This window comes from Camponotus vicinus, unplaced genomic scaffold (genome assembly GCF_025532165.1).
Source record: "Camponotus vicinus isolate PSW18456_S1 unplaced genomic scaffold, iyCamVici1.0 SCAF_6, whole genome shotgun sequence".
Classification (NCBI taxonomy): Eukaryota; Metazoa; Arthropoda; class Insecta; order Hymenoptera; family Formicidae; genus Camponotus; species Camponotus vicinus.
The window spans coordinates 13,260,038-13,502,185 of record NW_028141978.1 but is presented as its reverse complement, the minus strand read 5'-3'; the positions used below and the strand labels follow the sequence as shown (position 1 = coordinate 13,502,185).

Genomic DNA, 242,148 nt, shown 5'->3' with positions numbered 1-242,148 from the left:
ACCTAAATATGATGCAAGACTTAGCCAAATCAACTATAAAAACTTATGAATACATTTTAGAAGAATACACCGGCAAATAATTACGTCAATATATACACTTTAATTAGGCATAGATACAAAAAAACTAACACAAGAAATACGTAGGTGAATAATGCAGATACACTAATTTCACTCCTGCATGTGCAACCGGCACGATCGTTCTACAACAATTAGCTGAAAAGGAAGAGAATCGGGGCGTACGCGTTTGACTACATAGTACAAATTATTCAACATATTGTGTAGTTTATTACGAGGCTTGTTACTTTCATGACGTTGTTACGTTTGTCCCCGGTCTTCCCTAATAATGCGTCACTATCCACGGCAGTCCCATATATACATTGTTAGCCTCGCAGCGACATTGACCGAGTGATTTCTTTGATGTCACAATGATTGATAAGTATCATATCGATCGCTATCTTTCGTCCCTTTTCTCCAGCTATCAACATATAATAGAAGAGCATCAAGGTCGAAGTGATAGAGAATTGATACCAATTGCCACCCCACAGAAACGTATCATTATAATTATTTTTAAGAAAAAATATGTAATTGTTAATTGCAAATTACATATTTTTTCTTCAAAACAATTATGTGTTTTCTTTACACCAATTGATTCCTCTCATTATTTTGTACATAAAAGTATTAAGGTAAGATAATCGAAAAATGAATATTTTACAAGATATTTTACGGTTTATGTAAAATTAAGAAATAATTTCAAGTCTTATAACCCAAAAAGTACTTGAGGGAAAAATATTTTACTATAGTGTTTTGGAAAGCCCTCGAGATGAGCTCCAAGAATATGCAATAAAAAATAGAGTTCCATTTAGAAATTGACGATGACCTTCACGTGACCTTCAAATGGTTCTCCAAGGTCAAATCGTTACCATCATCTGATGGCCCCCTTCAAGCCATATAACTTTTGTCTGAAACATTTTTTTCTACAATCAAAATTAAAAAAGTTATTCGAGGTGATCGATTAAAATGGGACACCCTGTATACAGGGTAGACCATTTTAATCAATACACGCGAATATCTCAGAAACACTGCATTAAATCGAAAAATGTTTCAGATATAAGTTGTATGGCTTGAAGGGGGACATAAGAAAGTACCATTGGTTTGACCTTGAGTGGCGTTGTCAAGGTCAGGGCAAGGTCACTTTGGATTTTTTAAATGGAACTCCCTATTTTTTATTACATATTCTTGTAGCTTATCTTGAGAGCTTTCCAAAACACTATAATTAAGTTAGTTTTCATTAAGTACTTTCCGAATTATGAGACTTGAAATCATTTCTTAATTTTACATAAACCGTAAAATATCTTGTAAAATATTCTTTTTTCGATTATCTTATCCTAATACTTTTATGTACAAAATAATGAAAGGAATCAATTGGTGTAAAGAAAACACATAGTTATTTTTAAGAAAAAAAATGTAATTGTTAATTGCAAATTACATTTCTTTTTCGAAACAATTATGTGTTTTCTTTACACCAATTGATTCCTCTATGTATATATATATATATGTCATTAATCAAAGTGGAATTATTTTCAACCGTCTGTATCTCAAGACACAAAATTCTGATTATTAGTACGCTCTTGAGCTGCTGAACGGCTATATGTATAGGTCCCAGATTTACATTATCAGTTCGTGAAGATTTGTTTTACTGACATGTGTATCTGCTTGGAGAGATTTACAATTGCATTGTAAACATTCGTGTTTCAGTTGATCGTTGTATTAGAAAAGCTCTATCAGGTAATATATAAAATAAAATTTTATAATATTATTGCAAAATCCCAACAATGATTAATAATACTATAATTATTTTAAGGGCATTATTTTAACATAAATTTCTTCAAATATCACAAGCTGGTAGTTTTATATGATTTTATATGATTTTTTAAATTATAATTTTATTAAATATATATTATAACAGAAGTATTGTTATAGAAATATTAACAATTAGATACACAACAAAACAAAAGAACAAACACTTATAAGAAATCACGATAATTATACAATTTGTATATTATATGAAAATACAATATAATAGAATAATAATTTTGATAAAAATCAAATAAAAATTAATAAAATAATTCTTTGTTTATGATACAATTTGCGAATGCTTAATTAAATAGTTTTGGTTTATAACAAAAAACTCTGTTTATAAAACAATAAAAGTATATTTATAGATCTTAGATACTTTCGAACAAAAATTTGCATACAAGTGAATTTTAAGTGGATGTTGTGATGTAATCGCTCAAGATTTTTATACATTATACAGCTATAGATTAAATAAAATTATAATTAAAATACTAATGTTAGAAACAATTTATATGTTAAATGTTTGCGACAAGAATTAATATAAGAATTGATATAAGGAATAATACTCGCTCTAATTAATGACTTTGCAATAAGTTCTCGAAATTTTATCTTTTACAATAAAAAGCAATTGCAAGTAATGGTCGAAAAATTAAGAATATTTTTATTGGAGATTCATATATTTTTTTTATTACATAAATAATATTTTTTTCCTTTAAAATAAACAAATTTATCATATTTTTCCATGAATTTTTAAAGTTAACTATAAAAAAATATATGTTTGACGCATTTCAGTGATCTTTCTATTATTCTCTCTCATTATGTCTCTTTCTATTTAGGATAACATTTAAAATTAGACAAGATAATTATCAATTTTGTCGGAGAATTAATACTATTTATCTTGTGACACGTGTGATTCAGGAATCAAAGAAATAGAAGAAGATCAATAAATAGAAGAAGTTTAATTTGACAGTTAAGAATATCAACGTTAGATTCGTTAGAAAGGAACGATGTTTATAAATATATTGTTATTATTCATGTTTATTTTATTGATATATTATTATTACGTACATTATGGAAGAAAAGGACGACTTCTTCATCTTTTACCGGGACCCCCGAGCGTTCCGATTTTTGGTCATATATTCCTAGTCCAAGTTTCAGCAGGCAAGTACAAAAGTTTCTACTAAAATTATAAAAATATCTGTCTTTGACGCGTAAATTAGTAGAACGCACAGACATTAGATTGTATCTCGCAGATATCTGGCAAGCACACTGTTTCAAATAATTTTTCAAATTATTGTATTGTAATGTGCCAATGTGTTGAATCCCAATAAATATAACCAGTCAAATAAAAATATGAATACAAAGAAATATTAAACGTACATTAATTTTTTATGTTTCAATTACTAGTCAGAAACATGACTCACCAGATTCTGCGCTTTTTGCAAATTAATAACGGTATGCTGTTATGTATCTCTCATGTTGGTTTGAAATTCAAATGTATAAATATGTCTTCGGTTGTCAGGACATAAACATAGACTCAACCGAGAACAAACTCGGTTCACTTGATAATAACAAATATAAATATGTGAACAAACATCTCATCTATTTTCGATAAATTATCGATTATTGTCACAAATGCAAGTCCTCCGTATCACTATATTTATAATATATTTTTTAGTGGAACAATGGAAATTATTGTGTACACTATGTGATAAATATTATCCTATTTTAAAAGTATGGGGATTATTCGAATTTACTGTGTCTATCCGTCATCCAGATGATCTGGAGGTAATAAAGAAATTTCTTTTAAAAGATTTAATTCTCTATAGACTCCATAGACATTACTTTAGCTAGAGATTTAGGAATCTTGTATTTCACAAGAAGATTTTTGATGAAAATATTTCTTAAAAAAATAAAAAGAATCGATGCAAAATTCTATATAGATTAGATTAAAATATGAGATACAATTAGTAAATTATTTGTGCATTTGAGATTGAATGCTATAATAACTAGATGTTTCCGGTGATTTTAGAAGATACTAAGCAGCACTAAACACATCGAGAAAAGTCGTACATATAATATATTACATCCCTGGCTCGGCACAGGTCTCCTCACCAGTATAGGTAACATAATAATGTTAGCATATGAAAACATACAAACTTTTTTATTACAGTTTGTTATCGTGTATTAAGGGAGTATTCTAGTCTAGCGGAAAAATTGACTTTTTTTTTGCATATTTTGCAAATATTTAGTATGGAAAATATGCCTGCAAGAAAATTTAGCCCGATTCATAAAATTGACAATGTTATAGTACCTGGGAACGATCTCTGGCATGCGCTCGGCACTCAGGCCGCGCAGTATTCAATAGAGCATTGTATCGGCATTTATATTTCAATTAGGTTTGGCTAGTGAATTGCTGGAACATTGTTTAGGAGCAGAAACACAAGATAACAATGAAAATTCGTTTAATGTATTGATTTGGACTTTGCTCCACAACACCTTCATTCTGGTAAAGATTGTTGAAATGGCAACTTTTCTGGTAGTTAAGCAAAATAGCCGGAGTCATGAAAGTGATGGACTAACTTTTCTTCATAACCTTATTAAATTTTGTATACCGCGCTTATTTATAATTATTTTTTAGTAAAAAAATTTTGAAACATACTTGAAGTATGTACATATAAATATGTGAGAGAAAACTATATCCCAATAAAACTTATTCTTTTCTTTAAACAAATTCGCAAAAATAGCATACAAATTCGACTTTTAGACTAGATTACTCCCTTAAATTTTTCATTTTAAATCAAACATCATTACGTAACTTTCTAATAAATTTTAGTATGTTTTTTATTTACCAATCTAAGATTTAAGTACAAAATAATAATTAAATTCAAGTTAATACTTTCAACATTTACCTTAGAAATTTCACGAGAAGATATATTTAAACGATTATAAAAGAATTTTACGATATATCAAGCGACGCGGTAGCGTCGTGACGCCAAGTACATAAAAAACAGGATCCGAGCATTGAGAGTCACTGCTCTCGACGCGGCGCTACCAAGTAGCTTATCCGGAATTTCACATCATATAAACTTTCGATTAAGATATTTCAGAAACTAAGACCTTAAGAAAAAATCTAACGGCACTTTTATTACATAATGTGAATATAAGCTTTCGATTGCGACCAGTTTGAATAAAATCGGTGCAGTCAATCCCGAGAAATGATGATCGTATATCAAAATTGTTACATTATCCCGGATTTTCTTCAGTCTCACGTACGTATGCTCGCACGCACACAAGCAAAGCGAGTTTGTCCCTCAAGCGGCGTTCACATCGTGCGTATACGGTTATACGGTATGTAAAAGACTTTAACAAGTTATATGTTGTGTGAAATTATTAATGTATAGTGCGGAATAGTGTATAACAAGGAAGAGAAGTGACAAGTTAAGCAGTCAGGTTATTAAACACAGATTAATAATGAATAAATAAAAATGATAAAAATAAAAATAATAATAATAAATAAATAAGTAAATAAATAAAACTATAGTGCGGAACAAGGAAGAGAAGTGACATATTAAAGGTTATTATCAAGCGACGCGGTAGTGTAGCGCGACGCCAAGTACATTTATTATATAATAAAAACACAGACTTGTGTGTGTGACACTTAACAACAATCAAGTGGATTGAAAAAATTCATCAAAAAGTAAAAATATTGTAAAATTTTTTTCATTATCTGTTTAGACATAATATATTTTGACATATTATATATTAATCTTAATAAAGAGAATAGACAGTTATCATTTTGTGGAATATAATTATGTAATTTATAATTATATATATATATATGTGTGTGTGTGTGTGTGTGTGTGTGTGTGTGTGTGTGTGTGTGTGTGTGTGTGTGTGTGTGTGTGTCTGTGTGTGTGTGTGCGTACACATTCTCTACTGTATAAAATTGATATTTCACGGCAAATATTATATCAAATTTACAAAGTAAAGTACTCTTAAGTACTTGGCTAATAATAATTATTGATTTCATATTTAGTTTTGATATTTTATTTTTTAATATCTTTTCATGAAAATTATTTGTTGAGATTTCGTTTTTTAGGAAAATGATTTTTTGAGGGAAAATTACTATAAAAAATTATTTTTAAGGAATTTTTTTATTAAAGATGCATACAAGGTAGAATATTTTTTATGTACTTGGCGTATTTTTTTTACCTTTGTAAGGTTTTTTTTAGAGGGATATTGTTATTTAAGATTGGGCAGTAAACATTAAATTAAAGAGGCACTATAATATTTATAAATCTTATATTGTATTATTTGTATTTTATCGCATAATTTTATCTTGTTTTTGTTTCAGGCGTTAAATGGCAAACACGGCGAAAGATACTAACTCCTGCGTTCCATTTTAATATATTAAATCAGTTCATTGATATCTTGATCAAGGAAAGTGATTGCATGACAAAATCTTGAAGGATGTCGGAGGGACAGTTGTAAAGGATTTATTACCATTTATTAGTGAATATACGCTAAACGCGATATGCGGTAATATTCTAAATGACTATGACTTAAGAAAAGAATTTGTTTCTACACGAAGTATCACACACTCACACACACACACACACACACACACTTCACGTAGTCACACGCACGCACATAATAGTACAGTGAAAATAAATAATATTCGATTTTTTATACTCAAAGCTATCAATGAAATATTCACCCATAATAATCTTGGATTGTTCGATCTCGACAGAGTGTCCCAGAATTAGCGGACACGAAATGCACAGCTTGACTGTCCGTGCCAGAAGAAACAACTTTTTCCTTGGGCAAAAATTTGTCTAAATACTACTTTTTAAATAAAAACAACTTTAAGCTAACCAATCAGTGCTCTAAGCTTGAAGCTCAGATACGACAGATGCGTATACATGAGTGTTAGCAGAGTCGGATTTTTCGCGCGTAGTAATGACGATTAACCAGTGATGTATCAGTTTATAGGCGAAGTTAATTTGGTAGGCTTAAGCAAACTCATCTGACTGCTTCAATTGAGTGATTAATAGTGATTATTATTTTGAATTTGTGATTTTAAGTTCAGTAAAATTGAGAAGTTAAAAGTATATATCTTCTCATATTTTCTATAAGAAATATTTTTTATTTATTTATATTTTCAAGAAATGTGTTTTGTTTAACGAATCTTTTTCTGTTCCAGTTTAATTAAATTTCTTATAATTATATACATATAAATATATATTTACATAAGCAAAAAGGTGTATCGCTACCGTTCGTAAAAAATTTTCACGGGTAAGCGGTACATCTTTTTATCTACATTAGATACTTTATTGAGACCGTGCGTCCATATGAAAAATCTGACCTATTTGCCAACATTGTACGGCGTACATGGCACTTGAGGCTGTACGTTATTTTATGTATATCTTTTAATATTTAAAAACGTTGGAATCGAAATTATTCACATGTTATCTAATCTATTTATTTTATTTTCAATCGTTGTTTCAGTGATATCAATTAGAAAATGTTCTCTTATTAAATAAGTTGTATTCAAAATAGCGATATTGAATAATATCATGAGTAGTTCTTATAAAATCTTTAATAATGTAGTGACACGCGCGCTGTGCGCGTACTACTCCTGGTTCAAGCATAATTTAATTAATTGTTCTCGTTTAAATAGTAGTATTTAAACGCACTTTTACCACAGGCAAAAGTTATTTCTTCTGGCACAGACAATCATGTTGTGCATTTTATGTCCACGAATTCTGTAACACTCTGTATAATAAATACATTTTAGAAACTGCCATGGGTGTCTCTTTGCAAAAACTCGGCGAGTTCCAACAACAGTATCGAAATGCAATTCACGAAATAATCGAACTGATAATTTATAGGTAATTTAATATATGAGAGTATAACAAATAATTGTATGTGTGACATATCTATGATCTTTTAAATTATTATAATAATATAACTATACATTTTGAAAAATAGATTGATTATTAAAGTCATGCGAAGGTGAACAACTATTTGTATCAATGTTAATATAAATATCGATTTGTTTAAGCCCGTAATTAGCAATTAAAATGTATTGTGCGTGTTCTATTAAATGTTTTATTTAAAATTGCTTTCAATCTCGAAACTATTGAAAAATTAAGAAAAATGAATTATGTGGGCAATAAAAAAAAATATTTAGCTTTGATAAAAAAATGTTTAGCTAAAACGAAAATACAATGTTTTTAGAAGGATCTACATAACTTTTTCGTCACATATATGTAGTTTTAAATTTTTCATATATTGTCTATAATCTATGATTATTTAGAGTTAAGATTACTCTATTACTTCATGATAGTTTTAAATAAGGCTTTACAAAGTAAAATTATTATTGAAATTATATAACTTAATGAATTGCGATTTAGAGCAATAAGGCCTTGGTTGCTTAATGATTTATTATTCTCACTATCGTCACAAGGAAGTAGACAAAAAGAGGTCTTGAATATATTGCACGGATTTACAGAAAAAGTACGTTATAAATTATGTTATCTCAAGTCCTTCAAACACTTTTAAAAATTACAATAAATCTTGTAATATTAATAGCATATTACATTATTAATATTTATAATGTAATACAATATGCTAATACTTTGCTATTTAATACAAAAATTAAATAAATCGTACTCGTGTATAGGTTATCGCGGAAAGGAAACTTTATCATGAACACACAGGTAATCGATACTTAAAGAATCTTGAAGACGATAAAGAGACGGAGGCAGAAGATGTCGAAGTATTTGGAAGTATGTAAGAAATCAGATCTTCTAACTTAAATTCGACTTCGCAATCTAAAATTATAAATTATACTTGCACTATTTACACTAAATATCTGTATAATTACACGAAATGATGCACTATACGTCCGCTATCAAAATAAATTATTACTATTTGTAAGAATGTCTAAATTTTAACGAGACCAATGTTATATAATTAAAGCGCGAAATGCAAAAATGAGATAATCGCTAATATGCCTTGCTTATTTCTAGTTAAAAACAAACGGCTAGCCATGTTGGACCTTTTAATAGCGGCATCGCGAGAAAATTCTTTAACTGATTTGGATATAAGAGAGGAAGTCGATACTTTCATGTTCGAAGTACGTATATGTAATATTTCTTTAATTTTTTTGTACATATTATCTAAGCACATATAACAATATGATCTGATACAATCTGATTACAGGGTCATGATACTACAGCAATAGGTATAATGTTTGCTTTATTATTATTAGCTGAACACAAAGATGTTCAGGTATAACTCAATATCTTGCGATATATTATTTAAATTGCGATTTTTATTCAAAATAGTACAAATATCAAATTTTTGTTTACAGTGTATTTTTCTATATATATATCAATATATAAATTGCAAAAAAATTAAAACATCTCAAAACAAATATGTACAATATGTTTTGATTTATTATAAATTTATTTTTATTTATGCGTATAAAATCCTGAATTGAAAAATATATTTTGATTATTACCGATGACATAGGAACGTGTGAGGGCTGAAATTAATACCGTGATGCAAGAGAACGGAGGGAAATTTACCATGAAATCATTGCAAAATTTATCATATTTAGACAGATGTTTAAAAGAAGCGTTACGTTTGTATCCCAGCGTGTTTTTAATATTACGAAATACTGCAGAAGATGTAAAACTACGTAATTAATCACTTTATTTGACATGTTTTTGAATATGTCACATAACACGAAGCATAAATTATAGAACGTAAAATTTAATATACATATTATATTACATTTTAAAAATACAATATTATGTACATATTATTTTTCTCAAAAAAATCTTATTTTTATAAATTTTGAAATTTTATAATACTTTTCAGGTTCATATGTCGTACCTGCTGGAACGAACTTACATCTTAATATTTACGGAGTTCACAGAGATCCTAATTTTTGGCCAAATCCAGAAGTATTTGATCCAGATAGATTCTTGCCCGAAAAGATACGAAATCGTCATCCTTATTCCTATTTACCATTCAGCGCAGGACCAAGAAATTGCATAGGTGAATTGGTTGTGATTTTCGTTTCTCTTCATGCTGATAGTTTTTGACAGACTTTGAATTTTATGTATTATTAGGTCAACGATTCGGCATGTTGGAATTGAAGGCTATGATAGCTCCTTTGGTGCACAATTTTTATTTGGAGCCCGTTGAATATTTGAAGAATATTCAGTTGAGGACCAATATAATACTTCGTCCTTCTCATTTGGTTCATGTGAGATTTATCCCCATCAAATGCAAATAGCCGTTTAAAACTAACTCAAATATACATGAATGAAAGATGTGCAAATTGCGAGAAAATCTTTATATATATTATATATGCAATTATAAACAAAATACACACTGTATATGAACATAATATTTAATTATAAAAATATGGAGATAGATACTGTTTGCTAACAAAAATATAGAAAATTTTTAACATTTTTAACATTTAAAAATCAATACGATTCTCATTTAAAAAATAATTATTTGACTAGAAAGTAATCTCTGCAAGAAGTGGGAGTTACATGCGTCGATTTAACTTCGTTTGCCTTAACGTGTTACATCTTTGTTCAAGATTAAAATAGTCAAAGCCTTTTTGTAGATTCCTTGAAGCTACAGTTGAATTTTTGTGGACTGTCCATAGGGCTGTCTCATCTGCGTATGTTGCGGTCATTACACGGACGTTTATAATTACTAAGTCCGCAGTATATAGTAAGTACAGCACTGGGCCAAGCACGCTGCTCTGAGGAATTACACCGTAAAGTTGAGAGACCGCGTCTTGTTTCATAAAATATCAAGCTTAAAGGTAAGATTGTAGAATATTAAAATAATGGATTGACAGATTTTGTTTTATCTTGTAGAATAGTAGGATAATATGATAGTAAAATAACAGATTTAAAGATTTTGTTTTATCTTATATTGCAATTCGCCAGACTCTATCAAACGTCTGAGAAATATCAAGAAAGACTTCAGAGCATTAACTTTTTGCGGCGATTCCTTTATGGATTCTCCTGGCCAATTTATGTACTAAGCAGTGTATATAATGAGATTATTATATATTATATAATTATATAGAATGAGAGAAAATGAAAAAGATTGGAAAAGAATAAAAAGAAATATGAGAATATGAGAAAAAAAGAGAGAACATTGTATAGAATAAGAGAAAATAAAAAGGATCGTGCGAAGAGATGTGCGAAAATCAGAATGATTGAAAGAAAATGAAGGAAAATAAATTAAATTAAATTACAGGAAGATTAGTCACTTTTAAAATATTAATTAATTAATTTTAATATTAAGGTATTAATTTTAATAGCTTAGAAAAATAATAATAATAAGAAGAAGAAGAAGAATAATTAAGAATATTTAAATATAATAAATTTAAATATAATAATAAATATAAATAAATATAATAATATATTCTATCATTATAAACAAAAGACAATTGATCATAACCATTGATGCATCGATAAAATAGTTATTTGATCTCTGATTGACTAAACAACCGCTCATGTTTTGTGAATGTTGCTAATGGATTTTTACAGTCGATCAGTTCATTTATTGTTATGTATTTGGCATCACGATACTATCGCGTCGGTTGATTAGTTTCTATGATTTTTACATATATCTTTATTATATAACATTTTTAATATTTCGAAACATGATAAATCAAGAACATAACTTTGTAATTCTTGTATTTCTAATAAACGTAATTTTCAAAAGTTATATAATTATTTTTATAGAAAAAAAAGCAGACTTAAACAATATATACATCTTATATACATATATATGCACTATAAACACTTCAGCAACAATTTTTTTGGCGTGGAAGTGACATCTCGTTTTATTATCATGTTGTTTTCAATATCAATCTTCTTAATGACACGAACTAATCGAGTCATTAGATTAATGATGTATAAATGATATTTATTAATGATATATATATATATATATATATATATATATAATTTATATATAATTTATATATATATAATTTATAATTTCGAAACTTTCGACATAATATACCTTTTTTAGAAGGGATTAAAGAAATAGTTGTAATTACTATAAATATAGTTATTTTCAGTGTCAACTATAAAGTTAAAGTTATTTTTACTAGGCACAAGGTTATTATTCTATTCCGAATCACAATTATGGCATACATAATAAGAATCGTCTTTGGTACAGTTATTAAGGAACCAGCCCTTACAACATGTTACTTTCGTCCACAGAGTGTTGTGTTACTTTTATCCTCAGACACTTTTTTTAGAATAAAAGTATTATAACCTAAATATGATTCAAGACTTATCCAAATCAACTATAAAAATTTATGAACACATTGTAAAAGAATGCACCGGTAAATAATTACGTCAATATATACACTTTAATTAAGCATAAATACAAAGAAACTAAAACAAGAAATACTTACGTGAATAATGTAAATACACTAATTTTACTCCTGCATGTGCAACCGATGTGCGATCGTTCTACAATAATTAGCTGAAAAGGAAAGGAATCAGAGCGTATGCGTTTGACTATATAGTAAAAATTATTTAACATATTATGCAGGTTAGTAGGAGGCTTGTTACTTTCATGACGCTGTTACTTTTGCTCCCGGTCTGTCCTATATACGTATGTATATATACAGGGTGGACCATTTTAACCTTTAATGGAGAATAACTCGAAAACCAAGCCCGGGAGAGAAAAATGTTTCAGACAAAAGTTGATTGGTTTCGAGGAGGCCATAAGATGGTATCATTGGTTTGACCTTGAAGAGTTATTTGAAGGTCACATGAAGGTCACCTTCAATTTCTTAAATGGAACCTACTATTTGTCATTGCATATTCTTATAGCTTATCTCGAGAGCTTTCCAAAACACTATAATTAAGTACCTTTTCGTTAAGTACTTTTTGAGTTATGAGGCTTGAAATAATTTCTTAATTTTACATAAACCGTAAAATATCTTGTAAAATATTCATTCTTCGATTATCTTACCTTAATACTTTTACGTACAAAATAATGAGAGGAATCAACTGGTGCAAAGAAAACACATAGTTGTTTTGAAGAAAAGATATGTAATTTGCAATTAACAATTCCATATTTTTTCTTAAAAAAACTATGTGTTTTCTTTACACCAATTGATTCCTCTCATTATTTTGCACATAAAAGTATTAAGGTAAGATAATCGAAAAATGAATATTTTTCAAGATATTTTATGATTTACGTAAAATTAAGAAATTATTTCAAGCCTCATAACTAGGAAAGTACTTAATGGAAACTAACTTAATTATAGTGTTTTGGAAAGCTCTCGAGATGAGCTACAAGAATGTGCAAAAATATATAGGGTATTCCATTTAAAAAAATTGAAGTGACCTTCACGTGACCTTCAAATGACTCTTCAAGGTCAAACCAATGGTACCATCTTATGGCCCCCTCGAAACTAAACAACTTTTGTCTGAAACATTTTTCTCTAAAATGCTTAGTTTTTGAAAGAAAAGGGGTGTACGGGTGGTCTAGGACACCCTGTATATATATATATATATATATATATATATATATATATATATATATAAATTAATGATACACACGTGCGTGTGTGTGTGTATGTGTGTGTGTGCGTTTGTGTCATTAAGCAAAGTGGAATTATTCAACCGTCGGTATATCAAAACATAAAATTCTGATTATTAATATGCTCTTGAGCTGATGAACGGCTATAAGTATAAGTCTGAGATTTACATTATCAGTTCAAGAAGATTCGTTTTGCTGACATGTATATCTGCTTGGCGAGATTTACAATTGCATTTTAAACATTTGAGTGTTTTAATTGATCGTGTTATTAGAAAATTTATCAGGTAATATATAAAATAAAATTTTATCATACTATTGCAAAATCCCAACAATGGTTAATAATACTATAATTATTTTAAGAGTATAATTTTAATATAAATATTTAATATAAATTTTTCAAATATCACAAGCTGTCAGTTTTATACGATATTTTTTGTTATAATTTTATTAAATATATATTATAACAGAAGTATTTTTACACAAATATGTTTAAGAATTAGATACACAACAAAACGATAGAACAAACACTTATAAGAAATCACAATAATTATAAAATTTGTATATTATATGAAAACACAATATAATATAATAGAATAATAATTTTGTTAAAAAGTCAAATAAATATTAATAAAATAAATCTTTGTTTATGACACAATTTGCGAATGCTTAATCAAATAGTTTTGGTTTATTACAAAATGCTCTGTTTACAAAACAATATAAGTATATTTATAGATCTAATTGTAAGATACTTTCGAACAAAGATTTGCATAGAAGTGAATTTTAAGTGGACATTGTGATGTAATCGCTTAAGAATTTTATATATTTATACAGTTATAGACTAAATAAAATAATAATTAAAATATTAATGCTAAAAACAGTTTATATGTTAAATGTTTGCGACAAGAATTGATACAAGAATTGATATAAGAATTGATATAAGAATAATACTAGTCCTATTTATGATACTATAATAGTTTTACAATAAATTCTCACGAAATTTTATCTCTTAAAGCAATTGCAAGCAATGGTCGAAAAATTAAAAATATTTTTATTGGATTTATATATTTTTCATTACATAAATAATATTTTTTTTCCATTTACAATGAGCAACTTTAACATATTTTTTCATAAAAGTTGATTATAAAAAATATACAATTAACGCATTTCAGTGATCTTTCTATTATTCTCTCTCTCTTTATGTCTCTTTCTATTTAGGATTAACATTTAGAATAACAAGATAATTATCAATTTTGTCGGAGAATTACTACCATTTATTGTGTAATACATATGAAGAATCAAAGAAACAATAAACAGAATAATCTTAATTTAACAATTAAGAATATCAACATTAAGGGACGATGGTTATAAATATATTGTTATTATTCATATTTATTTTATCGATATATTATTATTACGTACATTATGGAAAAAAAGGTCGACTCCTTCATCTTTTACCGGGACCCCCGAGCGTTCCGATTTTCGGCAATATATTCCAGCTCCCACTTTCAGCAGGCAAGTACAAACTGTCTACTCTATTTAATTGACAAATAACTCATCATTTATGCATACATACACAAGCAAAAATATTAAAACCATAAATCCGTTGCTCTGAAACGTATACTTATCAAGATTATTATTAAACATGCAGATTACATATCGGAGCACTTCTCTTTGGAATAATCATTTGTAATTAACTTTTTTAATTATTTTTCTATTTTCAATATAAAGATGCGCTAATATTGAAAATAACAATAAAATTAGTTGTACTAAAATTTTTCGATAATTAAAAATTAAATCAAAATTGGCAAATTAGAGACACAGCACGGTAGTTGGTGTGCAAGAGAGAAACAATACTTCCTTCCTTCTGATTATTCGTGTACTTCAAATTAAATATAATTATATTAACAAAAATGAACGTTTAGAATGATCTTTTGATCCTTCTTCAGTGCGACGTTAACAATATGCGAGACAAAGTGTTGCACATGACTCATCAAATTATAAAAATATCTGTTCTTGATGCATTGATTAGTAGAACGCATACGTGTTAGATTGTATCCCGCAGATATCTGGTAAGCACATGTTTCAAATAATTCTTCAAATTATTGTAATATGCCAATGTGTTAAATCTAACAAATCAAGTGAAAATATGAATACAAGGAAATATTACGTAATATGCGTAATATACGAAATATACGTAAATTAACTCTTTATACTTTAATTACTAGTCAGAGAAACATGACTCATCAGATTCGGCGCTTTTTACAAATTGATAATGATATGTCGTTGTGTATCTCTCATGTTGACTTAAGATTCAATGATGGAATTAGACATATTTCTTTCAATTTGCTATTTTATTGTAGGTATGTGGATAACTTTGGCGATTCCTTCTTCTATGTTCAATGAGGTCTTGGATATCTTCAACTCTTTTCATCCGAGATTTTAGTTTACAATGGAAGAAGGAATAATAAACTTAATTTCTTTGATGTTACGATAGTCGTGAACAATAATTTAATTGAATTTGAGATCATAAACCCACTTTTTCTGGGAGATATCTAAATTAAAAATGGAATCATTCACTATGCTATAAGAGAGGAATAATTGTAGGATTGGTGGATTCTTATTGTCACATCCCAGTGCCTTATTATTGTCACATCTCAGATTTCACTAAAAATACTTTGAGCTGATAATCAGTATTTCCTTGGATAATGGTGATCCTCTGGCTTACATTTTCAATGTAATACGAGAACATTTGAGGTTACTATTAGCCAAGAATCAAACAAATTTAGAGTTTAATGAGAACCTTTAAAGAACCCTCTTGATATTTCACAATACCTTACATATCAACAATAATATTCGGAACAATTTAAATGAATTCTTAGCGATCATGACACAGGATTATCTTATTTTGACCTACATAAATTTCAGTTAGTTTTGTCATAAAAACATAATGCTAAAAGATTCATGCAGCAATATATAAAGTCTCATGCAATGATTGCGAAGCGTCATATGTCGGTTAGATTAGTAGACAAATAAAAAAACGAATTTCGGGATACCGAAAGTATATCCAGAGTAATACTTCGCAATTTTTAGTCATAACCAATCATAGACTCAAATTTGGTCATGATTTTAATTGGGGAGAATCTGAAATTTTGGACAGAGAGTCCTGATTTGACAAAAGATTTGTCTCTGAAATACTGTTTATCAAACGACAAAAAATAGCTTGAATTTGCAGAGTAATATAGAGGACTTGCATCACGCATTTGCAACGATAATCGACAATTTATCGAAAATATGAGATGTTTGTTCACATATTTATATGTTTGTTAATATAAGTCAACCGAGTTTGTCCTCGGTTGAGTCTATGTTTACTTCCTACCAACCGAAGACATATTTATACATTATATCATCGAATCTTTAGCCAACTTGAAAGATACATAATGGTATAGTTAAACAGTTAATTAACACTACAATTGCCAACAATATATTGTAACACGTGTCTTCAAGCGTATTTGATCTATCGTATTTTGAGCCACCATATTGATTTTTTCAGAAGATAGTTCATATTATCATCTGAAAGCAGACTTCTAGATGGCGTTACTAACGCTGGTACAAATTTTAACAAAGGAGTTTACAGACACTGGATTTAACACATTGGCACATGACAGTACAATAATTTGAAGAATTATTTGAAATAATGTAAAATGTGCTGCCGGATATCTGCAAGATATAATTTAACGCTATCTACACTACGTTATTCTAACGTTATCTAACGAAGACAGATATTTTTATAATTTAATGTGTCATTGTATAACACTTTGTAACGCATATTATTAAAGTTGCACTGAAGGGGGATCAAAAGATCATCCAAAACGTTCGCTTTTGTTAGTGTAATTATATTTAATTTAAAGTATACGAATAATCAGAAGGAAAGAAATGTTGTTTCTTTCTTGCACTCGAACTACTGCGCTGCGTTTCTAATTTGCCAATTTTGATTTAATTTTTAATTATTATTATTCGAAATAATTTTCAAATTTATTCAATTTTATTTAATTTTATTTAATTTCTGTATCGATATTTATAATATATTTTTTAGTGGAACAATGGAAATTATTGTGTACACTATGTGATAAGTATTATCCTATAATGAAAGTATGGGGATTATTCGAATTTTTTGTGTCTATCCGTCATCCAGATGATCTGGAGGTAATATGGAAATTTCTGGAAATATTTAATTCTTTTTAGACATTACTTTAGCTAGAGATTTAGGAACCTTGTATTTCACAAGAAGATATTTGCTGAAAATATTTCTTAAAAACATAAAAAGGATTGATACAGAACTCTATACAGATTAGATTAAAATATGAGATACAATTAATAAATTATTTGTGCATCTGAGATTGAATGCTATAATAAATAAATGTTTCCGGTGATTTTAGAAGATATTAAGCAGCACTAAGCACATCGAGAAAAGTCGTTTATATAATATATTACATCCCTGGTTCGGCACAGGTCTCCTCACCAGTACAGGTAACATAACACTGTTAACATACAAACTTTTTTATTACAGTTTATTGTCGTATATTATAAGGGAGTATTCTAGTCTAGCGAGTCGGATTTTTTTGGATATTTTGCAAGTATTTGATATGAAAAATATGCCTACAAAAAGATTTCCAATTTACAAAATTGACACAGTTATAGCACAGTTATAGCTCCCCGGTAGAGAGCGATCTCCGGCGCGCACTCGGCATTCGGGCCGCACGGTGCACAATAGAGCATTGTGTCGGCATTTATATTTCGGCTAGATTCGGCTAGTGAATTGCTGGAACGTTATTTAAGAGAAACACAAAATAACAACTAAAATTTTTTGAATTTATTGACTTTTGGACTTTTGCTCCAAAACATCTTCATTCTGGAGCAAAGATTGAAGTATAGCAACTTTTCTTATTATCTTCAATAAAGGATTTATACCGATTTTGAAAGTTACGAACTTAATGAGTCACTATTGGTCACAGCAAGCGAAGATGCAAATTCTCGGAACGAAGCTCGTATTACCCGCTCGAAACGGCGTTAAACTGATTTCGTTAGAGACGAAAAACTAAATCGCAGGGAAGAGAGAACAGCTCAGTAGGACTTTTATGAGCAGGAGAAAGGTCCCTTGTATGGCCTTGCACTAGCTTGATTGTAAGTAAAATTATCTCTATGTAATCAAAGTGAAAATCTGTAAATACTTTTTTTGCTTCTCATGATATCTTATGATATCTTATGATGTCTCAAAAACCGGTTGATCAATTTGATATGAGTTGATCAATCAAATATGTACACATCTTCAGCATAAATATAGTTAAAGCCCCTCCCAAAATCAAGTCAAAATATTATTTTTTTAATTTTTACAGCTTTTTAATGGTGAAAAAGAATGGCAAAAATCGAAATTTAATTTTCTAAATGACATTTTTTTAAATTTTCAATATTTTCTTCATTTCGATATCTATAGCCAAACTCATACTAATTAAAAATCTCTCTGGTTTTTTTGTTTTAGATTTTAGAAGCAGAACAGCCAGAATCATAAGAGCCATGGACTTTGGAGCCAAATTTTTTTTTATTATCTTATTCAATTTTGTGTACCGCACTTATTTATAATTATTATTTAGTAAAAAAATTTTGAAATATACTTCAAGTATGTACATATAAATTTTTGGGATGCGGTGAGAAAAACCGCATCTAAAAAAAACACACTTTTTTTTAAAAAAATTTGCAAAAATAGCATACAAAAATTCGGCTTCTAGACTAGAATACCCCTTTAATATCCCCTTGTATGAACATAACAACGCAAAGTTGAAAACAAATAATGAAGTAAATAAATAAAAAAATAATAGGAATTGCTATACTGGTCGAAACGTTAAAGTTGTAAAAAATAAAATTAAATAAATCCGGTCGGAGATGACGCAAACTTGATTTTATAAAGTAACGGAATTTTCGTGTGACAAATAAATTACTCATTGTACAAACACGCACTCAATTTCAATAAGACTCACATCCTGTTGAAATAATTTTTCTCACTTTCACTCGAAATACTTAATACTTAATTATTTCGGTTGCACTGAAGTTTGTTATCAATTTATCTCTATCACAAAAAATCAAATAACTACAATGAAATATTACAATTAGATTTAAATATTATCTTTCTTAAATGGTGAACTTATATAATATAACTTATATAACTTCTCGTTTTATAAATTAATAAATTTAAAAGAAACCTGCAAATGAAATCATATCGAGAGATAATTTTGCCGATAATACATATATTCTCAACTAACTAAAAGTAATAGAGATAATCTCTCTATAAGATATTTCGGTTAAAAATTTTCAAATGTAAATCAAACATCATTATGTGACAGACATTTTTAATAAATTTTAGTATATGTTTTATTTATCAATCTATATAGATTTAAATTTTTATTTATGTTTTTATATTTTTTTATGATACTTACGCTCATATTTTATAATATTTTTGTATTGACATTGATGAAACAAGGACCTGAATTAGGCCGATACGTTTGTATCTCGATCTTTTATTTGATTTATTATAATTTAATATGAATTATTGATAATAATTGCATATTTTTTTGTTACGCTCGTACATCAGCGCTTGGTTTTTAACCTTCTGCAATTTGTTTTTGATATAAAGATTTAATTACAAAATAATAATTAAATTGAAGTTAATACTTTCAATACTTACCTTTTGTAATAATTTTATGAGAAGATATATTTAAAGGATTATAAAAGAATTTTGCGATATAAAAAGAAAAACGTAGAATAATATTGTTATTTAATAATGGGCAGTAAACATTAAACTAATGTGTAAGAGAGACACTATAATATGTATAAATCTTATATTCCAGTATTTGTATTTTATCGCATAATTTTATCTTGTTTTTGTTTCAGGCGTTAAATGGCAAGCACGGCGAAAGATATTAACTCCTGCATTCCATTTTAATATATTAAATCAGTTTGTTGATATCTTGATCAAGGAAAGTGATTGCATGACAAAATCTTTAAAGGACGTCGGAGGGACAGTTGTGAAGGATTTATTACCATTTATTAGTGAATATACCCTAAACGCGATATGTGGTAATATTCTAAATGACTATAGCTTAAGAAAAGAATTTGTTTCTACACAAAGTATCACATGCACACGCACACACACATACCGTAACGTAGACACATGCATGCATACAATGGTACAGTGAAAATAAATAATATTCGATTTTTTATTGTCAAAGCTATCAATAAAATATTCACCCGTAATAATCTTCGATTGTTCGATCTCGACACAGAGTGTGCCAGAATTCGCAGACACGAAATGCACAGCTTGACTGTCCGTGCCAAAAGAAATGACTTTTTCATTTAGCAAAAATTAGTCCGAACACTACTTTTGAAATAAAAATAATGACAGATTTATTGGTTAATAATACAATAGATGTAGATACACGTTATACACTGAGAGAGAAGCACGCCATATTGTTACTCAAGATTTCTTTTTCACAGATATCTGCACTCTCTTGTGCACGTCGCTCGCGTCTGCGTAATGCACAGGAAACTAACGATGCATGGATTAATTGCGCGCATAGATTAAATAGATTTCTAACACTCCTCCTATCGATGCGCTCAATTCATGCTATATATACTAACTTAAATTTAATAAATCCATACAATGTACATGCTTATCCTTAGACAATGCTTTGGTTAATATATCAGCCTTCATTTGCTCACTTTTCAAATAAGTGATTTTTATTTCTCCATTATCGCTCGCTTCGCGTGAAAAATGGTATCTAATTGCAATGTGCTTACTTTTTCCGTGAAAAACGCAATTTTTGCTTAATTGAATCGCGCTCTGATTATCACAATGCACTGTTGTCGCATCATCAACTAAATCAGAATAGCCCATATGTTTTATTAATCGTCTCATATAGATTGTTTCTTTCGCCACCTCAGATAACGCCATATACTCCGCTTCCATCGTTGAAAGCGCGACAGATCTTTGCTTTTTGGCTTCCCACGCAATGGGTCCATTAGCTAACATAAGAACGTAACCTGAGCATGATCGCCGATCATCCATATCTCCAGCCCAATCTGAGTCTACGTACGCTTTTAATTTTTCATTATTAGATTCGGTGTATATAATCCCGCAATTTAATGTTCCTTGTAAATATCGTAACACTCGCTTTGCTAATTTCCAATGAGTGGGGCCAGGATTTGTACAAAAACGACTAAGCGCACTAGCTACAAATGCTAAATCTGGTCGCGTCGCATTTGACAAGTAAATTAACGCGCCTACTAGCTCCCTATACGGTACATTTTGCATTTGAATTCTTTCTTCATTCGTTTGCGGACTTGATTGTTTCGTCAATACGGTACTAATTTCTATTGGGGTAGCTACAGGTTTACATTCTGTCATATTAAATTTATTAAGCAAAGATTGTATATACTTAGTTTGTGTTAGCTTAATATTACCGGTTGGACCTTTTCTAGTAACATTAATTCCGAGTATATTCGATACCGGTCCTAAATCTTCCATTTTAAAATTTTTCATTAATTTATCTTTAATACTTTGTAAACTTTTCAATCTAGAAGCAACTATCAACAAATCATCAACATACTGTTACTATTACGCGATCTTGTGGACTTTCTCCTAACACGTATACGCAAGGATCTATATTTGACCTTTTTAGATCTACTTTTGATAAATACTTATCTAATTTTGTGTACCAGGCTCGTCCAGCCTGTTTCAGTCCATATAACGGTTTCTTTAACCGACACACTTTGTCCTGCTTGTTTTCCATTTCGAACATCTCGGGTTGCTCCATGTAGACTTCTTCCTGTAGATCCCCTTGCACGTAGGCCGCAATGACGTCCATTTGATGCACGTGTAGCTTCTTTTGCACAGCTACAGCTAGGAGGGTACGTATGGTTTCACGGGCCACCGGAGCAAAAACTTCTTCATAGTCAATTCCTGCTCTTTGCTCGTGTCCTCGAGCGACCAACCTAGCCTTATATTTGTCCACAGATCCGTCCTGATTTTTTTTTAGCTTAAAAACCCATTTGTTGGTTAAAATTTTCTTATTTGCCGGTCTGTCCGTTAGCTCCCACGTATTGTTTTCGACTAACGTATCGTATTCCGTCCGCATCGCAGCTAGTCATGCTTCTCTGTCTTCTCGCTGTTGAACTTCACTCACATTTGATGGCTCTTCGGTATCATCTTTATGTTGTTATGATACTTCGTGGAATAGTTTTCTTGGTCTTCCAGGTTTTCCTGTTAATATCCTTTTCGGCCGACCCGGCCCTCTTTTCGTTTGTTTTTGTCCAGGCGTCTCATCTCACACGTATGGTCTTCTGTTTCTGAATCTTCTTGATGTTCTTCATCGTCGCTGTCCGCAATTGCATTTTGCTCTGGAGTATGAAGATCTTCTTGTCTCATTTCGTCTCTCGGTATTTTCTTTTCTTTGTTTAATTCCAAATTAATAGGAATTTCTAACATTTCGTTTGTGTTTTCGTTTGTGCTTCCTTCTTCTGAAATTACATTCTCAAGAAAACGTACATCGCGACTTTTTATTATGGTTTTTGTTCTCGGACACCAGAGTCTGTATGCCTTCGATTCGCTTGAGTATCCTACCATTATCAGGGACTTTCCTTTTGCTTCAAATTTATTACTTTTTACGCCTTTTTGTAATGCGATTGCCTTTGTTCCGAAAATACGCATGAAGCCTAAGTACGGTTTCCGTTGATTCCACATTTCGAACGGGGTTTTATTATCTAGAGCTTTCGTGGGGCATCTATTCCTTATGAAGCTTGCGGTATTTATAGCTTCTGCCCACAGGCTGAGCGGCAACTTCGCCTGAAGCAGCATGCAGCGGGCCATCTCTACGTGCGGTTCGCACGTTCTGCCACGCCATTCTGCTGCGGAGTATGTTCCACTGTCAGCTGTCTTCTTATTCCTTCGGATTCCAGTAGATCTGTAAATTCTCGTGATAGGTATTCTTTGGCATTATCCGTTCGCAATACTTTTATATTTTGCCCTGTTTCGGATTTCATTCGTCGCATATAATTTTTAAATGCATTTATTATCTCCGAACGTTTCTTTAAAATAACGACTTCTGTATACCTTGTCTTGTCATCAATGAAAGTTGCGAAATATCTTGCACCTCCGAGCGATGTTGTGCGCATTGGTCCGCATATATCCGAATGCACAACTCCAAGTACGTCCTTCGCCCTGTTCTCTGAAAGTTTGAATGGTAATTGATGTATCTTACCCAAATGACATACTTCGCAGTCAAAATTTTCTTCTCTTGTGTTTACGTTAAGACCAATCGCCATTTCGTTAGTTGTTATTTTCTTCAAGTCGTTGAGATTTAAATGGCCAAGCCTCTCGTGCCATAACTTGAGTTTACTCGTTGAATTTTTCATTAAAGATGACGCATGCGCTTTGGATGATGATTCAATCTCATCTATAACATATATTTCACCGTTACGTTTTGCTATCATGGCTACAGAGTTATCCGGACGCTTCACTTTCGCGCAATTTTTATAAAAAGTCACTGTATAATTTTTGTCAGTCATTTGTGATACGGATAGCAAATTATTTCGAAACTCGGGAACGAACATCGTATCACACAGTTTAATTTTGTTCGTAGCACTTCCTTGTAGCTTCACGTTCAGTTTTATCTCACCCGAACCGGTAGACTTTACGCATTGTTCTGTTGCAGTGTACACTTTTCGCGTTTTGTTATCTGTAAATGTATGGAATTTTTCCGGATTGTAACACATGTGCTTTGTAGCACCACTATCGAGACACCACTTTGCCGACTTGAACGAATCAGCGTTCATCATAACTGCTGGCATGGCATCTTCTACATTTTTGACTGAATTCTCCTTTTTCTTAGCTCTGCAATTAATTGCTTTGTGTCCAGTTTTGCCACAATTATAACAACTTCCGTCGAATTTTTGCGTGAGCTGCTTCGAATGATTTTTCCTTGCATTTCGAGGATCGTGGTTGACTCTTCTTTTCTCCTTCACAGACAGCGCGTTATTGTCATTTTCGTTCTTACCGACCTGCTCAAGATGTCTCGCTTCTTGCTCGATCAACTTCGATTTCAATGATTCCACTGTCGGTAAATCGTCACGTGACTCGATGGCTATGCAGAAGCTCTCGTATTCGGATGGTAACGAAGTTAACAACATCACGGACTGTAAATCTTGAGGAATTTTCATTCCAGCCTCTTCAAGCTGCTCAATTTTTCGTTGAAAAGAATGCACATATTCTGTCATTGTTTGACTCGAATCCTTTTTCAGCCGATATATTTGCTTACAAGATGGCTTTCCTCATCGGTCCTTTTGACTCGTGCATATTTTCTAGACTCTTCCATGCCGCAGCAGAGGATTCCGTCTTCTTTATGTGATTCAACTGATTTGTTGATACACACAACAAAATCATTGCCAACGCTTTGCCGTCTTTAGTTTCCCACGTGGCCTGATTCTCCGCCGTCTTCTCAATTCTCTCACACATGTAGTCCCATAGATCGTTGCAGATCAGTACACTGAGAAAAAAATTTTGTAAAAACATTGAAAATTTTGTTGAATTAACTAAATCCGGCGGTCACGGGCTGCCAACAGCATATTCATATATACAGGCCGAATAATAAGATTACATAATTGTTTGAAATAATGAAAAGTAGTTAATTGAACTAAATATTATTTTAGATCAACTGAAATAGATGTAGTGAGAACTAGAAATCTGTTTGGGCGAAGTAAATGAGTTGTTCTTCTGTGTATATGTTTCAATGTTTTGAGCGAATATATAATCCTTATGACAATATATCCATTAAAAACAGAATAATTTTTCGTCAAGTTAGCTAACTACTAAATTTTTATTTTAATGTCATTTCTCAAAAACTTGATCGATTTAATGTTCTCTGTATATAGATACATATATGATGGAATTAAAAAAAAATTAACCGTTTGCTTAATTACATGGAGCTCTGGAGCTCCTTGCAAAAGCTATAGGAGATGCGGCTATAATATCGCTCTTTAATCGGTAAGCCGTGATTCGTGGGACCTGTGTCGCGGCCTTATATTACTGTCTTAGATGAATGTCACTTTCGGGTTAGGCGTTTTCCTTTTCGCCATCTAGAGACGAGGCGTGAAGCTCGTGGAAGTATATGAATATTATCGTATTTAATTCAATTAATTTTGGTCTTGAAATGATACAACAATGTCGAGAAAATTCAATACAATAATTGATTCAATTAACTAAATGTATAAATTGTATTTAATTGTTTTATGATTTCTCTCAAATCATTATTTCGTTACATCAAGTTCAGACTATTAGTTGTAATATATCTTGTATCTAACTGAAGATTTAGTTCATCGTAACATGCGAACAAGATTAATAAAATGGAATATTTGATTATTTCAAACCATCAAAATTGTTTTTCCAAATTTTTTAGTTTAACAATATGTGCAGTTACTCAGATTTTGATTCAGTTCATTCAACATATCTTTTTAGTTCCAGTAACACATAATGGTGTTCATGCAACTATACCCATTCAACTAATTGATTCAAGTGTCTCAATCACTTATTTTGTTAATTAAAACACATTTTTTGTTATTTAGACAATTTTAGCATTGAATTAACAAAATAGAAGTCAACTAAAGTTATTTATTTAATTCAACAATTCCTTTTTCTCAGTGTACGCTACGCATTTGCACTTTCCACGATCCATAGTTTGTTTCGGTTAATTTTTCGATGCTGTTCATATTTCCGATTGAAGCCATCTTTACTTTCACTTAATTTTTTTTTTTTTTTTTTAACCGAACGCGCAGTAGAATCACTCTGGGCCCATAATCTGACAGATTTATTGGTTAATAATACAATAGATGTAGATACACGTTATACACTGAGAGAGAAACACGCCATATTGTTACTCAAGATTTCTTTTTCACAGATATCTGCACTCTCTTGTGCACGTCGCTCGCGTCTGCGTAATGCACAGGAAACTAACGATGCATGGATTAATTGCGCGCATAGATCAAATAGATTTCTAACAAATAACTTTAAGCTAACGAATGAATGCTCTAGGCCAGATAGGCAGTTGAATCAGGTATGGTGTACTGCATGATATTAGGAAAGTCGGATTTTTCGCGCGTAGTAATGACGATTAACCAGCGATGTATTAATTTATAGACGGAAGAAATTTGGCAGACTCAAGCAAACTCATCTAACTGTTTCAATTGAGTGATTAATAGCGATTATTATTTTGAATTTGTGATTTTAAGTTCAATGAAGTTGAGAGATTGAAAGTATATAATTCCCATACCTTCTATAAAAAATATTTTTTATTTATTTATATTTTCAACAAATGTGTTTTGTTTAACAAATCCTTTAATTAATAGTTCCAGTTTAAAAAGTAATATTTAAACGCACTTTTGCCAGAGGAAAAAGTTGTTTCTGCTGGCATGGACAATCATACTGTACATTTTATGTCCACGATTTCTGGAAACTCTGTATAATAAATACATTTTAGAAACTGCCATGGGCGTCTCTCTGCAAAAATTCGGCGAATTCCAACAACAGTATCGAAATGCAATTCACGAAATAATTGAATTGTTAGTTTATAGGTAATTTAATACATGAAAGTATAATAAATAATTGTGTGACATATCTATGATCCTTCATTATAATGATATAGCTATACATTTTGAAAATTAGATTGATTATTAAAGTCATGCGAAGGTGAACAACTATTTATATCAATGTTAATATAAATATCGATTTGTTTAAGCCCGTAATTAGCAATTAAAATGTATTGTGCGTGCTCCATTAAATGTTTTATTTCGAATTGCTTTCAATCTTGAAACTATTGAAAAATTAAGAAAAATGAATTGTGTGGGCAAAATTTGTAGATTAAAAAATATTTAGCTTTGATAAAAAAATATTTAGCTAAAACGAAAATACAATGCTTTTAGAAGGATCTACATAACTTTTTCACACATAGTTTTAAATTTTTCATATATTGTCTATAATTTATGATTATTTAGAGTTAAGATTACTCTATTACTTCATGATGGCTTTAAATAAGGCTTTACAAAATAATAACATTATTATTGATATTATATAACTTAATGAATTTCGGTTTAGAGGATTAAGGCCTTGGTTGTATAATGATTTAGCATTCTTACTATCGCCACAAGGAAGAAAACAAAAAAAAATCTTGAAGATATTGCATGGATTTACAGAAAAAGTACGTTATAAGTCATGTTATCTCAAGTCCTTCAAACGCTTTTAAACATTATAATAAATCTCATAATATTAATAACATATTACATTATTAATATTTATAATGTAATACGATATGCCTTTGCTATTTAATACAAAAATTAAATATTTCGTGTATAGATTATCGCGGAAAGAAAACTTTATCATGATCGCACGAGTAATCGATTCTTAAAAAATCTTGGAGATGATAAAGAGATGGAGGCAGAAGATATCGAAGTATTTGGAAGTATGTAAGAAATCAGAGCTTCTAACTTAAATTCAATTTCGCAATCTAAAATTATAAATTATACTTGCACTAAATTGAACTATTTACACTAAATATATATATAATGACACGAAATGATGCGTTATATGTCCGCTATAAAAATAAATTTTGCTATTTTTAAGAATTACTATTTGTGAGGAAGTTTAAATTTTAAACGAGAACAATGTTTTATAGTTAAAGCGGGATATATAAAAATGTGATAATCGTTAATATCCCTTGCTTATTTCTAGTTAAAAAGAAACGGCTAGCCATGTTGGACCTTTTAATAGCGGCTTCACGAGAAAGTTCTTTAACTGATTTGGACATAAGAGAGGAAGTCGATACTTTCATGTTTGAAGTACGTATATGTAATATTTTTTTTTATTTTTTGTACATATTATCTAAGCACATAAAACAATATGATGATCTGATTACAGGGTCATGATACTACAGCAGCGGGCATAATGTTTGCTTTGTTATTATTAGCTGAACACAAAGATGTTCAGGTACATCTCAATATTTTATGATATATTATATAAATTGCAATTTTTATTTAAAGTAATACAAATATCAAGTTTTTCTTTACAGTGTATTTTTCTATACGTAAATCAATATATAAAAATTCCGAAAAAATTAAAACATCTCAAAACAAATATGAACAATATGTTTTGATTTATTACAAATTTATTTATATTTATGCATATAAAAAAAATTGAAAAATATATTTTAATTATTATTATTGATGTCATAGGAACGTGTGAGGGTTGAAGTTAATACTATAATGCAAGAGAATGGAGGGAAACTTACCATGAAATCATTGCAAAATTTATCATATTTAGACAGATGTTTAAAAGAAGCGCTACGTTTGTATCCCAGCGTGTTTTTAATATTACGAAATACTGCGGAAGATGTAAAACTACGTAATTAATCACTTTATGTCACATAACACAAAGCATATATTATCAAACGTAAAATTTAGTATATTATATTACATTTTAAAAATACAATATTATGTACATTTTATTTTTCTCAAAAAATTCTTATTTTTGAAATTTTAATTTTTTATTTTAAATTTTGAAATTTTGTAATACTTTTCAGATTCATATGTTGTACCTGCTGGAACGAACTTACATCTTAATATTTACGGGGTTCACAGAGATCCTAATTTTTGGCCAAATCCAGAAGTATTTGATCCAGATAGATTCTTGCCCGAAAAGATACGGAATCGTCATCCTTATTCCTATTTACCATTCAGCGCAGGACCAAGAAATTGCATAGGTAAATTGGTTGGGATTTTCATTTCTCTTCATGCTGATAGTTTTTGAGAGACTTCGAATTTTATGTATTATTAGGTCAACGATTCGGTATGTTGGAATTGAAGGCTATGATAGCTCCTTTGGTGCACAATTTTTATTTGGAGCCCGTTGAGTATTTAAAGGATATTCAACTGAAGGCCGATATAATACTTCGTCCTTCTCATCCGGTTCATATGAGATTTATCTCCATCAAATGCAAATAGTCGTTTAAAACTAACTCAAATACTATATGAATGTAAGATGTGCAAATTGCGAGAAAATCTTTATATTATATATGCAATTATAAACAAAATATATACTGTATATGTACATTATATTTAATTATAAAAATATGGAGATAGATATTGTTTGCTAACAAATATATAGAAAATTTTTAACATTTTTAAAATTTAAAAATCATTATGGTTCTTATTTAAAAAGTAATTATTTGACTAGAAAGTGATCTCTGCAAGAAGTAGGAGTTATATACGTCGATTTAACTTCGTTTACCTTGATGCGCCAATCTTTGTTCAGGATTAAAATAGTCAAAGCCTTTTTGTAGGATCTTTGAAGCTACAGTTAGATTTTTGTGGACTGTCAATAGGGCTGTCTCATCTGCGTATGTTGCGGTCATTACACGGACGTTTATAATTACTAAATCCGCAGTATATTGTAAGTACACTGGGCCAAGCACGCTGCTCTGAGGAATTACACCGTAAAGTTGAGAGACCGCGTCTTGTTTCATAAAATATCGAGCTTAAAGGTAAGATTGTAGATTATTAAAATAATGGATTGACAGATTTTGTTTCATCTTGTAGGATAGTAGGATAATATGATAGTAAAATAACGGATTGATAGATTTTGTTTTATCTTATATTGCAATTCGCCAGACTCTATCAAACTCTATCAATCTGAAAAATATCAAGAAAGACTTTAGAGCATTAACTTTTTGCGGCGATTCCGGCGATAATGAGATTATTATATATTATATAATTATATAGAATGAGAGAAAATGAAAAAGATTGGAAAAGAATAAAAAGAAATATGAGAATATGAGTAAGAAAGAGAGAACATTGTATAGAATAAGAGAAAATAAAAAAGAGCAAAGAGATGTGTAAAAATCAGAATGATTGAAAGAAAATGAAGGAAAATAAATTAAATTAAATTACAGGAAGATTAGTCAATTTTAAAATATTAATTAATTAATTTTAATATTATGTTATTAATTTTAATAACTCATAAATAATAACAATAATAATAATAATAATAATAATAATAATAATAATAATAATAATAATAATAATAGTAATAATAAATCTAAATAAATATAAATATAAATAAATTTAAATATAATAAATTTAAATATAATAATAAATATAAATAAATATTATAATATATTCTATCATTATAAACAAAAGACAATTGATCATAATATATTGACATTGATGCATCGATAAAATATTTATTTGATCTCTGATTGACTAAACAACCGCTCATGTTTTGTGAACGTTGCTAATGGATTTTTACAATCGTAAATCATAATGTTGTGATTGTCATTAGAGACAAAATCGCTTTGCATGTGTGCGTGCAAAAGTATGTGTGTAGATATTGAAAAATGTCACAACTGGTACAAGATTATCATAATTCAGAATTAGTTGCACTAATTTTATTCAAACTCAAAAGTCGCAACCGTAAATTTGCATCAATATTGTATTAGGAAAATGCTGTTAAATTTTTGATTATGACTTTAGTTTCTAAGATATTTTAATCGGAAGTTTATTTATAAAAAAATTTCGGATAAACTATTTGATAATGCTTCGATATATTGAAAATAGTGACTCTCAACGGTCTGATCCGGTTTATTTATTGTTATGTACTTGGCATCACGATACTATCGCGGCGCTTGATTAGTTTCTATGATCTTTACATATATCTTTATTATATAACATTTAAAAAGAAATTAATGGACGTTTTTCGTAGACATGTTTTCTTATCCTGTTTAAACATCTTTTTATAATTTCAAAGTTTATTTATTAAATGTAAAGCGTTCTGCACTTGTAGCAAAATGCGTTTTAATATTATACATTGCACCATAATATTAATATAATAGTATTTATATTACAATGTTTCAAAGTTAAATCTATGTAACGTTTTTGCAACCTCTCGGTGTTGTATGGGATTATACTTAAGATAAGATTATTTTTGATAATTTTATTTTATTTTACACAAACTATCAAAATTGATAGCTGATTTGACAACCACAAACATAAGTGAAGCAAGTCGCAACGCACATATCAGTATCAAAAAAAGAAGCAACGATACGCTTCGAGACTTTTGACATAATATACCTTTTTTTAGAAAGGATTAAAGAAATAGTTGTAATTACTATAAATACAGTTATTTTCAGTGTCAACTATAAATTAAAGTTATTATTACTAGGTATAAGGTTATTATTCTATTCTGAATCACAATTATGGCATACATAATAAGAATCGCCTTTGGTACAGTTATTATGGGACCAGCCCCCTTACAACATGTTACTTTCGTCCACAGTGTTACTTTTGTCTTCAGACACTTTTTTTTAGAATAAATATTATAATCTAAATATGATTCAAGACTTATCCAAATCAAACATAAAACATAAAAATTTATGAACACATTGTAAAAGAATGCACCGGCAAATAATTACGTCAATATGTACACTTTAATTAAGCTTAGATACAAAAAACTAAAACAAGAAATACTTACGTGAATAATGTAAATACACTAATTTCACTCCTGCATATGCAACCGACGCGATCGTTCTACAGCAATTAGCTGAAAAGGAAGGGGTCAGGGCGTACGCGTTTGACTATACAGGGTGTCCCAAAAGTCCCGATACGGTCGAATATTTCATAAACTATGCACTTTAGAAAGAAATGTTTCAGACAAAAGTTGTGTAGCTTGAAGGGGACCATAAGATGGTGGCAATGATTTGACCTTGGAGAGTCATTTGAAGGTCACGTGATGGTCACCGTCAATTTCTTAAATGGAACCCTGTATTTTTTATTACATATTCTTGTAGCTTATCTCGAGGACTTTCCAAAACACTATAATAAAATATTTTTCCCTTAAGTACTTTTTGAGTTATAAGGCTTGAAATCATTTCTTAATTTTACATAAACCGTAAAATATCTTGTAAAATATTCATTTTTCGATTATCTTACCTTAATACTTTTATGTACAAAATAATGAGAGGAATCAATTGGTGTAAAGAAAACACATAGTTGTTTCGAAGAAAAAATATGTAATTGTTAATTGCAAATTACATATTTTTTCTTCAAAACAACTATGTGTTTTCTTTACATCAATCGATTCCTCTCATTATTTTGTACATAAAAGTATTAAGATAAGATAAACGAAAAAAAAATGTCTTGCTAGATATTTTATGATTTATGTAAAATTAAGAAATGATTTCAAGCCTCATAACTCGAAAAGTACTCAATAAAAAAATACTTTATTATAGTGTTTTGGAAAGCTCTTGAGATAAGCTACAAGAATATGTAATAAAAAGTAGGGAGTCCCGTTTAAGAAATTGAAAGTGACCTTTACGTGACCTTCAAACGACTTTCCAAGGTCAAACTAATGACACCATATTATAGCCCCTTTCAAACCATACAACTTTTGTCTGAGGCATTTTCCGCTATCCCCTGTATAGTAAAAATTATATTCAACATATTATGTAGGTTAGTAAGAGGCTTGTTATTTTCATGACGCTGTTACTTTTGCCCCCGGTCTGCCCTATAAATATATATATATATATATAGAGATTAATGATATACATGTGTGTGTGTGTGTGTGTGTGTGTGTGTGTGTGTGTGTGTGTGTTTGTTTGTTTGTATCATTAAGCAAGGAGGAATTATTCAATCGTCTGTATCTCAAGACATAAAATTCTGATTATTAATATCTCTTGAGCTGATGAACGGCTATCAGTATAAGTCTGCGATTTACATTATCAGTTCAAGAAAAATGGTTTTACTGGCATGTGTATTTGCTTGGTGAGATTTACAATTGCATTTTAAACATTGGAGTGTTTCAATTGATCGTCGTATTAGAAAATTTATCAGGTAATATATAAAGTAAAATTTTATAATACTATTGCAAAATCCAAACAATCGTTAATAATACTATAATTATTTTAAGAGCATGATTTTAATATAAATATTTAATATAAATTTTTCAAACATCACAAGCTGTCAGTTTTATACGATTTTTTTTTGTTATAATTTTATTAAATATATATTATAGCAGAAGTATTTTTACAGAAATATGTATAACAATTAGATACACAACAAAACGATAGAACAAACACTTATAAGAAATCACGAGAATTATACAATTTGTATATTATATGAAAACACAATATAATAGAATAATGATTGTGATAAAAATCAAATAAAAATTAATAAAATAATTTTTTGTTTTATTGATACAATTTGCGAATGCTTAATTAAATAGTTTTGGGGTTTATTACAAAAAACAGTAATTATGCATAAAAAGAGCCCAGCTTCGCACAAATGTGTCATTGACATATGTTGTCAAAGTCATATCTCTAATTAATATTCTGAAGGTTTTAGTCGGCGGTCGTTGTTTATTCAAAAGTTATTAACAAAAGAATTTCACAATTTTAATGCTTTTTATCTCCAAAAATATTGATTTGAGAAAAAAAATTTTAAGCAAAAAATAAAGCCGCTGAAAAACTCTACAAAAAAGGTTATATGCATTTTTTTCATAAACCTACTATTTTAGCTGTTATATGAAAAAATAATAATTTTAAATACATTGAATACAATTTAAATTTATATAGAATTTAATACAATTTAATACAATTAAAAAATATCACAAATGTATGTGTACACACACACACACACACACACACACACACACACACACACACACACACACACGCAGGGGGTGCAAGGGGAGCCTTTGGGCGTCCCTCCCGCAACCACCCCGCCATTAGGCAAGGTGGACCTCGCTTTACAACTTACAGCATATATCCATTGTAATTGAACTCTTCGCAATGCGTCCCTTACTGGCGGGGTGTGTTACCCCGCGTGTGTGTGTGTTCACATACATTTGTGATATTTTTTAATTGTATTAAATTGTATTAAATTCTATATAAATTTAAATTGTTTACCTTTTTTTTATTTATCTTTAATTTATATTTTTTTGCGTTTTTCTTCGACTTGCGAGTTCGACCGCTATTTTTAAGTTTCATATTCGTGTTCAGGAGGTAAAAATACGTAGAAATTGGGTATACTTACCCATTATTTATACCCATATAAGTAGGTTTTCCGAAGGTTTAGCTTATTTTTGTATTTATTATTTTTATCCTTCTTCAACCTGTATCTCCAAAACTATTTGAGTCCGACTCTTATATACGAAATTACTCGGGAAGATCTCCCCTATAAGATATTTAAAAATAAAGCAAATCGGTGAATAAATAAAGTAGAATCTTTGTGTCAATATCTCTCACATTTATTTGTTAATAACTTTTGAATAAAGAACGACCGCCGGCTAAAACCTTCAGAATGTTAATCAGGGATAACATCTTCACAACATACGTCAATAACACATTTGTGCGAAGCTGGGCCCTTTTTATGTATAATTACCATAATTAAAATGTTAATACTAAAAACAATTTATATGTTTGCGACAAGAATTGATATAAGAATTGATATAAGAATAATACTAGTCCTATTTATGATACTATTAATGATTTTACAATAAATTCTCACGAAATTTTATCTTTTACAATAAAAAGCAATTGCAAGTAATGGTCGAAAAATTAAAAATATTTTTATTGAATTCATATATTTTTTATTACATAAATAATATTTTTTTTTTCCATTTACAATGAGCAAGTTTATCAAATTTTTTCATGAATCTTTAAAGTTAATCATAAATAAAAGTTGACTATAAAAAATATACGATTAACGCATTTCAGTGATCTTTCTATTATTCTCTCTCTCTTTATGCCTCTTTCTATTTAGGATTAACATTTAGAATAACAAGATAATTATCAATTTTGTCGGAGAACTACTACCATTTATTTTGTGATACATGTGAAGAATCAAAGAAACAATAAACAGTATAAGCTTAATTTGACAGTTAAGAATATCAACGTTAAGGAACGATGTTTATAAATATATTGTTATTGTTCATATTTATTTTATCGATATATTATTATTACGTACATTATGGAAAAAAAAGACGACTTCTTCATCTTATACCGGGACCCCCAAGCGTTCCGATTTTCAGCAATATATGTATTTCTACTCCCAGTTTCAGCAGGCAAGTACAAACTATCTATTCTATTTAATTGATAAATAACTCGTCATTCATGCATACATACACAAGCAAAAATATTAAATTCATAAATCTTTTGTTCTGAAACGTATACTTATCAAGATTATTATTATACACGCAGATTACATATCTGAGCACTTCTCTTTGGAATAATCATTTGTAATTAATATTTTTAATTATTTGTCTATTTTCAAGATAAAGATGCGCTAATATTGAAAATAACAATAAAATTTGTTGTACTAAAATTTTTCGATAATTAAAGATTAAATCAAAATTGGCAAATTAGAGATACAACACGATAATTGGGGCGCAAAAAAGAAACAATACTTCCTTCCTACTGATTACTCGTGTACTTCAAATTAAATATAATTATATTAAAAAAGATGAACGTTTCGAATGATCTTTTGATCCTTCTTCAATGCGATGTTAACAATATGCGTTACAAAGTGTTGCACATGACTCATCAAATTATAAATAGATCTGTCCTTGATGCGTTGATTAGTAGAACGCATAAATGTTAGATTGTATCTCGCAGATATGTGGTAGCACATGTTTCAAATAATTCTTCAAATTATTGTAATATGCCAATGTGTTAAATCTAACAAATCAAGTGAAAATATGAATACAAGGAAATATTACGTAATATGCGTAATATACGAAATATACGTAAATTAACTCTATATACTTTAATTACTAGTCAGAAACATGACTCATCAGATTCTGCGCTTTTTACAAATTGATAATGATATGTCGTTGTGTATCTCTCATGTTGACTTAAGATTCAATGATAAAATTAGACATATTTCTTTCAATTTGCTATTTTATTATAGGTATGTGGATAGCTTTGGCGATTCCCTTTTCCATGTTCAATGAGGTCTTGGAATATCTTCAACTCTTTTCATCCGAGATTTCAGTTCGCAATGGAGAAGGGAATAATAAACTTAATTTCTTTGATGTTGCGATAGTCGCGAACAATAATTTAATTGAATTTGAGATCATAAACCCACTTTTTCTGGGAGATATCTAAATTACAAATGGAATCATCCACTATGCTATAAGAGAATAATTGTAGAATTGATGGATCGTGCCTTTTCATTGTCACATCCCAGATTTCACCAAAAAAACTTTGAGCTGATAATCAGTATTTTCTTGGACAATGGTTATCCTCTGGCTTATATTTTCAATGTAATACGAGAACATCTGAGGTTGCTATTAGCCAAGAATCAAACAAATTTAGAGTTTAATGAGAACATTTAAAGAACCCTCTTCATATTTCACAATACTTTACATATCAACAATAATATTCGGAACAATTGAAATGAATTCTTAGCGATCATGACACGGGATTATCTTATTTTGACCTACATAAATTTCAGTTAGTTTTGTCATAAAACATAATGCTAAAAGATTCATGCAGCAATATATAAAGTCTCATGCAATGATTGCGAAGCGTCATATGTCGGTTAGATTAGTAGACAAATAAAAAAACGAATTTCGGGATACCGAAACTATATCCAGAGTAATACTTCGCAATTTTTAGTCATAACTAATCATAGACTCAAATTTGGTCATGATTTTAATTGGGGAGAACCTGAAATTTTAAACAGAGAGTCCTGATTTGACAAAAGAAATCGTCTCTGAAATATTGTTTATCAAACGACAAAAAATAGCTTGAATTTGCAGAGTAATAGAGGACTTGCATCACGCATTTGCGACGATAATCGATAATTTATCGAAAATATGAGATGTTTGTTCACATATTTATATGTTTGTTATTATCAAGTCAACCGAGTTTGTCCTCGGTTGAGTCTATGTTTACTTCCTACCAACCGAAGATATATATTTATACATTAACATATTTATACATTACATCATCGAATCTTAAGCCAACTTGAAAGATACATAATGGTATAGTTAAACAGTTAATTAACACTACAATTGCCAACAATATATTGTAACACGTGTCTTTAAGCGTATTTGATCTATCGTATTTTGAGCCATCATATTGATTTTTTCTGAAGATAGTTCATATTATCATCTGAAAGCAGACTTCTAGATGGCGTTACTAACGCTGGTACAAATTTTAACAAAGGAGTTTACAGACCCTGGATTTAACACATTGGCACATGACAGTACAATAATTTGAAGAATTATTTAAAGTAATGTAAAATGTGCTGCTAGATATCTGCGAGATATAATTTAACGTTATCTACTCTACGTTATTCTAACGTTATCTAACGAAGACAGATATTTTTATAATTTAATGTGTCATCGTATAACACTTTGTAACGCATATTATTAAAGTTGAACTGAAGGGGGATCAAAAGATCATCCAAAACGTTCGCTTTTGTTAGTGTAATTATATTTAATTTGAAATATACGAATAATCAAAAGGAAAGAAGTGTTGTTTCTTTTTTTGCGCTCCTACTACTGCGTTGCGTTTCTAATTTGCCAATTTTGATTTAATTTGTAATTATTATTATTGGAAATAATTTTCAAATTTATTCAATTTTATTTAATTTTATTTAATTTTTTTATCGATATTTATAATGTATTTTTTAGTGGAACAATGGAAATTATTTTGTACACTATGTGATAAGTATTATCCTATTTTCAAAATATGGGGATTATTCGAATTTGGTGTGTCTATCTGTCATCCAGATGACCTGGAGGTAATAAAGAAATTTTTGGAAAGATTTATTTCTCTACAGACATTACAATTTAGCTAGATTTAGAAATCTTGTATTTCACAAAAAGATTTTTGCTGATAAAAATATTTCTTAAAATATTAAAAAGAATCGATACAGAACTTCATACAGATTGGATTAAAATATGAGATACAATTATTAAATTATTTGTGCATCTGATTGTGAGATTGAATGCTATAATAAATAAATGTTTCTGGTGATTATAGAAGATATTAAGCAGCACTAAGCACATCGAGAAAAGTCGTTTATATAATATGACACATCCCTGGTTCGGCACAGGTCTCCTCACCAGTACAGGTAACATAATAATGTTAGCATATAAAAACGTACAAACATTATTACAGTTTGTTATCGTGTATTGTGGGAGTATTCTAGTCTAGCGGAAAAAATGATTTTTTTTTGCATATTTTGCAAATATTTGATATGGAAAATATGTCTGTAAGAAGATTTAGCTCGATTCACAAAATTGACACAGTTATAGCACCCGGTAGGGAGACCTGTATGAAGTTATCCCCGCATTTTTTGAATTTTATATTTTTATTAATTGTGCTGCATTGTGCTACGTTTGTGCTGATTTGTGCCGCAAACCGTAGCTTAATAATTTAAACCATTTTTTAGAAAATTAAAAAAAACGAAATTTGCGGCAGCCCCGCACTTTTCGAATTTTAAATTTTTATTAATTGTGCTGTATTTGTGCTAATGTGCCGCAAACCGCAACTCAATAACTTGAATCATATTCGAGAAAATTAAAAAAAAAAAATTACTAGTCCCGCACTTTGTCCCATTCGAGTTCAATTTTTTTTAATAAATTGGCATTAGTTTGTGTCGTATTGTGCTGTTAAGCAAACTTTGTTCTCTTATTCCATTTAGCTAAAAAAAATTCGTAAAGTTAAAAACAATAATAATACATAAATCATTTTTTATAGCATTAATTGAATTTCTATCAATTGTGTTATATTGTCCTCATAATTAGAAAGGATAAACAGATAAAAAAATAAGGTAATTATAAAGTTTGATTAAATATTTAATAAAAAGAAGTGGGGGTGAAAAAAAACTTAACATTATTTATTTTTTTTCTCTTGTGCTAGATTGTGCTAAACGAGTACAACAACTTTCCCTAATGACAAAATGCCGTCAGATCAGTTTTTGTTGTGGAATAGAAATTAGAAACGAATTTTTAGGAATACAAAATTTTACATGCATGTATTTTTCAAACTATAACAGATAATCTGATTCTGCAAGTTGTGCTATATTGTGCTACCAAAGACGAAGAAATAACAAGTAAAAGATGCATCAACAATCCCAGGGATTGATTAAATATCGATTAAAAGGGGGTGGGGATGAAAAAAAATTTAATTTTTTTCTCTTTTGCCAGATTGTGCTAGACGAGTACAACAACTTTTCCTATTGATAAAATGTCGTCAGATCATTAGTTTTTGTTGTGGAACAGAAATTAGAAACAAATTTTTAGGAATACAAAATTTTACATGTATGTATTTTTCAAACTATAAATATCTTTTACTTGTTATTTCTTCGTCTTTGGTAGTACAATATAGCACAACTTGCAGAATCAGATTATCTGTTATTGTTTAAAAAATACATGCATGTATAATTTTGTATTCCTAAAAATTCGTTTCTAATTTCTATTCCACAACAAAAACTAATGATCTGACGGCATTTTGTCATGAGAAAAAGTTGTTGTACTCGATTAGCACAATCTAGCACAAAAGAAAAAAAAATAAAAAATGTTAAATTTTTTTAACTCCCACTCTTTTTTATTAAATATTTAATCAAACTTTATAATTACCTATATTTTTTTATCTGTTTATCCTTCCTAATTATGAGGACAATATAACACAATTGATAGAAATTCAATTAATGCTATAAAAAATGATTTATGTATTATTATTGTTTTTAACTTTACGAATTTTTTTTAGCTAAATGGAATAAGATAACAAAGTTTGCTTAACGGCACAATACGGCACAAACTAATGCCAATTTATTTAAAAAAATTGAACTCGATTGGGACAAAGTGCGGGGCTAGTAATTTTTTTTTTTTTTTTAATTTTCTCGAATATGGTTCAAGTTATTGAGTTGCGGTTTGCGGCACTCATTAGCACAAACGTAGCACAATACAGCACAATCAATAAAAATTCAAAATTCGAAAAGTGCGGGGCTGCCGCAAATTTCGATTTTTTTAATTTTCTAAAAAATGGTTTAAATTATTAAGCTACGGTTTGCGGCACAAATCAACACAAACGTAGCACAATGCAGCACAATTAATAAAAATATAAAATTCAAAAAGTGCGAGGCTTACTTCACACAGATGGTAGGAAGCGATCTCCGGCGCGCACTCGGGCCGCGCGACGCACAATAGAGCATTGTGTAGGCATTTATATTTCGGTTAGATTCGGCTAGTGAACTGCTGGAACGTTGTTTAGGAGTAACACAAAAAAAAAATTACCCTTTTAAAAAAAAGGTAAAAAAAGGTGCTAAGTCCGCGTAAAAAACAGTATATGTATTTGCAAAATAGTGTATTATTAACTGTAAAATACTATTGTAAAAAACCTGTCTCCAAAATAGTGTTATTTTAAAACTGTAAAAAACTACTGTAAAAAACCTATCTTCAAAATAGGATTATTTTAATCTACAAAATAGTTATTTTAATCTGCACAAAATAGTGTTATTTTAAACCGTAAAAAATTGTTCTACAAATTATTTTAATTTTGTGTAAAATTGTATATCCTACAAAAATAATGATATCAAAAAAATTGCGCTAAGTGAAAATAAAAACTTATAAAAATATTTTAACCAAAAAAAGTTATACAAAATAGTTTTAATTTTCTACATTATATCCTAGAAAAATGATGATATCCAAAAATTACGCTAATTGAAAATAAAAACTTAAAATATTTTAACTAAAAAAAATTGTACAAAATAATTGTTTTAATTTCCTACAAATAATATTAAAAAGTTGCGCCAACTGAATAAAAATTTTCACTATAAAATATACATTTCTTTTTTATTTCCAATATTAAAAGAAAAATGATATTAAATGAATTGTAATATATCTATTATAAAAAATCGTTGAAAATATGAACAATCATATACATTGCAATAATCATATGCATATATCGTGAAAAGTTTAATTAAAAAAAAAAAAGGAAATGATAATACAAAATACAAAATTAAAAATTATTAAAAAAATTAAAAATTAGAAATTAATAAAAAAAAAATAAAAATTTATTTAAAAATTAAAAATTAATACATATAAAAAAATTTTAGTTAAAAAACTTAGCGCTGCTACGTTGAATAATGTGCTAATGAAATTAGCAGCGCTAAGTTTTTTAACTAAAATTTTTTTATATGTATTAATTTTTAATTTTTAAATAAATTTTTATTTTTTTTTATTAATTTCTAATTTTTAATTTTTTTAATAATTTTTAATTTTGTATTTTGTATTATCATTTCCTTTTTTTTTTTTTTAATTAAACTTTTCAGGATATATGCATATGATTATTGCAATGTATATGATTGTTCATATTTTCAACGATTTTTTATAATAGATATATTACAATTCATTTAATATCATTTTTCTTTTAATATTGGAAATAAAAAAGAAATGTATATTTTATAGTGAAAATTTTTATTCAGTTGGCGCAACTTTTTAATATTATTTGTAGGAAATTAAAACAATTATTTTGTACAATTTTTTTTAGTTAAAATATTTTAAGTTTTTATTTTCAATTAGCGTAATTTTTGGATATCATCATTTTTCTAGGATATAATGTAGAAAATTAAAACTATTTTGTATAACTTTTTTTGGTTAAAATATTTTTATAAGTTTTTATTTTCACTTAGCGCAATTTTTTTGATATCATTATTTTTGTAGGATATACAATTTTACACAAAATTAAAATAATTTGTAGAACAATTTTTTACGGTTTAAAATAACACTATTTTGTGCAGATTAAAATAACTATTTTGTAGATTAAAATAATCCTATTTTGAAGATAGGTTTTTTACAGTAGTTTTTTACAGTTTTAAAATAACACTATTTTGGAGACAGGTTTTTTACAATAGTATTTTACAGTTAATAATACACTATTTTGCAAATACATATACTGTTTTTTACGCGGACTTAGCACCTTTTTTTACCTTTTTTTTAAAAGGGTAATTTTTTTAGGGATATCACTCTTTTTTGTACTATATGTTAAACATCTTTAAATAAATGAGTAAAGAACCCGCCACCACCCCCGTCATATTTCATTAAAATTCGACGGTCCTCTTTGCTTACTATATAGATATTCAGATCCTTCAAACTTCTTTGCTATTCTTATTGCAAAAATAACGGATAATTATAAATCAATATGTCATTAGAAATCTACATTTATTATTCACAATTAATACTTATAAATCCATTAATGAATAATCGTTGCTTTGCTTATCTAATTCATCATTGAATATATAAATGGAACGGAGAAAAAGTGAGTTATTTAATTCTATTTTTAATAGTAAGGAAAATAAAGACAAATTATCAAGAGACACGGTAGTGTTGGCAACTTACCTAAATATTTTTTCACAGTTCATAAATAATGCAGAATATGAAGCAGTCTTCACGAAATTATTGTTGATACATTACAACATTCTTTTATATGGGACTGATCGAAAGGGTTTTCTATCATTTTTATACAAATATTTTATAACTTATATTATACATTTACAGTTCCAGAAACGAAAAAGAACCAGCAACAATTAATGATAATGAAACTCACAAAAGGTAAGCAATGATTATTAATAATATCTATAAAGATATTTTATAATATAATTTATTATTTTATATATTTTATTTCAATCTTTTATTATAATCTTCTATTTATATATGTTTCACGCATGATACTGTTTAACTTTTATTTAAATGTCTTATTATAATTCATATATGTATTATACATACAAATACATATAATTACTCATCGCAATAACTAATGATTGTTATAATACATATATATTACTATATGTTGCATGCGCAATACAAATGCATTATAATAAAAAATTAAAATAGATCATTAAAATTAAAACTAACCATTAGTTGTTGCGATACGTAACTATATGTACTTCTGCGTATAACACATATATATGTATTACAATAAAAGATTAAAATAAAGGTTAACCAAGTATTGTGTGTGCAACTCATATGCATTACAATAAGGATTAAAATAATAAAATATATAAAATAATAAAATATTATAAAATTTTTTATAGAAATGATAGATAACAATCTATTATTTCATTATAAAAATTTTATAATCTATTTTAATATTTTATTATCTTAATCTTTTATTATAATGCATATGTATTGCACACACAATACTTGGTTAACTTTTATTTTAACACTTTATTGTAATACATATTGTAATACATATATATAATAAAAATATAGAAATATATAATAAAAATAGATGACAAAGAATTAATTTTTATTTTAATCTTTTATTGTAATACATAATATAAAAATATTTTATATTGTACAATATATTTTATACATTTCTATTTTCAGATCTAACGAAAAGGAAAATGAAGAAAATCCTAAAAAGTAAGTGTAACACATTATATTATTAATACATATGCGTAAGGAATGATAGATAACAAGGGAATAAAAATTTATTTTACTATTTTTATTGTAATTCACTTATTGTAATTACTTATTTTTTATTGTAATTCATATTTGTGTTGCACACACAATACATATATGCATTACAATAAAAGATTAAAATGAAGATTAATCATTTATTATCTATCATTTCTACTATCATTTCTAAACATATTTTATAATATGTATTTTATATGTTTCCATTCTTTCAGAACCTACAATATGGAAGAAATGGAGCCAGAAATTGAATTGTCGTCCTTTTTACGTGTTGAGGCTGAAGCGGCTTTAAAAGAAAATATAATACTTAAAAAAAAAAATACAAAAATTAATGGAAACACAAAAATTAATGGAAACACAAAAAGAATCGCCTCCACCAACGATGGCATCACTACCACCGCCACTGCCGCCGTCAACGTCGTCACCGCTGCCATCGCCGTCAGCGTCGTCACCGCTGTCACCGATAACGACAGCGGGGCAAGTAAGAGGTAAATAATTTTGAATTATATAATTGGCACGTTAATTATAAAGGAATCAGCTAAATGAATCAGCTATGTTAAAAGTTAATAAATCTATTACATTTTCAGATTTATGAATTTAACATTGCCCAAAGTATTTTTAGCCTTCTATAGAATTAAAATTTGTATTTTCATGAATTTTTGTGTCGTATAAATTATATTTTACAAAAGAAATTTTTAATTCACAAATAATTATTTTTATATTTTAAAAGGCTAAAAGTATTTTGCGTAATGTTAAATTCATGAATCTGAATGTACATATATTAAAATTAGATTTATTAACTTTCAATATAGTTAATCCGTGCAGTTCTTCTTTAAATATTATATTCAAATAAAATAACATTAAAATATTTCTTTTATTGTAGAACAACCGCGTGCACGATGGGCTAGAGCGGGACGGTCGAGAGGACGAGGCCGAGGCCGAAGTTCCAATCCAAGAACCTCAGCCCGTTATAGAAATAATATTTTTAATTTTTATTAATATTTAAATGTGTATGCGTGTGCGTGTGTGTGTGTGTGTGTGTGCGCGCGCGTGTGTGTGTGTATCATCATACATAGAATATTTTTTATAAATGTGTCTTTTTGTTTTTTCTTTCTATGCTTTGCACAAACTACTTTTTATTTTTCATTTCCTTTTGCAAAGCATAAGCTATTTTTAATTTTGAAAATTTAAATATTCTACGTTATGATGATATAAAAATATGTTTGTATATGTGTACATGCGTGTGCGTGTGTGTATGTAATATCATCAGAGCATAGAGTATTTATTTTTTCTTTCTATGCTTTTGCATAAACTACTTTTCATTTTTTTCATTTTTAATTTTCTTTCGCAAAGCATAAGTTATTTTTAATTTTGAAATTTTGAATTTCAATACTCTATGTTATGATGATATAAAAATATGTGTGTGTGTGTGTGTGTGTACATCATCATACATAGAATATTTTTTTTTATGTGTTTTTTCGTTTTTTCTTTCTATGCTTTGCATAAACTACTTTTTATTTTTAATTTTCTTTTGCAAAGCATAAGCTACTTTTAATTTTGAAATTTTGAATTTCAATATTCTATGTTATAATGATTATATCAACTGCAATAAAATGAGCATTATATTTTTTCAATGCCATTGCTAGAGCTGTGATGACTATACCAGAACCACTACCTATTTCTAAACAAATCACAGGTTTCATCGCATGCAGAATGTCTAAATCTTCTTCCAAAGTATCTATTAAAAGATACGAATCCTCAGAAGGATCATAAACTGTCTTGAGTTCTTCATCTGATAAATTAACTACTGGAGTTTCCATAATTTATGGTGAAAATTGTAAGAAATTTCTTTTATAAAACTTGCAAAGTAATCAATGTTAAGTAATAACAATCCGCTGCTTCAGCTCTATTTGACATATCCTATAACAAAGAGAATAGTTATGCATAAAAAATAATACTCTTCGCAACTTTTGTACGCAACTTGTAGTACATGATAGAAGCACAATTTTTTATAACATTCCAATAATTATATATGAAAATTGAAAATGATTTTCAAAATGCTCAAGAATTCTTGTAAAATAGGTAACAATAAGATATATATGTTGCTTGTGTAAGTAAATCGCAATTTTTTATCGTTACAATTCGATGAATAAACATATATTTTGCAATAAATAGTACGTACTGTGAAAGAAATATAAGAATAATAAATATACGTAAATTTGCAAGAAGAAACGCGAAAAATAAATGTTACTATTATTGCATGCGCGCTGAACAGAAAACTTGACGTCACCTTGTGGCGCGAATTCTCTCGTCCAGTTGATCCACCGTAGGTTTCAAGAGACTCATAAGACCTTCCGTTAATGCATCCCGCGTCGGATTTTCGCAAAAGTCATCTATCTTGTCGTCGATAGATGTATTGTCACTCGCTGTGTCCACGTCCATGTTATAGCTGTAGTGAAGTAGACACTACCGTGTCTCTTGATATATATATATATATATATATATATATATATATATATATATATATAATCTGAAATAATAATATAGATACAATCTAATCTAAATATATAAATGTTATATGTATATTATTATTTTATATAATTACCTGAAGTGACACACTTAACCTTTTACAACATATTTATAAGCACCGTTAACGCCACAGAGCGCTACTAACGCTGCGTCGCGTGAATCACTGCTAGCGCATTCTTGTGGCAGACGTTGGAAACGTATTTCTGTATATTCTTTGTTACATTAAGAGGAGTTGACGATGACTATGACGACGTTTCTTAATCGAAATTTTCACATTTCAGACTTTGCATCATGATATCTCCGTTTACAGAGCACGTAGCGCAAAAATAAAAACACTTTTATTATTTAATTTAAACCCAAGCTATCGATTAATTCTACTAAGAACTCGATCCGTTGAGTGGTTATATGAGAAATAAAAATATCGAGTTATACTCTCAATCCGACCCGCGTAATAATACACGGAGTGCATTTTTTTGCTTACGCTGGGACTTAGCAAAGACACTACCGTGTCTCTTGATAACAACTAAAATTTTTTGAATTTATTGATTTGAACTTTTGCTCAAAACATCTTCATTCTGGGGCAAAGATTAAAGTATAGCAACTTTTCTTATTATCATCAATGAAGGATTTATACCAATTTTGAAAGTTATGAACTTAATGAGTGACTATTGGTCATAGCAAGCGAAGATGCAAATTCTCGGAACGAAACTTGAATTACCCGTTCGAAACGGCGTTCAACTGATTTCGTTAGAGACGAGTGATTAAATCGCAGGGATTAAATCGAAGAGAGAACAGTTCAGTAGGACTTTTATGAGCAGGAGGAAGGTTCTCTGTATGGCCCTGCACTAGCTGATTGATCGTAAGTAAAATTATCTCTATGTAATCAATATGAAAAACTTTAAATACGTTTTCTTCTTTTTGCCTCTCATAATATCTTATGATATCTTATGATATCTCTAAAACCAGTTGATCAATTGAGTCGAATATGCACCCATCTTCAGCATAAGTATAGTTAAAGCAAAATCAAGTCAAAATATTTTTTTTAATTTTTACAGCCTTTTAATGGTGAAAAAAATGGCAAAAATCGAAATTTAATTTTCTGAATGACGTCATTTTTTCAATATTTTTTTTTCATTTTGTTACTTGCTATAGCCAAACTCATAGTAATTAAGAATCGCTTTGGTTTTTTGTTTCAGATAAGAAGTACAGCCGGAATCATGAGAACTATGGATTAACTTTTTTTTTCATAACATTCAATTTTATGTTGCACTTATTTATATAATTATTTTTTAGTAAAAAAATTTTAAAACATACTTCAAGTATGTAGAAATATGTGAGAAAAAACCATATCCCAAAGAAACTTACACATTTCTTTAAAAAAATTTGCAAAAAAAGCATACGAAAATTCGGCTTCTAGACTAGAATACCCCTTTAATACCCCCTTGTATGAACGTAACAACGCAAAGTTGAAAACAAATAATGAACTAAATAAATAAAAAAATAATAGGAATTGCTATACCAAAAAAATTTTGAAATATACTTCAAGTATGTACATATAAATTTTTGGGATGCGGTGAGAAAAACCGCATCCAAAAAAAACACACTTTTTTTTTTTTAAATTTGCGAAAATAGTATACAAAATTTCGGCTTTTAGACTAGAATACTCCCTTAATACCCCCTTGTGTGAACATAATAACGCAAAGTTGAAAACAAATAATGAACCAAATAAATAAAAAAATAATAAGAATTGCTATACCGGTCGAAACGTTAAAGTTGTAAAAAATAAAAATAAATAAATCCGGTCGAAGGTGACGCAAATATGATTTTTTGAAGTAACAGAATTTTCGTGTGACAAATAAATTACGCATTGTACAAACACATTCAATTTTAATAAGACTCACATCCTTTTGAAATAATTTTTCTCACTTTCATTCGAAATATTTAATACTTAATTATTTCGGTTGCACTGAAGATTGTTATCAATTTATCTCTATCACAAAAAAATCAAATAACTACAATGAAATATTACATTTAAAAGAATGCTGTAAATGAAATCATATCGAGATAATTTTGCCGGATACATATATTCTCAACTAACTAAAAGTAATAGAGATGATCTCTCTATAAGATATTTCAGTTAAAAATTTTCAAATGTAAATCAAACATCATTATGTGACAGACATTTTTAATAAATTTTAGTATATTTTTTATTTATCAATCTATATAGATTTAAATTTTTATTTATGTTTTTATATTTTTTTATGATACTTTCGCTCATATTTTATAATATTTTTGTATTGACATTGATGAAACAAGGACCTGAATTAGGCCGAAACGTTTGTATCTCGATCTTTTATTTGATTTATTATAATTTAATGTGAATTATTGATAATAATTGCATATTTTTTTATTACGCTTGTACATTGGCGCTTGGTTTTTAACCTTCTGCAATTTGTTTTTGATATAAAGATTTAATTACAAAATAATAATTAAATTCAAGTTAATACTTTCAATACTTACCTTTTGTAAAAATTTTATGAGAAGATATATTTAAAGAATTATAAAAGAATTTTGCGATATAAAAAGAAAAACGTAGAATAATATTGTTATTTAATAATGGGCAGTAAACATTAAACTAATTGTAAGAGAGACATTATAATATGTATAAATCTTATATTCTATTATTTGTATTTTATCGCATAATTTTATCTTGTTTTTGTTTCAGGCGTCAAATGGCAAACACGGCGAAAGATATTAACTCCTGCATTCCATTTTAATATATTAAATCAGTTTGTTGATATCTTGATCAAGGAAAGTGATTGCATGACAAAATCTTTGAAGGACGTCGGAGGGACAGTTGTGAAGGATTTATTACCATTTATTAGTGAATATACCCTAAACGCGATATGCGGTAATATTCTAAATGACTATAACTTAAGAAAAGAATTTGTTTTTACACGAAATATCACATGCACACGCACACACATACCGTGACGTAGACACACGCATGCATACAATGGTACAGTGAAAATAAATAATATTCTATTTTTTATTGTCAAAACTATCAATGAAATATTTTGAATTTGTGATTTCAATGAAGTTGAAAGATTGAAAGTATATAATTCCCATACTTTCTATAAAAAATATTTTTTATTTATTTATATTTTCAACTAATGTGTTTTGTTTAACAAATCCTTTAATTAATTGTTCCCTTTTAAAAAGTAATATTTAAACGCACTTTTGCCAGAGGAAGAAGTTGTTTCTGCTGGTACGGACGATCATACCCACACAGCACAAAATTCAACAAATACCTTTCAGAGACCTTCGCAAAGTGTTACAAAAAAGATCTCAAAAATGTCTCATATACGTCTTAGATACGTGAAAATGTCCGCTATTTTGTCACAAATACGTTTATGAAAGGTTGCTTAAACATTTCCTAGAAATTTTGCAAACGTCTCTGTAATGTTTCCGAAACATTTTGATTACATATATATATAAAATTTTATATAAAAATTTTTATATAAAATAAAAAAAAATAAATTTTTTATATAAAATTTTCATTAATGAAAATCCTGGTGTACTCTCCTTTCAAGACGAGAGAAAATTTTCATTGTAAAAGGATTTTGCGTTATTAACGGTTCCGGATGAACAACGAGTACCACGCGCATTTTATTAGATATTATATATGTTCCATGTGCAACAATAATTATTTAATATTTTTATATATCACCTTATATTTTTTGTAATTTTATATTTTATATATTATTAGACTTAATGATCTTATATAATAAAATCATCTCTTTCGAAAATATCTTATCTTTGTCTTTCGCAATTATAAATTTGTATACTTACGTTATAAATACTGATAAAATAAGGAAAGGAATGACAAAAAATATTTAATAAATATATATTGATTCGTTTCTCCATTATATAAAAATAATCTTGTTACACAATGCCACCTCCCCCTCGGAAAAACTCTATACAAAAGAATACGAAAAAACTACTAGTATAATCCCAAACAGCACAGGACATCCTATGGACATTCATTTTATGTCCATTTTACGTTCGCACGTCCATGGATATGAAATGAACATCCATCGTACATCCGATTTGAGACATCTGTTAACGGCCAATATTTGGACGTCCACAAGATATCCGATCTTGGACGTCAAAGTTTCGCGCGAGCACGCAAGGATCTGTTAGTTCGTTCGTTTACCGCTACGCGACGTGCGATGCGCTATCTTTCTCGTATTTAAGTTTTAGTTATGGGAATTATATAAAGTTTGCAAAAGGTAACAAATAAGATTAAAAACTGTTCAATTAGAGATGGGCGATGTTAAAAAAATAAATCGATTATATAATAATCGATTATGAAAATAATCGATATCAAGAAATCGATTATTAAGAAAAATAATCGTGTATAATCGATTTTTTCAACTGATTATTCAAAACATGGCATGTAAAGGATTTTTATTGTTTTCAATTGATTAATCTGTTTACTTTAGGCATATTCACACTTATCGTAATGTAATAATTGTAATAATTCACACTTTATGTAATGTATTTTATTATTTAAAAAAATTCATCATTTTATTTGGCTAACTGAAGTATTTATACCGATGACGTGTTATTTTTTTTCCTCGGCTTATCCATAGTCGTGAAAGGGGACAGTACTGGTATCTGTAATATAAATCAAAACATGTTTAATAAACAAACACAAATTTAAACAAACACATATAATTGAGTAAAGCATACTGTACCTCAGCGTCTCAAAATAAATAAAAGGAAAATATGGAAAAGAATTAGAAGACAGATTAAATGGAAAATGGAAATACAATCATTTATTTCCATTCAAGTTTATAGGCAATTTCCATCTTATGGTAGGCAAAATAGGTTGCTTACACTTAAAAAGTTGAGGATCCCAAATCCCAATTTTAAGTCTAAACAACTTATTTTGTGTATCATAATTATGTAAACCCCCAGTCTTTTTCGGATAATGATCCTAGGAATAGCAGCATATTCAGTCGCTTACCCGACAATCTGTTGCGCCGTTCTGTTTTCAGTGCCCCAGCCTTCGAAAACAAACGCTCCGATGGTACTGAGGTGGCGACGATATTTAAGTGCTTAACGGCTAAAACATACAGTGTCGGAAACAACGCGTTTTTTACACTGTGCCAATATTCAATTGGATTTGCTTGTCTCGGAATAACGGGCTGGTTAAGATACTGACGCAATTCAAGATGAAGTTCTGAAGGATCGCTGTTTGACTGCATATTGTTGGCAATCAAATTGTCGTGAAACTCCCATATGCTTTGTCCAGTAGAGCTTTCCAAAGATTTCGAAGTCGGCGCAACGCTTATCTCGGGAGCAGAGTTAGCCAATTTCATTGCTTTATTTATATCCGCAATAGCCATTACTGCCGTCATTGCAGATCGAAAATGGATTTTTTTGAAACGCGGATCAAGAATTGTCGACATTGCCAATAATTTGCACGTCTCAATTCCCTCAAACTTTTCCTGAATTTTAGCTATGATTTTCATTTTCATATTTTCTCCAATTTTCGTCACGGGTATGCAGCGGTTCAACGCATTCTCCATGCATCGAATTATTGGAATAGTCATACTGCCTGTTGGATACGTTTCGCCGCTAATTTCGGCAATAACATTTTCAATCGGTCGTAAAACTAGTACGCAATCTTCAAGAACTTGGATTTGCTCCCGCGTTAACATTTCTGGGGCAGTCGGGCATTTCATAAGAACCGGATAAATATATTCGCGGAGTTCAAGGAACCTTTCGATCATATAAAATAACGAGTTCCAACGCGTAGGTACATCTTGCTTTAACTTCAAAGCCGTGCCCTCTATCTTCCCGTTACAAATTTGAAGCCGCTTCAATTCATCGGTCGCAACGACGCTTCTTTTTGTTATCGTCACTATGCTACGTACGCGAGTAAACATATTCTCGACTTCCGGTAGAGTTTTCATGATGCTCGGTACCACGTGCGATAGGACATACGCGAAACACGGTATGTGCTTCGAAGCACCAAATGTGTCGATCACTGCCTTTTTAATGTTCGCGCCGCAATCGGTAACTATCGCTGTAACATGGGATGTTTCTATACCGAACGATTGGAGACAATCCCGTAAATTTTGCGATATATAATCCGCGGTGTGACGCTCGCTCAGTGGTAATACACCCAAACAACCGTTCTTTATCTCGAGCTCTGTTGTCAAGTAATGATCGGTAATTCCAAGATAACTTTGATTACTTGTATCTGTCCATATGTCGCATGTTAACGTGTGAGTAGTGCCGGCAGCAAGATTTTTCGAAAACACGTTTTTCATCTCGTGGTATTTTAACTCTATTTCTTTTGTGATGGATTTTCGATTTGGAACTTTATAGAGCGGGGCCGCTGTCTTCATGAGCACTCTGAATCCTTTGTTTTCCACGGTCGATAGAGGACAGTTGTCCGCGGCGATCATGAAAAGAATCGCGTTAGTTATCTTGGTAGCAGATGAACCTCCACCTACAACATATAATTATTATAAGTAAAAATAAGTAGAAAGTAGATAAATGCAATCTAAATACAATGTATAAAGAAAAAGGCAGAGTATATACATTGTCGAACATTTTAAAAGGTTGCAATCTTCTTAAAGAACATGGAGCGCACAATTATAAATGTATCTGATTATATATACAAATAACCTTACTTTCAAATGAGCTCATTCTCTGGAACGCTTTGTCAATTTTTTCCGATTTCTCCGATTTCGTCTGCGTTTGTACTTTTGGCAGACGTTGGATTTTTAGTGGTGGATCGTCAATATCTTCTAAAAAGTAATTTCCCTCTGTACACTTAGCACGTTTCAAAGGATTTGCACATGGTACATGCATCGAATGAGAGTGCCTTAGGTGTTGCATCATATTGGTTGTGTTGCCTTTGTGCTTGATCATTTTCAGACAAATATTGCACCGTGCCGATGTATAATCTATCTTTGTATAGTTCTGCCATACTTCGCTTTTTGTAGCTTTGCCTGTATCTTTCGTAGATTTCCTGTAAGGATCCAATAAGAAATACGTAAATAAAAATATTGCCCAATTCAGGACTGGAATGTCAATAACACAATTACTTTTGTAGAATGTATCATATAAATAAATCTCATTTTAAATCGAAAAATAGATCGGTTATAAGTTATAATGTAATAACTCGACTAACATACCGAGATTTTCCGACATCAAGATCAAGAACCGAACAAAATGGATATGTAACTTCGGCTTGTTCGGTGTTTGCATTAAATGAACTTGAGGACGCTATAGAATCCATCTCAAATTCCGAACTCTTGCAGACGTCGTAATCAGTAAAAATGTCTAGTGAGAGGTTAGAATTTGCTTGAGTTCATATGCCGTCATTTATTTGTATTGTACAAGGAAATTCTTAATTATTATATTTCTGAGATCCTTACCTTTCGAGTTTCGAATGCTACACGTTGATATTTATGATAATTACAATCATTTATGATAAAATTTCACGTGCTCAGGACCACTTCAAACCAAACTCTGATTAACTTTAACTTAATCGTTGATTAAAGAAATTGGGTCTGTTCTTTTTAGCTGCACTGCTGTACTAGTGCAATAAGTTGGAAAGAGACAAACATACTTTCTTTCACTCTAATGGCGTTTTCGAATAGTCGGGTCAAATCCGACTATTCGAAAACGCCATAACTAATTGCACTAGTGCAGCTGTGCAGCTAAAAAGAACAGACCCATTGCCAACATGGCAAAATAATTCAATATTCAATGTGACCAATGTATTTCTGGTGATATATTAGGTTACGTAGCACGACGCCAGCCAGACGTCGCCGCGGCCGATGGGCAAAAAATAAAAATCGATTAATCGATTAATCGATGTCTAAAACAATCGGATAAAAATAATCGATTCTAACGAAAAAATAATCGATTACTGTTACAATCGATTATAATCGCCCATCTCTATGTTCAATTTAATTTCTGATCTAAATGCACGAATTTCAGATATTAAATTGATTTTATAAGTTGGACAAGTAAATGTCCGGCGAATAAACGAAAATAATCCGTTCATTACCCTTAAAATGTAAAGTGCAATATGCAAGTATGTTATAAATAAAATTTTTATAAGAAATTTTTATATAAAATTTTATATATATATGTAATCAAAATGTTTCGCAAAACATTACAGAGACGTTTGCAAATCTCTAGGAAATATTTAAGCAACCTTTCATAAACGTATTTGTGACAAAATAGCGGACATTTCCACGTATCTAAGACATATATGAGACATTTTTGAGATCTTTTTTGTAACACTTTGCGAAGGTCTCTGAAAGGTATTTGTTGAATTTTGTGCTGTGTGGGTTGTTTATTTTTATTTTAATTGATTAGGTTGTAAAAACCTTTCATAAACATCGTGTAAACGTTTCAAATGTTACGTTTCTATGTTATGTTTCTTAGATGTTTTAGTGACGTTTCAGTATAACTTAGAAACTGTTTTGAAACTTTGAAACGTTTCTGCAACATTTCTGTTGAGTTTTGTGCTGTACATTTTATGCCTACGATTTCTGGAAACTCTGTATAATAAATACATTTTAGAAACTGCTATGGGCGTCTCTCTGCAAAAATTCGGCGAATTCCAACAACAGTATCGAAATGCAATTCACGAAATAATTAAATTGATAGTTTATAGGTAATATAATACATGAAAGTATAATAAATAATTGTGTAACATATCTATGATCCTTCATTATAATAATATAGCTATACATTTTAAAAAATAGATTGATTATTAAAGTCATGTGAAGGTGAACAACTGTTTATATCAATGTTAATATAAATATCGATTTGTTTAAGACCGTAATTAGCAATTAAAATGTATTGTGCATGCTCCATTAAATGTTTTATTTAAAATTGCTTTTAATTTTGAAACTATTGAAAAATTAAGGAAAATAAATGGTGTGGGCAAAATTTGTAGATTAAAAAATATTTAACTCTGATAAAAAAATATTTAGCTAAAACAAAAATACAATGCTTTTAGAAGGATCTACATAACTTTTTCTTCACACATAGTTTTAAATTTTTCATATATTGTCTATAATCTATGATTATTTAGAGTTAAGATTACTCTATTACTTCATGATGGCTTTAAATAAGGCTTTACAAAATAATAACATTATTATTGATATTATATAACTTAATGAATTTCGGTTTAGAGCATTAAGGCCTTGGTTGTATAATGATTTATTATTCTCATTATCACCACAAGGAAGGAAACAAAAAAAAGTCTTGAAGATATTGCATGGATTTACAGAAAAAGTACGTTATAAGTCATGTTATATCAAGTCCTTCAAACATTTTTAAAAATTACAATAAATCTCGTAATATTAATAACATATTATTAATATTTATAATGTAATACAATATGCCACTGCTATTTAATACAAAAATTAAATATCGTACTTGTGTATAGGTCATCGCGGAAAGAAAACTTTATCATGAACGCACAGGTAATCGATACTTACAGAATCTTGGAGATGATAAAGAGACAGAGGCAGAAGATGTCGAAGTATTTGGAAGTATGTAAGAACTCAGAGCTTCTAACTTAAATTCGACTTTACAGTCTAAAATTATAAATTATACTCTATTTACACTAAATATATATGTATAATTACACGAAATGATGCAATACATGTTCGCTATAAGAACAAATTATTACTATTTGTAAGAAAGTTTAAATTTTAAACGAGAACAATGTTATATAGTTAAAGCGCGATATGCAAAAATGATGCTAATATGCCTTGCTTATTTCTAGTTAAAAAAAAGCCATGTTGGACCTTTTAATAGCGGCATCTCGAGAAAGTTCTTTAACTGATTTAGACATAAGAGAGGAAGTCGATACTTTCACGTTTGAAGTACGTATATGTAATATTTTTTTTAATTTTTTATACATATTATCTAAGCACATAAAACAATATGATGATCTAATTACAGGGTCATGATACTACAGCAGCGGGTATAATGTTTGCTTTATTATTATTAGCTGAACACAAAAATGTTCAGGTATACCTCAATATCTTATGATCTATTATTTAAATTGTGATTTAAAAAAAAAGTACAAATATCAAGTTTTTGTTTACAGTGTATCTTTCTATACATATATCAATATATAAATTCCGAAAAAATTAAAACATCTCAAAACAAATATGAACAATATGTTTTGATTTATTATAAATTTATTTATATTTATGCATATAAAAACCTGAATTGAAAAATATATTTTAATTATTATCGATGACATAGGAACGTGTGAGGGTTGAAGTTAATACCGTGATGCAAGAGAACGGAGGGAAACTTACCATGAAATCATTGCAAAATTTATCATATTTAGATAGATGTTTAAAAGAAGCTCTACGTTTGTATCCCAGCGTGTTTTTAATATCACGAAATACTGCGGAAGATGTAAAACTACGTAATTAATCACTTTATTTGAATGTTTTTGAATATGTCACATAACACGAAGCATATATTATCGAACGTAAAATTTAATATATTATATTACATTTTAAAAATACAATATTATGTACATTTTATTTTTTGCAAAAAGTCTTATTTTTGTAAATTTTGAAATTTTTTTAATACTTTTCAGATTCTTATGTCGTACCTGCTGGAACGATCTTACATCTTAATATTTACGCAACTCACAGAGATCCTAATTTTTGGTCAAATCCAAAAGTATTTGATCCGGATAGATTCTTGCCCGAAAACATACGGAATCGTCATCCTTATTCCTACCTATTCAGCGCAGGACCGAGAAATTGCATAGGTAAATTGGTTGGGATTTTCATTTCTCTTCATGCTGATAGTTTTTGAGAGACTTCGAATTTTATGTATTATTAGGTCAACGATTCGGTATGTTGGAATTGAAGGCTATGATAGCTCCTTTGGTGCACAATTTTTATTTGGAGCCCGTTGAGTATTTAAAGCAGTGCTGGGATTTACTTGCAACTTTCGGCCAGATTTCTTAGCTTACGCCTACTGTTCCCCTCTTACCGCTCGCGCCTTAGCGACCGCGCCACCGAACGCTCGTAACTAAGGAGCGCTCAGGAACGTGCGCGTCACAAATGTAATGTGGCAATCTATCTAAGTTCTCTTTATTGTTTATTAATAATAAAAATAATTATTCTATTATTAATTACGTATATGTTCTGTAACAATTTAAAATATTTGTGTTTTGAAACGTAATTACAATAAAGAGAACTTAGATAGATAGATTGCCACATTACATTTGTGACGCGCACGTTCCTGAGCGCTCCTTAGTTACGAGTGGCGCGAGCGGTAAGAGGGGAACAGTAGGCGTAAACTAAGAAATCTGGCCGAAAGTTGCAAGTAAATCCCAGCACTGATTTAAAGGATATTCAACTGAAGGCCGATATAATACTTCGTTCTTCTCATCCGGTTCATATGAGATTTATCCCCATCAAATGCAAATAGCCGTTTAAAACTAACGTAAATACTACATGAGTGTAAAATGTGCAAATTACGAGAAAATCGTTATATATATTATATATATGCAATTGTAAACAAAGTACGCATTGTATATGAACATTATATTTAATTATAAAAATATGGAGATGGATATTGTTTGCATCTTTCTTAATACCCTCGACTCTGTTCTGGTTGAATATTCTGGTTAAACATTCGGCGGAGATGTGCATAACCAGCGTAGATATAGTTGACACAAATTGCAATCCAAATCTTATAATATGCCCCATCCCCGAAAACGACGACTCTCTATGCGACATTGAACTCTATTATTCATTATTCAAGGAAGCTATTTTGAGAGTGAGAGGTAAAAAGCTCGAGAAACAATGACAAATTTTAAAGAATCCATATAAAGCAATCTAGCAATTAATTTGTAATATAATATTAAATAAATATAATGTTATATATGTACAAAACAGCAGATTGAAATATATATTTCTTTTTCTAAAATAAAGATATTATTATGAGTAATGTAATGCCATAAAAAATAGAAAATATAGAAATATTTAATATACAACCACAGGAAATATTTATATTAATATATTTTAAAATATATTGAATCATCTCATATGACATTAATTGTAAGAGAAACTTTAGCAAAATACATAGAATATGAAAATAAATACTAATTATCATTAGGCTGTTTTAAAAATGACAATTAATTCTGACTAGGAACCTTAGCATCCCGTAGTTTCATTAGATATTTTGGGCCTAGGGTCTTCAAGAACCTTTGTAAAAACATAAATTTTATGTATTATTAATAATTCATACAATTGTATTAAAATCGATCGAAAAATTCATTTGTTTTGTTCTCTTTTTTTCTATAGTTTTGTAACTGCAAACTCACTTTAAATAATCACTTTAATTGTAATATAATTATATTTATAATTTTTTGTGCTATGTATTTTAAATATATTCATATTCTGCTTCTTCAATTTTTTTTCATCTTACATAATACATGAGATTATCAATAAAATTTTAAACCAAGTTTTGTTTAGTAAATGGATAATCTAACAAAAATAAAATTTAAAAACTGAATGAATTTTTTGACCGATTTAATTATATAGTAGTAAGTAAGAGAATTATAAATGAAACGGAGATATATATGTACCATTTTCCAAAATTTGGGAAACAATAAAATATGTAGAGCAATCGCAACATAGACGGTTTGGCAATCCATACTTCGTCCACCTTATTCGCAATCGCTATGCCCATTAAAGTTGCGCAACGTTTTGCGCTTATTTTATTTTTGGCTATTTCCGTGTTTATACCGTATTTTTAAACAAACCAAATTACAGCAATTGATTAAATATGTGTATATATTATAATCAATTAACACGCAAAATACACAGAGTGTTTCACGAAACTCGAGAGAGAGTTTCACTAAAATACTCTCAGAAAAATGAGTGGAATTGTGAATTATTTATTCACTCTTTTTGTTACTTTTTATTGAAATGTGTTTCATGTAATACATACTACACCAGATCTTTCTGTAAAGCTTTCGGCCAGAAAATTCGTCTGTATCGGACCCGGACAAACGATTGTCACATCGATGTGCTTAGAATGTTCTAACATTCAGGATTTAAAATAACCCTGCGAATAATATAATATTACTACCTTTAAACGGCTATTTGCATTTGATGGGGATAAATCTCACATGAACCAAATGAGAAGGACGAAGTATTATATTGGTCCTCAACTGAATATTCTTCAAATATTCAACGGGCTCCAAATAAAAATTGTGCACCAAAGGAGCTATCATAGCCTTCAATTCCAACATGCCGAATCGTTGACCTAATAATACATAAAATTCAAAGTCTGTCAAAAACTATCAGCATGAAAAGAAACGAAAATCACAACCAATTCACCTATGCAATTTCTTGGTCCTGCGCTGAATGGTAAATAGGAATAAGGATGACGATTTCGTATCTTTTCGGGCAAGAATCTATCTGGATCAAATACTTCTGGATTTGGCCAAAAATTAGGATCTCTGTGAACTCCGTAAATATTAAGATGTAAGTTCGTTCCAGCAGGTACGACATATGAACCTGAAAAGTATTATAAAATTCCAAAATTTATAAAAATAAGATTTTTTTGAGAAAAATAATATGTACATAATATTGTATTTTTAAAATGTAATATAATATGTATATTAAATTTTACGTTCTATAATTTATGCTTCGTGTTATGTGACATATTCAAAAACATGTCAAATAAAGTGATTAATTACGTAGTTTTACATCTTCTGCAGTATTTCGTAATATTAAAAACACGCTGGGATACAAACGTAACGCTTCTTTTAAACATCTGTCTAAATATGATAAATTTTGCAATGATTTCATGGTAAATTTCCCTCCGTTCTCTTGCATCACGGTATTAATTTCAGCCCTCACACGTTCCTATGTCATCGGTAATAATCAAAATATATTTTTCAATTCAGGATTTTATACGCATAAATAAAAATAAATTTATAATAAATCAAAACATATTGTACATATTTGTTTTGAGATGTTTTAATTTTTTTGCAATTTATATATTGATATATATATAGAAAAATACACTGTAAACAAAAATTTGATATTTGTACTATTTTGAATAAAAATCGCAATTTAAATAATATATCGCAAGATATTGAGTTATACCTGAACATCTTTGTGTTCAGCTAATAATAATAAAGCAAACATTATACCTATTGCTGTAGTATCATGACCCTGTAATCAGATTGTATCAGATCATATTGTTATATGTGCTTAGATAATATGTACAAAAAAATTAAAGAAATATTACATATACGTACTTCGAACATGAAAGTATCGACTTCCTCTCTTATATCCAAATCAGTTAAAGAATTTTCTCGCGATGCCGCTATTAAAAGGTCCAACATGGCTAGCCGTTTGTTTTTAACTAGAAATAAGCAAGGCATATTAGCGATTATCTCATTTTTGCATTTCGCGCTTTAATTATATAACATTGGTCTCGTTAAAATTTAGACATTCTTACAAATAGTAATAATTTATTTTGATAGCGGACGTATAGTGCATCATTTCGTGTAATTATACAGATATTTAGTGTAAATAGTGAAAGTATAATTTATAATTTTAGATTGCGAAGTCGAATTTAAGTTAGAAGATCTGATTTCTTACATACTTCCAAATACTTCGACATCTTCTGCCTCCGTCTCTTTATCGTCTTCAAGATTCTTTAAGTATCGATTACCTGTGTGTTCATGATAAAGTTTCCTTTCCGCGATAACCTATACACGAGTACGATTTATTTAATTTTTGTAGTAAATAGCAAAGTATTAGCATATTGTATTACATTATAAATATTAATAATGTAATATGCTATTAATATTACAAGATTTATTGTAATTTTTAAAAGTGTTTGAAGGACTTGAGATAACATAATTTATAACGTACTTTTTCTGTAAATCCGTGCAATATATTCAAGACCTCTTTTTGTCTACTTCCTTGTGACGATAGTGAGAATAATAAATCATTAAGCAACCAAGGCCTTATTGCTCTAAATCGCAATTCATTAAGTTATATAATTTCAATAATAATTTTACTTTGTAAAGCCTTATTTAAAACTATCATGAAGTAATAGAGTAATCTTAACTCTAAATAATCATAGATTATAGACAATATATGAAAAATTTAAAACTACATATATGTGACGAAAAAGTTATGTAGATCCTTCTAAAAACATTGTATTTTCGTTTTAGCTAAACATTTTTTTATCAAAGCTAAATATTTTTTTTTATTGCCCACATAATTCATTTTTCTTAATTTTTCAATAGTTTCGAGATTGAAAGCAATTTTAAATAAAACATTTAATAGAACACGCACAATACATTTTAATTGCTAATTACGGGCTTAAACAAATCGATATTTATATTAACATTGATACAAATAGTTGTTCACCTTCGCATGACTTTAATAATCAATCTATTTTTCAAAATGTATAGTTATATTATTATAATAATTTAAAAGATCATAGATATGTCACACATACAATTATTTGTTATACTCTCATATATTAAATTACCTATAAATTATCAGTTCGATTATTTCGTGAATTGCATTTCGATACTGTTGTTGGAACTCGCCGAGTTTTTGCAAAGAGACACCCATGGCAGTTTCTAAAATGTATTTATTATACAGAGTGTTACAGAATTCGTGGACATAAAATGCACAACATGATTGTCTGTGCCAGAAGAAATAACTTTTGCCTGTGGTAAAAGTGCGTTTAAATACTACTATTTAAACGAGAACAATTAATTAAATTATGCTTGAACCAGGAGTAGTACGCGCACAGCGCGCGTGTCACTACATTATTAAAGATTTTATAAGAACTACTCATGATATTATTCAATATCGCTATTTTGAATACAACTTATTTAATAAGAGAACATTTTCTAATTGATATCACTGAAACAACGATTGAAAATAAAATAAATAGATTAGATAACATGTGAATAATTTCGATTCCAACGTTTTTAAATATTAAAAGATATACATAAAATAACGTACAGCCTCAAGTGCCATGTACGCCGTACAATGTTGGCAAATAGGTCAGATTTTTCATATGGACGCACGGTCTCAATAAAGTATCTAATGTAGATAAAAAGATGTACCGCTTACCCGTGAAAATTTTTTACGAACGGTAGCGATACACCTTTTTGCTTATGTAAATATATATTTATATGTATATAATTATAAGAAATTTAATTAAACTGGAACAGAAAAAGATTCGTTAAACAAAACACATTTCTTGAAAATATAAATAAATAAAAAATATTTCTTATAGAAAATATGAGAAGATATATACTTTTAACTTCTCAATTTTACTGAACTTAAAATCACAAATTCAAAATAATAATCACTATTAATCACTCAATTGAAGCAGTCAGATGAGTTTGCTTAAGCCTACCAAATTAACTTCGCCTATAAACTGATACATCACTGGTTAATCGTCATTACTACGCGCGAAAAATCCGACTCTGCTAACACTCATGTATACGCATCTGTCGTATCTGAGCTTCAAGCTTAGAGCACTGATTGGTTAGCTTAAAGTTGTTTTTATTTAAAAAGTAGTATTTAGACAAATTTTTGCCCAAGGAAAAAGTTGTTTCTTCTGGCACGGACAGTCAAGCTGTGCATTTCGTGTCCGCTAATTCTGGGACACTCTGTCGAGATCGAACAATCCAAGATTATTATGGGTGAATATTTCATTGATAGCTTTGAGTATAAAAAATCGAATATTATTTATTTTCACTGTACTATTATGTGCGTGCGTGTGACTACGTGAAGTGTGTGTGTGTGTGTGTGTGTGTGAGTGTGTGATACTTCGTGTAGAAACAAATTCTTTTCTTAAGTCATAGTCATTTAGAATATTACCGCATATCGCGTTTAGCGTATATTCACTAATAAATGGTAATAAATCCTTTACAACTGTCCCTCCGACATCCTTCAAGATTTTGTCATGCAATCACTTTCCTTGATCAAGATATCAATGAACTGATTTAATATATTAAAATGGAACGCAGGAGTTAGTATCTTTCGCCGTGTTTGCCATTTAACGCCTGAAACAAAAACAAGATAAAATTATGCGATAAAATACAAATAATACAATATAAGATTTATAAATATTATAGTGCCTCTTTAATTTAATGTTTACTGCCCAATCTTAAATAACAATATCCCTCTAAAAAAAACCTTACAAAGGTAAAAAAAATACGCCAAGTACATAAAAAATATTCTACCTTGTATGCATCTTTAATAAAAAAATTCCTTAAAAATAATTTTTTATAGTAATTTTCCCTCAAAAAATCATTTTCCTAAAAAACGAAATCTCAACAAATAATTTTCATGAAAAGATATTAAAAAATAAAATATCAAAACTAAATATGAAATCAATAATTATTATTAGCCAAGTACTTAAGAGTACTTTACTTTGTAAATTTGATATAATATTTGCCGTGAAATATCAATTTTATACAGTAGAGAATGTGTACGCACACACACACACAGACACACACACACACACACACACACACACACATATATATATATATAATTATAAATTACATAATTATATTCCACAAAATGATAACTGTCTATTCTCTTTATTAAGATTAATATATAATATGTCAAAATATATTATGTCTAAACAGATAATGAAAAAAATTTTACAATATTTTTACTTTTTGATGAATTTTTTCAATCCACTTGATTGTTGTTAAGTGTCACACACACAAGTCTGTGTTTTTATTATATAATAAATGTACTTGGCGTCGCGCTACACTACCGCGTCGCTTGATAATAACCTTTAATATGTCACTTCTCTTCCTTGTTCCGCACTATAGTTTTATTTATTTACTTATTTATTTATTATTATTATTTTTATTTTTATCATTTTTATTTATTCATTATTAATCTGTGTTTAATAACCTGACTGCTTAACTTGTCACTTCTCTTCCTTGTTATACACTATTCCGCACTATACATTAATAATTTCACACAACATATAACTTGTTAAAGTCTTTTACATACCGTATAACCGTATACGCACGATGTGAACGCCGCTTGAGGGACAAACTCGCTTTGCTTGTGTGCGTGCGAGCATACGTACGTGAGATTGAAGAAAATCCGGGATAATGTAACAATTTTGATATACGATCATCATTTCTCGGGATTGACTGCACCGATTTTATTCAAACTGGTCGCAATCGAAAGCTTATATTCACATTATGTAATAAAAGTGCCGTTAGATTTTTTCTTAAGGTCTTAGTTTCTGAAATATCTTAATCGAAAGTTTATATGATGTGAAATTCCGGATAAGCTACTTGGTAGCGCCGCGTCGAGAGCAGTGACTCTCAATGCTCGGATCCTGTTTTTTATGTACTTGGCGTCACGACGCTACCGCGTCGCTTGATATATCGTAAAATTCTTTTATAATCGTTTAAATATATCTTCTCGTGAAATTTCTAAGGTAAATGTTGAAAGTATTAACTTGAATTTAATTATTATTTTGTACTTAAATCTTAGATTGGTAAATAAAAAACATACTAAAATTTATTAGAAAGTTACGTAATGATGTTTGATTTAAAATTAAAAATTTAAGGGAGTAATCTAGTCTAAAAGTCGAATTTGTATGCTATTTTTGCGAATTTGTTTAAAGAAAAGAATAAGTTTTATTGGGATATAGTTTTCTCTCACATATTTATATGTACATACTTCAAGTATGTTTCAAAATTTTTTTACTAAAAAATAATTATAAATAAGCGCGGTATACAAAATTTAATAAGGTTATGAAGAAAAGTTAGTCCATCACTTTCATGACTCCGGCTATTTTGCTTAACTACCAGAAAAGTTGCCATTTCAACAATCTTTACCAGAATGAAGGTGTTGTGGAGCAAAGTCCAAATCAATGCATTAAACGAATTTTCATTGTTATCTTGTGTTTCTGCTCCTAAACAATGTTCCAGCAATTCACTAGCCAAACCTAATTGAAATATAAATGCCGATACAATGCTCTATTGAATACTGCGCGGCCTGAGTGCCGAGCGCATGCCAGAGATCGTTCCCAGGTACTATAACATTGTCAATTTTATGAATCGGGCTAAATTTTCTTGCAGGCATATTTTCCATACTAAATATTTGCAAAATATGCAAAAAAAAAAGTCAATTTTTCCGCTAGACTAGAATACTCCCTTAATACACGATAACAAACTGTAATAAAAAAGTTTGTATGTTTTCATATGCTAACATTATTATGTTACCTATACTGGTGAGGAGACCTGTGCCGAGCCAGGGATGTAATATATTATATGTACGACTTTTCTCGATGTGTTTAGTGCTGCTTAGTATCTTCTAAAATCACCGGAAACATCTAGTTATTATAGCATTCAATCTCAAATGCACAAATAATTTACTAATTGTATCTCATATTTTAATCTAATCTATATAGAATTTTGCATCGATTCTTTTTATTTTTTTAAGAAATATTTTCATCAAAAATCTTCTTGTGAAATACAAGATTCCTAAATCTCTAGCTAAAGTAATGTCTATGGAGTCTATAGAGAATTAAATCTTTTAAAAGAAATTTCTTTATTACCTCCAGATCATCTGGATGACGGATAGACACATTAAATTCGAATAATCCCCATACTTTTAAAATAGGATAATATTTATCACATAGTGTACACAATAATTTCCATTGTTCCACTAAAAAATATATTATAAATATAGTGATACGGAGGACTTGCATTTGTGACAATAATCGATAATTTATCGAAAATAGATGAGATGTTTGTTCACATATTTATATTTGTTATTATCAAGTGAACCGAGTTTGTTCTCGGTTGAGTCTATGTTTATGTCCTGACAACCGAAGACATATTTATACATTTGAATTTCAAACCAACATGAGAGATACATAACAGCATACCGTTATTAATTTGCAAAAAGCGCAGAATCTGGTGAGTCATGTTTCTGACTAGTAATTGAAACATAAAAAATTAATGTACGTTTAATATTTCTTTGTATTCATATTTTTATTTGACTGGTTATATTTATTGGGATTCAACACATTGGCACATTACAATACAATAATTTGAAAAATTATTTGAAACAGTGTGCTTGCCAGATATCTGCGAGATACAATCTAATGTCTGTGCGTTCTACTAATTTACGCGTCAAAGACAGATATTTTTATAATTTTAGTAGAAACTTTTGTACTTGCCTGCTGAAACTTGGACTAGGAATATATGACCAAAAATCGGAACGCTCGGGGGTCCCGGTAAAAGATGAAGAAGTCGTCCTTTTCTTCCATAATGTACGTAATAATAATATATCAATAAAATAAACATGAATAATAACAATATATTTATAAACATCGTTCCTTTCTAACGAATCTAACGTTGATATTCTTAACTGTCAAATTAAACTTCTTCTATTTATTGATCTTCTTCTATTTCTTTGATTCCTGAATCACACGTGTCACAAGATAAATAGTATTAATTCTCCGACAAAATTGATAATTATCTTGTCTAATTTTAAATGTTATCCTAAATAGAAAGAGACATAATGAGAGAGAATAATAGAAAGATCACTGAAATGCGTCAAACATATATTTTTTTATAGTTAACTTTAAAAATTCATGGAAAAATATGATAAATTTGTTTATTTTAAAGGAAAAAAATATTATTTATGTAATAAAAAAAAATATATGAATCTCCAATAAAAATATTCTTAATTTTTCGACCATTACTTGCAATTGCTTTTTATTGTAAAAGATAAAATTTCGAGAACTTATTGCAAAGTCATTAATTAGAGCGAGTATTATTCCTTATATCAATTCTTATATTAATTCTTGTCGCAAACATTTAACATATAAATTGTTTCTAACATTAGTATTTTAATTATAATTTTATTTAATCTATAGCTGTATAATGTATAAAAATCTTGAGCGATTACATCACAACATCCACTTAAAATTCACTTGTATGCAAATTTTTGTTCGAAAGTATCTAAGATCTATAAATATACTTTTATTGTTTTATAAACAGAGTTTTTTGTTATAAACCAAAACTATTTAATTAAGCATTCGCAAATTGTATCATAAACAAAGAATTATTTTATTAATTTTTATTTGATTTTTATCAAAATTATTATTCTATTATATTGTATTTTCATATAATATACAAATTGTATAATTATCGTGATTTCTTATAAGTGTTTGTTCTTTTGTTTTGTTGTGTATCTAATTGTTAATATTTCTATAACAATACTTCTGTTATAATATATATTTAATAAAATTATAATTTAAAAAATCATATAAAATCATATAAAACTACCAGCTTGTGATATTTGAAGAAATTTATGTTAAAATAATGCCCTTAAAATAATTATAATATTATTAATCATTGTTGGGATTTTGCAATAATATTATAAAATTTTATTTTATATATTACCTGATAGAGCTTTTCTAATACAACGATCAATTGAAACACGAATGTTTACAATGCAATTGTAAATCTCTCCAAGCAGATACACATGTCAGTAAAACGAATCTTCACGAACTGATAATGTAAATCTGGGAGCTATACATATAGCCGTTCAGCAGCTCAAGAGCGTACTAATAATCAGAATTTTGTGTCTTGAAATACAGACGGTTGAAAATAATTCCACTTTGATTAATGACATATATATATATATATATATATATATATATATATATATATATATATACATAGAGGAATCAATTGGTGTAAAGAAAACACATAATTGTTTCGAAAAAGAAATGTAATTTGCAATTAACAATTACATTTTTTTTCTTAAAAATAACTATGTGTTTTCTTTACACCAATTGATTCCTTTCATTATTTTGTACATAAAAGTATTAGGGTAAGATAATCGAAAAAAGAATATTTTACAAGATATTTTACGGTTTATGTAAAATTAAGAAATGATTTCAAGCCTCATAATTCGGAAAGTACTTAATGAAAACTAACTTAATTATAGTGTTTTGGAAAGCTCTCAAGATAAGCTACAAGAATATGTAATAAAAAATAGGGAGTTCCATTTAAAAAATCCAAAGTGACCTTGCCCTGACCTTGTCAACGCCACTCAAGGTCAAACCAATGGTACCTTCTTTTGTCCCCCTTCAAGCCATACAACTTATATCTGAAACATTTTTCGATTTAATGCAGTGTTTCTGAGATATTCGCGTGTATTTATTAAAATGGTCTACCCTGTATACGGGGTGTCCCATTTTAATCGATCACCCCGAATAACTTTTTTAATTTTGATTGTAGAAAATAATGTTTCAGACGAAAGTTATATGGCTTGAAGAGGGCCATCAGATGGTGGCAACGATTTGACCTTGGAGAGTCATTTGAAGGTCACGTGAAGGTCACCGTCAATTTCTTAAATGGAACTCTATTTTTTATTGCATATTCTTGTAGCTTATCTCGAGGGCTTTCCAAAACACTATAGTAAAATGTTTTTCCCTCAAGTACTTTTTGGGTTATAAGGCTTGAAATTATTTCTTAATTTTACATAAACCGTAAAATATCTTGTAAAATATTCATTTTTCGATTATCTTACCTTAATACTTTTATGTACAAAATAATGAGAGGAATCAATTGGTGTAAAGAAAACACATAATTGTTTTGAAGAAAAAATATGTAATTTGCAATTAACAATTACATATTTTTTCTTAAAAATAACTATAATGATACGTTTCTGTGGGGTGGCAATTGGTATCAATTCTCTATCACTTCGACCTTGATGCTCTTCTATTATATGTTGATAGCTGGAGAAAAGGGACGAAAGATAGCGATCGATATGATACTTATCAATCATTGTGACATCAAAGAAATCACTCGGTCAATGTCGCTGCGAGGCTAACAATGTATATATGGGACTGCCGTGGATAGTGACGCATTATTAGGGAAGACCGGGGACAAACGTAACAACGTCATGAAAGTAACAAGCCTCGTAATAAACTACACAATATGTTGAATAATTTGTACTATGTAGTCAAACGCGTACGCCCCGATTCTCTTCCTTTTCAGCTAATTGTTGTAGAACGATCGTGCCGGTTGCACATGCAGGAGTGAAATTAGTGTATCTGCATTATTCACCTACGTATTTCTTGTGTTAGTTTTTTTGTATCTATGCCTAATTAAAGTGTATATATTGACGTAATTATTTGCCGGTGTATTCTTCTAAAATGTATTCATAAGTTTTTATAGTTGATTTGGCTAAGTCTTGCATCATATTTAGGTTATAATGCTTTTATTCTAAAAAATGTGTTTGAGGACAAAAGTAACTTTGTGGACGAAAGTAACATGTTTCAATGCTTAAAGTAACGCGCGGCTGGTCCCATAATAACTGTACCAAAGGCGATTCTTATTACGTATGCCATAATTGTGATTCGGAATAGATCCTAATCTCTTTTGTATAAGTAGTTATCATGCAATTTTTACACTATTATTTAGAACTATTATTTAGACTTAAAAAAGTACAAGACTGGTGTGATATTAAGTATAATTATTTTATGATATTACTTATAATTATTTTGCTTAACGAAGATTATTTCTTTTAAGTTTTTCAAAGATGATAAAAATAAATATTTATTTTATTTTTTATTTTAATATAATATAATACAAATTTATAAAAAAAGTTATCTTGCTTAATAAAAGATTATAATAAAAGTTGCCTTAAATTGAAAAAAGTCATATTTATTTTATTTTTCCGAAAATAAGAACTGGTACTTTTATCCCCAGACTATGTTACTTTCGTCCCCGGCCCCCAAAATAAAAGTAACAATCAACGTACTTGCGAAAAACTATAATAGCTCTTTAAATATCTATCATTTGAGATTGAAACATAGGTATAATAATAGAGCAATAAATGGAGTATTTTAACATATAATCTTTTTTTTTATATCTCTAACGATAATTAATTAGTGACCTATAATACAAAAAATGTTATTTTTGTCCCCGGTCTCCCCTACTATACAAAAGTTGTGAAATCAACACTATTGAAATCAACAAACAAAAACTGTGCTTTTGTCAAAGAATCTCGTTCGTCAATGTTGAATTCACCGTGCAGTGCAATATACCTTCCTGTTTTATTCTCTATTTTTACATCAAGGTACGAACGACAATCTCGATGATCCAACAATAATTGATCGATCAATTCTTCTTTTTTATTCGTTATCAATCAATACATTTGTAGTCAGGAATTTCCTCGCGATCTTAAAATGAAAGACCGCAAGATTCTGCAAGTAAGACAAAATTTTGAAAATCTGATTTTGAATATCATATTTTGAATCACTTATTATTTGTAATTGGAATAAATATAAAAATTTTTTTTTGCGCGTAATGATAAAAAAAAAGCAATTCGTTCGGTTGAGTTGTCCGTTTAAGGTATACTTCCATGATTATAATATCCCACACAACACAGAAATTGCAGCAACATTGCAGCAACATTAAGGTAATATTGCTGCACTGCTGTATGGGATATTATCAAATTAAGAAAGTGTTAGTATTTCGTTCATGAGCAACAACAATAAGACGCTTTATGTATTTATGCATGAGTCGAATAATATGAACATTTTAAATGATTAAAATTTGCATGATATATTTTTCATTTTTGTTTAGCAGAATATACATTATTATTTCATTATCAAAGTATTTATATATTATGTCATTAAATTTAGATACTTCATTGCAACAGCCTTTAATATACACTAGTGTAATGTAGTGCGGATAATGCAAATTCATCATTAATACGCAGTTTTTCAACTGGTGCATGTACTTGACTCCTTTTTTTTATCTTTTTTTAAAAAGATTATATTATTATTATATAAAAAACTTTGTACAAAAAATCATGATATTAAAGATCACTACATTAATGATTTTCTGCTTTAGCCAATGCATGAGCAAATGTAGTACTTCAGTGGCTTTTAATATGTCGAACATACATGTACTCTTCTTCTTTCTCTATTCTATTTATTTATCATTTTAAAAGAGACATGAAGCGTCCGTCTGAAAAAAAGTCTGCTCATGGAACGTTAATACATCAAAAATATTCATCACCGAAAATATCGATCACCGAAAGATCGATAATATTAATGATGAATAAAAAGAATGATTAGGCGTATATTAAAACATGGTCTTCATGATAAAAATAGAATCATATATTGTTACATTTTACATAATAACATATATCATTTTTATCTTTTGCGCTCATTATATCTGCATTACATACTAAAATAAATTATATTATGTATCAACAACAAGTATGTCTTTGTTATAGGTACATCTTAATCGAAAAAACTTAATTTCCTTGTCCTATCATATTCAAGTTTTATAACATGCAAACACTTTTTGCCAATTCGTAATTAATATTTAACAAATCATTCGTGTTATATGAATAAAAATATTGATTTTTTTAATAAATATATTATTTTCTTCAGTTATTATAATCCCTCTAAAAACAAACCTTATAAAGGTAAAAAAATACGCAAAGTACATAAAAAATGTTATACCTTGTATGCAACAAAATGTTTAATAAAAAAAATCCTTAAAAATAATTTATTATAATTAATAATTTTCCCTTAAAAAATCATTTTTCTAAAAAAAATAAAACTTCAAAAAATAATTTCCCTAAAAAAATACTAAAAAATAAAATATCATAACTAAATATGAAATCAATAATTACGATAATACATATTAAATATCATAACTCTGTATATATATGCAGAGTGTCCCAGTTATCGTGTGTCAGAGAGAAACCATAAATAGATATCGCTAAACTAAACTAAAAAGTTCTAAATACCATTTTGCAAACAACCATGTAAAATTTAGAGATATTAATTAAAGAAAATCGTCTAATAAGCTCCCGATTGGCGTGATTAAGCAGTCGGCCATTTTAGCAAGGATGGCGCGGAATAATCGGATCGTATTTTTACGACATTTCCACGCAATTTATAAGAAATTTTAATCACCTTCTAGTCAAATAATTATTTTTTAAATGAGAACTATATTGATTTTTAAATGTTAAAAGTATTGAAAAATATCTATATTTTTTTTAGCAAACAATATCCATCTCCATATTTTTACAATTAAATATAATGTTCATATACAATGTGTATTTTGTTTATAATTGCATATATAACATATATAACGATTTTCTCGCAATTTGCACATCTTACATTGATATAGTATTTGCATTAGTTTTAAACGGCTATTTGCATGTGATGGGGATGAATCTCACATGAACCGGATGAGAAGGACGAAGTATTATATCGGTCCTCAACTGAATATTCTTCAAATATTCAACCGGCTCCAAATGAAAATTGTGCACCAAAGGAGCTATCATAGCCTTCAATTCCAACAGGCCAAATCGTTGACCTAATAATATACAATATTCAAAGTCTTAAAAACTATCAGCCTGAAGAGAAACGAAAATCACGACCAATTCACCTATGCAATTTCTTGGTCCTGCGCTGAATGGTAGATAGGAATAAGGATGACGATTCTGCATCTTTTCTGGTAAGAATCTATCTGGATCAAATACTTCTGGATTTGGCCAAAAATTAGGATCTCTGTGAGCTCCGTAAATATTAAGATGTAAGGTCGTTCCAGCAGGTATGACATATGAATCTGAAGTTTTACAAAATTTGAAAATTTACAAAAATATGTTTTTTTTGAGAAAAATAAAATGTACATAATATTGTATTTGTAAAATATAATATAATATATGTATTAAATTTTTATATGTATTAAAGGATCCCGCATATTTTATATGAAAAAAGTGGCTTCGGTCAAATTGAAATATGTTGTAGTTTAGGTGGTGCTGATCAAAAGTTTCCTGGGGCAAAAAGTCCAAAAATCAAAAGTGTAAAAGATACGTTGATTTGAAGTAAGTAGTATTGAAGTTTAAAAAATATTGTAGAAGTGATACACATTATATATAAATATTTTTTTCAAACATTTATATATTAATTTAATCTATGTATTCAAAAACAGATGTTTTTTAAACTTCAATACCACCCACTTCAAATCATCGTATCTCTTATACTTTTGATTTTTGAACTTTTTGCCTCAGGAAACTTTTGATCAACACCACCTAAACTGAAACATATTTCAATTTCACCCAATTTGACCGAAGCCACTTTTTTCATATAAAATGTGCGGGGTTCTTTTACGTTCGATAATATATGCTTCGTGTTATGTGACATTTAAAAATAATAAAGTGATTAATTACGTAGTTTTACATCTTCCGCAGTATCTCGAAATATTAAAAACACACTGGGATACAAACGTAGCGCTTCTCTTAAACATCTGTCTAAATATGATAAATTTTGCAATGATTTCATGGTAAGTTTCCCTCCGTTCTCTTGCATCACGGTATTAACTTCAACCCTCACACGTTCCTATGTCATCGATAATAATTTAAAAAAATATTTTTCAATTCAGGTTTTTATGTGTATAAATATAAATAAATTCATAATAAATCAAAATATATTGTTCATATTTGTTTTGAGATATTTTAAGTTTTTTCGGAATTTATATATGTATAGAAAAATATACTGTAAAAAAAAACCTGATATTTGTACTACTTTGAATAAAAATCGCAATTTAAATAGTATATCATAAGATATTGAGGTATACCTGGACATCTTTGTGTTCAGCTAATAATAATAAAGCAAACATTATACCCACTGCTGTAGTATCATGACCCTGTAATCAGATTGTCATATTGTTATATGTACTTAGATAATATGTACAAAAATTAAAACAAAATATTACATATACGTACTTCAAACATGAAAGTATCGACTTCCTCCCTTATGTCCAAATCAGTTAAAGAACTTTCTCGAGATGCGGATATTAAAAGGTCCAACATGGCTAGCCGTTTTTTTTTAACTAGAAGTCATTAGCGATTATCTCATTTTTGCGTATAGCGCTTTAATTATATAACATTGTTCTAGTTTAAAAATTTAAACTTTCTTACAAATAGTAATAATTTATTCTTATAGCGAACATGTATTGCATCATTTCGTGTAATTATACATATATTTAGTGTAAATAGAGCAAGTATAATTTATAATTTTAGAGAGATTGCGAAGTCGAATTTAAGTTAGAAGCTCTGATTTCTTACATACTTCCAAATACTTCGACCTCTTCTGCCTCCGTCTCTTTATCATCTTCAAGATTCTTTAAGTATCGATTACCTGTGCGTTCATGATAAAGTTTTCTTTCCGCGATGACCTATACACGAGTACGATATTTAATTTTTGTATTAAATAGCAATGGCATATTGTATTATATTACAAGTATTAATAATGTAATATGCTATTAATATTACAAGATTTATTGTAATTTTTAAAAGTGCTTGAAGGACTTGAGATAACATGACTTATGACGTACTTTTTCTGTAAATCCATGCAATATCTTCAAGACCTCTTTTTGTCTACTTCCTTGTGACGATAGTGAGAATAATAAATCATTAAGCAACCAAGGCCTTATTGCTCTAAAGCGAAATTCATTTATAGTTATATAATTTCAATAATAATGTTATTTTGTAAAAGCCTTATTTAAAGTCATCATGAAGTAATAGAGTAACCTTAATTCTAAATAATCATAGATTATAGACAATATATGAAAAATTTTAAACTATATGTGTGACGAAAATATTATGTAGAACCTTCTAAAAACATTGTATTTTTGTTTTAGCTAAATATTTTTTTATCAAAGCTAAATATTTTTTACTCTACAAATTTTATTGCCCACACAATTCATTTTTCTTAATTTTTCAATAGTTTCAAGATTGAGAGCAATTTTAAATAAAACATTTAATGGAGCATGTACAATACATGTTAATTGCTAATTGCGGACTTAAACGAATCGATATTTAATATTGATATAAACATTAGTTGTTCACCTTCACATGACTGGTTAATAATCAATCTATTTTTCAAAATGTATAGCTATATCATTATAATAATTTAAAGGATCATAGATATGTCACACATTTATAATTATTTGTTATACTCTCATATATCGAATTACCTATAAATTATCAGTTCGATTATTTCGTGAATTGCATTTCGATACTGTTGTTGGAACTCGCCGAGTTTTTGCAGAGAGACGCCCATGGCAGTTTCTAAAATATATTTATTATACAGAGTGTTTCAGAATTCGTGGACATAAAATGTACAATATGATTGTTTATGCCAGAAGAAACAACTTTTTCCTCTGGTAAAAGTGCGTTTTAATACTACTTTTTAAACGAGAACAATTATTTAATTTACTCATGAATCAGGAGTGATACGCACACAGCCTGCGTTTGTAAGAACTACAACTATGCATGATATTTTTCAATATCGCTATTTTGAATACAATTTATTTAATAAGAGAACAATTTCTAATTGATATTACTGAAACAATGATTGACAATAAAATAAATAGATTAGATAATATGTGAATGATTTTGATTCCTACGTTTTTAAAAGAATTAAAAAATAAACATAAAATAGCGTACAGCCTCAAGCACCATGCACACCTTACAATATTGGCAAATAGGTCGGGTTTTTCGTGCACGCGCAGTAAACACGGCATCAATAACGTATCTAATGTAGATAAAAAGATGAATTATTCACAGAATATTACCGCATATGGCATTTAGCGTATATTCACTAATAAATGGTAATAAATCCTTTACAACTGTCCCTCCGACATCCTTCAAAGATTTTGTCATGCAATCACTTTCCTTGATCAAGATATCAACAAACTGATTTAATATATTAAAATGGAATGCAGGAGTTAATATCTTTCGCCGTGTTTGCCATTTAACGCCTGAAACAAGAACAAGATAAAATTATGCGATAAAATACAAATAATAGAATATAAGACTTATAAATATTATAGTGCCTCTTTAGTTTAATGTTTACTGCCCAATATTAAATAACAATATTATTCTACATTTATTTGTTTTTATATCGCAAAATTCTTTTATAATCCTTTAAATATATCTTCTCATGAAATTTCTACATAAGTGTTGAAAGTATTAACTTGAATTTAATTATTATTTTGTAATCAAATCTTTATAGGTTGATAAATAAAAAATGTACTAAAATTTATTAAAATATCTGTTAAGTAATGATGTTTGATTTAAAATTGAAAATTTTTAACTGAAATATCTCATAGAGAAATCATCTCTATTACTTTTACTTAATTAAGAATATATATGTATCGGGCAAAATTATTTCTCGATATTTTCTCATTTGCAGGTTTCCTTTAAATATTAATTTATTAATTTATAAAACGATAGTTATATATTATACAGGGTGTCCCAAAAATCCTGGAACAGTCGAATATTTCATAAACTATGCACTTTAGAAAGAAATGTTTCAGACAAAAGTTGTATGGCTTGAAGGGGGCCATAAGATGGTGTCATTGGTTTGACCTTGAAAAGTCGTTTGAAAGTCACGTGAAGGTCATCTTCAATTTTTTAAACAGAACTGCCTACTATTTATTCTATATTCTTGTAGCTCTCGAGAGCTTTCCAAAACATTATAATTAAGTTAGGTTTCATTAAGTACTTTCCAAGTTATGAGGCTTGAAATAATTTTTCAATTTTACATAAACCATAAAATATCTAGTAAAATATTCATTTTTCGACTATCTTACCTTAATACTTTTATACACAAAATAATAAGAGGAATCAATTGGTATAAAGAAAACACATAATTGTTTTGAAGAAAAAATATGTAATTGCTAATTTGCAATTTTGCCGAGATCGCTCCCATACCAGGTGCTATAACTTTATCAATTTTGTGAATCGTCCTAAATCTTCTTACAGGCATATTTTCCATATCAAATATTTGCAAAATAGGAAAAAAATCGATTTTTCTGCTAGACTAGAATACTCCCTTAATACACGATAACAAACTATAATAAAAAAGTTTGTACATTTTTATATGCTAACATTATTATGTTACCTGTACTGGTGAGGAGACCTGTGCCGAACCAGGGATGCAATATACTATATACACGACTTTTTTTGATGTGCTTAGTGCTGCTTAGTATCTTCTATAATCACCGGAAACATCTATTTATTGTAGCATTCAATCTCAGATGCACAAATAATTTATCTCATCAATTCATATTTTAATCTAATATGTATGGAGTTCTATATCGATTCTTTTTATTTTTTTAAGAAATATTTTTATCAGCAAAATCTTCTTGTAAAATACAAAATTCCTAAATCTAGGTAAATTGTAATGTTTGTAGAGAAATAAATCTTTTCAGAAATTTTATTATTTATTTTATATTAAATTTCTTTATTACCTCCAGATCATCTGGATGACGGATAGACACAGTAAATTCGAATAATCCCCATACTTTTAAAATAGGGTAATACTTATCACATAATGTACACAATAATTTCCATTGTTCCACTGAAAAATATATTATAAATACCGATACAAAATTTAAACTAAAAATGGTTAACCTAAAATTAAATCAAATCAAATAAAATTGAAAATTAGTCGGAATAATAATAATTAAAAATTAAATCAAAATTGGGAAATTAGAGACACAGCGCAGTAGTTGGAGCGAAAGAAAGAAACTTCCTTCCTTCGAATTTATTCGTATATTTCAAATTAAATATAATTACATTAACAAAAGTAGAACGTTTCGGATAATTTTTGATCTCGCTTCAGTGCAACTTTAATAATATGCGTTACAAAATGTTTTCAAGATTTCAAAATCTCATATCTCAAGAACGAGAGAGACCGCCGCAAAATTCAAACGGTGTATTACTTAGGAATGTATCCTTTACAACATATGTGAAAATAAAAATTTTTCGAGCTGTGTAACCTAAAGTAAACATTTACCATTTATTTTGTATATTACATATATTACGTAATATTTCTTTGTATACATATTTTTACTTGTTAGATTTATTGAGATTTAACACAATGGCACATTACAATAGAATAATTTGAAGAATTATTTGAAATAGATATTTCCTGATATAATTTAACGTGCTTGCCAGATATCTGCGAGATAAAATTTAACATCTATGCGTTCTACTATTCTACGTGTCAAGGACAGATATTTGTATAATTTGATGCGTCACACACTTATATAACACTTTTTTTATGCATATTGTTAATATCGCGTTGAATAGGGATCAAAAGATCATCCGAAACGTTCATTTTTGTTAATGTAATTATATTATTGAAATGAAAGTAATTTAAATCGACCACACTGGCAATTTATTGGTTGAAAATGTATCACAACGTTTCGACCATGGGTCAATCACAGTGATTTCTTTATTTCTCACCATGTATTAGTTACCTAAGATACTTTCACTTGATAAGGACCAAAACCCATGGTCGAAACGTTGTGATACATTTTCAACCAATAAATTGCCAGTGTGGTCGATTTAAATTACTTTCATTTATTTTATCTACTGGCGACGTTCAAGAATTTATCATTATATTATTTAATTATATTTAATTTGAAATATACGAGTAATGAAGAAAGAAGGAAGCGTTGTCTCCTTCTTGAGCTGCAATTACCACGCCGTGTCTCTAATTTGCTAATTTCAATTTAATTTTTAATTATCGATTCAAAAATTTTAGCAACTAATTTTATTGTTATTTTCAATATTAGCGCATCTTTATCTCGAAAATAGACAAATAATCTACATAGGTATACGTTTCTGAGCAAAGGATTTATGAATATTAATATTTTTGCTTTTATGTATGCATAAATGACAAGTCATTTGTCAATTAACGTAAATAGAGTAGAAATTTTGTACTTGCCTGCTGAAACTCGGGCTAGGAATATATTGCCGAAAATCGGAACGCTCGGGGGTCCCGGTAAAAGATGAAGAAGTCGTCCTTTTTTTCCATAATGTACGTAATAATAATATATCGATAAAATAAATATGAATAATAACAATATATTTATAAACATCGTTCCTGAACGTTGATATTCTTAACTGTCAAATTAAGCTACTTCTGTTTATTGTTTCTTTGATTCTTGAATCACACGTGTCACAAAAAAATGGTATTAATTCTCCGACAAAATTGATAATTATCTTGTCCAATTTTAAATGTTAATCCTAAATAGAAAGAGAGAATGATAAAATGATCACTGAAATGCGTTAATCGCATATTTTTTAATAGTTAACTTTTATTTATGATTAACTTTAAAGATTCATGAAAAAATATGATAAATTTATTCACTGTAAAGGAAAACAAATATTATTTATGTAATAAAAAATGTATGAATCCAATAAAAATATTTTTAATTTTTCGACCATTACTTGCAATTGCTTTCTATTGTAAAAGATAACATTTCGTGAGAATTTATTGCAAAATCATTAATTAGGGCATTTATTATTCCTTATCAATTCTTATATCAATTCTTGTCGCAAACATTTAACATATAAATTGTTTTTAGCATTAACATTTTAGTTATAATTTTAAATTTAGTCTATAACTGTATAAATGTATAAAATTCTTAAGCAATTACATCACAATGTCCACTTAAAATTCACTTCTGTGCAAATCTTTGTTCGAAAGTATCTTAGATCTATAAATATACTTTTATTGTTTTGTAAACGTACAGAGTTTCTTTATAATAAACCAAAGCTATTTAATTAAGCATTCGCAAATTGTGTCATAAACAAAGAATTATTTTATTAATTTTTATTTGATTTTTATCAAAATTATCATTCTATTAGATTGTATTTCCATATAATAAAAGTTGTATAATTATCGTGATTTCTTTAAAGGATTTCTTCTTTTGTTTTGTTGTGTACCTAATTGTCAAACATATATTTCTGCAAAAATATTATAATATATATTTAATAAAATTATAACAGAAGATCATGTAAAACTAACAACTTGTGATATTTGAAAAAATTTATGTTAAAATCATGCCCTTAAAATAACTATAGTATTGTTAACCATTGTTGAGATATTTTGCAATATTATTATAAAATTTTATTTTATATATTACCTGATAGATTTCCTAATACGATTAATGAAACACCCGAATGTTTAAAATGTTTAAAATGCAATTGTAAATCTCTCCAAGCAAATACACATGTCAGTAAAACAAATCTTCGCGAACTGATAATGTAAATCTGAGATCTAGGCTGCTTTGCGTTTCATGCGTTACGCGCAAAAATCTATAATATACGTAACGTAAACTATAGATTTTCTGCGCATAATGCATAAAAACAGGACACAAGGCTAACCGCTCACCAGCTCAAGAGCGTATTAATAATCAGAATTTTATGTCTTGAGATACAGACGGTTGAGAATAATTTCACTTTGATTAATGACGCATATATACACGAGATTTGAAGTATCCAGTTTTTGATTAAAATGAATTTTTTTTTCAATCAAGATATCAATATCGATATTAACGATAAATAAGGAAAAGTTTTACTTCTTTTATCAATTTTCGTGAAAAAAAATGTATATGGTCAAACTTTTATCAATTCGATAGTTCAATAAATAAAAAAGACGCGCATTGAACGATTTAGTAACTTATCGTATTATTTTTAGAAAAGTCACAAACGATGATCGTTGCTACTCTTGAATTATTTTAATTGTGATAAATGCACTTATTACTCTCAGATCAGGTGGCCTATTTCGAGAGAGATTATACTTATATATAGAAAATACAATACAAATGTGATTTACTTCCGATTTTGATGAGTTTTAGTGTAGTATCGATTTTTTTCAAGGGGGAAAGAAAATAAATAAAAATATATATATCTATTATTTTAATCTAGATCATGAATGTTATATATACATACATACATATACACATACACACAATTACTATATATTCCATTTTAGTGTTACTTTTAATTTTATAATTTATAACTTATATAATAATGATAACTTTTGAATGAATTAAAAGTGTAGGGAAAGACATGTCAAGCTCCATATGATTTGCAATTAATACCGTTCCTGAACTCGAGTGTCTTACGTCTCCGCGAAGAGCCCAGATGCTATGAAACAAAAGAAGTGGGGATGATAGTAGGCTAAAAAGTGTAAATCGGATGCAAGCTTGATTTAGATAACATATCCAAAGTTCATCAAAGTTCATTAGAGATATTTGTTTCACTTTCCTTGTAAGATATCTCATCTCTTTCTCTTTCTTTATCAAACTGTAAACTTCTACTCGGTAGAGTACATAAGAATTCGATGCAATGTAAGGAACGAGAACAATAGTCTTTGAAAATATAACTTCTTTAATCTCTTCTTTTTCTTCTTCTTTAAGAGCCTTTATTCATCCACTCCTGGATATAAGTTCCCCTTTTTTCCTCCACTCTGATCTGTTTTGTGCCTCCTGAATCCATCTTTTGCCCACTCTTTTCTTGATGTCGTCTATCCATCTCCTCTGTGGTTTGCCAGCACTCCATCTATGTTGCCTTGGTCTCCATTTCACGATATACTTGGTCCACTTTTTGTCCCCTTGCCTTGCAATGTGTTCCACTCAATTCCATTTCAGCTTCATAATCCTTGCTATGATGTCTTCCACCTTTATCCTTCCTCTGATTTCCTCATTCCTAACTCGGTCGCTCTGGCTGATTCCGAGCATAATTCGTTCGATACTTCGCTGCACTACTCTGAGTTTATTAGCTGATTTTATAGTCAATGCCTTTTCGTATCTTATAACCGAAAGGACACATGCAAGAATTTTCTTTTCAAATTTATTAGAATACTGCGATCTATCAGAATGAATCCCAACTTTTCCATTTGGATTCGTTTCACTATTTCGGCCATTTCATTTGATTTTCCTTGTATAGTCTTATTATGTGATCTAGATATATGTAATCTTCAACTTTGTCTATTATTTTATTCTTCACTTTAATTATTGTTTGTTCTAGGGTCATGACAAGTATAATTTATAATTTTAGAGCAAGTATAATTTATAATTTTAGAGCAAGTATAATTTATAATTTTAGAGAGATTGCGAAGTCGAATTTAAGTTAGAAGCTCTGATTTCTTACATACTTCCAAATACTTCGACCTCTTCTGCCTCCGTCTCTTTATCATCTTCAAGATTCTTTAAGTATCGATTACCTGTGCGTTCATGATAAAGTTTCCTTTCCGCGATGACCTATACACGAGTACGATATTTAATTTTTGTATTAAATAGCAGTGGCATATTGTATTACATTATAAATATTAATAATGTAATATGTTATTAATATTACAAGATTTATTGTAATTTTTAAAAATGCTCGAAGGATTTAAGGAGATAACATGATTTATAACGTACTTTTTCTGTAAATCCATGCAATATCTTCAAGATCTTTGTTTGTTTTCTTCCTTGTGGCGATAATGAGAATAATAAATCACTAAGAAACCAAGGCTTTAATGCTCTAAAACAAAATTCATTAAACAAATTAAAAATCAAATAAATAGTTTAAGGTTCAGTGTATAACAAATAATAAAAAAATAATTAAAATTCCGGGTCAATGAACCGAGATCGCGTATCTTGTGGCGACAAACAAAAGAAACAGCACCTATATATTATTTTGGCAAAGATGGAAAAAACTGTGAAAATAACATATGAATCAAGTGCAAGATTTATTGACAATAGACAAACGTTTCTACCCCATTCGGGTTCTCTTCAGTGAAAAAGATAATTAGTTAATTGACAAACGCAAACAAAAGAGTCGAGTGGTACAAAACATTGTTAGCATGTAAAAGTCGCAAAAAATAAAATAAAAGTGTCATTGCGCATCTAAGATTAATTTATGTCTGTGAACGTGTGCAGACATGACGCTCGAATTATTTGTAATAACTTACATAAACAATTATGGAGTTGCCGGTATATAAAGGTATCGGAACGCATAAAAGACGGCGACGAATCTGTTTACGCATGAGAGACAATAACCGATTAGTGTACATGTGCAAACATGACACTCATCTTAGGCGTTGAAAAGTCTCTAAAAGGATCGTTCTTCCATATAAAAGCATGGCAAAATCCAAGAATTTAGTAATCAGAAGTAGCGAGTCATTAATGTGTTTATGGTCCTGAAAATTACCATGGTAAATCTGTAAAAATTATAAGCAGAAGGAGTCAAGAAGACCCAACATACATGTCAACAGATGTCGCAAAAATAATATGTTATGTACCGAAGCAATAAAATAACAAAGACGAACCGTTACACTTTTGAAATCAAATGCAAAGATAAATAACATGAAGTAAGAAATAAAAATAAAAAAAGGATTCGCAAAACAATAACCGTTGAAACAAAAGGTAAGAAGCAATTGAAAAAATTCGATAGAGAGCTCACCAAGACGCCCGGAAGAAAGCAGAAAGGAGTTAGGCCCATCAAAGAGCCCGAGAAGCGTCGAAACTCATGTATCGATGGATCGCAAGTTCGAACAGTAATAAGACACGCAAGCCGAAATATCCGAGCTAGCTGTTAGAGAGGGAGGGGATAAAGGAAATAAAAAAAGGGGGGGAAAAGGAAGGGAAAAAGGAGGTAGAAGGAGAGGGAAAGGATAGGAATAAAAGAGAGATAAAAGATATGCTAGACTAAATTTCTAAAGGAGTTAAACTAATTTTTTTAAAATGGGAAAGTAAGAGCTATCCAGCAGATCCGTGTCCTCTTTGATATTAATACTGTTAGATTGATTTTTGATATGCAGCATTTCAGATACCAGTCTTTTAATGTAATGTGGTTCGTTGTCTAATATGGAAACGTTATTCCAGTCAAATTCATGACCTGCTAATCTGTGCTCCGACACAACGCTTAAATTAGCAGATGGATTATCTATGTTAGAACGATGTTCTTTAATCCGAGTAGTGAGTTGTCTCTTAGTTTGTCCAACGTAAGAGGCATTACAGTCAAGACAGTTAATTCTGTAAACTACATTAGTTTTTTGTTCGTTGGGTAGGGGATCCTTGTGTACTTTGATGAAACAGTTTAGCTTATTCAGAATGAGGAATGCTAATTTTTTATTAAGGTGATGCGACAGAGGTATAAATTTAGGAGCTATGTTTTTAATGAAGGAGATCGCAAAGTAGGAGGGGGGAGGGGGAGGATCAGATGTAGAAAGACAAGGAGAAGTAGACGAAGGAAGAGGGTTGACTGAATTAGGAATAGAAAAAATTAGTTTATGAATTCTATTGCCGATAACTTTAAAAATTAAACTAAGAGGATAACTATTTTCAATTAAAATTTTAATGATGAAATGGAGATTTTTTTCATGGAACTGCGGGTGCGAGACGTGGAACACTTTGTCAGTCAAACTCACAATAATGCCTTTCTTATGGGCCATAGGATGGTGTGAATTAAAATTTAAGAAACGTCCTGAAAAAGTAGGTTTTCTGTACCAGTCCGTTACGATTTTGTTGTCCTGAATAATAAGTGAAACGTCAAGAAAACTCAATGATCTATTCTGTTCAATTTCTACTGTAAATTGAATTCTATGATGGAAAGAATTAAAGATTTTTTTAATATCTGAAATGAGTGTGAGGGGTGCAGCCGATATAATATCATCGACGTATCTAAAGTAGAAAGGAACACTACAAGGCAATTGTTTGAGTGCTTTCTCCTCCAAATCACACATCACTATATCCGCTAAAATCGGAGACAGTGGAGATCCCATTGGTGTGCCAAATGTTTGTTTGTAGACAACATTATCAAAAGTAAAAAAAGTGGAATTCATTACTAATTTTACACCTCTTATAAACTCATGGAACGGAAGAGAGCAGCCTTTTTTATATGATGCTATCTCTTGGCCAACCCACCCACTGCTAAATCTAGAGGTATGTTAGTGAACAGAGAAATCACATCTAGCGAAAAAAGGTTTAAATTTTCATCAAAGGGCCGATCCTGCATAAGTTTAGCGAGGTTAAAACTATTGGCAACATGACTAGAAGGATTGGGGATATTTTTATAAATGAGATTGTGTAAAAATAAAGCAAAGGAGTGTAAGGGACTTCCTATGGAAGAGACTATAATTCTGAGCGGAATGCCGGGTTTGTGTATTTTAGGCAGGCCGTAAGCTCGTGGTAAAGTTCCCGCACTAGTTTTGAGAGACTTCGCTTTAATATTAGTAATATAATTTTTTCCAACCCAATCCTTCAACAATGTTTTTAAATTGTTATTTAGGATGTTCAAGGGATTTCTGTCTATAGTCTGGTATGTGTTCGAATCGTGTAACATCTCATTCATCTTGTTTTTATATAGAGATTGGTCAAGACAAACAGTAACGTTACCCTTATCCGCTCTGGTGAAAAGTAAGTTAGGGTGGTCTGCAAGAAATTTTTTTGTTTTAACAAACCTGCTTTGAATCATTTTATCTATACTGGAGGGAACCGAACTTGAGGAAAGAAAGCCCTCCAAAATATGTATCGTATGGTTGCGAACATTAGTAGTCACGTCCGGATGTACACCGCGAAAATTTTTTTCCATGTTTTTAATGTATTCGTGGACAACATAATTTTTTTGAGGAGCAGAGACCGGCAAACTGAACCTTTCACCAAGCTGAAGCAAAGATATGACCTCTTCCGGAATAACTGTGGAAGATAGGTTTTAATGTGAAAAAATTTTTTTCAAGGTTAAGACAAGAAGTAAGAGAGGAATAATATGAAGGATGGAGGGACACACAATAAGATTCAAAGGTTGAAGGTGAGGGGATGGGTTGACAGGAAAATTGGGGAAGGAAGGAGTGAGACGAAAATTTTACAGCTGAACGGAGCCTCGAACAATAATATGAACGTTTATCGCTTGGAGGAAACATATCGACACATGATAACGAATCGCATCAATGTCCTGCATAATATTTTCTTCATGTTTCCTAGTCAGCCAGTTAAATTTGCTTTCCATAATACGATTTTGTTTATGTTGGAAAAATATAAAAAAGCGTGATTGGTAGTAAAAAAACTGAGACAGTAATTTTCGCGGAAAAAAGTTGCATAGTTTACCATGTGATATCAATCTGAATTTGTGTAGAGAAGTCAATTTACGATGTGCATCTTCAATTTCAAGAAAAAGAGATTTATAGAGGAAAGCAGAAGTAACCTTATCATGCGAGTTCCTAATTCTATTGTTAAAAAACGTAAGAGACGTGCTAATCTTATTGTTACGTAAATGTGCTGGTAAAACTTTGTGTTGTTTGCACATTTTAAGAAACCACAGTTGAGACTTGCAAATAATGACACTTTTAGAGATATTCGTCCAATTCTTCAACAATCGTTTGCCCTCAGTGCCAAAATGTTGTTCGATATATATAAAAAAATCGTTGTTAGCAAAATTATTAAAACGCATTGTTTAGACCTGCGTAAATTAAACAAATTAAAAATCGAATAAATAGTTTAAGGTTCAGTGTATAACAAATAATAAAAAAATAATTAAAAATCCGGGTCAATGAACCGAGATCGCGTATCTTGTGGCGACAAACAAAAGAAACAGCACCTATATATTATTTTGGCAAAGATGGAAAAAACTGTGAAAACAACATATGAATCAAGTGCAAGATTTATTGACAATAGACAAACGTTTCTACCCCATTCGGGTTCTCTTCAGTGAAAAAGATAATTAGTTAATTGACAAACGCAAACAAAAGAGTCGAGTGGTACAAAACATTGTTAGCATGTAAAAGTCGCAAAAAATAAAATAAAAGTGTCAATGTTTTGTACCACTCGACTCTTTTGTTTGCGTTTGTCAATTAACTAATTATCTTTTTCACTGAAGAGAACCCGAATGGGGTAGAAACGTTTGTCTATTGTCAATAAATCTTGCACTTGATTCATATGTTATTTTCACAGTTTTTTCCATCTTTGCCAAAATAATATATAGGTGCTGTTTCTTTTGTTTGTCGCCACAAGATACGCGATCTCGGTTCATTGACCCGGAATTTTAATTATTTTTTTAAAATTCATTAAGTTATATAATTTCAATAATAATGTTATTTTGTAAAAGCATTATTTAAAGCTATGAAGTAATAGAGTAATCTTAACTCTAAAGAATCACAGATTATAGGGGTAAACAGTATAGTGATTGGCCACTTAAGCAAGATCGCAAAACAAAAATTGAATTATTAACCTGAATTTAATAATTTCGAAAAAAAATTACTACTAATAGTTGTAAAAAATAATAATGATTCATAATAAAATAAAATCCATCATAAAAATTTAGGAATTAATAAAAATTATGTAAAGAAACACTTATCCTGTCAAAAAAGATAATCATTGGCCATATTAATACAGTTATTATCTAACAGTTCGATAGTGATTGGCCTCTATCCATGCAAGAATGAGTACATAATTAAATAGTGACAAAGAAATTATTTGGCAAAAAAAAACTAAAATTATTAAATCAATATATATTTTATTACATATATTTAACATAAGAGATAAACATTATTATTAATTGTATATTAATTATTATATATTAATTATAATATAAACAAGAGAAACAAATTTTGTTTAACAAGCATTATTTTTAACTAGACGAACTTTTTTTGGAAATATTTCATTTTTCAAAATTTTTGGTTTTAAAATTGCCTGATCTTTCTTTTTCTTTGTTCTTTTTAGTTTTTCATCAGTATTTTCTTTATTGTCAATTTTTTCTTTTTTAACTTTTTGTGACATCATTTTTTTTTCCTGTTTTTGTAATCTTGCTAAATTTTTTTGTTCTTTTATTTTTTCAGCTAGTTTTTTCTTTTCTAACATTTGTTGTTTTTTATTATCCTTTTGTTTCTGTTCCATTTTTATTCGTTCTAATTTTTTTTCTTCATTTAATTTCCACTCAAAAGACGAAATCGCATATGATGTTCGTTCGGTAAACCTTTTTCCTTTGCGTGTAGGTGTTACTGGTCGTGGTAAAAAATCTTTTAATTTTTTAGAACAATCTTTACGATGACTTAGAGACAAATCAAGTATATTATTTTCAGTCTTATCGGCTGCTAGATCATTATTCAATTCTAAATTGTTTATATTATCATATGCAGTTTCATTATATTCAACAATACTATTTACTTCTAAATTATTAATATTGATTTTAGGCTCACCGGTTGCTATAATAATATTATTTATTTCTAAATCATTCTTAACATTGCTTTCAATTTCATCAATTATTGCAATATTATTTAATTCTGAATCATTTATAATACCATTTACTTTAATTTCATTAGTCGTAATCTCATTATTTAACTCTAAATCATATAGTATAATATCACATCCAGTTTCATCAATTGCAATATTGTTTATTTCTAAATCATTTTTAATATGACTTTCATCCTCATTAATAACCAATATATTATTTAACTTTGAATTTTCTATAATATAACTATCAGTTTTATCATCTACCGCAATAATATTATTTAACTTTAAATTATTTCTAATATCACTCTCAGTCTTATCAATTTTATCAAAAATATTTGACTTTAAATCACCTACAATATCTGTAACTATAGCTGATTGTGCATCATAATTATTTGTTGAATTTGATACTTTTGTATATTCTTCAAACAATTGATGGAGAATTAAAAATTCTGTGGACTTGCTTTCTGCTGTGACTTGCTGAGAAGAAAATAATTGTAATTCTTTCAATAAATCATCTCCGACTACTTTGGCATACGTTTCAAATGAAACTGTGGCTGCATTAGATGGACGATTAATAGTGAAGATTGCTTCAATATTTTTGACCTTAACACCGAGACATTTTGTGTAATCTACTGCATCTGGATTCCAAGGATACAAGACACATGCTTTGAAACCATTTCTCACGGTATTGCCATTAGGTGAAAATTTATCAACAGCATTTTTCAAAATTGGAGCCATTCTATCTAATGATAACGATAGTGTTGGATTTTGTTGCCTCCACTCTAAAACGCTTTTTTTCCACATACTCTTTAAAGGTTTAAATGCTGAGACGTCAGCAGGTTGTAACATTCTCGTTGAATTTGGATATAAACAAATAAGAATTATCTCTAATTCTGAACAAAGTTTGCTTACTTCTAAAGTGACATGACTGCTATGCCCATCGACAAATAAAATAACAGGAAATTCAATCTTTTCTTTTTTGAGATAAGGATAAAATATATTTTTTAAATATTCATAAAATAATTCTACATTCATCCAGCCACTTGGTGTAACACCGATTCCCCAATCATTAGGTACTGATCGTCCAACAGAGGCAGGTAATCTTTTATAAGGAAACACAACAGTCGGTGGAGTTGTTACTCCACTTGCACTAAATGTAAATAATACAGTCAAATTTAACTTAGAATTTCCTCTATCGATTTCATAAACATTTCGTGCTCCACGAGGAGCTATCACATTTTTCATCTTTGGACATACCATAAAGTACGTTTCATCACTATTAAATATACGTGTTGGATCTTCCAAAATATGTAAATAGTTATGTTCTGCTAAATAATTATATACCTCTTTAAACCAATTTTTAATATCATTTTTACTAACACAAGAACTAGCATTGGTAACTCCTTCTGGATGTCTTTCAGTAAGAATTGGGTTTCTTCTTAACAAACCTTTATACCATCCATTCCCTGGTACGTTGTTACGAAAAGGATTTTTTATCTTTGTTTGATTCAAAAATTCTTTGACACTAGTTTGTACGTTGATTTTTCTCACAGGAAATCCTTTCCGTTGGCAATCAATAATCCAATTTACCAAATCATCTTCTCCACTACGACCTAATACAGGAGCTGGACCTGGAGTTGTTTTCACAAATGCATTACTCATTCTAAACTGGATAGTCGATCTTGGGACACCATATTGTTTTGAAGCTGCATGTTTTGACATTCCATTTTTTATTGCATGAATAGCATCTTCAATTTGTTTTTCACAATATTTTTTTTGGTACTTGTTATCTTTTTTAACTTTTGGCATTTTTTTAATGGATCAATTTAGAAATGTAACCTAAAAATTAAAAATTTTTGGTTACATTTGTTATTAATTATAATTTTTACATAAACTAATATATTTATAATAAATTATTTGTTTTTATTTATTATGTTATAATACTGAATATGGTTACAGCTGAAAAATATATCTTTTTAGTAATAACAAATATAACTTACTGTCTTATCTGTCACTCGATGTAAGAGGCCAATAACTGTCACATAGTTTCTATAACTACAAAACAATAATTGGCCGAGTGGCCAATTACTGTTGTAAAACGTCAATCGTGTGTTAGTCGTTGGCATAATATAATTTTTAAAATATATATGTTGTTTTCACCGATATGAATTTTTTTTACAAAATTTAAACTTTATTAATGCATGTCTATCACGAAAACAAAAATTATATGTCATAAAAACATTTAAAAATTTGCAAATTGTTGGTTCCACTCTTACGGTTTTTTGATTGAACGGAGACAATTTTCAAGTATGTTACCAAAGTCATTTTAATCATTATTTATATAAATTGTAATATATAGAAAATAATTAAATATTAATTGTATTTGAAGCAGAAAAATGTATTAAATATTTTTTTATTTTTAATTAAAAACATTTTAATAGTATTTTCTTTTAATCTTTAATTTTTTTAAATGTGGCCAATCATTGTAGAGTGGCTAATAACTGTACTGTTTACCCCTAGACAATATATAAAAAATTTAAAACTATAATATATGTGTGATGAAAAAGTTATACAGAGAGAAAACCTACTAAAAACATTGTATTTTTGTTTTAGCTAAATATTTTTTTATCAAATCTAATATTTTTTAATCTACAAATTTTTCCCATACAATTCATATTTTTAAAATTTTTCAATAGTTTCAAGATTGAAAGCAATTTAATTAAAACATTTAATAGAGTATGTACAATACATGTTAATTGCTAATTGCGGACTTAAACAAATCGATATTTAACATTGATATAAACACTAGTTGTTCATATGACTGTTTAATAATCAATCTATTTTTCAAAATGTATAGCTATCACATTATAATAATTTAAGGGAGACATGTCACAGACATGTCACACAGTTATTTATTATACTCTCATATATTGAATTACCTATAAATTATCATTTAGATTATTTCGTGGATTGCATTTCGATACTGTTGTTGAAACTCGCCGAGTTTTTGCAAACAGACGCCCATGGCAGTTTCTAAAATTTATTTATTATTATAGAGAGTGTTCCAGAATTCGTGGACATAAAATGCACAACATGATTGTCTGTGCCAGAAGAAATAACTTTTGCCTGTGGTAAAAGTGCGTTTAAATACTACTATTTAAACGAGAACAATTAATTAAATTATGCTTGAACCAGGAGTAGTACGCGCACAGCGCGCGTGTCACTACATTATTAAAGATTTTATAAGAACTACTCATGATATTATTCAATATCGCTATTTTGAATACAACTTATTTAATAAGAGAACATTTTCTAATTGATATCACTGAAACAATGATTGAAAATAAAATAAATAGATTAGATAACATGTGAATAATTTTCTGTTTTTAAAAAAATTAAAAAATAAACATAAAATAGCGTACAGCCTCAAGCACCATGCGCACCGTACAATGTTGGCAAATAGGTCAGGTTTTTCGTGCACGTGCAGTGAACATGGCCTCAATAACGTATTTAATGTAGATAAAAAGATGAATTATTTATAGAATATTACCGCATATCGCATTTAACGTATATTCACTAATAAATGGTAATAAATCCTTTACAAATGTGCCTCCGACATCCTTTAAAGATTTTGTCATGCAATTACTTTCATTGATCAAGATATCGACGAACTGATTCAATATATTAAAATGGAATGCAGGTGTTAATATCTTTCGCCGTGCTTGCCATTTAACGCCTGAAACAAAAACAAGATAACGCAAAATTATATAATAAAATACAAATAATAGAATAAGATTTATAAATGTTATACTGTCTCTCTTAGTTTAATGTTTATTGCCCAATCTGAAATAACAATATTATTCTACATTTATTTCTTTTTATGTCGCAAAAAATTCTTTTATAATCCTTTAAATATATCTTTTCATGAAATTTCTACGATAAATGTTGAAAGTATTAACTTGAATTTAATTATAATTTTGTAATTAAATCTTTTATAGATTGGTAAATAAAAAATATACTAAAATTTATTAAAAAGTCTGTTACGTAATGATGTTTGATTTAAAATTGCGAATTTAATGAAGTATTCCAGTCTCGAATTTTTTTGTATGCTATATTTACGAATTTGTTTAAAGACAAGTATTAATTTTTTGAAGATATGGTTTTTTCCCAAATATTTATACATACTTGAAGTATGTTTCAAAATTTTTTCACTAAAAAGTAATGTTAAATAAGTGCGATATATAAAATTGAATAAGATCATGAAAAAAGAATTGATCCATAGCTCTCATGATTCCGGCTGTTCTTCTTATCTGAAACAAAAAACCAAAGAGATTCTTAATTACTATGAGTTTGGCTATAGCAAGTACCAAAATAAAAAAAAATATTGAAAAAATGACGTTATTTAGAAAATTAAATTTCGATTTTTATCATTTTTTCACCATGCTGAAGATGTACATATGCATAAGTTCGGCTTAATTGATCAACTGGTTTTTGAAATATCATGAGAGCCAAAAAAAAAACATGATTTTGAGAAAAACATGTTTAAAGTTTTTTGTACTGAATATAGAGTACTTACATGGAGATAATTTACGATCAATCAGTTAGTGCAGGACTATAGAGGGGACCTTCCTCCTGCTCATAGAAGTCCTGCCGAGCAGTTCTCTCTTCCCTGCGATTTATTCTCTCGTCTCTAACGAAGTCAGTTGAATGCCGTTCTGAGCAGGTGATACGAGCTTTGTTCCGAGAATTTGCGTACATCTTCGTTTGCTATGACCAATAGTCACTCTCATTACGTTCATAACTTTCAAAATTGGTATAAATTCTTCATTGAAGGTAATAACTGTCAGAAAAGTTGCTACTTCAATCATCTTTGCCCCGGAATGAAGATGTTTTGAGGCAAAAGTCCAAATCAATAAATTCAAAAAATTTTCGTTGCTATTTTATGTTTCTGCTCCTAAACAACGTTCAAGCAGTTCATTAGCTGAACTTAACCGAAATATAAATGACAAAATGCTCTATTGTGCGCCGCGCGGCTCGAGTGCCGAGATCGCTCCATACCAGGTGCTATAACTTTATCAATTTTGTGAATCGGACTAAATCTTCTTACAGGCATATTTTCCATACCAAATATTTGCAAAATAGGAAGAGAAAGATAGGGATGTATGTGGGAGGAGGTCGGACGTGTCTTTACGCTCATTTGATCAACGAGCGACAGAATCCATCCGTGGCAACGGCATTGACGCATATCCTGTAGAGAGAGCATTCACACATTTTTCAGCCTAACGAATAATTGCTAGAAAACAATATTCGCAGACTAGAAAAATATGTGAGGCGCAAGTGGCTGGATCGGGAATCGAACCCGAGTTTTTCGCTTTCCGGGCAACTGCTCTAGACCACTGAGCTATCTAGACCTCACACCTAATGCTGCTTTTTAACACAGTGATATGCGACTCCAGAGCGATGTTGGTATCTTGCTCGATGGAAAAAAAATCAATTTTTCCGCTAGACTAGAATATTCCCTTAATACACGATAACAAACTGTAATAAAAAAGTTTGTACGTTTTTATATACTAATATTATTATGGTACCTGTACTGATGAGGAGACCTGTGCCGAACCAGGGATGTAATACATTATATGCACGACTTTTATCGATGTGCTTAGTGCTGCTTAGTATCTTCTAAAATCACCGGAAACATCTATTTAGTAGCATTCAATCTCAAATGCACAAATAATTTATTAATTGTATCTCATATTTTAATCTAATCTGTATGGAGTTCTGTATCGATCTTTTTATTTTTTGAAGAAATATTTTTGTCAGCAAAAATCTTGTTAAATAGTAGATCTTGTAAATCTAAATTGTAAATCTAAATTGTAATATCTATAGAGAATTAAATCTTTCCAGAAATTTTTTTATTACTTCCAGATCATCTGGATGACGGATAGACACAATAAATTCGATCAATCCCCATAGTTTGAAAATAGGATAATATTTGTCAGATACTGTACACAATAACTTCCATTGTTCCACTGAAAAATATATTATAAGTATTGATATAAAAATTAAATAAAATTGAAAATTGGTTCAAATAATGATAATTAAAGATTAAATCAAAATTGGCAAATTAGAGACACAGTGCAATAGTTGGAGCGCAAGGAAGAAACAATACTTCCTTCCTTCTGATTATCCTTCGTATATTTCAAATTAAATATAATTACATTGAGAAAAGCGAACGTTTCGGATGATCTTTTGATCCCTCTTCGGTGCAACTTTAATAATATATCTTACAAAGTGTTATACGCATCAAATTATAAAAATATCTGTCTTCGATAGATAACGTTAGATTAACGTAGCGTAAATATACGTGTTACAATATATTGTTGTCAATTGTAGTGTTAATTAACTGTTTAACTATACCATTATGTATCTTTCAAGTTGGCTTAAGATTCGATGATGAAATGTATAAATATGTCTTCGGTTGTTAGGAAGTAAACATAGACTCAACCGAGAACAAACTCGGTTGACTTGATAATAGCAAACATATAAATATGTGAACAAACATCTCATATTTTCGCTAAATTATCGATTATCGTTGCAAATGCGTGATGCAAGTCCTCTATATTACTCTGCAAATTCAAGCTATTTTTTGTCGTTTGATAAACAGTATTTCAGAGACAAATCTTTTGTCAAATCAGGACTCTCTGTTCAAAATTTCAGATTCTCCCCAATTAAAATCATGACCAAATTTGAGTCTATGATTGGTTATGACTAAAAATTGCGAAGTATTACTCTGGATATAGTTTCGGTATCCCGAAATTCGTTTTTTTATTTGTCTACTAATCTAACCGACATATGACGCTTCGCAATCATTGCATGAGACTTTATATATTGCTGCATGAATCTTTTAGCATTATGTTTTTATGACAAAACTAACTGAAATTTATGTAGGTCAGTAGTTAGCACTAGGAGAGTTCTAACGCAGGGATCTCATGGGGGGTGAGGGGCGAGGGGATCTCAGCGGCGCGGGGGAATGACGTCACGCAGGATGGAGGGGGGATGACGTCACGTGGGACGGAGGGAATTTCGGCGGCGCGGGGGCTGCGGGGTGGGGGACGCACGTATAAACAAAAATGGCGGTATTCCTATGAAGAAGATTTTGGGTCTCTCTCTATTCCTCCCTCTCTCTCGCTCTCTCTCTTTATCCCTTTATATTTCTATCCCTCTCTCTCTCTCCCTCTCTATCCCTCTATCCCTCTATCTATCTCTTTATCCCTTTTATCTCTCTTTCTCTCTGTATTATCGCAAGTATACAATATTAGTCATAAACTTATATTTTGAGATATTTCGGGGTCCGACGTTTTCGAGCAATCTGTGAATCATAACGAGATAACACATTTTTGAGATATTTCGGGGTCCGACGTTTTCGAGCAATCTGTGAATCATAGCGAGATAACAACACATTTTCAATCCTAGGTTCAGTTACAAAAAAATTTTTTCTTTTGTGCCTCCAACAATCTCTGAAAGTTTGTTGATTGAATATAAGAAGGATCGAAGCGCAAGATCATAGTACGTGATTTGAAAGCGCATCGACACGTCGGTATAGCAAAAGTATAGTCAAAAAGTGTAGTGTTCTGTCAGAAAGTAGTGTTCTGTCAGTGTTGTGTGATAATATAAAAATGGAAGACGAAGATCACGCGTTGTCATCTGACAGTGATTGCATTAGTGACTGCAGTGAGAACTCCACGGAATTCAGAGAGAAAATAGTGTCTGTTGCGGAAATTAATGCTTTAAACGCACGTAGTACAAAATTTTGTATCATATACTTTTATTATTCCACGGGTGGTGCTTTAGCTGTATGTCCTTCGTGTATGATTGCATTGCAAGGCGTGGATAGCCAAATGATGTATGCTGTTCGAAAGCATAAAATTGAGACACTTGATGCGATGGATGGCCGATTCTGTTCAATTTGTAGCGAGCCGTTGTATATAAGATTTCCGTGCAATATGTGCCCAATTTGCACTCTGTGAAGAAATGGAAAACGTCGAGCAGACTGAACGCGACCTGGTGGAGCGGTCCCGCCAAATTGCCACCTTGGGCGAATATTTTGCATGGCTACAACGATGCAACGAGTACATTGAGTCGCTGGAAGAGCAAAGTCGGATCAAACGACCGCGATTATCGATCGGGAATCGACAATCGCTGATTGCTCGAATCGCGCGACTCGAAGGTGCAAAGATTCGATTGCAGAGACAGTTTATGCCCAGTAGTGGTAATTACAGTGGCGACAATAACGCGGGTGCCGGATGTAGCGCGCATCAAAATGAACTTGTGTGGCGCGAGATTGATACCGCGTTCGATAACCGTATTCTAACCGGTGCTGTGATTAACGCAAACCATATCGAACCTCGTCAATTTCTCGAGGACGCCAAAGACATCGTGCTCGAGCAAGTGCAAGACGTTATAAGAAGATACAACAGTGTAAAATTGAACACTATATTCAACGGTGAATTTGTGTCGGGTGATAAGCGTGCGAATAAAAGTATCAATACGAGAAACTGTGAACTCTTTCGCACGTCTGATTTACACGAGTGGTATGAGCGCAGCGTTATCGAGCCCACCCTAGCATTGCTAGAAGAATTTCAGGAACGCGATAGTGGCTGGGCATTGTCGCGAATACAGAATTTAACTGTAAATATAAATAAGTATAATCCTATGCGCGCGGGATGTTATATTAAATTGCTGCGAGAAATTATGATGAAGAGAGCTGTAATTAATGTACAATCTAGAGACAATGCGTGTTTCGCGTGGGCAGTGGTGGCCGCTCTATACCCCGCTGAAAGAGACACGAATCGGGAATCTTCATATCCCCACTATACGACGGTGTTAAATGTACAAAATATTGAGTTTCCGATGACGTTGAACCAACTAAAAAAGTTTGAACATATAAACAATATCTCCATCAACGTGTACAGCATCGAGAAAGAAAACAGCATTGTCCCGATACGTCTTTCGGAGCAGAAACGGGATAAACACGTCAACCTGTTGTATGTGGAAGACGGTAACAGCGTCGGACATTTCGCATGGATCAAGAACTTATCCCGGCTCGTGAGCTCGCAACTGAGCAAACACAACGGCCAAAGATATATCTGTGATCGGTATGTATAATTTGAATAATTTATGTAATTATAAAATATAATGCATTGCATAAATCTTTAATTTAAATATTCTTTTACAGATGCTTGCACTATTTCGGATCGGAGGACAAGTTGCAGTCACATACGGTAGACTGCGGAAAAATAAACGACTGCGCTATCCGATTGCCGAGCGATAAGGACAAGTGGCTCGAGTTCAACAACTACACGAGGAAAGAGCGGCTTCCATTTGTGATCTATGCCGATTTGGAATGTGCGTTGACAAAGACTGACGAAGAAAAAAATTATCAGCATCATAAGGTATTTAGTATAGCGTATTATATGCATTGTTCGTTCGACGACTCGTTATCCGCGTAGTATTCTCGCCGCAGTATTGATTGTATCGCGTGGTTCGCCGAAGAACTTAAAAATTTAGCGTTACGTGTAAAGACTATTTTAATGACTACAAATGTCTCCATGGTAAATTTAACATCGGACGAGTGGGAAAAATTTCACAGCGCAACGCATTGCCATATTTGCGAAAAACCGTTTACGCAAGAAGACGATACACGCGTACGCGATCATTGTCATTTGACCGGACGATATAGGGGTCCCGCGCACTCAAATTGCAATCTAAATTACAAAGAATCATTATATATTCCGATAGTCTTCCACAATTTATCAGGTTACGACGCGCATTTCATTATCGAGGATATAGCCACAGCGTTCGAAGGGGAAATCGAATTACTTCCAATAACCAAGGAAAAATATATATCGTTTACAAAAACTGTTAAAGTTGCACAAGACAATTGGAAAAATTATATAAAATTAAGTTTTATCGATTCGTACAAATTTCTTACGGCAAGTCTCGACAAATTGGCATCTTATCTAGACAAAGACAAATTCAAAATTTTAAAATCAGAATTTCAAAATTTATCTGCAGAAAATTTCAGTTTATTAACACGGAAAGGCGTCTTTCCGTACGAATACGTCGACTCTGTAGATAGGTTGCAAGATACGTGTTTACCACCGCGCGAATCGTTTTACAGTTCTTTGACCGGTGAAACTATATCCGAGAGCGATTACGCGCACGCCGAGAACATCTGGACGCGATTCTCCATTCGAACGCTAGGCGAGTATAGCGATTTGTATCTGAAAATCGACGTCTTGTTATTAGCCGATATTTTTGAAAACTTTCGCGATAGTTGCATCAAAAGTTACGGACTCGACCCCGCGTATTATTATACTCTTCCCGGATACACGTGGGATGCCATGTTAAAGCATACAAAGATTACATTCGAATTGCTTACCGACATCGACATGGTCATGTTTATCGAACGCGGTATACGCGGTGGTCTGAGTCAGTGTTCCAACAGATACGCGCGCGCTAATAACAAGTACATGCAACAATCGTACGATCCATCGAAACCATCGTCGTACTTGATGTATTTCGATGTAAATAATTTGTACGGATGGGCAATGTGTCAACCGTTGCCCTATGCCGATTTTCGATGGGTCGACGACGTGTCGAATTTTGACGTAGCATCGATCGCGTTAGATTCGCCTACGGGTTATATCCTCGAAGTCGATCTCGAGTACCCGCAACATCTTCACGATACGCACATTGACCTGCCGTTTTGCCCGACACGCGACAAGCCGCCCGGCAAGCGGCAAGACAAACTCCTCGCAACGCTATACGATAAGAAGCGTTACGTGATACACTACCGTAACCTACAGCAATGTACGCGACACGACCTTCGCGTTACAAAAATACATCGCATATTACAATTTACACAATCTCCGTGGCTTCGCAGTTATATCGAATTAAATACACAGTTTAGAACACTCGCGAAAAATGATTTTGAAAAAAATTTATATAAACTGATGAATAACGCGGTATTTGGTAAGACGATGGAAAATGTGCGTAATCGTGTCGATGTAAAATTATTAACAAAGTGGGACGGACGATACGGAGCAGAAGCAATGATAGCGAAACCAAATTTTCATAGTAGAAGCGTCTTTTCGGAAAATTTGGTTGCCAAAGAATTACGCAAACTTGAAGTAAAATTTTATAAACCAATCTATGTCGGCATGTGCATACTAGACATTTCTAAAACGTGCTTGTACGAATTTCATCATGAGTACATGTCACCGCTATATCGTGATAAATGCCGGGTAATGTACACCGACACAGACAGTCTTATATACCACATTGAGTGCGAAGATGTCTATGAAAATATGAAACGTGATATCGCTAGTTTCGATACGAGCGATTATCCAATTGATAACGTGTACGGTATACCGCTCGTGAATAAAAAAGTACCGGGTTTAATGAAAGATGAAAATAACGGCGCGATAATGACCGAATTCGTCGGGCTTAGAGCAAAGATGTACGCGGTGAGAGTGGACGGAAAAAAGGATACGAAGAAGGTTAAAGGTGTCAAAAGTAACGTTGTTGCGAGAACGATAACATTCGACGATTACACGCGGTGTCTGAATGACGAAATAGAAATGACACGACAGCAATCTTGCATAAGATCGAAATTGCACAAAGTGTATACCGTCCGCGAGACGAAAATTGCTCTGAGTCCGTACGATGACAAGCGGTATATCGTACCTGATTCGACCGACACATTACCATGGGGACATTATAGGATATCCTTATAATATAATATATATAATGTAATGTAATATAGTATGTGATATAATGTAAGATATTATTTTTGTATATGTATATCATATGTATATGTATTTCATATATTGTATTATACGATTATACGATTATTGGAAAGGATGTATTAATAAAGATTTTTGTATTTTTATATATTTCATGTATATTTTTTATATGTTGTACATATTTTTTCTTAAATTTAAAAATAAATACAATTTGTATGAATTAAATCACATTGTCCTTATGTATCCAAGAATTGTGCGAATTGTCAAATCCCAACCATTTCACGTAAACCTCCCCACACAGCAAAATATATCATAGAGAGATCTAAGAGATATCTAAATATCAGAATATCTGATTTAAATAATGCTACTCAGATATGACTGGGATATCTATAAGATATCTTCCAGACTGCAAAAATGTATGATTTTTTCATCTGAGATATGATATCTGATCTTGCAACAAATCAGATAGAAAAGATTATATTTTCGTAAAAATATTATTAGAATATTTTGATAATTAAGATATCAGATATTCTGAAGATATTCAAGATATATCAGATATCAAGATATCTCAAATACAACAAAAATTTATTGACGAAATGATATCTGATTTACGTCTGAGATATAGATTGCTGTGTGGGTCGTTACCCCTCCTACGCAGTATTTTCTCCACGAGATACACGTCCGGATAATTCGCGCGATGCAACTCGTACTCGTAGAACGCTCCAGCGATAGATTTTTTGCGATAATCCTCCAGTAGATAGCTTACGGGATTAGTATGTTGTACTTTTGCAATTTTAAACACTTCGGTTGTCCAATTTGGCGTGTAACCTTTCTCGAAAACTGTCTTGTACTTGCTAACGTGTACCGAGTCACCTACTTTGAATTTCGCCGGACCCGCGATATTTACATGGTTGTACACAGTAGCCAAGAGTCTTTCAGCGATCGCGGGAGTAACGTCGACGGGTCGCATACCGATCGTTCGATGCTTGCGCGCGTTGTAATCCGATACGAGTCGCGGCAACGCGCTGATCCACTTGTAAAGCCAGCGGCACACGGTGCTATTTTATCTGCTAGATTACCAGCTGGATCTGCATGCTTGCTACTGTGTCGGCAACACTGATGGCATAGCTGCTGACTGTGTTGCTCGCTTGGCTTCAGACGAGGATTTTTTCACTACTGATTTTCGTACTAGCATCCTTTCAGTAATAACAAATAAATATGGAGCGAGCCATTATTACAGCAGTGAAACGTAGAAAAAATGCAATTGCATTATTTCTACTTATCGATATATGTTTCTTTTTTATAAGCTTCTATTAAACTTAAAATAGCTTCTTTGGACCATTTTGTTTTTTCATTTCCTTTATTTGTGGTTATATTCCTCTCCATCTTTACATAACCTAATAGCTGTCTGATTGGCTCTCACAATGAGCTAACACAGAATTAGACAAGAAAAATAGCACCTGTTCTATCATGGAAATCCAGCAGATCAGTCAGCAAAGTAACTAGCAGAGACACGATTTCCAGCCTAGCAAACAGCAAGATTGCCATCACTGGCGCACGCAAGCAATCCAGCAGATAAAATAGCACCGTGTGCCGCTGGCTTAAGATCCGTTCAGCGTAAACATCTTCCACATGTCGTTTTTCAGCGTGCGATTGAATCGCTCAACGATCGATGCCTTCAATACCGAATATGTAGAATAGTGATTGATGTCATGTTTCCGCATGAGCCGTTGCACGTCAGCGTTATAAAATTCCTTCCCCATATCAGTCTGTAAGTTTTTCGGACATCTTTTGCTATCTCGAATTATCTCGGCGATAGCGTCAGCTGTCTCGCTTCCACCTTTACTCTTGAGTGGTATGGCCCACGCGTGCTTGCTCAACGCATCTATGACTGTGAGTATGTAGTGGTAACCTCTGTTGAAACGAGAGTACGGACGCATCTTGACAATGTCAGCTTGCCACAGGTCATCGTATCCCCGCACTATGACGTGTCTTCGGGGAAAATTTTTTCTCGCCGGCGCGTGCAATTCGTTCACCAACTGCCGTTTCTCTAAACTATGTTGTTTCTTCACTTCCTCGGTTATTCCCGATCGCCGATCCATCGTTGTTTCGATTCGTCGATCAAACGATGTGTGCCTCGAGTATCACCGTGCGTTTTATCATTCGTTGCTAGACGTTCCTGGCCCGTTCGATAGCCGTTCATAGCTGTTCGATAGCCGTTCATAGCCGTTCGATAGCCGTTCGATAGCCGTTCGATAGCCGTTCGTAGCTGTTCGATAGCCATTCATAGCTGTTCGATAGCCGTTCCCAACCCGTTCGATAAACCTTTGTAGATGCTCATAGCTGTTCGATAGCCGTTCTAGCTGTTCGATAGCCGTTCCCAACCCGTTCGATAAACCTTTGTAGATGTTTAATAATTGTACAATAGCCGTTCCTAAACCGTTCACTACAGCCGCTCATTACAGGTTGATAGCCGTTTCTGAATTAGTGTTAATCGCACGCCGAAGCTCGTTTATCGCAGTCTGCAAAGCTCGCACATCCTTCTCGAACGCAGTCAGCTTCTCGTCTGATTCTTTCTGCTGATTCTTCAACGTTTTAACGCATTGTTCCACGTACAGTTTGTTGACTGCATCGGTATCAGCCTCAGGTTGCGCTACACGGCGAATCTTGCGCGACCTCGCGTCATAGTACGTAGCGACGCGACACAGAGCGTTTTGACGCAAGTAACTTGTCACCGATTTACCCCAATGATCGCTAGTTCTAATTGCTTCATTTCTCTGTTCGAATAATCCAAATTTGTTGATGGGCATTTTTTTCTCGATGGGAGTGACGTTGATCGACTGATTAGTTTTGTCGAGACACCGTTTAATTTATAATAAGGCCGACTTCGCGAAGTTCCTCTATAATCGACAGGATCTCGTTGTCGTGAGCGTTGTGGCCAGCTCGGCGCGAAGCGTCGAGCAATCGTAGACGATCCACTAGCTCGTTGGGATCGTCCCAGTGCACGTAATCGATCTTATTGTCGGTTAGCGTCATCGCGCGAGGCATGAATACTCCCGTACCGCATTTTTTCTTTTTCGATTCGATCGACATCAACGGTGCAATTATGTGTTTATACTTGTATCCCCTGTTGCTCTTTAATTGACCTTGCGCATCATATTGACGTTTATGCGCACTCGTCGCCATTAATATGCTCTTATATTTTTGCATATCGTCCTCAGTGTATATGTCATCATCGGGAATTCTCTTGAAGATCAACTCGTATAATCCAGGTGTACCAATGTACCTCACTTTGTCTATGATTATAGAGTCATCTGCGCCGATGTCGAATCGTTTGTTACCGAGCCACATTTCATTCTCGTCGAAATAGACACCGTACACGTGATCGATCTGGTTTTTTTTATCGCCACTAAGGAGAGCGCCCATGTACTTTTGTGCCAGTGGCCCGAAGTGCTCTCGTAACATTTTTTGACCTTCCAACGTTTGTAACATGTTTCGAACAGATGGTGATTCGAGCGAGTTGCCCGTGGTTTCGAAAACATTTTCGATTGCGAGTGATTCGGGTATCGTGGGTTGTACGATTCTCGTTGTCGCGGACGGTGTGGAGGTTATCAGCGGTTCATCCAATGTATGCGGTGTCGATAAATGATTCGCCTTCAATCGTTGTCTCTTTTTCGGTGTCGTATCCTCCTCCTCTTCCTCCTCTTCCTCTTCCTCCTTGTACCGCTTGATGGGTAACGTTTTAATTATAGCGTCAGCGTTACTCTCCGGCTCGTTTTTCACCGCGATTAAGCTAGAGTTGTCGACGATTTTTTGTAGTGGCTCGATAATAGGCCTAAAATGGGTCTTGACCGCGATATCGTCGGCGATCTTACCGGTCTTCAAAGCGCGATGTTTCTTGCGGATCGATTCGCTCGTTTTCTCAATCTCCCTCGCAATCTTTTCACGCTCGCGAATATTATCGTTTTCAGCCATGTCGACAGAGTGTGTCGGCAGCGACTAATCGTTTTGCGGTATCGCGAACACGTTAAATCCTTTTCTGTATCGCCCGTTCGTAAATGAGCTGTCCTTATCTATCACTAGGAATCCATACTTTTGTTGCCAACAAGTACGACATAATTCACTGAAATCCCCGTACGACATGTCGGTATTCACGTGATCGTTGTACACGTGTTTCAAGTTGGTACCGTCCTGTTTAAACAAGATCAGCAGGTTCGCGTTGTCGCGTATAAGATGTTTTGGTATTCTCGCGTACGTCTGACAGAGATAGAAGCAGTCGACGTTCGAGTGACGACCCATTGAGAAGTACTCTCTTATCGTATTTTGCTTGTAGCACGCTACGTCATCGAAGACGAAAATCGAGTTTGGACGTGCCTCGCTCGGTGGAATGACATCACTGTTATTGGAGAATGTAAAATAACCGATTTCGTCAATCGGCGTCAACAAATTCTCCAGATATCGATATTTCGGCTGTTGCAGCGACTTCGAGTACACGTACACGTTCTCGAAACGTACACCATGCGGACTTTCCAGTAGACTTATCAGAACGTTGGTTTTACCACAATTCGAGGGGCCGCAAACGATCGCGCGTATAGTAGTCGGTAGCATCGTACCATGCCTGCGCATCTCCGCGTTGTCCTCCATTGATTGTAATCTGTCGTCGCAATTTGTCACGCATATCGTCAAAGGTTGTCGTACGAATCTCATTTTTTCAACACTGCTGATTGGATCGAACGCCTGCCTATTTATAGGTGCGCGAAATCACGAGTCGCTCAGTAGAGAAAAAATGTTCATCCTGCTAACAAATCCTTCCGATATTCGCGATTTGAGCGTCGAACAGCTACAATTTGTGTCGAAAGCAGTTCTATTGAGAACGTGCGGTGATTACGTCCACTACGTGTGGGACAAACTTCCGGAACACATAAAAGCGGATCCGGAGGTTCAGACGTATCGTCGCTGTTACGAACACTACAATCAGCCGTGTCAGGAAACGCACATCGACGGTCCGGCGCCGTTGATAAAGAATTGCGGCGAATGTCAACGAAAATAGGTAGAGGCCTATTAAATCACGCGATAAACGCACTTCCGATCGAATTCCATATTCCCGGCTATCAGTTTTGCGGACCAGGCACGCGGTTGCAAAAGCGATTAGTCAGAGGCGATCGAGGTGTCAACCCATTGGACGCGGCGTGTCGCGAACACGATATAGCATACTCTCGGAGCAACGATCTCACCGAGAGACACGCGGCGGATAGGATACTCGCTGAGAAAGCGCGGAATCGCATCGTTGCGAAAGATTCGACTCTCGGTGAGAGAGCCGCCGCCACAACTGTCTGGGCAGCGATGAAAGCCAAGACGAAGCTCGGTATGGGTCTGAAGACGAAGACGAAGAAAAAAACGGTGAAGAAACGGATACTTCCGGTAGCGAAATGCGGCGGTGTATTGCCGATTCTACCAATGTTGGGTGCGCTCGGATCCCTGATCGGTGGAGCGGCTGGTGTAGCGAAAGTGGTGAACGACGGAAAAGCCGCGCAACGTCAGTTGCAAGAGATGCTACGTCACAATCGCGCCATGGAAGGTCACGGATTATATCTCGCGCCTTACAAATACGGACGAGGAGCCTCAACAAGGAGAAAAAAAAAACGTCAAAGAGACGCTAAAAATGCCGCAGGGCGCAACTACCAACGTACAATTGCTACAACTGGCAAAACGTATGCGCATTCCATATTTTAGAGGTGTTTTCATGCGCGACTCTTTACCGATCGGTGGTATATATCGAAACGAGAGCGGCATCGTAAATTTGGATAGCGTCGAAGGACCAGGTACTCATAGGGTAGCGTATGCAAAGAGGGGGAATCGCGCTATATATTTCGACAATTTCGGCAATCTTCGACCGCCGAATGAATTGGTGCGATATCTCGGACGAAACGTAACGAAGATACAGTACAATTACACACCTGTTCAAACTTACGATCAGAGCATCTGCGGACAATTGTGCTTGCAGTTTCTTCGAACGGTCGATGCATGTGAATTTAAAGACAGATATTGCGCTATTTAACTCAGTATTCGTTAAACAGTTTCGTCGACATGTCTATGACATTCACGTTGACTGGGAAGAGTAGCGTTCTCACGGCAAACTTCTTTCCCACCGTAGATTTGAGCGACGGCGAATACGAGCTCGGTCTAACGGATTTTGAGACTTATCACACGATACCGAATGTGAATTCCTCGAATAATAAATTTTACTTTGGCAAAGACGACGAAGAAATTACGATTCCCGAGGGATCGTATGAGTTGCAAAATATACATGAATTTTTGAAACATGCAATTTCACGGAAACATCGCGATGAGAAACACATTGACGGCGATGACTATGAAGATGATGATGAATATCCGATAGTGCTCCGCGCTAATTACAATACAATGAGGAGCGAGATCAAATGTGCCTACAGAATAAACTTTACCAAACCCGTCAACATTGGATCGCTGCTAGGATTCTCGAATCGTATTCTCGAGCCGCGAAAATGGTACGAATCAAACATGCCCATTAACATTCTCAACGTGAATATTATCCGTATAGAGTGTAACGTGACCGCGGGTGCGTACAACAACGGCATACTCGTTCATACGATACATGAATTTTCACCGAGGGTACCACCGGGATATAAGATATCGGAAACGCCTGCACAGATCATTTACCTGCCGATCATCGCGCGGAGCATTACGGATTTAACGTTACGCGTTGTCGACCAGAACGGACGATTGCTCGATTTTCGAGGAGAAGAGATCACCGTAAGATTGCATGTACGTATGCGACGTATGAGATGCTCGTATTGAACGGATCGAAAGACGTGAGAGATAACGCAATCTTTACGAGACCAGCAACACCACCACCAACAACAACAACAACAACAACGTCGACGTTTGCTAATATCAAATCATCCAAGAAAAAGAAACTCAGCGCATCGAACGTTGCGTTTTTACAATCTTTGGAATTTGCGGTGCGAAACAGCTGAACGATGACCGACATTCTCAACATCGGTGATGAACCGATCTTTGACAATCGTATCGTCAAGATCGAGACTCACACGTATAACCCGTTCGCCAATACAACGTTCGGACACAGTGACGAGATAAGAATACCCATACAACAACAGGATCTGTATACGCTGCCGTACGAGAGTTTCCTATACATCGAGGGACAACTAACGGGGAAAAAAACAGCAACAGTTGAAGGAGAAAGTGATGTGGTACTGGGACATAATTGCGTCGCATTCATGTTCGATGAGATTCGATACGAACTCGATGGCGTTGAGATTGATCGCAATAGAAACGTAGGAATAACTACTACTCTCAAAAACTATGTAACGGTATCATCCGATAGAATTGTGATTATGAAAAACGCCGGCTGGAAGCCGCCGACCTATTCGCATGGACATTTCAATTTTTGCGTACCGCTCCACATGTTATTGGGATTTTGCGAGGATTATAAACGAGTGGTGATTAACGCTCGTCACGAATTGATCTTAATACGATCGCGCAACGATAATATAATTGTCTGGTTGGAAGTTCAACGCTGGAGCCTGTGATGACCATATTCAAGATACAATGGCGAATGCCTCACGTGCTGTTGAGCGAGATCGAAAAACTGTCGATGCTGCGTGCTCTGGAAAGCGGACGATATCTCAGCATGGGTTTTCGCTCGTGGGATCTGTACGAGTATCCGCTATTGCAGCTTACAACCAAGCATTCGTGGACCATTAAGACCGCGACTCAGCTGGAGAAACCACGCTACGTTGTCTTCGCCCTGCAAACAGGCCGGAAGAATGCCTTGTCTAAGAATGTATCTCAATTCGACGACTGCAAATTGATCAATGTGAAACTCTATCTGAACTCGGAATGTTATCCGTACGATATGAACCTGGATTTCGATAAAAGCAGATTGTCCATTCTGTACGACACGTACTCGCGCTTCTGCAAGAACTATTACGGATACGAGTATCTCGAGCCGAGTCTCTCCGTCTATACGTTTCAACAACTCGGTCCGTTCGTGATTATCGATTGTTCTCGACAAAACGAATCGGTCAAGAGCGCAACGGTGGATGTGAGATTGGAATTCGAATGTAAGGAGAACGTACCGGCGAATACCACTGCGTACTGTCTCATCATACACGATCGTGTGATCCAGTACAATCCGTTGACCAACGTTGTACGCAAAATCACCTAAGCGATAACATCGACACAAGAGAGGGGAGGAGGAGGAGGAGGAGGAGGAGGATATAAATCAAAGTGCTGCGAGATGATTTTAGAGTTTGCCATTCCTCTCGACTGACGCATCGAAGAGAGAAAGAGAGAGAGAGAGAGAGAGAGAGATCTCGTCATGTCTATACCAACGTTTGTGGATCTGCAACTCTCTAAATTTCTTAGAGTGAAGCTTGCACTCGAAAAATTGAGTGACTGGTCAAATCACTCTAGTTAGAGTGATTTTTCACTCATAGGAGTGAAAAATCACTCTAACTAGAGTGATTTGACCAGTCACTCAATTTTTCGAGTGCAAGCTTCACTCTAAGAAATTTAGAGAGAAGGATTTATTGTCGGGAGAAATTTTGTCGTGAAGGAAGCTGCGGTTCTGAGGAAGGGATATGTTCTCTCGCATTATTTTTTCGCAAGTCCTGTACCGTGGAGCGTGCTAACAAAATCTGAGCGATGTCAAGTCTCATGGGTGATTAGAAATCATCACGGATTACAATGGGAAGACGGAAACGTTCCGTATGGCTTGGCTCAGCGTGTAATTACAACAGCTATCGTTGGTACGATACACGAAGAAGAAGAAGAAGAATCGTCTGTCGTGTACGTTAAAGGACTTGAAAAGTGAAAATGATTGACCGATATACTAGGCGATGTGGGAAACGGCTATATTATTGAAACTTTGGATGCTGACTATGAAGATATTGATTCTCTAAATAAATTAGATATTACCAATAGTATGCGATGTGGAAAACATGTTAAGAATTGTGCATTACAAAATGTATTTAAAATATTTAACTGGTGGTCGCAACGCCTGAAAGAATTACAAGAAAATAAAATATGTAAACATTAATATGTTTTATCTCTGATTTCCCCTCCCTAAACCTTTCCATGCGTTTCTAAGAATTTTTTGTCTGAGCGTTATCTCCCCTTCTCCTAAAACTCAAAACGTTAGAAGTATTAATCCCCCCACCACATTATACTTTTGGAAGATGAGCGTCATCTATACTCGGTTATTTCTTATACGATCAGTGTCGCGTTAACACCGCTCTCGTGGTTCACTTTTCATAACTTCCAGAGAAATGTACTACGTCGAAAGAAGCAGCAGCGGCAGCGGCGTCGGAAGACGCGTGAATAATTACGTATCGAGTCGTGATAAAACTCGATCGTTTGAGAACAAATGTGACGAGTAAGTTTTTCGTTTAACTTCTTTCTATTTTTATATTTTTACAAATTGTATTACTATTATTTAATTTTAATTTTTCTGTAGCATTTCGTTGGAACGTCGTGCGGTTCGTATACTAGGTAGACGATACGCATTGACAGCTACGGGATTCAATTTCCTCGACATTGGTATCAACGTGGGTCCACCGAGTTACGTGGAGATTGCCATAGGAGATCATCGAGGAAAGGAACTGATATTATCTCTCGAAACGTGGAAGGGACCCTACGAGAAACGTCGTAATATTCAAAATTTCCTTCGGAACGACTCTAAAGATGACTTCAATTTCATAAGCGTTGGACCGCTAACAGTGAGAGTTCGTACGATTAACGACGTCAAACTCATAAGTCTCGAATCTTCAAACGTATGCTTGATGATGGTCGAATCGACGTTACATCGTATGTTCGATCTCGATCACTGCACAGATGTAACTTTTGATCGATTGGATAAAATTATCCAAACAGTTGATGTCAAGTTTACGCAATTCTCCAATATCGCGTCCACTGTAATAAATCCAAAAGAAATATCAAATGTAATACGCGCGAGTGCTGCTTTCAACAAGCATCAACTCGTCGATTGCGAACTGGCAGCTTTAGTTTTTAGTCCATAGTACGTAAGAAAAATATATAAAACATAAATAAAGAGTTTTAAGTCAAAATCATGACGTAATTTCTTCGCACGCATTTCCATCCACCCAATCCTTCAAAGAATATTTCTATTTATATTGTTTGTTAACTGGTAATATTGTATACTTGCGATAATACAGAGATGACAGAGAGAGATAAAAGGGATAAAGAGAGAAAGAGAGAGGGATATTCAGAGATTGTTGGAGGCACAAAAGAAAAATTCTTTTGTAACTGAACCTAGGGTTGAAAATGTGTTGTTATCTCGCTATGATTCATAGATTGCTCGAAAACGTCGGACCCCGAAATATTTCAAAAAATGTGTTGTTATCTACGTACTTCCATCCGCCCAATTCTTCAAAGAATACTTCTATTTATATTGTGTATGTTAAAAAAATATAATGAAGAGGACTCTGCTGCACTAGAGTATCATTTCTTTCGTTGCTCTTCTGTGTTTCGGTGGTTTTGTGCAATGGCTGAAGAAAACATAATTATCATCGACGACGATACGGATGATGATTACGATTGGATGGATCCAGTTGTGGCGGAGAGGATGGAGATAGAGAGAGAGGAGAGAGAGAGGAGAGAGATGGAAGATGATAATCTCTATGAATCAGACGAGGAAATAGAAATAGAACCCATAGCAGACAGTGATTATGAGAGTGATAGTAGTGATGAACTAATACACACTAAACATCGAAATTTAGACTTGACTGAAATAATGGCATAGGATCACACGAAGATATGTTGTATATCTTACTACTATGTGAAAGATGAATCCAAATATTGTACCGAGTGCTTCTATAGATTATCATTCCTGTTCTTAGAAGCTGGTTTTGTTCGGGAACATAGATGCACATATTATGAACATTTGGAAAATATGTCTTGCAAAGAATGTAATAAATCTTTGAATCAAATATTGGCCTGCAACATGTGCCCTATTTGCACAAATTAAAATAGATGATGGATAACATTATAAGTATCTTAATTTATTATATATCAAAAGTATTTTAAAATAAATTATTAAAATAATTTAAACTAATGAAATGCGTATGTTTTCTTCTGTTTTCAGAAACATAGCCCGACGGTCTATTTTATATATTATTATTATTATTTTTTATATTGTATACTTTTTATTAAACACACACATTTAAATAAATTATATATATATTTTTAATTGTAACAAAATCATGACGTAATTTCTTCGCACGCATTTCCATCCACCCAATCCTTCAAAGAATACTTCTATTTATATTGTTTGTTAACTGGTAATATTGTATAATATCTCAAAAATGTGTTGTTATCTCGCTATGATTCACAGATTGCTCGAAAACGTCGGATCCCGAAATATCTCAAAATATAAGTTTATGACTAATATTGTATACTTGCGATAATACAGAGAGAAAGAGAGATAAAAGGGATAAAGAGATAGATAGAGGGATAGAGGGATAGAGAGGGAGAGAGAGAGAGGGATAGAAATATAAAGGGATAAAGAGAGAGAGCGAGAGAGGGTGGAATAGAGAGAGACCCAAAATCTTCTTCATAGGAATACCGCCATTTTTTATACGTGCGTCCCCCGCCCCGCAGCCCCCGCGCCACCGAAATTCCCTCCGTCCCGCGTGACGTCATCCCTGATAGGACCTGAGTTAGAACCCGTGTGACGTCATTCCCCCACGCCGCTGAGATCCCCTCGCCCCTCACCCCCCCTGAGATCCCTGGGTTAGAACTCTTCTAGTGCTAACTACTAATACTCGCCCTAATTAATGATTTTGCAATAAGTTCTCAAAATTTTATCTTTTACAATAAAAAACAATTGCAAGTAATGGTCAAAAAATTAAAAATATTTTTATTGGATTCATACATATTTTTATTATATAAATAATGAACAAATTTATCATACTTTTTCATGAATCTTTAAAGTTAATCATAAATAATAGATAATTATAAAAAGATATACGATTAACACATTTCAGTGATCTTTCTATTATTCTCTCCCTCTTTATATCTCTTTCTATTTAGGATTACCATTTAGAATCACAAGATAATTACAATTTTGTCGAAGAATTAATACCACTTATTTTGTGACACGTGTGAAGAATTAAAGAAACAATAAAGAGAAGAAGCTTAATTTAACAGTTAAGAATATCAACGTAAAGAAACGATGTTTATAAGTATATTGTTATTATTCATGTTTATTTTATTGATATATTATTATTACGTACATTATGGAAGAAATGGACGACTTCTTCATCTTTTACCGGGACCTCCGAGCATTCCGATTTTTGGTCATGCATTCCTAGTCCAAGTTTCAGCAGGCAAGTACAAAATTTCTACTCTATTTACGTTAATTGACAAATGACTCGTCATTCGTGCATACATTCAAGCAAAAATATTAAATTTATAAATCTTTTGCTCTAAACGTATACCAAGATTATTGCATACAGATTACATATCTGAGCACTTCCCTTTGGAATAATCATTTGTAATTAATTTTTTTTTATTATTTGTCTGTTTTCAAGATTAAGATGCGTTAATATTAAAAATAACAATAAAATTAGAACTAAAATTTTTGAATCGATAATTAAAGAATAAATCATAATTGGCAAATTAGAGATACGGTGCAGTAATTGGAGCTCAAGAAGGGGACAACACTTCCTTGCTTCTGATTACTCGTATATTTTAAATTAAATATAATTAAATAATATAATTACATTAACAAGAATGAAGATTTCCGATGATATTTTGATCCCTCTTCAGCGCGATATTAACAATATGCATTACAAAGTATTATATAAGTGTTTAACGCATCAAATTATAAAAATATCTGTCTTTGACCCGTAGATTAGTTAGAACGCATAGACGTTAGATTGTATCTCGCAGATATCTGTTTTAAATAATTCTTCAAATTATTGTATTGTAATGTGCCAATGTGTTAAATCCCAAGTAAATCTAACAAGTAAAAATATGAATACAAAGAAATATTACATAATATACGTAATATATGCAATATACGAAATATACGTAAATTAACTCTTTACATTTTAATTACTAGTCATAAACATGACTCATCAGATTCTGTGCTTTTTACAAATTGATAATGATATATCGTTGTGTATCTCTCATGTTGACTTGAGATTCAATTGGACTTGAGATGGAATTGGACATATTTCTTTCAATTTGCTATTTTATTACAGGTATGTCGATGATATATCTTTGGCGGTTCCCTTTTCCATGTTCAATGGAATCTTGGATATCTTCAACTCTCTGTTCATCCGAGATTTCAGTTTACAATGGAGGAAGGAATAATAAATTTAATTTCTTCGATGTTACGATAGTCGCGAACAATAATTTAATTGAATTTGAGATCATAAACCCACTTTTTCTGGGAGATATCTAAATTATAAATGGAATCATCCACTATGCTATAAGAGAGGAATAATTGTAGGACTGATGGATATCGTGCCTTTTAATTGTCACATCCCAGATTTCATCAAAAAAACTTTGATCTATGATAATGAGCATTCTCTTGGACAATGGTTATCCTCTGGCTTACATTTTCAATGTAATACGAGAACATCTGAGATTGCTATTAGCCAAGAATCAAACAAATTTAGAGTTTAATGAGAACCATCCCTAGAAAAACCCTCTTCATATTTCAATACCTTACATATCAATAATGATTTTCGGAACAATTTAAACGAATTCTTAGCGATCATCACACGAGATTTATTTTATTTCGGCCTAGATAAATTTCGTAATTTTGTCATAAAAACATAATGCCAAAAGATTCATACAGCAATGTATAAAGTCTCATGTAATGATAATGTAATGTATTGTTGTCAATTGTAATGTTAAACAATTAATTAACACTACAATTGACAACAATATATTGTAACACATGTCTTCAAGCGTATTTGATCTATCGTTTTTGATCCAGTATATTGATTTTTTCGGAAGATAGTTCATATTATTTGAAAGCAGACTTCTAGATGGCGTTACTAACGCTGGTACAAATACTAACAAAGGAGTTTACAGACCCTGGATTTAACACATTGGCACATTACTGTACAATAATTTGAAGGATTATTTGAAATAATGTAAAATGTACCAGATATCTGCGAGATATAATTTAACGTTATCTACACTACGTTATTCTAACGTTATCTATCGAAGACAGATATTTTTATAATTTAATGCGTTATCGCATTGAACTGAGGGGGGATTAAAAGATCATCCAAAACGTTCGCTTTTGTTAGTGTAATTATATTTAATTTGAAATATACGAATAATCAGAAGGAAAGAAGTGTTGTTTCTTTCTTGCACTCGAACTACTGCGCTGCGTTTCTAATTTGTCAATTTTGATTTAATTTTTAATTATTATTATTCGAAATAATTTTCAAATTTATTCAATTTTATTTAATTTTATTTAATTTCTGTATCGATATTTATAATATATTTTTTAGTGGAACAATGGAAATTATTGTGTACACTATATGATAAGTATTATCCTATTATGAAAGTATGGGGATTATTCGAATTTGATGTGTCTATCCGTCATCCAGATGATCTGGAGGTAATATGGAAATTTCTGGGAATATTTAATTCTTTTTAGACATTACTTTAGCTGGAGATTTAGGAATCTCGTATTTCACAAGAAGATATTTGCTGAAAATATTTCTTAAAAACATAAAAAGGATTGATACAGAACTCTATACAGATTAGATTAAAATATGAGATACAATTAATAAATTATTTGTGCATCTGAGATTGAATGCTATAATAAATAGATGTTTCCGGTGATTTTAGAAGATATTAAGCAGCACTAAGCACATCGAGAAAAGTCGATTATATAATATGTTACATCCCTGGTTCAGCACAGGTCTCCTCACCAGTACAGGTAACATAACACTGTTAACATACAAACTTTTTTATTACAGTTTATTGTCGTATATTATAAGGGAGTATTCTAGTATAGCAAGTCGGACTTTTTTGGATATTTTGCAAGTATTTGATATGAAAAATATGCCTACAAAAAGATTTCCAATTGACAAAATTGACACAGTTATAGCACAGTTATAGCTCCCCGGTAGAGAGCGATCTCCGGCGCGCACTCGGCATTCGGGCCGCACGGTGCACAATAGAGCATTGTGTCGGCATTTATATTTCGGCTAGATTCGGCTAGTGAATTGCTGGAACGTTATTTAAGAGAAACACAAAATAACAACTAAAATTTTTTGAATTTATTGACTTTTGGACTTTTGCTCCAAAACATCTTCATTCTGGAGCAAAGATTGAAGTATAGCAACTTTTTTTTTTATCTTCAATGAAGGATTTATACCGATTTTGAAAGTTACGAACTTAATGAGTCACTATTGGTCACAGCAAGCAAAGATGCAAATTCTCGGAACGAAGCTCGTATTATCCGCTCGAAACGGCGTTCAACTGATTTCGTTAGAGACGAAAAACTAAATCGCAGGGAAGAGAGAACAGCTCAGTAGGACTTTTATGAGCAGGAGAAAGGTCCCTTGTATGGCCCTGCACTAGCTTGATTGTAAGTAAAATTATCTCTATGTAATCAATGTGAAAATCTGTAAATACTTTTTTTGCTTCTCATGATATCTTATGATATCTTATGATGTCTCAAAAACCGGTTGATCAATTTGATATGAGTTGATCAATCAAATATGTACACATCTTCAGCATAAATATAGTTAAAGCCCCTCCCAAAATCAAGTCAAAATATTATTCTTTTAATTTTTACAGCTTTTTAATGGTGAAAAAGAATGGCAAAAATCGAAATTTAATTTTCTAAATGACATTTTTTTAAATTTTCAATATTTTCTTCATTTCGATATCTATAGCCAAACTCATACTAATTAAAAATCTCTCTGGTTTTTTTGTTTTAGATTTTAGAAGCAGAACAGCCAGAATCATAAGAGCCATGGACTTTGGAGCCAAATTTTTATTTATTATCTTATTCAATTTTGTGTACCGCACTTATTTATAATTATTTTTTAGTAAAAAAATTTTGAAATATACTTCAAGTATGTACATATAAATTTTTGGGATGCGGTGAGAAAAACCGCATCCAAAAAAAACACACTTTTTTTTAAAAAAATTTGCGAAAATAGCATACAAAATTTCGGCTTTTAGACTAGAATACTCCCTTAATACCCCCTTGTGTGAACATAATAACGCAAAGTTGAAAACAAATAATGAACCAAATAAATAAAAAAATAATAAGAATTGCTATACCGGTCGAAACGTTAAAGTTGTAAAAAATAAAAATAAATAAATCCGGTCGAAGATGACGCAAATATGATTTTTTGAAGTAACAGAATTTTCGTGTGACAAATAAATTACGCATTGTACAAACACATTCAATTTTAATAAGACTCACATCCTTTTGAAATAATTTTTCTCACTTTCACTCGAAATATTTAATACTTAATTATTTCGGTTGCACTGAAGTTTGTTATCAATTTATCTCTATCACAAAAAAATCAAATAACTGCAATGAAATATTACATTTAAAAGAATGCTGTAAATGAAATCATATCGAGATAATTTTGCCGGATACATATATTCTCAACTAACTAAAAGTAATAGAGATGATCTCTCTATAAGATATTTCAGTTAAAAATTTTCAAATGTAAATCAAACATCATTATGTGACAGACATTTTTAATAAATTTTAGTATATTTTTTATTTATCAATCTATATAGATTTAAATTTTTATTTATGTTTTTATATTTTTTTATGATACTTTCGCTCATATTTTATAATATTTTTGTATTGACATTGATGAAACAAGGACCTGAATTAGGCCGAAACGTTTGTATCTCGATCATTTATTTGATTTATTATAATTTAATATGAATTATTGATAATAATTGCATATATTTTGTTACGCTCGTACATCAGCGCTTGGTTTTTAACCTTCTGCAATTTGTTTTTGATATAAAGATTTAATTACAAAATAATAATTAAATTCAAGTTAATACTTTCAATACTTACCTTTTGTAATAATTTTATGAGAAGATATATTTAAAAGATTATAAAAGAATTTTGCGATATAAAATGAAAAACGTAGAATAATATTGTTATTTAATAATGGGCAGTAAACATTAAACTAATTGTAAGAGAGACACTATAATATGTATAAATCTTATATTCCATTATTTGTATTTATCGCATAATTTTATCTTGTTTTTGTTTCAGGCGTTAAATGGCAAGCACGGCGAAAGATATTAACTCCTGCATTCCATTTTAATATATTAAATCAGTTTGTTGATACCTTGATCAAGGAAAGTGATTGCATGACAAAATCTTTGAAGGATGTCGGAGGCACAGTTGTAAAGGATTTATTACCATTTATTAGTGAATATACCCTAAACGCGATATGCGGTAATATTCTAAATGACTACAACTTAAGAAAAGAATTTGTTTCTACACGAAGTATCACATGAACACACACACGCGCACACACATACCGCGACGTAGATACACGCACGCATACGATGAACGATACAATGAAAATAAATAATATTCGATTTTTTATTGTCAAAGCTATCAATTAAATATTCACTCGTAATAATCTTCGATTGTTCGATCTCGACACAGAGTGTCCCAGAATGGACGGACACGAAATGCACAGCTTGACTGTCCGTGCCAGAAGAAACAATTTTTCCTTTGGCAAAAATTTGTCTGAATACTACTTTTTAAATAAAAACAACTTTAAGCTAACGAATGAGTGCTCTAGGCCAGATAGGCAGTGAATCAGATATGGTGTACGGCATATTATTAGTAAAGTCGGATTTTTCGCGCGTAGTAATGATTAACCAGCGATGTATGAATTTATAGACGGAGGATAGACTTTGGCAGACTTAAGCAAACTCATCTAACTGTTTCAATTGAGTGATTAATAGTGATTATTATTTTGAATTTGCGATTTTAAGTTCAATTAAGTTGTGGAATTGAAAATATATGATTCCCATACTTTCTATAAAAAATATTTTTTATTTATTTATATTATCAAGAAATGTGTTTTGTTTAACAAATTCTTTTCTGTTCAAGTTTAATAAATTTCTTATAATTATATACTTATAAATATATATATATGTATATCGCTAATCGTACAATATTTTCTAAAAAAAAAAAAACTTTTTTTTATTTTCACCGGTACATCTTTCTATTTATATTAAATACGTTATTAAGGCCGTGTTTATTGCGCATGCACGAAAAACCCGAGCTATTTGCCAATTGTACGGCTACATGGCGCTTGAGCCTGTACGCTATTTTATGTTTACTTTTTTTTAAAAACGTTGGATTCAAAATTATTCACATGTCATCTAATCTATTTATTTTATTTTCAAACGTTATTTCAGTGATATCATCTAGAAAATGTTCTTTTATTAAATAAATTGTATTCAAAATAGCATGAATTGTATTCAATATGCATGATATTGAAATATCATGCATAGTTTTTATAAAATCTTTAATAATATAGTAAAACTCTGTGCGCGCACCACTCCTGTGATTTATGCGTAATTTAATTAATTGTTACCGTTTAAAAACTAGTATTTAAATGCACTTTTGCCAGAGGAAAAAGTTGTTTCTGCTGGCATGGACAATCATACTGTGCATTTTATGTCCACGATTTCTGGAAACTCTGTATAATAAATACATTTTAGAAACTGCCATGGGGGTCTCTCTGCAAAAATTCGGCGAATTCCAACAACAGTATCGAAATGCAATTCACGAAATAATTGAATTGTTAGTTTATAGGTAATTTAATACATGAAAGTATAATAAATAATTGTGTGACATATCTATGATCCTTCATTATAATGATACAGCTATACATTTTAAAAAATAGATTGATTATTAAACAATCATGTGAAGGTGACCAACTGTTTATATCAATGTTAAATATTGATTTGTTTAAGCCCGTAATTGGCAATTAAAATGTATTGTGCATGCTCCATTAAATGTTTTATTTCGAATTGCTTTCAATCTTGAAACTATTGAAAAATTAAGAAAAATGAATTGTGTGGGCAAAATTTCTAGATTAAAAAATATTTAGCTTTGATAAAAAAATATTTAGCTAAAACGAAAATACAATGCTTTTAGAAGGATCTACATAACTTTTTCTTCACACATAGTTTTAAATTTTTTATATATTGTCTATAATCTATGATTATTTAGAGTTAAGATTACTCTATTACTTCATGATGGCTTTAAATAAAGCTTTTACAAAATAACATTATTATTGAAATTATATAACTATAAATGAATTTCGGTTTAGAATAACTAGGCCTTGGTTGCTTAATGATTTAGTATTCTCACTTACGCCACAAGGAAGAAAAAAAAAAAATCTTGAAGATATTGCATGGATTTACAGAGAAAGTACGTTATAAGTCATGTTATCTCAAGTCCTTCAAACACTTTTAAAAATTACAATAAATCTCATAATATTAATAACATATTATATTATTAATATTTATAATGTAATACTATATGCCTTTGCTATTTAATACAAAAATTAAATATTTCGTGTATAGGTTATCGCGGAAAGAAAACTTTATCATGATCGCACAAATAATCGATTCTTAAAGAATCTTGAAGATGAAAAAGAGACTGAGGCAGAAGATGTCGAAGTATTTGGAAGTATGTAAGAAATCAGAGCTTCTAACTTAAATTCAATTTCGCAATGTAAAATTATAAATTATACTTGCACTAAATTAAACTATTTACATTAAATATATATATAATGACACGAAATGATGCGTTATATGTCCGATATAAAAATAAATTATTGCTATTTTTAAGAATTACTATTTGTAAGGAAGTTTAAATTTTAAACGAGAACAATGTTATATATAGTTAAAGCGTGATATACAAAAATGTGATAATCGTTAATATGCCTTGCTTATTTCTAGTTAAAAAAAAACGGCTAGCCATGTTGGACCTTTTAATAGCCGCATCTCGAGAAAGTTCTTTAACTGATTTGGACATAAGAGAGGAAGTCGATACTTTCATGTTTGAAGTACGCATATGTAATATTTTTTTTAATTTTTTGTACATATTATCTAAGCACATAAAACAATATGATGATCTGATTGCAGGGTCATGATACTACAGCAGCGGGCATAATGTTTGCTTTGTTATTATTAGCTGAACACAAAGATGTTCAGGTACATCTCAATATTTTATGATATATTATTTAAATTGCAATTTTTATTTAAAGTAATACAAATATCAAGTTTTTCTTTACAGTGTATTTTTCTATACGTAATAAATCAATATATAAAAATTCCGAAAAAATTAAAACATCTCAAAACAAATGTGAACAATATATTTTGATTTATTATAAATTTATTTATATTTATGCATATAAAAAAAATTGAAAATATATTTTAATTATTATTATCGATGTCATAGGAACGTGTGAGGGTTGAAGTTAATACCGTGATGCAAGAGAACGGAGGGAAACTTGCATTGAAATCATTGCAAAATTTATCATATTTAGATAGATGTTTAAGAGAAGCGCTACGTTTGTATCCCAGCGTGTTTTTAATATTTCGAGATACTGCGGAAGATGTAAAACTACGTAATTAATCACTTTATGTCACATAACACGAAGCATATATTATCGAACGTAAAATTTAATATATTATATTACATTTTAAAAGTACAATATTGTGTACATTTTGTTTTTCTCAAAAAAATTCTTTTGTTTTAATTTAAAATTTTTTATTATAAATTTTGAAATTCTGTAATATTTTTCAGATTCATATGTCGTACCTGCTGGAACGATCTTACATCTTAATATTTACGGAGCTCACAGAGATCCTAATTTTTGGCCAAATCCAGAAGTATTTGATCCAGATAGATTCTTGCCCGAAAAAATGCAGAATCGTCATCCTTATTCCTATCTGCCATTCAGCGCAGGACCAAGAAATTGCATAGGTGAATTGGTTGTGATTATCGTTTCTCTTCATGCTGATAATTTTTGACAGACTTCGAATTTTATGTATTATTAGGTCAACGATTCGGTATGTTGGAATTGAAGGCTATGATAGCTCCTTTGGTGCACAATTTTTATTTGGAGCCCGTTGAATATTTGAAGAATATTCAGTTGAGGACCGATATAATACTTCGTCCTTCTCATCCGGTTCATATAAGATTTATCCCCATCAAATGCAAATAGCCGTTTAATACTAACGCAAATACTATATGAATGAAAGATATGCAAATTGCGAGAAAATCGTTATACATATTATATATGCAATTATAAACAAAATACACACTGTATATGAACATTATATTTAATTGTAAATATATGGAGATAGATATTGTTTACTAACAAAAGTATAGAAAATTTTTAACATTTTTAACATTTAAAAATCAATACGATTCTCATTTAAAAAATAATTATTTGACTAGAAAGTCATCTCTGCAAGAAGTGGGAGTTACATGCGTCGATTTAACTTCGTTTGCCTTGACGTGCTACATCTTTGTTCAAGATTAAAATAGTCAAGACCTTTTTGTAGGGTCTTTGATGCTACAGTTGGATTTTTGTAGACTGTCAATAGGGATGTCTCATCTGCGTATGTTGCGGACATTACATGGACGTTTATAATTACTAAGGCCGCAGTATATTGTAAGTACAGCACTGGGCCAAGCACGTTGCTCTGAGGAATTACACCGTAAAACTGAGAGACCGCGTCATCTTGTTTCATAAAATATCGAGCTTGAAGGTAAGATTGTAGGATATTAAAATAATGGATTGACAGATTTTGTTTTATCTTATAGGATAGTAGGATAATATGACAGTAAAATAATGGATTGATAGATTTTGTTTCATCTTATATTGCAATTCGCCAGACTCTATCAAACATTTGAGAAATATCGAGGAAGACTTCAGAGCATTAACTTTTTGTATCGATTCCTTTATGGATTCTCCTGTCCAATTTATGTAGTAAGCAGTGTATATAATGAGATTATTATATATTATACATATATTATATAATTATATAGAATGAGAGAAAATGAAAAAGATTGGAAAAGAATAAAAAGAGAATATGAGAATATGAGAATATAAGAGAAAGAAAGAGAGAATTGTATAGAATAAGAGAAAATAAAAAAGAGCGTGCGAAGAGATGTGCGAAAATCAGAATGATTGAAAGAAAATGAAGGAAAATAAATTAAATTAAATTACAGGAAGATTAGTCAATTTTAAAATATTAATTAATTAATTTTAATATTATGTTATTAATTTTAATAGCTTAGAATAATAATAAAAATAATAATAATAATAATAAATCTAAATAAATATAAATATAAATAAATTTAAATATAATAATAAATATAAATAAATATAATAATATATTCATCATTTTAAACAAAAAACAATTGATTATCATAACCATTTATGCATCGATAAAATAATTATTTGAGCTCTGATTGACTAAACAACCACTCATGTTTTGTGAACGTTGCTAATGAATTTTTAGGACCATCACACACGAAATTGCATAGCATAAGACCATATGAATCAATGAGCATCGAGTATTAAGTCGCCATATTAACTTACATAACATAATACTCGATGCTCATTGGTCCATATGGTCTTATGTTATGCATATGCAGCTATGCAATTTCATGTGTGATGGCCTTCACAATTATAAATCATAATGTTGCGAGTGTCATTAGAGACAAAATCGCTTTGCATATGTGCGTGCAAGAGTATGTGTGTAAATGTTGAAAAATGTCACAACTGGTATAGGATTATCATACCTCAGAATTGATAGCACTAATTTTATTCAAACTCAAAAGTCGCAATCGAAAATTTGCATCAATATATCAATGTATTAGAAAAATGCTGTTAAATTTTTGATTATGACTTTAGTTACTGAGATATTTTAAACGAAAGTTTATTTATGAAAATATTCGGGATAAACTATTTGATAACGCCCCGATATGTCGAAAATAGTGACTCTCAACGGTCGGGTCCGGTTCATTCATTGTTATGTACTTGGCATCACGATACTACCGCGTCGCTTGATTAGTTTCTATGATTTTTACATATATCTTTATTATATAACATTTTTAATATTTCAAAACATGATAAATCAAGAATATAACTTCGTAATTCTTGTATTTCTAATAAACTATAATTTTCAAAAATTATATAATTATTTTTATAGAAAAAAAGGAGACTTAAACAATATATACACTTATATGTATACATATGCACTATAAACACTTCAACAACAATATTTTTGGCGTGGAAGTGACATCTCGTTTTATTATCATGTTGCTTTCAATATCAATCTTCTTTAATGACACGAACTAATCGAGTCATTAGATTAATGATATATAAATGATATTTATTAATGATATATATATATATATATATATATATATATATATATATATATATGATTAATGATATGTAATATTTATAATACTGACTAGAACAACATTGACTTGATTTATTTAATATTCTAAATCCCAACGAAAGATCCAGATTATTAAACAAATTATTTTTGAGGAGAGGATCCCTCGTTGGGATTCGTAATATTAAACAGATTTTTCTCAATTGGATGGGTAAATGGGAAGTAGTCCATTTATTGTACGTATTAAAATATTCTGATGTCGAGTGTATGCAAGATAATTGTACATATATTATCGAGATAAGTATTTATAAAAAACATTTAATAAACAATAATTAATAAAATTAATGGACGTTTTTCAAAGACGTTTTTTCTTATACTTCTTAAACATCTTTTTATATTTTAAAAGTTTATTTATAAAATTTGAAGCGATCTGCACTTGTAGCAAAACACGTTTTAATATTATAAATACATTGTAGCATAATATTACTATTATATTATAATGTTTCAATGTTAAGTCTATGTAACGTTTTTGCAATCTTTCGGTGTTGTATGGGATTATACTTAAGATAAGATTATTTTTGATAATTTTATTTTATTTTACACAAACTGTCAAAATTGAAAATTAGCTAATTTGTCAACTGCAAATAATATAAGTGAAGCAAGTCGCAACGCACATATCGGTATCAAAAAAAAGAAGCAACGATACACTTCGAGACTTTCGAAGTAATATACCTTTTTTAGAAAGAATTAAAGAAATAGTTGTAATTACTATAAATATAGTTATTTTCAATGTCAATTATAAAGTTAAAGTTATTATTACTAGACACAAGGTTATTATTCTATTCTGAATCACAATTATGGCATACATAATAAGAATCGCCTTTGGTACAGTTATTATGGGACCAACCCTTACAATATGTTACTTTCGTCCACAGAGTGTTACTTTTGTCCTTAGACACATTTTTTAGAATAGAAGTAATATAATCTAAATATGATTCAAGACTTATCCAAATCAACTATAAAAATTTATAAACACAATGTAAAAGAATGCACCGGTAAATAATTACGTCGATATATATACTTTAATTAAGCATAGATAAAAAAACTAAAACACAAAATACTTACATGAATAATGTAAATACACTAATTTCACTCCTGCATATGCAACCGACGCGATCATTCTACAACAATTAGCTGAAAAGAAAGGGAATCGGAGCGTACGCGTTTGACTATATGTATAGTAAAAATTATATTCAACATATTATGTAGGTTAGTAAGAGGCTTGTTATTTTCATGACGCTGTTACCTTTGCCCCCGGTCTGCCCTATAAATATATATACAGGGTGTTGAAAAAAAAGGGTCACATATTTTGATAGCAGGTAGTATTGATCAAAACAAGAAGAAAAGGTCTAATTAACATGGGTCCTAAGACTAATATCTTCAAAGATACAAGCTATTTTGTTATTTGAGCTCTTTGTCATTTTCTTATTAGTCGTGTCATCTTTAGAATGTAATGAACAAAGGAGTAGGGGAGAGTGGGGTACAATGGGGATATCTCTTTTCTATGTGCCTTAAAAAATAAAAAATAAACAAAGAGAGATAAAGAAACAATTTTTATTTTAATATGAAATGTAATCATTTATCTTCCATAAAAAAACTGAAGTAAAGAAACTGAATGTATGATAACATAATAAAAACTCTTTTTTTACAAAAAACAAAAAATTTTAATGCTGACTCAGCATTAGAGGAGGTGCTCTATGTGATTGCCATTCACTCTCACGCATCTTTCAGCCCTACGTCTTAGAGAATCACGCACTTGTTCATTACATTCTAAAGATGACACGACTAATAAGAAAATGACAAAGAGCTCAAATAACAAAATAGCTTGTATCTTTGAAGATATTAGTCTTAGGACCCATGTTAATTAGACCTTTTCTTCTTGTTTTGATCAATACTACCTGCTATCAAAATATGTGACCCTTTTTTTTCAACACCCTGTATATAGAGAGAGATTAATGATACATACATGTGTGTGTGTGTGTGTGTTTGTCATTAAGCAAGGAGGAATTGTTCAATCGTCTGTATCTCAAGCATAAAATTCTGATTATTAATATGCCCTTGAGCTAATGAACGGCTATAAGTCTGCGATTTACATTATCAGTTCAAGAAGAATGATTTTACTGGCATGTGTATCTCCTTGGTGAGATTTACAATTGCATTTTAAACATTGGAGTGTTTCAATTGATCGTCGTATTAGAAAATTTATCAGGTAATATATAAAATAAAATTTTATAATACTATTGCAAAATCCAAACAATGGTTAATAATACTATAATTATTTTAAGAGCATGATTTTAATATAAATATTTAATATAAATTTTTCAAACATCACAAGCTGTCAGTTTTATACGATTTTTTTTGTTATAATTTTATTAAATATATATTATAACAGAAGTATTTTTACACAAATATGTTTAAGAATTAGATACACAACAAAACGATAGAACAAACACTTATAAGAAATCACAATAATTATAAAATTTGTATATTATATGAAAACACAATATAATAGAATAATAATTTTGTTAAAAAGTAAAATAAAAATTAATAAAATAAATCTTTGTTTATGACACAATTTGCGAATGCTTAATCAAATAGTTTTGGTTTATTACAAAATGCTCTGTTTACAAAACAATATAAGTATATTTATAGATCTAATTGTAAGATACTTTCGAACAAAGATTTGCATAGAAGTGAATTTTAAGTGGACATTGTGATGTAATCGCTTAAGAATTTTATACATTTATACAGTCATAGACTAAATAAAATTATAATTAAAATATTAATGCTAAAAACAATTTATATGTTAAATGTTTGCGACAAGAATTGATACAAGAATTGATATAAGAATTGATATAAGAATAATACTAGTCCTATTTATGATACTATTAATAGTTTTACAATAAATTCTTACGAAATTTTATCTCTTACAATAAAAAGCGATTTGCAAGCAATGGTCGAAAAATTAAAAATATTTTTATTGGATTTATATATTTTTTATTACATAAATAATATTTTTTTTCCATTTACAATGAGCAAGTTCAACATATTTTTTCATAAAAGTTGATTATAAAAAATATACAATTAACGCATTTCAGTGATCTTTCTATTATTCTCTCTCTGTTTATGTCTCTTTCTATTTAGGATTAACATTTAGAATAACAAGATAATTATCAATTTTGTCGGAGAATTACTACCATTTATTGTGTAATACATGTGAAGAATCAAAGAAACAATAAACAGAATAAGCTTAATTTGACAGTTAAGAATATCAACATTAAGGAACGATGTTTATAAATATATTGTTATTATTCATATTTATTGTATCGATATATTATTATTACGTACATTATGGAAAAAAAGGTCGACTCCTTCATCTTTTACCGGGACCCCCTAGCGTTCCGATTTTCGGCAATATGTTCCAGCTCCCACTTTCAGCAGGCAAGTACAAACTATCTACTCTATTTAATTGACAAATAACTCATCATTTATGCATACATACACAAGCAAAAATATTAAAACCATAAATCCTTTGCTCTGAAACGTATACTTATCAAGATTATTATTATACATACAGATTACATATCTGAGCACTTCTCTTTGGAATAATCATTTGTAATTAATTTTTTTAATTATTTTTCTATTTTCAAGATAAAGATGCGCTAATATTGAAAATAACAATAAAATTAGTTGTACTAAAATTTTTAGATAATTAAAGATTAAATCAAAATTGGCAAATTAGAGATACAACACGATAATTGGGGCGCAAAAGAGAAACAATACTTCCTTCCTTCTGATTACTCGTGTACTTCAAATTAAATATAATTATATTAAAAAAGATGAACGTTTCGAATGATCTTTTGATCCTTCTTCAGTGCGATGTTAACAATATGCGTTACAAAGTGTTGCACATGACTCATCAAATTATAAAAAGATCTGTCCTCGATGCGTTGATTAGTAGAACGCATAAATGTTAGATTGTATCTCGCAGATATGTGGTAGCACATGTTTCAAATAATTCTTCAAATTATTGTAATATGCCAATGTTTTAAATCTAACAAATCAAGTGAAAATATGAATACAAGGAAATATTACGTAATATGCGTAATATACGAAATATACGTAAATTAACTCTTTATACTTTAATTACTAGTCAGAAACATGACTCATCAGATTCTGCGCTTTTTACAAATTGATAATGATATATCGTTGTGTATCTCTCATGTTGACTTAAGATTCAATGATGGAATTAGACATATTTCTTTCAATTTGCTATTTTATTGTAGGTATGTGGATAGCTTTGGCAATTCTTTCTTCTATGTTCAATGAGGTCTTGGATATCTTCAACTCTTTTCATCCGAGATTTTAGTTTACAATAAAAGAAGGAATAATAAACTTAATTTCTTTGATGTTACGATAGTCGTGAACAATAATTTAACTGAATTTGAGATCATAAACCCACATTTTCTGGGAGATATCTAAATTAAAAATGGAATCATTCACTATGCTATAAGAGAGGAATAATTATAGGATTGGTGGATTCTTATTGTCACATCCCAGTGCCTTTTTATTGTCACATCCCAGATTTCACTAAAAAAACTTTGAGCTGATAATCAGTATTTCCTTGGATAATGGTTATCCTCTGGCTTACATTTTCAATGTAATACGAGAACATCTGAGGTTGCTATTAGCCAAGAATCAAACAAATTTAGAGTTTAATGAGAACCTTTAAAGAACCCTCTTGATATTTCACAATACCTTACATATCAACAATAATATTCAGAACAATTTAAATGAATTCTTAGCGATCATGACACAGGATTATCTTATTGACCTACATAAATTTCAGTTAGTTTTGTCATAAAAACATAATGCTAAAAGATTCATGCAGCAATATATAAAGTCTCATGCAATGATTGCGAAGCGTCATATGTCGGTTAGATTAGTAGACAAATAAAAAAACGAATTTCGGGATACCGAAACTATATCCAGAGTAATACTTCGCAATTTTTAGTCATAACCAATCATAGACTCAAATTTGGTCATGATTTTAATTGGGGAGAATCTGAAATTTTGGACAGAGAGTCCTGATTTGACAAAAGATTTGTCTCTGAAATACTGTTTATCAAAGACAAAAAATAGCTTGAATTAGCAGAGTAATATAGAGGACTTGCATCACGCATTTGCAACGATAATCGATAATTTATCGAAAATATGAGATGTTTGTTCACATATTTATATGTTTGCTATTATCAAGTCAACCGAGTTTGTTCTCAGTTGAGTCTATGTGTACGGTGCGCATGGTGCTTGAGGCTGTAAGCTATTTTATGTTTATTTTTTAATTTTTTTAAAAACAGAATCAAAATTATTCACATGTTATCTAATCTATTTATTTTATTTTCAATCATTGTTTCAGTGATATCAATTAGAAGTTGTTCTCTTATTAAATAAATTATATTCAAAATAGCGATATTGAAAAATATCATGCATAGTTCTTATAAAATCTGGGTAAATATTTACATTATCTTTACATAGCCAGCCCCAAATGACTTGACTTTGACATATATTATTAAGATCACTGCCCTGAGTAACATCCAAAAGATTTTAGGCGTCGTTCGTTGTTTATTAAAAAATTATAAACAAAAAAGACACGAATTTCACGTAATCTTTAAACTTAATCTTGTGCATTTAATGGAATGTTTTTTTGACATATACGTGGTTATTTAATTATTTATTTTGCGTTTTTAAAAATAAGAAATAGTTATTAATAAATATTAAATTATTCAGAAGTGATATGGAGTGGACCTCGTTTAGTGTGGAAAATTGCAAACCTATGTGGAAGCGTATAATAATAGACCTCGCTTCGCACTGACTCAGGGGTGATGTGGGGTGGACCTCGCTTCACGTGGAAAGTTGCAAACCTATATGAAATCAAATCTATGTGGAACTGTACAATAGAGATCTATTATTGTATGATTTCACATAGCTTTGCAACTTTCTACGTGAAGCGAGGTTCACCCCACACCATCCTTGAGTCAGTGCGAAACAAAGTCTATTATTGTACGCTTCCACATAGGTTTGTAATTTTCCACACAAAACCAGATTCTCAATTATAATCGATGTATATGCAAAGGTCAAAGAAATTGAGATGTTCTTCAATATGCTTATTCCTTTATAACTTTAGGAAGGAAAACGTTGTTTCTTCTGGCATAGACAATCATATTGTGCATTTTATGTCCACGAATTCTGGAACACTCTCTATAATAATAAATAAATTTTAGAAACTGCCATGGGCGTCTCTTTGCAAAAATTCGGCGAGTTTCAACAACAGTATCGAAATGCAATTTACGAAATAATCGAAATGATAATTTATAGGTAATTCAATATATGAGAGTATAATAAATAACTGTGTGACATGTCTGTGACATGTCTTACTTAAATTATTATAATGTTATAGCTATACATTTTGAAAAATAGATTGATTATTAAACAGTCATATGAACAACTAGTGTTTATATCAATGTTAAATATCGATTTGTTTAAGTCCGCAATTAGCAATTAACATGTATTGTACATGCTCTATTAAATGTTTTAATTAAATTGCTTTCAATCTTGAAACTATTGAAAAATTTAAAAAATATGAATTGTATGGGAAAAATTTGTAGATTAAAAAATATTAGATTTGATAAAAAAATATTTAGCTAAAACAAAAATACAATGTTTTTAGAAGGTTCTCTCTCTCTGTATAACTTTTTCATCACACATATAGTTTTAAATTTTTTATATATTTTCTATAATCTGTGATTCTTTAGAGTTAAGATTACTCTATTACTTCATGATAGCTTTAAATAATGCTTTTACAAAATAACATTATTATTGAAATTATATAACTTAATGAATTTTGTTTTAGAGCATTAAAGCCTTGGTTTCTTAGTGATTTATTATTCTCATTATCGCCACAAGGAAGAAAACAAACAAAGATCTTGAAGATATTGCATGGATTTACAGAAAAAGTACGTTATAAATCATGTTATCTCCTTAAATCCTTCGAGCATTTTTAAAAATTACAATAAATCTTGTAATATTAATAACATATTACATTATTAATATTTATAATGTAATACAATATGCCACTGCTATTTAATACAAAAATTAAATATCGTACTCGTGTATAGGTCATCGCGGAAAGAAAACTTTATCATGAACGCACTGGTTCTTAAAGAATCTTGAAGGTGATAAAGAGATGGAGGCAGAAGATATTGAAGTATTTGGAAGTATGTAAGAAATCAGAGTTTCTCAACTTAAATTCGACTTTGCAATCTAAAATTATAAGTTATACTTGCTCTATTTACACTAAATATATGTATAATTACATACGAAATGATGCAATACATGTTCGCTATAAGAATAAATTATTACTATTTGTAAGAAAGTTTAAATTTTAAACTAGAACAATGTTATATAATTAAAGCGCAATGAACGCAAAAATGAGGTAATCGCTAATTGTTTATTTCTAGTTAAAAAAAACCGACTAGCCATGTTAGACCTTTTAATAGCGGCATTTCGAGAAAGTTCTTTAACTGATTTGGACATAAGAGAGGAAGTCGATACTTTCATGTTTGAAGTACGTATATGTAATATTTTTTTTAATTTTTTGCACATATTATCTAAGCACATATAACAATATGACGATCTGATTATAGGGTCATGATACTACAGCAGCGGGTATAATGTTTGCTTTATTATTATTAGCTGAACACAAAGATGTCCAGGTATACCTCAATATCTTATGACATAATATTTAAATATTTAATATTTAAGTATTTAATATTTAAATATTTAATATTTAAGTATTTAATATTTAAATATTTAATATTTAAATATAATACACTGTAAACAAGTACTTGATATTTGTACTACTTTGAATAAAAAGCGCAATTTAAATATTATGTCATAAGATATTGAGGTATACCTGGATATCTTTGTGTTCAGCTAATAGTAATAAAGCAAACATTATATATATATATATATATATATATATATATATATATATATATAGGGTGGGCCATTTTAATACGTCCACGGGAATATCTCCTCAGGTAAGGGCGATAGCGGAAAATGCCTCAGGCAAAAGTTGTATGGTTTGAAAGGGGCTATAAGGTGGTGTCATTAGTTTGACCTTGGAAAGTCGTTTGAAGGTCACGTAAAGGTCACTTTCAATTTCTTAAACGGGACTCCCTACTTTTTATTGCATATTCTTGTAGTTTATCTCAAGAGCTTTCCAAAACACTATAATAAAGTATTTTTTTATTGAGTACTTTTCGAGTTATGAGGCTTGAAATCATTTCTTAATTTTACATAAATCATAAAATATCTAGCAAGACATTTTTTTTTCGTTTATCTTATCTTAATACTTTTATGTACAAAATAATGAGAGGAATCGATTGATGTAAAGAAAACACATAGTTGTTTTGAAGAAAAAATATGTAATTTGCAATTAACAATTCCATATTTTTTCTTAAAAACAACTATGTGTTTTCTTTATACCAATTGATTCCTCTCATTATTTTGTGTATAAAAGTATTAAGGTAAGATAATCGAAAAATGAATATTTTACTAGATATTTTATGGTTTATGTAAAATTGAGAAATTATTTCAAGTCTTATAACTCGGAAAGTACTTGATGAAAAAATATTTAATTATAGTGTTTTGGAAAGCTCTCGACCTCAGTTATAAGAGAATATAATAAAAAATGTGGGTTGCCGTTTAAGATTTTTATGGTGACCTTGACCGCGCTTTTCGAGGGCATCCCAAGGTCAAATAAATACCATCAGCTAATAGATTTTGTTAAGCCATTCTTTTCTGTCTAAACTATTTTTTCAAAAAATTAATATTTTCTGAGATATTTAGCCGTTCCGGAACTTTTGCCCTACCCTGTATTATATACAGGGTGTCAAGCGTATATGTACCCAAAAAAAACCATAAGTAGATCTCGTTAAACTGAACTAAAAAGTCTTTTATCATTTTGTAAAAACTACGTAAAATTTCGAGATATTAAGAAAAAATATGTAATTTGCAATTAACAATTACATTTTTTTTTTCGAAACAATTATGTATTTTTATTACATCAATTGATTCCTCTCATTATTTTGTACATAAAAGTATTGAAGTAAGATATACGAAAAATGAATATTTTACTAAATATTTTATGGTTTATGTAAAAATTGAGAAAATTCCGAAAGAATTAAAACTTCTCAAGACAAATATGAACAAATATGTTTTGATTTATTATGAATTTATTTATATTTATACATATAAAAAAAATTGAAAAATATATTTTAATTATTATCGATGATATAGGAACGTGTGAGGGTTGAAGTTAATACTATGATGCAAGAGAACGGAGGAAAACTTACGGTTAAGGATTCAAATTATATCACGTGACGATCTCCGAAATTCTAGATTAAAAGCGCCATCGCATATGAAATATTGTAAGTACTCAAATTCCACCGGTCTCCGGCAGTCTAAGTCGAACGCGGCATGTGTGTACATCGCCTATGCATAAATTGTTAGCATTTAAAATCACGTGCGCAATTAATTGAATTTGAGAGAAACTATGTACAAGTGTGAAAGCATTGTGTGGATGTGCGAGTAAGAGTGCAGCTTTGGCTAATTAATAAATTCAAGACATTTAAGTGAATAGTGTTGTATCTAATTTGCGTTTTATGACGCAAATTATCCTGCTATTCCTTTCTCCAGTAGATAAAAACTGGGATCCTGAAGACCATTTCATCATCTATTCCTCTACACTTACCATGAAATCATTGCAAAATTTATCATATTTAGACAGATGTTTAAAAGAAACGCTACGTTTGTATCCCAGCGTGTTTTTAGTATTACGAGATACTGCGGAAGATGTAAAACTACGTAATTAATCACTTTATTTGATATGTTTTTGAATATGTCACATAACACGAAGCATAAATTATAGAACGTAAAATTTAATATACATATTATATTACATTTTAAAAATACAATATTATGTACATATTATTTTTCTCAAAAAAATCTTATTTTTATAAATTTTGAAATTTTATAATACTTTTCAGATTCATATGTCGTACCTGCTGGAACAATCTTACATCTTAATATTTATGGAGTTCACAGAGATCCTAATTTTTGGCCAAATCCAGAAGTATTTGATCCAGATAGATTCTTGCCCAAGAAGATGCAGAATCGTCATCCTTATTCCTACCTGCCATTCAGCGCAGGACCAAGAAATTGCATAGGTGAATTGGTCGTGATTTTCATTTCTCTTCATGCTGATAATTTTTGACAGACTTCGAATTTTATGTATTATTAGGTCAACGATTCGGTATGTTGGAATTAAAGGCTATGATAGCTCCTTTGGTGCACAATTTTTATTTGGAGCCCATTGAGTATTTAAAGGATATTCAATTGAAGGCCGATATAATACTTCGTCCTTCTCATCCGGTTCATATGAAATTCATACCCATCAAATGCAAATAGCCGTTTAAAACTAACACAAATACTACATGAGTGTAAGATGTGCAAATTGCGAGAAAATCGTTATACATATTATTATATTATATCGTTATACATTATATTATATACATATATGCATTTATAAACAAAATACACATTGTATATGAACATTGTATTTAAAAATATGCAGATGGATATTGTTTGCTAACAAAAATATAAATAATTTTTAATATTTAAAAATCAATATGGTTCTCATTTAAAAAATAATTATTTGACTAGAAAGTGATTAAAATTTCTTATAAAATCGCATGGAAATGTCGTAAAAATCCGATCACTCCGTGCGATCCTCGCTGAAATGGCCGACTACTTAATCACGCCGATCACGCGCTTATTAGCCGATCTTCTTTAATTAATATCTTGAAATTTTACGTAGTGTTTGTAAAATGGTATAGGATTTTTTAGTTCAGTTTAACGAGATCTATTTATGGTTTTTCTCTGACACAGAGGACATCTCTGATAACTGAGGTACCCTGTATATATACAGGATATCAGGGCAATCTCTTCCCAAAAAAAGCTCTTGTAACTTACCACGAGAGCTCTTCAAAACACTATAATAAAGTATTTTTTCATCGAGTACTTTTCGAATTAGGCTTGAAATAATTTCTTAATTTTTACATAAACCATGAAATATCTAGTAAAATATTCATTTTTCGATTATCTTACCTTAATACTTTTATGTACAAAATAGTGAGAGAAATCAATTGGTGTAAAAAAGACACAATTGTTTCGAAAAAAAAAAATGTAATTGTTAATTGCAAATTAGATATTTTTTTGTCGAATATTTAATTGTATATATATGATCAAGATAAGTATTTAATAAGAAATACTTAATAATAAACACTAATTAATAAAATTAATAGATATTTATTAAAGGCGTTTTTTCTTATCCATCTTAAGCACATCTTTTTATTTTTTCAAAATTTATTTATTAAATTTAAAGCGTTCCGCACTTGTAGCAAAACGCGTTTTAATATTATACGTTGCACCGTAATATTACTATAATCTTACATTGTAATATTTCTAAGAGCGGGCATTTCAACGTTTATGCAAGCTTGCAGTGTAATGTTGCAGTAACATTTCGCATCTTCTATGCAATATTACAATGTTTCAATGTTAGGTCTTTGTAACGTTTTTGGAATCTTTCGATGTTGTATGGGATTATACATTTTTAATGATAATTTTATTTTATTTTACACAACTGTCAAAACTGATAACTGATTTGACAACTGCAAATAACATAAGCGAAGCAATTCGCAGTGCACATATCAGCACCGTAAAAAAGAAGCAACGATATACTTCGAGATTTTCGACATAATATGCCTTTTTTAGAAAGGATTAAAAAAATAGTTGTAATTATCATAAATATAGTTATTTTCAGCGTCAACTATAAAGTTAAAGTTTTTATTACTAGGCACAAGATTATTATTATCAACATTATAATAGTAATAATTAAAAATAGAAAATCTCAATTATAATTAATTTTACTATGCAATTATATTATGTTTTTAAATTATGCAATTAACTCCTTGCTCAGTATATATTTAGCAAAGATCTTTATCGACTCCAGAGCAATGTTGAAATTTCGATCGATGGATTCCAATTGCCATTACATCAGTTGAAGAATACTGATGGAGATACAAAAGAATTAAAATACGATATTATTGGTCAAATTCGCAGAAGATATAACTATAGGCAAAATACCTATGAAAAGGATGGGAGTATGACAGGGAGATACAATATCTTCGAAACTATTTACCTAGCACTGGAGGATATTTTCAAGAAACACCCTTGAGATAAAAAGGGTATAAACATCGATGGCCGATATTTAAACCATCTCTACTTTACGGACAACATTTTACTCATTAATATCGATCTAAAACAACTGGAAAAAATGTTGATCGACCTAAATGCTGTATCTGAAGGAGGCCTCAAAATAAATGTCGGGAAAATCAAGGTTATGACCCTAGAACAAACAATTATTAAAATGAAGAATAAAATAATAGACAAAGTTGAAGATTACATATATCTAGATCACATATACTAGATCACATATTGTGTAGATCAATAAGACTATACAAGGAAAATCAAATGAAATGGCCGAAATAGTGAAACGAATCCAAATGACGAGGGTTGCAATGGGAAAGTTGGGATTCATTCTGATAGATCGCAGTATTCTAATAAATTTGAAAAGAAAATTCTTGCATGTGTCCTTTCGGTTATAAGATACGAAAAGGCATTGATTGTAAAATCAGCTAATAAACTCAGAGTAGTGCAGCGAAGTATCGAACGAATTATGCTCGGAATCAGCCAGAGCGACCGAGTTAGGAATAAAGAAATTAGAGAAAGGATAAAGGTGGAAGACATCATAGCAAGGATTATGAAGCTGAAAATGGAATTGGGTGGAACACATTGCAAGGCAAGGGGACAAAAAGTGGACCAAGTATATCGTGCAATGGAGACCAAGGCAACATAGATGGAGTGCTGGCAAACCACAGAGGAGATGGATAGACGACATCAAGAAAAGAGTGGGCAAAAGATGGATTCAGGAGGCACAAAACAGATCAGAGTGGAGGAAAAAAGGGGAGCTTATATCCAGGAGTGGATGAATAAAGACTCTTAAAGAAATAAATAACTCTTAAAGAAGAAGAAAAATAAGAGATTAAAGAAATTATATTTTCAAAGACTATTGTTCTCGTTCCTTACATTGCATCGAATTCTCATGTACTCTACCGAGTAGAAGTTTACAGTTTGATAAAGAAAGAGAAAGAAATGAGATATCTTACAAGGAAAGTGAAACAAATATCTCTAATGAACTTTGATGAACTTTGGATATGTTATCTAAATCAAGCTTGCATCCGATTTACACTTTTTAGCCTACTATCATCCCCACTTCTTTTGTTTTATAGCATCTGGACTCTTCGCGGAGACGTAAGACACTCGAGTTCAGGAATTAATTGCAAATCATATGGAGCTTGACATGTCTTTCCCTACACTTTTAATTCATTCAAAAGTTATCATTATTATAAGTTATAAATTATAAAATTAAAAGTAACACTAAAATGGAATATATAGTAATTGTGTGTATGTGTATATGTATGTATGTATATATAACATTCATGATCTAGATTAAAATAATAGATATATATATTTTTATTTATTTTCTTTCCCCCTTGAAAAAAATCGATACTACACTAAAACTCATCAAAATCGGAAGTAAATCACATTTGTATTGTATTTTCTATACATATATAAGTATAATCTCTCTCGAAATAGGCCACCTGATCTGCGAGTAATAAGTGCGTTTATCACAATTAAAATAATTCAAGAGTAGCAACGATCATCGTTTGTGACTTTTCTAAAAATAATACGAAAAGTTACTAAATCGTTCAATGCGCGTCTTTTTTATTTATTGAACTATCGAATTGATAAAAGTTTGACCATATACATTTTTTTTCACGAAAATTGATAAAAGAAGCAAAATTTTTCCTTATTTATCGTTAATATCGATATTGATATCTTGATTGAAAAAAAAATTCATTTTAATCAAAAACTGGATACTTCAAATCTCGTGTATATATGCGTCATTAATCAAAGTGAAATTATTCTCAACCGTCTGTATCTCAAGACATAAAATTTTGATTATTAATACGCTCTTGAGCTGGTGAGCGGTTAGCCTTGTGTCCTGTTTTTATGCATTATGCGCAGAAAATCTATAGTTTACGTTACGTATATTATAGATTTTTGCGCGTAATGCATGAAACGCAAAGCAGCCTAGATCTCAGATTTACATTATCAGTTCGCGAAGATTTGTTTTACTGACATGTGTATTTGCTTGGAGAGATTTACAATTGCATTTTAAACATTTTAAACATTCGGGTGTTTCATTAATCGTATTAGGAAATCTATCAGGTAATATATAAAATAAAATTTTATAATAATATTGCAAAATATCTCAACAATGGTTAACAATACTATAGTTATTTTAAGGGCATGATTTTAACATAAATTTTTTCAAATATCACAAGTTGTTAGTTTTACATGATCTTCTGTTATAATTTTATTAAATATATATTATAATATTTTTGCAGAAATATATGTTTGACAATTAGGTACACAACGAAACAAAAGAAGAAATCCTTTAAAGAAATCACGATAATTATACAACTTTTATTATATGGAAATACAATCTAATAGAATGATAATTTTGATAAAAATCAAACAAAAATTAATAAAATAATTCTTTGTTTATGACACAATTTGCGAATGCTTAATTAAATAGCTTTGGTTTATTTTAAAGAAACTCTGTACGTTTATAAAACAATAAAAGTATATTTATAGATCTTAGATACTTTCGAACAAAGATTTGCACAGAAGTGAATTTTAAGTGGACATTGTGATGTAATTGCTTAAGAATTTTATACATTTATACAGTTATAGACTAAATTTAAAATTATAACTAAAATGTTAATGCTAAAAACAATTTATATGTTAAATGTTTGCGACAAGAATTGATATAAGAATTGATAAGGAATAATAAATGCCCTAATTAATGATTTTGCAATAAATTCTCACGAAATGTTATCTTTTACAATAGAAAGCAATTGCAAGTAATGGTCGAAAAATTAAAAATATTTTTATTGGATTCATACATTTTTTATTACATAAATAATATTTGTTTTCCTTTACAATGAATAAATTTATCATATTTTTTCATGAATCTTTAAAGTTAATCATAAATAAAAGTTAACTATTAAAAAATATGCGATTAACGCATTTCAGTGATCATTCTATCATTCTCTCTTTCTATTTAGGATTAACATTTAAAATTGGACAAGATAATTATCAATTTTGTCGGAGAATTAATACCATTTTTTTGTGACACGTGTGATTCAAGAATCAAAGAAACAATAAACAGAAGTAGCTTAATTTGACAGTTAAGAATATCAACGTTAAGGAACGATGTTTATAAATATATTGTTATTATTCATATTTATTTTATCGATATATTATTATTACGTACATTATGGAAGAAAAGGACGACTTCTTCATCTTTTACCGGGACCCCCGAGCGTTCTGATTTTCGGCAATATATTCCTAGCCCGAGTTTCAGCAGGCAAGTACAAAATTTCTACTCTATTTACATTAATTGACAAATGACTTGTCATTTATGCATACATAAAAGCAAAAGTATTAATATTCATAAATCCTTTGCTCAGAAACGTATACCTATGAAGATTATTTGTCTATTTTCGAGATAAAGATGCGCTAATATTGAAAATAACAATAAAATTAGTTGCTAAAATTTTTGAATCGATAATTAAAAATTAAATTGAAATTAGCAAATTAGAGACACGGCGTGGTAATTGCAGCTCAAGAAGGAGACAACGCTTCCTTCTTTCTTCATTACTCGTATATTTCAAATTAAATATAATTAAATAATATAATGATAAATTCTTGAACGTCGCCAGTAGATAAAATAAATGAAAGTAATTTAAATCGACCACACTGGCAATTTATTGGTTGAAAATGTATCACAACGTTTCGACCATGGGTCGAAGGTAATTAGGTAACTAATACAAGGAAGGTTATTAGGTAACTAATACATGGTGAGAAATAAAGAAATCACTGTGATTTCTTTATTTCTCACCATGTATTAGTTACCTAAGATACTTTCACTTGATAAGGACCAAAACCCATGGTCGAAACGTTGTGATACATTTTCAACCAATAAATTGCCAGTGTGGTCGATTTAAATTACTTTCATTTCAATAATATAATTACATTAACAAAAATGAACGTTTCGGATGATCTTTTGATCCCTATTCAACGCGATATTAACAATATGCATAAAAAAAGTGTTATATAAGTTCGTGACGCAAATTCAAATTATACAAATATCTGTCCTTGACACGTAGAATAGTAGAACGCATAGATGTTAAATTTTATCTCGCAGATATCTGACAAGCACGTTAAATTATATCAGGAAATATCTATTTCAAATAATTCTTCAAATTATTCTATTGTAATGTGCCATGTGTTAAATCTCAATAAATCTAACAAGTAAAAATATGTATACAAAGAAATATTACGTAATATATGTAATATACAAAATAAATGGTAAATGTTTACTTTAGGTTACACAGCTCGAAAAATTTTTATTTTCACATATGTTGTAAAGGATACATTCCTAAGTAATACACCGTTTGAATTTTGCGGCGGTCTCTCTCGTTCTTGAGATATGAGATTTTGAAATCTTGAAAACATTTTGTAACGCATATTATTAAAGTTGCACTGAAGCGAGATCAAAAATTATCCGAAACGTTCTACTTTTGTTAATGTAATTATATTTAATTTGAAATATACGAATAAATTCGAAGGAAGGAAGTTTCTTTCTTTCGCTCCAACTACTGCGCTGTGTCTCTAATTTCCCAATTTTGATTTAATTTTTAATTATTATTATTCCGACTAATTTTCAATTTTATTTGATTTGATTTAATTTTAGGTTAACCATTTTTAGTTTAAATTTTGTATCGGTATTTATAATATATTTTTCAGTGGAACAATGGAAATTATTGTGTACATTATGTGATAAGTATTACCCTATTTTAAAAGTATGGGGATTATTCGAATTTACTGTGTCTATCCGTCATCCAGATGATCTGGAGGTAATAAAGAAATTTAATATAAAATAAATAATAAAATTTCTGAAAAGATTTATTTCTCTACAAACATTACAATTTACCTAGATTTAGGAATTTTGTATTTTACAAGAAGATTTTGCTGATAAAAATATTTCTTAAAAAAATAAAAAGAATCGATATAGAACTCCATACATATTAGATTAAAATATGAATTGATGAGATAAATTATTTGTGCATCTGAGATTGAATGCTACAATAAATAGATGTTTCCGGTGATTATAGAAGATACTAAGCAGCACTAAGCACATCAAAAAAAGTCGTGTATATAGTATATTGCATCCCTGGTTCGGCACAGGTCTCCTCACCAGTACAGGTAACATAATAATGTTAGCATATAAAAATGTACAAACTTTTTTATTACAGTTTGTTATCGTGTATTAAGGGAGTATTCTAGTCTAGCAGAAAAATCGATTTTTTTCCTATTTTGCAAATATTTGATATGGAAAATATGCCTGTAAGAAGATTTAGTCCGATTCACAAAATTGATAAAGTTATAGCACCTGGTATGGGAGCGATCTCGGCAAAATTGCAAATTAGCAATTACATATTTTTTCTTCAAAACAATTATGTGTTTTCTTTACACCAATTGATTCCTCTTATTATTTTGTGCATAAAAGTATTAAGGTAAGATAGTCGAAAAATGAATATTTTACTAGATATTTTATGGTTTATGTAAAATTGAAAAATTATTTCAAGCCTCATAACTCGGAAAGTACTTAATGAAAACTAACTTAATTATAATGTTTTGGAAAGCTCTCGAGAGCTACAAGAATATAGAATAAATAGTAGGCAGTTCTGTTTAAAAAATTGAAGATGGCCTTCACGTGACTTTCAAACGACTTTTCAAGGTCAAACCAATGACACCATCTTATGGCCCCCTTCAAGCCATACAACTTTTGTCTGAAACATTTCTTTCTAAAGTGCATAGTTTATGAAATATTCGACTGTTCCAGGACTTTTGGGACACCCTGTATAATATATAACTATCGTTTTATAAATTAATAAATTAATATTTAAAAGAAACCTGCAAATGAGAAAATATCGAGAAATAATTTTGCCCGATACATATATATTCTTAATTAAGTAAAAGTAATAGAGATGATTTCTCTATGAGATATTTCAGTTAAAAATTTTCAATTTTAAATCAAACATCATTACTTAACAGATATTTTAATAAATTTTAGTACATTTTTTATTTATCAACCTATAAAGATTTGATTACAAAATAATAATTAAATTCAAGTTAATACTTTCAACACTTATGTAGAAATTTCATGAGAAGATATATTTAAAGGATTATAAAAGAATTTTGCGATATAAAAAGAAATAAATGTAGAATAATATTGTTATTTAATATTGGGCAGTAAACATTAAACTAAAGAGGCACTATAATATTTATAAGTCTTATATTCTATTATTTGTATTTTATCGCATAATTTTGCGTTATCTTGTTTTTCTTTCAGGCGTTAAATGGCAAGCACGGCGAAAGATATTAACTCCTGCATTCCATTTTAATATATTAAATCAGTTTGTTGATATCTTGATCAAGGAAAGTGATTGCATGACAAAATCTTTGAAGGATGTCGGAGGGACAGTTGTAAAGGATTTATTACCATTTATTAGTGAATATACACTAAATGCCATATGCGGTAATATTCTGTGAATAATTCATCTTTTTATCTACATTAGATACGTTATTGATGCCGTGTTTACTGCGCGTGCACGAAAAACCCGACCTATTTGCCAATATTGTAAGGTGTGCATGGTGCTTGAGGCTGTACGCTATTTTATGTTTATTTTTTAATTCTTTTAAAAACGTAGGAATCAAAATTATTCACATATTATCTAATCTATTTATTTTATTTTCAATCATTGTTTCAGTAATATCAATTAGAAATTGTTCTCTTATTAAATAAATTGTATTCAAAATAGCGATATTGAAAAATATCATGCATAGTTGTAGTTCTTACAAACGCAGGCTGTGTGCGTATCACTCCTGATTCATGAGTAAATTAAATAATTGTTCTCGTTTAAAAAGTAGTATTAAAACGCACTTTTACCAGAGGAAAAAGTTGTTTCTTCTGGCATAAACAATCATATTGTACATTTTATGTCCACGAATTCTGAAACACTCTGTATAATAAATATATTTTAGAAACTGCCATGGGCGTCTCTCTGCAAAAACTCGGCGAGTTCCAACAACAGTATCGGGATGCAATTCATGAAATAATCGAATTGATACTTTATAGGTAATACGATATATGAGGGTATAACAAATAATTATAAATGTGTGACATATCTATAATCCTTTAAATTATTATAATGTTATAGCTATACATTTTGAAAAATAGATTGATTATTAACCAGTGATGTGAAGGTGAACAACTAATGTTTATATCAATATTAAATATCGATTCGTTTAAGTCCGCAATTAGCAATTAACATGTATTGTACATGCTCCATTAAATGTTTTATTTAAAATTGCTCTCAATCTTGAAACTATTGAAAAATTAAGAAAAATGAATTGTGTGGGCAATAAAATTTGTAGAGTAAAAAATATTTAGCTTTGATAAAAAAATATTTAGCTAAAACAAAAATACAATGTTTTTAGAAGGTTCTACATAATTTTTTCGTCACACATATAGTTTAAAATTTTTCATATATTGTCTATAATCTATGATTATTTAGAATTAAGGTTACTCTATTACTTCATGATGACTTTAAATAAGGCTTTTACAAAATAACATTATTATTGAAATTATATAACTATAAATGAATTTCGCTTTAGAGCAATAAGGCCTTGGTTGCTTAATGATTTATTATTCTCACTATCGTCACAAGGAAGTAGACAAAAAGAGGTCTTGAAGATATTGCATGGATTTACAGAAAAAGTACGTCATAAGTCATGTTATCTCAAGTCCTTCAAGCACTTTTAAAAATTACAATAAATCTTGTAATATTAATAGCATATTACATTATTAATACTTGTAAAATAATACAATATGCCATTGCTATTTAATACAAAAATTAAATATCGTACTCGTGTATAGGTCATCGCGGAAAGGAAACTTTATCATGAACGCACAGGTAATCGATACTTAAAGAATCTTGAAGATGATAAAGAGACGGAGGCAAAAGAGGTCGAAGTATTTGGAAGTATGTAAGAAATCAGAGCTTCTAACTTAAATTCGACTTCGCAATCTCTCTAAAATTATAAATTATACTTGCTCTATTTACACTAAATATATGTATAATTACACGAAATGATGCAATACATGTTCGCTATAAGAATAAATTATTACTATTTGTAAGAAAGTTTAAATTTTTAAACTAGAACAATGTTATATAATTAAAGCGCTATACGCAAAAATGAGATAATCGCTAATGACTTCTAGTTAAAAAAAAACGGCTAGCCATGTTGGACCTTTTAATATCCGCATCTCGAGAAAGTTCTTTAACTGATTTGGACATAAGGGAGGAAGTCGATACTTTCATGTTTGAAGTACGCATATGTAATATTTTGTTTTAATTTTTGTACATATTATCTAAGTACATATAACAATATGACAATCTGATTACAGGGTCATGATACTACAGCAGTGGGTATAATGTTTGCTTTATTATTATTAGCTGAACACAAAGATGTCCAGGTATACCTCAATATCTTATGATATACTATTTAAATTGCGATTTTTATTTAAAGTAGTACAAATATCAGGTTTTTTTTTACAGTATATTTTTCTATACATATATAAATTCCGAAAAAAATTAAAATATCTCAAAACAAATATGAACAATATATTTTGATTTATTATGAATTTATTTATATTTATACACATAAAAACCTGAATTGAAAAATATTTTTTTAAATTATTATCGATGACATAGGAACGTGTGAGGGTTGAAGTTAATACCGTGATGCAAGAGAACGGAGGGAAACTTACCATGAAATCATTGCAAAATTTATCATATTTAGACAGATGTTTAAGAGAAGCGCTACGTTTGTATCCCAGTGTGTTTTTAATATTTCGAGATACTGCGGAAGATGTAAAACTACGTAATTAATCACTTTATTATTTTTAAATGTCACATAACACGAAGCATATATTATCGAACGTAAAAGAACCCCGCACATTTTATATGAAAAAAGTGGCTTCGGTCAAATTGGGTGAAATTGAAATATGTTTCAGTTTAGGTGGTGTTGATCAAAAGTTTCCTGAGGCAAAAAGTTCAAAAATCAAAAGTATAAGAGATACGATGATTTGAAGTGGGTGGTATTGAAGTTTAAAAAACATCTGTTTTTGAATACATAGATTAAATTAATATATAAATGTTTGAAAAAAATATTTATATATAATGTGTATCACTTCTACAATATTTTTTAAACTTCAATACTACTTACTTCAAATCAACGTATCTTTTACACTTTTGATTTTTGGACTTTTTGCCCCAGGAAACTTTTGATCAGCACCACCTAAACTACAACATATTTCAATTTGACCGAAGCCACTTTTTTCATATAAAATATGCGGGATCCTTTAATACATATAAAAATTTAATACATATATTATATTATATTTTACAAATACAATATTATGTACATTTTATTTTTCTCAAAAAAAACATATTTTTGTAAATTTTCAAATTTTGTAAAACTTCAGATTCATATGTCATACCTGCTGGAACGACCTTACATCTTAATATTTACGGAGCTCACAGAGATCCTAATTTTTGGCCAAATCCAGAAGTATTTGATCCAGATAGATTCTTACCAGAAAAGATGCAGAATCGTCATCCTTATTCCTACCTACCATTCAGCGCAGGACCAAGAAATTGCATAGGTGAATTGGTCGTGATTTTCGTTTCTCTTCAGGCTGATAGTTTTTAAGACTTTGAATATTGTATATTATTAGGTCAACGATTTGGTCTGTTGGAATTGAAGGCTATGATAGCTCCTTTGGTGCACAATTTTCATTTGGAGCCGGTTGAATATTTGAAGAATATTCAGTTGAGGACCGATATAATACTTCGTCCTTCTCATCCGGTTCATGTGAGATTCATCCCCATCACATGCAAATAGCCGTTTAAAACTAATGCAAATACTATATCAATGTAAGATGTGCAAATTGCGAGAAAATCGTTATATATGTTATATATGCAATTATAAACAAAATACACATTGTATATGAACATTATATTTAATTGTAAAAATATGGAGATGGATATTGTTTGCTAAAAAAAATATAGATATTTTTCAATACTTTTAACATTTAAAAATCAATATGGTTTTCATTTAAAAAATAATTATTTGACTAGAAGGTGATTAAAATTTCTTATAAATTGCGTGGAAATGTCTTAAAAATACGATCCGATTATTCCGCGCCATCCTTGCTAAAATGGCCGACTGCTTAATCACGCCAATCGGGAGCTTATTAGACGATTTTCTTTAATTAATATCTCTAAATTTTACATGGTTGTTTGCAAAATGGTATTTAGAACTTTTTAGTTTAGTTTAGCGATATCTATTTATGGTTTTTCTCTGACACACGATAACTGGGACACTCTGCATATATATACAGAGTTATGATATTTAATATGTATTATCGTAATTATTGATTTCATATTTAGTTATGATATTTTATTTTTTAGTATTTTTTTAGGGAAATTATTTTTTGAAATTTTATTTTTTTTAGAAAAATGATTTTTTAAGGGAAAATTATTAATTATAATAAATTATTATTAAAGATTTTTTTTATTAAACATTTTGTTGCATACAAGGTAGAACATTTTTTTATGTACTTTGCGTATTTTTTTACCTTTATAAGGTTTGTTTTTAGAGGGATTATAATAACTGAAGAAAATAATATATTTATTCAAAAAATCAATATTTTTATTCATATAACACGAATGATTTGTTAAATATTAATTACGAATTGGCAAAAAGTGTTTGCATGTTATAAAACTTGAATATGATAGGACAAGGAAATTAAGTTTTTTCGATTAAGATGTACCTATAACAAAGACATACTTGTTGATACATAATATAATTTATTTTAGTATGTAATGCAGATATAATGAGCGCAAAAGATAAAAATGATATATGTAATTATGTAAAATGTAACAATATATGATTCTATTTTTATCATGAAGACCATGTTTTAATATACGCCTAATCATTCTTTTTATTCATCATTAATATTATCGATCTTTCGGTGATCGATATTTTCGGTGATGAATATTTTTGATGCATTAACGTTCCATGAGCAGACTTTTTTTCAGACGGACGCTTCATGTCTCTTTTAAAATGATAAATAAATAGAATAGAGAAAGAAGAAGAGTACATGTATGTTCGACATATTAAAAGCCACTGAAGTACTACATTTGCTCATGCATTGGCTAAAGCAGAAAATCATTAATGTAGTGATCTTTAATATCATGATTTTTTGTACAAAGTTTTTTATATAATAATAATATAATCTTTTTAAAAAAAGATAAAAAAAAGGAGTCAAGTACATGCACCAGTTGAAAAACTGCGTATTAATGATGAATTTGCATTATCCGCACTACATTACACTAGTGTATATTAAAGGCTGTTGCAATGAAGTATCTAAATTTAATGACATAATATATAAATACTTTGATAATGAAATAATAATGTATATTCTGCTAAACAAAAATGAAAAATATATCATGCAAATTTTAATCATTTAAAATGTTCATATTATTCGACTCATGCATAAATACATAAAGCGTCTTATTGTTGTTGCTCATGAACGAAATACTAACACTTTCTTAATTTGATAATATCCCATACAGCAATGCAGCAATATTACCTTAATGTTGCTGCAATGTTGCTGCAATTTCTGTGTTGTGTGGGATATTATAATCATGGAAGTATACCTTAAACGGACAACTCAACCGAACGAATTGCTTTTCTTTTATCATTACGCGCAAAAAAAAATTTTTATATTTATTCCAATTACAAATAATAAGTGATTCAAAATATGATATTCAAAATCAAATTTTCAAAATTTTGTCTTACTTGCAGAATCTTGCGGTCTTTCATTTTAAGATCGCGAGGAAATTCCTGACTACAAATGTATTGATTGATAACGAATAAAAAAGAAGAATTGATCGATCAATTATTGTTGGATCATCGAGATTGTCGTTCGTACCTTGATGTAAAAATAGAGAATAAAACAGGAAGGTATATTGCACTGCACGGTGAATTCAACATTGACGAACGAGATTCTTTGACAAAAGCACAGTTTTTGTTTGTTGATTTCAATAGTGTTGATTTCACAACTTTTGTATAGTAGGGGAGACCGGAGACAAAAATAACATTTTTTGTATTATAGGACACTAATTAATTATCGTTAGAGATATAAAAAAAAAGATTATATGTTAAAATACTCCATTTATTGCTCTATTATTATACCTATGTTTCAATCTCAAATGACAGATATTCAAAGAGCTATTATAGTTTTTCGCAAGTACGTTGATTGTTACTTTTATTTTGGGGGCCGGGGACGAAAGTAACAACATAGTCTGGGGATAAAAGTACCAGTTCTTATTTTCGGAAAAATAAAATAAATATGACTTTTTTCAATTTAAGGCAACTTTTATTATAATCTTTTATTAAGCAAGATAACTTTTTTTTATAAATTTGTATTATATTATATTAAAATAAAAAATAAAATAAATATTTATTTTTATCATCTTTGAAAAACTTAAAAGAAATAATCTTCGTTAAGCAAAATAATTATAAGTAATATCATAAAATAATTATACTTAATATCACACCAGTCTTGTACTTTTTTAAGTCTAAATAATAGTTCTAAATAATAGTGTAAAAATTGCATGATAACTACTTATACAAAAGAGATTAGGATCTATTCCGAATCACAATTATGGCATACGTAATAAGAATCGCCTTTGGTACAGTTATTATGGGACCAGCCGCGCGTTACTTTAAGCATTGAAACATGTTACTTTCGTCCACAAAGTTACTTTTGTCCTCAAACACATTTTTTAGAATAAAAGCATTATAACCTAAATATGATGCAAGACTTAGCCAAATCAACTATAAAAACTTATGAATACATTTTAGAAGAATACACCGGCAAATAATTACGTCAATATATACACTTTAATTAGGCATAGATATAAAAAAACTAACACAAGAAATACGTAGGTGAATAATGCAGATACACTAATTTCACTCCTGCATGTGCAACCGGCACGATCGTTCTACAACAATTAGCTGAAAAGGAAGAGAATCGGGGCGTACGCGTTTGACTACATAGTACAAATTATTCAACATATTGTGTAGTTTATTACGAGGCTTGTTACTTTCATGACGTTGTTACGTTTGTCCCCGGTCTTCCCTAATAATGCGTCACTATCCACGGCAGTCCCATATATACATTGTTAGCCTCGCAGCGACATTGACCGAGTGATTTCTTTGATGTCACAATGATTGATAAGTATCATATCGATCGCTATCTTTCGTCCCTTTTCTCCAGCTATCAACATATAATAGAAGAGCATCAAGGTCGAAGTGATAGAGAATTGATACCAATTGCCACCCCACAGAAACGTATCATTATAGTTATTTTTAAGAAAAAATATGTAATTGTTAATTGCAAATTACATATTTTTTCTTCAAAACAATTATGTGTTTTCTTTACACCAATTGATTCCTCTCATTATTTTGTACATAAAAGTATTAAGGTAAGATAATCGAAAAATGAATATTTTACAAGATATTTTACGGTTTATGTAAAATTAAGAAATAATTTCAAGCCTTATAACCCAAAAAGTACTTGAGGGAAAAACATTTTACTATAGTGTTTTGGAAAGCCCTCGAGATAAGCTACAAGAATATGCAATAAAAAATAGAGTTCCATTTAAGAAATTGACGGTGACCTTCACGTGACCTTCAAATGACTCTCCAAGGTCAAATCGTTGCCACCATCTGATGGCCCTCTTCAAGCCATATAACTTTCGTCTGAAACATTATTTTCTACAATCAAAATTAAAAAAGTTATTCGGGGTGATCGATTAAAATGGGACACCCCGTATACAGGGTAGACCATTTTAATAAATACACGCGAATATCTCAGAAACACTGCATTAAATCGAAAAATGTTTCAGATATAAGTTGTATGGCTTGAAGGGGGACAAAAGAAGGTACCATTGGTTTGACCTTGAGTGGCGTTGACAAGGTCAGGGCAAGGTCACTTTGGATTTTTTAAATGGAACTCCCTATTTTTTATTACATATTCTTGTAGCTTATCTTGAGAGCTTTCCAAAACACTATAATTAAGTTAGTTTTCATTAAGTACTTTCCGAATTATGAGGCTTGAAATCATTTCTTAATTTTACATAAACCGTAAAATATCTTGTAAAATATTCTTTTTTCGATTATCTTACCCTAATACTTTTATGTACAAAATAATGAAAGGAATCAATTGGTGTAAAGAAAACACATAGTTATTTTTAAGAAAAAAAATGTAATTGTTAATTGCAAATTACATTTCTTTTTCGAAACAATTATGTGTTTTCTTTACACCAATTGATTCCTCTATGTATATATATATATATATATATATATATATATATATATATATATATGTCATTAATCAAAGTGGAATTATTTTCAACCGTCTGTATTTCAAGACACAAAATTCTGATTATTAGTACGCTCTTGAGCTGCTGAACGGCTATATGTATAGCTCCCAGATTTACATTATCAGTTCGTGAAGATTCGTTTTACTGACATGTGTATCTGCTTGGAGAGATTTACAATTGCATTGTAAACATTCGTGTTTCAATTGATCGTTGTATTAGAAAAGCTCTATCAGGTAATATATAAAATAAAATTTTATAATATTATTGCAAAATCCCAACAATGATTAATAATATTATAATTATTTTAAGGGCATTATTTTAACATAAATTTCTTCAAATATCACAAGCTGGTAGTTTTATATGATTTTATATGATTTTTTAAATTATAATTTTATTAAATATATATTATAACAGAAGTATTGTTATAGAAATATTAACAATTAGATACACAACAAAACAAAAGAACAAACACTTATAAGAAATCACGATAATTATACAATTTGTATATTATATGAAAATACAATATAATAGAATAATAATTTTGATAAAAATCAAATAAAAATTAATAAAATAATTCTTTGTTTATGATACAATTTGCGAATGCTTAATTAAATAGTTTTGGTTTATAACAAAAAACTCTGTTTATAAAACAATAAAAGTATATTTATAGATCTTAGATACTTTCGAACAAAAATTTGCATACAAGTGAATTTTAAGTGGATGTTGTGATGTAATCGCTCAAGATTTTTATACATTATACAGCTATAGATTAAATAAAATTATAATTAAAATACTAATGTTAGAAACAATTTATATGTTAAATGTTTGCGACAAGAATTAATATAAGAATTGATGTAAGGAATAATACTCGCCCTAATTAATGACTTTGCAATAAGTTCTCGAAATTTTATCTTTTACAATAAAAAGCAATTGCAAGTAATGGTCGAAAAATTAAGAACATTTTTATTGGAGATTCATATATTTTTTTTTATTACATAAATAATATTTTTTTCCTTTAAAATAAACAAATTTATCATATTTTTCCATGAATTTTTAAAGTTAATCATAAATAAAAGTTAACTATAAAAAAATATATGATTGACGCATTTCAGTGATCTTACTATTATTCTCTCTCATTATGTCTCTTTCTATTTAGGATAACATTTAAAATTAGACAAGATAATTATCAATTTTGTCGGAGAATTAATACTATTTATCTTGTGACACGTGTGATTCAGGAATCAAAGAAATAGAAGAAGATCAATAAATAGAAGAAGTTTAATTTGACAGTTAAGAATATCAACGTTAGATTCGTTAGAAAGGAACGATGTTTATAAATATATTGTTATTATTCATGTTTATTTTATTGATATATTATTATTACGTACATTATGGAAGAAAAGGACGACTTCTTCATCTTTTACCGGGACCCCCGAGCGTTCCGATTTTTGGTCATATATTCCTAGTCCAAGTTTCAGCAGGCAAGTACAAAAGTTTCTACTAAAATTATAAAAATATCTGTCTTTGACGCGTAAATTAGTAGAACGCACAGACATTAGATTGTATCTCGCAGATATCTGGCAAGCACACTGTTTCAAATAATTTTTCAAATTATTGTATTGTAATGTGCCAATGTGTTGAATCCCAATAAATATAACCAGTCAAATAAAAATATGAATACAAAGAAATATTAAACGTACATTAATTTTTTATGTTTCAATTACTAGTCAGAAACATGACTCACCAGATTCTGCGCTTTTTGCAAATTAATAACGGTATGCCGTTATGTATCTCTCATGTTGGTTTGAAATTCAAATGTATAAATATGTCTTCGGTTGTCAGGACATAAACATAGACTCCGTCAACCGAGAACAAACTCGGTTCACTTGATAATAACAAATATAAATATGTGAACAAACATCTCATCTATTTTCGATAAATTATCGATTATTGTCACAAATGCAAGTCCTCCGTATCACTATATTTATAATATATTTTTTAGTGGAACAATGGAAATTATTGTGTACACTATGTGATAAATATTATCCTATTTTAAAAGTATGGGGATTATTCGAATTTACTGTGTCTATCCGTCATCCAGATGATCTGGAGGTAATAAAGAAATTTCTTTTAAAAGATTTAATTCTCTATAGACTCCATAGACATTACTTTAGCTAGAGATTTAGGAATCTTGTATTTCACAAGAAGATTTTTGATGAAAATATTTCTTAAAAAAATAAAAAGAATCGATGCAAAATTCTATATAGATTAGATTGAGAAAATATGAGATACAATTAGTAAATTATTTGTGCATTTGAGATTGAATGCTATAATAACTAGATGTTTCCGGTGATTTTAGAAGATACTAAGCAGCACTAAACACATCGAGAAAAGTCGTACATATAATATATTACATCCCTGGCTCGGCACAGGTCTCCTCACCAGTGCAGGTAACATAATAATGTTAGCATATGAAAACATACAAACTTTTTTATTACAGTTTGTTATCGTGTATTAAGGGAGTATTCTAGTCTAGCGGAAAAATTGACTTTTTTTTTTGCATATTTTGCAAATATTTAGTATGGAAAATATGCCTGCAAGAAAATTTAGCCCGATTCATAAAATTGACAATGTTATAGTACCTGGGAACGATCTCTGGCATGCGCTCGGCACTCAGGCCGCGCAGTATTCAATAGAGCATTGTATCGGCATTTATATTTCGATTAGGTTTGGCTAGTGAATTGCTGGAACATTGTTTAGGAGCAGAAACACAAGATAACAATGAAAATTCGTTTAATGCATTGATTTGGACTTTGCTCCACAACACCTTCATTCTGGTAAAGATTGTTGAAATGGCAACTTTTCTGGTAGTTAAGCAAAATAGCCGGAGTCATGAAAGTGATGGACTAACTTTTCTTCATAACCTTATTAAATTTTGTATATCGCGCTTATTTATAATTATTTTTTAGTAAAAAAATTTTGAAACATACTTGAAGTATGTACATATAAATATGTGAGAGAAAACTATATCCCAATAAAACTTATTCTTTTCTTTAAACAAATTCGCAAAAATAGCATACAAATTCGACTTTTAGACTAGATTACTCCCTTAAATTTTTAATTTTAAATCAAACATCATTACGTAACTTTCTAATAAATTTTAGTATGTTTTTTATTTACCAATCTAAGATTTAAGTACAAAATAATAATTAAATTCAAGTTAATACTTTCAACATTTACCTTAGAAATTTCACGAGAAGATATATTTAAACGATTATAAAAGAATTTTACGATATATCAAGCGACGCGGTAGCGTCGTGACGCCAAGTACATAAAAAACAGGATCCGAGCATTGAGAGTCACTGCTCTCGACGCGGCGCTACCAAGTAGCTTATCCGGAATTTCACATCATATAAACTTTCGATTAAGATATTTCAGAAACTAAGACCTTAAGAAAAAATCTAACGGCACTTTTATTACATAATGTGAATATAAGCTTTCGATTGCGACCAGTTTGAATAAAATCGGTGCAGTCAATCCCGAGAAATGATGATCGTATATCAAAATTGTTACATTATCCCGGATTTTCTTCAGTCTCACGTACGTATGCTCGCACGCACACAAGCAAAGCGAGTTTGTCCCTCAAGCGGCGTTCACATCGTGCGTATACGGTTATACGGTATGTAAAAGGCTTTAACAAGTTATATGTTGTGTGAAATTATTAATGTATAGTGCGGAATAGTGTATAACAAGGAAGAGAAGTGACAAGTTAAGCAGTCAGGTTATTAAACACAGATTAATAATAAATAAATAAAAATGATAAAAATAAAAATAATAATAATAAATAAATAAGTAAATAAATAAAACTATAGTGCGGAACAAGGAAGAGAAGTGACATATTAAAGGTTATTATCAAGCGACGCGGTAGTGTCGCGACGCCAAGTACATTTATTATATAATAAAAACACAGACTTGTGTGTGTGACACGTAACAACAATCAAGTGGATTGTAAAAAATTCATCAAAAAGTAAAAATATTGTAAAATTTTTTTCATTATCTGTTTAGACATAATATATTTTGACATATTATATATTAATCTTAATAAAGAGAATAGACAGTTATCATTTTGTGGAATATAATTATGTAATTTATAATTATATATATGTGTGTGTGTGTGTGTGTGTGTGTGTGTGTGTGTCTGTATGTGTGTGTGCGTACACATTCTCTACTGTATAAAATTGATATTTCACGGCAAATATTATATCAAATTTACAAAGTAAAGTACTCTTAAGTACTTGGCTAATAGTAATTATTGATTTCATATTTAGTTTTGATATTTTATTTTTTAATATCTTTTCATGAAAATTATTTGTTGAGATTTCGTTTTTTAGGAAAATGATTTTTTGAGGGAAAATTACTATAAAAAATTATTTTTAAGGAATTTTTTTATTAAAGATGCATACAAGGTAGAATATTTTTTATGTACTTGGCGTATTTTTTTTACCTTTGTAAGGTTTTTTTTAGAGGGATATTGTTATTTAAGATTGGGCAGTAAACATTAAATTAAAGAGGCACTATAATATTTATAAATCTTATATTCTATTATTTGTATTTTATCGCATAATTTTATCTTGTTTTTGTTTCAGGCGTTAAATGGCAAACACGGCGAAAGATACTAACTCCTGCGTTCCATTTTAATATATTAAATCAGTTCATTGATATCTTGATCAAGGAAAGTGATTGCATGACAAAATCTTTGAAGGATGTCGGAGGGACAGTTGTAAAGGATTTATTACCATTTATTAGTGAATATACGCTAAACGCGATATGCGGTAATATTCTAAATGACTATGACTTAAGAAAAGAATTTGTTTCTACACGAAGTATCACACACTCACACACACACACACACACACACTTCACGTAGTCACACGCACGCACATAATAGTACAGTGAAAATAAATAATATTCGATTTTTTATACTCAAAGCTATCAATGAAATATTCACCCATAATAATCTTGGATTGTTCGATCTCGACAGAGTGTCCCAGAATTAGCGGACACGAAATGCACAGCTTGACTGTCCGTGCCAGAAGAAACAACTTTTTCCTTGAGCAAAAATTTGTCTAAACACTACTTTTTAAATAAAAACAACTTTAAGCTAACCAATCAGTGCTCTAAGCTTGAATCAGATACGACGGATGCGTGTACATGAGTGTTAGCAGAGTCGGATTTTTCGCGCGTAGTAATGACGATTAACCAGTGATGTATCAGTTTATAGGCGAAGTTAATTTGGTAGGCTTAAGCAAACTCATCTGACTGCTTCAATTGAGTGATTAATAGTGATTATTATTTTGAATTTGTGATTTTAAGTTCAGTAAAATTGAGAAGTTAAAAGTATATATCTTCTCATATTTTCTATAAGAAATATTTTTTATTTATTTATATTTTCAAGAAATGTGTTTTGTTTAACGAATCTTTTTCTGTTCCAGTTTAATTAAATTTCTTATAATTATATATATATAAATATATATTTACATAAGCAAAAAGGTGTATCGCTACCGTTCGTAAAAAATTTACATGGCTAAGCGGTACATCTTTTTATCTACATTAGATACTTTATTGAGACCGTGCGTCCGCATGAAAAACCTGACCTATTTGCCAACATTGTACGGCGTACATGGCACTTGAGGTTGTACGTTATTTTATGTATATCTTTTAATATTTAAAAACGTTGGAATCGAAATTATTCACATGTTATCTAATCTATTTATTTTATTTTCAATCGTTGTTTTAGTGATATCAATTAGAAAATGTTCTCTTATTAAATAAGTTGTATTCAAAATAGCGATATTGAATAATATCATGAGTAGTTCTTATAAAATCTTTAATAATGTAGTGACACGCGCGTACTACTCCTGGTTCAAGCATAATTTAATTAATTGTTCTCGTTTAAATAGTAGTATTTAAACGCACTTTTACCACAGGCAAAAGTTATTTCTTCTGGCACAGACAATCATGTTGTGCATTTTATGTCCACGAATTCTGGAACACTCTGTATAATAAATACATTTTAGAAACTGCCATGGGTGTCTCTTTGCAAAAACTCGGCGAGTTCCAACAACAGTATCGAAATGCAATTCACGAAATAATCGAACTGATAATTTATAGGTAATTTAATATATGAGAGTATAACAAATAATTGTATGTGTGACATATCTATGATCTTTAAAATTATTATAATAATATAACTATACATTTTGAAAAATAGATTGATTATTAAAGTCATGCGAAGGTGAACAACTATTTATATCAATGTTAATATAAATATCGATTTGTTTAAGCCCGTAATTAGCAATTAAAATGTATTGTGCGTGCTCCATTAAATGTTTTATTTAAAATTGCTTTCAATCTCGAAACTATTGAAAAATTAAGAAAAATGAATTATGTGGGCAATAAAAAAACATATTTAGCTTTGATAAAATAATGTTTAGCTAAAACGAAAATACAATGTTTTTAGAAGGATCTACATAACTTTTTCGTCACATATATGTAGTTTTAAATTTTTCATATATTGTCTATAATCTATGATTATTTAGAGTTAAGATTACTCTATTACTTCATGATAGTTTTAAATAAGGTTTTACAAAATAAAATTATTATTGAAATTATATAACTTAATGAATTGCGATTTAGAGCAATAAGGCCTTGGTTGCTTAATGATTTATTATTCTCACTATCGTCACAAGGAAGTAGACAAAAAGAGGTCTTGAAGATATTGCACGGATTTACAGAAAAAGTACGTTATAAGTCATGTTATCTCAAGTCCTTCAAACGCTTTTAAAAATTACAATAAATCTTGTAATATTAATAGCATATTACATTATTAATATTTATAATGTAATACAATATGCTAATACTTTGCTATTTAATACAAAAATTAAATAAATCGTACTCGTGTATAGGTTATCGCGGAAAGGAAACTTTATCATGAACACACAGGTAATCGATACTTAAAGAATCTTGAAGACGATAAAGAGACGGAGGCAGAAGATGTCGAAGTATTTGGAAGTATGTAAGAAATCAGATCTTCTAACTTAAATTCGACTTCGCAATCTAAAATTATAAATATTATACTTGCACTATTTACACTAAATATCTGTATAATTACACGAAATGATGCACTATACGTCCGCTATCAAAATAAATTATTACTATTTGTAAGAATGTTTAAATTTTAACGAGACCAATGTTATATAATTAAAGCGCGAAATGCAAAAATGAGATAATCGTTAATATGCCTTGCTTATTTCTAGTTAAAAACAAACGGCTAGCCATGTTGGACCTTTTAATAGCGGCATCGCGAGAAAATTCTTTAACTGATTTGAATATAAGAGAGGAAGTCGATACTTTCATGTTCGAAGTACGTATATGTAATATTTCTTTAATTTTTTTGTACATATTATCTAAGCACATATAACAATATGATCTGATACAATCTGATTACAGGGTCATGATACTACAGCAATAGGTATAATGTTTGCTTTATTATTATTAGCTGAACACAAAGATGTTCAGGTATAACTCAATATCTTGCGATATATTATTTAAATTGCGATTTTTATTCAAAATAGTACAAATATCAAATTTTTGTTTACAGTGTATTTTTCTATATATATATATCAATATATAAATTGCAAAAAAATTAAAACATCTCAAAACAAATATGTACAATATGTTTTGATTTATTATAAATTTATTTTTATTTATGCGTATAAAATCCTGAATTGAAAAATATATTTTGATTATTACCGATGACATAGGAACGTGTGAGGGCTGAAATTAATACCGTGATGCAAGAGAACGGAGGGAAATTTACCATGAAATCATTGCAAAATTTATCATATTTAGACAGATGTTTAAAAGAAGCGTTACGTTTGTATCCCAGCGTGTTTTTAATATTACGAAATACTGCAGAAGATGTAAAACTACGTAATTAATCACTTTATTTGACATGTTTTTGAATATGTCACATAACACGAAGCATAAATTATAGAACGTAAAATTTAATATACATATTATATTACATTTTAAAAATACAATATTATGTACATATTATTTTTCTCAAAAAAAATCTTATTTTTATAAATTTTGAAATTTTATAATACTTTTCAGGTTCATATGTCGTACCTGCTGGAACGAACTTACATCTTAATATTTACGGAGTTCACAGAGATCCTAATTTTTGGCCAAATCCAGAAGTATTTGATCCAGATAGATTCTTGCCCGAAAAGATACGAAATCGTCATCCTTATTCCTATTTACCATTCAGCGCAGGACCAAGAAATTGCATAGGTGAATTGGTTGTGATTTTCGTTTCTCTTCATCCTGATAGTTTTTGACAGACTTTGAATTTTGTATTATTAGGTCAACGATTCGGCATGTTGGAATTGAAGGCTATGATAGCTCCTTTGGTGCACAATTTTTATTTGGAGCCCGTTGAATATTTGAAGAATATTCAGTTGAGGACCGATATAATACTTCGTCCTTCTCATCCGGTTCATGTGAGATTTATCCCCATCAAATGCAAATAGCCGTTTAAAACTAACTCAAATATACATGAATGAAAGATGTGCAAATTGCGAGAAAATCTTTATATATATTATATATGCAATTATAAACAAAATACACACTGTATATGAACATAATATTTAATTATAAAAATATGGAGATAGATACTGTTTGCTAACAAAAATATAGAAAATTTTTAACATCTTTAAAATTTAAAAATCAATACGGTTCTTATTTAAAAAATAATTATTTCACTAGAAAGTGATCTCTGCAGGAAGTAGGAGTTACATACGTCGATTTAACTTCGTTTGCCTTGATGCGCCACATCTTTGTTCAGGATTAAAATAGTCAAAGCCTTTTTGTAGGATCTTTGAAGCTACAGTTGAATTTTTGTGGACTGTCAATAGGGCTGTCTCATCTGCGTATGTTGCGGTCATTACACGGACGTTTATAATTACTAAGTCCGCAGTATATAGTAAGTACAGCACTGGGCCAAGCACGCTGCTCTGAGGAATTACACCGTAAAGTTGAGAAACCGCGTCTTGTTTCATAAAATATCGAGCTTAAAGGTAAGATTGTAGAATATTAAAATAATGGATTGTCAGATTTTGTTTTATCTTGTAGGATAGTAGGATAATATGATAGTAAAATAACAGATTGATAGATTTTGTTTTATCTTATATTGCAATTCGCCAGACTCTATCAAACGTCTGAGAAATATCAAGAAAGACTTCAGAGCATTAACTTTTTGCGGCGATTCCTTTTCGGATTCTCCTGGCCAATTTATGTACTAAGCTGTGTATATAATGAGATTATTATATATTATATAATTATATAGAATGAGAGAAAATGAAAAAAATTGGAAAAGAATAAAAAGAGATATGAGAATATGAGAAAAAAAGAGAGAACATTGTATAGAATAAGAGAAAATAAAAAGTATCGTGCGAAGAGATGTGCGAAAATTAGAATGATTGAAAGAAAATGAAGGAAAATAAATTAAATTAAATTACAGGAAAATTAGTCACTTTTAAAATATTAATTAATTATTTTTAATATTATGGTATTAATTTTAAAAGCTTAGAAAAAGAAAAAAAAAATAATAATAATATATCTAAATAAATATAAATATAAATTAATTTAAATATAATAAATTTAAATATAATAATAAATATAAATAAATATAATAATATATTCTATCATTATAAACAAAAGACTATTGATCATAACCATTGATGCATCGATAAAATAATTATTTGATCTCTGATTGACTAAACAACCGCTCATGTTTTGTGAACGTTGCTAATGGATTTTTACAATCGATCGGTTCATTTATTGTTATGTATTTGGCATCACGATACTATCGCGTCGGTTGATTAGTTTCTATGATTCTTACATATATCTTTATTATATAACATTTTTAATATTTCGAAACATGATAAATCAAGAATATAACTTTGTAATCCTTGTATTTCTAATAAACGTAATTTTCAAAAGTTATATAATTATTTTTTTAGAAAAAAAAGCAGACTTAAACAATATATACACTTATATACATATATATGCACTATAAACACTTCAGCAACAATTTTTTTGGCGTGGAAGTGACATCTCGTTTTATTATCATGTTGTTTTTAATATCAATCTTCTTAATGACACGAACTAATCGAGTCATTAGATTAATGATATATAAATGATATTTATTAATGATATATATATATATATATATATACATATATATATATATATATATATATATATATGTATATGATTAATGATATGTAATATTTATAATACTGACTAGAACAACATTGACTTGATTTATTTAATATTCTAAATTCCAATGAGAGATCCAGATTATTAAACAAATTATTTTTGAGGAGAGGATCCCTCGTTGGGATTCGTAATATTAAACAGATTTTTCTCAATTGGATTGGTAAATGGGAAGTAGTCCATTTATTGTACGTATTAAAATATTCTGTAATTTGCAATTAACAATTCCATATTTTTTCTTAAAAACAACTATGTGTTTTCTTTACACCAATTGATTCCTCTCATTATTTTGTACATAAAAGTATTAAGGTAAGATAATCGAAAAATGAATATTTTTCAAGATATTTTATGATTTACGTAAAATTAAGAAATTATTTCAAGCCTCATAATTAGTAAAGTACTTAATGAAAACTAACTTAATTATAGTGTTTTGAAAAGATCTCGAGATGAGCTACAAGAATATGCAAAAATATATAGGGTATTCCATTAAAAAAAATTGAAGTGGCCTTCACGTGACCTTCAAATGACTCTTCAAGGTTAAACCAATGGTACCATCTTATGGCCCTCTCGAAACCAAACAACTTTTGTCTGAAACATTTTTCTCTAAAATGCTTTTTGAAAGAAAAGGGGTGTACGGGTGGTCTAGGACACCCTGTATATATATATATATATATAAATTAATGATACACACGTGCGTGTGTGTGTGTATGTGTGTGTGTGCGTTTGTGTCATTAAGCAAAGTGGAATTATTCAACCGTCGGTATATCAAAACATAAAATTCTGATTATTAATATACTCTTGAGCTGATGAACGGCTATAAGTATAAGTCTGAGATTTACATTATCAGTTCAAGAAGATTCGTTTTGCTGACATGTATATCTGCTTGGCGAGATTTACAATTGCATTTTAAACATTTGAGTGTTTTAATTGATCGTGTTATTAGAAAATTTATCAGGTAATATATAAAATAAAATTTTATCATACTATTGCAAAATCCCAACAATGGTTAATAATACTATAATTATTTTAAGAGCATAATTTTAATATAAATATTTAATATAAATTTTTCAAATATCACAAGCTGTCAGTTTTATACGATTTTTTTTGTTATAATTTTATTAAATATATATTATAACAGAAGTATTTTTATAGAAATATGTTTAACAATTAGATACATAACAAAACAGAAAGAGAAATTCTTTTAAAAAATCACGATAATTATACAATTTGTATATTATATAAAAACACAATATAATAGAATAATGATTTTGATAAAAATCAAATAAAAATTAATAAAATAATTCTTTGTTTTGACTCAATTTGCGAATGTTAAATTAAATAGTTTTGGTTTATAACAAAAAACTCTGTTTATAAAACAATAAAAGTTTATTTATAGATCTAAAATATTTTCGAACAATGATTTGCATACAAGTGAATTTTAAGTGGATATATTGTGATGTAATCGCTTAAGATTTTTATACATTTATACAGCTATAGATTAAATAAAATTATAACTAAAATACTAAAATGCTAAAAACAATTTATATGTTAAATGTTTGCGACAAGAATTAATATAAGAATTGATATAAAGAAAACTCTTGAGATAAGGAATACTCGCCCTAATTAATGATTTTGCAATAAGTTCTCGAAATTTTATCTTTTATAATAAAAAGCAATTGCAAGTAATGGTCAAAAAATTAAAAATATTTTTATTGGATTCATACATATTTTTATTATATAAATAATGAACAAATTTATCATACTTTTTCATGAATCTTTAAAGTTAATCATAAATAAAAGTTAATTATAAAAAAATGTACGATTAACGCATTTCAGTGATCTTTCTATTATTCTCTCCCTCTTTATATCTCTTTCTATTTAGGATTACCATTTAGAATCACAAGATAATTACAATTTTGTCGAAGAATTAATACCACTTATTTTGTGACACGAGTGAAGAATTAAAGAAACAATAAAGAGAAGAAGCTTAATTTAACAGTTAAGAATATCAACGTAAAGAAACGATGTTTATAAGTATATTGTTATTATTCATGTTTATTTTATTGATATATTATTATTACGTACATTATGGAAGAAATGGACGACTTCTTCATCTTTTACCGGGACCTCCGAGCATTCCGATTTTTGGTCATGAATTCCTAGCCCATGTTTCAGCAGGCAAGTACAAAATTTCTACTCTATTTACGTTAATTGACAAATGACTCGTCATTCGTGCATACATTCAAAAATATTAAATTTATAAATCCTTTGCTCTAAACGTATACCAAGATTATTGCATACAGATTACATATCTGAGCACTTCCCTTTGGAATAATCATTTGTAATTAATTTTTTTTTATTATTTGTCTGTTTTCAAGATTAAGATGCGTTAATATTAAAAATAACAATAAAATTAGCACTAAAATTTTTGAATCGATAATTAAAGATTAAATCATAATTGGCAAATTAGAGATACGGCGCAGTAATTGAAGCTCAAGAAGGGGACAACACTTCCTTGCTTCTGATTACTCGTATATTTTAAATTAAATATAATTAAATAATATAATTACATTAACAAGAATGAACATTTCAGATGATCTATTGATCCCTCTTCAGCGCGATATTAACAATATGCATTACAAAGTATTATATAAGTGTTTAACGCATCAAATTATAAAAATATCTGCCTTTGACCCGTAGATTAGTTAGAACGCATAGACGTTAGATTGTATCTCGCAGAAATCTGTTTTAAATAATTCTTCAAATTATTGTATTGTAATGTGCCAATGTGTTAAATCCCAAGTAAATCTAACAAGAAAAAATATGAATACAAAGAAATATTACATAATATACGTAATTTATGCAATATACGAAATATACGTAAATTAACTATTTACATTTTAATTACTAGTCATAAACATGACTCATCAGATTCTGTGCTTTTTACAAATTGATAATGATATATCGTTGTGTATCTCTCATGTTGACTTGAGATTCAATTGGACTTGAGATGAAATTGGACATATTTCTTTCAATTTGCTATTTTATTACAGGTATGTCGATGATATATCTTTGGCGGTTCCCTTTTCCATGTTCAATGGAATCTTGGATATCTTCAACTCTGTTCATCCGAGATTTCAGTTTATGGAGGAAGGAATAATAAATTTAATTTCTTCGATGTTACGATAGTCGCGAACAATAATTTAATTGAATTTGAGATCATAAAACCACTTTTTCTGGGAGATATCTAAATTATAAATGGAATCATCCACTATGCTATAAGAGAGGAATAATTGTAGGACTGATGGATATCGTGCCTTTTTATTGTCACATCCCAGATTTCATCAAAAAAACTTTGATCTATGATAATGAGCATTCTCTTGAACAATGGTTATCCTCTGGCTTACATTTTCAATGTAATACGAGAACATCTGAGATTGCTATTAGCCAAGAATCAAGCAAATTTAGAGTTTAATGAGAACCATCCCTAGAAAAACCCTCTTCATATTTCAATACCTTACATATCAATAATGATTTTCGGAACAATTTAAACGAATTCTTAGCGATCATCACACGAGATTTATTTTATTTCGGCCTAGATAAATTTCGTAGTTTTGTCATAAAAACATAATGCCAAAAGATTCATACAGCAATATATAAAGTCTCATGTAATGTATTGTTGTCAATTGTAATGTTAAACAATTAATTAACACTACAATTGACAACAATATATTGTAACACATGTCTTCAAGCGTATTTGATCTATCGTATTTTGATCCAGTATATTGATTTTTTCGGAAGATAGTTCATATTATCTGAAAGCAGACTTGTAGATGGCGTTACTAACGCTGGTACAAATACTAACAAAGGAGTTTACAGACCCTGGATTTAACACATTGGCACATTACTGTACAATAATTTGAAGAATTATTTGAAATAATGTAAAATGTACCAGATATCTGCGAGATATAATTTAATGTTATCTACACTACGTTATTCTAACGTTATCTATCGAAGACAGATATTTTTATAATTTAATGCGTTATCACATTGAACTGAGGGGGGATCAAAAGATCATCCAAAACGTTCGTTTTTGTTAGTGTAATTATATTTAATTTGAAGTATACGAATAATCAGAAGGAAAGAAATGTTGTTTCTTTCTTGCACTCGAACTACTGCGCTGCGTTTCTAATTTGCTAATTTTGATTTAATTTTTAATTATTATTATTTGAAATAATTTTCAAATTTATTCAATTTTATTTAATTTCTGTATCGATATTTATAATATATTTTTTAGTGGAACAATGGAAATTATTGTGTATACTATGTGATAAGTATTATCCTATTATGAAAGTATGGGGATTATTCGAATTTGCTGTGTCTATCCGTCATCCAGATGATCTGGAGGTAATATGGAAATTTCTGGAAATATATAATTCTTTTTAGACATTACTTTAGCTAGAGATTTAGGTATCTTGTATTTCACAAGAAGATATTTGCTGAAAATATTTCTTAAAAACATAAAAAGGATTGATACAGAACTTTATACAGATTAGATTAAAATATGAGATACAATTAATAAATTATTTGTGTATCTGAGATTGAATGCTATAATAAATAGATGTTTCCGGTGATTTTAGAAGATATTAAGCAGCACTAAGCACATCGAGAAAAGTCGTTTATATAATGTGTTACATCCCTGGTTCGGCACAGGTCTCCTCACCAGTACAGGTAACATAACACTGTTAACATACAAACTTTTTTATTACAGTTTATTGTCGTATATTAAGGGAGTATTCTAGTCTAGCGAGTCGGATTTTTTTGGATATTTTGCAAGTATTTGATATGAAAAATATGCCTACAAAAAGATTTCCAATTTACAAAATTGACACAGTTATAGCACAGTTATAGCTCCCCGGTAGAGAGCGATCTCCGGCGCGCACTCGGCATTCGGGCCGCACGGTGCACAATAGAGCATTGTGTCGGCATTTATATTTCGGCTAGATTCGGCTAGTGAATTGCTGGAACGTTATTTAAGAGAAACACAAAATAACAACTAAAATTTTTTGAATTTATTGACTTTTGGACTTTTGCTCCAAAACATCTTCATTCTGGAGCAAAGATTGAAGTATAGCAACTTTTCTTATTATCTTCAATGAAGGATTTATACCGATTTTGAAAGTTACGAACTTAATGAGTCACTATTAGTCACAGCAAGCAAAGATGCAAATTCTTGGAACGAAGCTCGTATTACCCGCTCGAAACGGCGTTCAACTGATTTCGTTAGAGACGAAAAACTAAATCGCAGGGAAGAGAGAACAGCTCAGTAGGACTTTTATGAGCAGGAGAAAGGTCCCTTGTATGGCCCTGCACTAGCTTGATTGTAAGTAAAATTATCTCTATGTAATCAATGTGAAAATCTGTAAATACTTTTTTTGCTTCTGATGATATCTTATGATATCTCATGATGTCTCAAAAACCAGTTGATCAATTTGATATGAGTTGATCAATCAAATATGTACACATCTTCAGCATAAATATAGTTAAAGCCCCTCCCAAAATCAAGTCAAAATATTATTTTTTTAATTTTTACAGCTTTTTAATGGTGAAAAAGAATGGCAAAAATCGAAATTTAGTTTTCTAAATGACATTTTTTTAAATTTTCAATATTTTCTTCATTTCGATATCTATAGCCAAACTCATACTAATTAAAAATCTCTCTGGTTTTTTTGTTTTAGATTTTAGAAGCAGTACAGCCAGAATCATAAGAGCCATGGACTTTGGAGCCAAATTTCTTTTTATTATCTTATTCAATTTTGTGTACCGCACTTATTTATAATTATTTTTTAGTAAAAAAATTTTGTAATATACTTCAAGTATGTACATATAAATTTTTGGGATGCGGTGAGAAAAACCGCATCCAAAAAAAACAGACTTTTTTTTAAAAAATTTGCGAAAATAGCATACAAAATTTCGGCTTTTAGACTAGAATACTCCCTTAATACCCCCTTGTGTGAATATAATAACGCAAAGTTGAAAACAAATAATGAACTAAATAAATAAAAAAATAATAAGAATTGCTATACCGGTCGAAACGTTAAAGTTGTAAAAAATAAAAATAAATAAATCCGGTCGAAGATGACGCAAATATGATTTTTTGAAGTAACAGAATTTTCGTGTGACAAATAAATTACGCATTGTACAAACACATTCAATTTTAATAAGACTCACATCCTTTTGAAATAATTTTTCTCACTTTCACTCGAAATATTTAATACTTAATTATTTCGGTTGCACTGAAGTTTGTTATCAATTTATCTCTATCACAAAAAAATCAAATAACTACAATGAAATATTACATTTAAAAGAATGCTGTAAATGAAATCATATCGAGATAATTTTGCCGGATACATATATTCTCAACTAACTAAAAGTAATAGAGATGATCTCTCTATAAGATATTTCAGTTAAAAATTTTCAAATGTAAATCAAACATCATTATGTGACAGACATTTTTAATAAATTTTAGTATATTTTTTATTTATCAATCTATATAGATTTAAATTTTTATTTATGTTTTTATATTTTTTTATGATACTTTTGCTCATATTTTATAATATTTTTGTACTGACATTGATGAAACAAGGACCTGAATTAGGCCGAAACGTTTGTATCTCGATCTTTTATTTGATTTATTATAATTTAATATGAATTATTGATAATAATTGCATATATTTTGTTACGCTCGTACATCAGCGCTTGGTTTTTAACCTTTTGCAATTTGTTTTTGATATAAAGATTTAATTACAAAATAATAATTAAATTCAAGTTAATACTTTCAATACTTACCTTTTGTAATAATTTTATGAGAAGATATATTTAAAAGATTATAAAAGAATTTTGCGATATAAAAAGAAAAACGTAGAATAATATTGTTATTTAATAATGGGCAGTAAACATTAAACTAATTGTAAGAGAGACACTATAATATGTATATATCTTATATTCCATTATTTGTATTTATCGCATAATTTTATCTTGTTTTTGTTTCAGGCGTTAATTGGCAAGCACGGAGAAAGATATTAACTCCTGCATTCCATTTTAATATATTAAATCAGTTTGTTGATATCTTGATCAAGGAAAGTGATTGCATGACAAAATCTTTGAAGGATGTCGGAGGCACAGTTGTAAAGGATTTATTACCATTTATTAGTGAATATACCCTAAACGCGATATGCGGTAATATTCTAAATGACTATAACTTAAGAAAAGAATTTGTTTCTACACGAAGTATCACATGAACACACACACGCACACACACATACTGCGACGTAGATACACGCACGCATACGATGAACGGTACAATGAAAATAAATAATATTCGATTTTTTATTGTCAAAGCTATCAATTAAATATTTACTCGTAATAATCTTCGATTGTTCGATCTCGACACAGAGTGTCCCAGAATGGACGGACACGAAATGCACAGCTTGACTGTCCGTGCCAGAAGAAACAATTTTTCCTTTGGCAAAAATTTGTCTGAATACTACTTTTTAAATAAAAACAACTTTAAGCTAACGAATGAATGCTCTAGGCCAGATAGGCAGTTGAATCAGATATGGTGTACGGCATGATATTAGTAAAGTCGGATTTTTCGCGCGTAGTAATGATTAACCAGCGATGTATGAATTTATAGACGGAGGATAGACTTTGGCAGACTTAAGCAAACTCATCTAACTGTTTCAATTGAGTGATTAATAGTGATTATTATTTTGAATTTGCGATTTTAAGTTCAATTAAGTTGTGGAATTGAAAATATATGATTCCCATACTTTCTATAAAAAATATTTTTTATTTATTTATATTATCAAGAAATGTGTTTTGTTTAACAAATTCTTTTTTATTCAAGTTTAATAAATTTCTTATAATTATATACTTATAAATATATATATATGTATATCGCTAATCGTACAATAATTTCTAAAAAAAAAAACTTTTTTTTATTTTCACCGGTACATCTTTCTATTTATATTAAATACGTTATTAAGGCCGTGTTTATTGCGCATGCACGAAAAACCCGAGCTATTTGCCAATTGTACGGCTACATGGCGCTTGAGCCTGTACGCTATTTTATGTTTACTTTTTTTTAAAAACGTTGGATTCAAAATTATTCACATGTCATCTAATCTATTTATTTTATTTTCAAACGTTATTTCAGTGATATCATTTAGAAAATGTTCTTTTATTAAATAAATTGTATTCAAAATAGCGATATTGAAATATCATGCATAGTTTTTATAAAATCTTTAATAATATAGTCAAACTCTGTGCGCGCACCACTCCTGTGATTTATGCGTAATTTAATTAATTGTTACCGTTTAAAAAGTAGTATTTAAATGCACTTTTGCCAGAGGAAAAAGTTGTTTCTGCTGGCATGGACAATCATACTGTGCATTTTATGTCCACGATTTCTGGAAACTCTGTATAATAAATACATTTTAGAAACTGCCATGGGAGTCTCTCTGCAAAAATTCGGCGAATTCCAACAACAGTATCGAAATGCAATTCACGAAATAATTGAATTGATAGTTTATAGGTAATTTAATACATGAAAGTATAATAAATAATTGTGTGACATATCTATCCTGATCCTTCATTATAATGATATAGCTATACATTTTGAAAAATAGATTGATTATTAAAGTCATGCGAAGGTAAACAACTATTTATATCAATGTTAATATAACTATCGATTTGTTTAAGCCCGTAATTAGCAATTAAAATGTATTGTGCGTGCTTCATTAAATGTTTTATTTCAAATTGCTTTTAATTTTGAAACTATTGAAAAAATAAGAAAAATGAATTGTGTGGGCAAAATTTGTAGATTAAAAAATATTTAGCTTTGATAAAAAAATATTTAGCTAAAACAAAAATACAATGTTTTTAGAAGGATCTACATAACTTTTTCGTCACACATATAGTTTTTAATTTTTTATATATTGTCTATAATCTATGATTATTTAGAGTTAAGATTACTCTATTACTTCATGATGGCTTTAAATAAAGCTTTTACAAAATAACATTTTTATTGAAATTATATAACTATAAATGAATTTCGGTTTAGAATAACTAGGCCTTGGTTGTATAATGATTTAGTATTCTCACTTACGCCACAAGGAAGAAAACAAAAAAAAATCTTGAAGATATTGCATGGATTTACAGAGAAAGTACGTTATAAGTCATGTTATCTCAAGTCCTTCAAACACTTTTAAAAATTACAATAAATCTCATAATATTAATAACATATTACATTATTAATATTTATAATGTAATACAATATGCCTTTGCTATTTAATACAAAAATTAAATATTTCGTGTATAGGTTATCGCGGAAAGAAAACTTTATCATGATCTCACAAATAATCGATTCTTAAAGAATCTTGAAGATGAAAAAGAGACCGAGGCAGAAGATGTCGAAGTATTTGGAAGTATGTAAGAAATCAGAGCTTCTAACTTAAATTCAATTTCGCAAAGTAAAATTATAAATTATACTTGCACTAAATTAAACTATTTACATTAAATATATATATAATGACACGAAATGATGCGTTATATGTCCGATATAAAAATAAATTATTGCTATTTTTAAGAATTACTATTTGTAAGGAAGTTTAAATTTTAAACGAGAACAATGTTATATATAGTTAAAGCGTGATATACAAAAATGTGATAATCGTTAATATGCCTTGCTTATTTCTAGTTAAAAAAAAACGGCTAGCCATGTTGGACCTTTTAATAGCCGCATCTCGAGAAAGTTCTTTAACTGATTTGGACATAAGAGAGGAAGTCGATACTTTCATGTTTGAAGTACGCATATGTAATATTTTTTTTAATTTTTTGTACATATTATCTAAGCACATAAAACAATATGATGATCTGATTACAGGGTCATGATACTACAGCAGCGGGCATAATGTTTGCTTTATTATTATTAGCTGAACACAAAGATGTTCAGGTACTTCTCAATATTTTATGATATATTATTTAAATTGCAATTTTTATTTAAAGTAATACAAATATCAAGTTTTTCTTTACAGTGTATTTTTCTATACGTAAATCAATATATAAAAATTCCGAAAAAATTAAAACATCTCAAAACAAATATGAACAATATGTTTTGATTTATTACAAATTTATTTATATTTATGCATATAAAAAAATTGAAAAATATATTTTAATTATTATTATCGATGTCATAGGAACGTGTGAGGGTTGAAGTTAATACTATAATGGAAGAGAATGGAGGGAAACTTACCATGAAATCATTGCTAAATTTATCATATTTAGACAGATGTTTAAAAGAAGCGCTACGTTTGTATCCCAGCGTGTTTTTAATATTACGAAATACTGCGGAAGATGTAAAACTACGTAATTAATCACTTTATGTCACATAACACGAAGCATATATTATCAATCGTAAAATTTAATATATTATATTACATTTTAAAAATACAATATTATGTACATTTTATTTTTCTCAAAAAATTCTTATTTTTGAAATTTTTTAATTTTTTATTTTAAATTTTGAAATTTTGTAATACTTTTCAGATTCATATATTGTACCTGCTGGAACGAACTTACATCTTAATATTTACGGGGTTCACAGAGATCCTAATTTCTGGCCAAATCCAGAAGTATTTGATCCAGATAGATTCTTGCCCGAAAAGATACGGAATCGTCATCCTTATTCCTATTTACCATTCAGCGCAGGACCAAGAAATTGCATAGGTGAATTGGTTGTGATTTTCGTTTCTCTTCATGCTGATAGTTTTTGACAGACTTTGAATTTTATGTATTATTAGGTCAACGATTCGGCATGTTGGAATTGAAGGCTATGATAGCTCCTTTGGTGCACAATTTTTATTTGGAGCCCGTTGAATATTTGAAGAATATTCAGTTGAGGACCGATATGATACTTCGTCCTTCTCATCCGGTTCATATCAGATTTATCCCCATCAAATGCAAATAGCCGTTTAAAACTAACTCAAATACTATATGAATGTAAGATGTGCAAATTGCGAGAAAATCTTTATATATATTATATATGCAATTATAAACAAAATACACACTGTATATGAACATTATATTTAATTGTAAAAATATAGAGATAGATATTGTTTGCTAACAAAAATATAGAAAATTTTTAACATTTTTAAAATTTAAAAATCAATATGGTTCTTATTTAAAAAATAATTATTTGACTAGAAAGTGATCTCTGCAAGAAGTAGGAGTTACATACGTCGATTTAACTTTGTTTGCCTTGATGCGCCACATCTTTGTTCAGGATTAAAATAGTCAAGGCCTTTTTGTAGGATTTTTGAAGCTACAGTTGGATTTTTGTGGACTGTCAATAGGGCTGTCTCATCTGCGTATTTTGCGGTCATTACACGGACATTTATAATTACTAAGTCCGCAGTATATAGTAAGTACAGCACTGGGCCAAGCACGCTGCTCTGAAGAATTACACCGTAAAGTAGAGAGACCGCGTCTTGTTTCATAAAATATCAAGCTTAAAGGTAAGATTGTAGAATATTAAAATAATGGATTGACAGATTTTGTTTTATCTTGTAGAATAGTAGGATAATATGATAGTAAAATAACAGATTGATAGATTTTGTTTTATCTTATATTGCAATTCGCCAGACTCTATCAAACATCTGAGAAATATCAAGAAAGACTTCAGAGCATTAACTTTTTGCGGCGATTCCTTTATGGATTCTCCTGGCCAATTTATGTACTAAGCAGTGTATATAATGAGATTATTATATATTATATAATTATATAGAATGAGAGAAAATGAAAAAGATTGGAAAAGAATAAAAAGAAATATGAGAATATGAGAAAAAAAGAGAGAACATTGTATAGAATAAGAGAAAATAAAAAGGAGCGTGCGAAGAGATGTGCGAAAATCAGAATGATTGAAAGAAAATGAAGGAAAATAAATTAAATTAAATTACAGGAAGATTAGTCACTTTTAAAATATTAATTAATTATTTTTAATATTAAGGTATTAATTTTAATAGCTTAGAAAAATAATAATAATAAGAAGAAGAAGAAGAATAATTAAGAATATTTAAATATAATAAATTTAAATATAATAATAAATATAAATAAATATAATAATATATTCTATCATTATAAACAAAAAACAATTGATCATAACCATTGATGCATCGATAAAATAGTTATTTGATCTCTGATTGACTAAACAACCGCTCATGTTTTGTGAATGTTGCTAATGGATTTTTACAGTCGATCAGTTCATTTATTGTTATGTATTTGGCATCACGATACTATCGCGTCGGTTGATTAGTTTTTATGATTTTTACATATATCTTTATTATATAACATTTTTAATATTTCGAAACATGATATATCAAGAATATAACTTTGTAATTCTTGTATTTCTAATAAACGTAATTTTCAAAAGTTATATAATTATTTTTATAGAAAAAAAAGCAGACTTAAACAATATATACACACCGAAAAAATTGTATTCTTGAAATGTATACTTTATAAGTCCTCTTAATAAATATTCTTAATAAATAAAAATATATTCTTAATGAATAAGAATATATACTTAATTTGCGACTTCTACGCCGCAACTTGATTTTCGTGTGCGCGACATGTTTCTTCATTTGCCGCTACGCGGCGACACCTCTCTTAATTTTTCTCGTATTCAATATTTATCATGAAATGTATATAAAGGACTTGTATTAACGTAAGATCTAAAGTATATTTTTTTCCCTTAGCAGTGGTGCGAAAGAGAGGAAGCTGCTCACACACAGGTTCTCTGTGTGCATGTGAGCCGCATCCTCTTTCTGACATCACTGTTTATCAGTTTAATTTCAAGCTGAATTTAAAATAATTTATTTAATAATCTGGATTCCTTGTTGGGGATTCAGAATATTAAACAGATTATTTGAAATTAGGCAGAAAAAACTTTTACCCAAATGATATATATATATATATATACATATATATATATATATATATATATATATATATATATATATATATATGTATATATATCATTAATGATATATAATATTTATTCTGACTAGAACAACTTTGACTTGATTTGTTTATTATTCTAAATCCCAACGAGGAATCTAGATTATTTGTTTATTTATCTGGATTCCTCGTTGAAGAAAAAATATGTAATTTGCAATTAACAATTCCATATTTTTTCTTAAAAACAACTATATGTTTTCTTTACACCAATTGATTCCTCTCATTATTTTGTACATAAAAGTATTAAGGTAAGATAATCGAAAAATGAATATTTTTCAAGATATTTTATGATTTACGTAAAATTAAGAAATTATTTCAAGCCTCATAATTAGTAAAGTACTTAATGAAAACTAACTTAATTATAGTGTTTTGAAAAGATCTCGAGATGAGCTACAAGAATATGCAAAAATATATAGGGTATTCCATTTAAAAAAATTGAAGTGGCCTTCACGTGACCTTCAAATGACTCTTCAAGGTTAAACCAATGGTACCATCTTATGGCCCTCTCGAAACCAAACAACTTTTGTCTGAAACATTTTTCTCTAAAATGCTTTTTGAAAGAAAAGGGGTGTACGGGTGGTCTAGGACACCCTGTATATATATATATATATATATATATAAATTAATGATACACACGTGCGTGTGTGTGTGTATGTGTGTGTGTGCGTTTGTGTCATTAAGCAAAGTGGAATTATTCAACCGTCGGTATATCAAAACATAAAATTCTGATTATTAATATACTCTTGAGCTGATGAACGGCTATAAGTATAAGTCTGAGATTTACATTATCAGTTCAAGAAGATTCGTTTTGCTGACATGTATATCTGCTTGGCGAGATTTACAATTGCATTTTAAACATTTGAGTGTTTTAATTGATCGTGTTATTAGAAAATTTATCAGGTAATATATAAAATAAAATTTTATCATACTATTGCAAAATCCCAACAATGGTTAATAATACTATAATTATTTTAAGAGCATAATTTTAATATAAATATTTAATATAAATTTTTCAAATATCACAAGCTGTCAGTTTTATACGATTTTTTTTGTTATAATTTTATTAAATATATATTATAACAGAAGTATTTTTATAGAAATATGTTTAACAATTAGATACATAACAAAACAGAAAGAGAAATTCTTTTAAAAAATCACGATAATTATACAATTTGTATATTATATAAAAACACAATATAATAGAATAATAATTTTGATAAAAATCAAATAAAAATTAATATAATAATTCTTTGTTTTGACTCAATTTGCGAATGTTAAATTAAATAGTTTGGGTTTATAACAAAAAACTCTGTTTATAAAACAATAAAAGTTTATTTATAGATCTAAAATATTTTCGAACAAAGATTTGCATACAAGTGAATTTTAAGTGGATATATTGTGATGTAATCGCTTAAGATTTTTATACATTTATACAGCTATAGATTAAATAAAATTATAACTAAAATATTAATGCTAAAAACAGTTTATATGTTAAATGTTTGCGACAAGAATTGATACAAGAATTGATATAAGAATTGATATAAGAATAATACTAGTCCTATTTATGATACTATTAATAGTTTTACAATAAATTCTCACGAAATTTTATCTCTTACAATAAAAAGCAATTGCAAGCAATGGTCGAAAAATTAAAAATATTTTTATTGGATTTATATATTTTTCATTACATAAATAATATTTTTTTTCCATTTACAATGAGCAAGTTTAACATATTTTTTCATAAAAGTTGATTATAAAAAATATACAATTAACGCATTTCAGTGATCTTTCTATTATTCTTTCTCTCTTTAAGCCTCTTTCTATTTAGGATTAACATTTAGAATAACAAGATAATTATCAATTTTGTCGGAGAATTACTACCATTTATTGTGTAATACATGTGAAGAATCAAAGAAACAATAAACAGAATAAGCTTAATTTAACAGTTAAGAATATCAACATTAAGGGACGATGTTTATAAATATATTGTTATTATTCATATTTATTTTATCGATATATTATTATTACGTACATTATGGAAAAAAAGGTCGACTCCTTCATCTTTTACCGGGACCCCCAAGCGTTCCGATTTTCGGCAATATATTCCAGCTCCCACTTTCAGCAGGCAAGTACAAACTATCCACTCTAATTGACAAATAACTCATCATTTATGCATACATACACAAGCAAAAATATTAAAACCATAAATCCTTTGCTCTGAAACGTATACTTATCAAGATTATTATTATACATGCAGATTACATATCGGAGCAGTTCTCTTTGGAATAATCATTTGTAATTAACTTTTTTAATTATTTTTCTATTTTCAAGATAAAGATGCGCTAATATTGAAAATAACAATAAAATTAGTTGTACTAAAATTTTTCGATAATTAAAAATTAAATCAAAATTGGCAAATTAGAGACACAGCACGGTAGTTGGTGTGCAAGAGAGAAACAATACTTCCTTCCTTCTGATTATTCGTGTACTTCAAATTAAATATAATTATATTAACAAAAATGAACATTTAGAATGATCTTTTGATCCTTCTTCAGTGCGACGTTAACAATATGCGAGACAAAGTGTTGCACATGACTCATCAAATTATAAAAATATCTGTTCTTGATGCATTGATTAGTAGAACGCATACATGTTAGATTGTATCTCGCAGATATCTGGTAAGCACATGTTTCAAATAATTCTTCAAATTATTGTATTGTAATGTGATAAATCTAACAAGTCAAGTAAAAATATGAATACAAGGAAATATTACGTAATATGCATAATATACGAAATATACGTAAATTAACTCTTTATATTTTAATTACTAGTCAGAGAAACATGACTCATCAGATTCGGCGCTTTTTACAAATTGATAATGATATGTCGTTGTGTATTTCTCATGTTGACTTGAGATTCAATGATAGAATTAGACATATTTCTTTCAATTTGCTATTTTATTGTAGGTATGTGGATAGCTTTGGCGATTCCTTCTTCTATGTTCAATGAGGTCTTGGATATCTTCAACTCTTTTCATCCGAGATTTTAGTTTACAATGGAAGAAGGAATAATAAACTTAATTTCTTTGATGTTACGATAGTCGTGAACAATAATTTAATTGAATTTGAGATCATAAACCCACTTTTTCTGGGAGATATCTAAATTAAAAATGGAATCATTCACTATGCTATAAGAGAGGAATAATTGTAGGATTGGTGGATTCTTATTGTCACATCCCAGTGCCTTTTTATTGTCACATCTCAGATTTCACTAAAAATACTTTGAGCTAATAATCAGTATTTCCTTGGATAATTGTTATCCTCTGGCTTACATTTTCAATGTAATACGAGAACATCTGAGGTTACTATTAGCCAAGAATCAAACAAATTTAGAGTTTAATGAGAACCTTTAAAGAACCCTCTTGATATTTCACAATACCTTACATATCAACAATAATATTCGGAACAATTTAAATGAATTCTTAGCGATCATGACACAGGATTATCTTATTTTGACCTACATAAATTTCAGTTAGTTTTGTCATAAAAACATAATGCTAAAAGATTCATGCAGCAATATATAAAGTCTCATGCAATGATTGCGAAGCGTCATATGTCGGTTAGATTAGTAGACAAATAAAAAAACGAATTTCGGGATACCGAAAGTATATCCAGAGTAATACTTCGCAATTTTTAGTCATAACCAATCATAGACTCAAATTTGGTCATGATTTTAATTGGGGAGAATCTGAAATTTTGGACAGAGAGTCCTGATTTGACAAAAGATTTGTCTCTGAAATACTGTTTATCAAACGACAAAAAATAGCTTGAATTTGCAGAGTAATATAGAGGACTTGCATCACGCATTTGCAACGATAATCGATAATTTATCGAAAATATGAGATGTTTGTTCACATATTTATATGTTTGTTATTATAAGTCAACCGAGTTTGTCCTCGGTTGAGTCTATGTTTACTTCCTACCAACCGAAGACATATTTATACATTATATCATCGAATCTTTAGCCAACTTGAAAGATACATAATGGTATAGTTAAACAGTTAATTAACACTACAATTGCCAACAATATATTGTAACACGTGTCTTCAAGCGTATTTGATCTATCGTATTTTGAGCCTTCATATTGATTTTTTCAGAAGATAGTTCATATTATCATCTTAAAGCAGACTTCTAGATGGCGTTACTAACGCTGGTACAAATTTTAACAAAGGAGATTACAGACACTGGATTTAACACATTGGCACATGACAGTACAATAATTTGAAGAATTATTTGAAATAATGTAAAATGTGCTGCCGGATATCTGCAAGATATAATTTAACATTATCTACACTACGTTATTCTAACGTTATCTAACGAAGACAGATATTTTTATAATTTAATGTGTCATTGTATAACACTTTGTAACGCATATTATTAAAGTTGCACTGAAGGGGGATCAAAAGATCATCCAAAACGTTCGCTTTTGTTAGTGTAATTATATTTAATTTGAAATATACGAATAATCAAAAGAAAAGAAGTGTTGTTTCTTTCTTGCGCTCGAACTGCTGCGCTGCGTTTCTAATTTTCCAATTTTGATTTATTTTTTAATTATTATTATTCGAAATAATTTTCAAATTTATTCAATTTTATTTAATTTTATTTAATTTCTGTATCGATATTTATAATATATTTTTTAGTGGAACAATGGAAATTATTGTGTATAGTATGTGATAAGTATTATCCTATTCTGAAAATATGGGGATTACTCGAATTTGCTGTGTCTATCCGTCATCCAGACGACCTGGAGGTAATAATGAAATTTCTGGAAAGATTTATTTCTCTACAGATATTACAATTTAGCTAAATTTAGAAATCTTGTATTTCACAAGAAGATTTTTGCTAATAAAAATATTTAAAAAAAAAATAAAATGAATCGATACAGAACTTCATACAGATTAGATTAAAATATGAGATACAATTACTAAATTATTTGTGCATCTGAGATTGAATGCTATAATAAATAAATGTTTTTGGTGATTATAGAAGATACTAAGCAGCACTAAACACATCGAGAAAAGTCGTACATATAATATATTACATCCCTGGCTCGGCACAGGTCTCCTCACCAGTACAGGTAACATAATAATGTTAGCATATAAAAACGTACAAACATTATTACAGTTTGTTATCGCATATTGTGGGAGTATTCTAGTCTAGCGGAAAAAATGATTTTTTTGCATATTTTGCAAATATTTGGTATGGAAAATATGTCTGCAAGAAGATTTAGCTCGATTCACAAAATTGACAAAGTTATAGCACCTGGTAGGGAGCGATTTCCGGCGCGCGCTCAGCACTCCGGCAGCGTGACGCACAATAGAGCATTGTGTCGGCATTTATATTTTGATTAGGTTCGGCTAGTGAATTGCTGGAACGTTGTTTAGGAGAAACATAAAATAACAACTAAAGTTTTTTAAATTTTTAAATTTATTGATTTGGACTTTTGCTCCAAAACATCTTCATTCTGAGGCAAAGATTGAAGTAGCAACTTTTCTGGTAGGTATTATCTTCAATGAAGGATTTATACCAATTTTGAAAATTATGAACTTAATGAGTGACTTTTGGTCACAGCATGCGGAGAAATACGCAAAATTTCGGAACGAAACTCGTATCATCCGCTCGAAACGGCGTTCAACTGATTTCGTTAGAGATGAGAGACTAAATCGCAGGGAAGAGAGAACAGTTCAGTAGGACTTTTATGAGCAGGAGGAAGGTCCCCTGTATGGTCCTGCACTAGCTGATTGATCGTAAGTAAAATTATCTCTATATAATCAATATCAAAAACTTTAAATACGTCTTTTCTTTTTGCCTTTCATGATATCTCATGATATATTATGATATCTCATGATATCTCTAAAACCAGTTGATCAATTGAGTCGAATATCCACACATCTTCAGCATAAGTATAGTTAAAACTCTTCCCAAAATCAAGTCAAAATATTTTTTTTAATTTTTACAGCCTTTTAATGGTGAAAAAAATGGCAAAAATCGAAATTTAATTTTCTGAATGACGTCATTTTTTCAGTATCTTTTTTTCATTTTGTTACTTGCTATAGCCAAACTCATAGTAATTAAGAATCGCTTTGGTTTTTTGTTTCAGATAAGAAGTACAGCCGGAATCATGAGAACCATGGATTAACTTTTCTTTTCATAACATTCAATTTTATGTTGCACTTATTTATATAATTATTTTTTAGTAAAAAAATTTTAAAACATCAAGTATGTAAAAATATGTGAGAAAAAACCATATCCCAAAGAAACTTACACATTTCTTTAAAAAAATTTGCAAAAAAAGCATACAAAAATTCGGCTTCTAGACTAGAATACCCCTTTAATACCCCCTTGTATGAACATAACAACGCAAAGTTGAAAACAAATAATGAACTAAATAAATAAAAAAATAATAGGAATTGCTATACTGGTCGAGACGTTAAAGTTGTAAAAAATAAAATTAAATAAATCCGGTCGGAGGTGACGCAAATTTGATTTTATAAAGTAACGGAACTTTCGTGTGACAAATAAATTACTCATTGTACAAACACACACTCAATTTCAATAAGACTCACATCCTGTTGAAATAATTTTTCTCACTTTCACTCGAAATACTTAATACTTAATTATTTCAGTTGCACTGAAGTTTGTTATCAATTTATCTCTATCACAAAAAATCAAATAACTACAATGAAATATTACAATTAGATTTAAATATTATCTTTTTTAAATGGTGAACTTATATAATATAACTTATATAACTTCTCGTTTTATAAATTAATAAATTTAAAAGAAACCTGCAAATGAAATCATATCGAGAGATAATTTTGCCGGATACATATACTCTCAACTAAATAGAAGTAATAGAGATGATCTGTCTATGAGATATTTCAATTAAAAATTTTCAAATGTAAATCAAACATCATTACGTGACAAACATTTTTAATAAATTTTAGTGTATTTTTATATTTTTATGTTTTTATATTTTTTTATGATACTTTTGCTCATATTTTATAATATTTTTGTATTGACATTGATGAAACAAGGACCTGAATTAGGCCGATACGTTTGTATCTCGATCTTTTATTTGATTTATTATAATTTAATATGAATTATTGATAATAATTGCATATTTTTTTGTTACGCTCGTACATCGGCGCTTGGTTTTCAACTTTCTGCAATTTGTTTTTGATATAAAAAGATTTAATTACAAAATAATAATTAAATTCAAGTTAATACTTTCAATACTAACTTTTTGTAAAAATTTTATGAGAAGATATATTTAAAGGATTATAAAAGAATTTTGCGATATAAAAAGAAAAACGTAGAATAATATTGTTATTTAATAATGGGCAGTAAACATTAAACTAATTGTAAGAGAGACACTATAATATGTATAAATCTTATATTCTATTATTTGTATTTTATCGCATAATTTTATCTTGTTCTTGTTTCAGGCGTTAAATGGCAAACACGACGAAAGATATTAACTCCTGCATTCCATTTTAATATATTAAATCAGTTTGTTGATATCTTGATCAAGGAAAATGATTGCATGACAAAATCTTTGAAGGACGTCGGAGGGACAGTTGTGAAGGATTTATTACCATTTATTAGTGAATATACCCTAAACGCGATATACGGTAATATTCTAAATAACTATAGCTTAAGAAAAGAATTTGTTTCTACACAAAGTATCACATGCACACGCACACACACATACCGTGACGTAGACACACGCATGCATACAATGGTACAGTGAAAATAAATAATATTCGATTTTTTATTGTCAAAGCTATCAATAAAATATTCATCCGTGATAATCTTCGATTGTTCGATCTCGACACAGAGTGTGCCAGAATTCGCGGACACGAAATGCACAGCTTGACTGTCCGTGCCAGAAGAAACGACATTTCATTTAGCGAAAATTAGTCCGGACACTATTTTTGAAATAAAAATAACTTTAAGCTAACGAATGAATGCTCTAGGCCAAATAGGCAGTTGAATCAGATATGGTGTACGGCATGATATTAGGAAAGTCGGATTTTTCGCGCGTAGTAATGACGATTAACCAGCTATGTATCAATTTATAGACGGAGAAAATTTGGCAGACTCAAGCAAACTCATCTAACTGTTTCAATTGAGTGATTAATAGCGATTATTATTTTGAATTTATGATTTTAAGTTCAATGAAGTTAAAAGATTGAAAGTATATAATTCCCATACCTTCTATAAAAAATATTTTTTATTTATTTATATTTTCAACAAATGTGTTTTGTTTTCAACAAATCCTTTAATTAATATTGTTCCCGTTTAAAAAGTAATATTTAAACGCACTTTTGCCAGAAGAAGAAGTTGTTTCTGCTGGTACGGACGATTATACTGTACATTTTATGTCTACGATTTCTGGAAACTCTGTATAATAAATATATTTTAGAAACTGCCATGGGTGTCTCTCTGGAAAAATTCGGCGAATTCCAACAACAGTATCGAAATGCAATTCACGAAATAATTGAATTGATAATTTATAGGTAATTTAATACATGAAAGTATAATAAATAATTGTGTGACATATCTATCATGATCCTTCATTATAATGATATAGTTATACATTTTGAAAAATAGATTGATTATTAAAGTCATGCGAAGGTGAACAACTATTTATATCAATGTTAATATAAATATCGATTTGTTTAAGCCCGTAATTAGCAATTAAAATGTATTGTGCGTGCTTCATTAAATGTTTTATTTCAAATTGCTTTTAATCTTGAAACTATTGAAAAATTAAGAAAAATGAATTGTGTGGGCAAAATTTGTAGATTAAAAAATATTTAGCTAAAACAAAAATACAATGCTTTTAGAAGGATCTACATAACTTTTTTTTCACACATAGTTTTAAATTTTTTATATATTGTCTATAATCTATGATTATTTAGAGTTAAGATTACTCTATTACTTCATGATGGCTTTAAATAAGGCTTTACAAAATAATAACATTATTATTGATATTATATAACTTAATGAATTTCGGTTTAGAGCATTAAGGCCTTGGTTGCATAATGATTTATTATTCTCATTATCACCACAAGGAAGGAAACAAAAAAAAGTCTTGAAGATATTGCATGGATTTACAGAAAAAGTACGTTATATGTCATGTTATCTCAAGTCCTTCAAACACTTTTAAAAATTACAATAAATCTCGTAATATTAATAACATATTATTAATATTTATAATGTAATACAATATGCCACTGGTATTTAATACAAAAATTAAATATCGTTCTTGTGTATAGGTTATCGCGGAAAGAAAACTTTATCATGATCGCACAAGTAATCGATTCTTAAAAAATCTTGGAGATGATAAAGAGACGGAGGCAGAAGATGTCGAAGTATTTGGAAGTATGTAAGAAATCAGAGCTTCTAACTTAAATTCAATTTCGCAATCTAAAATTATAAATTATACTTGCACTAAATTGAACTATTTACACTAAATATATATATAATGACACGAAATGATGCGTTATATGTCCGCTATAAAAATAAATTATTGCTATTTTTAAGAGTTACTATTTGTGAGAGGAAGTTTAAATTTTAAACGAGAACAATTATTTTATAGTTTTATAGTTTAAGCGGGATATATAAAAATGTGATAATCGTTAATATCCCTTGCTTATTTCTAGTTAAAAAAAAACGGCTATCCATGTTGGACCTTTTAATAGCGACTTCACGAGAAAGTTTTTTAACTGATTTGGACATCAGAGAGGAAGTCGATACTTTCATGTTTGAAGTACGTATATGTAATATTTTTTTTAATTTTTTGTACATATTATCTAAGCAAATATAATGTGAGGATCTGATTATAGGGACATGATACTACAGCAGTGGGTATAATGTTTGCTCTATTATTATTAGCTGAACACAAAGATGTTCAGGTACGTCTCAATATTTTATGATATATTATTTAAATTGCGATTTTTATTCAAAGTAATACAAATATTAAGTTTTCCTTTACAGTGTATTTTTCTATATTGTTCGAAAATCATAAAATTATTCCGGTTCAAAAATTCGCATAGGCAAAAATCCGCATTGTTCGACGTTCTAAATCCGAGAATTCAAAATTAACGGGCGTCAAGAATCTTCTCGAGCTTTCGATCATTCAGAAAAACTCGACCGTTCCCGTTATCTCGCATTTTTTCAACTCTCAAGAGACGCTGGTCATAAACATTCACAATAACATTGTCAACCGTCGACAAAATCAGCGTAGCGTACGGGCATGCGTCACGATCAGCTGATTGGCAATCAGCTGATCGAAAAAGGTTGCGCGCATGACAATTAAAGAATTGTCAACGTCAGACCTCATCAGCGGCCAATGGTACGCGGCGCCCTGAGGTCACCGCTAAAGTATAAAATTTATTGGTCCACGTCGCAAAGGGCCCAAAATTCCGCTCGCTATATAACGGGCACCGCACGTGGGCACTTCGAAGTCTCGCACTTTTCGCTAAACCGCTTTTGTCAAACCGCTTCGCTTTGTTAAAACCGCTATTCTGTTATACGACCGCTTACTCACTCGGATTTCCGCTATCTCTTTTGTTAATCCGCAAATCGAACCGCTTATAACGACCGCAATTCCGCCTTGACTACGATTAACCGCTTACGAAAACCGCTCTCACTGTGTTGCACCGCTGTTTCGCGAATCGCAATCACTGCATTAAACACTGGTTTTTTAATTTTGACTCTAATAAACGTCAGTCTTTTTTGTGTGAACGAGGCGCACTTTCTTCATTGAAAAACCTTCCGCTCCTACTGTCCACTGTCGGATTCGCTCGCGAACATATACGTAAATCAATATATAAAAATTCCAAAAAAATTGAAACATCTCAAAACAAATATGAACAATATGTTTTGATTTATTACAAATTTATTTATATTTATGCATATAAAAAAAATTGAAAAATATATTTTAATTATTATTATTGATGTCATAGGAACGTGTGAGAGTTGAAGTTAATACTATAATGCAAGAGAATGGAGGGAAACTTACCATGAAATCATTGCAAAATTTATCATATTTAGACAGATGTTTAAAAGAAGCGCTACGTTTGTATCCCAGCGTGTTTTTAATATTACGAAATACTGCGGAAGATGTAAAACTACGTAATTAATCACTTTATGTCACATAACACAAAGCATATATTATCAAACGTAAAATTTAGTATATTATATTACATTTTAAAAATACAATATTATGTACATTTTATTTTTCTCAAAAAATTCTTATTTTTGAAATTTTAAATTTTTTATTTTAAATTTTGAAATTTTGTAATACTTTTCAGATTCATATGTTGTACCTGCTGGAACGAACTTACATCTTAATATTTACGGGGTTCACAGAGATCCTAATTTTTGGCCAAATCCAGAAGTATTTGATCCAGATAGATTCCTGCCCGAAAAGATACGGAATCGTCATCCTTATTCCTATTTACCATTCAGCGCAGGACCAAGAAATTGCATAGGTAAATTGGTTGGGATTTTCATTTCTCTTCATGCTGATAGTTTTTGAGAGACTTCGAATTTTATGTATTATTAGGTCAACGATTCGGTATGTTGGAATTGAAGGCTATGATAGCTCCTTTGGTGCACAATTTTTATTTGGAGCCCGTTGAGTATTTAAAGGATATTCAACTGAAGGCCGATATAATACTTCGTCCTTCTCATCCGGTTCATATGAGATTTATCCCCATCAAATGCAAATAGTCGTTTAAAACTAACTCAAATACTATATGAATGTAAGATGTGCAAATTGCGAGAAAATCTTTATATTATATATGCAATTATAAACAAAATATACACTGTATATGAACATTATATTTAATTATAAAAATATGGAGATAGATATTGTTTGCTAACAAATATATAGAAAATTTTTAACATTTTTAAAATTTAAAAATCATTATGGTTCTTATTTAAAAAGTAATTATTTGACTAGAAAGTGATCTCTGCAAGAAGTAGGAGTTACATACGTCGATTTAACTTCGTTTACCTTGATGCGCCAATCTTTGTTCAGGATTAAAATAGTCAAAGCCTTTTTGTAGGATCTTTGAAGCTACAGTTAGATTTTTGTGGACTGTCAATAGGGCTGTCTCATCTGCGTATGTTGCGGTCATTACACGGACGTTTATAATTACTAAATCCGCAGTATATTGTAAGTACACTGGGCTGTCTCATCTGCGTATGTTGCGGTCATTACACGGACGTTTATAATTACTAAATCCGCAGTATATTGTAAGTACAGTGGGCCAAGCACGCTGCTCTGAGGAATTACACCGTAAAGTTGAGAGACCGCGTCTTGTTTCATAAAATATCGAGCTTAAAGGTAAGATTGTAGATTATTAAAATAATGGATTGACAGATTTTGTTTCATCTTGTAGGATAGTAGGATAATATGATAGATAATATGATAGATAGTAAAATAACGGATTGATAGATTTTGTTTTATCTTATATTGCAATTCGCCAGACTCTATCAAACTCTATCAATCTGAAAAATATCAAGAAAGACTTTAGAGCATTAACTTTTTGCGGCGATTCCGGCGATAATGAGATTATTATATATTATATAATTATATAGAATGAGAGAAAATGAAAAAGATTGGAAAAGAATAAAAAGAAATATGAGAATATGAGTAAGAAAGAGAGAACATTGTATAGAATAAGAGAAAATAAAAAAGAGCAAAGAGATGTGTAAAAATTAGAATGATTGAAAGAAAATGAAGGAAAATAAATTAAATTAAATTACAGGAAGATTAGTCAATTTTAAAATATTAATTAATTAATTTTAATATTATGTTATTAATTTTAATAACTCATAAATAATAACAATAATAATAATAATAATAATAATAATAATAATAATAATAATAGTAATAATAAGTCTAAATAAATATAAATATAAATAAATTTAAATATAATAAATTTAAATATAATAATAAATATAAATAAATATTATAATATATTCTATCATTATAAACAAAAGACAATTGATCATAATATATTGACATTGATGCATCGATAAAATATTTATTTGATCTCTGATTGACTAAACAACCGCTCATGTTTTGTGAACGTTGCTAATGGATTTTTACAATCGTAAATCATAATGTTGTGATTGTCATTAGAGACAAAATCGCTTTGCATGAGTGCGTGCAAAAGTATGTGTGTAGATATTGAAAAATGTCACAACTGTACAAGATTATCATAATTCAGAATTAGTTGCACTAATTTTATTCAAACTCAAAAGTCCCAACCGTAAATTTGCATCAATATTGTATTAGGAAAATGCTGTTAAATTTTTGATTATGACTTTAGTTTCTAAGATATTTTAATCGGAAGTTTATTTATAAAAAAGTTTCGGATAAACTATTTGATAATGCTTCGATATATTGAAAATAGTGACTCTCAACGGTCTGATCCGGTTTATTTATTGTTATGTACTTGGCATCACGATACTATCGCGTCGCTTGATTAGTTTCTATGATCTTTACATATATCTTTATTATATAACATTTAAAAAGAAATTAATGGACGTTTTTCATAGACATGTTTTCTTATCCTGTTTAAACATCTTTTTATAATTTCAAAGTTTATTTATTAAATGTAAAGCGTTCTGCACTTGTAGCAAAATGCGTTTTAATATTATACATTGCACCATAATATTAATATAATAGTATTTATATTACAATGTTTCAAAGTTAAATCTATGTAACGTTTTTGCAACCTCTCGGTGTTGTATGGGATTATACTTAAGATAAGATTATTTTTGATAATTTTATTTTATTTTACACAAACTATCAAAATTGATAGCTGATTTGACAACCACAAACATAAGTGAAGCAAGTCGCAACGCACATATCAGTATCAAAAAAAAGAAGCAACGATACGCTTCGAGACTTTTGACATAATATACCTTTTTTTAGAAAGGATTAAAGAAATAGTTGTAATTACTATAAATACAGTTATTTTCAGTGTCAACTATAAATTAAAGTTATTATTACTAGGTATAAGGTTATTATTCTATTCTGAATCACAATTATGGCATACATAATAAGAATCGCCTTTGGTACAGTTATTATGGGACCAGCCCCCTTACAACATGTTACTTTCGTCCACAGTGTTACTTTTGTCTTCAGACACTTTTTTTTAGAATAAATATAATCTAAATATGATTCAAGTCTTATCCAAATCAAACATAAAACATAAAAATTTATGAACACATTGTAAAAGAATGCACCGGCAAATAATTAAGGATTGAACGAACTTACCTAAGTGATGTTCAATCATGATTGTATGAGCCGCCTCTTCCGAAGAGATCATATTTGTAGTACCTCCCACTTACCACAGTGTCGCCACAAGCTTCAAAGCTAGGGAAAAAATTTCCCCCGCGGCGCGGTCCACGCGCCCTGCGTATATCTATCTATGTTCATTCTTCAAAGCTCTGCCGTAACTTCTATTCGGGTATCTCCCTCGAGATAAATGGGAGGGAGGGACTGATCTCTTCGGAAGAGGCGGCTCATACAATCATGATTGAACATCACTTAGGTAAGTTCGTTCAATCCTTAATTGTATTTCGCGCCTCTTCCTCAAGATCATATTTGTAGTGTTTAAAGTCGGTTACGGCAGTAGTATTTCGATAGAAAAAACATTATTATAAATAATGCCGTCCAGGATGGAGAAAGAAAGAAATAAACAAAAAAATTATAGTTTTACATTATTAAACTGTTTTTTTTTTTTTTTTCAATCTTAATGACAAAGTTGTAGCTGTATTAGTCTCTCTAATTTCCAGCAACCTTACAAGCTATATTACAGCCTCGGTTTCTAAAACTGCTTCCGCAAATTGCGTGTTCTCCGCAATGACGCAACGATTATAAAAACGCGCGAACGTTTCAGAGTCTTTTGACCAGCCCGCGGTTTTTCGTATTTGATCGATATTTACTCCGTGACGTTTTGCTGCAGACGTCGATGCATGGCGTGTGCTGTACGCCGAGAAAATATTAATATCTATACCGCTTTTGCACATGACCTTTTTTATCCACCGACTAATCGTCTGCGCGCCTACTGCTTTATGCGGTTTTTTGAATGATATAAATAATTTGTTTAACAATCCGCGTATATTTTTGGTTTTTTCTAAATATATTAACAATACTGTAGCAGCGCAGATAGCTTTATCCTGCGTAAAAAAAGGTAACCTCAACACCGGCTGGTTTTTATTTTGGCCGGATGTCTTTATTCTGTCCGGAATTTTTATCTCCAACGTGTTTTCGTTTGCTCGATAAATATTCCTTATATCGATCACCGCTAGGGTCTGCATACGATGCCCTGTGACTAGGGCGAGCAAGGTCACTAATTTTAATGTTAAAGATTCCAAACTTAATTCTCTATTTGGGTACCAACTCGATAGATGTCTTAAAACGATTTTAGGATCCCACGTCGAATCATATCTGGGAGCAGCCGGTCTTAATTTTGCTACACCTCTAAAAAAACGCTGAACTTTTTCGTATTTTCCCAGTTCTGGTCCCACGATTAACGAAATTGCTGATCTATAACAGTTTAGTGAGCTGAGTGATGCTTTCTTTTTGAACTCTTCCGTAAGAAAAGATAATATGTTATTCGTGGAACCAGAAAATGGATCGATTTTTTCTATTTTACAAAAATTCCACCACTTCTTGAGACCGGAATCATACTGTCGGAGCGATGATTCTGATAACGACGCTATTAATATATCAACCGATTCCAGTGGAACTTCCTTTCGGATGAAAGCTTCCCTGATAGCTTGCCGGCCACCAATGAAAGCCGATGTCACAAAGGGTGTGTTTCTCTGTAAGAAGATCGTATCAAATTTTCATTCGGCTGAAAAATAATGGGCTAAGCGTCAAGTAATGATGAAAATAAAGGGAACCATGGTTGTGCCTCCCAATATGGCACCACCACAATGCCATTTGATCCCTCATACTCAATTTTTCTTAAAACTTTTAATATTACCGAGAAAGGAGGAAAGGCATAAAAAAGAAATCGTTTCCATTCCAGCGTAAATGCGTCAATGGCGATAGAGCCAGGATCTTTCCGCCATGACACGTACCGACGACATTTAGCGTTCGCCCTTGAGGCGAACAGGTCAATTTCTGGTTGTCCAAAAACTTTAACTATCTTTTGGAAGGCGCTATCATTCAATTCAAACTCTGTTTCCGGTTGTAGTCTCCGTGACTCATAATCTGCTTCAACGTTTTCTTTGGAAGGGATATAGGATGCCGAAATCCAAATTTCCCTTCGCTCGCACCATTGCCAAATTTCCCTGGCAAGGGAACTAAGACCTTCGTAACGACTGTCTCTCATGCGGTTAATGTATGCAATTGCTGATGTATTATCTAAGCGTAACATGATATTACAACGTCGCCTGTTACTTGCGAAGCACTTCAAACCAAAGAACGCTGCCATAAGTTCTAATAGATTGATGTGTAAACCTAAATCTTCAGCCTTCCAATACCCATGACTACGCTGATTTTCGCAAAAAACGCCCCATCCCGTAAGAGATGCATCAGAAAATATTTCTAAATTATAAACGGGTTCGGTCATTGGTGCGCACGCAAGTAGAATGTTCTTTTTCCACCATGCAAAATCTTCCTCTAGCTCTGTCGAAAGGCTTACTATTGCATCAAAATTATTCTGATTTTCTTCCAACGCGCGAAGTCTCTCCTTTTCGAAGCGTCTCACATAAATCATCCCGTACTTTAAAGCCGGACACCGAGAGACTAACGTGCCTACGAACGCTGCTAATTCTCTTATCGTGCAATACGATGTTTTACTAAATTTATTCAATAAATCCACCGTTCTGTATTTTTTCCTCCGGTAACTCTATAGACATCTTTTCTGAATCAAATATCAAGCCTAAATATTTGCATCGCTGAGTAGGAACCGTAAGACTTTTCTTTTTATTAATTATGAAACCTAGCTCCTGTAACAGTGTAGCTGTTTTCTGGATATTATCAATACATTTTTCGTACGATCTTCCTATAACTAAAATATCATCTAAGTAGAACACCGAAATAAGCCCGCGTTTTCTTAAGTATGCTGCTACCGGTTTCAACAGTTTTGTAAAAACATACGGTGCCACGTTCAGACCGAAAGGCAAGCAAGTAAACTCAAACAATTTTCCTCTGTATAAAAAACGCAAAAATTTTCTATCCTTCTTTTTTATTGGTACGAGATAGTATGCGTCTTTTAAATCTAGTGTTGCCATATAGTCATGGGGGCTGATTAATCTTTTTGCTACTTTCCAATCTTCAATTTTGAAGTGCTCCGCTGCAACAAACTCATTTAGTTTTTTAAGATTCAATATTAATCTATGTGTTCCATCCTGCTTAGGAACCAAAAATATGTTTGACAAAAATTGACCTTGTGACGGAAAACAATCACTTACAATCACTCCTTTATCAATTAGCTTATTAATTTGTTTATCGAGTAATAATTTTTCTTTGTCAGACCACGTGCGTTCAACCGGATAGCTCTTCTGAGTCGGCGGGGACATAAATGGAATTTCATAACCCTGAATCCATTGTCGGACCACAGAATCCTTGGTCACTTTTGACCATACGTTACTAAAAAATTTTAGTCTACCCGCTGGTCTACCTACGCTTGCTGATGCTCTTAATGCCGTCTCCTGTACCGATCTCTGGTCGACTCCCTGCGATGTGACGTCTTCCTCACATCCGAGCTGCTGAACGTTCTGCGATGGCTGCTGGGGGATGTTTTGCGTTGCCCGCCGGACGCCGCCGTTCGACTCTTGTATAACTGTTGACGCGGCGGGCCTTTCACGTTTTTTGTGTTCCTCTGTGTGATGCTCTGCTGCGAAGATCTTTGCGGAGGTTTTAAGGTCTTTGTTGTTTTTTCGAGGTTCTTTGCTACTTTTATTTTCTCCTCCAAGTCACCTCCGAATAGCCACTCGTCAACCGACGTGTTTGACAGCGTTGTTTTCATAGAAACGTTTAGATTGGCCATGATAATGTTCTTTCTAGCCAGGGACTCGTCCCTATGAATTGAAGCGAGAAGCCTACCACCATCGCTTAGCTTCTCGAGTAGTTCGAGCTTTCCAGGAATATCCGTTTTGAGCGTGATTGAAATTGCTTTTCCTACGGCGCCCAAACATGCCGCAACACGCTCTTGTTTCTCAACAATACGTCTGTCTCTTTTTATTGTCGATTCTTGTACCGCTGCAGTGATTTCAGCGTTTAGCTTGGGAACCGCTATAAAATCGCAATTTTCCGGAATCGGATACTTTTCCAAAAGTGATTTGACTTCCTCCGGCGGGAGCCCTTTCTTTACAATTTCCGACCAGCGAAGAGCTACATCCTTATGAACCGCCGCTGCTGTCTTTTTGTCTGATTCTAGACGGGCCCCTATCACATCTACTATTTCCTGTTGAAGTTCGATCTCGTGCTCTGGTATCTCTTGCGGGGCGTCGTTTGGAGGATCTGCCGATAATGCTTCCGGCGTCGTTCTCTCTCTCTAACATACGTCTAAAATGCGGCTGAGCCAGCTGTAATAAGAGTGTTTATGTACATTTAACGAAATCCCGAAATCGCGGTCGTATCAAAGATAAATTTTTTTTGCAAGATGCCGAATTCGTGCGTAGTTATAAATTGTCGGAAAACAAGACAAAATGTCAAGTGTTCGCTCTTCAGAGTTCCTCAGTCCGAAGTTTTGCGCGAGATGTGGGAGGCCGCAATTCCCGGTATCGCGAGGTTACAACCGAACCAGCACGTATGTGAGAAACATTTCGAAGAAGAATGTATCGAAGTCTGGTGAAACGAGATTCTGATGGAAAAATCCTTATCAATGTAAGTATTTGCATCCTCGTACAGTAAGCTTTGTTTTTCGCGAAAGAAATTTTTAAACGATTTTTATGGAAATGTGCTTCGAATGTTTTAAAACATTGAAAAACAACATTTAGAAAAAATTTCCAGAATCCTAGAGTATCCCCCTATTCTAAATTTAACCGTAAGAACTCTTATATACGCCAATATGGGCTTTTCGTGAATATTCTAATTTTTTAATTTTACTATAGATTCCATATAAACGTCCTCGACTGACGGAGACTGCCATCCCATCAATTTTCAATGAGGATCCTGTGGAACTAGTTATTGGTAGCGATAGTCAACAACAGGTCACCGTAGTTTCATGTAACGAAGGAACTTTTACTCCAGAAATCGGTAAGTACAAATATTTGCAAACGTATTCAAAGACTATTTTATTTAAAATCTTTATTTTCTTCAAAATGAAAAAAAATATTAATACTACAAATAAAATAAAAGACCTGTTCTATGGTCATAACTACGTATAGAAGGACTGAAAACGTACCATTTCAAATTTCAGTTGTGAACGAGGAAGAGATTCGACCTGACACTCCGCAGGAAGTTCATACGATGACCGTTTCAAAGCCGTGCGCTGAAGATGTACAATTTACCATATCCGTTGTGAACGAGGAAGAGATTCGACCTGACACTCCGCAGGAAGTTCATACGATGACCGTTTCAAAGTCGTGCGCTGAAGATGTACAATTTACCATATCCGTTGTGAACGAGGAAGAGATTCGACCTGACACTCCGCAGGAAGTTCATACGATGACCGTTTCAAAGTCGTGCGCTGAAGATGTACAATTTACCATATCCGTTGTGAACGAGGAAGAGATTCGACCTGACACTCCGCAGGAAGTTCATACGATGACCGTTTCAAAGCCGTGCGCTGAAGATGTACAATTTACCATATCTGTTGTGAACGAGGAAGAGATTCGACCTGACACTCCGCAGGAAGTTCATACGATGACCGTTTCAAAGCCGTGCGCTGAAGATGTACAATTTACCATATCCGTTGTGAACGAGGTGCAGCTCAAAATTGAGACAGTACATGAGACGAGTATAGTGACTGTTCCAAAGCCGTGGATTATCGTTTAGTCAAAACTAAAAGAAAAAAAATGGTTTTTGTCCGAAATAGTAGCTAACAATTCCAATAACGATGCGCCTGTCATTAGAAAAAGTATTGCTATCAATAACAAGGGATTTGTCCAATACTACGTGCATGGAAAACTCGTCAAAGATCACATTGAACAACTTCCGTCGCTAGTCAATGATCCGCAAACGCTGGTGACTATTGCTACGCAATTCAAATCTTCGCGCATATGCGGTGGGCTGGGAGATGTCGCCATTCATCTCGATGTGAACACCGTATGCAAGGATAACATGGATGTTTACCGTTCGACCAACTGCTCCTTAATTGAGAAAAAAATAAGATGCAGTTCTTGTGTGCGAGTGAGAAAGACGTTGATCCAAAAAAAACGTCGAGATAAAAAACGAGAAAAATTGAAACGTTTCACTGCTCTATCTAATCCCGTTGATCAACGGAAGTTCTTGCGTAAGAAAATAAACACTCAGAGATGTTTAAAAAATCGTAAAAAACGAAGAATCCAACTACTGTTGGAATGCTTACAAGAAAAACAGTCTGAATTCGCGGCGATGAAAGAAGAATCGTTTAATGAAAGGTGTGCGAATATTCCGGATATTCCGGATATTCAAAAAACGGCATTGCGAGAGATATTCGAAACCTCGAAGAAGACAGATGCTCGAGGTCGACGCTATTCAAAGGAGTGGGCTATATATTGTATGCTCATGAATATTCGTTCTCCAGCGATGTATGAATTTCTGCGAAAGAATCGCATCATTCCTCTGCCGTGCACAAGAACAATTCGAAATTATTTATCGATAATTGATTCGAAATGCGGCTTCGACAAAAAATTTTTCGAGTTGCTTAAATTAAAATTTCAGTCGAAGGAGCCGTTGCAGCGTCACGGTATACTCGTTCTTGATGAAATAAATTTACGAAGATCCGTCACCGTTTCATCGAAAGATCTGACGTACACCGGTTTGACAGACTTCGATGAAGATAATCCATCGACTAATGTAAAGGATGAAGCAACACACGGCCTCGTGCTACTATTCCAACCTCTCGCAGATAAATTCACCCAGCCAATCGGAGTTTTCGCGTCAAAAAGCTCCGTAAAAGGCGAAGAGCTGGCGAAGTTGGTAGTAACGGCTATAACGCTTTTACAGACAGCCGGTGCTAGAATCCACGGTGTTCTAGGAGACGGTGCGCGGACGAATACGAAAATGGGCGAAATGCTCGGTATAAACCCACGCCTCAAAGATACGAAGACATGGTTTACTCATCCCTCGGATGATGCGAGGCGCGTATTTTTTTTCTCTGATGTTCCTCATCTCTTTAAAAATATTCGAAACCGTCTCTACAACAAAAAGAAGCTGCGGGTAAAATTTACACAATCAAAAAGCCCATTTGGGTGCCATTCTTTGGCACAATAATTCTGTTGTTAAACCGTGTTAAGCATATCTGCTTTCTTTTTTTAATAAAGGTGTCTACAAACGAGTGTGTCGAGTGGAAATATTTCGAGAATCTGTTGTCCACAGATACGAAGCATGCAGGGAATGCGAGGGTGTGTCCGAAATTGTCAAAAAGACACGTCGAACTCGACAACACCAGCAAGATGCGAGTCCGCCTTGTAACGCAGGTAAATATGTAGTTTTCAATTTATTTCTTTTTTATGAACACTGTAAAAAAAACTTTAACTTCGATATGTTTCCACAGATATTCAGTAATTCAGTTGCTGATGGTCTGCGATTTTATTTGGAGCAGAAGAGTGACGGTTTCGAAGGTTGCGAAGCCACTGTAAAATTTTGTAAGCGTCTCAACGATCTTTTCGATGCTCTGAATCGTAAAATGCCAAATGAAGGACTTACTCCAGACAACAAAGATTTCAAGGTATGCAATGTTTTATTCATATTTACTGGTGCAATTTCTAGTACACATTTCTGTATTTTCAAACCCGAGTGTATATTATAATTTTTAACTGATTTCAAAAACGAGGAGATTCTCAATTCGATCCGATTATATATATATTTTTTTACGTATGCAGATTGATTACTTCGGAATGGCTACACCAATTAAAATTTTTTTTCCATTGTATTAAGAATGATGCCACAAAGGCCTCATAAATTTTTTTTCGAAATTGGTGCGGTAGTTTCTTTAATGATGTTAAAAAAGCAGTAAGGCATGCTTTGCCTGCGATATTCGAAATTTATGATTATACACCAATTACTCCGGAATCGCTGCAACGATTCGAATGATTTTTTATTTTTTCGTTGTATTCCGAATGATTCCACAGTAACTTTATATACATGTTTTCGAAATCGGTACGTTGTTGTTTTTTTTTGCACTCTTGAAAAAACGGTACGACGTGTTTACAGACATCCTCAAACATTTTCTCAATTTTTTGAATTGTATATTACAGATTATACAGTCCTCTCTCGAATGGTTAAATGTGTGATTGGCAACGCGCGACGATAAAAGGGGAAATCGCGAAGGAGGAATTTCTCACCGAGGAAACCGCCAATGGACTGCGATTATCCTTCCAATCTACGATGGACCTGTGTCGCTATCTTGTCGATGAACAAATTTCAGTACTTACTGACTGGCAAGGTTAATCAGGACAATTTAGAGGTACTTGATTATTATTATTCCCTTAATCGTTTATCACTTAGACCCAGTTGTTCCATATCTCTGTAAATTTACCTGATGAGTAAAAGCATTTTATAAGTATGCGTTTATCCATTAGATAAATTTATCGAGAGGTGGAATAACCGACCGCCAGTCCCTTCGTTATTTCTTCTTATTTTTCATGATCGTACCAATATTATATTGTTACAGAAATTCTTTGGCACAATCCGTCAGGCCGCGGGCTGCAACGACCACCCTACGTGTTCGACATTTCTACAATTGTATAAATTGCTCTCGGTTTACAGCGTCATAAAACCTCCGTTATATGGTAATTGCACAGTTGCAGAACGCAAACCCCCCGACGTTCTAGTTTCAATTAGTGACCTCTCAAAAATTTATGGTGCGCGTAAATCGAGAACGTTAGAAATTGTGAAAACGTTGCAGCAAAAATTGGACGATTTGATAGAATATGAAGACTGGGAGATGGATGAGTGTGAAGATCACGGATATTCCATACCTGATACCCTCGATTGCATTATTTATTACGTAACAGGTTTGCACAGTCTATGCCATTATCGGTTTCCTGATTAAAGTATGATTTGTTGAACGAGTAGACTATCATAGTGAATGGTACGAAGCAAATGTCGAATTAACATGAAACTTTTATTGAACCGACATTTCTGAATGTGACATGTGTGTGTACAAAAAGTCTGTGCCATAACTCATAGCTAAGCAGTACTATACTCCTATACTCATTTCATACTAGCCTTTTTCGATTTATGCTTTAAAACTCATTTAATCCATTGTGCGTTTAGATACTCTATGACAAGCTTCCACTGTTTCGAAAGCTACTTGTTTTCTAAATAATACAACCGATCGAGATGAAATTGAATCAGCCACTGCAAAATTATGGCAAAAATGGACTAATTCAATTTCATCTCGATCGGTTTTACCGTTCGAAAACAAAGTTGCTTTCAAAATTTGCTATCTCTTTCGCTCTCACGCGAAATGCTACAGTACGAAATGCTAATAGATAACTTTAATAACTGTTTCCTTAATAGCCATTTTCTTACTAACTGTTACAGGCTATTTAAGTAAGCAAATTTTACGACGTTACGGCAAATGCGATAAGTGCCGAAACGCTATAACTAATTCAAATAAGTTACCTTCAGCATCGAAATTAGTGAATGAGAAGAACCGAGGAAAATTAATTCATGCAAATAGTTATTTTTTTAAACTCATTCAATTTGTTGAATCAAGTTTCGTCAAGCATGCGACGAAGAAATATGTTTTTACTTTAACTGTAGATGAGGTTCTCGGCAATTATAAATTCACGTTTCCGTGTATCGAGCATGCATCCGAAATACTGTCATATTCTATTTTTTATTATATCCGACTTAGAATGCGTCATTTCGCATATCAACAAAATCAACAAAAACAAAAGAATTTTGTAATAAAAAATAAATTGTCTAAATTGACAAAACAATAATAAAGAAACCGTGCAGTACAGTGACTTTTATTATTTTCCTTGTTCGAAAAAGTAGCCCATAACTTTTTATTTCAGATATACAATCGAATTATTTGCATACGAATTATGGTTACTCATAATGCGCATAAGAAATGATAAGTATCGCGATAAAATAAAATGAAAAAAAAATTAATAAATAAGGAAAGCCGTGAGATTTAAACTTGTAAAGTTGAGACAATATGGTAAGTATCGCAATAAAAGAAATTAAAAAAAAGAGCGGTGGGCTTTGAACCCGCGTTACACACTAATAATAATGTGTAAGGCGGATTCGAACCTGACCGCTCTTTTTTTATTAATTTCTTTTATTGCGTTTAACTTTTCGGTTTTGGTTTTATTTTTATTATTAAAACTTTTTTCTATATTACTTTATCTTCTATTCTTACGTAGTATGTGCTTATGTTCATACTATGTGAAAAAAAAAATTTTTTTTAAATGTTTATAAACTAACTAAACGCAATTTAAAAAAATATATTATCTTCTATATTATACATATTATCTATATATTATTATATATTATCAATATATATTCTATATATATTATTAATATTAATATAAAAAAAATTTTTTAAACGATTACTGCCGTCTATCTCTGTCTCTCTCGCTCGCATTGCGACTTCTAGATCGCAGCGAACCTAGCAGGCAAGCCGTGAACGAAAAACGGACACACTAAGTGAGACCTCCCCCACCACCGGAGTTTCCAGACCTGTATGTAAGACCGTGGTTATTATCAAGTCAACCGAGTTTGTCCTCGGTTGAGTCTATGTTTACTTCCTACCAACCGAAGATATATATTTATACATTAACATATTTATACATTACATCATCGAATCTTTAGCCAACTTGAAAGATACATAATGGTATAGTTAAACAGTTAATTAACACTACAATTGCCAACAATATATTGTAACACGTGTCTTTAAGCGTATTTGATCTATCGTATTTTGAGCCATCATATTGATTTTTTCTGAAGATAGTTCATATTATCATCTGAAAGCAGACTTCTAGATGGCGTTACTAACGCTGGTACAAATTTTAACAAAGGAGTTTACAGACCCTGGATTTAACACATTGGCACATGACAGTACAATAATTTGAAGAATTATTTAAAATAATGTAAAATGTGCTGCTAGATATCTGCGAGATATAATTTAACGTTATCTACTCTACGTTATTCTAACGTTATCTAACGAAGACAGATATTTTTATAATTTAATGTGTCATCGTATAACACTTTGTAACGCATATTATTAAAGTTGAACTGAAGGGGGATCAAAAGATCATCCAAAACGTTCGCTTTTGTTAGTGTAATTATATTTAATTTGAAATATACGAATAATCAAAAGGAAAGAAATGTTGTTTCTTTTTTTGCGCTCCTACTACTGCGTTGCGTTTCTAATTTGCCAATTTTGATTTAATTTGTAATTATTATTATTGGAAATAATTTTCAAATTTATTCAATTTTATTTAATTTTATTTAATTTTTTTATCGATATTTATAATGTATTTTTTAGTGGAACAATGGAAATTATTTTGTACACTATGTGATAAGTATTATCCTATTTTCAAAATATGGGGATTATTCGAATTTGGTGTGTCTATCTGTCATCCAGATGACCTGGAGGTAATAAAGAAATTTTTGGAAAGATTTATTTCTCTACAGACATTACAATTTAGCTAGATCTAGAAATCTTGTATTTCACAAAAAGATTTTTGCTGATAAAAATATTTCTTAAAATATTAAAAAGAATCGATACAGAACTTCATACAGATTGAATTAAAATATGAGATACAATTATTAAATTATTTGTGCATCTGATTGTGAGATTGAATGCTATAATAAATAAATGTTTCTGGTGATTATAGAAGATATTAAGCAGCACTAAGCACATCGAGAAAAGTCGTTTATATAATATGACACATCCCTGGTTCGGCACAGGTCTCCTCACCAGTACAGGTAACATAATATGTAAAAACGTACAAACATTATTACAGTTTGTTATCGTGTATTGTGGGAGTATTCTAGTCTAGCGGAAAAAATGATTTTTTTTTGCATATTTTGCAAATATTTGATATGGAAAATATGTCTGTAAGAAGATTTAGCTCGATTCACAAAATTGACACAGTTATAGCACCCGGTAGGGAGACCTGTATGAAGTTATCCCCGCATTTTTTGAATTTTATATTTTTATTAATTGTGCTGCATTGTGCTACGTTTGTGCTGATTTGTGCCGCAAACCGTAGCTTAATAATTTAAACCATTTTTTAGAAAATTAAAAAAAACGAAATTTGCGGCAGCCCCGCACTTTTCGAATTTTAAATTTTTATTGATTGTGCTGTATTGTGCTACGTTTGTGCTAATGTGCCGCAAACCGCAACTCAATAACTTGAATCATATTCGAGAAAATTAAAAAAAAAAATTACTAGTCCCGCACTTTGTCCCATTCGAGTTCAATTTTTTTTAATAAATTGGCATTAGTTTGTGTCGTATTGTGTTGTTAAGCAAACTTTGTTCTCTTATTCCATTTAGCTAAAAAAAATTCGTAAAGTTAAAAACAATAATAATACATAAATCATTTTTTATAGCATTAATTGAATTTCTATCAATTGTGTTATATTGTCCTCATAATTAGAAAGGATAAACAGATAAAAAAATATAGGTAATTATAAAGTTTGATTAAATATTTAATAAAAAGAAGTGGGGGTGAAAAAAAATTTAACATTATTTATTTTTTTTCTCTTGTGCTAGATTGTGCTAAACGAGTACAACAACTTTCCCTAATGACAAAATGCCGTCAGATCAGTTTTTGTTGTGGAATAGAAATTAGAAACGAATTTTTAGGAATACAAAATTTTACATGCATGTATTTTTCAAACTTTAACAGATAATCTGATTCTGCAAGTTGTGCTATATTGTGCTACCAAAGACGAAGAAATATAAAAATTTTTGCCGAAAATCGATGTTTTAAGTTTGAAAGTCCGCCATTTTGTTAAAAATAAAAAAAATTAAAATCCCACCCGATAGAGACTACAATTTTTAATATACTTTAAGACTCTTTTGGAATTTTTTGTTTCAGATAAACCAGGTCGGAGATCGTATCGCATGCTACTATTGCTCGGGAGGATTATGTAAAATTCTTCCCCTCTCATTTTGATATTAAACTCGAGGCTGGAATCCAAGAATCGAATTCAGAAGAGTATCCCCGCCAGCTAACTAGTAATTTTGTATTGTTATTCCGTCCCTTGATTTTTAAGACACGGTCTATGATAAATTTTCCCTCTCGCAAGTCTTTAAAATCCGTTAATTCTTGCTCATCAAAAGTCCCGTCTATAATCCCCTCGCCCTGTAAATCACTTAGTATATAAACCGGTTTCCAGATAACGTGATGAATCGAAAATATTTCTTCACTCCTACCCTCGTATCCTTTCTCAAACGCTGCTTTTGCTCTGATGCGTACGAGTTCACCCGCTTTGTATTTAGACTTTTGTTGTTTGATACGCGCATTTTCCAACGTAACGGACGCGGATTTCATTTTAATGAAAGGGTTGCTAGAATGACGAGTATGATTGTAAGCGTAAACATTATCAATGACGAGTATGAATGTAAGCGTTAACAATATTGAACAATGAGTATTTTTATGCGTAAAATACCACATCCTCTTCTTAAGTGTTCTATTGAAACGCTCTACTATAGCTGCTTTAATATCAGGATTACGAGCTATATGAAAACAGATGTTTTTTTCTTTTAAGAATTTACAGCACTCGCGATAAATTCTTTACCTTTGTCATTTTGTAGGTATACAGGTAATCGTTTTTTGTTTCTCGAGAAAATGCTCTGAAAGCAAGGCTACCAGATTGCATACGCTCTACTATAGCTGCTTTAATGTCAGGATTACGAGCTATATGAAAACAGATGTTTTTTTCTTTTAAGAATTTACAGCACTCGTGATAAATTCTTTACCTTCGTCAGTTTGTAGGTATACAGGTAATCGTTTTTTGTTTCTCGAGAATATGCTCCGAAAGGAAGGCTACCAGATTGCATACGCTGCGTCCAGCGGCGCGGCGCCAGGGGCCGAGTGGTGGGGGTTTGTTTTGACGCACCATAGTAGCCCGTATCTACTATTAAATTTACTCACTATGATATTGTAACATATTTTATATAATCTTCTTCTATAATTCTATTTATAATGATACTTCGAATGTGTGATAATAAGGCAATTACAAAATCATTTATTGCTGACAATTGTTAAAATCTTTTTTAGATAAATGTATTCATCAGAAATGAATTTAGAGAATCCAGGTATCCATTTGAAAGTCTTGATGATATTGAACGCAAGCTAGCAATACGGTGGTCGGAGATCGACAGACAGATAAAATATTTTCAGCTCCTATTCAGCTATTGAAAAACTAGATTTATAAAACATCGAATTATTTAGAAATATCAAAAATATATCATGTTTGAAATATATTGAAATATATTTCCAAATTTATTAATTTACACACACATACACATATTCATATATATATACATACATGTATGTGTGTACATATATGATATTAACTTAATTTAAATATACAACTTTCTGTTAAATATTAAAATTTATAACATATATTAAAATATATCACATAATACTAGATATGTATTAAATTTGAAATATGTATAAGAAATAAAACTTATTATATATAATACGACTTATTAATATTTACTATTTCAATTTTTAATTTAAACTGAGAATGAGAAGTAGATAAATAATTATGCTTTTCGAATGGAGTTTGTATTCATGTATGTTTAAACGTAACATGAAAGAGTATTAACATGATAAAAAACTTAATTAAATGTGTTATTGATACTGCACCCATTGTGTATTTCGAAATACCAGCCAAAATACTGATTCCACACTAATAAATTCAAAAATGATTTGATTTGTTCTTTATGAACATTGATGATCGGCAGAAGTCGAGAGAGAAACTGTTTTATGATCTTTAAATTTATAAATTTTTTCGTCAGTCAAAATTGATCGCATCAGAATACATATAACAAATGTGTTTCTGAAATTTCTGAAATAAGAAATTTATCTTAAAATGTAGTGGAGAAATGTAAATTAACATTTTTTCTTCTTTGCCATGAAAAAACATTGCCTGTAGCAAATACAATATCAAAATAAAGCAAGTTATTCCGTTTATTGCTCATAATATTAGAACAATAAATGATAAAAATAGAAATAATTATTCACAAACGTTATAAGCAAAGTAAAAAACAATATTATACATCGCCGCACTTGTATAGGATTAGTGCCAAATAGAAAGTATAACATAAAATATCTCAAGTGATACGATATAGGCAAGTCTCTTTTATTTATTTTATACAATAAGCTCTTGAAGAAAAAATACTTTCTTATGAAAAAAATATAATATAATATACAAAATATCTTTATCTTATATATATTTAGGGAAGAATCTTCTCAATTTTAATTCTCTCTCGCGAATGTTTTCCCAGAAAAATTGTCCTTACAAAGGGAAGTTTTAAATATAAAAACAAGGAATATAAAAGAATACAAAGACTAAATAAATATATACGAATTAACTTCTATCGATGAGTAATATACTCCTGTGTTATGTATAACCAAGGCGATATCTATATAATACTATGTACATCACCTGTTATCCTGTTTATTATCTGGTATGCCGTATCTGTAACATGTTAGCGCCGTCAGTTTGTGATAGCCTCTTGAAGCTATAAGATCGCAGATTGACTGTTCATGCTTTTGATATTAAACCTATAATTGTGAGTTCAACAAATAGGGTAAGACATGAATTAAATATTCAATAAAATATTCTACTTCTACATTTCTTTTTTTTGAATGTATGCATATGGAGTAAGAAAGTGTGAAATAACAATCAACTATTTTATTTCTTAAAAGAGACATTTCTACTTTCGGTTGAATGTATTTATTTATTGCAAATACTATTTTCATTCCTTGCATATATGCTAGCTAACAATATATTTAGACATGTAACGGCATAATTTGACTTAAAATACAGAAAATGTAAAATACAGGCAACTTTTTTGACGTTATAAAATATGTGTATGTTCTACCTTTCATTGTCTCTATTAAATTATCTCAAAAATATTTAATACTATTTATATTTTGTTTTGAAACAAAATTTTTTTAATAAATATTTAGAATATATATTTTGTAAAGTTAATAATAAATATTCGCTAAAAAAAGTTATATAAATAGAATATGATAATTTAAATATATATAACGAATAAGAATGAAGAATGTGAGATAGGTTAATATTTTATTCGAATAAATTTATTCTATGACAAATGCTAACAAAGTGATTTTTAACATTTTTATGTTAAAAGTTTGATCCGAATAATTATATCAACAAAACTTTTAATAAATTTAATATCGGTTTATTGTTCGTTTATTCTTCGTTCGATTTTAATACAGCACTCTCTTAAGGTTGAAAGAAACAAACACACTTTGAAAGTAACATGTTAGTAAATACACAAAGTTCATCACGTACAGAAGTCAGTTGCTATAAAACGCAAAACATAAAAATATGTAAGAAGAAATCTTGAAAGTAATTGAATTTCAGAGAAATAAAAATTAAGATTAATGTGATTTCTCCTTTTCAGAATTACATAAGTACGTTCTTCAATAAGTTTATATTTTTAAATTCTATCGTATTTGTATTTGTATTTAACATTACGTTTGTATATATTTCTTGTACATATGTTTCTAATAACGGAAATGATTTATATAGATACCTGAAAGAAATTTAACATGAGATTATTAAAACTATTCTTGAGTAGTAGTATAATATACATTGCTGCAATAGCAATGAAGGATACTACCGATAAAGAATCGGATATCGTGCAATGCAATGCGTTAAATTACAATTTGTTAGACAATATATTTCCATTGCATTATAATATAAAGTTAAATTTTATCCACAATATCTTGGCGAGTGAATATGTAATCACTATTTATATCAAATATGCAACACAATTTATAAATTTTCATCTATCGAATTCAATAATAAAATCGATATCATTAATGAGTTCGGAATTAAAGCAAATTCCCAGTGGAAACATTTCTGAACTAAAAACAACAGATTATGATTTTAAAACCAATATTGTCCTCTGCAATTTCAATGCTACCATATTGCCAGGAATATACAATCTGCATATATGGTTCGAAATTCCGATTAATATATAGTAAGAGAGTTTTTCGGAATTCCGTACATGAACGAAAATGGAAATAAAAAGAGTAGGTAGAAGAATATATTAAAATATCAAAAACAAATTGTGTATATTTTTGTATTTACGCTTATAATTGTCTAACATTAGTAATTATTTACAAATCGTTAAAATGTAGCAGGTTGTTAATCATAATGGGTATCCCAACAAGAGAGCAGCAATTATTTCCGTTTTGGAACAAGTCAAAATCAAAAATTACTTTTGATATTTCCATAAAGCATCATCGAATTTATAAAGCTTTGTCGAATATGCCGATAGGAAAATCGTCTGAACTGTTATATGATGAAACATGGACACATTTTAACAAAACTGTTTTGAATTCTATAGATGATATAGCATTTGTGGTGTTTGATTTTCATCGATTCAAAATGACTGATACCATTAGCATGTGGTGCAGACCGCAATTGATACCGTATATAAAATTTGCGTCATATATTATTAAAAGTATTACTATGTACTTGAGAAATTATTGGAATAATTCGAAGAGTTTCCTTGAGTGGACTACTGTTTTATCTGAGAGCAAAGTAGATCATATCGCAATCCCGAATTTACAAGATGAAGTCAAACATATTTTGGGATTCGTCTTTCACAGGTAATATACACATATAATTAAAAATAGATATATATTATATAATAATTTAATAATAATCTAATGTATTTAAATAAAAATTTATATTAATATATCTAAAATTTTTCATACATTCATACAGCATACATATTAGTATAATAATTTTTAGAGAAACAGATATCATGTATAATGAAGAATTGGATACTATAGCACGCAAAATGATAATTGCACCCTCAATAGTACGTAAGATGATACAAAAATATGTTGGCAATCTGTTCAATCCATTTTATTGGTTTCATGTATGGTTAAATGAAGGCTTTAATGTATTTTTCCAAGTATATATTATCGATGAGGTAATTTTATCTTTAATTCTATTTTTGAAAATGCAGTCAAAGTAATTAATAGTACAACAATGTATACAGAAAATTCTTAAATATTTGCGTAAATTTTTTTGGATATTTTTTCAATTGAAAAATATGCTAATTCGAATGTAAAACTTTAGAGAAAGACACCAGACTCGAATCGTCTTGGCCTTGCCATATGTTGTCAAAGTCACTGTCTTGAGTAACATTCAAAAGATTTTAGTCGTCGCTCGTTGTTTATTAAAAAGTTATTAACAAAAAGAATTTCCACGAATTATATGCAACATGCGATTATATGAATTCCTAAGCAATGTTGATTTGACTTCTAAGTAAGTCAAGGTTATTTTAATTTTCTATGTTGTATATACGCTTTTGTTAATAACTTTTTAATAAGCAACGAGTGACGGCTAAAATCTTTCGAATGTTACTCAGGACAGTAACTTTGACAACATATGTCAAGGTCAAGACGATTCGACCCTGGTGTCTTTTTCTAAAGTTTTACCAAAACTAACATTATTAACACAAATTTTAATTTTATAACAAATAGGAGTCAGACGCGAATAGGAGTGCGCCATACGCTTGGCCGAAACATGGTGTTAATAATTATTAGTAATAGATATTTGTAAGCAAAATGAGAAATATCGAGGTAGAAGTATAAAGTCTGAATAGCTTAGTCGGGGGTAAGAGCAATCGTCCGACAAGCGAAAAATTCGGATTCGATTCTCGATCCAACTTCGCCCAGTCATTCTTCTCCCCGATGTTTCCTTAGAAGTGTAAAGAGGGATTTATGAAAAATCTCGGATTTTTTTTAAAACTTAATTGTACATTTGGTATATGGATCAAGAAAAATTTGTGCGCCATATACAATTAATCAATTTCATCGAAAAATTAATTTTCAAAAAATTATCATATATAATATACTATCATATATAACACTATACGCGTCTGGCTCTTCTTTGCTGTGAAATTTAAATTTGTGTTATTCATATTGTTATTTATATAAAGCCTTTTAATCCTTAATTGTTAAAATTATTAAAGAAATTATTAAAGAAATTATTAAAGAATTATTAAAGAATTTCTAACCTAAAATTATTAAACAAAAATCTTATAAATTTATTTTTTATGTAGTTATAAGAACATTTACTTTTTTTAAATCATGACCATAGACGTATAATATATAGACTACGCATTCCCACTCTCTCCATTGTTTTGGCAACGTCAAATTTTAGAAAGAGAGAGCTTATTTTTATGACAGTTTCTTCTTTGTCTAACGACGCGTGACGGGGGAGAGAAATCAAGACATATGTCAAATGTAGTGTTATGGTACCATATTAAATTTTTGCCCCACTCTTGTTATTGATAGATAGAGAAACTCACACCTCGAAACCATGTTATCTCCTTCTCAAATTTGTTCAACTTTTTAGCCAAACGCGAAGTCTATGTATTCTACGTCTATGACCATGACACACTTAAATATAAAAACACGCTTTGCTATAGTTTCAAACTTTATAATGTACAAAATATATAAAATTATGTTTAGCATCGATTGATTATAATTTTTTATATATGTCTTAACAACTTCTTTTTCTCGATTAATTTTACTCGAATTATACTTCTAGACTGTGCCAGATTTTCGGATGATGAATTTGTTTATAGTTCAAATTCAACATGAATTACTTGATCTCAATACTTATGTCAATTTAAGTTCTATAGAATATGAAGACGATATTAAAAATTATCTATACATTTTTCTTTCTCGTGTTAAAGGTATGTACATATAACATTGTATAAATAAACAAATAAGCTATAATTCAATATTATAAAGAAATCAATATCATAAAGAAGAATGAATATCAGAAGAATCAATTATAAACAAAGTTATTTGTAATTTGCAACTTATTTATTTACTATTTATTTATATATATTATTTACTTATTTATTATTATTTTATTATAATATTTTATTACAAATTAATTCTTGCTATGACAATAAGAAAATAATATCAAAATCTTAAGACCTATTTCCTTATATTGTTTCCAATTATAACATGTTACAATTGCACATGTTACAATTGCGAAAAATATGAAAAGACATAAATATGATTTTGTATAATGATTTAATTTATTAAATTTAAATATATTTAATTATAAACAGATTCTTCCTACACATATTCGAACAATTGTAATTACTGTATTTCAGAAACTAGGCTTTATTTTTTGAATATGTAAATAGTTCATTAATGTCAATATTATTCAATTATTTTATTGTGCGGTAATTCATTTCCATAAAGTTTACTTCTATTATAATTTTCTTATCAGTATAGCATTTTGATTGAGAATGTGTTCAATATCTTGCATAAAATATGTTTTTTTTTTTTAAATACGTTTATGGGCATCATGGCACTTGTCATGATTATGCCTATAATGAACTAAATTGAATGCTATATCTACATAATAGAAGACTTTCTTTTTGGTCTCACATTTTTACATAAAGTTATAAATGATTGCACTGATTGTTTCGATAACTTAATGTTACTCAATTGGCATATTCTGAATGCATCTCAGCTGAGCTTGTTTTTTCATGGGTGTTTTATCGAAATGCCTGTATATGGTAGATATACGTCTACTAATAGTTTGTCAACAAAAAGATATTCAGATAAGATTGATTTTTTTTATTCAAACGCTCATTCCCTTTAATAAACAGCCGATTCGATATCTTAGTTATATAGTATATATAAACAAAATAATTAAAAATTATCGTACATTTTTTTATGTCTGTTTTCACTTTTTCTTATTTTATTTTTTTCCTTTTTAATTTTTAATCATGTTATATATGTATTGTTTACCTCTCTTTTTTCTTATATCTTTTATTTTTTTATGATGTAATGCTATCACTATCACGACCAAAAAGAATTTGAGGTAAATGAAATTTATCAAATTTATCTAATCGTTTATACTTTCTATCTGTTATAATTATTATATTTTTTTGCTTGTTTTTCATTGAAATATACTAAATATTTTTTTAACTTTTGTTAGATAGGTTTAAATACGCAATCTTTGTTACTTAATTTTAATTTCAGATTTATTTATGTAACGAACTTATAAGCAATGCACAATAGGAGCATTTTAAATATATTATAAATTATTTTTTTATTTGTATCATTATAGGCTCCATCATATGGCGCATGTTAGAACGAACATTGTCGCGTAGTATATTTTCAAAAACTATCAACATATATTTGAACAACCAGTGAGTATAATATATTGTAATATAATAATATAAATACATCGTAGTAAAAAAGAAAACCCAAATATACAGGGTGATACATTTTAATCTTGACAGAGAAATATTTCGAAAATATGCAATTTTACAAAAAAACTTTCCAAATAAAAGTTGTATGGTATAGAGGGGGACGTACAATGGTGACTTTCATTTGACCTTGAGATGTCTACTTAAGGTCAGATGAAGGTCAACTTAAGTTTTTTAAATAGAAGTCCCTATTTTTTATTATTTATTCTTGTAGCTTATCTCGAGAGCTTTCCAAAACACTATAATAAAGTATTTCTTCATTGAGTACTTTTCGAGTTATGAGGCTTGAAATAATTTCTTAATTTTACATAAACCATAAAATATCTAATAAAATATTTATTTTCCGATTATCTTACCTTAATACTTTTATGTACAAAATAATGAGAGGAATCAATTGGTGTAAAGGAAAAACATGGTTGCATTTAAGAAAATATGTAATTGTTAATTGCAATTTACATATTTTTTCTTCGAAACAATTGCTTAATGAAGAAATACTTTATTATAGTATTTTGGAAAGCTCTCGAGATAAACTACAAGAATGAATAATAAAAAATAGGGCCTTCCATTTAAAAAACTTAAGTTGACCTTCATCTGACCTTAGTAGACGTCTCAAGGTCAAATGAAGGTTACCATTGTACGTCCCTCTCTATACCATACAACTTTTATTTGGAAAGTTTTTTTGTAAAATTGCATATTTTCGAAACATTTCTCTGTTAAGATTAAAATGAATCACCCTGTATAATAAATTTGACAATATGTTTTCTTTCTTTATTGTTTAAAAGAGATACATATTTGAAGAGTCTCAGATTTCCGCTGTTATTTTTATTTATGAATGTTTCTTGAATGAATTTCAACTTGAGTTTTTCTTAAGAAATAAAGTACAGTTTAATCATTTTTAAATTACAAACTGTGTAATGCAAATTATGTAATATTTCAAATGCAAATTATATAATATTTCAAAAACCAAGTAACATACAAACGTATGGATAGTATAAAATTTGAAAATGAAAGTGAAAAAAGATAATGAAAAAAAAATTTTCAAATGTGACCATTTTTGACGGTTATACTTATTTGAAGTTTTGCGAAAATTTGACATTAAATTACATATGCAATAATTTTGTTGACGAGTGTATTAAATATTAAATTATATTTTAAAATTAAAAAATTTCTATATTTCTATGAAACTTACATTATAACATTAAAATGTGTAACTATAAATTACGCAAATTATGATTTTCTTTTACGATGCTGATCAATTATACACAATGTTTAATATTATTGCCACAATGTTAAATCTTATAGACATGTTAAGCCTTTGGAAACAACTTCCGATAATTTATGGAATGTTATACAAACCATCATAGATGAATTAGATTATAAGTATCAGTTTAATGTAAAAAGTATGGTATATTCGTGGGTTATGCAGACATGTTTTCCCACATTGGAGGTGAGGCGAAATTATTCTAATAATATTGTAACTATATCAGCACAATTTCACAACAAGTTGGATGAGAAACAATATTATATACCTATTACTTATACTACGGAATCAAAGTCCAATTTTATCATAACTTGGTCAAATATTTGGTTAACACCATCGAATTCAAAAATTGAACTCTTTGTTGAGAAAGATCAATGGATCATTTTAAACTTACAACAAGCTGGTAAACAATGAATGATAAACTTTTTTATTATCTATTATATTGTATGTATAATTTCAACATTGTGATAATAATCAAACCAATTTAAGTTCAAACAAAATTTCTAGCATTAAAGTTTTTCAAAATTATTGAATTATCATATGTAAGGTTTTAATTAAAAACAGTGAAGAAACATGTCAAATCTAACACACACACACACATATAAAGATAGTAAATAAATAAATAGAAAACAAAAACATCTTTAAATATAATAATACATTTAATATCAAAATATCTTTAACATTTTAAAATATGTTAAATCAATATATGTAATTTCAAAGTACCTAATAATCGATAAAAGCAATTTGTTTTATAATAGGATACTATGGTGTCAATTATGAAACTGAGAATTGGCGAAAAATTGCGCGATATTTAAATTCTGAAGAATACAGAAATATACATGTTCTCAATCGAGCGCAAATCATCGATGACGCATTTCATTTTGCGATAGAGAAGAAACTTGAATTCTCCGTATTTTGGGAACTCGTTAATTATTTGCGAAAAGAGGAAGATTATATAGCATGGTATCCTATGATCAAAGCTTTTGAATTTATGTCGAATATTTTCGCATTCTTTGAATTTTATCCTCAATTCAAGGTAAACACAAAATCTAGAAATTTTCTATTGAGCCAATGCATAATACAAATCATAATCGTGATTTCATATATCGATATACCGATAGTGAAATAAATTTTTAAAAATTAGATTCATGTAGAGAATTGAAAAAAATGAACTTAATGATATAGTTTCTTCTTCGCTAACAAAACTCAAAAATTTAATTTCAAGAGACGCTTAGTTTTTAAATTTAATAATTACAAAACGTAATAAAAAGGAAGACCGTGGCGCAGGATGTTAGAGCGTAAAGAACATAGAAATAATAATAAAAGCTCTAAGAGACATAATATATTAATAATCAGTTAGATATAAAAATACAAAAATATGTCTGAAAAAATTGATTCGATTGAAAAAAGAAAATAATACATACGTATGTTTCGATCTTTTCAAGATCCTTTTTAATGTTCGGAATGTCGTTAGAAAATAAATAATTAATAATTACATTTTTTAAATTTTGAATTATTCGAATTGCTATTTTCTTGTAATATTAATATTGTGAAATTTAGAGTATAAATAATATAAATTATACTTAATTTTAGAAAATTATAGAATACAATTACAATTATTTGCTTTATATTAATTTTCCTCGGTTATAAAATATTTGTGGCGATATTAGAAACTTCATAAAATATTTTATACAAATTGACTTAAATTTTTAATTTTATCACATTCTATATAGCACATATTAATCTATTTGTAAATATCTGTTTTATAAGAAACGAGTATTTACAAATTTGAAATTTTTAAAACCGATATTTGTACGTGATATGTACATTTAAGACATATTTATATATAACATCGAAAAAAGAAGATATGAAAAAAATTTAAATAAAATGATGCTTTTTTAGGAAGTGCGAAAGCCGCTTGAATTAGAATGGAATTTGTTCAGCAAAGATAGCTGTGATGAGCGTACTGAATGTTTAAAGCAAGAACTCGCAAAGTGGAAATGTCTTATGAATGATTACATATGCAAAGAGACGGCATATGAACAATTGAAATGGAATCTGATAAATCCTATAAGAAACAAGTAATTCTTCTTATAATACTTGATTTTTTATAGAGGTATTTTTTATATGTGCATGTTTGAGAAATTAATTATGATTTGCGTCAAAAATTATTTATGTAATACTAGAACAATTAGCACAATTTCGCTAGAATATTTTTACTTATTTTCTGAATTTTCTTCTGTAGACTTTCGCCTGGATGGAAGAGGTGGACATATTGTAATGGTTTGAAAACGCCAGATCATACTATATGGATTAAAAGTTTTAATTTTTCCATGAAAGAGATTGATTACACAATTTTAGAGTGTTTAGCTTACAGTGAAAGTTTTATAATTATATTCAATTATATAGAGGAAAAATTACCAGCTAGTTTTGAAACATTTCGACATAATTTTATGAACAATTTTCTATCTTATAATCAATCCAAATCGGTAGAGAAAACTGAAACCTTATGTGCTAATATTTTTATTTCTACTCTTGCCAAAAATACTAAATATATGCTTAAAGATATATTAAAATATATCAGAAAATTTATAATTTATTACGGGTAACAATTCATATTTCATAATTCAAAGTACATAGCTACGAAAGTTTACTGTACATATTAATTATAAATATACTATTTTGTTCTGATAGGAAAATCAATGAGGTGGCGGTATTAATTGTTATAATTAACAATGTGTATTCTGAGGAACAATTGGGCGAGGTAATTTTAATGAGTCAAAGTTCGATATTTATCGTTAAATTTTTATTATAAAATTTATTTTTTACAATATGTTGTTTGAAGATCGATGTTACACACATTTTTGCTAGGTAGAAGTGCTAAAATTGAATTTTTTGATAGTAAACGTACGTTTGCAAATTCATAATTTTAACACGATCCGAAAATAATACTTTCATATTGTTCAGAGCCTTGCTAGAGATGTTAAATTTTTGATAGAATCAACAGAAACATAGTCCGACATTGCCATGCATACAACGACAAATTAGCTCATTTTGAGTAATTGTTGTTTGAAACATTTTTTGAAAAAAGAAAAGAACAAAACAATAATTTGAAAATAAAAATATAACAAAACACTTCTATTGCACTTCCTTTGCCGCTCAATCAGTGTATAGGAAAATAGGTCTCATAAATCGACAGCCCGTGCAGGACTTTAGTATGCACCTACCACGCAACGTTTGATAGGTTGTCTTCATTAAAACGCTAGACTAAAAGTATTATTTTTTTATTTGCTATCGCATTGAAACTATAAATTTGCGAATATAAGTTTATTATCAAAAAATGTTCAATATTAGCTCTCGTACCTACCAGAAGTTCGTAACAACGAATAAAACACACAATTTGTATATGTTATATATTTTATATACAATCTTCTACATATTTTGTTTTATAATTCTGTCAATAATGAAACTTTGATTGTATAATAATGCGATAACATTTACGAAATCATTTACTGATGATAACTTAAAATAATCTTTTTTAGATAAAAGAATTCATTAAAAAGGAGGTTGTACAATCAATTCTTTCGGATGTTGAACGTAAAATAGAAACACGCTGGTCAGAGATTGAAAAACAGACAATATTTCTTCAATCTTTAATCATTGATTAAAAATATAAAGATCTATAACGCGATAAACTATTTGGAAACCGAAAATGTAGCATAATTGTTTTAAGATATATGAATTGATGTATGTAACCGCTATTATATGTTAATCACTATTTTCATATAATTGTTAATAATTCTTTAATTGTTTTTAATTATATTTTAAGTTATTTATACATATGTTGGTCTTTTTATAAGATTTAATATTTATATAGATAGTTACGAATTATATTTACGTAATATTTATTATAAATACATATATGTATATACACACACACACACATATATATATATATATACATATTATAATAAGTATTACATATTTATACGTATTTATAATATTATGTACTTATAATAAATATTTATATATACATGTATGTATTTATCATAAATATTATTATATACATATACATATAAATTTATGACATTAATTTAATATTCTTAAATATATATGTTTACTTAACATTATAATTCGGATGTATTAATTAAATTAGCAAGTATGTGTATTAAATTTAAAATATATAGATTGAAAATATATAGAAAATATAAAACTTGATACTTTTATTACTCGCTATTATAATAATAATTACCTTTACAATTTTTAATTAATCCAAAAACGAAAAGTAGATAAATAATTACACTTTATAATCTTTGTAAATGATCTTCTTCTTAATCTATGCTTATACATATAATACGAAAACATTTAGCATTATATAAGCAGTTCAATTAAATATGTCATTAAGACTGCATTTATCATGTATTTTTCAATAATCGACCAAAACACTTATTCGATACCAACGAATTCAAAGTTGTGTGTTTAATTCATTATGAATATTGATAATCTGTGAAGAGAGAAAATATTTCTTGATCTTTAAACCTATAAATTTCAATCTTCAATCAAAATAGATCAAATCGAAAAACAACGAATATTCCTTACATCTTTGAAATAAAAAAGTTATCAACGAAGAGTGGAGAAATGTAAATTAAGATTTCTTTAATTTTTCTTTTTTCTTTGCTATGAAGGAACACGGCCAAGCAAGTATAACATCAAAATAAACAGCTATTTTGCAGACCCGTTTATTGCTCATAAAATTAAATTAAGAAATAATATAGAATAGAATTAATTTTTTATAAACAATATAAGCAATTAATTTTTATATCATATATTAAATAAAGATGCTCATTATCTTGTTTTTGTAACCGTTTATCATTTGTAATCGCCATAATAAAGAAATACCTGTATATAATCGAATGATGTAATTCCAAATTTTGTAATTCACAATTGAACTTTCCGCAATTAAAGAAATAATATTATAAACATCCCGGAGTATCATAGCGAGAGAAATATCGTTTTTCGAATTAATGAATATGTCAATGTATGGGACAAATATTTCAACCATTACATTAACATTCCGATTGTCGCTCATTTTTCGAACATGCAAAAAAGGTTAATATATGAACTCAACATATTTCCCATAATTTTATTTCTAAATAGCCTTAGAGGTATATATATAAAGTCCGATAAATTAAAATGCTCGGAAACTTTATTCGATGATATCGTGTGTTCCGTTTTACGATATTTTATATTTGTTAGCTTTTTCATGATGCATTCTTCGCTCTTTTAGTAGAAGATAATATGTATAAATTTATTCGCAATATTAATATAATTTTTGTTATTCTCTTCTCACATAGTCGATAAGTGATCTCATAATATTGGTATAAATTTATCGACGTTCATAAAGCTATTTTGAAAATTCATAGTACATATTTCAGAGCCATAACTGCATAAAAAATAACAGCAGTAAACACCTACAAGTTGAAACAAATATTATATTTATTAAAAACTTCGTAACTAAATTTGGTAATTATGCATAAAAAGGGCCCACCTTCGCACAAATGCGTTATTGACGTATGTTGTGAAGATATTATCCCTGATTAACATTCTGAAGGTTTTAGCCGGCGGTCGTTCTTTATTCAAAAGTTATTAACAAATAAATGTGAGAAATATTGACATAAACATTCTACTTTATTTGTTCATCGATTTGCTTTATTTTTAAATATGTTATAGGGGAGATCTTCCCGAGTAATTTCGTATATATATATATATATATATATATATATATAAGGGTCGGACTCAAATAGCTTTGGAGATATAGACTGAAAAAGGATAAAAATAATAAATACAAAAATAAGGTAAACCTTTGGAAAACTCACCTATATGAAATAATAGGTAAGAATACCCAATTTCTACATATTTTTACCTCCTGAACACGAATATGAAACTTAAAAATGGCGGTCGAACTCGCAAGTCGAAGAAAAACGCAAAAAAGGTAAATTAAAGATAAATAAAAAAAAGGTAATTAATTTAAATTTATATAAAATTTAATACAATTTAATACAATTTATTGCGTCATAAAGTGAAATTCTCTATCAAATGTTATCGAACATTTTCACCATTCCAACATCTTATATTAAATCATTCTACAATTCTTGCGTACTAGAAAGGAAGATGTGAAGACTTATTTACTGTGTCAATATTGTTTTCTATGCATTAATATAAAAAAATTTCTCTATTTATTACTTAGTCGTTTCACTGTTAAAAATAAACCATTTAGAAATTCGAAAATTTAAATAAGCATATTTTTTAAGCAAGGGAATATTTATACTATTATTTGCAATCATTTTATTATTACTTAGTTGTTCTGAGTTAAAAGCAGAAAATGTGCAATTAAAATTTATTGAAAATTTTACTGACATTTAAATCATTCCGTCAATGACATGATTAACTGTATATTGCTTTATATTATAACGACTAATTGATTTGTAATCGAAATTTTATAAATCTATCTTGTGGCTACTATGACGATGCATGATGAAAACTATCCCTAATTTCTATAATTAATAATTTAGAATCAATTCTATGTGAAAAAAATGGATTTTCAGCCTCTATAGCGATTAAATGATCGAATATATTAATTTGCGTACAAATTAATGCCAAATAGGAAATATAGTGTAAAATATTTTAATGATATGGATATTTTAATGACATCTCTTACGATACGATATGAACAATGCTTTTTTATTTATTTTACATTCTTAAACTTAGTTAAATTAAATTCTGGAATTTTCTAAAAAAGATATAATAAAGATATAATATATAAAATACAGAATATTTTTATCTTATATATTGAGTGTACACGCGATTTCTCAATTAATTTTATCTTGCAAACGTTCCAGAAAAATCATCGTTATAAATAAAAACTTTAAATGTGAAAACGGAATACAAAGAATGTATACAAAAAGACAACATATAAAAACAAATATATACATATTAATTTTTATCGATAAGTAAAATATTCCTATGTTATATACACATACAATCAAGGTGTGTGTAAAATATTTACAAGACGTGCGCGCGCACACACACACACACACACACACACACACATACACAATGTATCTTGTATATTTACTATCAGGTATGCCGACAGTGCCGTCAGTTTATAACAGTCTTTTGAAGCGATAAGATTGCTGTTGAATGTTTATTTGGAATTAAACTTAACTTAAACGTCTGGTTCAACAAGCAGAGTAAGACTTTATATAAATTAATTTACTTAAATAAATTTACAATAAAATATTTATAAATCTCCTTTTCTTTGAATGTATATATACAAAAATACGTTGAATAATAAGGCAGTTATTTTGCTTCTTAAACGAGACATTCCTTTTCAAAAGATATGTTTCTATATTGCAATTATTATTTTTATTTTCTATAAATGATGTAGCTAATAAGAAGATATTTAAAAGTATATTGTAATAACATCATTTAATCATATTTTGATATTGAAAATATGAAATCTCTCTAAGCCAAGTATTTATTGACGTTATAATATTATTATATGCGTTTAAATTTACACACACCATAGCTATAAAATTATATTTAAAATATTTAATGTTATCTGTATTTTGTTTTTAAAAATTTTTTTTTAATGAATGCCTAAAGCCAATGTTTCTCAAAAATTCTCTCCTAATGTTACTTAAATAGAACATTTTTAATTAAATATGTAATTAACGCGAATGACGAACGAGCAGTAGATTAATATTTTGTCCGAAAAAATGAAAGTGACATGACATATACTAATATCGTCTTTTTTTCATATTCTTTTATACATATACTAATATCGTCTTTTTTGATCCGAATTGTTATATCAATTAAGTTTCAAATAAACTTTATTTTGGTACATGTTTATTGTTCGTTCGTTTTTAATACATCTCTTACTTAATATTAGGAGAGACATATAAACTTTGAAGATAACATGTTAGTAAACATAAAATCCACTCATAATATCCGGCTATATTGAGAATATCTCTCCATTTCTCATATATTTTAATGCTTCTATAAATTTAACATGTATATGTAAGGAAGAAATTAAAGTTTTTAAAACTTGTTATACATATAGAATACTAGAATATGAAGAACACAGAAATATGTAATTGCACTAGAAGTAATCATAAAGATGAAATTGAACTTGAAATAAACAAATAAAATTACTGTTTAATTTGTTTGTTCTTTTCGGAATCATCTAAACATGTTCTTTATGTTTTCCAATATTCATTTTCAAAAAAATTATCTAATATAACATTTCATTAAGTTATAATTACTTTTTATTAATGATTTCTTTTATTTATAAATAAATTGTATTGTGTTGTATCTTTCTTTATATAAATCTTGTACTGCACAATTACTATTTATATTATTCATGCAACGCAAAATATAAGTTTTCATATGCTGGACCCAATAAATAATGTAAGGACGTGGAAATTAACGCAAAATAACAGTGAAATGAATGTTTGTAAAAACATATCAACAAATTATTATGAAAACAATACATTCGTGTTCAATTGCGAAAATGTCTTGTTGCCTGGAATGTACAATCTATACATAAAGGTTAAAATTCCAATTAATATCGCAAAAACTCTTTCGGAACTCCGTACATAAACAGAGATCAAGAGTATGTAAAAAAATATATGAAATCATATGAAATGATATTGAAATAACAAATTGTATCTTTACGCATTCTGCGCTTATAATTGTCTAAAGTTAACCATTATTTAAAGCATATAGTTAAAATGTGGCAGGTGGTTAATCACAACAGGTATCCAATTAAAAGAACAGCAAATATTTCCGTTTTGGAATAAGCCCGAATTAGGAATTACTTTTGATATTTACATAAAGCATCATCGGAAGTACAGAGCTTTGTCGAATATGCCGATACGAACATCTAGACCGGTAGAGGATGATATGGTGTGGATATATTTTAACACGACTGCTTTAATCTCCATAGATAATGTAGCATTTATATGGTGTTTGATTTTCATCGGATTAACTTGAATGAGACTGTTAGCATGTGGTGCAGATCGCAACTGATACCGCATGTAAAATTTGCGCTATATGTTATTGAAAATGTTACTATGTACTTGAAAAATTATATATATTGGCATAATTCAGAGAAAGTCGTTGAGGGCACTCTTGTTTCATCTGAGAGTAAAGTGGATCATGTCGCAATCTCGAATTTACAAGACAAAGTCAAAGATATCTTTGGATTCGTCTTTTACAGGTAGTATATGTAATTAAAAATAGATATATATTCTATAATAAGTTAAGGTATTTAATTAAAAAATTATATTATTATCCGAAATTTTTCATACATTTATAAAGTAGACATATTAGTATAATCATTTTTAGAGAAACGGATATCATGTATAATGAAGAATTAGATACTATCGCACGCAAAATGATAATTGCACCTTCAATAGTACGTAAGATAACACAAAAATATATTGGCAATCTATTGTGTCCATCTAATTGGTTTCAATTATGGTTAAACGAAGGTTTTGCTATATTTTTCCAAACAGATATTATCGATAAGGTTATTTTATTTCTTAAATATAAAGAAAATATATTTTCCAAATTTTTTAAGAATTCATAATTCTACACAAAGAAATTTAATAAAAAATAAGGAATGTATGTGTTTATATTTAAATTATTAAGGAAAGAACAAACATTATTTTTAACAGAAGCACTTAATAAAGCCAATTTGTATATATACTTTAAGTCTTTTATTTTTCATTAATTATATTGATTATATTGCATTTAGGCTTTACCAAATTTTCGGATAATGGATTTATTTGTAGTTCAAATTCAACAAGAATTATTCGATTTAAATTCTTATTTCGTTATCAATTGTGCTGTAGAATATGATAGTTACCTGGAAAATTATTTATTTCCTTCTCTTTCTCATTTCAAAGGTATGTAAATAACATTGAATAAATAAATTTTAAACATCTGAAAGTTAATTTCATGAAAAGTTAAATATGTAAATTATAAACAAATGTATTTGTAATTTAACTTTATTATTATTATCATATTTTATTATATTTTGTGCAATGACAGTATTAAAAGAATATGTAAAACTAAAAACTAACTTCTCTTTTTTGTATAGTTTTTATTAAATTACATAATATAATTTTTAAATTATAACTGTAAATATCTATCTACTATTGAAATTAATGTTTTTACATATACTTAATTATTTGCTATATAATTGTTACAATTAGTTGCAAACTTTGTTACAAAATTAGTTTTAATTAAATGCTATTTAAAAACTTATGTATTACGAAAGGTATTTTAAATTATAATTTATTAAATCATTTCTTTTTAATTTCAATAATCATAGGTTCCATTATATGGCGCATGTTAGAACAAATATTATCGCATGACGAATTTTCAAAAGTTCTCAACATATATTTAAAAAATCAGTGAGTATTATATTGTAATGTAATATATGTATGTAAATTGTATAGGAAGAGAAAATCTAAATTTACATATAATAAGTTTGACAATATACATCCTTTTATTATTTAAAAAATATGAATATTTTAAGAGTCACATTTATATCCTGTTATATATTTATAAATTTTTCTCGAATAAATTTCAACTCGAGTTTTTTATACTAAATAAGTGATAGAGATTGATAGTTTCCGAATTATAAACAATTCAAACTAAACAATCTTTGGCGAAACAAGTTTTACCAACATGCGGATAATATAAAAATTACTTTAATTTTTGTAATAAAAATTAAAATAATTATTTATGCATATTAAAATTATATTGTAAAGTTTAAATATTTCTATGTTAGTAATAGTTTAATTTTTTATATATACATAAGTACGAAGAAAATTGTGTAAATTGTTATTTTCTTTTTTATGATGCTGATTATACATAGTGTTTAACATTATTAACATTTACCATCATGTTAAATCTTATAGTTACACTAAGTCTATGGAAAAAACTGCTGATAATTTATGGAATGCCATGCAAAGTGTCATAGATGAATGGGATTCCGAGTATCAGTTTAATGTGGAAAGCACAGTATATTCCTGGGCCATGCAGAGATGTTTCCCCGTGTTGGAGGTGATGCGAAATTATTCTAATAATATTGTAACTATATCAGTACAATTTCACAACAAGTTGGATGAGAAACAATATTATATACCTATTACTTATACTACGGAATCGAAGTCCAATTTTACCATAACTTGGTCAAATATTTGGTTAACACCATCGAATTCAAAAATTGTACTCTTTCTTGAGAAAGATCATTGGATTATTTTAAATTTACAACAAGCTGGTACAAATTCAATGATAAAGTTATATTTTATTTGCTTATATATATATATATATATATATATATATATATATATATATATATATATCGATTCCTCACAATATTTCCGAAAAAATTATAAGAGTAAGATAGCCAAAAATTGAATAATTTATGTGATATTTTAAATTGATAAAAGATTACTTTAAGTTGACAAAATTTTACATAAATCATAAAAAATATCTCGTAAAATATTTATTTTTCGACTCTTACAATTTTTCGATTATTTTATGAATAATTTTATTATTTATCATATATTGTGTATAATGTCAACATTATGATAGCAGTCAAATCAATTTAAGTTTAAAATTTCTTACACATTAAAGTTTTTCAAAATTATTAAATTATCATTATATATAAGGTTTTAAATAAAAATAATAAAGAAACATATAAAATCTAACACATACACACAAACACACACACACACGCACACACAAATAAAAAACACAAATATCTTTAAATATAATAATACATTTAATATCGAAATATCTTTAACATCTCGAAATATGTTGAATCAATATATGTAATTTTAAAATATCTATTAATCTACGAAGCAATTTATTTTATAATAGGATACTATCGTATCAATTATGATACCGAGAATTGGCGAAAAATTGCGCGATACTTAAATTCTGAAGAATACAGAAATATACATGTTCTCAATCGAGCGCAAATCATCGATGACGCATTTCATTTCGCAATAGAGAAGAAACTTGAATTGTCCGTATTTTGGGAACTCGTTAATTATTTACGAAAAGAGAAAGATTATATAGCATGGTATCCTATGATCAAAGCTTTTGAATTTATGTCGAATATTTTCGCATTCTTTGAATTTTATCCTCAATCCAAGGTAAACACAAAATCTAGAAATTTTCTATTGAGCCAATGCATAATACAAATCATAATCGTGATTTCATATATCGATATACCGATAGTGAAATAAATCTTTAAAAATTAGATTCATGTAGAGAATTGAAAAAATGAACTTAATGATATAGTTTCTTCTTCGCCAAAAGTAAAAAATCTCATTTCAAAAAAATATGTAAATTTAAAAGGCATGTTTTTTTAAATTTAATAACTACATGTTATAAATTTTGGACTATTTGTATTCGGTTTATCCTATAATACTAATATCGTGTAGAATTTACATTTTAAATAATATAATTTATATTTAATTATATAAAATTATAGGTTACAATTACAATTATTTACATTATATTTATTTTCTTTCGTTATTAAATATTTATGGCGGATATTAAAACTTGGAAATACTTTGCATAGACTGAATTATATTTTTAATTTTATTCAATTATATACAATACATATTAATCCATTTTTAAATGCTTATTTTTTTAAAAAATTTGTAAATGATTGTTTTATAAAGAAAATTTACAAATTTTTAAAATCGATATTTGTGTGACATGCAGCATATTTAAATTAGATCAATTAAAAACAGAGGATCGCAAAGCAAATTCATCGACATATCAATATATACAAAGTTGCATCATATCTAAATACATATATTATTGACATATATATACATATATATATATATATATATATATATATATATATATATATAGGGGAGACCGGACACAAAAGTAACATTTTTTGTACTATACGTCACTAATTAATTATCGTTAGAGATATAAAAAAAAGATTATATGTTAAAAAACTCCATTTATTGCTCTATTACTATACCTATGTTTCCATCTCAAATAATAAATATTTAAAGAATTATTATATAGCTTTTCGCAATTACGTTGATTGTTACTTTTATCCTGGGGGCCTGAAACGAAAATAACATAGTCTGGGGATAAAAGTACCAGTTCTTATTTTCGGAATAAGATAAATATGACTTTTTTCAATTTAAGGCAACTTTTATTATAATCTTTTATTAAGCAAGATAACTTTTTTTTTAAATTTGTATTATATTATATTAAAATAAAAAATAAAATAAATATTTATTTTTATCATCTTTGAAAAACTTAAAAGAAATAATCTTCGTTAAGCAAAATAATTATAAGTAATATCATAAAATAATTATACTTAATATCACACCAGTTTTGTACTTTTCTAAGTCTAAATAATAGTTTAATTCTAAATAATAGTGTAAAAATTGTATGATAACTACTTATACAAAACAGATTGATATCTATTCCGAATCACAATTATGGCATACGTAATAATAATCGCCTTTGGTACAATTATTATGGGACCAGCCCTTACATTCTAAGCATTGAAACATGTTACTTTCGTCCACAGAGGGTTATGTTACTTTTGTCCTCAAACGTATTTTTTAGAATAAAAGTATTACCTAAATATGATGCAAGACTTAGCCAAATCAACTATAAAAACTTATGAATACATTTTAGAAGAATGCACCGGCAAATAATTACGCCAATATATACACTTTAATTAGGCATAGATACAAAAAAACTAAAACAAGAAATACTTAGGTGAATAATGCAAATACACTAACTTCACTCCTGCATGTGCAACCGACGCGATCGTTCTACAACAATTAGCTGAAAAGGAAGAGAATCGGGGCGTACGCGTTTGACTATATAGTACAAATTATTCAATATATTGTGTAGTTTAGTAGGAGGCTTGTTACTTTCATGACGCTGTTACTTTTGTCCCCGGTCTCCCCCATGTATATATATATATATATATATATATATATATATATATATATATATATAATTATATCACATTTAAATACATTTATTATTGATATATATATATATATATATATATATATATATATATATATATATTGATATATATATATATATATATATATATATATATATATATATATATTGATATTGATATATATATATATATATATATATATATATATATATATATATCAATAATAAATGTATTTAAATGTGATATAATTTATTTATATCATTATTCAAATAAATGATCGGTTAATATGGATATTGTAGTATATATAGTTGACGCTATAAAATTTTATTAAAATAAACACTTATTAAAATAAAATTTTTTAGTAAAAATACCTATACATTTGCACATATATTAAATCTATTTCTGTAAATAAAGTGAAAGAAATAAAAAGATGCTATATTTTTTGCCGAATTTTAGGAAAAATTAAAGCTTGAATTTATAGCATGGAAACTTGAAATAGATTTGTGGCAAACCGAAAATAACGATGATTATTTTACATGTATTTTAAAGCAAGAACTCGCAAAGTGGAAATGTATTATAGTACATGATGTATCATGCAAAACGAAGGCCTTTCAACTGATGCAATGGCATCTAAAAAATCCTAAACAAAAGTAATTCTTTCTATAATACTTGATTCTTTATAGGAATATTTTTTATCTTGTGCATATGTTTTAGAGAAATTAATTATCACTTATATCAAACATTATTTATGTAATACTAGAACAATTAGCACAATTTCATTACAAAATATTCTTTTCTGAATTTTTATAGATTTATGCCCGGATGGAAAAGATGGATATATTGTAATGGTTTGCGAGAGACAGGTCGTTTATGGTATACAGTTTTTGATAATTACATGAAAGAAATGGATCATACAATTTTAGAATGTCTTGCTTACAATAAAAATTCTGAAATCATAATCAATTATTTAGACAAAAAATTACCAGAAATTTATTTACACCATTCTTTTAAACTACCTTTTGATCAAGTTAACTCAACAGAAGCTTTAATTGCTAATACTTTTCTTTCTGCTATTGCGAGAAATGCTAAGTTCATGCTTAAAGACATATTAAATAACTTCCAAAAAATAAAATACAGGTAAAAACATTGCTTAATGAACATATACACGTATTGCACACAGCAAAGATATATTATATACACATAGGCACATGAAAATTGATTGAATTAATTATAATAAACTTATTGTTTGTTCTCGTAGATCAGTCAGCAAGATTGCAACATTAATTGTTATAATTAACAATGTGTATTCCGAGATACAATTAGACGAGGTAAATTTTTATGAATCAGAACTCCATACACTTATTATGTCTTATTATAAAACATATTTAAATGTGATATAATTTATTTATATCATTATTCAAATAAATGATCGGTTAATATGGATATTGTAGTATATATAGTTGACGCTATAAAATTTTATTAAATTTTTTTATATTAAATTTACTCACTATGATATTGTAACATATTTTATATAATCTTCTCCTATAATTCTATTTATAATGATACTTCGAATGTGTGATAATGAGGCAATTATAAAATCATTTATTGCTGACAATTGTTAAAATCTTTTTTAGATAAGAAAGTTCACCAGAGACGAGATTAGAGAATCCAGATATCCCTTTGAAACTCTTGATGATATTGAACGCAAGATAGAAACACGATGGTCGGAGATCGAAAGACAAATAAAATATTTTCATTTCTTATTTAGCTATTGAAAAACTAGATTTATAAAACATTGAATTGTTTAGAAGTATCAAAAATATATCATGTTTGAGATAATAATGTTTAAGATAATATTTATAAATTTATATATATACTAAATCACTATAATAAATATCAAATCAGTAATAAATCGGTATATATAACTATTAATAATTTATATAAGCGTTAATAATTTTTAATTGTTCTTAATTACGTGAACGTTTTTAACATTATATTAGCCTTTTGTAATGTCGATTTAGTATTTATATAGATGTTAATTGTATTTACGTAAAATATATTGTGTGCGTGTGTGTTTGGTAAATACACACAGCATTTCTTTTTGCATCTCTGATTCAAATTCAAACTCGAAAGTTTATTGTTTGTATCAATTATGTATTTACTATTTTGTTTTTATAAGCCTGTTGATAAGATTGTGGCATTAACTGTTATAATTAACAATATGTGTTGTAAGGGAGATTTGAACGTTTAATTTTAATGAATCAGAATTATATATATGTATATATATATATATATATATATATATATATACATATTTATTTGTTAAAAATTTATTATAACGTTTATTTCTTACAATACACGGTGTTTCAAGGTCGATGTTATAAATTCTTATGGAATAGATGGATGTGCTAAAATTGAGTATTTTTTGACAATATATTTATGTTCGCAAATTCGTAATTTCAACGTGACAATACAAAAATGATACTTTGCATATATTAATGCCTTGATAGAAGTGCTAGATTTTTGATAGAATTAACAGAAATTGATGGTCGTTATCGTACATGCAACGATGAAGTAAATCAGTTTGGATAGTTATTGTAATATTTTTTTAAATAAACCAAAATAATAATTAAAAGAAGTCATAGAAAAAACACTTCTTGCAGTTCCTCTACCGCTCAGAGAGTAAGAAAAAAGGTCCCAAATAGACTAGCCCATCGCCGGTGCAGGACTCTAATATGCACGTACCATGCAGTAGCGTTGTCTTCATCAAGACACTAGAATGAAAGTATCATTTATTTGTTATGGTATTCAAACTATAAATTTGCAAACATAAGTTTATTGTCAAATAAATGTTTAATTTTAGCCCTTATGGCATAGCAATTGATAAGATACCATGAAACTCTGTGTATATGTTATATATTTTATAAATAATTTTCTGCGTATATTCTTTTATAATTATGTAAATAATGAGATTCTGCTTGCATAATAATGCAACAATTACGAAATCATTTATTCATGATAATTGCTAAAATAATTTTCTTTAGATACAATATTTCATTAATAATGAGGTTGAAGAACGAATTCGTTCCTGGTTGAGTGCAAGCTAATAACACACACACGCTTGTTAGAGATCCATAAGACAGAGATACTTTCTTGAATCTTTATTCATCGATTGAAAACATAAAGATCTATAATGCGTTGAATTGCTTCCAAAGCACAGCATGAATGTTTGTTAATTTACAAATTTATTAATTTACACACACACTCACACATATATGTGTATATATATGTACATATATATATATATATATATATATATATATATATATATATATACATGTATATGTGTACATATATGATATTAACTTTATTTAAATATACAACTTTCTATTAAATATTAAAATTTACATACAGGGTGAGCCATTTTAATTAACGCACGCAATTATTTCGGAAACAAAGCATTTTAGAGAAAAATGTTTCAGACAAAAGTTTTATGGTTTCGAGGGGGCCATAAGATGGTATCATTGGTTTGACCTTGAAGAGTTATTTGAAGGTCACATGAAGGTCACCTTCAATTTCTTAAATGGAACCTACTATTTGTCATTGCATATTCTTGTAGCTTATCTCGAGAGCTTTCCAAAACACTATAATTAAGTACCTTTTCGTTAAGTACTTTTTGAGTTATGAGGCTTGAAATAATTTCTTAATTTTACATAAACCGTAAAATATCTTGTAAAATATTCATTTTTCGATTATCTTACCTTAATACTTTTACGTACAAAATAATGAGAGGAATCAACTGGTGTAAAGAAAACACATAGTTGTTTTGAAGAAAAAATATATAATTTGCAATTAACAATTCCATATTTTTTCTTAAAAACAACTATGTGTTTTCTTTACACCAATTGATTCCTCTCATTATTTTGTACATTAAAGTATTAAGATAAGATAATCGAAAAATGAATATTTTACAAGATATTTTACGGTTTATGTAAAATTAAGAAATTATTTCAAGCCTCATAACTCAAAAAGTACTTAACGAAAAGGTACTTAATTATAGTGTTTTGGAAAGCTCTCGAGATAAGCTACAAGAATATGCAATGACAAATAGTAGGTTCCATTTAAGAAATTGAAGATGACCTTCATGTGACCTTCAAATAACTCTTCAAGGTTAAACCAATGATACCATCTTATGGCCCCCTCGAAACCATAAAACTTTTGTCTGAAACATTTTTCTCTAAAATGCTTTGTTTCCGAAATAATTGCGTGCGTTAATTAAAATGGCTCACCCTGTATATTAAAATATATTATATCAAAATACACAAATTACGTAATATCAAATATGTATTAAATTTGAAATATGTATAAGAAATAAAACTTATTATATATGTATAATACGACTTATTAATATTTACTATTTCAATTTTTAATTTGAATTGAGAATGAGAAATAGATAAATAATTATGCTTTTCGAATCCTTGAATGGAGTTTGTATTCATGTATGTTTATACGTAACATTAGAAAGTATTAACATTATATGAAAAGTTTAATCTTAATAATCTTATTAATAATAACAATTTTTTCTTCAATCAAAATTAATCGAATTGGAACACATATAACAAATGTGTTACTGAAATTTCTGAAATAAGAAAATTATCTCAAAATGTAGCGAAGAAATGTAAATTAATATTTTTTCTTCTTTGTCATGAAGAAACATTGCCTCTAGCAAATACAATATCAATACGCAATATCAACGCAAGTTATTCCGTTTATTGCTCATAATATTAGAACAATAAATAGAAATTATTATTCACAAACGTTATAAGCAAAGTAAAAAACAATATTAGACATCGCCGCACTTGTATAGGATTAGTGCCAAATAGAAAGTATAACATAAAATATCTCAAGTGATACGATATAGGCAAGTCTCTTTTATTTATTTTATACAATAAGCTCTTGAAGAAAAAATACTTTTTTATGAAAAAAATATAATATAATATACAAAATATCTTTATCTTATATATATTTAGGGAAGAATCTTCTCAATTTTAATTCTCTCTTGCGAATGTTTTCCCAGAAAAATTGTCCTTACAAAGGGAAGTTTTAAATATAAAACAAGGAATATAAAAGAATACAAAGACTAAATAAATATATACGTATTGACTTCCATCGATGACATACTTCTGTGTTATGAATAATCAAGGCGATATCTATATAATACTACGTACCTTACCTGTTTATTATCTGGTATGCCGTATCTATAACATGATAGCGCCGTCAGTTTATGGTAGTCTCTTGAAGCTATAAGATCACAGATTGACTGTTCATGCCTTTGATATTAAACCTATAGTTGTGAGTTCAACAAATAGGGTAAGACATGAATTAAATATTCAATAAAATATTCCACTTCTACATTTCTTTTTTTTGGATGTATGCATATGGAGTAAGAATGTGTGAAATAACAATCAACTATTTTATTTCTTAAAAGAGACATTTCTACTTTCGGTTGAATATATTTATTTATTGCAAATACTATTTTCATTCCTTGCATATATGCTAGCTAACAATATATTTAGACATGTAACGGCATAATTTGACTTAAAATAGAGAAAATGTAAAATACAGGCAACTTTTTTGACGTTATAAAATATGTGTATGTTCTACCTTTCATTGTCTCTATTAAATTATCTTAAAAATATTTAATACTATTTATATTTTGTTTTAAAACAAAATTTTTTTAATAAATATTTAGAATATATATTTTGTAAAGTTAATAATAAATATACGCGATAAAAGGTTATATAAATAGAATATGATATGTAATTTAAATATATATAACGAATAAGAATGAAGAATGTGGGATAGGTTAATATTTTATTCGAATAAATTTATTCTATGACAAATGCTAACAAAGTGATTTTTAACATTTTTATGTTAAAAGTTTGATCCGAATAATTATATCAACAAAACTTTTAATAAATTTAATATCGGTTTATTGTTCGTTTATTCTTCGTTCGATTTTAATACATCACTCTCTTAAGGTTGAAAGAAACAAACACACTTTGAAAGTAACATGTTAGTAAATACACAAAGTTCATCACGTACAGAAGTCAGTTGCTATAAAACGCAAAACATAAAAATATGTAAGAAGAAATCTTGAAAGTAATTGAATTTTAGAAAAATAAAAATTATGATTAATGTGTTTTCTCCTTTTCAGAATTACATAAGTACGTTCTTCAATAAGTTTATATTTTTAAATTCTATCATATTTGTATTTGTATTTAACATTACGTTTGTATATATTTCTTGTATATATGTTTCTAATAACAGAAATGATTTATATAGATACCTGAAAGAAATTTAACATGAGATTATTAAAACTCTTCTTGAGTAGTAGTATAATATACATTGCTGCAATAGCAATGAAGGATCATACCGATAAAGAATCGGATATCGTGCAATGCAATGCGTTAAATTACAATTTGTTAGACAATATATTTCCATTGCATTATAATATAAAGTTAAATTTCACCCACTATCACTTGGCGGGTGAATATGTAATCGCTATTTATATCATATATGCAACACAACATATAAATTTTCATCTATCGAATTCAATAATAAAATCGATATCATCAATGAGATCGATATTAAAACAAACTCACTGTAATAGGAGTTATGAACCAGTATTAACAGAGAAACTTTGTGATACCAATATTATCCTCTACCATTTCAATGCTACCTTACTACCAAGAATATACCATCTGCATATACAGTTCCAAATTCCGATTAATATAATAAGAGAATCTTTCGGATTTTCGTACATAAACGAATATGGATATAAAGAGTAAGTAGTAGAATATATTAAAATATCAAAAACAAATTGTATATATTTTTGCATTTGCGCTTATAATTGTCTAACATTAGTCGTTATTTACATATCGTTTAAATGTAGCAGGTTGTTAATCATAACGGGTATCCACACAAGAAAGCAGCAATTATTTCCGTTTTGGAACAATCCAAAATTAAGAATTACTTTTGATATTTCCATAAAGCATCATCAAAGTTATAAAGCTTTGTCGAATATGCCGATAGAAGAATCGTCTGAACCGTTATACAATGAAACATGGACATATTTTAAAAAAACTGTTTTGAATTCTATAGATAATATAGCATTTGTGGTGTTTGATTTTCATCGATTCAAAATGACTGATACCATTAGTATGTGGTGTAGACCGCAATTGATATCATATGTAAAATTTGCGTCATATATTATTAAAAATATTACTATGTACTTGGAAAATTTTTGGAGTGAGAGATTCCTTGAGTGGACTACTGTTTTATCTGAGAGCAAAGTGGATCATATCGCAATCTCGAATGATGAAGTCAAACATATTTTGGGATTCGTCTTTTACAAGTAATATATATAATTAGAAATAGATATATATTATGTAATAATTTAATGTATTTAAATAAAAATTTATATTAATATCTAAAATTTTTCATACATTCATACAGCATACATGTTAGTGTAATGATTTTTAGAGAAGCAGATATCATGTACAATGAAGAATTGAATTCCACTGGACGCAAAATCATAATTGCACCTTTAGTAGCACGTAGGATGATACAAAAATATATTGGCAATCTGTTCAATCCATCTTATTGGTTTCCTGTATGGTTAAACGAAGGCTTTAGTGTGTTTTTACAAGCATATATTATCGATGAGGTAGGTTTACCTTTAATTCTATTTCTAAATATGCAGTCAAAGTAATTAATAGTACAACAATGTATACAGAAAATTCTTCAATGTTGTGTAAAATCTTTTTTAATATTTTTTCAATTGAAAACTATGCTAATTTGAATCGTATGATTACTCGAATCTTTTAAATTTTTATAAATTTAGAAAAATTTAGAGAAATTTAATAAGAAAATAATGTACTTTTAAATTAACATTATTAACACAAATTTGAGTTTCACAATAAATAAGAGCCAGACGCGAATGGTAATGCGCCATACGCCTGCCTGAAACATGGCGTTAATGATTATTAATAATAGATAATTGTCGCCAAATAAAAAGTATCGAGGTCTATTAGAAGTATAGAATAATTTAGTCGGGGAAAGAGCAATCATCCGGCAAGCGAAAAATTCAGGTTCGATTCTCGATCCAACTTCGCCCCGTCATTTTTCTCCCCCACGTTTCTTCAGAAGTATAAAGAGTGATTTATGAAAAATCTCGGATTAAGACTCAATTGTACATTTGGTAGATGGATCAAGAAAAATTTGTGCACCGTATACAATTAATCAATTTCGTCGAAAAATTAATTTTCAAAAAATTATCATATATAACACTATACGCGTCTGGCTCTTCTTCGCTGCGAAATTTAAATTTGTGTTATTCATATTGTTATTTATATAAAGCCTTTTAATCCTTATTGTTAAAATTATTAAGGAAGAACTTCTAACCTACAATTATTAAATAAAAATCTTATAAATTTATTTTTTATGTAATTATAACAACATTTAATTTTTTAAACCATGACACACTTAAATATAGAAACACGCGTTGTTATAATATTTCACTTTATAATGTGCCAAATACTATAAATTATGTTTAGCAGCGATTGATTATGATTTTTTATAAGTGTGTTAACAGCTTCTTTTTCTCGATTAATTTTATTCAAATTCTACTTTTAGATGGTGCCAGATTTCCGAATGATGGATTTATTTATAGTTCAAATTCAACATGAATTACTTGATCTCAATACTTATGTCAATTTAAGCTCTATAGAATATGAAGACAATACTGAAAATTATATATACACTTTTCTTTCTCGTGTTAAAGGTATGTACATATAACATTGTATAAATAAACAAATAAGCTATAATTCAATATTATAAAGAAATCAACATCATAAAGAAATAATGTCAATATCATAAAGAAATCAGAAAAATCAATTATAAACAAAATTAATTATATAATTCGCAATTTATTTATTTATTATTTATTTATATTACTTATTTATTTATTATTATTTTATAGGATTTTATTACAAATTAATTCTTGCTCTAACAATAAGAAAAAGGTATCAAAAACTTAAGACCAATTTCCTTATATTGTTTTCAATTATAACTGCACATGTTACAATTGCAATATATATGAAAAGACATAAATATGATTTTGTATAATGATCTAATTTATTAAATTTAAATATATTTAATCATAAATAGATTTATCCTTTGATAGATATATTCGAACAATTGTAATTACTGCATTTCAGAAAATAGGCTTTATTTTTTTGAGTATGTAAATAGTTTGTTAATGTCAATATTATTAAATTATTTTATTGCGCGGTAATTCGTCTCCATAAAGTTTACTTCTATTACATCTCTTTATCAGAATAATCATAGCATTTTGATTGATAAGAATATATTCAATATCTTGCATAAAATCTGTTTTCTATTTAAATAAGTCTATGGGCATCATGGTACTTGTCATGATTATGTCTATAATGGCTATAATAAAATTGAATGTTATATCCGCATAAGAGGAAACTTTCTTTTTGATCTCACATTTTTTTATGAAGTTATAAATGATTACACTGATTGTTTGGATAACATATAATAATATTACTCAATTTGCATATACTGTGAAAGTATTTCAGCTGAGCTTGCTTTTTCATGTGATTTTCATCGAAATCTGTATATGGTCTATTAATTGTTTGTCAACAAAGAGATATTCAGATAAGATTAATTTTTTTAACCAGCTCATTTCTTTTAATAAACAGCTGATTCGATATCTTAGTTAGATTCTATAAATAAAATAATAAAAAATTATTGTATATTTTTTTATGTCTGTTTGCGTTCTCTTTTTTTATTTTATTTTTTCATTTTAATTTTTAATCTTGTTATATGTGCATTGTTTACCTCTCTTCTTTCTTATCTTTTACTTTTTCTTAATGTAATGCTATCACTATCACGACCAAAAAAAATTTCAGATAAATAAAATTTATCAAATTTATCTAATCGTTTATACCTTCTATCTGTTATTATTATTATATTTTTTAAATTATTTTTCATTGGAATATACTTAACATTTTTTTAACTTTTGTTAGATAGATTTAAATACGCAAACATTGTCACCTAATTTTAGCTTATAAGCAATGCACAATAGAAGCATTTTAAATATATTATAAATCATTTTTTTTTATTTGTATCATTGTAGGTTCCATCATATGGTGCATGTTAGAACGAACATTGTCGTCTAATATATTTTTAGAAGCTATCAACATATATTTAAACAACCAGTGAGTATAATATATTGTAATATAATGATATAAATACATCGTAGCGAAAATCCGAAATATATGATAAATTTGACAATATGTTTCCTTTCTTTATTGTTTAAAAGAGATACGTATTGGAAGAGAGTCAGATTTACGTTTATTTTTATTTATGAATGTTTTTCCAATGAATTTCAACTTGAGTTTTTCTTAAGAAATAAAGTAATACAGTTCAATCATTTTTAAATAACAAACTGTGTAATGCAAATTATATAATATTTCAAAAACCAAGTAATACATACAAACATATGGATAATATAAAATTTTAATCTTTATAACATAAAAATTATAAAACCATTATTTATTTAGTCAGGGTAAATCAGCTTTAATCATTAATAAAATTATATATGTTATATTACAAAAGAAAAAAATATATATATACATATATATATATATATATATATATGTATATGTATATTTTTTTCTTTTGTATATTATATATATATATATATATATAATATATATATATATATATATATAATATACAAAAGAAAAAAATATATATATATTATATATAATAATTATTATATATAATAAATTATGAATTTTGCGATAGTAAATTTATGTTCGCAAATTCATAATTTTAACGTAACGATCCAGAAATGATACTCATATTGTTCAGAGCCTTGCTAGAGATGATTAGATTTTTGGTAGAATTAACAGAAACATAGTCCGATGTTGTGCATACGACAAATTTACTCATTTTGAGCAATTGTTGAAATATTTTTTGAAATAAAAAAACTATAATTTTAAAATAAGAATATAACAAAACATTTCTATTTCACCTCCTCTGCCATTCAATCAGTGTATAGGAAAATAGGCCCCATAAGTCGACTAGCCCACAGCTCGTACAGGATTCTGCCACACACTTACCAGTAGCGTTCGATAGGTTGTCTTCATCAAGGCGCTAGACTGAAAGTATCACATTTTATTTGCTATCACAATGAAACTATAAATTTGCGAACATAAGTTTATTATCAAAAAGTATTCAATATTAGCTCCCATACCTACTATAGAAGTTTGTAACAGCGAATAAAACACACAATTTGTATGTTATATATTTTATACACAATCTTCTATATACCTTGTTACATAATTCTGTCAATAATGCTCTCTGTCAATGAAACTCTGCCTATATGATAATGCAACAATTACAAAATCATTTATTGATGACACTTGTTAAAATTTTTTTTAGATAAAAACATTCATCAGAAATAAGATTGAATAATCCCGGTATCCTTTTGAAGCTCTTCATGTTATTGACCACAAGATAGAAATACGCCGGTCGGAGATCAAAAGACAGATAAAATTTCTTCAATCTTTGTTTACCAAGTAAAAATATAAATATCTATAGTGTGTCGAACTGTTTAGAAACCAAAAATGTAGCATAATTGTTTTGGATAAGATATATGAATTGACGTAATTAATCAGTATTTTCATATAATTGTTAATAGTTCTTTAATTGGTTTTAATTATATGTTAAGTAATTTTCATATATATTGACTTTTTTGTAATTTTAATGTTTGTATATAGTTAATTATATTTATGTAATATTTATTACAAATACATATATGTATATATAACGTATATATAACGTATATATAACGTATAAATAAATATAAATATATACATATATGTATATATTTATGACATTAATTAAGTATTCTTATATATTTTTACTTAATATTAAAATTTAGTATTAACTAAATTTACTAAATATGTGTATTAAACTCAAATATTTTTGTTACTCGCTATTATATAGTATTTACCATTATAATTTTTAATTTAATCCAAAAAATAAAAAGTAGGTAAATAATTACACTTTATATAATCTTTGTAAATGATGTTCTTCTTAATCTATGCTTATGTATTACGAAAGTATAATACTTAGGATATGTATGTAGGAAGCTCAATTAAATATGTTATTAATACTGCACGTATCCTGTATTTTTCAATAATCGACCAAAGTAGTAACACTTATTCGATACTAACGAATTCAAAGTTGTGTGTTTAATTCATTATAAATATTGATGATCTGTTGAGAAAGAAAATGTTTCTTGACATTTAAATCTATAAATTTTAATCTTTAATCAAAGTGGACCAAATCGAAAGACGACGAATATTCCTTACATCTTTGAAATAAGGAATTTAAGAAGGAGTGAAGAAATGTAAATTAAGATTTGTTTAATTTTTCTCTCTTCTTTGCTATGAAGAAACACAGCTAAGCGAGTATAACATCAAAATATGCAGCCGTTTTGCTGGCTCGTTTATTGTTTATAAAATTAAAATAAGAAATAACATAGAATAGAAAATTAAATCGAGATTGACACATGAGAGCCACAGCACGGTAATTGAAGCGCAGGAAAGAAACAACATTTCCTTCTTTTTTATTATTAGTTTATTTTGAACTCAAAATTACAATAATAAAATTTTATAAATTTATCGATTGTGGCTACTGTGCATGACGATGAATGCCGTTCTTAACCTCTACAATTAATAATGTAGAATTAATTCTATGTAGAAAAATGGATCTTTAGCCTCTATAGCGGTTAAATGATCGAATATGTTAATATGTGTACAAATTAGTGCCGAATAGGAAATATAATATAAAATATTTTAATGATACGAATATTTTAATGATAAATAACTCTTACGATACGATATGGACAACTCTTCTTTATTTATTGTACATACATATACACGAAATATTAAATTGTACAAGTATATTTTAAGTTATAAATTAATTATTTATTAAACAATATCACGGAGAATTTTTTGTTATGCTAATTATTTGAACGTTTCGATGAATTCCATATTTGAATCATCGAAAAGTAGATTATTTCGTTACAATCTAGAAACAATAATTACTTCTTTAATAATATATGTAGTCAAATATATTTCGTTATTTTTGTGATTGCATGACAACGAAAATACGAGAGTCGGAGTAGGTACAGCCTAGAGACCCTCTAATAAGAGACTGGCTATCAGATAGAGTGAGCGCATATTGAGAGTATGTTTCGTCCATGTTTATGCAAAATCCTGCGAGAGAGATAGATATAGAATCTATGCAGAGACTCTAGATTACACTTACACGAATGTGCACGAATGTATGTGTTTGCAGATGTGTCTGTTAATATTCTTGCGTAGTTAAGAAATAAAAATAAAATGGATGAATGTACAGCAGAATTTTGCAATAATTCGTCAATAATATCAAAAAAATATGAAAAATATTGTGAAATAATATGAAAAATTATTTTGACATATATTATTTAAAAAAAATTTTTTAAATTAGTTTTTAGTATTTCTATAATATTTATATTACTATAGAAATACTAAAAAATAATAATTTTTAAAATTTTTCTAAATAATATATGTCAAAATAATTTTTCACATATTTAATATTGAAATAAAACCAAATTTATCATTATAATTTAATTATTATTATTTATAATATTAATATTATTAATATTTAAATTTAAATAAAATTTATTATTATAATTTATATATATATATATATATATATATATATATATATATATATATACAGGGTGATTCTGAACAAACGTTTGTCTTTAAAATATCAAATTCTTGAATGAATTCTAAGACGATTTTTCCTCTTGCAAAATTTTGCCCGGAGCTTAGTTTTTAAACTATAAAGGAAAATAATTAACTACCTACAGAACGAGTACAAGAGGTAGGCAGGGACGACGCGATATAGGCGATTACGTGGGGCGCTCGCCGCGATCAGCTGATTGCTATATGCGATGACTGTAACAATCAGTGTGTGTGTGTGTACACATTCTCACATGTGTAAAAATAATTTAACGTTTTGGTAATGTTTGCTTTTTCTCTTTGTTGTTTCGTCGTTAAAATCTCAGCAAAATTTTACAAACAACGAAGAGAAAAATAACAATTTGAACGCAAACTCTACGATAAATTATGGCGATCGAACTGAAAAGCCACGATATTATTTGTATGAAGGTTCTATTAAAAATACTCAATATAATGGTACGCAGTATGAATATCATTAACTCTACGTATAATGATGACAATAACTCGGTGCATTATAAACTTGGCATACATACAGAATCATGAGGATGATAAGCAAATCTGTGCAACCTCGTAGGAGTTCAACGAAGATTATCAATAAGAAAAACTTCACATCACGAGAAATTTATGAAAATTTCATGAGACTCGAAGACAGAAACGATTTCATGTCCCACGAGTTCTTTCAAAATTCCAGTAAAAATAATATTATTCCATACGACATATGCAACAATACAATCTATACATCTACATTCAGTTATATTGTTCTCTCGATAATCGTCTGCCTGATAATAAATATTGCATCTGTAGAGGAAAATACCTCTTGCCAAATGTGTACGGATATACGAACGATTCGTTGCAGAGCGAAAATAAAAGAGTAGATAAAGTGTTTCAACTGGTTGTTCACGATCCGTGCCAAGAAAATCGCTTCCTGTTACTCGAGGATTACCAGTACGATTACAGGATTTTTGCCAATGGTTTTCTCTATTTATCTTATTATAAAATATTTGCCAAATCATATTCTGTCGCCGTGTGAATGGGGATAAGTTCGAAGTGACCATCTGCTCAGAGGCTTCTAACGAGATCTTCAATACGATAACTGATAATGATACCTCGATCGATGACATAATAATCATATTTGTGAGCTTTCACATAATGTTTATATTATTTTTGGTGACGATAATTCTGGTGTATTCCATATTATTAAAGCTTCGAAACATATATAGCTTCAAATTATGCAACTACTGCGACGTCTTATCCCTTGCATACGCAATTGATATTGTGAATATTCTAATCAAAACGAATATTATACAAAATCCCGTTTGTATTACAATACAGTATATTTAAATTACATAACTGCAATGAAATAAATATATTTGTCATGTATACAGTATATATTCGGATATTAATTTCTTTAATAATTTGAATACGATTTGTTAAAATCTTAAAAACGTAGGAATTAATGATAAATAAAAGTTTAATTTTAGATGCACTTTAATATACAACTAACTGAAATTTCCTTCAATAAATATTTTTTTTATGTTTTAGAATTTTACAGAGTTATATCTTGAATCGAAATATTATTTAATTACATATCAGTATGTATTTATTAAATATATTAGTACCGTCCCATAAAATTTTAGTACAAAAAGGTAGAGTAAATCTATTTCCTTATAAGGAAACATAGTGATGAGTTCATCTGCATTTTAACATTCAATAGTTAAGATGTTATTTATTCCATTTTGCAGCCTTCTCCTGTTTTTTATCAAGTTTGGTTTAGCTAATTATAGTAACCTTTGATATGATGTGGACAGTCAAGTAAGTTATCAAGTATTTCATATTAATCTTTATTTTTTTAAAATATGTTTTATCTTAAATTATCTTTATAGAATTATATCATCTTTATAGAATTTATATCATATAACATGACAAAATAAAATTTTCTGTAATATACAAACGTATTTTATATCATATGTATAATTGGTAACGACAAGGACAGAACATGATACAATATTTTAAATTAACCTAATTGTAAGAAAATTTTTTCTCATGTGTTATTGCGTGACAGTGTAAGCAGCTACTTGCAATTATAAATTTAGTAATAATAATAAAATAAGCGGGTAGGGCTAGGTGGGTCCCTGACGTCATTTAGATTAATAAGTTCTTCTGTGACAATTAACTTAGTTGTTTCATTAGCAAGTTTGTTGTCGATGATGATTGCATCTTATTATTCGCGCGAATGTGTCTATTATTTTATAATAAGTAGTTTTACAAGTTTTGTCTTTAGAAGGAGAGTGTTGTTGTCGTGATTTAACCATCACAGACGAACAATATCATGCGTATTTTGAAAAATAGCAGATTAAGAAATTGCAGATTAAAAAGAAATTAAATTGAGTTCACAAATTGTTGACGATGTGCGGTGGAAGTTTTGCATTTTGGTTTTGCGTAGTTTTACTTTTCACTTCATCTTCAAACACTCCGCGAAACTTCACAAGTGACAACGAAGAGGATAACATATCGAAGGAGACATATAATCATACGAACTTTATTAGAAACAAAACGAATAATAATAATAAAAATCACATCTATCCATACGAAAAATGCGGCAATATTACTTGCATTCAGCTCTGTTGTCCGCTCGGTGATCACTTGGTTGACGAGAATTGCAATGCTAGTGAAAATGAATATGTTTTCCCAAACATATATAGCTACTCGAACAATTCGATACAGAGGGGAAATAAGAAGGTGGACGAACTTTTTCCACTAATCGTTCAAAATCCGTGCCAGGAAACTATACGTTTTCTTCTTTATCC

The 242,148-nt window shown here is 29.5% G+C and overlaps 21 protein-coding genes, 1 long non-coding RNA gene and 8 pseudogenes across 34 annotated transcripts in view; 20 read left to right on the top strand and 10 right to left on the bottom strand.

Moving 5' to 3' along the window:
• The first annotated feature begins 1,691 nt into the window (after positions 1 to 1,691).
• Positions 1,692 to 10,036, top strand: LOC145973608 (cytochrome P450 4C1-like; annotated as a pseudogene). Its single transcript, XR_014439511.1, has 12 exons — positions 1,692 to 1,785; positions 2,773 to 3,015; positions 3,533 to 3,642; positions 3,887 to 3,977; positions 6,212 to 6,396; positions 7,655 to 7,748; positions 8,274 to 8,376; positions 8,543 to 8,648; positions 8,892 to 8,998; positions 9,085 to 9,153; positions 9,397 to 9,565; positions 9,748 to 10,036. The product of XR_014439511.1 is annotated as a cytochrome P450 4C1-like (transcript).
• A 3,617-nt stretch (positions 10,037 to 13,653) lies between these two features.
• On the top strand, positions 13,654 to 121,881 carry LOC145973611 (cytochrome P450 4C1-like; annotated as a pseudogene).
• Positions 20,313 to 28,570, top strand: LOC145973241 (cytochrome P450 4C1-like). The gene is made up of 6 exons (XM_083102484.1): positions 20,313 to 20,598; positions 27,048 to 27,141; positions 27,662 to 27,764; positions 27,920 to 28,025; positions 28,295 to 28,401; positions 28,481 to 28,570. Exons 1-6 carry the CDS (start codon positions 20,511 to 20,513, stop codon positions 28,568 to 28,570), a joined length of 588 nt encoding a protein of 195 aa, XP_082958610.1. The 5' UTR covers positions 20,313 to 20,510.
• On the top strand, positions 28,799 to 31,415 carry LOC145973619 (cytochrome P450 4C1-like). The gene is made up of 3 exons (XM_083103142.1): positions 28,799 to 28,963; positions 29,142 to 29,321; positions 29,396 to 31,415. Exons 1-3 carry the CDS (start codon positions 28,825 to 28,827, stop codon positions 29,560 to 29,562), a joined length of 486 nt encoding a protein of 161 aa, XP_082959268.1. The 5' UTR covers positions 28,799 to 28,824; the 3' UTR covers positions 29,563 to 31,415.
• On the top strand, positions 32,831 to 58,172 carry LOC145973609 (cytochrome P450 4C1-like; annotated as a pseudogene). Its single transcript, XR_014439512.1, has 14 exons — positions 32,831 to 33,444; positions 35,374 to 35,670; positions 38,252 to 38,361; positions 38,604 to 38,694; positions 49,299 to 49,484; positions 55,193 to 55,286; positions 55,810 to 55,912; positions 56,067 to 56,176; positions 56,409 to 56,508; positions 56,588 to 56,656; positions 56,897 to 57,065; positions 57,243 to 57,419; positions 57,494 to 57,569; positions 57,994 to 58,172. The product of XR_014439512.1 is annotated as a cytochrome P450 4C1-like (transcript).
• LOC145973620 (SNAPIN protein homolog) lies at positions 43,868 to 46,773 on the bottom strand. Of its 2 annotated transcripts, none has more exons than XM_083103144.1 (3): positions 46,650 to 46,773; positions 46,335 to 46,521; positions 43,868 to 45,964 (listed from the first exon to the last, which is right to left on the bottom strand). In XM_083103144.1, the coding sequence occupies exons 2-3, from the start codon at positions 46,484 to 46,486 to the stop codon at positions 45,922 to 45,924; spliced, it is 195 nt and encodes a 64-aa protein (XP_082959270.1). In that variant the 5' UTR covers positions 46,487 to 46,521; positions 46,650 to 46,773; the 3' UTR covers positions 43,868 to 45,921. The 2 variants fall into 2 exon arrangements, with proteins under 2 accessions (XP_082959270.1, XP_082959269.1); XM_083103143.1 differs by having other exon boundaries at positions 46,335 to 46,574; positions 46,650 to 46,772.
• LOC145973602 (E3 SUMO-protein ligase ZBED1-like) lies at positions 51,027 to 54,262 on the bottom strand. 2 transcript variants are annotated; one of them, XM_083103129.1, is made up of 6 exons: positions 54,034 to 54,262; positions 53,791 to 53,938; positions 53,284 to 53,624; positions 51,804 to 53,099; positions 51,606 to 51,704; positions 51,027 to 51,253 (listed from the first exon to the last, which is right to left on the bottom strand). In XM_083103129.1, the coding sequence occupies exons 2-6, from the start codon at positions 53,892 to 53,894 to the stop codon at positions 51,219 to 51,221; spliced, it is 1,875 nt and encodes a 624-aa protein (XP_082959255.1). In that variant the 5' UTR covers positions 53,895 to 53,938; positions 54,034 to 54,262; the 3' UTR covers positions 51,027 to 51,218. The 2 variants fall into 2 exon arrangements, with proteins under 2 accessions (XP_082959255.1, XP_082959254.1); XM_083103128.1 differs by having other exon boundaries at positions 51,606 to 53,099.
• On the bottom strand, positions 58,504 to 59,428 carry LOC145973621 (uncharacterized). Its single transcript, XR_014439518.1, has 2 exons — positions 59,250 to 59,428; positions 58,504 to 58,866 (listed from the first exon to the last, which is right to left on the bottom strand). It is a non-coding gene; the product is annotated as an uncharacterized LOC145973621 (long non-coding RNA).
• LOC145973605 (cytochrome P450 4C1-like) lies at positions 59,566 to 68,138 on the bottom strand (annotated as a pseudogene). The gene is made up of 14 exons (XR_014439510.1): positions 68,115 to 68,138; positions 66,884 to 67,208; positions 66,257 to 66,366; positions 65,922 to 66,012; positions 63,538 to 63,722; positions 62,186 to 62,279; positions 61,558 to 61,660; positions 61,286 to 61,391; positions 60,936 to 61,042; positions 60,781 to 60,849; positions 60,369 to 60,537; positions 60,007 to 60,186; positions 59,796 to 59,932; positions 59,566 to 59,731 (listed from the first exon to the last, which is right to left on the bottom strand). The product of XR_014439510.1 is annotated as a cytochrome P450 4C1-like (transcript).
• On the bottom strand, positions 72,786 to 80,934 carry LOC145972768 (cytochrome P450 4C1-like). Its single transcript, XM_083101678.1, has 14 exons — positions 80,700 to 80,934; positions 80,305 to 80,520; positions 79,496 to 79,797; positions 78,012 to 78,121; positions 77,663 to 77,753; positions 76,332 to 76,517; positions 75,732 to 75,825; positions 75,090 to 75,192; positions 74,825 to 74,930; positions 74,479 to 74,585; positions 74,331 to 74,399; positions 73,924 to 74,092; positions 73,140 to 73,319; positions 72,786 to 73,067 (listed from the first exon to the last, which is right to left on the bottom strand). The coding sequence occupies exons 3-14, from the start codon at positions 79,647 to 79,649 to the stop codon at positions 72,901 to 72,903; spliced, it is 1,536 nt and encodes a 511-aa protein (XP_082957804.1). The 5' UTR covers positions 79,650 to 79,797; positions 80,305 to 80,520; positions 80,700 to 80,934; the 3' UTR covers positions 72,786 to 72,900.
• Positions 82,712 to 95,355, bottom strand: LOC145972770 (cytochrome P450 4C1-like). 3 transcript variants are annotated; one of them, XM_083101681.1, is made up of 9 exons: positions 94,689 to 95,355; positions 94,358 to 94,448; positions 93,346 to 93,723; positions 92,955 to 93,079; positions 92,320 to 92,505; positions 91,709 to 91,802; positions 83,516 to 83,764; positions 82,983 to 83,085; positions 82,712 to 82,820 (listed from the first exon to the last, which is right to left on the bottom strand). In XM_083101681.1, the coding sequence occupies exons 4-6, from the start codon at positions 93,028 to 93,030 to the stop codon at positions 91,723 to 91,725; spliced, it is 342 nt and encodes a 113-aa protein (XP_082957807.1). In that variant the 5' UTR covers positions 93,031 to 93,079; positions 93,346 to 93,723; positions 94,358 to 94,448; positions 94,689 to 95,355; the 3' UTR covers positions 82,712 to 82,820; positions 82,983 to 83,085; positions 83,516 to 83,764; positions 91,709 to 91,722. The 3 variants fall into 3 exon arrangements, with proteins under 3 accessions (XP_082957807.1, XP_082957805.1, XP_082957806.1); XM_083101679.1 differs by lacking the exons at positions 91,709 to 91,802; positions 92,320 to 92,505; positions 92,955 to 93,079; ... (1 more) ...; positions 94,358 to 94,448; positions 94,689 to 95,355 and adding an exon at positions 84,007 to 85,691; XM_083101680.1 differs by lacking the exons at positions 91,709 to 91,802; positions 92,320 to 92,505; positions 92,955 to 93,079; ... (1 more) ...; positions 94,358 to 94,448; positions 94,689 to 95,355 and adding an exon at positions 84,007 to 85,691 and having other exon boundaries at positions 83,516 to 83,743.
• On the top strand, positions 99,976 to 100,567 carry LOC145973351 (uncharacterized). Its single transcript, XM_083102643.1, has one exon. It carries the CDS (start codon positions 99,992 to 99,994, stop codon positions 100,565 to 100,567), a length of 576 nt encoding a protein of 191 aa, XP_082958769.1. The 5' UTR covers positions 99,976 to 99,991.
• On the bottom strand, positions 103,442 to 104,153 carry LOC145973396 (uncharacterized). Its single transcript, XM_083102731.1, has one exon. The coding sequence runs from the start codon at positions 104,066 to 104,068 to the stop codon at positions 103,442 to 103,444; it is 627 nt and encodes a 208-aa protein (XP_082958857.1). The 5' UTR covers positions 104,069 to 104,153.
• On the top strand, positions 105,234 to 107,599 carry LOC145973240 (uncharacterized). The gene is made up of 2 exons (XM_083102483.1): positions 105,234 to 106,220; positions 107,589 to 107,599. Exons 1-2 carry the CDS (start codon positions 105,611 to 105,613, stop codon positions 107,597 to 107,599), a joined length of 621 nt encoding a protein of 206 aa, XP_082958609.1. The 5' UTR covers positions 105,234 to 105,610.
• On the top strand, positions 109,904 to 110,671 carry LOC145973218 (uncharacterized). Its single transcript, XM_083102460.1, has 2 exons — positions 109,904 to 110,012; positions 110,094 to 110,671. Exons 1-2 carry the CDS (start codon positions 109,906 to 109,908, stop codon positions 110,653 to 110,655), a joined length of 669 nt encoding a protein of 222 aa, XP_082958586.1. The 5' UTR covers positions 109,904 to 109,905; the 3' UTR covers positions 110,656 to 110,671.
• Positions 121,882 to 131,313: 9,432 nt separating the features above from the next.
• On the top strand, positions 131,314 to 133,576 carry LOC145973237 (cytochrome P450 4C1-like). The gene is made up of 4 exons (XM_083102480.1): positions 131,314 to 131,406; positions 131,650 to 131,756; positions 131,836 to 131,904; positions 133,493 to 133,576. The coding sequence occupies exons 1-4, from the start codon at positions 131,376 to 131,378 to the stop codon at positions 133,574 to 133,576; spliced, it is 291 nt and encodes a 96-aa protein (XP_082958606.1). The 5' UTR covers positions 131,314 to 131,375.
• Positions 133,392 to 134,816, top strand: LOC145973626 (cytochrome P450 4C1-like). The gene is made up of 3 exons (XM_083103145.1): positions 133,392 to 134,059; positions 134,242 to 134,421; positions 134,496 to 134,816. Exons 1-3 carry the CDS (start codon positions 133,858 to 133,860, stop codon positions 134,660 to 134,662), a joined length of 549 nt encoding a protein of 182 aa, XP_082959271.1. The 5' UTR covers positions 133,392 to 133,857; the 3' UTR covers positions 134,663 to 134,816.
• A 3,687-nt stretch (positions 134,817 to 138,503) lies between these two features.
• Positions 138,504 to 146,594, top strand: LOC145973625 (cytochrome P450 4C1-like; annotated as a pseudogene). The gene is made up of 13 exons (XR_014439520.1): positions 138,504 to 138,607; positions 139,510 to 139,811; positions 141,254 to 141,363; positions 141,622 to 141,712; positions 142,863 to 143,048; positions 143,555 to 143,648; positions 144,188 to 144,290; positions 144,450 to 144,555; positions 144,795 to 144,901; positions 144,981 to 145,049; positions 145,288 to 145,456; positions 146,061 to 146,240; positions 146,313 to 146,594. The product of XR_014439520.1 is annotated as a cytochrome P450 4C1-like (transcript).
• Positions 146,595 to 152,188: 5,594 nt separating this feature from the next.
• Positions 152,189 to 159,339, top strand: LOC145973612 (cytochrome P450 4C1-like). 2 transcript variants are annotated; one of them, XM_083103137.1, is made up of 11 exons: positions 152,189 to 152,513; positions 153,035 to 153,144; positions 153,392 to 153,482; positions 155,679 to 155,864; positions 157,110 to 157,203; positions 157,729 to 157,831; positions 157,998 to 158,103; positions 158,349 to 158,455; positions 158,542 to 158,610; positions 158,856 to 159,091; positions 159,208 to 159,339. In XM_083103137.1, the coding sequence occupies exons 1-10, from the start codon at positions 152,360 to 152,362 to the stop codon at positions 159,030 to 159,032; spliced, it is 1,197 nt and encodes a 398-aa protein (XP_082959263.1). In that variant the 5' UTR covers positions 152,189 to 152,359; the 3' UTR covers positions 159,033 to 159,091; positions 159,208 to 159,339. The 2 variants fall into 2 exon arrangements, with proteins under 2 accessions (XP_082959263.1, XP_082959264.1); XM_083103138.1 differs by lacking the exon at positions 159,208 to 159,339 and having other exon boundaries at positions 158,542 to 158,563; positions 158,856 to 158,968.
• Positions 159,340 to 162,214: 2,875 nt separating this feature from the next.
• LOC145973599 (cytochrome P450 4C1-like) lies at positions 162,215 to 186,359 on the top strand. 2 transcript variants are annotated; one of them, XM_083103123.1, is made up of 13 exons: positions 162,215 to 162,328; positions 163,256 to 163,551; positions 179,147 to 179,256; positions 179,493 to 179,583; positions 181,955 to 182,140; positions 182,935 to 183,028; positions 183,534 to 183,636; positions 183,791 to 183,896; positions 184,178 to 184,284; positions 184,361 to 184,429; positions 185,483 to 185,651; positions 185,831 to 186,010; positions 186,085 to 186,359. In XM_083103123.1, exons 2-13 carry the CDS (start codon positions 163,398 to 163,400, stop codon positions 186,249 to 186,251), a joined length of 1,536 nt encoding a protein of 511 aa, XP_082959249.1. In that variant the 5' UTR covers positions 162,215 to 162,328; positions 163,256 to 163,397; the 3' UTR covers positions 186,252 to 186,359. The 2 variants fall into 2 exon arrangements, with proteins under 2 accessions (XP_082959249.1, XP_082959250.1); XM_083103124.1 differs by lacking the exons at positions 162,215 to 162,328; positions 163,256 to 163,551 and adding an exon at positions 176,383 to 176,572.
• On the top strand, positions 163,568 to 167,583 carry LOC145973600 (putative cytochrome P450 4s3). The gene is made up of 5 exons (XM_083103126.1): positions 163,568 to 165,468; positions 165,671 to 165,780; positions 166,014 to 166,104; positions 166,582 to 166,756; positions 167,112 to 167,583. Exons 1-4 carry the CDS (start codon positions 165,411 to 165,413, stop codon positions 166,701 to 166,703), a joined length of 381 nt encoding a protein of 126 aa, XP_082959252.1. The 5' UTR covers positions 163,568 to 165,410; the 3' UTR covers positions 166,704 to 166,756; positions 167,112 to 167,583.
• Positions 168,430 to 173,395, top strand: LOC145973601 (cytochrome P450 4C1-like). The gene is made up of 8 exons (XM_083103127.1): positions 168,430 to 168,612; positions 169,876 to 169,969; positions 170,498 to 170,600; positions 170,756 to 170,861; positions 171,134 to 171,240; positions 171,320 to 171,388; positions 171,633 to 171,801; positions 171,982 to 173,395. Exons 1-8 carry the CDS (start codon positions 168,525 to 168,527, stop codon positions 172,206 to 172,208), a joined length of 963 nt encoding a protein of 320 aa, XP_082959253.1. The 5' UTR covers positions 168,430 to 168,524; the 3' UTR covers positions 172,209 to 173,395.
• A 2,988-nt stretch (positions 186,360 to 189,347) lies between the features above and the next one.
• On the bottom strand, positions 189,348 to 191,269 carry LOC145973236 (uncharacterized). Its single transcript, XM_083102478.1, has 2 exons — positions 190,532 to 191,269; positions 189,348 to 190,367 (listed from the first exon to the last, which is right to left on the bottom strand). The coding sequence occupies exons 1-2, from the start codon at positions 191,267 to 191,269 to the stop codon at positions 189,348 to 189,350; spliced, it is 1,758 nt and encodes a 585-aa protein (XP_082958604.1).
• On the bottom strand, positions 190,057 to 193,045 carry LOC145973235 (uncharacterized; the record flags this gene model as incomplete). Its single annotated transcript, XM_083102477.1, has 2 exons — positions 190,057 to 190,367; positions 192,180 to 193,045. A coding segment is annotated over one exon (852 nt), but the record flags the coding sequence as incomplete, so codon positions are not given.
• On the top strand, positions 192,998 to 198,285 carry LOC145972956 (uncharacterized; annotated as a pseudogene). The gene is made up of 7 exons (XR_014439322.1): positions 192,998 to 193,383; positions 193,611 to 193,755; positions 193,919 to 195,861; positions 195,966 to 196,121; positions 196,199 to 196,372; positions 196,902 to 197,110; positions 197,318 to 198,285. The product of XR_014439322.1 is annotated as an uncharacterized LOC145972956 (transcript).
• Positions 198,286 to 201,778: 3,493 nt separating this feature from the next.
• Positions 201,779 to 202,736, bottom strand: LOC145973234 (uncharacterized). Its single transcript, XM_083102476.1, has 2 exons — positions 202,616 to 202,736; positions 201,779 to 202,350 (listed from the first exon to the last, which is right to left on the bottom strand). Exons 1-2 carry the CDS (start codon positions 202,734 to 202,736, stop codon positions 201,779 to 201,781), a joined length of 693 nt encoding a protein of 230 aa, XP_082958602.1.
• Positions 202,737 to 205,699: 2,963 nt separating this feature from the next.
• On the top strand, positions 205,700 to 215,070 carry LOC145973233 (aminopeptidase N-like; annotated as a pseudogene).
• A 4,974-nt stretch (positions 215,071 to 220,044) lies between these two features.
• Positions 220,045 to 227,245, top strand: LOC145973232 (aminopeptidase N-like; annotated as a pseudogene).
• Positions 227,246 to 230,754: 3,509 nt separating this feature from the next.
• Positions 230,755 to 237,370, top strand: LOC145973006 (glutamyl aminopeptidase-like). 2 transcript variants are annotated; one of them, XM_083102110.1, is made up of 7 exons: positions 230,755 to 230,816; positions 231,792 to 232,293; positions 232,405 to 232,863; positions 232,992 to 233,175; positions 234,144 to 234,291; positions 235,672 to 235,753; positions 236,985 to 237,370. In XM_083102110.1, the coding sequence occupies exons 2-7, from the start codon at positions 231,812 to 231,814 to the stop codon at positions 236,986 to 236,988; spliced, it is 1,359 nt and encodes a 452-aa protein (XP_082958236.1). In that variant the 5' UTR covers positions 230,755 to 230,816; positions 231,792 to 231,811; the 3' UTR covers positions 236,989 to 237,370. The 2 variants fall into 2 exon arrangements, with proteins under 2 accessions (XP_082958236.1, XP_082958235.1); XM_083102109.1 differs by having other exon boundaries at positions 232,402 to 232,863; positions 236,985 to 237,367.
• A 4,340-nt stretch (positions 237,371 to 241,710) lies between these two features.
• Positions 241,711 to 242,148, top strand: part of LOC145973598 (putative G-protein coupled receptor Mth-like 10) — a 4,199-nt gene continuing 3,761 nt past the window's right edge. The window contains exon 1 of the mRNA XM_083103121.1: positions 241,711 to 242,148. This exon is cut by the window's right edge and continues 452 nt beyond it. Coding sequence (XP_082959247.1) covers positions 241,748 to 242,148 — 401 coding nt within the window. The 5' untranslated portion in view covers positions 241,711 to 241,747.

What these genes read in the sequence shown, in the direction of transcription:
- LOC145973396 (XM_083102731.1), bottom strand. Translation starts at nt 104,068, where the DNA reads ATGTTACAAACGTTGGAAGGTCAAAAAATGTTACGAGAGCACTTCGGG.
- LOC145973236 (XM_083102478.1), bottom strand. Translation starts at nt 191,269, where the DNA reads ATGATTTATGTGAGACGCTTCGAAAAGGAGAGACTTCGCGCGTTGGAA. An exon ending in ATGCCTTTCCTCCTTTCTCG is followed by an intron (nt 190,368 to 190,531) that starts GTAATATTAAAA and finishes ATCTTCTTACAG; the next exon opens with AGAAACACACCCTTTGTGAC.
- LOC145973240 (XM_083102483.1), top strand. Translation starts at nt 105,611, where the DNA reads ATGTCAACGAAAATAGGTAGAGGCCTATTAAATCACGCGATAAACGCA.
- LOC145973351 (XM_083102643.1), top strand. Translation starts at nt 99,992, where the DNA reads ATGTGCATACTAGACATTTCTAAAACGTGCTTGTACGAATTTCATCAT.
- LOC145973218 (XM_083102460.1), top strand. Translation starts at nt 109,906, where the DNA reads ATGTACTACGTCGAAAGAAGCAGCAGCGGCAGCGGCGTCGGAAGACGC. An exon ending in TTTGAGAACAAATGTGACGA is followed by an intron (nt 110,013 to 110,093) that starts GTAAGTTTTTCG and finishes ATTTTTCTGTAG; the next exon opens with CATTTCGTTGGAACGTCGTG.
- LOC145973006 (XM_083102109.1), top strand. Translation starts at nt 231,812, where the DNA reads ATGAGATTATTAAAACTCTTCTTGAGTAGTAGTATAATATACATTGCT. An exon ending in TTGGGATTCGTCTTTTACAA is followed by an intron (nt 232,864 to 232,991) that starts GTAATATATATA and finishes AATGATTTTTAG; the next exon opens with AGAAGCAGATATCATGTACA. An exon ending in TTTTCTTTCTCGTGTTAAAG is followed by an intron (nt 234,292 to 235,671) that starts GTATGTACATAT and finishes GTATCATTGTAG; the next exon opens with GTTCCATCATATGGTGCATG.
- LOC145973234 (XM_083102476.1), bottom strand. Translation starts at nt 202,736, where the DNA reads ATGGTGCGTCAAAACAAACCCCCACCACTCGGCCCCTGGCGCCGCGCC. An exon ending in GAAACAAAAAACGATTACCT is followed by an intron (nt 202,351 to 202,615) that starts GTATACCTACAA and finishes GTTTTCATATAG; the next exon opens with CTCGTAATCCTGATATTAAA.
- LOC145973601 (XM_083103127.1), top strand. Translation starts at nt 168,525, where the DNA reads ATGACAAAATCTTTGAAGGATGTCGGAGGCACAGTTGTAAAGGATTTA. An exon ending in TGCATGGATTTACAGAGAAA is followed by an intron (nt 170,601 to 170,755) that starts GTACGTTATAAG and finishes TTTCGTGTATAG; the next exon opens with GTTATCGCGGAAAGAAAACT. An exon ending in TGCGGAAGATGTAAAACTAC is followed by an intron (nt 171,802 to 171,981) that starts GTAATTAATCAC and finishes AATACTTTTCAG; the next exon opens with ATTCATATATTGTACCTGCT.
- LOC145973241 (XM_083102484.1), top strand. Translation starts at nt 20,511, where the DNA reads ATGACAAAATCTTTAAAGGACGTCGGAGGGACAGTTGTGAAGGATTTA. An exon ending in ATTGAATTGTTAGTTTATAG is followed by an intron (nt 27,142 to 27,661) that starts GTAATTTAATAC and finishes ATTTCGGTTTAG; the next exon opens with AGGATTAAGGCCTTGGTTGT. An exon ending in TGCATGGATTTACAGAAAAA is followed by an intron (nt 27,765 to 27,919) that starts GTACGTTATAAG and finishes TTTCGTGTATAG; the next exon opens with ATTATCGCGGAAAGAAAACT.
- LOC145973237 (XM_083102480.1), top strand. Translation starts at nt 131,376, where the DNA reads ATGGAGGCAGAAGATATTGAAGTATTTGGAA. An exon ending in TCGATACTTTCATGTTTGAA is followed by an intron (nt 131,757 to 131,835) that starts GTACGTATATGT and finishes ATCTGATTATAG; the next exon opens with GGTCATGATACTACAGCAGC. An exon ending in CTGAACACAAAGATGTCCAG is followed by an intron (nt 131,905 to 133,492) that starts GTATACCTCAAT and finishes TCGATGATATAG; the next exon opens with GAACGTGTGAGGGTTGAAGT.
- LOC145972768 (XM_083101678.1), bottom strand. Translation starts at nt 79,649, where the DNA reads ATGTTTATAAATATATTGTTATTATTCATATTTATTTTATCGATATAT. An exon ending in CTGAACACAAAGATGTCCAG is followed by an intron (nt 74,093 to 74,330) that starts GTATACCTCAAT and finishes TCGATGACATAG; the next exon opens with GAACGTGTGAGGGTTGAAGT. An exon ending in TGCGGAAGATGTAAAACTAC is followed by an intron (nt 73,320 to 73,923) that starts GTAATTAATCAC and finishes GTAAAACTTCAG; the next exon opens with ATTCATATGTCATACCTGCT.
- LOC145972770 (XM_083101679.1), bottom strand. Translation starts at nt 85,387, where the DNA reads ATGAATTCCACTTTTTTTACTTTTGATAATGTTGTCTACAAACAAACA.
- LOC145973620 (XM_083103144.1), bottom strand. Translation starts at nt 46,486, where the DNA reads ATGGACGTGGACACAGCGAGTGACAATACATCTATCGACGACAAGATA. An exon ending in GAGAGAATTCGCGCCACAAG is followed by an intron (nt 45,965 to 46,334) that starts GTGACGTCAAGT and finishes TCTTTGTTATAG; the next exon opens with GATATGTCAAATAGAGCTGA.
- LOC145973626 (XM_083103145.1), top strand. Translation starts at nt 133,858, where the DNA reads ATGACGCAAATTATCCTGCTATTCCTTTCTCCAGTAGATAAAAACTGG. An exon ending in TGCGGAAGATGTAAAACTAC is followed by an intron (nt 134,060 to 134,241) that starts GTAATTAATCAC and finishes AATACTTTTCAG; the next exon opens with ATTCATATGTCGTACCTGCT. An exon ending in AGGACCAAGAAATTGCATAG is followed by an intron (nt 134,422 to 134,495) that starts GTGAATTGGTCG and finishes ATGTATTATTAG; the next exon opens with GTCAACGATTCGGTATGTTG.
- LOC145973600 (XM_083103126.1), top strand. Translation starts at nt 165,411, where the DNA reads ATGCGTTATCACATTGAACTGAGGGGGGATCAAAAGATCATCCAAAAC. An exon ending in CATCCAAAACGTTCGTTTTT is followed by an intron (nt 165,469 to 165,670) that starts GTTAGTGTAATT and finishes TATATTTTTTAG; the next exon opens with TGGAACAATGGAAATTATTG. An exon ending in GTCATCCAGATGATCTGGAG is followed by an intron (nt 165,781 to 166,013) that starts GTAATATGGAAA and finishes CGGTGATTTTAG; the next exon opens with AAGATATTAAGCAGCACTAA.
- LOC145973602 (XM_083103128.1), bottom strand. Translation starts at nt 53,894, where the DNA reads ATGGATTCTATAGCGTCCTCAAGTTCATTTAATGCAAACACCGAACAA. An exon ending in GAGAATGAGCTCATTTGAAA is followed by an intron (nt 53,100 to 53,283) that starts GTAAGGTTATTT and finishes TATATGTTGTAG; the next exon opens with GTGGAGGTTCATCTGCTACC. An exon ending in ACGGCGCAACAGATTGTCGG is followed by an intron (nt 51,254 to 51,605) that starts GTAAGCGACTGA and finishes TTTATATTACAG; the next exon opens with ATACCAGTACTGTCCCCTTT.
- LOC145973612 (XM_083103137.1), top strand. Translation starts at nt 152,360, where the DNA reads ATGTTTATAAATATATTGTTATTATTCATGTTTATTTTATTGATATAT. An exon ending in CCTAGTCCAAGTTTCAGCAG is followed by an intron (nt 152,514 to 153,034) that starts GCAAGTACAAAA and finishes TATATTTTTTAG; the next exon opens with TGGAACAATGGAAATTATTG. An exon ending in ATCGAACTGATAATTTATAG is followed by an intron (nt 157,204 to 157,728) that starts GTAATTTAATAT and finishes ATTGCGATTTAG; the next exon opens with AGCAATAAGGCCTTGGTTGC.
- LOC145973619 (XM_083103142.1), top strand. Translation starts at nt 28,825, where the DNA reads ATGCAAGAGAATGGAGGGAAACTTACCATGAAATCATTGCAAAATTTA. An exon ending in TGCGGAAGATGTAAAACTAC is followed by an intron (nt 28,964 to 29,141) that starts GTAATTAATCAC and finishes AATACTTTTCAG; the next exon opens with ATTCATATGTTGTACCTGCT. An exon ending in AGGACCAAGAAATTGCATAG is followed by an intron (nt 29,322 to 29,395) that starts GTAAATTGGTTG and finishes ATGTATTATTAG; the next exon opens with GTCAACGATTCGGTATGTTG.
- LOC145973599 (XM_083103123.1), top strand. Translation starts at nt 163,398, where the DNA reads ATGTTTATAAGTATATTGTTATTATTCATGTTTATTTTATTGATATAT. An exon ending in TGCATGGATTTACAGAAAAA is followed by an intron (nt 183,637 to 183,790) that starts GTACGTTATATG and finishes TCTTGTGTATAG; the next exon opens with GTTATCGCGGAAAGAAAACT. An exon ending in CTGAACACAAAGATGTTCAG is followed by an intron (nt 184,430 to 185,482) that starts GTACGTCTCAAT and finishes TTGATGTCATAG; the next exon opens with GAACGTGTGAGAGTTGAAGT.